At 42.4% G+C, this 288,358-nt stretch overlaps 5 protein-coding genes and 1 long non-coding RNA gene across 17 annotated transcripts; 2 read left to right on the forward strand and 4 right to left on the reverse strand.

Moving 5' to 3' along the window:
• Positions 1–3,338: 3,338 nt before the first annotated feature.
• On the reverse strand, positions 3,339–32,434 carry CMTM3 (CKLF like MARVEL transmembrane domain containing 3). Of its 7 annotated transcripts, XM_077831540.1 has the most exons (7): positions 26,124–26,485; positions 23,035–23,679; positions 10,669–10,824; positions 8,385–8,480; positions 6,904–7,024; positions 5,671–5,933; positions 3,339–5,501 (listed from the first exon to the last, which is right to left on the reverse strand). In XM_077831540.1, the coding sequence occupies exons 2-7, from the start codon at positions 23,152–23,154 to the stop codon at positions 5,448–5,450; spliced, it is 810 nt and encodes a 269-aa protein (XP_077687666.1). In that variant the 5' UTR covers positions 23,155–23,679; positions 26,124–26,485; the 3' UTR covers positions 3,339–5,447. The 7 variants fall into 7 exon arrangements, 4 of the variants coding, with proteins under 4 accessions (XP_077687666.1, XP_077687665.1, XP_077687667.1 ...); XM_077831539.1 differs by having other exon boundaries at positions 23,035–26,485; XM_077831541.1 differs by lacking the exons at positions 23,035–23,679; positions 26,124–26,485 and adding an exon at positions 18,129–18,877.
• Positions 32,435–33,226: 792 nt separating this feature from the next.
• Positions 33,227–65,996, forward strand: TK2 (thymidine kinase 2). 5 transcript variants are annotated; one of them, XM_077831534.1, is made up of 10 exons: positions 33,227–33,508; positions 35,274–35,311; positions 36,513–36,608; positions 38,478–38,531; positions 40,999–41,088; positions 43,905–43,978; positions 60,172–60,260; positions 60,699–60,778; positions 62,560–62,640; positions 63,085–65,996. In XM_077831534.1, exons 1-10 carry the CDS (start codon positions 33,337–33,339, stop codon positions 63,181–63,183), a joined length of 873 nt encoding a protein of 290 aa, XP_077687660.1. In that variant the 5' UTR covers positions 33,227–33,336; the 3' UTR covers positions 63,184–65,996. The 5 variants fall into 5 exon arrangements, with proteins under 5 accessions (XP_077687660.1, XP_077687661.1, XP_077687663.1 ...); XM_077831535.1 differs by having other exon boundaries at positions 36,534–36,608; positions 63,085–65,994; XM_077831537.1 differs by lacking the exons at positions 33,227–33,508; positions 35,274–35,311 and adding an exon at positions 39,447–39,562 and having other exon boundaries at positions 36,534–36,608; positions 63,085–65,995.
• A 3,230-nt stretch (positions 65,997–69,226) lies between these two features.
• On the reverse strand, positions 69,227–77,431 carry LOC144273056 (uncharacterized). Its single transcript, XM_077831532.1, has 2 exons — positions 77,007–77,431; positions 69,227–73,072 (listed from the first exon to the last, which is right to left on the reverse strand). Exons 1-2 carry the CDS (start codon positions 77,337–77,339, stop codon positions 71,531–71,533), a joined length of 1,875 nt encoding a protein of 624 aa, XP_077687658.1. The 5' UTR covers positions 77,340–77,431; the 3' UTR covers positions 69,227–71,530.
• A 150-nt stretch (positions 77,432–77,581) lies between these two features.
• On the forward strand, positions 77,582–129,403 carry LOC144272893 (uncharacterized). Of its 2 annotated transcripts, none has more exons than XR_013347692.1 (4): positions 77,582–77,667; positions 78,431–78,675; positions 79,570–79,705; positions 128,781–129,403. It is a non-coding gene; the product is annotated as an uncharacterized LOC144272893 (long non-coding RNA). The 2 variants fall into 2 exon arrangements; XR_013347691.1 differs by lacking the exon at positions 128,781–129,403 and adding an exon at positions 83,050–83,182.
• On the reverse strand, positions 87,231–197,915 carry BEAN1 (brain expressed associated with NEDD4 1). Its single transcript, XM_077831270.1, is given in 7 exon segments — positions 87,231–87,254; positions 87,256–87,580; positions 111,768–111,909; positions 117,725–117,934; positions 181,162–181,296; positions 196,696–196,770; positions 197,885–197,915. Coding segments are annotated over 7 exon segments (942 nt in total).
• A 43,687-nt stretch (positions 197,916–241,602) lies between these two features.
• Positions 241,603–262,612, reverse strand: CDH5 (cadherin 5). The gene is made up of 11 exons (XM_077831091.1): positions 262,430–262,612; positions 256,398–256,686; positions 256,190–256,306; positions 252,204–252,371; positions 251,544–251,731; positions 248,319–248,572; positions 247,435–247,577; positions 245,210–245,334; positions 243,746–243,854; positions 243,217–243,462; positions 241,603–242,096 (listed from the first exon to the last, which is right to left on the reverse strand). The coding sequence occupies exons 1-11, from the start codon at positions 262,610–262,612 to the stop codon at positions 241,603–241,605; spliced, it is 2,316 nt and encodes a 771-aa protein (XP_077687217.1).
• Between the last annotated feature and the right edge of the window lie 25,746 nt (positions 262,613–288,358).

Raw genomic sequence — 288,358 nt, forward strand, 5'->3', positions numbered from 1 at the left:
TGTGTGTTTGTGGCAGGGACTCTTCTGAGGGATTTTTTGTCCTGTACTATTACTGACTTGTAAATAAGCCTGAGACTGAAATCCTAGAGGAAATGGATAACTTTCTGCCACCTCAGAGTGAAAGTGGCATGCGCTATTATCCTGGGAAGTGGGAAGATGAATTTATTTATTGCTTAGATGCTTCAGGCACGATATGAAGGCATTGAGTCTCTGAAGGCAAAAAGCTAGGGGAGGACACCTTGGCGGATCTGCTCATTGAATGAATGTTGTGAAAAACTCTGGGAAGCTTGGCAGGCACTTTATAAGGTACCTGTGAGGGATCACTTGAGAGTGACAGGTGGTTGGGAGCTCTTTTTTAAGCCCTATATCCACCACAACCCTCTAAGCTGGATGAATCCCTTGGGGAGGGACTCACTGAAGAGTGTCAAGCACTGGTGTGATGTGCTTTTTTCCAAAATGTACCACTTAAAATATGACCTGCTATAAGATAGACCAGTTGCAATTTCTGTATGGGCTTCGCAAGTAACCTGAGCTAGAGATGCAATAGCTGGGGAATGATGAAGTCAGCAATGGGATTTTATTTGTTTTGCTGTAGCATGTAGGAGCCTCAGGCACAGATCATGATGCCATCGTGCTAGATGCTGTACAAAAAGATCAAAGAGATTTAATGCTGGGCAACAGGGGCAGGTTGCTGCTGGCATTGTAACCGGCAGTGTGTGGTGATCACCACAAGAGGTCTTGCCTGGCTGTTGTGTAGAAAAAGTGAAATTTATATTCTTAATTTAAATTCTACTACTTCCCCTCCACCCCCACCCCGGAGAAAAGCTGACTTCTGGTTTAGTAGAACAGATTAACAGACTACCGGTCTCATTTGATTTTCATTTTTGGATACTGTCAAACAGCACAAACAGTCCCCTGCTCAAAGGAAACATCTTTTCATTTGTCATGTTTTTAAAAATATGTTTGCAGTGGTGTAAAGGAACACCATGAAAAATAAAAACCCTTCTTAAACTCGTTTGAATTCCCTGGACACTGTTTAACCCTGTGTTTCTAGTGAGTTTTGAGGCTGGGGCTACCAGAAGCATCCACTAGTACTATTCACGTTGCAAGTTTTTACAACGATCCAGCAAAGCACAGGCCATAAATACAGGTTATGAAATCTGTGACTAACCAATGAACTTGATCAAGGGCATAGTAAAACTAGTTTGTCTGCACTTTATCCAGAACTCTAAATTGCCTGCTACTTTGAAAGGTGCCAGATTAGTGGGGTTGTGGTTCTCAAATACAGCAGTCTGAAGAAACATTGTTTCTCACTTAATGTATTGGACATGCCCCCTTGGGTGGAGAGTTGAGATACAAATCACAAGATGGACTTCTAGAGTTGTGATCATCATACCTCAATTTTCTTGCCATGAAATGTGAAATTCTGGGGTGTAACTGACAAGAGTCTTCTAAATGTTTTCTTAAACACTTATTTGGTGTCACACAGCTGGCAAGCCCGTAAGGTAATTGACAGTCTAAAAAGGCTCTATACAAAGGGCTTGAGTTCCATGCCAGTTAGTGTTCTTATGCTATCACTTGTACAACGACGACTCAGGAGACTGGAACAAAGCCTCCCCTGGCAGGAATAAGGTGCAGAGATAAAATAGCGAGAGAGCCTTGTGAAGTCAACCAAATGTGGTATAAATGGAGACTTCCTTTATCTCCTTACCTGTAACTTTGACAATCCTGTGAGTGGAGTTTTAAATTGTGAGTAAGTACATTGTCTTTACATGTAAGTTCACTCTGCATTTGCTATTGGAAGCTTGCTTCTCTTCCTAGCCTCATTTGTTGTGTATTGTTGCTGAGTGCTGTTCCAGAATTGTGGAAATTCAAACTAGAGAGCTACACTTCAGTTGTAGGTGAAGTGATACCTATATCAGCTTGTAAATGCTTTAACCTTAATTATTGTTATTGAACTAAGATGTCTGGGGGTTAGAAATGCAGAAAGCAGCAGTATGATCATAACAAGCTGTTGATCTGACAATTTCAGTAAAAGAAACCGCTGCACTCAGAATAACAGTAGATTCCCTCAAGGTTGGATTCTTCAGGGGTCCTGAGCAACCAGAAGTCCCATTGACTTGAACTTGTCAAAAAATCAGAACTTTAGTGGAGCATGGCTAGCCCCAAGCATTCAAAAATCTTGAGTCAGGCCCCAAAAAATCATGATTGGCTATTAAAACACATTACTTTAAAAATGATAAAATTTGGGTTCCCGTTATCTGACTCCTGGGTTTTCAGAGTTAGATTTTTTCATTCTCTCCCCCCCCACCCCCCCAGCCACTATAGGAGCTATAAATTTTGTAAATGACAACTGACAGTCTCACATAATAACATGACTCCATGAGCTGAGGCTTAAGAAAAACACCAAATATCTCAACAATAAATATAAAATTGTGACAGCAAGCAATACAATGTGATCACTTGATGATTAATTGTTCTGATCATAAAGTGATCATAAGTGCCGACTCTGTGGGTGCTCTGGAGCTGGAGCACCCACAGGGAAAAATTAGTGGGTTCATTGCACCCACCAACATCCAAGCTCCCCTTCCCCCCGATCCTCCACCTACCTCCCAGCATTTCCTGCCCAGCTGTTTGCACACTCCGGGGGGGGGTGGGAGAAGAGCAGGAACGTGGCACACTCAGGAGAGGAGGCGGAGATGGGGAGATTTGGGGAAGGAGTTGGAATAGGGGCAGGGAGGGGGCACAGTTGGGGCGGGGACTTTGGGGAAGGGGTGGGGCCTCATGGAAGGGGTGGAGTGGGGGCAGGGCTGGGGGCAGAGTGGGGGTTGAGCACCCACAGAAAAGAGGGGAAGTCGGCACCTATGAAAGTGATACTGAAATACCTTAGTATTTTTGTATGCATCTCTTGATTTTGAGAACATCAGCATAAAAGCCACTATTTTTAACTTTGATTTTGTTTTGAGGAATAATTCCTGAATTCCAGAAATAGCGTGTGAATAAATTGCAAATCTAAAGAGCAGATTTGTTTACAAGAATGACAGTATCAGATCCCAAAACACACAGCAGCTTATTTACTTCCAAAGACTGCTGAAGATCATGACAACATTTCTGATGACATTCCTTTTATGCCTGGGTTAGAGGAGTGTGCTATTCTCTACAAAGATATAGCCGTGAGCCTGCAATCTCCGAGTGCTGAGGCAGCACGTTTCTCACTGCCTCTTACAACGCTCTGTGCTAGCTGGCACAATTAATCCAAACTGTATTATTGTATCTGGTTTACAGATAAAATGAGATTGTAAAATAAAGAACATGTAAAGGAAAACACAAAACTCAGCTTCTGTTAAAGATAGTATAATCCAGGATGGTTTATAAATGTTAATCTTGGGCTAGTTTCCAGGGTTTCACATGCAGTACATAAAAAAAAATTTAAAAAAATTAAAATTACAAAAAGAGAATGTAAAAATTACCACAGGTCCCTAACATCACAGTAAATGCCAGTAAATATATTACAGTAAAAGAGAGGCATGACGGAAATGCAGAATTCCACACTGGAAAAAGTCCAAAGGGCTCGTTTCTGAGATAAGTGATGATTACTTTGCATGTTCAGGAATAAACATTCATTGTTGTTACTCCTTCAGTGGTCTGGAAATGGGAATTGTGGAGAATGGGAAGGTTGTCTTTCAGATATCCCCTTGTTAAGCCAGACCATTCTTTCTGAAACATCTCTATGCTGCTCATTGGTACCTTACTGGCTGTTAGCCATCCAGAAGCTGCTAGCAGGTCATTGAAACACAAAATATGTTTATTCCCAGCAAAACCTGTCTTTATTGTTTTGGCTCTGTTTTCATTTACTCTATTGGTACCATCTGCTGTGTCATGAAGTCTTTTTTAAAAAAAAAAAAAAAAGAGAGAAAAGAAAAGCCACCAGTCCTGTGACTATATGAAATACTTGTTTAACATATGAGTTTCTTTGAAATAAGCATATCAAATGCTGTACATGGAGTTTGCCATTCTTTTAACTAAGTTATTGTTTGGGATGTATATATATGATGTCAGAAGGTGTGACTACTGCAGATAGGTTATGTTACCCTCTCTCTAACGCCTTTGAAATGCAGGCGTTTTTCCTGAAAACCCCACACCAAGGGACAAATCTGCCCTCTCAGAAAAACCAGAGAGGGCTGGGAAAGTGCGATTTGCTGCACTGAGATTTCTGTCAGGAGGCTCTCTACAGGGGAATGGCCCTTCTATACCACAAAAGCATAGATAAGGTGAGATTTGCAGAAGCCTTTTCAGAGTAGCAGCTGTGTTAGTCTGTATCCGCAAAAAGAGGAGGAGGACTTGTGGCACCTTAGAGACTAACAAATTTATTTGAGCATAAGCTTTCGTGAGCTACAGCTCACTTCATCTTTGTCTCCATTTCCTCCATTATCTGTGGCAGCCTGACTATCAGGAGCTGTAAGCCCTGTGTTTCCCTACCTGGGCTAAACACTATTGACTGGAGGACTGATGTTAAAAGCATAGAGCAGTGGGCTCTTGTGCAGAAATCCTTACAGGCTTGATGGGGTAGGAAATGTCATGTGGATGGCTCTGAGCCAGGCCCATCTGACCATGCCCCCAAAACTGGAGCTAAACATGCAGACTACATGTAGAGGCTTCTGCAGTGGTGGTAGGAAGGGAAGATTAAAACTATGTTTCTCATGCTCAGCCTCATCTTTGCCATAAAATTTGAAGGGCGTGATGTGCCCCCACAGAAGCAGATTAGAAAGAAGTTGATTTCTCCTCAGAAAATCTTACAAAATGACAGAAAACTGAATGTCCACTAAACTAGCTAACCTGAGGCATTTTCAGATTTGCTCATGTTGCAGATTTCCAGCTGCCATTTTCATGGTCACACATAGGCAGCAGACGTATCGCTAAATGCATTCTGAAACCTGCACATCCAATATAACCTGTGCCTTCAAATGCTTTAGCTAGTGGAGGCAGTGAGACTTTAGATAAAGGAATACTGTTGGCTTCTTAATCTGGAAAAAATATAGTAAGAAAGCTCAGACTCGGAAATCTAGTGGAAAGTTTGAAATAAAGAAAGCGTATTAAAAGATAAGTCTGTTATAAGTTTGAAATAAGAAGTTCCTGTTACTCAGTACTTTGTAGTGCACTGAACAAGGGAGGGCCATGCAGAACTGAGATTCACGTTCAGACATAGATGTGTCTAGGTACAAGGTTGCACACCTACAAAATGGCCAGTTTCCAAAGAAATGTTCTGTGACACTGAAATAGTCTTTTCCCCATATCACTGTGTCACTGGTTTTCGTGACTCTGTGAACAGTGATGGAAAAAGAGAGAGAATGTACTCATGACTGAGACCAAAACAAGAAAGGGCAACATTTCAACTGGCAGTGCAGTTAGCAAATAGGAAAGAGATAGGTCATCTCTTCCCTTTGACTTCACAATCCATAGGTGCGCTGTTCTTCAGTCCGAATCCGAATCGGAGGCCTCATCTAAAAAAATAAAGAAAGAAAGGGGGGGACGGGTCAGTGAGAAAAGTGAAGCTGCAGGGCCACCTTTCACTCCTGTTCAAATAGATGTGTTGCTCTGTTTTAGGTGGCTGCTTCAAAGAAAATAGGATCTTAGGAGGATTTCTTTAGTTACAGCTTTTTATTTCCATACCATTGCAAATGGTTGTGGTGCTTCAAAGGAGGGACACAATCCTGCCCAGGAGTTCGTCTCCGACAAATCCAATACAAAGAACAACAGTTCAAGCGAAAGAAGTTGCGGAGACAGAACCGGCTCTCGGCACCAGCGAAGCAAGCACGTACTTGGGGTGGCACAATTCCAGGGGTGGCATCCCGGCCACCCTTTTTTGGCTTGGGCAGTTGCGCTCTCGGAGCGGCAAATTTTTTGCTTGGGGCAGGAAAAACCTAGAGCCGGCCCTGCGCGGAGACACCATGGGCAAGGTCACTGTGAAAAGGAAGCCTTCACGAAAGACATGAGTTCTATTAAAGACCTTCTACAAAATTTGTGCTGTCTTTTATAAGCCTTGTATTTTGCCAATGAGAGTACCCACTTCTTGCTTTTATGGTACTCCCTCGTCTTCCTAGAGGGCTCAGCTCCTATTCATACTGTGAATACAGTACATGAGTCTAGTTGAAGGGAAATAATTAGAAAGCCCATGGGAATGCGTGGCATGAAAATCTTTGAGGCTAACAGCTATTAGCTATTAAAACAGTCAGCGATACGTAAAAGACTAGAACCTTTTGGTGCAAAGAAGAAACTCCCTGGCAGTAAAATCTATTAGTCTGTGGAATAGTCTCCCAAAGGAAGCATCATCAGTGGGCACATTTAAAATTTGACTAGACAAAACACAGGGGATGCATTTTTTCTTAAAACAGGGTGGAGATTTAACTTTCTCTAATCAATAAGCCTTAGCCCTGGTCTACACTGGGGGGATCGACCTAAGTTATGCAACTTCAGCTACGTGAATAACGTAGCTGAAGTCAGCGTACTTAAATCGACTTACCGTGGTGTCTTCAACTCAGTGAGTCGACTGCTGCCGCTCCCCCGTTGACTCAGCCTGTGCCTCTCACGGCGCTGGAGTACAGGAGTCGATGGGAGAGCGCTTGGGGGTCGATTTATCGCTTCTAGACTAGATATGACAAATCGACCCCCGCTGGATCGATCGCTGTCCGCCGATCCGGCAGGTAGTGTAGACATACCCTTAGTTAATATGCTACTGACTGCAATGGCTTCGTACCATAGAATAGTTAACACACACGAGTTCTGGGTCACCACGAACAGAGTCTACATAGACTAGTTAATGCTGGGAACTCTCACATATCTGTCAAATAAGAGCCAGAGGTTTTGCTTGATCACTTGTAAAACATAAGGGAGGCATTTACCTACCTTCTGACTTTTGTGCTTCAGTGGCATTTTCGGAACCGCCTTGTTTGAGAAACGTGACCAGGTCATTAAAGGTAATGTAGAAATCAACAGCAAACACTATTGTGGCTATAAAGCCAAATACCTATACAACAGAAGGATAATCTCTTCATCAGCAGTTCATGTCAACCATCAATGACAAAAATGGGGTAACCTTAAATAACAATAGGCAAATTGTTGAGGAAACATGGGGCAACTGGAGGGGGGGCAGTAGGGCCAAGGTGGCTTTAAGCCACCTTTCCACCTACTAAATTATGAGAGTATTTGAGGGCCTGCCTAACAACTTGTGAGGTGGATCTAAAAGGAGGCTTCCCCCGGTCACCTATGGATCATTCCACAGCTCAGAACAGCCAGAATGCTCTAGCCACATGCACCATTGAGCACCTGGCATGTCACTATGTCTGGAGATACAAAAGGTGTCCCACGGGGCCCAGCATGATTCTGGAAACCCCTTTGTACTGAAGGAATTCCCATCTGGGAGATCAAGATCATTTCCAGTCTCCATAGGCCTAGTTTTTGCCATTCTGCAAGGCCTTCTGCCAGGCTACTGATCTGCTGCTGAAAGCTATACTGGGTGCAGTGTCTCTGGAGCTGCCTATTTAAATTAACAGGACAAGGAGGCTGGAAAAAATGAGGCCATTGTAGCTAAGCAAGCTAAGAATCTGGCACATGCGATACCTCCCATGCATAAAAATAGTGACAAAGGTAGATTGAAAATCAAACCCTTATTATGAAATTTTATTCACTTTCCAATGATTTGGTTAAGCTGTCTGGCTGACAGGGAGGAAAGGATCCAAGATATCTTTTAAAATATTATTCAAATTTGATTTATATTATTTATGTTGCATAAAATATTTATATCTTTTTGGCTTTAAGTTATAAATGGAAAGAGACTGTCTTCATTCTGAGCACAAAATGTTGACTGTGATTTCCCTAGGAAAAGCACTTCACAGTCTATGTGCTGGTGACCTGGTGTTTAAAGGGGAAAATGCCATTGCTTTTGTCTCAACTGCTCGGTGCAAAAACAGGCAGCAAAGACACAAGTCTGAAAATATTTGCAACATGGATCATATTTTATTAAATAGAATTACAACCCTTGGTAGCTATATAGGGCTTTTCATCCAAGGATCTCAGTGCTTTTTACAGAAATGGGTATTACTATCTTAATTTTACAGATGGGGAGACAAAGGCAAGAATAAGCGAGGTCACACAATGTGTGAGTGGCAACATCAGGAACAGATCCCAGATCCCCTGATTCCCAGGTCCTTGTTCTAAACAATAAATTGCTTTTTCTCGCTTTGGGCCGAATGCTGGCATAGATTAATTCAATTGCAAAACTTCCACTGATTTCAATGAGATCAAGATGAAGCTATTTCTCAAATATATTGAAGTACAGTTCACCAAGATGCAGAAGTGGAAATCGCTTTTCTCCTTTTAGTACTTACTCCAGCTGCTTTCGATGCTCCATCAGAATATTTTGAGACTGCAGCGATTGAGATGGCAAAATATATAATGGCGGCAGTGACGCAGCGCAAGAAATCCTGTATAACACAATGCAGTGCTGATTTAAATAGTCAAATTATTGTAACACATTAAAGTCCTGTTACAATTGCTTTTAAAATGAGGACTTTAAAAAAATATTTCTTTGTCATCAGAATTTCAAGATTATATAGTTATAACTATTTTATTATCTGCATGTAGATTTGCTATTTTCTTGGTATATCTGGGAAATAAAAAAAAAAATTGTTTTTAATGTGCTTGGGATCCTGACTCTGGTAGCTCGAATCTGATCTCAGTGATAAATCTAAAGCTAGCCCCTGGAAATCAATGCAAACCTTACATTGAATTGAGAAGGGTATCTCCCCACTGAGTTCACTTGGGAAGAGAGGCATTACTTTGGATTTATGCTAGTGTTCCTGAGATCAGAAGTTAGTGCTTTATCTTCAGTGACTGTGCATGGAACATGATTGTGCGACAGCTAGAAATGATTAACAGAAGCTTTCCAACTGGAATCAACTTAGACTGTGGATAGCTTTTACAGGAAATCATGAAAGCCCTGCCATTTGAGACCCCAACTAGATGGCCAAAGGACAATAGCACATAACTTATAGGCATGGCCATGCACTGGATTACCTATTCTACTTGTAAATATTTCTAGTGCCTCCATTCCTCTGGTTCTATCTTGTATACAGTGATTTTCTTAGATGGTAATAAGAATAAATTATACAGCTGAGAATCTAATTACATTACAGGAAACTGTATCCAAATCAATGTGATTATTTTCTCCCCAGGCAACAGTTGTACCAGCCAGGAGTCTGAGTGGCACAGCAAACGCACCACAATGAATTTAAATATTTCCAACTGTATAAATGAAAACATTATCTTCAGTGCCTGATCAGAAACATGCTGAAGCTGTAGTTTATACTAAATGTGTACTGACATGTAAAGGATGAAAGGTTGAGAGAGAATTCTGTTCAGTCTATTAAATGGAGAGTATCCAAGCTACCAAGGAAGTGATGGAGGGAGATGAAATCTTTCACTTTTTTAGGTAAAATGTGCTGTGTATATGGTTGACATTGTGGGCTCTTTGGGAAAGGGAACATGTCTTATATCAGTGTTTGTAATGTGCTGGGGAAATGGCATCTCTACACACAAATCCTCCAGGAAATTGAATTCCTTTGAGGTCAATCTGAATTCTGAGGTTGGTACACGTTACCGCAATGAACATAATAAATATGAAATTCATTTTTTTCTTAGATGGTTCTGTGAAGGGTGCTATAAAACAGTAAAAGACAAGCATTTATTTGAAAAGGGGTGGGGGGGAGAGGGCTTTTGAGATTGGAACTGAAAGCATGTATACTCTCTCTGAGATGATGAAGTTACTGCCATAGTTTTAGCCATCAAAGACTCTACCAATATTTAACTCAAAACTCATTAAGACCAACTATCCCTACGTTGCACTAATAGGGAATCCAAATGGAACTAGGCTGGGATTTTTTCCTAAGCAAAAATAAATTGACCGGCTAGATAAATATTCCCTATAGTGAGAGTGTTTGGTGCAACAGAGCCATCCAGTGGTCAGTGTAAGTAATAACCTGCAACTCCTGCAGGCTTCCTATAGATCAGATACAGTACTTTTCAGTTTAAAGGTGATTTTCTTCATACAAATTGGGTATCAACTGCCAGAAGGGTCAGATAGCTCCTTCTGCCATCACACAAATACATTAGTACTGTGTTGTTGGGGAAAATGCTTCTCTGACTGCACTTACATAGCACATTCCAACTGGGAATATCAGAGCACTTTAGCAAGGTGATATTTTCCCCCTCACATCATAACATGGGGAAACTGAGGCACAGAGATTAAGGGTTGGATTTTTCAAAAGTGCCCAGTGCTGGCCCAAAGCTCAGTTAGGCTGGGGCAAGGTGCTTTTGAGAATACAACCTTAAAGTCACACAGCAAGTCAATTGCAGAGTCAGTAGACCCTAGGCCTGGGCTCCAACTACAATGTTACCTCCCATAAAAAATGGTAGCTACAAAGTTATAGTGTATAATCTATTGCAGTTTGTAACATGACTTCCGGTCCTGTGGGATGAAAGGCACTAGAGAGAATTTATTAATAATAAAGGTCAAGTTGTTAGCAATTAGTGTAAAATGCAGCTCTATCCCTTTTATCATCTACTTTCATACTGTAAAATTGAAGTTGTGTGTGAATTTTACATCCCACTTACCGTCAAAGGCCAGTAGATTCCTTTAAACTTCTCATTAAGCTTAGAGGAGTATGCAAAGAAAAGAAACAGCGCCAGCAGAAATTCTATGAGTGGTGCCATCATGAAAGATGCAGCCGAAGATGCAATATAACAGATAAAGGTGATAAATGACAGCACCTAGAGTACAAGGGAAAACATCGCTAATTATTCACATGGTACAGCAGAGACAGAGTCCAGGACAGTTCTGAGAGGCTTTGAAGAGAGATTTCTTGTGCATATTTCAGTCAGTCCAGTGACTGATGGCAAATGCTACTTTCTACATGCCCCTCTGCTTAGAGTTGTGTAAATTTAAAATAACTCCATCCATTCCAATGGATTTCTGGGGAGCCACTCCAGATTTACACCTATCTAAGTGAGACTATCATTTGGTCCTGATTGTAAACAATTCTGGGAACATAATTAAGTGATCAAAGTTGGAATCTGTCAGAAAATGAATTCTAAGCTTTCAGTCAAGGCAAAGCAGTGCCCAACAGAAATCCAAGTCATTGTTCAGATAGCCCAGAGGTATTAGTCTTGTCAGTAGAGTTAAAAGAAAAAAATATAATTTCTGCTGCTGATGATGATTAAAAAAAACAAAAAACCTTTGACAGTTGCTAATGCTCAAAGGTTCCCGTGAGTCAAAGGTTCTTGTTTTTCTTCCAGCACTGACTGCTTTGCTTTAGTAAGAACAGACTTGAGTAAGATTTTTCTCAGGAAGGAGGTGGTTCAGATAAAATGAACCTGCTATGTGTGTTATAGAACAGTATTTATCCCACTCTGCCTTAAACCTCCAAAATAACAAAAATGGGTACTTTCTCTGCAATGCTCTAGCTGCAAGGAAAGGCATTGCTATATTACGGCTCAAAAAGGAAAGCTCTACAATGGAGATGTGATTAAACAATACAGCACAACCTGAATCACAGCCCCAAAATAGATATAAAGAATGTTGGGTTACACTGCCGCTGATACGACACACCTGTGAGGGTAAGTAAAGTGTCTCTCATTTTAGTTTTACAGATGGGAAACTGTAGCATGAAAGCCATGGGTTATTTCAGCGAGGGGAGGAAGGACAGAGGACAGATGGATTCTATTTTAAAAATTAAATTTTATTTACCTTTACATGTGAAAAATGAATTAAATCACCCATTTTGAGAAATAACCCCCCGCCCAAACCCCTAGTTTGTTTTGAGAAGTTCTGGCCTGACATACTTGACTAAGGGTTGGAGACCAGCTTTATGGGCCTCTGGCTCGGTCTGTCGTTAGTGTAGCCAGTAGCCTCTCCGCCTTTAATTTCCCCCTATAGGATGTGTGTTAATTAAAACTGTTAAAACAATCTCTCCCCCTCCCCCCCATCCCAACTAACATTCTCTCTCTCTCTCTCAGCCTGCTCTGGCCAACCACAAGAAGAGGACACACCTGCCCACAAGAAGTCAAGAAAAGACAGGATAACAATCAAACCAAGCATAAAGCAATATTTGGCAGTTTTTTAATGCAACTCAATGGGAAGTTGCAATACAACATTATCTGCACTGATGGGAAGCCAATAAAGCAGCAGCAGGCCAGGCCCTATGCCCAGAATTCCAAGATGGCACCATTTAGAGGTGAGTGGCACAGCTGGCTTCTCTCTGGATCAAATTGACTTGTGTATTTCAAAATCTCTCTAAGAACAAAAATCTCTAGCATAGTCATTAAAAAAATTATTTGCACGCCAAGCCACAAAATACAAAGTACATACTGAGTTTCCTAGCAAGCCACACCTCTTCTGAACCATTCCCAAATGCAAAATTTTAGATTTGCTACTCAGATAGTCATAGGTGGTGTTATCACTGGTATTCACTAGCTTCCTTTTCAAATAGAATGATGCAAACATGCTCCTTCTTCAATGTTGTTCTATTCACTACCTGGAAAATAGGGTATCAGTAAATGATGCGTGCTAGGTTCTGGTCCTGGTGACAGGTCTGTGCTGTGTTTGAGAGTGGTCTATGCCTGAAGAAACTACTCCACAGCTTCCTTGTTTTAATGAAATGTCAGTTTTATTATTTATTAGTCAAACATAAAAATGCATGGGCTCAAGGGGCTGCTTTTTGACTGCAAGTCTAATTGGAATGCATTCTTGAAATGTTCATTTAATCTCAGAAGTGTGATTATGCTATGGAACAGCCTGGAAACATGGTTCTATCCAATTATGCTTAGAATTTCTGCATTTACAGGTGTCTGATACAGATGGGTCCAAACTTCCCTTACAGAGCCAAATGTTGAACCCAACAAAGGTCAGTGATGTTTCTAGACCATTACAGTGATAGGCAAGCCACAAAAGTCAAATCGGAATATGAGTTCAAATTCCTCTTTCTAAATGTGGAGGTTTCCAAGTCCATCTCTAGTGTCAGAGAAGTGAGGGGTGTACATGTTTGTTTGTTAAGATGGCCCTTTCTCTTTTTCAAGAAGCAGTGTCTCCTTTTCAGAAAGTGTTTATATTAGAGGGGTCAATGCATTTGTCTCACTGAATTTCAGATCTATTAGTTTGGCTGTCTGCAACTACAACATATTCCCTGCACCGAGTTGTACATCAATTAAGGAGCATTACATTTGCCATATAAGTCACTAATTGCTCCTGTGAGAGGTCATTCAGTGCCCTCAAATACATATACCTGGAAAGCACATTAGGTTAGGAGAGTTCTAAGCAGTTTAATCTTGTTGAGATTATTTACTAATTTATTAAACTAACAAAACTTCGTACTGATCTCTAATTGCTTTATCAAATTGTTCCATCTGTGACCAAATGTAGAGGGAACATAATAATTTAGTGCAATTTAATATCAGATGGGTTTGTTCAGACTTATAAAGGAGTGGATGATTTGGTGTGCAATACATATGGTTTACTCCTGAATCCAGTTCTGTTGTGTGATGGCTCAACCTCAAGCTCTGTGTATATTCCATTTGATTCTCATGTATCTTATGGACTCAGCTCATCCTCCAGAATACCATGGAAGACACTGTTAGTAATCTCATTCCCTGTTTCAAGTGCTGGCTTTTTGGTGTGTTTGTTATTTATTATGAGATACAATCGGTGCTTAAAGTGGTCTGAAAAAAGTGAGGGATCTGTCATAATCTGGGAACAATACCACAGGTAAGACGGTGCTTAAAGTACACCCCTCAGCGACCTCGCTTGATTTTTTTTTTCTTTTGCCCAGGGATGTGACAACTTGTAACTGCCCCTTCCCTCCACGTGCCCACTTTAAGCAGTGAATATGAAATATTGAGGTGGGTGCTATAGTAAAGATTAATGAGGAACACAGAAAAAAGTTGCGCAGGGGACACAAGGAGTGATTCTAACTCCAGCTAGCATTGAGGTTGTCCTAGAGGAAGATTTGGTTAATTTAGAATTAAGGTTGCTAAATTCAATGACTAATTATGCAATCCCTAAAATAATCCCTGGGAAATCCTCAATTATGTTCCTTCTCTCCCGGTATATGTCACTTCTGATACTCTCCTACTCCCACCCACCACCCTCTACTTGTAGGTTTCTTTTGTCACAAATGTGCAACCTTACTCTGATCCTAATGAGTATAGACAAGTGAGTGCTGAGATTTTTATGGAAGGAATAGTAGTTTCTGGGGCCTGGAAGACAGTTTCTGATGGAACATATCTTGTCTTGGTGTGTTAGACCTGTGGTGGTAGACTGGGGGCGGGGGGGGCGGCGGTATGAAATTCCTAGGAAGATGTAGGTAAATATGTATATGACATTGTTCTTGTTTCATCTTAGGAACCTGTTATAAAAAACTGATTCTGTTCATAGGTGGTGGATGATTCTTGTGGCTCAAGTTAGGGTTGCACATATGATAGTGAAGGACGAAGCCTTTGTGTTGCGGATTATGGGAGGGTGTAGAGGAATATGAGAAATGACATATCCTGTAGAAGTACAAATTTAAAAGTGCTGATTTCGTTCCCCCACCTCCTTTCCCCTCCAAGATAAGTCTGGCTACTGTTTTCTGGCCAGGAAATAGAAAGTCCCATAACTTTGTGTTATAAGCATATCTGCTGCACTTGCATTTGCAGGACATGACATGGACCCACTGTTTTGCTGGGAGCTGGTTGGAAGGTCCATAATATTGAGAATATGAGAAGTGTTGTTTCTCACTGCTCTTCTTAAAAATCTCCTGTCCTTTTTCTTGCTGAAGGCAGGGCAGAGGGGATGGGGACAAACAAAACAAGAATAAATAGGTGAAGCAAAGATGGGCTGTCTGAATCCAAATACTGGAAGAGTTAAACACAAACTGTACTTCATAGCTTAGCTTACCAAAAAGAATTGAGCACAATTTAAGTAGTGAATTACACTATAAAGAACGTAGAAGAAAAAGCAAAAAGACCTAATTCAGAGGTGAGTGGTCCATAAAAACAAAGGAAAATAACAGAGAGCTTCTATACCAGACTCCATTAATTTAGCATATTGACACCAGATTTTACTGTGCACATTTGTCATTCCCGCCAGCAGCGCAAGGTTTCTCCATCAAAGGCATGAGCTAATTCAGGTGGGTTGGACATATAGAAGAGTCTTTGCATTCTCGTAAGATCAACCTTTTGGCAACAGTTAAGGCAAATAGCAACCCACTTTGAGGCAAATGAAGTGGAGTGTACTTTAAAATCCACAAAGTCAAGGATACAAAGTCATAGGAATAAAAGGAGGAACATACAGAGAGAGAGCTTGTGTTCAGTGAGATCTCTGCGAATATCAGCAGAGATTCTGTATCTTCAGGCACAAAACTAGTGTGTGAGACACAGTGGCAGTATGTGCTTGGATTGAAATCCAAGCCAAACATAAATTATTGGGCTCAATACGAGGGTAAGTGGGTGAAATGTAATGGCCTATGATATATAGGAGGTTGGATTAGATTATCTAATGATCCCTCCTATCTTTAAACTCTATTAATCTACAAAATCACCAACATTGTTTGCCTTATGCTAGTAAAATCCACTAAGAATTTTGTTTTGAAATAACCATATAGATGCACTTTTCCTATGCCTCATTCTATCTTCAGTTTTCTGTTGATGCTAATTATATTCTCTAGATGTGGGAACTTCAAAACAGAAAAAGATCGTCAGATGGGGTTCTCCCAGTATCTTGGGATTCCAGCAAATGTGTCAAGCAAAGCAGGAAAGAACAGGCTTTTAAAAAAAGTAACTGTTGTGTGGACTCTGAGTTATTTAGTGTTTTATAACTTGCAGAGTTTTGTCAGTATTACTAATGGAACATGAAATGCTACTTGCCTCTTGTTTTTAGTGATGTAAATGTTGGGTCTGACAAAGATTTGAATTCTATGAACTCTGCAGCCCTGTAAAGTTATTGCATTTGATAATATTAGCACCATCACACTCCCAGTAGATACTATAATTCTTCCCACTAAGGGGTAGGTGATAGTTTTACCATCAGCCAGTACAATTGCTTATAAGGAACAAACTCTTGGCTTCCAACTTTTAACAGAAAGCTTTGTTCTTTAGATTCCAACCAGGACAGTCCTAACAAATAACGTCTGAGAAAGAGCCTTACAATGATCCATAGTCCAAACTCACGGAGGGGAAATGAGAGGATGTGTGTGCTTTGGCAGAAAAAAAAGGTCCTATATTTGTGCTAACATGCCTGAGGGTAAATTCTCTGATAGTTTATGACTATAGAAAATGTATTCATCTGGGTTAAAGTCACCCACTTAATTAGCTGTAAGCAGCAAAATTTGGCACAAATTATAGGATTATGTAATAGTTCTTTGAGCAACTTTAAAGCCTCCCCCAACTGGGGAGAGATGCTTGTTCTTTCATGATAAATAGACCCCTACTGTGCTGTGCTCTGCTGTCCTATTAAGGAAGTGGTTATAATGGATATGGGCCTGATCCAAAGGTCATTGAAGTCAATGGAAAGACTCCTATTAACTTCCAATGCACATAGCTGGGCACTTTAACAAGAAAGAGACAAGTTCAGAAGAAAGCAGAAAGGAAATGGAAACCATTGTCACCTAACCATTTTATTTTATTTGCTTGCTGATAATGCTTACATGCTAAATTTGCAAATGAAAATGGGGGTTTTCTATCTGCTTCACTCTTACTAGGCTCGTCTTACCTATCCAAAAGGACAATAAAATTCAGGTACTGACTTTTATTTTGGCCACAATTTTGTCTCACTTTGCAAAAGGATTTTGACAGCCACTATGTTTTGTTGTAATACCACTGAGGATATTGAGCTGCCTGTGATTTTTGCACCTGAATGTTTGATAGTCAGACCCCTTATGTAATATTCATCCCTTCTCTGAAGTCCGATCTTTAACCATTGCTATGGGAGAGGGGCCAAGGAGTTGTAACTGGTCAATTTTTCTAAAAATCTCTGTTTTCTATTTCTATGCTAAAAATAGAGAGAGGATGTTTGTTCTAGTCAGAGAAGAGTTCACAAGTCCCTGTTCGAAGACATTCAACCTTTGAAAGCTCCACTGCTCCTGAAAGTTCTTCAAATTATCCTTAATCGTAGCACGCAAAGGTAGAACACTTTCATAGAGAGGACGTATTCTGCACAGCTGGAGTCACAAGAACCCTCAAAATACAAATTGTCTTCTGCGATCACTCCTTATTAGCACGGAGATCACTTATTGCGCCTAAAATTGCTGTTGAGAGTTTAGCCAGGTTGCTGCCCCTTCCACTGTGTGGGAGTACATTTATGCTCACAACTCTAGCATAACCGTCCATAGACAGGACCGCAACAACAATATCCTGTTGTAAAAAGGGTCCCACCATAAGGGAACAGGCTAATGAAGAGACTGCTATTTAATATTAACTGGTTAAGGAGCCTGATTTTATTTTTTATTATTGCATTCAGAAAGGTATTTTTCTCCTACATGAAACTTAATCTTATGTGCCTGGGGCTCCTAAGTTGTTATCAGTAATGATTCCTACCTCTTAGTCATGTCATTCAGTTACAGGTATAAAATATAATTAAAATGGTTAAAGTGGATTATGCTTCTATTAATGAAGGACCTGTGGAGGTCGCAAGCAGAGTGAGGACTTTTCTAGCCTCTCTCTACTGATTACACCTTCCTCTGCAGTTCATCAGGGATCATACTGAGGGCCAGGCAATAGTTTAGAGCTTTGCACAGTGATACATAGTCTTATTGGCCACCATCCACTAGCCTGAATGTTCAAACAAATGTTATTTTCCCGCTTCATGGGAAAGAGCAGCCTTGCATATTCACATTGCTTGTTGAGTACGGTCAAGGAAGATCTCCTTTAGTCAGAGGGTAAACACCGGCGGCTCTAATTTTCCCTATTTCATCTTGTTTACACACTTCATGCAAGGGAGAAACAAATCCACATAGTGAACTTTATGGTACTCCAGTTACTAATTCTCCATCATATTTGACACAGAAATGAAGTTCTGTCCCCAGAGATTCAGCTGCAGAGGTCACCTTCTATGTACTGAGTCACAGAAAGTCGTAGGGGTCTTCTTCAGAAGAGGCATTGATTACACAACCTTTTCAGCTGGAAGTTTCAGTTATAGGGCTCACTTCAGAGAAGAAGACTGAAAAGAGAGAAGAAAGACAGAAGACAAGAAAAACAAACATCACCTTTTCTGCATCCTTTGTATCGCAACATCTACTATACTTGTGAAGGGCAATTCGGAGTATTTGTCCTGTGTTCCTACAAATATCTATAGTGCCTCCCAGAGGGGTGCATCAGGCATACAGGCATTTGGATGCACCACTTAATTTTAGGAGAGAAGCAGTGACCCAGACAACCATGAAGGTTTAACTTAAATATTTGCAGTGGGGAGCAGAATGGATGAGAAGGAATCTTGCCTGGGTCGATGGTATGGAAGTCAGCAGCAGCGCTGTCTGTTACATGATTCCCTGGCATGTCTTTTTTGGGTATGTATGTGTGGGGGGAGGGGGAGTAGAGCTTAGAAATGATTGCAAAATCTTCAATAGGGAAGGGACAATGGTTTGCAGAAAAACTGAATGGATAAAGAGGGGAAAGATTTTTAAGATACTGGAAAGTACAGAGAAAAAGGAAAGCAAATAGGAACAGGGGAAAAGCAATTAAGAGGGGAAGATTATTAAAAGAATTAAACAGAGAATAAGGGATTGATTGAAGGGTGAGAGGAGAGGCAGTAAGAGTGAGCAGGATCGGGGCAGAAGGCAAAACTTACGTATCTGAATTCATGTACCTCGTTATTGCTTCTTAGTGGCTGTGCAGTTATTCCAGGTGGAATCAAAATAAGAAGATAAGACCAAAAGGGAAAGAAACAGAGCAGGGGGGAAACTTGTTATGTGACTAAAATTTAGGATAGTAATTAGCTTCTGGCAGTAGATAGGCTAGTGCTGAAGCTAATTTCTGCTAAATGAAGTAATGGATTTCCCCAAAGCTGGCAACTCTCAAAGTATGTTACAATTTGCTGCCTCTGACAGAGAAATTACTGCCAAAGAGTGGAAATGAAACCTTTTTATTCACAAATGAATGTAAATATAAATGCTCATCATGGCTGTTAGATTCAATATGAAGAGCATGCAGCTCGCTAGCAGAGCTCTCAATGGTCCTCTCTAAACTGCTAGTGATGTGATTCACTTTTGTAACACACAGCAGGATGTACGGCCACTGCAGACTTATGTGCCCATTATGCTGTACAAGACTAAAGACTGGGTGCCTTTTAGCCACCTTAAAGGCCAGATTCTCTCCTATGCTGAGACCTGAGCAGTGCTAGCAAAGGAGGGTGGGGAAGTGAGGGAGGCAGTTATGGCTCCCTGATTCTCAAATGGCCCCAGCCCTGTTGTAAGTTAAGAGTTGCTGAGGAGCTAGTCTACCGTATTGACCATATGCCAGCTGCAGATTGGTGCATGAGGCTGTGTTCCGCCCCTCCTATATTGAGATATGGGCAATGGTTGAGATAGGAGCTGCACTGGATGGATTTGCAAACTGACAATTGTGGCCAGCTTTGGCTCACTTTGTACAACTTTAAGCATTAAGAGCCTGGAACAGGGCAGATGATGTGCTCCTGGAAGTTCAAGCTCAGCGTAGCCATCCAACTTCTTCAAGGTCTGTTGTTAACATTCATTTTCTAGGTGCTGATCGCTCTTTCAACTTTTCAGCTTAGGTTTTGAGTGTTTTGAAAGAGCCATGAGATACACTCTATAACTAAACAGAGAAGTTCTAGTCTACACTGAGACATGCTAGTAACTACATGGCTTTGAATCCTCACAAACTGAATAGATTTCTGCAATTTACCAATCCACTGAATAACAATGTGACACTACTATTCAGTAATAGCGGTGAGAGTCTCATTTTATTCAAACTCCTATTCTGAAACATCCCGCCTTTGTTAATGTATTTGCATATTCCATGCAGAAATCCCTCTTAATATTAATAGGATACTGAGGCTGAGAGATCAAGCACTCTGGACAGGAAATGCAGAGTTATGGTTGCAAGCTCAATCTTAACTTTGCCCATTTGTGCTTACACCATAAATTATGGCTTTGTGCTATTTGACATTACTTGTGAATTAATACTATATATAATGTAATGTAAAATGGGATTTTGATATTCTCTCCTTGTATCCAGTAAGTTACAGCACATACAATCTGGAGACAGCTTGGGTTTTAAGTCTGAGAGGTTTGAAGAAAACCACAATTCAATTATTTTGAAGCTTGGAACACCTAAAGCTAGCAAGCTGAAATGTTTTCACCTTTTTTTAAGATCATTTTACAACTGGAGCAACATAGAGTGTCAGATGCCTCAAAGTTAGGATTATCTTAAACGTAGCAACATAGTTTCTGAACTGTCTTGCATGACAGATGGTTTCAATCTCTCAACTATTTTCAAACTGGCCTCACCTGAAATGTGAAAGCATGGGACCATCTTAACTTGTCCATATATAACCTATAATCATTCACAGAACAGATTTATTCAGGGGTCTGCTGGCTTCTGCCAGAATAGATCAAGGAACAGAGTCTTGGTGGCAAAGACCAACAGGAGTGGAGGGATAGCTACTGCAACCTGCCCGCTCCCAGGGGCCAATGAAGCCCAAAATGTGGGTTGGCTAGGAAGGAGTGTGGCTAGTAAATTCAGGCTGCAGCCTTCACTGATTTAAAGCTGTCTTCACCCAACTAACCCCCAAATAAAGGTGAATCTAGCCCCATGACTGAAACCATATTCCTTACACATATCTTGCTTGCACATCTGGATGCAGGACTGGGATCCAAGCATGGAATATTTCAGGTCCAAAGGTGAATGTTTTGTGAGTGAGTTGTGAGTGTGTAAACTGCAGAAGCTAAATAGGAAAAAAAGTCAGAAAGAACTTAGTGCTTAAATTTCTGGCTATTTCCAGAGTAACTGATTGAAAATGGAGATTCAAATATGTTAACTCCCCTCCCAGGTTTCTTCTTTCATCGTTCATAATATATTCTCTTGCAATCTTAATGCTATTTTTTCCTGAATTTCTAATGTGGTGCTGTTCCATCTGTCAAACTTAAAAATTAGCAAGTATAGTGCCAGATAGACAGTACTGAAACCTGAAGTCCTAGATTCATACCCAACACAGCTCTCAAATCTTGAGCTAGAGAAAGACTGCACTATAATTTTGGGAAGAATGAACACCACCTTTGTATTTTCAATGGATACCCTAACCTCATTCCTCGTCACTACTTACCCATGCTGATTTGGCAGCAGACTAAATGGTAAAAAGAAAAGGAGTACTTGTAGCACCTTAGAGACTAACCAATTTATCTGAGCATAAGCTTTCATGAGCTACAGCTCACTTCATCGGATGCATACTGTGGAAAGTGTAGAAGATCTTTTTATACACACAAAGCATGAAAAAATGTGTGTTTACCACTACAAAAGGTTTTCTCTCTCCCCACCCCACTCTCGTGCTGGTAATAGCTTATCTAAAGTGATCACTCTCCTTACAACGTGTATGATAATCAAGGTGGGCCATTTCCAGCACAAGACTGTTGAACTGGAATTCATTTGCAAATTGGATACAATTAACTTACGCTTGAATAGAGACTGGGAGTGGCTAAGTCATTATGCAAGGTAACCTATTTCCCCTTGTTTTTTCCTAGCGCCGCCCCCCCCCCCCACGTTCTTGTTAAACCCTGGATTTGTGCTGGAAATGGCCCACCTTGATTATCATACACATTGTAAAGAGAGTGATCGCTTTAGATAAGCTATTACCAGCACGAGAGTAGGGTGGGGGGAGAGAAAACCTTTTGTAGTGGTAAACACACATTTTTTCATGCTTTGTGTGTATAAAAAGATCTTCTACACTTTCTACAGTATGCATCCGATGAAGTGAGCTGTAGCTCACGAAAGCTTATGCTCAAATAAATTGGTTAGTCTCTAAGGTGCCACAAGTACTGCTTTTCTTTTTGCGAATACAGACTAACACGGCTGTTACTCTGAAGACTAAGTGGTGACTCTGCAAAGGAGATCAAATGCATCCTTTCCTTAGCATAAGATGGGTATCTGATCTTGTCTCTGCAAAATTCTCCATTTATTAGCAGTAAATGGAACTTCACCACAAGTTATGCTATGAGCTAGAAATCAATGATGATTTTTAAACTGAAAAAGGGATCACTCCCAAATAAATTTGCACACACACAAACATTTAAACACTGTAAGCTATGAAACAATCACAAGAAGTTACATGAAAAGTTACCAAGGAAATACATTGGGAAGGTGGAAACATACCATCATGGCCAGGTACAGTACCTCAGACTTCTAATCCTAAAGGTCCCCATTGTACCCGAGCTCTGGCATTGTGGGCTACGTTTTCACTTTAGAGTGTGCATCTGCCCATCAGTGCTATTGTGCATTTTGCTCACACACAAAAGGACACGTATATTACAGAGAGAAATTTCTCCTACTTATCTTAGAAACAGCCACATACAGAGCCAAATGCTGCTCTCCTTTACACTGGAGTAAATCCAGTGAAGTCACTGGAGCTAGTGGGGAGCTACCCTGAGCTGAGAATGGAAGTGGGCCTGGAGGCTGTTTGCCAGCAGAGACACCTCCGCCCCCTCACTGTACCCAGGCAAGTGGGCCTGTTAGCGGGTTCCTATTTCCTTGAGTGAACTTTTTGCCAGCGTCGGGGCTCGCGATCTGCTTGCTGTCCCTCTGGACGGAGTATGGCAGGCTGGAGAGAGTTGGGGCAGATCCCGAAGCCGGGAGGCTGGGGTTCCCATTGTTTGAAATGAGAGCAGCGGGGTGGGAGAGCCTTTCCAGGCCGGCGCGGAGCCACCCCAGGAGCGCTGCGGTCCCTCCCAGCCCGGGCCGTGCGGGGCACGCTGCGGAAGGAGAGGAGGCTCCCGGAGCCCTTACCGACTCGGCGAGCAGGAGCTGCCCTTTGCTGGAGCAGAGGAACTCCCTCGAGGGCAGGAGCGCGCGAAGGCCAGGCGGAGGCGCGGGGGCGTCGGGCTCCTCCGAAGCGGGCAGGTCCATGGCCGGGAGCGGAGCGGGGCTCGCCTGGGCGGCTCGGGCTGCGGCTGAGCGCCTGGGGACTTGGATTTTTTTTTTTTTTTTTAAAGGAGGGAAACGGAAATCGTGACACTGCGGAAATGTGAAAAAAATTTCTACATCTGCAAATCTGGGGAGTGCCCGGCCTGAGCGCCTCTGCCGTCGCGCCCCGGCTCTCCTCCCTGCCCCCGGCTGGCCTGCTGCGCTTAGCCAGCTTCGGGGCGCTGGCAGGCAGCCTAGCTTTGTACCCCAGCCTGCCCCTCTGGACTGCCTCTGCGCCCCCAGACTTCCACTGCCGGATCCATCCTGGTGCAAGAGCGCGGCAAAAACCTAGCGCTAGCACCTGGATCCGGCTAGTCTCCCCCTCCTCCCAAACATGTACCGCCAAATAGAAAAGTGTAGAGGCTCCTATGACATCAATAAACCCAGACTTCGATGGTCCGTGGCATGACAGTGCTAGAAACATCTGGACGCAGCTAATTTTTGGCCCAACTCCACAAAGCCCAATGCCTAAAATAAATAGAAAACAAATTTAGTTGTTCCTACCGCACAAATAGTTGGATGCCAATGTATCCTGGTGTTACGGCATTACAAAACCCCAGATCTAGTTCTCGCATCTCCCTAATTTTGGCTGCATATCCTCCCAGTCTTTACCATCTAAATTTAGTACCTATGCAACTTCTCCTGTGCCCCCACAATAATCCAAATTCCAGTACATCATGGTGCAACATTGCTGCAGAACACCATAATCAACAAGGTAGCAATGCATATTTCAGGTTCCTTACATTACATGCAACACTAAATATACCATTGACACAGCAGTAAACTTAACTAGTTCAAGTGCATATAGCTAAAGTGCTGGAAACAATTATCTAACGTGAGATGCTCCATAACTGACCAGCCATTTAAGTTGTGAAATTCACATTTCAGTGTTTATTTGTTATTTTGGTCAAGAATAATAATCAGGACATTATTATTTTAGTGGCTGGAACAGCAACAGAACCCTCACTAGAAAGTAGTAAAAACTGGCAGATTAAGTGCTGATTGACTAGAAGTCAAGTATAGGAATACCAGAAGAGAACTTAATATTTGTAAGAATAAGAGGATGGAACAAGCTACCAATGTACGTTGTGGAAACAGCAGCTAAAACATACAAATACTTCTGAAAGCATAGCTCATCATTGCTAGACAAGAAAGGCAAAAAAACACTATTGAGAATGCTGAAGAAAATATGAAAACTATACTGCAAGCATGCAGAGAGAGGGAAGAGGTCAATTCTAAGACAGAATTAAATGTATGAATGAAAAAAATACAGAAAAGTACAGAAGCTGATTTAGTAGTACTGTAGTAAGAATCTATAATGGAATTTTCAGAGATTGGTCTAGCCCAGGGGTTCTCAAACTTCATTGCACCACGACCCCCTTCTGACAACAAAAATTACTACACGACCCCAGGATGGGGATGCTAAAGCCCAAGCCTCACTGTCCCAGGTGGGGGAAGAGGGGGCAAAGCCCAAGCCCTGCTGCCCCAAGCAGGGGGGCCGAAGCCCAAGGACTTCAGCTCCGGGCAGGCGGCCTGTAACCTGAGCCCATCACGCTTTGGCCCCAGGCAGTGCAGCTTGGGCTTGAGCTCTGGGCCCCAGCAAGTCTTAACACCAGCCTTGGCAACCCCATTAAAATGGGGTTGTGACCCACTTTGGGATCCCAACCCAGTTTGAGAATCGCTGGTCTAGAGCCAGGGTCCAAGTGCTATCTCTGGGTCTTCCTTGTCCATGGAGGAATTTTTAGAGGCTACCTCTTGCAATTTTCATCTATTTACTTCTGTGGAGAAGCAAACTTGGGCTTTTGCCATTCCTCACCCTGACAAATAATGAGAAGGAACAGAGTTGAAATTCACCAAACTTTCACTTCCCTATCCAGAAATTACCTGCTTAGGAGTGAAAAGAGCCCTTAGTGAAATTATGTCACTGCTTTGACTATAGCTGAAAAATGTCAATTTTAATACAAAGCCCATTTTCCTTGTTTTCACATATTGTACTGTTTATGACATTCTTTGCATCTGGCAATTTATGACTATTGCACTATCCTTATGCTTAGCTTTAAACTACAATTTACTTGCATCTTAGGAGTGCTATTCAATTTGAACAGATAAGCTTTGGTTCTGAACTGTACTTGACCTTTAACATTGTACTCTGAACAGAGCACAACAGCTTCTTCAGCTGCTATTTCCATTAAAATTGCAGTGCTGTTTGTGGAAAATGAAATACATCTTAGCCCAAATGTTGTCCAATACCTTCATTGTACATTAGCACTTGCTATTTATGGCATTACTACAGCTGTGTTCTGCTATGGTTCATATTTCTAAGACAGACTAGATTTTTTTGTTCTGTCTTCAGAATATGAAGATAAAAACTCAGCAAACAGGTTTCAGTAAAATTATTTTTGCAGAGTATCCACATACTCTACAAATGTTTCATCAGCCAATTTGAGTTATTTTTCACAAGAAATGAACATACTTTTTGCACCTAGTTGCACTTATTAGCACTGCCTTTATTTGTTACATAATTTTTAAGGCTGTGTTTTTCCAGATGGAAAAACATCCCATCTCAGTGAACAAAACTCCTGAGTTTACAGAAATGGTAAAGAATACAATCATTAAATCTTTAGTTAAGAAAGGGAATGGTATTTCAAAGTCTGTTTTGGGTTACATAGCACTAAACTGGGGCTGTACTCGTCCAATGAGAAATAAGACTAATTCTAAGGGTCAGATCCTGATATCTTTACTCAAAACAAATAATACTTTACTTCACAGTGATCCCATTAACAGGCCCACCTGTAGAGTAAGATACTATTCAGCATGACTATGGATGTCAAAATCTGTCCCTAAATATATTTGGCAGGAGAAGACTCGTGTTAATTCAAATAATTCTTGCTTCAAGTACAGTTACTACTTACCTATTGAAATAATACATTTAGATCCATTTGTATTTTCAATTTTATTACATAAACACTTCTGTAGAAAATTAGATTAACAAGTGAAAATGTATCAAGTTTACCAAAACACATAGGACAATAATTTAAAGTTAACACTTGTAAAAACGTGTAGTCTAGAAAAATACATAGGAATTTAAAGAATGTTAATGTGTGAAAAAGTAAACTAATGTAGAAAAACAGACAGGAAAATATTACAATTCTAAGATGAACATGTTAAATCCTTTAGGAAAAATATATAGGCTAATAATGAAACGTATCATATTATTCAATAGACATTTAAAGTGGAGAATAAATCAGTCTTTTGGTAAATTGGTCATTCTTATCTGGTAATAACATTCCTTCCTCTTGGCTTATTAAATGTAATCTTCTTGAAAAGAAGAACAGAATCTGCAATACAAAGACCAACCAATAGAAGACCAAAGACCTGCAAATAAAAAGAAAACTCTCAATTTCCTCCTTTGCACAGTTAGTTGTTTATCGTCTTTACCTTTCATTTTAATAACTCATTCATTACCAATTCTGAGCAGATGCAGTTGCTACAGATCACTAAATTGGTTCTGGCCTTCTAAATGTTTCTGGATGAATATTTGATTTGTGATTGAGAAATTCAGTGTTCTCCATACTTTAGGTCAGATATACTGCAATCTCTCATAAAATGACTTTTCCCCTATGCTCTGGCAATCATCTTCACCCTGACCTTGCTTGCCCTTCATCTGTCATCTCTATGAACAGGAAGTGACTCAATATCCATGGAAACCAGACTACAGACATGCTTCTTTATGTGAGATTATGCTTTCCTCCAGAACCAAATCTCTTATATCTGTGTAAGGGATGATCTACTTAATGGTTTTGGACTGCAGTAAACTCAGTGTTTGCAGATGCAAGGCTAGAAGAAAAAGATATTTTTCTCTTTCAGAAGTTTTGAAGTGAAAAACTCTGACAGGAAGTTACCTTATTTAATGTTTAAAATGTGAATACTTGTTAAAACATAGGGCTAACTCATAAAATTTCAGTCACAAGGAAGCAAAACAAGTGTTTGCTAAACAGGACTCTTAGGGTATGTCTATCCTGCATAGTTAACTTGGGTTCTTATGTGGGTGTTGCCCTAAGCCTCTGCCCATCCATATATAAAGCACCAAAGTTTGGTGATGCTTTAAACCTGTGCTAGGTGGTCTGGCTGGGGGGGTACAGGCTAGAGGTCGGGTGCCACTTTAACTTGGGCTGGTAACTCACCCATTTTTCAGTGAAGAGGCAAGCCAAATCACTCAAGTGATGATAACTTCAATGCCTTCCCACAGTTTCCATGTGCCCAGAAGGCAAGAAAAGTTCTCCCACAATTCACTGGGGGAGAATCGTGGAGCAGCTCTGTTTATTGCAGCACAAAGAACCTTGGGATATGCCCCCCAGAGGTCTAGCAACACATGTGGACAAGGGTGGTACCAGTGAGGGAACAGTGGGTATGGCTATACAGCAACTAGGAGGTGTGAATCCCAGCTCAGGTAGATACACGTTAGCTCTGAACTAGTGTGCTACAGCTTGTAGAGTACCCACAGCAGCATGGGAAGCAGCTCAGGCTAGCCAAGCAAGTACAATCCCCCCAACTCCATGAGTACATACTTGGGGTGGCTAGTCTGAGGCACTGCCCGTGCCACCGCAACCACACTGCTACTTTTAGGTGCTAACTTGAGCTGAGCTAGCATGCGTGCGTTTACTCATGCTGGGAATCGCACCTTCCTGCTGCTGAGTAGAAATATGCAGTAACTTGAGTATGGCTTTGCAGTGTGGCTGCTCAGACCTCGGCAGCAATCACTCAAGATAACCCTGCAGTGAACAGGCACCCTTCGATCACCAACCCAACTAGCAGCACTTACCACCTCTTTGTTACTGTATGTTAGCAGTTTAAGAGCACATCTATACTTGAGCTAGAGGAGTAGCATACATGTGCTAGCACGCTAACTGTAGTGTAGCTGTACCGGTGTGGACAGTGTGATGGGCTAACCATCCCAAGTACGATCCCGCCCAGGATCCTAGGTACTTGGGCAGCTAGCCCATGTCACAGCTTGTTCCACTGTGGCTACAACTGTGGCCTCACTCAGAGCTAGCACACATATATCTACTCGAGCTGGAAATTACTCCTCCAGCTAGAGGGCAGACGTACCCTCAGTATCACTTGGAGTCCTGTTAGATGCTTTGTGTGCTACGCTACAAAGTTACATAAACCACTTCTAAATAATCTGTTCTTCGAGTAGCAGGGTTTGCTCTGATTTTAGTTATAAACAGTGGAATGACCCATGATCACAAGCACACTTTAAAAATGGTTTTGTTGTCATCTTTAGCAAAAACAAAAGAAAACTAACCCTAACCCTAAGTATACACTCTTCTTTGCAAATAAATTAGCTAAATATGATAATCTGTAAAGCTATATATTAAGATCAGCTCTGCTTTTACACTTTATCTGCTTATTATTCATTTCCTTATGTGACAGTCCTCCATTTGTACTTGGAGGGAGAGGAGAAGTACTGACTCTTTACTCAGATGTTCCTTTATCAAATTATAACAACACACTGGATGTCTAATATTTATGTTAGTAAAGGTAATTTAGCAAATGCAGTTTAAACATGAGAGGCATTCTAAAACATGTTTGTCATCTGAATTCTAACTTTTCAACTCAATGCTATTTGCTACACAACATGAACAGTTTCAAAATAATAGTACTTTATTAATATAAATCATTTGTGAACACTATCTGAAGGAGACAATAATTCACCTCATTCCTCTTTCCCGAATGTAGGCAAGGACCTCATATGGTTAAAATTGGCAACTAGCTATGCTAATTAACATCAGCTAAGAATCTGGCCCTTTATACTTAATCATGAGAGGCATTTGGAAAACAAATGCCAGAGAAACAAGTTAAACACTTCTGACTAAAAAATTATAGGTTCTCATGTTCTCGAAGACAAAACAATCCAATAACCTTTTTTAATTGCTCTAACAGTTCACTCTCAGCAAGTTATGCACAACCATTGTTTATATTATGCAATTTGGGCCTTTATCAGGAGTTTTTCTGCAGTATGTTCACTCCCCCAAGACTTCTTTATTTGACATGGTGATTCTCTAGTGAGCTAGAAAAAGAATGATTGCATCTTAGCTGTCACCCAGAAGGAAACTATCCTTTACTATTTCCAGTGCATTTCACTTGGCTTGAGTGCCTGGACTCAGATCTGAAAAGAATCTGGTGTGTTTTCTTAAGTGAACCACCTTTCTATGACACAGTTGCTGCTAAAATGCATTACTTATCTTAAGTGTAGTAGTGAAGTTTTCATTTCTTATAGAATGGGAGTTTGCGGTTTTAGTCAATGACCTGTTCATAATAGAATGAACTGGATCTTCAGACATGACTAAATCCAGATTTGTAAAACCAATTTCTCAAGTGTGTAAAGGGTGGGGAGAGATAATCTGCTTCTCTCTCTCTTGGCAATCTTAATAGCCTTACTCATTTTGTCCAAATATCTGTTTTATTAGGCTTGGCTTTAATCTCCTGCATTGTGGCAGCTAATAAGTCCTCAATCTTTTTATCCTGAATTTGTGCAGTGCTTTCTGCTGCTATAGCTTTTAACTCAACTTTAAATTCTCCAGATTGCTCATGCAGGAGACAATCCTATCAAATGTTTAATCCAGCACAGTCAGTCACTTATTTTGGAATATTTGTAAAAACTTTCTTTTAATTTTCTTCACTTGTCAGCACTGGAATAAAATGACAGCTTTGCACACTATGGCTCATAGCTGTATGTACAAAGAACTCATAGTGTGAGCTCTGGTTTTTATTGTTTGACATATTTTAACAACTTCTGTTTTCAGAAAGCCAAAAATACTTTAAACAGGTGAGTTTTTAGTCCTTTATTTGTTTTTAATTGTATATTTATCAGTCTCACCAGCACCTCCTCTTTTTGTGTGCTGACCTTCCCTTCTCTGATTTGTTTAAAAATGCAAATGACAAGTGGCTTGAATTTATGATTGGGTTTGATCTTAAATATTCAAACTATAAGCTGAACAACCGACTTTTTTATCCGTATAACAACCTCCTTAGTTTGCAATGCTCTGCGCAGTGTGAACATGGAGACCTGGGACCGTCCTGGTCTCTCACTCGGTTTTATAAAAATAATACACAGGACTGGGAATTAAGAACTGAGAGGAAAAAAATCAGTGTATGTCTACTCTTGGGTTTCAACTATGTTTTAACAGAAGTACAGGCACGTCTCAGGAAGGATACTGTAATAACCTGGATAGTCCCAAATTAATTCACTTCGGATCATCCAACCTGGAATTTCAACTTTTAGAAGTGCAGGTGAATTAATTGAAAACATTTATACTCCCTCCCACCACAGCAAACCCAAAGCAACAGTGATATATTAAAATTGCAACTTGTATTGTCAAAAAACTTTATCAGAACTAAGAATCCTGTGATTATATGGTAAATGAAATCTTCGTCGTATGTAAATTTAAGGAATACAGTAATACCAGCTGGCTCTTATATTTGTTAAATATAACTCATTGCATGTTACATCTATTGTTTGTGTATTCTGCATGCCATAATATGTTCAACTGGATAAGGAGGTTAGCCCGCATGGCCACGTTAAAATGACAGATTTATTTTGAGGAAAAAAGAACAGTAATATTTGTTACATGAGCATGATAACTAAATATTTAAACCATCTCAATTTTAATGGTCTAATTTATTATTATTACGATAAATTCCCCTACTTACTCCTCCAACCAGAGTCCCAGTCGTGGTCTTGATTATTATTGCACACAGGCACACAATGATAAAGAACAAAACTGCAATCAATGAGTTGAAAATATCCTGAAAATGTATTATAAAACATAATTAACTTTCATTAAAGTACATGGCTAACAAATACTGAAACGTGCATACTTGTAGCATATAGCAGTCTTATTTTACTCTTTGAAGGAAGTAAATGAAAACAAAATATATTTGTCGTGTTGAAAAACGTTAAATGATTGCAAATATTCCCAATATCGCTATTACTTGCCAAGAAACAAAATCTTTTCGCCTCTGAAATGGGATTAGGCAATGTCCAAATCTGATCAGTGTGATACCAACTGGCATGATGCTAAAAATTGCATTCCTGAAATAACCCCCTTTGTCTGAGCCCTGATCTACGCTATGAATTTATGTCTGGGTGTTTTATTCATTTGATATTGTTGGTAGTGAGTTTTTGTAATTCAAATATATTCATTATTTAAAAGACTAGCTCAATTTAAAACAAAAGAGAATTAATACAAGAAAGCAATTATGATCTTTTCCCCTAGGCAGAATTGTAGCTGCATCTTATCTTTGCAGAACTAATGCTTACGCTGTTTTGAAATAACATGGAGCCTGGTCACAACTGTTAATTAGGCACTAGCACAACACCACTTGTTTTTATGCATAAATCACAAAACGCATACGTACCTACACTTGCATTTGAAAAGATACAAATCAATACTTACAGCTAAAGGCCAAAATAAGAATTTCATCTTTTTATCTAGTTTGAGCAAGTAGAGCAGAAAGAATGACAGAGTGATGACAAATTCCATGATTGCAAGGGCTATGAAGGCTTCATGGGATTTCGAGGCAGCGAAACAGATGAATGTTACAAAGGCAACAACCTGAAAGAGTAACGACAGTATTGACTAACGTCCTCCCTCGCCATGTCAGCAGGGGGTCGGCACGGAGCTAGACACTCCAGGGCGAGACCTAGTTCCGCAAAACGCCCCGCTGCCCGGCCGCCACCGATCGGCCCCGGCCCTGCGCATTCAAGGACGGGCCTCAAGCCCGCTAAAGCCCCTAGGACGCTGAATTTACTGCAGCGGGGCTTAGCGGACGGCGCTGCGGCCCGCCCCGCGCACACAGCGCCCGCCCGCCCCGGCCCGGCCCCGCCTCGTACCAGACGGGCGATTTTCAGCGCCCCCGGCAGGGAGCGGGGGTAGCCGCTGTTCAGCTCCACCATGGTGCGCGGCACCCTGCTGCGGCGGCGGCCGTCGCTGCGGGGCGGTGCCGGAACCAGCTGAAGCGGCCGTTGGGCACGTGAGCGTCTGAGCAGCCTCCCCTCCCCGGCCCGCGCGGGAGGCGGCGGGGCTCGCGCCGGCCCGCGCGCACAGAAGGGGCTGGGCAGGGGAGGCGGGGGTCGCTCGTGCAGCCCGTCCCGCTCCTTCTGCATCCAGCTGCACCTACACCCAGCCCCGAGGCACAGCCAGACGGCTGCCGCCCAACTCTCCCGCCCCCCATCGCTGTAGAGCCAACATCATCCAGCCTCCCCACCCGTGTATAGCGAACCCCCTTTCAGTCTCCAGAGCCAACTTCCCACAACCCTCCACCTCCTGTATAGCTAACCCCATCCAATTCTCTAGCCCCTCCCACTCTCCAGCTCCCCCCCAGCAGAGCCAACTTCCCACAATCCTCCACCTCCTATCTAAACACCCCCCCCACTCTTCAGCCCCCCGTCCCGTATAACCACCCCCCTACAACTCTCCAGCCTCCGCCCCCGTAGAGCCAACTCCCTGCAACTCTCCAGTGACTAGTCCCTACAATTGCGCTGTGTTCCTCATTTATCAGGGTGTATAGGTTCCATTAGCAGATGGGGAAACAAACGCAGACAGGTTCCCCTGCAGGCACTGCAATCGAAACGTTGCCGCGCTGTTGCTCCTGTAAGAAAACTAGAACGTGAAATTGACTAGCAACAAAAATGAAACTGGTTAATTTATTTTCATTGTCTAGCCTGAGTTGTAAAAAAGCCCCAAGCAGGGTGAAAAGCACGTCAGTTCTTAGTTTGAATAGCCTGTGTTGGTGTGTTTAACTTAAGCAGAATTTTTAATGCAACCACCTTCTTGAATGAATGAGCATCTGCCAAAACATAAGAAACAAACTTGTAAAACAGGAGCATTATTCGAGAGCGCACTGTGTCTTTAAGGGCCTCGCTGGAAGGCTTCCAGCAGTAGTTTGCTAAGATTGGTTGCTCAATGCGTTGCTCAGTGATTAATACAGTAGCGGAGCTGGGATCATACAGGAAGCAAAACATTACAGCAGCGGAAATGCGTGCAAGGCATAGAAAAGCTCTATGCGGCTGGAGTCTTATACCTAAGTCTTAGAGCTCAAAGCTACCGGAGATGGGCCATGTGGTTATTGAAGTCGTTATGGATCCGGCCTCTCCTAAGCCTTCAATATACCAGGGGCGCTCAAGCTGGCCTCGAGTTTTGTAGCGGGAACAGCCAGCGGAAGCAATTGCTACATCCACTGATGGCTAATCGCAGCCTCTGCATGGCCGGCTGCTCCCAGGACGCCTCATGTACGTCTGGTACTTGTGCGGCATGAACCGTGAAGTTGTGTTTAAAAGATTGTTGATGCTACCCTTGCGCCCTGGTATTTGTAGCATCAGGAATCTCTCGCGCTGTCTCTTAAGAGATTTATTATTTGAGGTGAAAGTACTGTAGAGAGAGGGGGGAAAAAAAAAAGCAAACGCCACTTCATTCCTCGAAATAGGTTGATGGTTATTGCTTTTCACAAAGAAGTAGCTGACGCTTGTTTGAAAGGTATTTGAGAAAATGCATTTGATCTAGTGGATAGATCTGGTGTTATTTTATTAAACATTGTTGCTGCGGTCCTTGATTTATCTTTTCTTAAGTATGTAGCTGTGTGTACATTAAATCTGCTGATCGCAGTAGGCAGCTTCTATTAGTATTTCATAGAATCATAGAATATCCGGGTTGGAAGGGGCCTAATTATTCATGATATAGAGGAATTACGAAGGAGGAACGCACTTGCCAAATGGGGAAGTTTTAAAAAAAAAATGAAATGCAGGATATTTAAAAAGTTTCACACCTTTCAAACATATCCCCCACTCTTCATTTTTTGAAAACAGGATGAACTCTGGTTAATTTTTTTTTGTAGTAGAAAGGCAGAGGCAGTTTTTGAACTCGTGAGCAACCAGGAACTTTCAAAACCCCTTCACGACACTAGTTAGTACCCATTTCTACTTCTCTATTAAAGTGCACAAATGAACAATATACGGTAATTAAATGCCCTGAGTCCTTGCTCACCTATACATAGTGAACAAAGGTGCAGTGAACATTGTAAAGGGACATTATCAAATTGCAATCCAGTCAATTTCAGAAAATAAGTTAAAAGTAGTTTTAATTATACCTGTTCTGAGTCTCCGGTCAATTTTTATTTATTTATTTATTTATTTTTTTACAATCACAAAATTCCCTGTTTTTAATATGGTTTCCTTCCATTGTGAGAGAGAGACCCAAACAGAGAGAAACTGACTTTCCACAAAAAGGAGGACTTTTGGCACCTTAGAGGCTAACAAATTTTTTTGAGCATAAGCTTTCGTGAGCTACTGTAGCTCACGAAAGCTTATGCTCAAATAAATTTGTTAGCCTCTAAGGTGCCAAAAGTCCTCCTTTTCTTTTTGCGAATACAGACTAAGACGGCTGCTACTCTGAAACCTGACTTTCCACAGGCTCTGGAGTCTGCACTATCAGTTTGAATTGTGGAACTGGTTTGTCATTCTCCACACAAAGTTCTGTCAAAGGTGCATAGTATCTGTTTTTCTCTACTCTTTTCAGTGATAGACTATCTTAGATGTTACTTGTAACAATAGTAGGTACACATTTTTAGATGGAGGAGTATCTTTTAAATTGAAAATATCTCCTTAGTATCTAAGTTCCTTATCCTGCAGAAAGCTCTGCGGACTGTGAAGTCAGTGGTGCTTTGTTCAGGCATAGGGATCTGCCTACAAGTAATTCATTGCAGATTTGGGGCCTATTTTCTTATGGTGAAAATAAGCGCTAACAAAGAAACAACCATACATAATACATAATCTTGCTCAATGAACGTAGGAACCAGCCATTTGACTGCTTATAGTGTATAATATAAAGTAAAGCCATTATAGCCAGGGGAGTTTAATGTAACATGTTTACTGTAACCTATAACTCCTAAACCTAAAACTCATTAATATATTCATTCTTACAAGAGTCCTGATAGTGGTTTGGATATATAATCTAAAAGCAGTTTCCTAGTTCTTCTAACAGTGTTTCTTCCTGTTCTAGATAAACACCTGATTAGTGAAGGAGAGAAAAAGACAGTTGTAAGTATAATATTTTGCTCTGAAAAATGTATTTAGTATATTATTATTATTATTACAGTATAATTGTATTATGGAAATGTCCACAGGCTAATGACTGGGTCTTGGTGTGAGCTGGTACACAAATCTAGAGTCTTATCCTGCATTTTGTTCCAGGCAGGCAGGCAGGCAGGCCCTTTCTGAAATCATTGAGGTAACTTAAAAGAAAATCAAGAGGGTTTTATGTGGGTGCAGGGGCTGCTCGTGTGGAAACAAAGTTGCTTGATCAGGGCCACAGAAGTAGTCAGCATTCTGAATGTAGTCTCCTTCCTTTACACTACATGTATTTTGTCTGTAAATTCTAAGTACTCAATTCATGGTGTTTTAAGTCTAATTATTTTATGATATATTAGTAGATGGTTGGACAAAAATATCTTTCACTAATTTTAGAAACCTAGATGTCTAAAAGAAATTGTAATTTGCCTGAGAAAAATCTGTTTATGGGTGTAGAAGTGATAACATGTAATGTACAATAAATTGTATTCAAAGTAAGCTTAAAGCCTTTCGGGGTGAAATTTAAAACACTGTGGACGGCTGTGTAATGGGTGCAGTAGAAGGTGCAGCAGCACTGCAGGGAAACCTCTGGAACCCTACGTGCCATGGAAAGGGGTTCTGCAGTTCTGAAAAGGATGTTGTGGTGAGGCGTTAGGATTGGACGGTGCAGGTCCAGTAGCCCAAAGCCTCCAGGCTTTGGCATTCCGCAGGTATTGAATCAAACTCTTTTTATTTTAATAGTCACACTAACTGTACAGTGCATATGGAACTGGGGTGCAGGTCTGTAGTTGCAAATATGGTTTTGAAAATCTGGCCTGTTGAAGCCAATATGTATCAGTTTGCACAAGTAAGACCCAAAACTGTACTGGCAACTTGTATCTTTAGATATTAAAGGTTTGATTTCCCCACTGTGGTGTTCCATATTTTTTCCAGCACAAAACTCCATTGCTTTCAACATGTGACTCCACTGTAAAGCTTGTATAATGCAACAGTGAATCAAGACCCGAATTCCTGAAGTTCAGGGATTCTCTTGGAAATGCTTTAACTATATTGCTCTAATTTGCTCTAATGTACTTATAATACTAATGGATTATATTTAGGCTATAAGTATGTGTTTCTACATTTGCTGTCAGTTATTTCTTTTCAGTAGCATTTCATTTAATATTGAAAGATTGGTGCCTTCTTTCACCAGATCTGTGTTGAGGGGAATATTGCAAGTGGAAAAACAACATGCCTGGATTATTTTGCCAAAACTGCCAGCATTGAGGTAAGGGGCTTGAAACGTCTTAATGTTCAATCAAATCAGCAAGAGTGTTTCTGTTGATAGCATTGACAGTATTCAAGTCTACTGCAGTATTTCCCAAGATTAAATGAGAGTAAGATGAATTTAAAGGAACACTGTCAAACATTTTCTAGTTTTTAAACTGTTAGCAATAGTCCCAGAAGTTTAAAAACAATACTTTTTTTTCTTGATGTTGCCTTTTTTCATTTGGCAACCAATACTTTTCCTTGTTTTCCAGTACTTTTCGTTGTTAATGAAATGGAAGCCAATATAATGTATTGTATTTTTACTACGTTTGTGCTTGGGTTAATTGTTGCCTCGATCTACGATCACACACATGCATAGCTTTGCTCATGTAAAATAGGCTATTGATGGCACTGGGTCTGCCTACCTGATTAAATATATATATATATATATGAGTATTTCCATAATCAAGGTCTAAGTTAGTATTAGTTTCTTGGAATATTGTAAACAGAGTCAGTGGAAAAAGCAATATATATTTTAGGAAAATTCTTAGTTGTTGAGTGGCAGATATAAAATATATACAGTTCAAAAATATTCAACAGTGGAACATAGTATATTCTGTAGATCAAATTTTGTCCCTCAAAAAACTAACAATAACCAGTAGAACTACCATTCACTACCATTTTAGTCACTGCATTTTTAAAAATCTTAAATGGATCTCATAATAAGCAAAGTCAGAGATATATCATGTAATGAAGCTAAAAGGTATTAATCCCCATAAAACTAAAATAATTCAGGTAAAGATATGCTGGTTTGTTGGGAAAAATACATTTGTATAATTCATTTTTGGAAGTTTGTCAAACAAACATGGGATTTGATCCCACGTTCCATAGGCAAAATGCTTTTGGATGAGGAAAAGACAAACCTATTCTTAATACTGTAATTGCTTTAACCAAAACAAATTCAGAATAAACTTCAGGAAGCATTTATTTATGTGTACATAAAATCTTAAAGGTGTTGATAAGTCTGCTAAGAAGAATATTAATACAAAAATCTAGGATTCTTCATAGGGATACTTAGTATTAAGAGGGTCCTTGGTAATTTAAAAGGAATAAATTGAGTTGAATAAATAGCCCAAAATGTTTTTTTAAATATGTATACAGTGCAAAAATTTAAAAAGTAAATGCATGTAGTTTAGCTAGCTAATCTCAGACTCACACTAAGATCTTAAAAGTCCTTTATGGCCTAATCGTATAGTTTGGTGGATTCTCATGCCCACATGGAGACATCCTGGAGACTCTTGTGGTTTCAGCTACTTAGGGCAGAATAGACCTTCTTTTTCTGCCTAATTTTGATTATTATTAAAGTTCTAACTGCATTTCTTTTTGATCCACAGAAATAAAATGAGAGTTATGTATAATGGTGTATTGATCTTCAGCTTTTATTCCTTTGTCATTCTGTTTTGTCCTATGCAAACTTAATTTGTTAGCAGATTTTTCACATGAAATACCCTCTACATTCAGCTATCAGTTCTTCTCTCTTTACACTGTAACTGATAAATGACAGCCTTCTACGTGGTATCAGTCAGCCATTGCTTTGTTTTGGTGTGCTGATAAAAATAATAATTAATAAAACTACCCACCAGGATATTTTGTAGTTAAATGCATCTTTTTCATTTTTATAATAGCTCTTAAATATTAAATTGTGTATTTCATTAAATCAATCCTTTTTTAAAAAAAGGCATAGATTCTCCAGTCCATGTTACTAGTACAGGTACTTTATTATTCATTCATTTGTAAAAATGGTCTTAAGTTGATGCATTTAGATAAATAAAATAAAAAAATTGAAATCGTTTGGGTCACATGGAATGAATGTAATTTTTTAATTAAGGTTTTGACAGAACCTGTGCCTAAGTGGAGGAATGTACATGGTCACAATCTTCTGGTAAGTGGCAGGAACTAATCCTGTGATTTGTGTTCAGTTAAAAAGATGGACCTTGATGTTCTCAAAGTCCTGTGTGAGGGTTTAGGTGCATTGAAGTCCCTAGCAAGGATATGGTAACGATCTTATGTAACTGAAAATTAATATCATGATGGTGATTATTATTTTTTCTCTTATTGAGGAATGGGCATTAAACCTATTGTGTGCAAAATGTAGTCCTGAGAAGGACTTGGGCTCCGATCTTGCAAACAGCTCCATGGTGATGGACACTGCATCTACAGTGAGCCACATTTTGAAATCGGTGAGCTCTGTGCAGGCATAAAGGTCTGTCTGCATGCAGCAGGTTGCAGGATTGGAGTCTGTCATCTCAGAGACACAATGGGTCTGTTACTGCTTGGCAGTGAGTTCTTTAGTTCATAAACTAAGTCTAGGACAGCTCTTTCAAATGCTCAAAGCAGGCAGGAAATTTTTTTTTAATACTAAACAATACAATACAAGTAGAATGTGTAGTCAGGTGAAAGGAGTTGGATTTGGCAGTCAGGGAGTGCTGTGTGACTGCTGAGAAAGTGTCCTGCAAGATGTTGAGTACCTTCATTGACTATGGTGAGTGTGCAGGGTCATCCTCACCTCACGGAATCAGACACTTTTAACGCAGTGATGCAGCGCCGTCAGAGACTCCACCCTCTGATTGATAAGTAGCATTATTACCCAGAGCGGGGGGGTCAGAAATCAAAGTAAATGAATACATTTCACTTCCAGCCTAAATTGCACACACAACCTGTTCAAAGTACCTGCACTTTTGCACCCACAATATGCATTTTGGCTCCATTACTAGTAGCAGTGTATCCTGAGGAAAGCAAATTCCCTTGGGTGGAGATTACTGATGCTCTGCTTTCTGTTTTTCCATTGGCAGTATAGCAGGGGGATGCACTGCTCCATGACTTGTCACCAACATCTTCACCAGTAGACCACCTGCCTTACAGCTCTCTTTGAGGTGGGGGGAGAGGCCAAGTCTGTGTCTGCGGGCAATTCAGGTCACTTTAAACCCTGATGTTTGCTATTAAGCCATTTTGCAAACCCACACTTGATCCTAAAAACTCCCTTTTTACTATAAAGTGTTATGCTTTGGGTTTATGGTAGAGGCTGATATTTACTGGTGTAAAGAATGGAAGCGGGGTGGGAGTTCTGGAGATTAGAGAAATGCTTTGCGGAGCCCCAGGGGGAAAAAGCCTATAATGCGCTGTGTAAAAGACCTCTCTTCTCAGAGTCACAGTAGATACTGTGGACATGTCTAGCTACTCCTCTGTAGCATCATTCACTGTCCTGGGAGCTCTAGCCCTGCTCAGACAAGCACAGAAGCAGATTCATTTTTTTAGACATGGTGTAATTTGCATTTGCCTCATAGAGGAGACTTCTGGCTGTGAGCTCTCTTGAGTTAAATGCACTACATATGTTTTCATTCAGAGAGGAGCTGAGTGCCTGTAACTCCCACTGAGTTTAGTGGGCAATCTGAGTGCTGTGTCCCTTATGATTAGGCCCATAATTCCAACACATGCTCCGCCAAATGCGGATGAGTCATTTCATTCTTTTACTCCTGCGGGAATTCCGCACCACTGTGCGATGCGGAGTTTTGTAGAAATTAACACTGTGTGCAGAATTTCCTTTCCTCACAGAAATGGGCTGGAGTGCTGTTGGCCACCATTAGAGGTCGCAGGATCCAACAGAGCCCAGCATGCCCATAGAAGACACTTCCGGGGGGAGGGGAAGGAGTTAGAGAGTTCCTGGCTGCTGCAGTTCCCAACATGCCCTGAGGAAGGAGAGGGCAGCGCACAGGAGACTCCACATAAGCCTGGGACCGAGCATCAGGCTGTTTCTCCCTCTGGATCCCTGGGCTCTGGGGGAAGAGAGGGGCAGGTGTCTGGGCTGGGGTGGGGGCACAGGTAGGCTCGGGGAGGGAGGGGGTATGGCTATCTGGGCAAGGGGGGGCCTGTGGTTGGGCCCTGGGGAGACGGGGGTTCGTGTGTATTGGCTGGGGGCAGGGCACAGCTGGGCTCTGCAGGGGTTGTTGGTATCTAGTCCCCTGGCTGGGCTTGGGGGGCGGGAGGGGGCAGAGAAACAGGAAGTGGGTAGTCATAGGGGGTTTCTTTAACTCTCTACTCCTGGGGGAATTTTTGTGTGTGTCTGTATTGCTTCAGACATACTTGCTGACAGGCATTTTGAAATAAATTTCCAAAATAATTGAAACTGGTGTGATTTTTGTAGTGTTATTTTGACAAATAAAATTTGCAGAAATTTTAATTTTTTGGCGCAGAATGCCCCCAGAAGTAATAATTCTGGTGTCTGCTATCTTAATGCCATTATTTTGGTAAGTCTGATCAGGTATAAAATAAATAGCTTAGTTTTATTTGTTACTAATTGGTATAGTCAAAGTGGTTTTCTTTCTCTCTTCTGCCCCCATCCCCAACATCAGGGTTTAATGTATCAAGATTCATCACGGTGGGGGATAACGTTGCAGACGTACATACAGCTTACCATGTTGGAGCAGCATACCAAGCCAATGGTAATTTAAAGATATTTTTTCTTTTAATCTGAAGCAGAGATATTAAGGTGCATTTATGGATCAAAATAATTTGATAACCCTGTATCCAAAAGATAAGACCCTAGGTTGACTTTCATTATGTGTTCCTGAAGCTAGTAGGAATTTCCATGTGAAAAGACAACACTAATATACTCAAGTCAATGCTCAGTGTGGGCTGGGACATCTACCTCATATATTTACATGTGTTTTATTCCCATATCCAGTATTGCTTACTGTTAAATGCTGGCCCATGCCTTGGTCATCTCTCAGCTTGACTGTTATCTTTGTCTTTTTATTTATTTTTTGATGTATGTGAATTGTAGGAACCTCAAACTCTGGGTTCACATATGGTAATCTTAAATGTGAAGATTCAAAATCACACATTGGCTGGTGTCACTCAGAATACGCCCTGCTGACCCATGGGACTCTAAACACAAATGCAGCTTCCTGCTTCTCACCTCTTTCCACTCTAACCCATCTGAAATGCTTCTGCTAAGATCATGTACCACTTCCTTTTGGATTGTCTACACTTCTTTCTCGTCATCCGTTTTCCTTCTGTTCCCTTCTCACATTCTTCCCAGTCCTCTCCCATGTGCGCTCTTTGGGCTGGATCTTCCCTTTTCCCTTTCTCATCCCCTCCCTCCCCCTGAAACTCCTTTGTTGTTTCCTTGGAGTCTTGATTTATTGTTTCCTGCCCACTTGATAGCATCTCCAGTTACTTTTATACCTGAACTGTTTGTTATTGTATCATATTGTCTGACTTTGCTTTGGGGCAGGGGTCTTTCTTTGTGAAGTCCCATGTGAGGTTATGGTCCAATGAAAATGATTGATAGTAATTTTGACAAAAATAGTTCTATAAGGCTGTGGTTTGGGGCTTTCTGGAAATAGTTCCTCTTTTCCTTGTCAGAAAAGTGACATTTTACAAGTTCCAGCTTTAAAGTATGCCCAGTTCTCACTTCTCTGCACTCTTGAAGATTTGGACAGATCCTGTTAACTTTCTATTCAGTGTGTGTTATGAGACAATTGCACCATAATGCTGGGTTCTTCTTAGATGAAAACACAAAAATTATATCTGTATCCTGGCTGGTATGTAAAGAAGGAAAAGGGATATGGTTGATAGCTTCAATGAAAAAATGCTGAGACACTAGTCTCCTAAAATGAGCAGCTTTTTATAATGGCTGTGTCCCTAGTATGGATTAAAGCAGAAACAGAACATACCAGATTGTGGCTGCTTTTACACAGATACACAGGGAAGAGAGGTCACAGGGAGACCTTTCTCCATCTTGTGCATTAATGAAGGAGGCAGCCAGCATATTGGTGTTGCGCTAAGTGAGTGTGAGGGAGGTGGGTTAGTGTGGCCAGAGGCACTCCACAGGAGCTGTGGCTGGGTGGGGTGAAATCCACATCCCAATCTCCTCCACACCTATTAACAGCGAGCATGTTAATGAGAGAGTGCATGCTTCACCCATTTAGAGGGTGTCATCATTTCTGAGCACGTTCCCTCCCCATCCTCAGTCTGTTTCTGTGTTCCATGGGCAAAATGCCTTCCCCTTGTACCCCTCTGTGCCCCATGCCCTATAGCACTGCTCTGGCTCTTACAGCCACAGAAGAGTCCCATGTGTCGTACAGCTTCAGGGTGGATGGAACTTTTCTCTCTCTCTCAATCTTCCCTGTAGATATAGAGGAGGCTAAAGAGGCAGGAAGCCTTCCAGACCTCTGTCTTGCAGAGCACCTTGAAAAGTGCTCCATGCACCATCACTTCTGTGAAAGTTGTGAGATGACAGAGCTGCCATGCAAAGGAGCATATTGAGCAGCAGACAACTGGGGGTGCTCAGTACCCAGAACACCCTTTCAATTCCTTTTGTATTTCCTAGCACAGCTGTAGAAAAAACCCACAAGGTTTGGGTGTGCTTGAAAGTGCAGAGTTCTTTTGTTTGATTTGCAAAATGTTAAAAGTCCCAGTGTCTCTTAAGAGCTCATTAAAAGCTCCCAAGAATTCCCCTGCATTCTAATCTGTACTCCGCTGCCAGTTCCTGTGTCAACCTTGCAGTAGCAATTGTGACTGTAGTAGCAATTGTGACTGTGTGACCATTAACTCTGTGCAGAATAGCTGATTGGAAGGAACTCCTCCAGCACCACCTGATTCTTTGGAGACCAGGGAGAAAAGCTTAAACATTGGCAGGAAATCATCATTCACCAAAATTGAAGCCCATTTGGGTGGTAGATCAGATGAATCTGAGATGCTCTGCCAATTGCAGTGACTGCTTTGGCCTCCGTGAAAGAGGAGTAGCATACTTGAGACCATTCTAAAATCCTGTTTTCTTTCTATAGTGTCTCTGATCAGTGCCCTATATAATAAGCGCAGTAACATGTCTGAGGAGGGCACCACTTCAGGCAGTGACAGTTCCCTTTGCTCTGCACATTCTAATGGACTGCAGTTTATTTCTAGTCAAGTATCTAGTGATTAACCTCTTGGTATTGGTGGGTTTGGTGCTCCTGCAGTTAGCCTTCATGCATCTTCCATAAGCCTAGTGTGTCAGGAAACTCCTGGTTCTGGAATCCCAGGTTTATATACATGATGTTTCCTGAGTAAGAGTAATTTTTTTCTCTCTGACCAAACAATTAGTCTGTGTTACAATCAGCATAGTTTAGTAGGAGTTTAATAATGTAGTGACCATGAAAAAGATTGATCAATAATGGAGGTAAAAGGACATGCTATGCAGCATTAGGGGCGTGAAAGAAATTAAGAACATTGGAAAATGTAAAACTAGTGAATGGCTGTTGTTTTTATCTTGTAGATTTCCCCGCTAAGAATGATGGAGAGGTCAATTCACAGTGCAAAACACATTTTTGTAGAAAACTTATATCGAAGGTACAGTAAATGGTTTACTACTTTAGCTTCCTGTTTTAACTATAGAGTTTTTTTAAGTAAACTGATAGTCTTAGTTTTCTATGGTAATTTGCATTTCAGTAATCCATGAAACCTGGCAGCAGTATATTAGAGAGCTAGTGGTTGCTTACTCAGTCAGTGCTGCCGTTATCTTTAAGTATTACAGGTAAGTTTTTTTTAAAAAAAAGAAACAACTATAGGATTTGTCTCTATATATGACAGTCTTGAGGAGCCTTCTGGATGAAGTACATTGTGCATTTAGAAAGCTTTTGCTCTAATAAATTTGTTAGTCTCTAAGGTGCCACGAGTACTCCTGTTCTTTTTGCAAATACAGACTAACATGACTGCTACTCTGAACCTGTGCATTTAGGATATTCATTATCAGTTCTTCAGCACACACACGCAATCCCGTCTTCTCTGGACTGAAACAAAACAGCTGTTTAGTAGTATTCAGAAAGATACACTACAATTTAGGACAGGACATGAAGAATAAAACTGTAGGCAATTGGAACAGGGAAATTAGGTAGATACAATATACATTAATTACACAAACTAGATTTGGCCAGGATCTGGAGTTTATCTTGCTTACATTCTCATGGAATGCTAAAGAGCAAATTTTCAGGACTTCTGTTTTACAACTCATCCATAATTTGGCACATCCAAGAACATGGTGCCCCTAAAACCATGTGAGGTCATTGTCTGAGTGAAGAGTGGTGCCTGTTGAATTACAAATACTTTCTGTAGCAGCCTGTGTTTTTTCCTTAGAATACCATTCATGTAATGACCAGGCCCAACTCTGGTTAGCTTGTCAGAAGTGATGAGATCACACCTTGAGACAAGTATCAGGGGTTAGCCATGTTAGTCTGTATCCACAAAAACAACAAGGAGTCTGGTGGCACCTTAAAGACTAACAGATTTATTTGGGCATAAGCTTTCATGGGTAAAACACCACTTCTTCAGATGCATGGAGTGAAAATTACAAATGCAGGCATTATATAATGACACATGAAGGGAGGGGGGAGTTACCTCACAAGTGGAGAACTAGTGTTGACAGGGCTAATTGGATCAGGGTGGATGTAGTCCACTCCCAATAATGGATGAAGAGGTGTCAATTCCAGGAGAAGCAAAGCTGCTTTTATAATGAGCCAGCCACTCCCAGTTCCTATTCAAGCCCAAATTAATGGGGTTAAATTTGCAAATGAATTTTAGTTCTGCTGTTTCTCTTTGAAGTCTGTTTCTGAAGTTTTTTTGTTCAAGTATAGCTACTTTTATCTGTTATAGAATGCCCAGGAAGATTGAAGTGTTCTCCTACTGGCTTTTGTATGTTACCTTTCCGGATGTCTGATTTGTGTCCATTTATTCTTTTACATAGGGACTGACTGGTTTGGCCAATGTACATGGCAGAGGGGCATTGCTGGCACATGATGGCATATATAACATTAGTAGACGTGCAGGTGAATGAGCCTCTGATGGTGTAGCTGATGTGGTTGGGTCCTCTGATGGTGTCGCTAGAGTAGCTATGGGGACAGAGTAGGCAACAAGGTTTGCTACTGGGATTGGTTCCCGGGTTAGTGTTTCTGTGGTGTGGTGTGGTGTGTAGTTGCTGGAGAGTATTTGCTTCAGGTTGCGGGGGCTGTCTGTAAGCGAGAACTGGCCTGCCTCCCAAGAGAGTGAGGGATCATTTTCCAGGATAGGTTGTAGATTGTTTATGATGTGCTGCAGAGGTGTTAGCTGGGGGCTGTACGTGATGGCCAGTGGTGTTCTGTTATTTTCCTTGATGGGCCTGTCCTGTAGTCGGTGATTTCTGGGTACCCGTCTTGCTCTGTCAGTCTGTTTCCTCACTTCCCCAGGTGGGTATTGTAGTTTTAAGAATGCTTGATAAAGACCTTGTAGGTGTTTTCCTCTGTCTGAGGGATTGGAGCAAATTCGGTTGTATCTTAGGGCTTGGCTGTAGACAATGTATCATGTGATGTGTCCTGGGTGGAAGCAGGAGGCATGTAGGTAAATATAGCGGTCAGTAGGTTTCTGGTATACGGTGGTGTTTATGTGACCATCACTTATTTGAACTGTAGTGTCCAGGAAGTGGATCTCTTGTGGGGATTGGTCCAGGCTGAGGCTGATGGTGGGGTGGAATTCTTCAAGGGCCTCCTTCCCTTGGGTCCATACGATGAAGATGTCCTCAATGTAGCACAAGTAGAGGAGGGATACTAGGTGATGAGAGCTAAGGAAGCATTGTTCTAAGTCAGCCATAAAAATGTTGGTATACTGTGGGGCCATGCGGGTACCCATAGCAGTGCCACTGACTTGAAGGTATAAGTCGTCCCCAAATGTGAAATAGTTGTGGGTGAGGACAAAGTCACAAAGCTCAGCCACCAGGAGTGCCGTGGCCTCATCAGGGATACTATTCCTGACGGCTTGTAGTCCATCCTCGTTTGGAATATTGGTGTAAAGAGCTTTTACATCCATGGTGGCCAGGATGGTGTTTTCAGGACGATCACCAATGCATTGTAGTTTTCTCAGGAAGTCGGTGGTGTCTCGAAGATAGCTAGGAGTGCTGGTAGCGTAGGCTCTGAGGAGAGAGTCCAAATAGCCAGATAATCCTGCTGTAAGAGTGCCGATACCTGAGGTGATGGGGCGTCCAGAGTTTCCAGGTTTATGGATCTTGGGTAGCAGATAGAATACCCCTGGTTGAGGCTCTGAGGGTGTGTCCGTGTAGACTTGTTCCCATACTGTAGCAGGGTGTTTCTCTTGGTACTCCTCAGTGGGGTCAGAGGCTAGTGGCCTGTAGAATGTGGTGTTGGAGAGTTGCCTGGCAGTCTCCTGTTCATAATCTGACCTGTTCATTATGACTACAGCAGCTCCTTTGTCAGCCCATTTGATTATAATGTCCAGAGTTGTTTTTGAGGCTGTGGATGATGGCGTTGTGTTCTGTACGGCTGAGGTTATGGGGCAAGTGATGCTGTTTGTTCACAATTTTAGCTTGTGCACATCTGCGGAAGTACTCTATGTAGAAGTCCAGTCTGTCATTTCGACCGTCAGGAGGAGTCCACGCAGAATTTTTCTTTTTGTAGTTTTGGTAGGAGGGTTCATGTGGGTCAGTGCACTGTTCAGTGGTATGTTGAAAATATTCCTTGAGTCGGAGACGATGAAAGTAGGCTTCCAGATCACTGCAGAACTGTATCATGTTCATGGGGGTAGTGGGGCAGAAAGAGAGTCGCTGAGATAGGACGGACTCCTCCGCTGGGCTAAGTATGTGGTTGGATAGATTAACAATATTGTTAGGTGAGTTGGAGGTACCACTGTTGTAGCCCCCTGTGGTATGTACGAGTTTAGATAGTTTACTGTCCTTTTTCTCTGAAGAGAAGTGAAGTGTGCATTGTAAATGGCTTGTCTCTTTTTTTTTTTTTGTAAATTCCAGCCACATGGAAGTTTGTGTGGAAGGTTGGTTTTGTATGAGAGTGTCAAGGTTCCTTCTCTACTCTGAACTTTAGGGTACAGATGTGGGGACCTGCATGAAAACCTCCTAAGCTTGCTTTTACCAGCTTAGGTTAAAACTTCCCCAAGGTACAAACTATTTTACCCTTTGCCCTTGGACTTCCACTGCCACCACCAAATGTTTTATCTGGGTTTATTTTATTAGGAAAGAGCCCATTTGCAAATGTCTTTCCCCCCAAAATCCTCCCAACCCTTGCACCCCACTTTCTGGGGAAGGTTTGGTAAAAATCCTCACCAATTTGCATAGGTGACCACAGACCCAAACCCTTGGATCTTAAGAACAATGAAAAAAGCATTCAGTTCTTGAAAAGAAGAATTTTAATAGAAGTAACAATAAAAAGAATCACCTCTGTAAAATCAGATGGTAAATACCTTACAGGGTAATTAGATTCAAAACATAGAGAATCTCTCTAGGCAAAACCTTAAGTTACAAAAAGACACACAGACAGGAATATCCATTCTGTTCAGCACATCTTATTTTCTCAGCCATTTAAAGAAATCATAATCTAAAGCATATCTGGCTAGATTACTTACTAAGTTCTAAGACTCCATTCCTGTTCTGTCCCTGGCAAAAGCATCACACAGACAGACGGAGAGAGCTTTGTTTTCTCCCTCCCCCCAGCTTTTGAAAGTATCTTGTCTCCTCATTGGTCATTTTGGCCAGGTGCCAGCGAGGTTATCCTAGCTTCTTAACCCTTTACAGGTGAAAGGATTTTTCCTCTGGCCAGGAGGGATTTCAAAGGGGTTTACCCTTCCCTTTATATTTATGACATGCCCCCACAAATCACAGCTAAGGTGAAACGCTGGCTGGGATTTCTTCTTGGAGCTCTAGGAAAAAACAGAGTTAATAAGACACATGCACCTCTAAATATACTTCCAAGTATATAAAGACTAACAATATTTTCCACATCTCAAGGGCGATTTTAACCAGTTGATTCTGGGAAACTTTCACGGGAGAGTGCATCAGCCACTTTGTTAGAAGGTCCTGAGATGTGTTGGATGTCAAAATCAAAATCTTGGAGAGCTAAACTCTACCTGATAAGTTTTTTGTTATTTCCCGTGGCGGTATGAAGCCACCGTAGTGCAGCATGGTCGGTTTGCAGGTGGAAATGCCGTCCCCAAACATATGGGCATAGCTTTTCCAGAGCGTAGACAATGGCGTAACTTTCTTTTTCACTGACTGACCAGTTGCTTTCCCTCTCAGACAGTTTTTTGCTGAGAAACACTACAGGGTGGAATTCTTGATCCGGCTCTTCCTGCATTAAAACTGCTCCCACACCACACTCGGATGCATCTGTGGTTACTAGGAACGGTTTGTCAAAGTCTGGGGCCCTTAGTACAGGGTCAGACATGAGCGTCGGTTTAAGCTGGTTAAAGGCCTTCTGACACTCTTGGGTCCACTGAACGGCATTTGGCTGTTTCTTTTTGGTCAGGTCTGTCAGTGGGGCGGCGATTTGGCTGTATTGCGGTACAAATCGTCTGTAATAACCGGCCAAGCCTAAGAAGGATTGAACCTGTTTCTTTGACTTTGGGAGAGGCCACTTTTGGATAGCATCCACTTTGGCCTGTAGGGGGCTGATAGTTCCTTGACCCACCTGGTGTCCAAGGTAAGTCACTCTGTTTAGGCCTATTTGACACTTCTTAGCCTTAACAGTTAGTCCTGCCTCCCTTATGCACTCGAAGACTTTTTGTAGATGTTCCAGGTGTTCTGCCCAGGAATCCGAAAATATGGCCACATCGTCAAGGTAGGCGACTGCATATTCTCCTAATCCCGCTAGGAGACCATCTACGAGTCTTTGGAAGGTCGTGGGTGCATTCCGCAGTCCGAAAGGGAGTACATTAAATTCATGCAGCCCAACATGTGTGGTGAAGGCTGACCTTTCCTTGGCGGATTCATCTAGCAGTACCTGCCAGTACCCTTTGGTTAAGTCCAAGGTAGAGATGAACTGGGCCCGTCCCAGTTTCTGTAATAGTTCATCTGTGCATGGCATTGGATAGTTGTCTGGGTGAGTTACAGCATTTATCTTATGGTAGTCCACGCAAAAACGTATCTCCCCATCTGGTTTGGGAACTAGAACCACTGGAGATGCCCATGCACTTTCAGAGGGGCGGATTACCCCCATCTGTAACATATCCTGGATCTCCCGTCCTATAGCAGTTTTAGCTTGAGGAGACACCCGGTAAGGTTGGACTTTAATTGGGTGAGCATTACCTGTGTCAATGGAGTGGTATGCCCGTTCAGTCAGTCCTGGGGTGGCTGAGAACGTCGGCGTGTAGCTAGTGCACAGCTCCTTGATCTGCTGTCGCTGCATACGCCCAAGGGTCATGGAGAGGTTCACCTCTTCCACACCACCAGCACTTTTCCCTTCGTAGTAGACACCTTCGGGCCACTCAGCGTCATCTCCTCCCTGGGCTGTAAACTGACAAACCTTTAATTCTCTGGAATAAAAGGGCTTTAGAGAATTAATATGGTACACCTTAGGCTTTCGGTTGGAGGTGGGAAATGCTATGAGATAATTAACAGCTCCAGTTCTGAGAGCTCATTCTTGATCTTCTCCTGTCTGCTGTACAGGATGCTGATCAGGTGGTTCTTCAGTTTCTTTGAGAGTGTGTGGGACAGTCTGTCACCATAGTTAGTGTAGTATGTCGATTGCAATGGATTTTTTACCTTCAGTCCATTACCTTCAGCCTGAGACAGCGTAGCAGAAGACAGCATAACAATCACATAATAAGTGCCTTCCCATCTGAAATAATGCATTCAGCATTGTTTGTTCTTTACAATGCTGGCTTTTTAATATATTTGAAACAATCTGTAGTGGATTATAGTTTGGAAACCTCAGATTGGTTATAGGAAGAATGTTTCTTGCCCAAATCTGTGGGGAAAACAGCTGTTGCCAGTAGATCCACAAGATGGCATCCATGCTACACAAGCTCTTCAGTTGTTTGTTACTGACTGTTTACATAAGTGATAAGCTAAGATGAAGGCATGTAAAAACAGTGGAAAATAGTAAGAGTCACTGTTTATCATAGTCTGTATTCAGAAGACTATACTTAGTTCTTTTTCTTTCTTTTAAGCTATTGATTTGCTTTTTTCATATTGGACCAAATGCTTGTGTCATAAGAACTGAAAATCTTGCCTACTGCTAAAAGGCTAAGTATAATGTGCAATGACTTTATTTCTTGACTTTGTAACATATTTTCTGAAGGCAGCTATGGCTCTTGGCATTTCTGTTTTGGTATCCTTTTTTAGTGTTGCGGACCGGGTATGTGCTTTGTGCCTCATTACAACAAACTGCAAAATTGGTTGCAAATTAAACAAACAAGAGTCAGAGTCTGTGAATGGATATTTACGTGTTTGGGAAATGATCTCATAGAATATGGAAAAGGATACATGAGGGATAAAAAGTGATTGGTCTTTTATAATTAATAGATGTGCTTTGACAGTTAATAGATGACATTATATTTAGTTTAGGACCTACTTTGGATCTCCCAAAATAGGGCATGGTGTAACCACAGGCAGTCTTATTACTTAGTGCATGTGTGATTATGACTAAGGAAATTTTTGTATCGACATAGCAATGTAACTAGTCTTCAACTCCTAAGATGCACCAAGATGCGTGTTTCTGGTTTCTTGTAGAATCATAGAATTGTAGGACTGGCCTTAAGAGGTCATTTAGTCCCTCCCCTCTCACTGAGGCAGGATCATAAAACGTTTCAGAGGGGGATAAGCCTGAGGCATGAAACCAAAGTCCTGATGATTTTAAACCATCTGAGATGTGCAGTAGTTGCACTGAAATTGCTACCACAAAATAGCTTCTTCCCTACAAATATCAAGAAAATAAAGCCATTCATTGGCCTGGCATATAGTTCTGTTACTCACCAAGTTTGCATGGCAATCATATTTCTTATGCTGGGTCTTGACAAGAAGAGATTTTCAGAGGCATCAGTGGGAGTTAGACACCTAACTGCCATCATTCCCTTGAAAACCTTCCCCACGTTAAATAGGTATTGCTACTGTTATGGTTCTGAGACACGGGGAATATTAATTTTATAGGCATTCTCTATTTACATGTGTGACACAGAGACCTCTTGGCAAAGAGTCCCCTGTTCTTAATAAACCGCTCTCACCTCAGACCTGACAAACTCCTTTCACCAAACACATATTTTGCAAGGTATTTATCCAAAATGAATATCATGTGAGGTGTATGCAGAAAGCTCATAACTTGTCAAGACTCATAATCATTGCGAGATGTATGCACAGGTAATATTAAAAACCAATGTATTTATACTGAAAGTATACTTTGTGGACCTGGAGTAGAAATTAAACACCAAGAGATGATGGGCCTCAGGGATGGCCCATTCAAGCAAGAGGGAGGTGTCACTAATCCCTAATCAGCTGGCAAGGTGATGCAAATCTCAACTGACGAGCCTTGCTCCTTCCCAGAACTATTCATGGAAAATCATCAGCGGCACCATACAATCATAGCACTGGAAGGGACCTTGAGAGGTCATCTAGTCCAGTCCCCTGCACTCATGGCAGGACTAAGTATTATCTAGACCAGGGAAGGGCAAACTATGGCCCAGGGGCCAGATCCAGCCCATCTGGGCTTTCAATCTGGCCTGAGGGATTGCCAATCCCGTGGCGCAGTGGGACTAAGGCAGGCTGCCTGCCTGCCCTGGCCCCACACAGCTCCTGGAAGCTGCTGCCATCATGTCCCTACCACCTCTGGGGGAAGGTGGGCAGAGGGCTCTGTGCGCTGCCCTTGCCTGCAGGCAGCGCCTCCTGCAGCTCCCATTGGTCGGGAATGGGGAACCAATGGGAGCTTCAGGGGTGGTACCCTCAGGCGAGGGCAGAGCGCAGCATTGCAGCCTGCTCCACCCCACCCCCAGGAGCCACTGCCGGACAGGGTGGCCACTTCCAGGAGTGGTGCAGGGCCAGGGCAGGCAGGGAGCCTGCTTTAGCCCCGCTGCATGCTGCTGCCACCCCGGAGCTGCTTGAGGTAAGCGGCGCTGGGCCGGAGCCTGAACCCCAAACCTCTCCTGCACCCGAGCCCCCTGCTGCATCACTCCTGCACCCCAACCCCCTGCCCTGAGCCCCCTCCCGCACTCCTCCTGCACCCCAACTCTTGCCCTGAGCCTGTTCCCACACCCCACAGTCCCTCCCACACCCCAATCCCCTGTCCCAGCGCTACAGTCATGGCCCTGCATACAGTTTCCCCACCCAGATGTGGCCCTTGGGCCAAAGAGTTTACCCACCCCAATCTAGACCATTCCTGACACGTGTTTGTGTAACCTGCTCTTAAAAATCTCCAATGATGGAGATTTCACAACCTCCCTAGGCAATCAAACAATCCAAACCTCTGAGTTGAAAAAGGAACTTTGCACCAGAGAGAGTTTTACACCCTGGCTGTGTAGGGAAACAAAAGACTGTTTTCAGATTCACAGAGTGTAAAAAAGACACTCTGGATGCATTTAATGAGGAGAACCCCTGATGGAGCTGGGTACTTTCATGAACATTTTGGATCCTGGTTATTGAGAAACCAGCCAGCTCTGCAATAGACTGAACGTGAGGGGTGGGAAATCTACTTTATTAGACAGGAAAGGTAACTATTGACAAGTATAGGCTCAGGTTCACGGTCCATGATTTTATTTTATACTGTAACCGCTTGTTTCCACCACACTCTTGGTTCTAGTTAAATAAATAAACCTCCTTTTGTTTTATCATAAGTGCTGTATGGGTAACAGAGGTGGTGGTTTAAGGAAGACCCAGTAAACTAGGATCCACTGCACCTTTGTGGTGGATTCTGCGAATAGCCAGTGTCGGGGCTGGATGTCATGGGAGAACAATTCAAAGGGACTCTGGGATTGGGTTGGAGCTGCTGTTAACCTGCAAGGTGAAGTTAGGGCTGGCATAAGCCCAGAGCAGAGCGCTTGAGTGGCTGAAGGGCTGGTGGTGCCTGTGAGCTGCCACCCAGCTACCATAGGGAAGACTCCCTCTCACTGGAGGCAGGGGTAACAAGGAGACTCACAGGCTTGGGTAGCCTGAGGACTGTCACTTCACTATGGTGAGAGTTTAGTGGCATGTGATATGTGAGCATGCATGTGACTGTCAGTGTGAAGAGAGACTGTTCTTGCACTGGTGAACCTGGTGTAATGGTGTGATATTGAAGTATATTCTGTCTTTATTTCTGACTGGAACCTTGTTCTCTGTTTATTCCTTCCCAGGGAATAACTAAAGTACTTCTTAAAGACACATTCTACAAAGATATAACAATATCTTACGTTTATTACGTAGCACCTTTTCATCCAGAAAGATCCTCAGTTACTTTATAGCTCACCGCACTCTGGAAATGCAGCCACTTCTAGTGGAGGGTGGTAGCTAACTGCTGCATAGCATGCTGCACAACGATGCAGAGAAGATTTTTGTCTGTTGTGTTCTAAGACTTTCATTTATTTTAATGCTTTTAAGACCAGTGGCTTGTCCATTCTCCTTGCCCCATCTTGTGTGGCATGTGAACTCATTTTTTGGTGCAGAGATGTGGAGCCAGAATTCTGACTCATGTTCAGTAGATAAACAATAAGTGATACACTAGATATCCTGAAAGAGAGAGTTCTGAGGGTTGTTCTGTGTTGATTAGCTCTGAGACTCATGACCTGAGTGTTACACTGAGAGAGATACGTTATTATACTAGCTAGAATGAAGTCCTTGCTGTGGAAGCTTTTAGCACAATTCTAGATCGTTTAATGGAGAGCTGAGCTGTATGGTGTTAGCAGTATGGCGACTTTCATTGGTTGCCCGAAGATATAAAACGAATTGCTTTTCAATAATGGCAGTGTGGAGTACATGATTGAAAGTTGCCCCTTGTTCTTTATCTGCATTGATGAGTTATGCTGTAGTTTCAGTTAATGGGGGTCCTTTCAACCTCTGCATGAGAGTTAGTGAGATTAAAGAAAATCATTGAACTTTTGGAATTTGTAAAGCTCCAGCTTAAATGCTCTGGAGTGTAACCATTTACTTAACTAATAGTCTTCATAAAGATGTATACCTCATTTTCCAAGTGGGAGCCAAAGGAATGATTTCTTCTGCCTTTAGCTACTCCCTGGGGGATTCTCATATTCAGGATTCTCATATTCAGTTCAGACAGGCTTAAAGATCCTTATCCCTAGGCAAGTTATAAATCAGCTGTCTTAAGTAAACCGACCAAGGGCCATAAAGGGAACCCAACAGTGGTTGCCAGTGGTATGTCAACGGAATCTGTAATGAGCATCCAAAAAACTAGACCAACTGGAGTGACTTCTTCAGGTTCAGGCTGCTGGAATTTTATTGAGAGGTCCAGGTCCAAGCTATTAAACTAATCTTTTCAGCAAAGCAAAACTGGATGGCAGAAGCGGGGTCTTAGTTTAATATCAGTGCAAGGGGGTATTTATTTAAGGGGTTTGCTATCAATTACAAGAAAGTGCATTTTTTTTAAAAAACTGTGTAAAAAAAAAAAAAAAAGGGGGGGGACCTTGAATCTTTTGAAATAAAGACCCAAGCTGCTCAGAGGTGGATAGGCATTCTGTATAAGAATAGAGGTCAGACTTTGCTTATAGAAAGAGGGTATAGTATGAGTCCCTGACTCAAAGCCACAGAGCAAGCGGAGTTCCATATCTCTAATCTAAACATGCTTCCTTCCTTTTCTCATTGTTAGAGTAAGGGACTGGGAGCTAAAAAATTCCGAGTGCTGTTCCCAGGTGCCATTGACTCCATATGTGGGCTTTCAAAGTCACTTAACTCTTGGTGCTTCAGCTCTCCTGTCAGCAAAAAACTGAAGAATATTTACAGGGATTGTTGCAAGGCTCCCTTCATTTGTCATGAGAGTCTATGATGAAAGTTGCCACAGAAATGCAAATGATTCTATATTCTTATCATTATTACAACTCTGTATTTAGTATTGAAATAGAAGCATGTATTTGGTTTTTAGCAATTTTAGACTTATGCATTCAAATGCATATGATTTTTATGACTAAATCATAATTAAGTTAATTTTTCCATTTGAAATCAGATTAGTAGTTGGGTTTGGAAGTTGCTTCCATTCCTATATAACCTTTAGAAGAGCCATGTCCTTGTCAGCAAGATTTCAGTTGAGATAGAGGAACTTCTGCTTTGATTTTTACACATGACCTTTATTTTCCATGAGCCTGTTTCAGATGCTCATGCAAAGTATTCCCATTGATTTCAATGGCACTGCTCACATAAGCCAGGACTGCTTTCGCATGAGAGGTTTTCAGGATTGGCTCCCAATTGCAGTATATATTTAATTCTGGGTTTTGTTGTTTTTGTTTTGTTTTTGTACTTTCATTTCTATCCAGCCTTGCCACTCCTCCTCTTCTCATATGTCTTGGGGGGGAAAAGTGGCAGAATCAATCTTGGTTTGTTTGTTTTTCCCCTTGGCTTGTGCAGTTAAAATGTAACCTTTACAAAATTATTATGGATGGTGACACACAAAAACATTTGCTAGTTATGGGTATTTGAAAAACAACAGTTGTTTGTTCACAATTAATTGTTACCCTTCCCTTTTGTCTTTCTCCAAATTGTGGAGGCAAGCTGTTAATTTGGATGGCAGACAAGGAATGGGGGTAGTATAATTTCTGCAAGCTTTTGCTCTTTTTCTTTCTTAACTCCAATGTAGATATTGCAAATATCTTTATATGCTGCCATCTCCACCCCGGTGACAACCCAAACATGTTACCAAAAGAATGGCAGAGAAGTCTGTCTCTTTTAAACTCCTCTGAAAGCTGCAAATGGTCATAGGTCTACTAGGAGTTCTCCACATCAGTACTTTTTGTACTCATTTACGTGTTTAATATTTTACTGTTTGTTCTTATCAAGATGATCATTTTGGGATCATCATCACTCCCATAACCGCGTTGGTTGTTGGGGCACCATCACTGATGAGCAATCAGACAATTGTCTCCACCCTTGACGATTCTGTGTCAGTGCTTGAGTCTCCAGGAAGTCCATTCCTGTCCACTCTTTCATGTTGTCAGTCCATGTCTTCTTCTCTCTACCTCTTCTTCTCTTCCCCGGTACCGTCCTTTGGAGGATGATCTTGTTACATGGCCATTCCACTTCAGCTTGCACTTCTTCACGGTCGTCAGGAGGTCTTCATAAGACCCAGCGCATTGGGTGATGTTGCGGATCTCTTCATTAGTGACGTGGTTGAAGTAGGAGATGCCCAGGATTTTAGGGATGCATCTCATCTCTACTACTTGTATTTTCCGTTCAGGTTCTGCTGTAAGGGTCCATGTCTTGCACAGATACAGAAAAATGGAGATGACCAATGCTTGCAGAAGTTTCAGTTTGGATTCCAGGAAGATGTTCTTATTCCTCCAGATTGGTTTTAGCTTTGCTGCTGCTGCTGTTTGAGCAGTTCTTGCCGGAATTTCTGCCTTTGATCCTTCATCAGTGATGATTGCCCCCAAAAACTGGAGCTGTTTCACTGTCTCCAGCCCTTGTCCACTGACAGTGATATGTGAGCTGATCCCGTTATGTTTATTTGTCATCACCTTGGTTTTCTCTGCACTGATTTCCATGCTGTATTTTTGTAGAGGTTTAATCCAATCATTTCACAAGGTTGGCAAGTTCATCTTTGCTGCCTGCCAGGCCGTCAATGTCATCAGTGAACTGAAAATTTGAGATTGTTCGTCGTCCCCCCAGTGCTGACTGTGCATATGTGATCTTCTAGGGTATCAGTCATTATGCACTCCAAGTAGATGTTGAACAGTGTGAGCGAAAGAAGGCAGCCTTGCCGGCCTCCAAAAGTGGTGCAAAACCACTCTTCTTTTGTGCCATTGATGAGAACTGCACTGCTGGCCTTGGCATACAATTGTTTAATGCTAAGAATAAGCTTACGGCCAATATTTTACTTCTTCATGGTTGTTCAGAGAGCTTCGTGCCATACTCTGTCAAACACCTTCTTGAAATCAACAAAGACGTGGTAGATGTCCTGCTGGTTTGTAAGTACTTCTCAATTAGAACACAAAGGTTGAAAATCTGTTCTGTGGTATTTCTTCCAGCACGAAAGCCAGCCTGTTCTTCAGCGATGATATTCTCCACTTGTGGCTTCAATGTGTTCAATATGACTTTCAACATCACTTTGCTGGGATGGCTAATTAAGCTTATGGTCAGGTAATTTTGATACAATTGCAGGTTGCCTTTCTTTGACAGAGTAATGTTTAGTGACTGTGTCCATGTGGAGGCCCACTCACCGGTCTGCCAGATCTTGTTGCAGATCTTGGTGAGTGCATCTATTGCTATTTCTCCTCCGAATTTCATCAGTTCGGCTGGGATGTTGTCAATACCTGTAGACTTTCTGTCTTGAGTGATTTCACACCTGTCTCCACTTCTTCACGCAGTACTGGAGAGTCATCCTCCTCTGTTGAATCTGGGATGTCTAGGACACTAGAATCTCCACTTGTCTGGTGGTTGTATAGATCAGAGCAGTAGTTTGTCCACCTGTTGATGATGTCCCTTTCTTCTGTAAGACTGTTCCCTTCTTTGTCTTGAATTGCGTTTGCTTTAGTCCATCTTTCCTTCATCAGATCTTTTACAACCTGGAAGGCTCGTTTGCTATTTTTATTATTGATACACTCTTCAGTTTTAGAGCATTGTTTTTCAATCCATATCTCCTTGGCCACCTTCATTCCTTTCTTGATCTTTCTGCCAATCGCTCTGTATTTATCAGCTCCCTTAGTGCTGTTCTTGTCTCCCTTGAGTTCTCTTCTGATTTCACACGTTTGTAGTATTTCATTTGTGACCCAGAGTTTTGTCTTCTTACGGTGTTTCCCAAGGATGTCCATTGCTGCCTCATTCATTACAGCGTTGAAATTGTTAGTCATTGTTTCTACGTCTTCCTCTAGAGCAAGCAGTGGGGCAAATTTTCTGCCGATCCTTGCTTGGAATGACTCTGCAATGTTTCGGTCTCTGAGTCTTTCTAAGTCAAACCTTGGTTCTGGTGAACTTTGGCCTAATAATTTTCCATAGCCGTAGCTAAAAGTTTAGCATTACAAGGTCCTGATCACTTTCAGTATTGGTACTGGGGAAGCTCCATATTTTAGCTCTCTTAATTCCAGAACAGAATAGTTTTTTCACCATGATGTTGTCAATTTGGCTGTGATGTAGACCACATTGATTATCTGGATGCTTTATGTGCTCCTAATCTGTTTGCAAGAACCAGATTGTTATAGCTTGCAAACTCCAAAAGTCTCAATCCTCTCTCATTGGTTATTGCATTACAGAAAGGGCCACAATAAACTCGCCAATCCGCCTGTGCATCAGTACTCACTTTAGCATTCCAATCTCCCTGTACAATCAGGATATCTTTCTCGTGTACCTTATTGATAATGTCTTGGAGCTGATTGTAAAAATCTTAAATTTGCTCATCATCATAGTCTGTTGAAGGAGCGTAGACTTCTACCACTGTGATATTAAACGGTACTGCCTTTAAATGGATGGAAATAAGCCTGCTGGATATTGGGCGGCATCCTAATACTGAATTCTTGGTATCTTTATGCACAAGAAATCCTGTGTTGTTGACATGTTTGTCCTCTCCCCTGTAATAGAGTACATGGCCTTCCATTAGTGCCTCTCCAAAGTTCTTCTATCTGACCTCAGAGATTTCTAGGCGGTGCCAGGTGTATTGTTCCATTTCGTACGTGAGTTCTTTCAACCTTCCTGTTTGTCCATGGGGTTATGGTAATATTATCTCTTCCATGGATCCTCTTTGTTGGGGTTACACCAGTAGTATACTTGTCATGTCCGCCCTGGTGGGAGACGGATGGCACGGTCATTATTAACCCGGGTTACAACCAGTGCGGTATGGATATGGTTGAATTGCTCATCATATGGTGTGTCTTGGGCAAATTTCTAACCTGGCGGAGCCCATCCCTTCAGGCAACCCCCTTTTAGTTGCCTCTTATGACATGCAGGAGGAGCAGTGGGCCTATTGTGTCCCCAGACCCACAGGGGATCATTTTGGGATAGTTGTCTATAATATTGCTTATTCTGTATGATGAATGCAGAGCTCAACTTAACTTTCCTGAATATTTCAACAATCCTTTATCCTAATAAATACTTCTCACATGGAAAGGAAAGTCTAATTTACATTATGCCATTATTATTCTTGCTCTTTCTTTTGGCAACTGTAACAAATTGTCCATGTTGCTTAGTCAATCAAACATTCATGGTAGCATGGCATGCAACAGTTTAAATACATTCATAACAGTCCCACTGTGAAAAATGTTTGAAATATAATTGATGCTAATTTACTGTATTTACAGTATAGATATTGATGTTGTAACATTTTTCTACTTAGTTCACCAAGTAACTGTGTTTTTGTGAAATAGTATAAAATACTAATTTTTGTTACAAAAACTGTTAAAACTGAGGGTTATGTTAGGCAGTATTTCATTTTTAAACACGTTGTTCTTATGTCTGACCCATGAACAATATTTCTGTGTGACTAGAGGCACTATGGGTATTACACTTATACTGGTGTAAATCAGGAGTAATTCTAGTGAGGCCAAAGATATACTGGTGCGAATCATTTGTGAGATCAGAATGGGGCCTTCTGTTGTACACTGTATGATTTTGTAGCAAAAGAGGTAATAAAAAATCATTTTCTTATTGATTGTTGCAGTGGGAGAATGCCAAAAGTGGATTACGTAGTGCTAACAGAATGGTTTGAATGGATCGTGAAGAACACTGATGTTTCGGTTGATTTGATAGGTAAAACATGTTCTTCTCTGACACTGGTCCCATTTTAAAGTGAGTATTTTGTAATGCATTATGAAAAAGGAGAGAAAATGATGTTTTCCTATTTCTATTTCCTGTGCCCTAAATTTCTGTAACATAAGAAATACCTTCTAGTGTACATGTTTAAACAGCAGTCATGCCTTTGGAACATTTGGTGCTGTTGTTACATAGCCATACTTCATCTCTATATATCCATGACGTTTGGAGATGGCTACCTTCCTCCCAGAGCAAATCCACACGTGTCTGACAGACTGGCCAGCAGTGGAGCCACTGGACGTTTGTGGCTGATATTCATGTCAGAAATGCCTACCATAGATTGCTTTTCTGTTGGTTGTGGAGAAGATTTCTGCTCTATGTTGCTTTCAAACCTGACCCTTTAAAATAACCATTTCAATGTTTTGTTAATGGCAGTTTATCTACAGACTTCTCCTGAAACTTGTTATGAGAGATTAAAGAATAGATGCAGAGAAGAGGAAAAGATCATTGCTATGGTAAGGAAATCTTCCATCATAGTAGAGCAGAGGCTCAAGATGCCTATCAGGACATCATGAGTTTGTATCTTCATAGCTTTTAATGTGTAGCTCCTCTACCTCTAAATATAAAATCTTATCCCCTAGTCTGTTAATAAAAGTCAGGGCCTTGCCACAACGTAATCCACCTGTTTCCACTGATGGGTGCAATTTATTATTAGGAGGAGGTGAGTAGGGTTCATTGTAGCTTTATAGTCTAGTAGAGACAAGTTAATCCTTATTTATTTAAAAATCAAAATAATTTTGGACAGTGACTACCCCGAATTCTGCATGTTGGTAGGTGAGTACAATACAATTCAGTGAACCTGGGAAAGAAAGAGAAATCCACCACCAAAATTTTCAGAGGATGTCTGCCTGCACTTCTTGAGTATGAGCCCCTGTGCATGCGGGCGATAGAATTTACATGTGCAAACTTCATCAGCTGTCTGCAGAGGTGTTATGGGTTTCAAAAATGCCCTTGCAGGTGTTTCCCTGTGTCCCAAAAGAAGGCACTGTTTGAAAAATCAAGCATGCAGTGATACAGGAACTTAATAAAAATAAGTTGTACAATTAGATTACTGCATATCCTAAACAATGGTTTATGTGAAGGCTCTTCCTCAAACAGATCTTTTTTAATGAATCCCTAAGCCAGGAATAAATGGGGTAATAGAAGGAATGTGCTGCCTGTTATTAAAGTGCCTCTATTGTAAGGTGATTTAGTAAGAGCAGTTGGGCAGGTTGAACATGTATGGTGAGATAAAAGCCAAGAGCTAAATCCTGAGCTATGTGAAATGTCCCCTAGGTGAATAAGCCCTAGGTGGTATTTTACTATAGTGGCTTTGAAGAGACATCATGTGTTGCACTTGGCAGTGTCTTTCTCTGTTACAGAGGAAAAAACCTATAGTGAATGAAAAAGGTTAAGTCCTCTCCATGAAAATCTAATAGCTGTGGACAAGCAAAAATGCTTTTAAAGGACATGAGTGGAAATAAAAGAAAATCAACTGGGAACGTAGAAAAAACATATCCACATAAAAAGCAGCTCTGAAGTCCGTGTTCATTTCAGTTTTGCCTTTTGTCCTTTCCTCTTCTGTTTGTGGTATTCATCTCTAGGTAAGGTTTAAGTCAGACTCCTCCCATGGGAATTAAAACAAAGGTCTTGATCCTGCCAGGTGCTGAGAGCTCTCCACTCCCATTGACTCAATGGGTTAGATCCAGCGTAGGTTAAATCCTAACACCAGGGATAAATTGTAGCCATTTTCAGTAGGAAGAAATGAAAAGATTCCACTTGCCCCGTCTGCGTGGGTTCACCGTGAAGCGGCACTGGTATCCAATGGGAATGATGGTGCTCGTGGAACTCGGATGGTGAACTGGAGCTAGGGGAATAAAAGAAATGCTTTATAGGAATTATTTCGGGAAAGCTCTTGCCTGTGCTATACAGAATGTCGGACTAGATGATCACAGTGGTCCCTTTTGGCCTTTAAAGTCTCGGACTTCAGTCAAATGAAATGTTGGGTGAAAGTTTCTGATGCACTGCATTCTGTAGTCACAATGTAATGCATAACAAGAACTTGCCTTATTTGTCAAACCATGTCTGAAACCTGGATTTTAGTATCAAGTGTTTGATGGTAGCTTTCTTATTTATACACAGTTGGTTGAAGTCATTGACCTCTTAGCTGATTTGGTTTACTTTGAAAAATATAAGTACAGAAACCGCAGTATGTGTTTCACCTCTGTAAACCTTTGTTTTGAATGGCTTTTTATAGGAATATTTAGAAGCTATCCATCAGCTCTACGAGGAGTGGCTTATAAAACAAACACTGTTTAGAGTTCCTTCTCCAGTGCTCGTAAGTATATATTTATCAATTGTAACCAGGTAAGCACGCGGGCACACAGAGAAAATTTCAATTCTCAAATATCACTTTAGTTGTAAAGGCAAAATCTATTTTTCTAATATGATTTGGAGAAGAAAATTTTCAAGAAGTGTTCATGACTCTCAGTAGGATACAGCATTAGAGTTTGATCTTGTAAATGACCCTTACTTCATCACCCAAGGGGCTATTTACAGGAGTAAGCATTATGCTTGTCTGTAAGTGTTTGCAGAATCTGACCCATTGCTTGTAAAAACCCATCCCAAACCCTGCACTGAAAACAAATTGACCGAGTGCATTTTGGGACGTAGGGGTAGTATTTCTTGCTTTTCAAATGCTAGCAAAATGAATGATTTTGGGAAAGAATATACAGATTTTTATAGGGCCTCTTGTTCTAATTTTCATTTTCTTGTTTTCTAGGTGATTCAGGCTGACAATGACATGCAGAAAATGATAGAAAAGTATGAAGAAAGTCGGGACCGAATATTAACCCCATACAATATGCAACACTGTCTGTAGAAATCCAGTTTTATGGTCATGCTTTAAAAAACATGTCCATCAGGGGAATTCTGATCGACATTCCCAAAAATTTTTAGGATGTGGTCTTTTGGTTGAGATTTTGTCTTGTAAAGTGTCAATGACTTTAGCTAGGAAAAGGCCACAAACAGGCCATATCCTGTTTACCTTCAGCTTCTTGCACTTTTAAGTTCCAGTGCAGCTTTACTGATCTCCAACTACCTCTGACAGGAAGCTGCTGTATCTCATTTCCCTACTTCACTTCTGCATTGTATAAATACCTTTCTGATATTGCATTTTCTCATGATAATGTGTTTTCGTTCACTCCAAACAGCCCCATATATGTCCTCTCATGTAATTAGAAGGCGGTGAATAAGTCAAGCTTATGTAGTCAGTAAGTGAACAAGTTCAGTCCAATTTTGTAACAATTTTAAATGGAAAAGCAATGAAATAACTAATTATGCTACTGTTCTCAACCACCATTTTCACAAAATATCATTAATTGCACTTAAAATAGGAAAACTAAACAGTTCATTTCTTAATTTTGGACCTGATTCTAATCTCACTTGCACCAATGTAACTTCATTGGCTTTACTGGAGTCATTTCTGATTTAAATGAGATCAGAATCCAGTCCCAATCCTGCAAATACTTATGCATCTGAATAGTCCTATTGAATTAAATGGAACAGCTCAGGTACATAAAGTTACCCAGGCTTTATAAGAATTTGGGGTCTAAGGCTCTCTGGCCCAGATTTTCAGAAGAGTTCAGCATTTAGCTGCTCTCAATAAGAGAGAGAGTCTCAATCTGACTCCAAATGAAAATCTCTTTTTTGAAAATCTGTCCCTAAAACTTTTTGTATCATGTGACAGAATTTTTCTCATTACGCATTGAAATAGGGTAGTAATTCTGACACTGATTATTTGATATCTTAAACTTTTTTATTATGTTCTAGTAGATGTTTGCATCATGTGTAAGTTTAAGAACATGTGAGAGGGCGGTACATAGGGTCATCCCTTAATCACAGCTTCTCCTGGCTGCAGACATCAAGAAGAGAGCAGAGAACATCTAGTGAAAGTTAAATTCTCACTTTATTTCTTAAACTGCTCTGTGATGTTTTTATAGATGACTTATTATTTACCCTCTCAAGTGCTGTCTTCAAGTTGGCATTTTTAACGGAGCGGTCTTAAGACTAATTTCACTTTATTTTCTCTTTAAATTGGAAGGGATGATTCTTTGTTCATTCTATAAAAGTTTGGGTTGTTTGAACTAGTGCCAGCAACATTAGAAATGCTTCCAGAAACACCTCTGCTTAAAACAACATAGCAAAAAAAAGCATTTACTTCACTGGGCATGTGTCATAACTGTATAGTCTTAAAACTAGCTCCGTGTATATCTCAGCTAAGATGTTTTTGTAAATTTAAATATGCAGTGATCAATGTCTATAATGTGTTAGAAACACAGAGGATAGTAACTTTCAAATACAGAATTCTGTTATGTGTACTTCATTTGGTTAAGAATAATAATCAGATACTACACAAAGGTGTATCTTTAGTTTTCATTGTAGTCGTGCGTAGTTAATTTATAGTTTCATTGTAGTCCTTTATTTATTCAGTTTCTACTTGAATTGGACTGCTGCTAAGAGAGGAGGCCCTGTGTCATGAGGTCCACTCACTACTAGGGCACCTCCTCCTGGCTGCTCTGGGGATTAGCTCTTTCCAGGTCCGTCACATGCTTATTTGCACGCCCTGCTGTCTCTCTGACTCCAGGTGCTCTCCCTTCATGGCTTGTTCCTGCAGTCAGGTCACTATGTGTTTTCCCATTTCTGGGGTATCAAAGTCGTTCCATAGAAAACTGTCTCCAGCAGTTTTCTCCATCACTACCCAGATAGTACCAGTGCCATTTCCCCAGTGGCTGGTAGAGGAACCCGGGCTCACCCTTTACTCCAGGTTCTTACTCAAGAGAGTCTCTACTCAAATGCTAAGGTCTGTACTATTTTAAATCTTGCTGCTGTTTCCTACATTATCTCTCCCAGGCTTTCACTCCACCACCCTTTTGGATAAACCCTTCCTTCTGGGCCTGAATCCCCTCGGGTTTCTGCTTTCTCCCTGCATTTCCTTCCTTCCCTCTCTAACATCCAGAAAATGACTAGAGGCATTAGGGCTCACCTCTCCAGCCTAATTCTCCCCCAGGTGTAGCTGTGAGGTTAATTAACTCCTTCCCAACTACCTTAAACCTGTGGGGTGAGGAGAACACTCCATCACACCCTGCTAATTGCTTCTCTCTATATATATATATATTTTTACATCAAACAAGATTTTTGTTCACTGTTTATACAATCTAATGCTGGTAGTTGTGCAGCAATTGTTTCTGAGTGCAACACTAAATTAATTTTCTAAAGCATGTGAATGCAGTGCCTATGTTCAGTGGTTCTGTTCTAAAGCTTTAATACTCTAGCTGAACAATAAGATCCAACATTTCTAACTGCTTAAGTATATTAATCAAAGTTTTTAAACATAGAGGGAAAAAAGTAATCCTGTTTCAATGCTCACTGAAAACACACAAGCTGGGCATACCCTAAGAGAGACCAAAAACAGCGAACTCCTTGGAGATTGTCCCATATATTTGAAATGTCCAATTAATTATATATATTTTTCCTTAACAGAAGCCCTTTAGTGAGCAGGCAGATTTTTACTCCTTTCAGTCTTGATTCCAAATTCACTGTGTAAATTAAAATATTTCAGCAGAATGGCATTGTTTCGGTTATTTGCTCAAAGGGGTGGTGGTTACTCTGCCAATCAGAGTAGTGTGTTTTAGGAACTGCTTTTTTTGTGTTTATAAAAACTGACTCACTGGAGCACCGGAAGCCTAAATATCTCTATCAGACAGTACCCCAAGCTCTTTTAAATCCCTGTCAATTGTTTTTTGTTTCTTCCTCAAACAATTTGTTTCATAATCTCCTGCTTTCTAAACCTGTGCTTACTATCCCTAAACAAATTATAATTTAGTGTTCACCTATTGTCTTTGCTTAATGCGTTTTAATCTTCTCTGCACCGAAATTCAATTTTCTTGGTTCTTGCCTTTTCAAGAACATTTGTTCTAAAGCTAACTTATGCTTCTTCAGCACCCTGAATTCTAAACAGTGCAGGGTCATGGGTGTGATATGAATGTTAAGGGGGAAAAAAATGACTCGCTCAAACCACCCAGAGGGAGAGCGTGTGTGAGTGAGTGAGTAGTATCACCAACTACCCGATTCTACAGCCTAAGATCTGCTTCTGTAGTGATCAAAAGAGAACGGTTGTAATCCAGGGCACGGAAGTGGAGCCATTCAAAGGGGCTAGCTCTGTGTAGCAGGTGGCTTTGGGAAGAGCCTGGGACTTAAATTTGTGACCAAAAGAGATCCAATCAGTAAGTAAATCCCCATTGAATCTACAGACAGTCAGTGCCAGCTGTAGCACAATTAAAGTCAGCTGCTCCCAGAAAGCTACACACATACTTTACCAAAACAAAGCGACTCCCTTTAGCAAGAGAGATGTGCATTGTATTGCCATCGGCTAAGTTCAGTTGCTGACTGTGATGTAATTTAACTAAGCAAAGAGAGGTGCAGCATTCATTAGAACTTGTAGGCAGGAGCACACTAGCTGATAGGATCGTAAATTGCTTGGCCCTTTAGAAACCACCCTTGCTGTCTGTCCCCAGTTTCTGGCCAGAGATGATGCATAACTGTTGATAGTAGGGGGCACAATTTAAAGCAGAGGTTTTCAAACTTTTTAAGCTGAGGTCCCCCCCCCCCGTCCGCACTCCGAGTTACAGTTTTTGGTTGGGCCCTCCACCACCCACCCAGACAAAAATAGACGAGAGAGGGGTGGAGGTGGCACTCCCTCCCTGAGCCCTGCCATACGGGACTGAAGCCTGAGCTGCTGCTTTCCCCCGGAATGGTCTTCTGTGCCCCCATAGGGGGCATGCCCCATAGTTTGAAAACTTCTGATGTAAAGGTTCTGGTGGTATGCAGCGGGGTTCAGGGCAGTGCATAAAAGCCCTGGTAGAAATTGGCGGGGGGGTGGATGGACATGACCCCATGTCCCCTGCCCCAGGCATTCCCTCTCTTTCTGTCCATTTATAAAATAGAATTACAGACTGCCTCTGTCCGGTCTGTGCTGTCTGTGTAGCTGCTACTTGACCATCTCAGAGTTTCCACAGGTGCAGAGAGAATACACATGAAGTTGAATGCACACAAATGGCACACAGTTCAAGGCCTATATAAAAATGTGGCTTATCCCCCAAATCACACAAATGTCATTAAATGTTCAAATCTCAAAATATGGCCATTTTAGATCTGCTGGATTATGTGCAGGGAGGATTTGATTTAAATCACTAATCAGGAAGACTCAATTTAATCATGGATTTCTACATAAAAGTGCATTCTTGTTGGTTGTTATAACCTTAATACATATTCTTCACAACTCAGAGATAGATGTAGATTTCATTTTTAGAAGGTACACACTATACATCTTTACATTGATTTATTTCAAAAACTTTTCAGATTAGTTCTACAGCTATATCAGAAAATGAATGAATGTTTGGTTATTTCATTTACCAAAGGTAATTGAAACAACTATTTTTGAAGTCATTGGGAGGTGAACAATCTCCAATTCAACAGGTTGATCATTAATATTTGGAGGCTTTTCTTGCCATGCTGTATCAGGAGGAGAACATCACCAGACAGACATTTAAATTGTTTTATTTAACTAAAACAACAACATTAAGTATTCTGGATTTTTTTTCTTCAACAACAAACATATAATTTAACAAAACAAGCATATGTCCCTTGCTTCTCACATTTATCTCCAGACTTCTTCTCCAGATCTATTCTGCCCCCAACAATCTTCTATTCGTTGAACTTTTTGAAACTTTGCACTTTTAAAGAGAGGTAAGGGATTGACTGTGTACACAAATTTGCAGAGGGACAATAGGATTGAGGTCTGTTATTTCTCACCTCTGTATATTATTTATTTAAATAATTTAACAAGCATGTTACCTCTGGAGACACAAATCCAAAGTTTGAGAACTGCAAAACTAAGCATTTCTGATGGTATCTTCAAGACTGAGCACTGAGTCCCATTGAGTAGAGAGAAAGATTAACCCAAATAATCTATATTCCAGAAGCTTGTGGAACCCCATAAGATTGGGTCCCTAATCCATGAACTATTGGAACACATTTACAATGCTTTTCTTAAGCATTACATGAATATATTGTCTCATACTATAGAATTAGAATTTATAATCCCTATTCCATGATGAGATATTTTTGAGCTATAATGTGTCTTAATTAAAACTATCTTTAGATAGGTTTTTTTCCCCTCAAAAAGCTTTTTATCAAAAAAAAAATCCCATTTAAATAAAATCTCATAAAAAAAATGATTTTTATCCACCCTGATTATGTGTAATTGAGGTATGTGTTCAAAATGGGTTTAAATTTAGTTTTATTATTGAAGCAAATTCAATTCTATGATTTGGTGACTCAATGTAGTGTTCTGGGGCTGCGTGAAGTGCGGCTGCTGTCATTGAGTTGAGGCAACCCTTCTTTTATGCTTTCTGTTTGGACTTCTTTAAGTCTTGCCTCTTTTTCCAAATGTAATTTAAGTTTTCTATTGGCTTTATCACAGTCATCTCCCTTCGCCAACCTGGCCCGCTCAGACCTACTCTCTTCCAGCAGCATTATCCATACACCTCTCTGGATATCTCTACACCGCAGCTAACACCAAGTCTCCCAGCTCAGATAGACAGACTTCTGCTAGCAGGGCCTAAAGTAGCATGCTAAAAATATCTTTGTGGATGTTGCAACCCCCAAGGCTTAAGAGCCCAAGCCCCAGGCCATGCCACAACATTTAGGTCTATCCAGGTCTGTCTATTCAGGCTGAAGCCTGCTCCCAGCTGCTGTGCAGATGTACCCTGTGTGTCTACAGTACATATCCTCATGTGTGGTAAGGATGGTTTTTGCAACTTCCCAGTCAGAGCTCCCTTAATAACTTTTGCTAGACACAAAGCTTAAAACAGAAGAGGAACTTTAATAATCCCCGGGGGGGAATGCATCTTATAAAAACACAATACACAAAACGAAGTTTAGCAGGAACATGAACGTGGACTTGGAAAACATAAAAACAGATATTCCTGTGTGCATATGTGTGTAATGTAAACTTCCCTCAGAACTCAGGAGCAATCCTATCATTGACTTCAATGGAGTCAGTGTTTTACACACGCTATACTGTTAAGACTAACAGCTTCATTGCAGGGATTCTCCAATGACTTTTTCAAAGTACAGAGCTTTCCCTGTTTGAGTTCCTCAACTTTCCTGCTAGCCCACTCTTTCATTCACCCCGTAAGAATCCTGTTTTTCTTTCTCTTGGCACAGAAATACAGTTTTACAATCCAGATGGTGACATTATAAAGAACTTGAATAAATGATCAGCAAATATTTCTCTATATACAAATAAGCAACTCTAGGAAAGAATTGGTATTGGAAATATCTACATTATAATACCTTTTGCTAAGGAGGAGATTGCTTAAGATTTCTGAACAATATATTGAGCTTAGCATTAGAATACATTTCTGTTGTTCTACTTTATACCAAGCACTATTTTTGAAACGATACTTTCAGCAGTCAAATGTACTGTGTGAACATGCACTATCAGAGAACAGCACGTGTATCTAAATGAACAACAATTCAAATAAAGGTAATAGTTGCATACTGCTTCAGGCACATGTTTGTATTTACACTTAATAGCCAAGATTTTCCATATAAGGAACCTAAAGTTAGTCTCACAAAGTTGCCAGTTCTTGTTATTTTGTTGCAATATTCCCAATAGTTGGTGTTTTTCTTAAATCACAGCCCCTGAAGTTATGTGATTAAGTAAGAATCTCAACTTTCTTTTTTGTCTTTTTTTTTGGGGGGGCTAGGGTAAGGGGTGTTTAAAGTGTGTTTCTAGCCCTCATGGAGAAAAAACTGGAAATGTGAACCCTAAGGAATCAAAACCGAGAAGACAAGGCAAGAAACTGAAACATATATACCAAAAAAATTCCATTATTCATATGGGCCTGACTCATGATTTTTGAATGCTTAAGTTTGACAATAGAGTACTTCTGAATAAGTGACCAAAAACAACTCCCATTGAAGTCAGTGGCTGGTCAGCACTCAGGCTACTTATTTAGGAGCCTACCTTTGGTTCTAACTTTAGCATGTATTTTTGAAAATCTTGGTGTATATGTACATGGGAGCATAGCTGGAGTATGGAACTTCATTATATTGCTAAAAAGTTAGTAGAAAACAGTGTATAGTGCAATAGAAGCATGTAGTTTTCAAATGGTTATAACTTCATTAATAACAATTTTTGTCATATTGGTTAAAGGCACTAGTCCTCATTAAGGCCCCAAGCCAGCCATCTGATTCATGAGGAAAGTCCCTTTTCCTGTGCTAAGCACCATTGAGTTCAAAAGGATTTTGTACAGATATAAAGGGTTTGTGTCAGAGAGTCGAATTTCAGAACTGGGGCCTAAGAAAAAACAATTTTTTTGGTGGTATTTGGTGGTAGCAAACAGAGGCAAGTATCAAAACCTATAATTGTATAGAATCAAGTATATTTAGAAGACCCACAGGATTATTCTAATGCAAAAATACATTAGCAGAGTGTGTTTTACCTCTGGTGTTTTTTTTCTGAACGTCCAAACAGAATTTTACCAAACTTTCTAAATCAATCTTAGGACTGAGAACAAGCAAAAGGAATATTATCTCAAACGTTAACTTCACTGAAATGTTATGAGCAACTGGAGATGCGCTTCAAACGTAATTTTAACGTGGCACGGGAGAGGCTATAAACAGTGAATCTTAATTTGGAAACGTTTTTCTATTTTTCCCATTGCACACCATTTTAGACTTTATTTCATTCTTTGAGGTAAATTTGCTGCCTTGCTGCAACAATAACTTGTTTGAGAGAGAAAGAGGAAAAAGTGGCAGTATATGCATTTGAAAAATCTGTCAGAAGCCAAATACAGCAGGCCCTGGTGTCTAACTTATACATCATCTCAAATACATTTGTGAATTTATCCTCATTTTTAATACACACAAGTTAAAGATAGGTGAGCATTCAAGGCTGAGCACCTGAGTATCAGTCTGATCACCGAAGACAAATAGTTAGAACAGACTCTAATGGACCCTTTCTTCACTACCCAAAAGCAGCACGTGCTTTGGTATGACGAATCTTTGCTCAAGAGAGGACCAAGACCAGCCTGGAAATACATGTATGTTGTAGACCAACAGTGAAGAGCATTGGCAGAATCATACGGGCCTGGCATTCATTATTCACCATCCTTCATGATAAATACATAGTCCTCTTGGTTAGTTTCATTCATGTTTGAAGTGTGAGTCTCAAACTTTCCTTTGTCTGTAGATGAAGAGGACTCAAGCAAGCCTCCTTCAGGCTGTAAGTGGCTCTTCCTACAATTCACAGTGGTGGCGCTAGGGCCTGAAGGTGGAACATAAATACTTCTGGGAGGGATGTAAGTGAGATTAGGTGGCTCTCTGATATATCTGAAACCCTCTGAAGTTGCATGTGTACCAGGCATATCCATTAATAGTCTCTTGTTATCTGAGCCAGTGGTAGGACACTCGGGGCCCCCACTGGCATTACCAAGTAGGTTTGAGGAAGACTGAGCAACACTGAAAGTTGCTTTATTTGTTGTCTGAACCCTAGCTGGATATGTATATTTCATCTTGGAGTGATTGCATTCTCTGGAGTCTTTATCACTTGTATTTACATTCATTATACACTCAGGTTGTGCAGTTTCCTCTACTGGATACATAAGCTCTTCATCACTGGCTTCCTGGATTTTTAGTTTGCTAAAAGATAAAGACACTTCACAAACTTTGTCTTCTCTGGTTAAATTACATTCTGTAACAACTGTGTTGCCACGGGACGGGGGCTTCAGCTCCTGGGGTTGATCTGCAGGATTTGTGGGGTTGCCTATGCAATTCATGGCATCACTGATTTTTGCTTCGATGGTTTCTTCAGGGACCTCTTGGGCTCTGTATTTATCAAGGGCATTTCTGCTTTCAGGAGTAGCGTCAGTAAATATTGCAAAGGCTTGTGGGCCGCTTGCACCTGGTGAGAGCGGTTTGGGGCCAACTTCGTTTGCTGTCAATGGTGTTGAGATCACCAAAACGCATTCTTCACTCTGATCGCCTCTTAACTTCTCTTCGAACGCTTTCTGAGAAGAATTCTCACTGAAGATAGGCTTTTGTCCTATGACAATGTCACTGTATTTGTTCAAGAAGTCTTCGCTATCTGAGCATTTGCCATGAGAGTGTGCTGACTCACTGACTTGCCTTTGGTGTGCTTGAAGCCTGCTAGTGGACTGAGCAGATGGTAACTGAGGCATAGCAGCAGCAGGTTTAAAATGGGATTCATCTTTGATCTTACTATTTCCAGCAGTTTCAAAGGATTTCTCACTCTTTGTTGAGGACTTCTGTTGAGCACTAAGGCATGAGGAAATCTCATTATTTTCTTTGTTTCCCAGATTTTCAGAGTCCTCTCTCTGGAAGGGTTGACTCTCTCTGTCCTTGTTCTCTTCATGATACCAATGCATTTGTGCTCTCCTCTGTAGGATGTCCCCCAAATCACTGTGTTGCACTTCGTTTATCATTTCAAGGATGGATTCACACTCGATTCTTGCAAGAAATATTTCAAATGCAGTCTCTTTTGTTTCCTCCTCATTTATCTTTCTGACAAGTGAATACTCTGTTGCCGTTGTTGCAATGTAACCTATTTTCTCCAGTACTGTTTTTACTATGTTTTCTGGGAGCACTGATTGAACAGAGTAGACAAAATTACCTGTAAACGTCTGGGGAAAAAAAAAAAAACATTAAGATGGGCATTGAGGGAAATCATGCAGGGGAAGGGGCTTTTTAAACAAGTTCATAACTATTTAATTTTTTAACAACTATTTCCCCAAACTTGCATCACCGAGTTTTGAATTTTGAGGTTTTATACCAGCATTATTGGCAGCCTCCTGAAAATTATTGCTTTGCTCAAGTGCGATAACTTCAGTGGAGCTATGCTAATTTCCACCAGCTGAAGATATGGCCCGTTACCTCACTAATTGAAAAGGACAGTGGCAGCAGCAGAAGATCTTCGTGGTCAGACTAGGAGAGTAGAAGAACTACCAGCCACCTTTTCTTGTGTTCCATTCAAGAGCAAAATCTTTTTCAATTTAAAAAATGGAACCCCCTTGAACACTGAAGCTCTCCCATCGACGCAGCGCTGTCTACATGGGGGTGGGTGGGTGTTAGGTTAGTATAACTATGTCGCTCAGGGGTGTGGATTTTTCACAGCCTTGATCTGGCCTAAAATATGTTCAGACCAAACAATCTGAGTAGAGTGGAAAAACAGGCTTGTCTTATGCAAAGGAATATGGATTTGCCCATCTGCCTGAGTCTATCTCTGTAAGCTAGAGACAATGAAAGTGTATTTGCCTCTAAGGTAAACAAAGTAATCAACCCACCAGAAAGAGCTAATTAACAAGAGGACAAAAAGGGGACATGCTCTGCACCCTGCGGAACAAGCAGCAGGGAAGCACTTTGTATGGGGTTACTTTTCAAAAAAATACATTTCAAAGATTTTCTGAGTTATAAGGAAGGGGAAAAAGACATTGCGATTATCCATCCCTTAAGGGACAAAAGGGCCAGCACTTCTGGAATCTGTGCAAGGTGTATTTTGCAGCCAGGTGGATTGAGGACACAGAGAACTGACTGTGAGTGAGAAATTGCCTTATACCAGGCTTGTAATATGTTAAGTTTTAGACACCAGAAAGTGTAATTTATTTATGGTTTACCTGTACCAATTTTTAGTTTCTATTGTCTCTGCTTACTATCACTTAAATCTCTGTTCTTTAGCAATAAACTTATTTTTGGTTTTACCATAAAGTCATCTCAGTGCTGTGTGTTACAGTAAAGCATGGGTCCTCAGCAAAACTAACAAGCTGTTGTGTGCACTGTCTCTTTGGAGGCAGCAAACTTTGGTAATTTCGGAGACTCTGCAGTGATAGGGGCAGGGTACTGCAGAGGAACTTGCAGAGGGTTTACTGAATGTTCCCTGCAAGTCCAGGTTAAGACTGGCAGAGTCTTGAGGCATTTGCTGGTAAGGCGGACAGATGGATGTGGCAGGGAGCTGACACACAGTTAAACTTCAGCAAAGCCCTCTTGCTGAGGCAGAGGGATAACCCAGTGGCTTACAGTTCTGGGTGCTCTGAGAAAGCATCACAGGATGCTCAGCGCTTTCTGGAAATCAGGCCTCTTTTAAGTGTGCCAAGTTGGGCACCCAAAATCAGTAGTTACTTTGGAAAAATCTTGGTTTAAAGCCTTACATGTAAACATTATTGATAATCCTTTCCATTACCTGTATCTGCCTGTCTCCTGCCTTCTACTCAGATTGTAAACTGCTTGGGGAAGGGGCTGTTTTTTTTGTTTGTTCTGCCTTTGCATGCTGCCTGGCACAGTGGACTCCAGATTCATGCCTGGGGCTGTGAGGGGCTATGTTAATACAAATTATAATGCCATTGTTGGGTTCATTTAATAGAGTTGTATGAATATACCAGCTTCTCTGTTTCTGGAGCTTCCCTTGGTGTTGGAACACTAGATTTCCCACATGTTCCCCTGAACCTAGTCTAAAGCTATAACAAAGAGCTCCAAGGTGCTGAGGTGGTGACTCAAAATTGTGACAAGTGTTTTGAAGGGCTGTTCAAAGATCATAGTATTAGGTAGCTGTAATAGTCGCTCTGGTCAAGCAAACTCCTGTGCAACAGGCTTGCAGAGGATACTGTCTGTATCATTTTACTCTGGTCTGCTGCAGGCTCCATATTCCTCAGACTCTTTTGTCCTTCATCAAAAGTTTCCGTTCCCTCAGGGTGGCATTTACCTTTCTCTTTGTTTAGCTTTTCCTTATCTCCTGTCTTTTGATAGTTTGTTATATATTTGCCTGGAGAACAATATGGACAGATGAGCAACGGGTTATGGGGGGTGGGGGAGGGGCATAGTCTGTAGGCTGTGTAATTAATCCACAATCAAGGGTGTGACCGTCAAAAAAGACGTGCTAAAAGCCTTTCTGCTTAGCAAAGTTAGGCCAGGCCATCACTGTGGATTCCGCGGTTGATAGTTCCCACTTCTTCTGGTACTGTTTGACTCTGCCCATAGAATCACAGAATATCAGGGTTGGAAGAGACCTCAGGAGGTCATCTAGTCCAACCCCCTGCTCAAAGAAGGGCCAATCCCCAAATCATCACCTTCCATGGATCAGCCCTGTGTCTGCACAGTAAGGATGGCAGCAGGTGGAATGAGCAGGGAACTGAGTAAGCAAGCCCTGTATAGGGCACAGAACTGCTGGAAACTGTGGCTCACGCCCTACACAGGGCTCACGCCCCTCCGCATCCTTCCTCCAGCCCCCTCCTAGCTCTGGCTGTGGGGCTGGCTCACACACCATGCCACGCCCCCCGTGTCTGTGCACTGATTTGTCTTGTGTGATATTTATTTGAGCATTAGAATGAATCCAAACTGGCAACCATGCAGGGCTTAAATGGCATTTCACAGCTCATGCTCTGGGACCCACACTTTTAGAATGATGACATTATGTAAAATTGCTTCCTTTTGTCTGATCTGTAGAGAACCCAATTTGCATTAAAAATAGCCAAGGAAGAGCTATAATGTTAGTGTAGCTTGTTTTAATGTTTATGCTTTCTACGTTAGAACATTACTGCAATGTGGCTGTGACATGCAAAGTACAAACACTCCATTCACAAAGACGAGAATGAAGAGACGGCACATAGCTTTTGCTCACCAGTATAACACTGTGAATAGTTTTCGGAGTAGCAGCCGTGTTAGTCTGTATCCGCAAAAAGAAAAGGAGGACTTGTGGCACCTTAGAGACTAACCAGTTTATCTGAGCATAAGCTTTCATGAGCTGTAGCCACAAGTCCTCCTTTTCTTTTTACTGTGAATAGTGCAAAGCATGCGGCTCCCTTCTAGGAAGGCAGGCTACATAAGCAACATTTTCAAACGCACCTAAAACTTATTTTCCAAAGTGACTTAGGCACTTTGTTGAAGTCTCATTGAAAGTCTTGGGCTCCTAAGGACCATATTTTCAAAGATATTTAGTCACCTAAAGATGCAGCTATGCACCCACTTGGATTTTAAAAAGCACCTAGTTCCCAAAAGGCTAAATGCCTAACCTGCTCAGGTCCTTTTTAAAATCTGACAAGGCACCTAGCTGCATCTTTAAGCAACTACCTTTGAAAATCTGGCCTTAAGTCACCTAGGTCTGCATGCAATAAAACACCAGCAGCTGGCCCATGTCATCTGACTTGGGCACATGGGACTCAGGCTATAAAATTATAGCCTAGACATCTGGGATCTGGCTGGAGCCTGCGCTGTGGGACTCCCCAAGGAGGGAGGGTCCCAGATCTTGGGCTCCAGCCCAAGCTGGAACATCTACACTGTAATTTTATGGCCCCATGCAGCCCAAGCCCACATGCCCAAGTCAGCTGGTATACAGACATATCCTTAGGCACTTTTAAAAATTTTATCCCTTGCACATAATGGGCCTGCTTGAAAGACCACTGAAATAAATAGAAAATTTCCCCTTGACTTCAGGGGACTTTGGATCAAGCTGTAAATCACTAATTTCATTAAAGGTGCAGTACACTGGGAATAAAGCACTACCCTGCGGATTTGATTTATAGCTTTCTGATCCTGTTGCTATGCTACTGTTTTCATCTAATATCTTACCTTCAGCGACTTTATTTCTTTTCTCCAAGGAGAGAGGAACAGGTTGATGCAGAGCAGCTCTAGGAACTCGAAAGCTTGGATCAGGCTTTTGAAAACATTGCCTCCTTGTTGCTTTTTCATCTTTAAACAATTCTCTGCAATGCTGTAGAAGCCAAACCTGCTAAATCTCTCAGCAGGGCACGCACCAGACTCCAGGAAGTGTTTAGCTTTTGCTTTTATCGTTGTCTCGTTGCAGATCAAAAGTTTTCCTTCCCACCACTTTGTGCCATAGTATGCAAGGTAGTCCCTTAAAATGTCTTGTTTGGCTGGTGCTGCTGCTTTCAGCTCCTTCATAGTGTGCAGGAGTGCCACACTAGCAAATAGAGTTCTTTAAATTTCAAGCACGGTTATGGGATTGTAAATGAGGAAGTTGCTATCCTGCTTTACCTTTGCTGAGTTTTTTCTGTCTAATCCGTTATTGGCTTCTCGGTGGCACTGCTAAGAAGTAAGTGGTCACACTGTGTGTCAGTCAAGGCTCAAGTTACAAGGACAGCTCTTGTGGAATCAGGAAGTAAAAACACAAGTCCAAAGCAAAAGTGAAACCTGCTCTCCGGCTGTTCACCATCTGTGCCTACAGCAGCCTCCTGGTGATTACTTGCAATAACGGACTACTCCTGGAAATGTAGGGCCACAGTAAAACAAACGGAATGTAATGACACAGTAATGGGGGGGCGGGGTGAGGGATAACTCAGTGATTTGAGCATTGGCCTGCTAAACCCAGGGTTGTGAGTTCAGTCCTTGAGGGGGCCATTTAGGGATCTGGGGCAAAAATTGGGGATTGGTCTTGCTTTGAGCAGGGGGTTGGACTAGATGACCTCCTGAGGTCTCTTCCAACCCTGATATTCTATGATAAACAGCGCAAGGAGTAGGCTGCATTATTCATAATCATAGTTTGTTCAGCCCTCCAGTCAATAAGATGCCTGCAGCTACAGTTGGCGATTGTCCTGGGGTCTCCAGGAATTAAAGATTACTCTTTAGTTAAAGACTGATTGGCCTGTGACAAAACCCTCCAGGAATATGTCCAACCAAAATTAGCAACCCTAAAGCTGTTGCAATTTTCCCTTCTGAACACTGCAGTATTCTACAGTAATGCAGATAGTTCAGAGGAATACAGTTTGCAGCAGTGAGTCTCCAGCATTTTGAGCCATTGCTGCAGGCAAAACTCCTGTTGACTTTATTTGGTGCAGGATTGGATGGCCGGGGCGGGATGCAAGTGGTCTGGACCATGGCATTAGCACAGCCCACAAAATATTGAGTAGTTTGCAGCAGGAAGGGTAAAGTTCTCTGTTGCCTTTATTTATTCATTTTATTTTTCATCCTTTATGTCAGGAAAGCAGCTCCTGCATTAGAAACCTCCCTTCACTGTTTACTTTTATTCCCAACAGGAACATGAACCAATTGCTGTATTAAATCTAACTGGTCACACCAACTGGGAAGAGGTGCCATCAAGCCTGATAGGGAAGACTAAATATCCAGGTCCAAAATGCCATAGCAAGAAGGTGCTGGGCCTGTCCCCAACTCAGTGGAAATGTCTGAGCAAGGTCACATGATTTCCATGCCAAGCTAGACCTTCATTCTACAGGATGCCCTGGGTTTAAGCAGCAGAAGAGAGACTCTGCAGCAGCTTTAGGTACATTTAAAGACTGGAGGGTCTGAATGAAATAGGATTATGAATAATGCAGCATATTCCTTGTGCTATTTATTTTGACATTATATTCAGTTTATTTTACTCTGCCTCTACATTGCCAAGATTCGAATGTGAGCAGTGTCTCGATTTAGGATTCCCTTCTCCCTCCCATCCTCTTTGGTGGGGCAGTTTTGTAATCTGGATTTTGGATGCAACACCTAGAAGACTCGTTCAGATCTGGATCAAAACACTCCCCAAATTCAGTGATGTTTGCATTTGGAATCTGGATTTGGGGCTCCTTGTCTTTGGCCAGCACAGTGTTTGTGCCAGTCTTCTCCCATCTGTTAATGTCTGCTCTCCCTATTCTTTTATTGGTCTTCTAGGACTGCCATTTATATTAAGACCAAATCAGAGATAGTGTAATCCAGCCTCACTGCAGGGATGGCCTTGGAACTGCACCTGCTGATTCCAGGTCTGAATTTGGCTCCATAAATTCTTAATGGCATCACTCACAATAGATTATCCCAGTTACAATATAGCTATTCCTTTTTAAACACCATTTTCTTGTTAATCCCTTTGAATAAATGGTTTCCCTTGATTAATTTTGTGCCAAATCCCAGATTCACATAAACACAGTCATTTGCTGCTCCCTCTTCTCATGCACAAGACAGCTGTGCTCTATTGCAATTGAACCAGTTTTGAATCTGACTTCTCAGGCTTCCTAGAAACATGTGCCTTGATAATCATTCCAAGTGAAATGTCATTGGGAATTTCTTATGTAGAAATCGTGCATGGATAATTGCTCTATGGAAATTGCTGCTTTAGCCAGTAATAAGGACATGTCCGAATGAGGCCATCTGGCCAGCTGCTGCACTATTTCAATGCCCCCTCTCTTAGCCCCAGAAGTCAGAGACGTGGCACCGCTGGAGCCTATAGGCAGCTCAGCTGCACCATCACCACATGCAGACAGCTACTGACCCAAGCTGGGGCCCAGCATCCATGTTTCTGCTCATTCCCCCACCATTATGCTGAGGTGAGCTGAAATATATTTTCTACTGTTGTCTCTTTAAATGTCTCCAGGGATGGGATTTCTACCCTTTCTTTTGGGAGATTGTTCCAAAGGCTTAGAAATCTGGCCTCCAAAAACATTTCTGAGACCACCACTTCAAAACACAAGATGGTACTTGGTTGATGCCAGCTCTCACTGACAACATGGCACGGGTTTGTGCCAGTGACTTAGCTGTGCAAGGTGCAATAGTCCATTTACAATTCCTTAAGCCAAACAGGCTCCCATTAGATACACACTTTTTTTTTTAAACAAAAGCATATGAAAGAGTTTGTTGCACAGTCCATGCTTTGCTCTTTCCTCTGTTTCTTTTACAGTTTGTGACACAGAAATAAATCTGGCTTTAACCTCTCACCAACATAAAATATCTTGTTGGGAGCAAAGCTGTGACACAATGATCTTGGTTTTACAGGGATCTTTCATTGCTTCATCTTTGTTGGCATCTAACCTGGCAAAAAGTGCCTCTCCACCTTGAATTTATTGGATTCATTCAGAGCAAAAGAGTAGAGAGAGCTCATCCGAAATATATCGGTAAACAAGTGCTTGTCACTGCTGGGGTGATTACTGTAATATTTATATTCCAAAGACTGCAACTAAGCAAAAACCTGGTCAGTAGTTCCAACAGAGAAAGCATGATGATTCTGAGGACCAAATTCAGCTCATGCATAAGCAAGCACAATTCCTATGGAATCCAAGAGGTATTGTGCCCACCTACACCAGAGCTGAACTGAACCTGGAGACTAATTCACAAAGGTACATAGGAATTTGAACTTGGGTTTCCTACATCCCTGGTGAGTGCCCTGACCGCTGGGCTATTGGCTATTCCAGGGACATCTAGGCACACAATTCTCGACTTCCTTGCACTTGGCTGTCTTTTGTACGGGGCCTGATCCTGTAGGTGTGCTCCGAGAACACCTACAGAATTGGGCCCTGATGGGAAGAGAGGTAGGGGAGTTCCCTACATGAGCAAGGGCTCTACGCTGCTTGGCTGTGCGGTGGCATCGGGACATAGTGGCTCTGTGCATGCCCACTGGCAGACACTTAGGTCCCTACAGGGTTAGGCGACAGCTGAGTGGTGATATTGAGAATGTCAGAGGCAGCTAAGTCCCTTTGTGAATCTGGCCCTGCAGGCCTGATTCTTTTACTTCATCAGGCCAGTCTCTGCCAGCAGAGGTATGCTATTAAAATCAATGGCTTTATGGATTTATACAGAAGTAAAACTAGTGTAAAGCAGGGGGGGAATCAGGTCCTAAAAGTGAGCTGGGAGCAAATTGTCAGCTCACTCCAGACACCCTTAAATACCATCCTTATCTCTGGCCATACTGAACACTGAAAGCCAATGTGCCTTTTCATCACTCCTGCAAGTTCTGTCTCTCTATGGTGAGGTGAGAATGCTTACACCAAAATGGACCTGTCTGAAATTGGGCTGGGATGTAGAGTTTGATGTTGCTGTATGAGAGATGCCTATTGCTGTATATACTGAAAAACTAACTCATGCTCAGGCATACGAGGAAGCGAGATGCCTCTAGAACAGCAAAGTCAAGTAGTAAGTGTCTGAACTTTGATCTGTTCTCTGTAAGGCTAGGAAAGGTGGCTTAGTGGACAGGACATTGGGCTGCGATTTGGGAGACTTTGGTTCAATTTCTGACTCAGAAACAGACTTCCTGTCTCGCCAATCGCAAGTGACTAAATTTAGGCTATGTCTACACTACAAAGTTATGTCGACCTACAGCCATGGCATTGATGTCCACACTACCCTCTGTCTGTTGGTGGTGCACCTCCTCACCAGGAGCACTTCCACTGACTGAAAAGGGGCAGCATGGGGGGCTGAAAGCCAGGGCTTGCAGCTCCACGCTGTTCCCCACTTGGAGCCCAGTTGACCTCAGGGCTTTTTGCCTCCATGCTTCCAGCCGGAAGCACAGGGGAAGCCTCCCAAGGCTTCTTGCCTCCAGTGGGGAGATCAGCTCTGGGAGTCTGGTTAGCTGCCGTGCTCCCAGCAGGGAGCAGGGAGCCAAGACTCTGGGGGACACAGGACTCCCAGTAGGGCACGCTGATCCAGAAGCCTTGGAAGCAGCCCAAGCCTGGAGCCTGGATGGCAGCCTGGCTTGGAGCAGAGACTGGGCAGCAGCCCAGGAACCGGCCTTTTTGTCAAATTCACAGCTCCAGCAGAGCCGTGGAATTGACAAGAATGACAGCCAACAGCCGATGGAAGGACAGCAGTGTCTACATAGACACTGCGTCACCCTAACTACACCGACATAGCCCTACTCCTCCCGTTGAGGTAGTTTTATTATGTCGGCATAGCAGGGGCGTTACATTGGCGGGAGGAGAGTTTCAGCGTGTACTCCTCCACGGTTTTGTCTACAAAAGCTGACAAAACTGTATAGTGTCGACAAGGCCTATGCCTTAGTGCTCTATCTGTGAAATGGGTTAATACTTCCGTACCTCACAGGGGCATTGCGAGAATAAAATCCATTAATGGTGGCAAGGCGCTGAGATACTATGGTGCTGAAAACCATATGCAAGGAAAGTTTGGTGGCTGTGGTATAAAACACCACGAAAAACTGTTTAGTTCTTAGTTTGGTCATAGAAGCAACCTGAATTAAGTAAATGTCTATTTCCTGTGTTTTCTAAAGGATATAGATAGGGCACCCAGAATTTGGAAAGGAAACTCCAGCTGCTATTAGTTCCTGACAGAAACAATTGCTAATTCAGAGGCCAGGAAGTAGTGACATGCATTTTTTCCATTATAAACTAGTCAACATGCTGTTATCTGACTGGAAACTCTACCAGAATAAAGGGAATTTAAATTTCACCTCTACAATAACATATGAGATTTTTTCCCTCTTCAGATTTTTTTTATATTTTTCATTCCTCCCAGCCCATTTGTTCCCATTCTGGCCTCTTACCTCTTGAGAACTGGGACGGCTGATGAATCCCTATGCAGAGTGGATTGCCACGTGTTGTATAATGAGTAATGTACCTCTGTGTCTAGCACATAGCTGGCACTTTACCACAAATAGCAAAAAAAAAAAAAGAAAAAATCAACAATTGTAAGGTGACTGGCTTGACATCTGTGCTTTGAAGGCATAGCTGGGATGGCAAGAGGTTCTTGTAAATTGTTCTATTGTTGGCCTTCTGGGAAAGTCCTGTAAAATTTATCAAAGGTTCCTGTCCTGTCTGTGGGTGTTTTAAACCGTACTCTAGAATTCTAAAGCAGGGATATAATTCTCTATTAAATGTTATGGAATGGTTTGTCTTAAAAAAAAAAAAAGGCTATAGCAAGTTTATAATTTTCTGTTACATTCTAGGACTTTTCCAGAAGGGTAGACTGGGACTGGGATGTTTACACCTGCATGTATTCTTCATTAGGATCTATTTCTTCATTCATCACCTCTAAGAACTAGAACATTGGTTAACACAGAGCATTGCTATCAATAAAGTTGACCTGATAAACGTGTAAGGAGAAATTTATTGGGAAATGTCATGCAAGCAGTTCTGAGCATGTACATCACTGATGCCCTAACCTGTTTGTAGGTGAGCTAAGAGAAAGACACCTTTTAAATAATTTGACAGTAAGCAACTTGGCATATGGGCAAATGAAAATGTTCTAGTCATGAGCATGTAGAACTACTTTGCTGCCTCACATAGAGATATCAAAATGTATCCTACATAATCTGTTTTATTCCACACTTTGTCCTCATGCACAGTGAAGTAATCTGCAACCTTGGCCAGTACATTGCGGGTAGGGAAATAGAATCAAAGCTTTGCCCACGCTCCCCTCCCAACTGTGCAGAAGGAGGAGTGACTCCATGGAAGCTGCGCTCCCCCGTGCTCTGACAGTGTGAGTAGCCCAAGGATAGGCTTCTCCCGCTTAGTTCCCACAGAGGGTGTGTAGGGTGAGCCATAATCTTGCCCTGAATTAACCTCGTCAACTGGCAGACAACTAAAGAAGAAAATGAGCAGTCCCAAATCAGTACAGATGCAACAAAAAGCACAGGAGTTCTATGATTTACATGTATGTTCTTTACTAAAAGTTCAGTCTGCAAAGGTCAGTATACTAAAAATACCCCGAATAAAGGAGATGAATACAGACATGTGCCAATGGTAACAGCAAGAAACATTGTGTCCACACTGTTTTTCCTGACAATAACGAGATAAACAAAAGGCCATGTCCTGCACTCAGCCTGCCCACTGGGCACCCTTTGAAGTTAAGAGAGTGTCTGGGGCAAAACCTGATAGCAGGATATAGTTCTCTAACCCAACTCCCATTAAACTCTGGAGAAAGAATCCTGTTGACTTCAGTAGGTAGGGGTTAGTAAGTAGGGGTTAGATTGGACCTTTAAATAGTCCTGTGTTCTCTAAGAAATTAGATTTCTCTATTACATAATTAAAAAGAACTATAGTCAACTCTTCTTACTCTGGCGGTGGTAGTAAAAATCTACTGGAGAGAGGTTATAGTTGCATACAAACCTCTGTTAATGGTATTCTCTGTCCTGAATAGTATCTGGGTCACTTCCATTCAGACTTGTCCAACTATTTCCGCAGTAATGTTAGCTTTCACATGTTTAAAAACAATTACCAACCAGTTTTTAAAAAGTCACTCCTGCAAGTCATTTCAGTGAAATACTAATTGCAAAGTTACTTAGTACAATTAATAACGTACTTTTACTTCTAATTCTAATTTGGAGGAAATTTTAAAAAACCCAACAATTAAATACTATTTACTAAAAGAAGCACTTTTTCATTGGTCACTGTTCAGAAAGCAAGTATTTCTTTATAGTAAGTATATGACAAGATAACATACTTGTGCACTCAGTGCTAAATTACTTATAGAAGTACTACACTATTGTTAGTAGTATTTTTTTTACTTAAAACATATAAACAATAAATCATTGTTAAGCCTCAAACCAGCAGAAATATGTGCCTGGCTTCTATGCTGAACATGAGTATGGAAGATGATGTTCTAGTTGGCTTCTGTGTTCCTCTCTGACAAAGAAGCTGGACATATTTTTGATGGATTGGGCCCTTTGAGTGATGTCTACATAGTATGATAAACAGATGAGTTTATTTTATAAAACAATACACCACAAGGGGGAGCAGACAGCTATTTGTGAACAATCCTGCTACCTGTAATCCAGATTACAGTACTAAGAATGTTTTAACTCTAGTGTATGAACAGAGAGTTTGATTAGATAGCTACAGTTTTAGCACTGGTAACATTTCCCTCACTTGACAAAATACAAATCTGTCATTCTCACCACCGCCTTGATCAAAATGAGAGGTTGGGGGGAAAAATCTGAGCCCTTCACCACCCGTTGAAAATTAATGGAGGGGAATGAAATAAATTAAGGGGGCATTGTCAGGTTAAAAATAATATTTAAAATGTATTTTCTTAGCTGTATGTTCCTAACAACAGATTGGGGACCTGATCCTGTGAGGTGCAACGTGTTTGCAGCTTCAAGAGACACCCCCAGCACCACAACTTTATAGTTACAAAGGAAAGAATTTTCTACACTCTCGTTTACTTTCTAATATTTATAGGTCAGATTCTGTCACCCGTTTACTTGACTAGTACCTTATTCTGCATGGAGTCCCACTGATTCCAGCAGGACATTCATGGGGTAAGGTCCTACTAAATTCATAGATGCTAAAGCCAGAAGGGACTATTGTGCTCATCCAGGCTGATCTGTTTAGCCCAGGCCATAGAACTACCCCAAAATAATTCATACAGCAGATTTAGAAAAACATCCACTCTTGATTTAAATATTGTCAGTGATGGATTAGTAAGGAACTAAAGGAGGGAAATGAAATTTTACAGCTCTACATGGGTTTATGGAAAATAGATCCTGTCAACCTAATTCGAGATCTTACAAGTTTGGTTGTTAAAGGTAATAGTGTTGATGTAATATACTTAGACATCTGTAGAGCATGTGAGTTGGTATGACATGACATTTTGATTAAAAAACTAGACTAATATAAAATTAACATGGCACACATTGAAAACTGGTTAACTGATAAAGTCTCAAAATGTAACTGTAAATGGGGGATCATCATTTTCATCAATGACCTGGAAGAAAACATAAAGCAAAGATAACATGTACTGTATTCATTTTCATAAGGAGTAATTACATACTTGTCCTTCAGAGGAGATATTAAATGGAGGTCCTTTCTGCCCATATGAAAATTGAAGAACTTTTGCCAGGGAAATATCTGCAAGAGATTTACCAAAACGGGCCAGATCCAATGGCTTCAAAGGTGCTATACTGATTTACACCAGTTAAGGATCTGGACCACAAAGAGTGTATGCTCACCATACCAAGTAAGGTCAAATCTTCATATTTACAGAGTTTACCTCTATTGTTATTGGCAGAATGAGTCAATTTCTCTCAGATATAAGAGTGATAGAGATCTAAGAACAGATGCAAGATTTATGGACAGCTAAATTGCAGTGAAAGAGATCATGAATGATTAAAAGGGTTTTTGCAAAATAAGATTCACTATGTCACTGTGCATGCCAAATCCTGGCATCTATTATTTACTTTGCACTTTGGCAATTACTGCAGGGAAAGGTCCTGATCCCTGGAACATAATCAGTAGGCTCATAATTAAGAAAGACGACTAGCTCATGCCTGGAAATACAGCTTTGTACCATGAGAACCAGACCTAACCTACCTGCTAGTATTTCAGATTACCTTTCCAGCCATGGCTATGCCAAGCCACTATGCTGTGACAGAATTTTCACAGGTACCAACCCCACCAGGAAGGCTGTTGTAGGCCTTCCTCATCAATTAGCAGTTCTGGAAACCCATTGCTATAGGTCTAGCCAATTAGGATTTCTGAGACTCCATTGACATTTCTAGCACTCCGATATCTTTTTTTAATTTTGAGGTGGGATTGGCACTTTTTGGAATGGCATCAAAAGCATGGTAGCAATATGTGTAAAGGTTAAGAATAGCAAAATATCGTCTTTCATCACCTTCAAATAGATGAGTAGTTGTGATGACCACATTTTCCAGATTCTATCCAGCCTGTCTACTTGAAATATATTTTAAATAAAAATTGTAGGTTTCTTCTTATTTCTAAGACATTTGTTATAATGTACCAATGACGTACACAAACAACAAAAAACTCTTTTTGCTCTACAACATGCGAATACCATAAGATTGACAAATAGTGTCAATTGGCTAATGTATCTACATTAACAGTGGCTAACTTGAATGTGTTTTCAGATGCTTCAGAAATATTGGATGAACTGCTTGTTGCTGTTGTTTTATTCTGCAGTTGTTTATATGAGACACCAGGGAATAATTCAAAGCCCAAAGATAAAAGTTTACCTAAACTTTCAAAATTCACTGTTAAAAAAATCCAGCTTCATTTAAAGATATAAAATAGATAAAAGTTTTATGGGTTTTATTCTTCCATTTAAGCCCCATTTTTTTTCATTCTGGCAGACTCCTCCTAAAGAGTGGGTGGAAAGAGCCACTTTCATTTAGATGATTTGGTTGAGAAGGGTTTTGACAGTCAGTTGAAGAATTTTTCAGTACATCCATTGGAACTAGCGGAATGGGGCTATTTTGTTCACACACAACCGTCTCATACGTGGGGGCAGCCTCCAGAGTGAGTGCTGTCAAAGAAATGGATGAGATGGGCTGCTGCAAGTCTTGCAGTCTGACTGGATAATTAGAAGACCTTCCTGTAGTCCCAGAGGCTGCCTCCTCTTCCAAGCTAATGTTTATAGACAATTCATTCCTTTGACGAGGATCTGTCAGAGAATAGGGCGGAGGATCATCTGTAGGAATATAGATTTGTGTCGCTCCAGGCCCAATGCACTCATCATAGCTGAAAGAAAACAAATGCAATGTAAGGTCTGTTGGCAGAATATATCAGACAGTAGTGTTCAATGTAAAAGAGGCAGGTAAAATAAAGGGGAAGCGATTATTTGATATTCCTTCCTCCAGATTGCATCCTCAGCCAGCCACTTTGGAAACTTAAGAGCATGAAAACTTAAATGCATGTCTTCAAAGAGGTCGTGAAAAAGTCAAGATACGCATCAGAGGCTCAATGAGTTTTAAGCCCCAACCCTTTCCAGCAGTGGTAGCCCATAGTAACACCTCACCTGGCATGAGCCAGCAATTGACCACAGCCCTGAAAATGAGGCAGGCTATTTTTTGTTTTATGTGATCGTCACTTTATATATATACACAGGAAGAGACAGACTACCATCTGTCTTACCATCTAAACAGGCGAGGTAGCTCATAGGTGGGAGAAAAAGAAGTACGCCCATTTTACAAACAGGGAATTGAGGCAGAGAGAGTAAGGCACACAGGGAGTCTGTATCACAGCCAGGAATTGAATGCTGGCCTCCTGAGTCATAGTCCAGTGTCTTAACCACAAGAATATCCTTCCTCTCTTCGTTTTCCGCATTAGGATAGCTAATTTCTGCTGGCCTGGAGGTGCAGAGGTTAAAGCTCCAGCCACTCTGTCTCTCTTCCCTGCCCACATGCTTGTATAGCGGAAGGAGAGCATCAGGCATGTAGACCTGTTTTCTAGCCTGCTTGGATCTGGAATGCATGAAGTTCTAATGTGACCATGCTGGGGTTTGGTGTCTGACTCCCCCTTAATCATGTGCCTGGCTGCTTGAGGCTCAATTTCAATCTGTCCCCAAATAAAGGAACAGGCTGAAATTTCCTGTCCAAACCCCATCCTGTTCAACTGAATTGCCAGCCAGTTTTGCTGGAGCCAGATAAATTAAGAATCTATTTCCTCAATTGTATTAGCATCTGAGAGATGTCACGGGCCACTTCCTGAACGATGTAATATTTAGAAGGGGTTTGATTCTGCCACATTTGCTCATGGTGAAGAATACTTTTGTCCATGAGTAGTCTTGCTGATTTCAATTAAAGTGCTTGCAGGTGTACGTATCCTATTCAGCATGAATGAGGGTGGCAAAACTGGCTGCAGCAGGCAAAGGAGGGAGTGAAAAAATACTTTAGCAATGCAGGCTGCATCTGGTTAACAAACCGCTCATAAATCCAGGGGATGTTTCTCTTTTTAGCTTCATGGGGCTAGTCCCTCTAAGAGGCAAATGCTTTTAAACTCTGAAATTCAGATTCAGTAATTCAGTAATTGTTTTGTTTTAACTTGTGATCTTTACACATTTTGCAAAAAGTCTGTGGGTTTTTTTTTTTCAGAAACAAAGTGTAGCAGATAAAAGGTTGAGTTCTTTTCACTCATGCGTCACTTGGAAACCAACTTGGTCCATTGCTTATTAGTCCCACTGAAGCTTCCCAATGTATTTGATTTTCCTTTCAATAAAATCAGACCTTGAGCCAAGGATTAAGAATCTGATGCTGCAAAGTGCCAACTCCGAATTAAGTCAATGGGAGTGAAATCTACCCAGCACCTTGCAAGGTTGGACTTTTATACAGGTATTCAGAACAGCATGTTTATTTTGAAGGATGCAGAGCCCTTGAAGTGAATAGGAGTCTTTTTGATTGCAATTGACTTGATGGGGCTGACAGAGCATCTATCCAGGCTACAGGTGTTTGAACAGCTTCTAAAACACAATCCAGGAAGCAAAGAATAGCTCCCGGATACCACCTGACTGTAAATTGACACAGCTCCATAGATTTCAATTGGGTTACACTGATTTAAAAGAGCTATCCAGCCCAACAGCCTCTCAAACACCATAACTCAACTCATGTCACAAGAAGTCATCTGGAGCCCATCCAAAGTCTATTCACACTCTCCAAAAGCCCCAGTATCTCAGCCCTCTGCATAAGGGAAAACAGACAGACTTCGCAGGGGGTGTGTTTGAGATATTTCAAACCAGCCATGTAATTGGGTGGATGAATAGTAAGGCTGAGGACCCTTCCCAGCGAACCACCTTCTGGCTGACCCTCAGGATGCTCCACGGTTGTAACTATCAGTATTGCACAGGAAGAGGCAGCCTCCCAAATAAGTGGGTCACAAGCTAGTTACAACTTTATAGGTCAAAACTAACCCCTGAAATCCTACCCAGAAACCAAGAGGCAGCTAATGCCCATCACAGGGCATGGCTGTCCCATAGTGAGAGACTTGGTTTAGCAAGAGGGTTGCCTCAGTTTTCAATGCAGTGCCAGGTAGAGTGGATTGCAGTGCTGAAGACTGGATGGATCATGGCAGTGAGGGAAAGGTTTACGTGCTACTGACCAGACAGAGAGTCGGGGTGAAAGTAATTTAAAGGACTTTCCGGTACTTCGGAGTCCTCAGCAGGGGGACATGGCCTTGACCGGAAGAGGCGGGGGCTTTAAATACCAGGGCCCTTTAAATCAAGATTTAAAGGCCCCAGGGCTCCGGCTGCGGCTAGGAGCCCTGGGGCCTTTAAATCACCCCTGGAGCTATCAGCTGCAGATGCAGCTGGGAGCCCCGGGGCTCAGGAGCGATTTAAAGGGCCCCGGGCTCTGGCCGCCGCTACCGCAGCGGAACTCCAGGCCCTTTAAGTCACCTCCGGAGCCCTGCCACCGCTACCCTGGGGCTCCGGCAGTCGGGCTCGGGTGGTGCTTTCAAGGTCCCCGGGGGCTCCGGCCGCTGCAGGGGTCCCCAGGGGCTCCAGCCACTGCGGGGAGCCCCAGGGATTCGGGGGGGGGGGGTGTGCTTTAAAGGGCCCTGGTAGCAGCCGGAGCCCCTGGCCCTTTAAATCAGCGCCAGGGCCCCCCTGCTACTCTGGGGCTCCAGCAGCGGGGCTCTGGCTGCGCTTTAAAGGGCCCGGGGCTCCGGCCACTGCAGGGAGCCTGGGGCCCTTTAAAGCGCCAGCCTGGGGAAGCCGGTCTGGTCTGGCCCGGCACACGGCTCTTGATGGTACGCTGCACTGGACCATACCGCAGAGAGGAGAAAGCAGCCGTTCCAGTGCCTGACTGAAGTTATTGTGAATTCTGACATTGACTGAAATGGGACAGGGTACAGGATCAAGGCCCTAGTCACCGTTATTATCTGATCATCAACAATTCCTTTCCTAGGATTCAAAATAATCTCTTTTAATATCTGTGATGGATTGTAGCACAGCTCTGTAAAACTAAAATGCTGAGTGGGATAAACATCAAAATGGTCCTTTGTGAAACAGACTTTGAGCAGGCTTTTAAACATCAAAATGAACAGAAACAGAATGACCATAGCCAATACTTGCTTTTCAGTCTGTCTTATGTAAAATAGCAATATGTTCTCAAAACTATGATACCCGCACGAGGAAATAAAGAAACAGATCAACAGAGCCAGACATGTACCCAGAAGCCTCCTGCTGCGAGACAAGCCCAAGAAAGAAACAAACACAACTCCACTGGCCATCACATACAGTCCTCAGCTAAAACCTCTTCAACACATCCTCACTGATCTACAACCCATCCTGGACAACGATCCCTCGCTTTCACAGGCCTTGGGGGCAGGCCAGTCCTCTCCCACAGACAACCTGCCAACCTAAAGCATATTCTCACCAGCAACGACACACCGCACCATAATAACTCTAACTCAGAAACCAATCCATGCAACAAACCTCGATGCCAACTCTGCCCACGTATCTACCCAGCGACACCATCACAGGACCTAACCAGATCAGCTACACCATCACCGGTTCATTCACCTGCACGTCCACCAATGTAATCTACGTCATCATCTTCCAGCAATGCCCCTCTGCCATATACATAGGCCAAACTGGACAGTCCCTACATAAAAGGATAAATGGACACAAATCAGATATTAGGAATGGCAATATACAAAAACCTGTAGGAGGACACTTCAACCTCCCTGGACACACAATAGCAGTTGTAAAGGTAGCCATCCTGCAGCAAAAAACCTTCAGGACCAGACTTCAACGAGAAATTGCTGAGCTTCAGTTCATTTGCGAATGTGACACTGTCAGCTCAGGACTAAACAAAGACTGTGACTGGCTATCCAACTACAAAAGCAGTTTCTCCTCCCTTGGTGTTCGCACCTCAACTGCTAGAAGAGGGCCTCATCTTCCCTGATTGAACTAACCTCGTTATTCCTAGCCTGATTCTTGCTTGCATATTTACACCTGCCTCTGGAAATTTCTACTACTTGCAGCCGACGAAGTGGGTATTCACCCACGAAAGCTCATACTCCACTACGTCTGTTAGTCGAAAGGTGCCACAGGACTCTTTTCAGCTTTTACAGATCCAGACTAACATGGCTACCCCTCTGATACTTACCAATATGATCTTTCTCAATCTGTGCTCTGGAGAAATAAAAAAACAAACAAACCACTACTGCAGATTCAATCACCTTGCTTTTTTTTTGGTAATCAGGATCACATTTTAAAAATCTAATAGGGCACACTTGCCAGGTTTTCAATTAAATCCCTTTCTGGCACTCTCAGTGCTGAATCTGCAGATTATCATTGCAAAGCAGGCAACTACAAATCATTCAGAGAGTGTTTTTTTACTCTGGAAGCGAGAAATACATTGTTGTATTTCATTTGCATTTCAGGGTCTTGATGTTAATGTTGAATTAGTCTTCTCTGAAAATACGTACGTGTTCAGTATATAAGTTGTTCTTGGCTAAGGATAGTGCTTCATTAGCTCACAATGCACAATTAACCCTGCAAATAACTATTATTATTATTTATCATAGGTGGCACAGGTAGTGATGCCTATAATTGAGTGCCCAAAATTTTCTATTATTGGATGCCAAGAATAAAAAGAAATATTGAGTAGCTACCCATTCACTGAACACCATCTGTCCTGTGCACTGAATGAGGCAGGGTCTAGAGGAAAGAACAGTACATGCTTATGTAATTAAAGCCTATATTATAATGCATTATACACAAGAGGGTCAAACGAAGGTTACACAGGCATTTCCTAACTTTTGAGTGCTTGACTTTGCAACCGTAACTTTCTTCTAATGGGGGGCGGTGGGCTGTATGTAGGTACTGCAGTAATGCGTATACTAATGTATGCAATATCACAGGTCTGACTCGTTCTTTACACACACTAACACACAGCCCCAGCTCTAAAGAACTCACACTATGTGAACGTCATTCTGCAAACCCTTGCTCATGTGAGTTGTCCTTACTTACAGGAGTAATAGACCATCTCAAATGAGTGTTGATAACACATTTATTCCACTCCACACAGTCATGGTTTTTGGGTATGCCTCGTGTGTTTCACAAACCATTCCTCCTCAAAGAGTTTTTAGGAAGTTTAAAACAATTGAATAGGGATTATTTCTTGCATCTTTCCACCTGCAAAACCAGGTGCCTTAGTTACCATCAGTCCCACTGTACATGGCACAGAGAGAGTAACAAACCCCTCTAAATATGACCTTAACAAGCTTTTTTAAATACATTGAAAAGTCACAGTTTTAAAGTCAGATTTATCAGGCTCTTCCAGGGTTAGAACTGAGCACTGGGTCCCATTGGAAAGCTGGAAATCTGCATTTCCCAACAGCCCTGAAGAGGTTGTGAGATGATGTGTTTTAAAGCCATGAAGTATTTATGTATGCAAAGGCTGTCAGTGGCCCTGGGCTGAATCTTCCCTTATTCTTGGCCTCTGTTGGGGGTAATTTTGGGGTGAAGTTCTACATTTGGGGACAGAAGATGGAACAGACCCCTCCACTGTACTGAAGGCTGCCTGGCATCGTCAGGCTGTGCCTTGGCGGGTAGGCCTGCTAGCCTGCAGCTCTGGGCCACCTGCTCCTTGGCTCCTCGCTTCCTGCATCCCAGCAGCAGACAGACCCAAGGTAGAAGGAGGGGAGCTGCCCAGCCAACAAGGCATTTTAAATAGGGGTGGGGCAAAGAGGCAGGAAGTTACTGGGCTGACACATTGTTCATCACACCAGAGAGGTGTGGAGGGGCATGAGAAGGGCCAGCCTTGAGCTGGGGTGTGTGTGTCTTTTTATGCACCTGTGACAATGGCATTGGCTCCATTTGCCTCCAACTGAAATTGGCTCCTACTCTGCTCCTTGCCCTAGTCTCTTTGCTCCATGGAGTGGATTGTCTCTGGGACAGAAAAGCATATGGTCCAAGAAGACAGTGGGTGTACAGCACCAAGGTAGGGAGATCCAAGCAGCAGTAACTGGGGGAGGAAGGGCATTAATGTGTGTATTGGGGAGGTATTAGTTGTGTTGGGGTAAGGAATGAGCATCTGTGTGTTTGTCAGGGAGAGGGTTTGCATTAATAATAGCTGACATATTGTGTGTGTGTGTGTAGCTGCAGTAACTAAGGAGGAAAGTGGGCACCAGTTTGTGTGTGAAGGGGCAGGAGGGAATAGGACTGCTGCATTACTGAACTGGGGCAGCCAGGCAAGGGCTCCAAACAATCGGAATGTGTTACCCCTGTGCACTGTTGCATGTCTTGCTATAACTGACAGATTATAATGTTTTTAAAGTGTAAAACTTGTTTTCTCGTGTGTGAATTCAGATTTGCAATCCCTAAGAGGTTGATTTAGGGGAGGAAGGCTGTTACAACTCACAAAACTGGTTTAATTGACTCACGTTGGTGAGAAAACACCTTTAAAAGCCAGGCTTTGCATTAAAAAAAAACACTATGAAGACTCAATTATGGCGGAACATGCAATACAACACAGGTGTCACATTTTGGTCACACATTTTGATGACTTGTGTTACACACTGGATGTTTTGGAGGCTGAGTGGCATAAGATGCAAATGCTTCTATGTCAGGTTGATTAAAAATGGATGGTGGTTTGAAGCTGATGGAATGTTGGAATGGCACAGCAAGTCCTTGGGAGATGGATCCAGGGGCAGAGGGTAGATGTGATGGTCTAAGGTACATAGTAGCTTCTGCAGTTTATTAAACAGCTACACTACATTTGGATATATACACTTTTATTTTCAGTAGTTCTGCAGTTTATTAAACAGCACAAAGGATATATACACTTCTATTTTCAGTAGTTTGGTACAAGAGTGTGGGTTGCTGTGGAGGGATTGGGGAAAGACTAAAATCTTCCATTGTTGTATGCAGTGTAGTTATAGCCATGTTGGTCCCAGATATTAGAGAGCCAAGGTGACTGAGGTAATATCTTTTATTGGACCAACTTCTGTTGGGGAGAGAGCCAAGCTTTAAGAGCTCTGTGTAAGCTTGTTTCTCACCAATAGAAGTTGGTGCAATAAAAGATATAATGTCACCCACCTTGTCTCTCTACATTATAATCAGCATTCTCAAGCTTGGCTCTATTTATCCCTTTACTTTCCTAGCAAGACAGTATACATTTCATTTTACAGCCATCCAATTAATAGTACAACTATACTAAGAAGAGTCAGTGCCCGTTCTTGATATTAGCTGCCAGTTCTATATCTTAACTAAACTTGAGATGGTGTGTAGGATTTGTCAAGAGCTCAGTTCACTCAGACCTCAGTCACGCCATGCATTCCAACTCACTTTTCCGCCTGAATCAGTGTCAAGGTTCTTGTTTGTTCTCCCCACAGTTCACATACAGCCAGCGTTTAAATTGGTTTTTTAAATGTTAGCAACAAAAGTCACATTATTCTTGGTGCTCTTGTTCCATTTATTTTGTAGAGTAACATGTCTTACAACATTCAGGTTAAACAGAAATGTCAACAGCCTAGCAGTCTAACTAGGGAAGGGTTGAACTGACTTGAATACAAGAAGAACCAAACTGACCCTTAGAAAATGGAACCTAGTGTTGATTAAAAAGGGTGGTTAACATTTTTACTGGTTGTTTTCATTTTTGTGTTCCTTTACACTTCCTGCTTTTCCCTGGGATTCAAAGTGGAAATACCGCACAGGAAAAAAAGTCAATATGTACCATGTCAGTGACATCCGAAACACCTGAAGGACAGTGTAAAAGAAGAAAATGTCTTTTCTCCTTTGAAATAAGGGGAAAGGGGAAAATAGATGTCAAAAGGTGGAAAATTCTACAAAAGAGGGCCCCAATCTGGCAAAGACTCATGCACATGCTTAACTTTACTACCATGATTAGCCCCATCAATTTCAATTGGACTACTTACAATAGCGAAGCTAAGCATGTATGTGTTTGCAAGATTGGGTTTAAGTGCACAATGCCTAAAGTAGTGAGCACTTGGAGACATAATTTGATATTAGGAAGATGAAACTTGTATCATTTGACGTTAGCTGAGGACCAATAATATTTATTAACATTGTACTCGGATTTTTGCATGCTCTTATGATCTTTTATCTTGACATTCATGCTTCAAACTATTACAGTAGAACTTCAGTGTTACGAAAACCAGAGTTATGAACTTACTGGTCAACCACACACCTCATTTGGAAGCGGAAGTATGCAATCATGCAGCAGAGACCAAAAAAAAAAGGAAATATTGTACAGTACAGTACTGTATTAAACTTAAACTACTAAAAAAATTAAGGGAATTAAAAAAAAAAGACTTGACAAGGTAGGGAAACTGTTTCTGTGCTTGTTTCATTTAAATTAAGATGGTTAAAAGGCATTTTGCTTCTGCACAGTAAAGTTTCAAAGCTGTATTAAGACAATGTTCAGTTATAAACTTTTGAAAGAACAATCCTAAAGTTCTGTTCAGTTACAAACATTTCAAAGTTACGAACAACCTCCATTCCCGAGCTGTTTGTAACTCTAAGGTTCTACTGTCATCTCTGAAGTTATTGTACCTTTAAAAACACAGTCTGCACATGAGGTTCAATGTCGCATACATACAGAGAAATCCTTCTAAGCAAAAAAAGATATACTTCCGGGAATGACTGTGTTATTGCAACATAATGAACTGGGATCCTGGGAATTTATTACACACGCATCTCTCCTGAATGCTGCTATTGTCCTCCCTGAAAGAATTTGCAGAATCAGTTAATCTTTTGTTTCCTGACTCCTCAGTTAAAGCATTTTATGAAGCATTTATTTTAATCCATTATTTTCTTAATTGCAGCACATTAAGATACAGTACACCTTACAGGCATTCCTGACTGGGTAGGAAGGTCATTGACCTTGAAGCATGCTTTAATCTATATTTCTCTGGCCTGGTTTCTGAGAATGATGATTTCATTCTTCTTTTAGCCTTCTCTTTGCCATCATCGTTTAAGAGATGATATCTTATTCATCATAAGGAGAGGAAAGATGGATGATTTCTGGTACATCCATCCTTAGCAAGAGCAAATTTATTCTCCACAGGGAAAATATCACTTTCTGATTTAAAACAATGCAGTGGATCGCTAGTCTGACCCCGTTGACTCAAAATGTTGTAGTTGTTCTAAAGAGGGGAAAGGGAATCACTCCATGATTTTGTCAGGTCTTATTGAAATGAGTATTAAGATAGGTTTGTTGCCAAGGAAACACAAAAGAGCTTATTTAATTGGTTGTCATTCATAAATTATGATCTTCTCACTAGGAAGAGAAGAAGAGGGTTCTGCTAGCAGAATTTGTTAAGAAGCAAACAAACAAACTGATTAAAATAAGCTAGTGATGGGGGAGAAGGGGTGCTTCAAAAAAGGATTAAAAATTTATGAAATATACAGGGCTCCTTGTTAGCTAACATTGGGCCTGCATTCTCCACTCCACTACATTGGCATAAAGCCACTGAAGTTACCTGTGTCATTATAGTGTAACTTAGGTGGAGATCTACTGTTTTCTTTTAAGATCTAGTAAACAGAACCACACACCCCTGCCTAGAAATAATTCTGTTAACAACATTAAGTTCAAAATAAAGGTTGTCTACATGATACTGCTGCCTAATAAAGGAAAGCTGAATCTCGAACGAAATTGCTGTGACTTCCTAAAATGAACATGAAGAGAAAAGCTGTAATGTGACTGATGCTAACCTGAGTGGTTTGGATGGTGATGGTGCTTCATCTGATTTTATAACTCCTGGATATAAATAGCTGGGTTTGTAGGACAGTGGCTTGAAAATCAATGTCATGATTTCCTCTTGAGTGTTTCTTCTTAAAATTGGTATACAATTTTGTTGTGTAACTGTCATGAGGAAATGTTTGCAGTGCTATTGTAGCTGTGTTGGTCCCAAGATATGAGAAGGACAAGATAGGTGAGGTAATATTTTTTTATTGGACCAACTTCTGTTGGTGGAAGGGATAAGCTTTTGAGCTTCCCTGAGCTCTTCCTCAGGTCTGGAGAAGATAACCAGAGTGTTCAAACTAAATGTAAGGCGGGACAGTGTTAAGCATATGGGGTTCATACATGCTGTTGGAGATCACTCAAAATGAAGTGTGCAGTCAAGGATTAACAGGTGGTACGGCGTGTTACAAATTATTGTAATGAGCCATAAAGCCAGTGTCTCTGTTAAGTCCATGGTTTTTAGCGTTCAGCAGAGTTATGAATTTAAGTTCCCCAGAGTTGTCTTTTGGAGGCGTTGTGCAGGTTTCCGTGGAGGACAAGGACTGAGAGGTCAGATGCGGAGTAATCACTCTGTGAAAAGCATTTGCCCATGGATAGAGCTTTTAGTCTTTTATCAGTTTCCTGTGTGAATTCACTTGAGAGCATAGTGATTGTCTGGTTTCACGCACATACTTATTGTTGGGGCACTTGAGTTACTGCATAAGTTACTCCAGGGGTTCTCAACCTGTTTCTTTCCGAGGCCCCCCCGAACATGCTATAAAAACTCCACCTGTGCCACAATAACTGATTTTCTGTATATAAAAGTCAGGGCTGGCGTTAGGGGGGCTGGGCAAGCTGGGCAATTGCCTGGGGCCCCCCGTGAAGTTACATTGCTCAGGCTTCAGCTTCAGCTCCGGGTGGCAGGGCTCAGGGCCCTGGGCTTCAGCCCCATACAATGGAACTTCAGCTTTCTGCCCTGGGTCCCAGCAAGTCTAATGCTGGCCCTGCTTGGCGGCCCCCCGAAACCTGTTTGCGGCCCCCCCAGGGGCCCCGAACCCCTGCTTGAGAACCACTGAGGTTGTGATAGGCATGTGTAGGACTTATGGAGCTTGAAAGGTGTGTTGGGGGCGGGGTGTATTGATCATCATAGGAAAGGAAATGTCAAATTGTGATAGCATTGCTCTTATCTATCAGTGAAACTTTTTATGCTAGCAGACTGTGGATTTTTCCTAGTTGTCCATATTTTTAAATAGAGCCAGTCTACACCTGTCTGATGTCTGAGTGATTTAAAAAAATCGATGAAATGTATTTCGATCTTGTTTTTAGTATAGGCTTCTATTTGCCGGTGATTGAGTAAGCATTAAAGTACTATTTTTCTCAAACTCAAAGAAAGTTTAAAAAACAATCCACTCCGTACGGACATCTTTCAGGTGCTTGTGGAGTGCTACATCCATTGGAAGTGGTGGCCACATTAAAAGTCACCAGCTGCCTGTGCCACTGGATGTAAACCATAGAAGTTATGGATTCTGCGGCACCATCCACCTGATTTAATTATCAAACTTTAGTCTGTCATGAAAGTCTGTTTTATTTGAATAACTATTAGATCACTTTCTGGAGATATCCGTATCCATTGACACAGCACCTGTAACATGCACGTTCGTAATACACCCATGTTGCTTCTTCCCTCCCAGCTACAGATTTATAGCATCCTCATATCAATATCCATCTCTGTCGGAGATTCAATAATAATAATAGATCAGGATTTTTGGTATGACTGGCCCTGAAGCAGGGAAAGAAAGAAATAAAGGTGATAATTAACAGTGTCTGCCATTACCTCATTTTCAGCAAATCTACAGCACGCTTAAACAGGGCACAGACATTCATGTACCATGACTTAGAGACATCTAGTAACACAATCTCAATAATGTTAGACCCAGAAGTTGAGTGAAAGACAAACTGTAAACAAAGGAAAGCTGTAAAGCAAGAGCAGGACCCATAAGACTTCAATTAGAAGTAAATCAATGACTTGTCCTTCCAGTTCTTTTGATGGTTCCAGGGATATGATGATCCTCTGACTTGAAAAGGCTGAATCATGACAATTGTGACTCTAATGCAATGCCATCATCAGCATGTGGTAAAGGTTTGGGAATGATAAGTGCCAGCCAATAAGGTGTTGGGATCTCTCAACCCGTGCTGATTTCAACAAGAACTGATGGCATGCCCAGCCATACAGGATTGAGGCTTGAGAGACTGATCCAGCACTCACTGAAATCAATGGGTGTTCTTCTGTTGACAGACAGATCAACCTCTCAATAAGCTGGCCACACATGAACGACACAGGCGGCTACAACCAAACAGAAAATTCTCCTTTAAAGAATACTGACTCTCTTTTCTAGAACTGTGAGAAACTGGCTATCTCCTCTCAGTGAATAAGCTTGTGAGACTCATAAGTCTTTTGGAAAGCTTAATTAAAGTCAAATAAAAAGGTGGTGTGAAGGCATGCTCTCACTCTAGTAGAGAGGAGACTAATAAGCTGTTCTGGGCTGGTTTAGCACTAATCAGGCACAGCTGTAAGGCTTGCATGTTCTGGAGGGCGGAGAGCTTAAAGAGGGACACCTGAGGAGGGTGGGGTTGAATTGGAAGACTTCTGTACTGTAGGGACTGCTGACCCCCACAGCCAGATTAGCTAAGATGGGAGACAGTTGCAGGCCTTGCTGCCTCTGAAATGTTATAAAGCAGGTACCACAAGAAGAGGGGATGGAGGTAAGCCCTAATAAAAGACACTGTACTAGCTGATAAGCCAAGCCCTAAATGGGTAACCCCAAAAGACTGCCTGAGGGACAGATCACCTTTGCCTTTCTTTTGCTCTGATTTTCCCCTCCTCTCAAGGGAAAGAGAGAGACTAGGATCTTTCTTTTTTTTCTTTTGTTTGGAAAACCCCTTGTGCCCTACAAACAGGGGATGGACATTACAAACAACCTGAATCGGGTTGGTAGGGACTCAGGGGAGCCCCAACCCTCACAGGTGGGAAAACACATTTGAAAGAAAAACAAAGAGCAGTTAAAAGCAGAACAGTGCGGGGAAATGGTGGTTAGTTGTTTCTTTAGCCTTTCTTGGTAATGAATCCCCTTCTTTTGACTGTTGGTGTCTTTTTGCAACAGAGTTTACAAAATAGCATTATAAACAGCAGCTGTTACATATCTTAGAGAACACAGAATATTCTGAGAAAAGGAACCTAAACAGTGAGAGAATCCATGAATGTTAAGGGGAGGAGGCAACCTGCAATTTAAACTCTGATCCTACTAACAGGAAATTGATTGTGAAACTTCCTTACACTTAGAAAAGGTGTTGTGGTAAGTGTACACACTGTCTCTAGATTCTGAGTTCCTCAGGGCAGGGATTGTACCTACTCTCTGTTTAGAAAGTGCTGACCACATCTTGGTAATGACCAAAAACAAATAATGATGGTAATGCCCGTTTTAGACTGTCCAGGACTCTGGAGAGTAGAAAGATGTGGGAGGTGTGGTGCAAGCAGATGCCTGAATGTGTGGGTTCTGTTCCCATCTCTGCAAGAGACTGGTCCTGTGTAAGTCACTTACCTTTTCTGTGCCTCTGTTCTCTCAGTTAATAGTCAGCTAAAAAAGTCTGGTCTCAAAAATTGAAGTTGATTGTAGATGTTTTTCATTCATAATGTAGTTAGAACAGTCCTACTGATAAAGTACTGTACTTGGGATCCAGTCCTCCAGTCCTGGGGGATGCGTGTAGTATATTATTGGAGCCTAACAAATATTAGGTTTGTGTTTTCAGTGGGATTACTTGGATGAATAAAAGCTGCAGGACTGGGGCCTTATTTTGCCATATGCAGGGAGGGGGAAAAAGTCTTGCAGAAAACAGTTGTGGCTCATGAACATTTAATATTTTTATAAAAACAAGGTATAGAATATTAAAGATTGTTTGTTTGTCAAACAAGAGCTTTTAAATGGAATGGAAGCACATACAAGCCAGTATCTTAACTAGATAAATTGCTATTTTGTATATTGTCATGCAGCTTTAAAATGACCAAAGCAATTAAAATAAATATGTTCCAAAGAAAATCAATCATTTTATGATGAAAATTTTGTGAGACAAATTTCAGCCTGGAAAGAATGTTTTACATACAAATTATAAACCCTTGATAAGCAGTGTTTAGTGAGTGTCTGCATTACCATTATAAAGGACAGTGAAGCTATGGGCACTGCTACAGTAATCAAAACCAATTAAGAAAATTGTGCCTTCTTAAAATAATCCATTATGCGTTTACCTCCATTAGAACTACCAGGCCTCGCATGGAGATATAAACATCCTAAGAGACACCAATATTCATTTTAATATATCATCGTTGCAGTTGTTGGTGTCCTCTCATATCTGAGGACCTCTGAAAAATAACCCACGTTATGATGGGTGAGTGTGTAAAGTTCTGAATTGGATCATGCTTCTCGGAAAGGGCTTTGTTTTGATTAATCTAAAAATGAGTTTTCCAGCAGGTGACAGAAATATCCAGTTTGGTAGGTAACATGTTCTAGCCAGTGGAAAACCAGAGGAGAACTCAGCAAGGATTTTTTTTTCTAGGAGGGCAACTACTTACTTTTTCAGTTCTGACTATCAAGGGCCTCTTAACTTTATTGTGGCCATAGTGCAATGGATTTCTGGCTAGAAAATCTTGGGGTGCCAGTGGGTTATGAGGTATTGCTGCTTTTAGTGCTGCAGCATATTGCATTTAATAATAGTTGGCACTTCTAGGGTGCAGTTTTTCAAAACTGCTCAGTGTTAACAATATTATCATTAACTCAAATGGGAGCATAGTTAGGCTGATTCTGAGTTTCACACCCACAGTGTGCCTTTTATCGCTGAATTTCAAACATTAATGACATCTCACCGCATCTATTTGGGGTAGATGATATTAGACTCATTTTACAGGAGAAATTGAGAAACAGAGGCAAAGGATCTGGTTCAAAGCCCTCTGAAGTCACTTATTCACTTTCTGTACACCAGTCATGATTGTATAGACCTCTATAATATTCCCCTTTAGTCTGCTCTTTTTTTTTTTTTAGCTGAACAGTCTCTCTTTTAAATCTGTCCTCATATGGAAGCTGTTCTATATCCCTTATTATTTTTGTTGCCCTTCTCTATATCTTTTCCAATTCTTGTATATCTCTTTTGCGATGGGGTTACCAGAACTGCATGCAGTTCAAGGTGTGGGCACACCATGGATTTATATAGTGGCATTATGATATTTTGTTTTATTATCTATTCCTTTTCTAATGGTTACTAACATTTTTAGCTTTTTCAACGGCTGCTGCACGCTGCAAATTCTTATTTTGGTGATGGGTGACCTCTGGCAAAGGGCTGGATCTTGCATTATATCCTGATGGTGTTTGGTTATGTTTGGTTTTTTTTGTAACACTTGTGGAAGAGAATTCCATGCTCTGGATTCTTTGTGCCAGGTGGCATGGATCTTCTTTCTCAGCAATAATGGCTAGAGTGCTTGGAAGTAAATATCTTGCCCTGTTTTATCCCAAAACATTTGAAGTCTCTGTTATGACATAACACCATATAAAACTGCCCCAGCATTGTAAAACTTATTTGTATATGATAGGAACAGGCTATGAGGTGCATCCAAGTACCATTTTGATTCTTTCGTTTAAGACCTGTCAGTTTTTTTCTTCTCACGTAAAATCAGTTTGACAGACGTTCACGCAGATCTCATATTCATTAGAAAGTCATTACATCTCCTAAAGGGGTGTTTATGGATATGAGCACCATATATTTAGGGCTGTCAAGACAAATTGACCAAACTGCTTCTGTTTAACTGCCCCGTGAGTGTGGTAGGACTATGACAAAACTGAGTGCCTGGTATTCCTCTAAATCTAATGTAAGAAATGATTAGAAAAAGCATCTATAGCGATAATCAAATTGAGCCCTAAATGAGATTTGCAGCTCAGACATCAAAGCAATTAAATTAACATACCAAAGCATTTTTCATAAATTTCCCAATTAGAGGTTATATAAATAGTATTCTACAGTGGACATCCTACTGGAGAGCTGTGTGTGGATGCAGCACCTTGCATAACTATAGCAAAGTGTAGACTGATTTTTGTGGACTGTTCTCCTAGAAAATCTAGGGTGTTGTGCTCTTCACTGCTCAGTTTGGCCTACGAGATACATCAAGTGGAATCTTGTCTTTCTGTGAAAGAGATTCATGAGATATAGAGGAAGGCCAAATTGCATTTACAGGTATCTCGGTTCTGTTTTTTCCTTACTAATGCTCATCTTCTGATCTTGAGCTAAATATACAAGGTCAAATACTCTTCTGCATCAGGACAGCTTTGTGCTGCCTGAGCTGGCCCCAGGAAGATCTCTCTTATGTAGTGGGATTCTCAGGTTAGTTACTCCTAAGTCATGCAGATGGCATAGTCAGGAGAAAGAGGACATGGCTGGGCTGTCCCTCTGCCCTGGCAATCCTGAACTACAGCTCTCTGGGGCTGTAGGCAGCTGTAAAATTTTATTCCTACATGCTTGTATGCAAACACTTTTTACCTTGTATTTAGTTGTAATTTTTTTCTTTGGCTGCTGTTTTTGGTTTAATTCCTTTGTTTTTTTTAATCTTTGTTTTTGGTTTAATTCCTCAAGATCCTTGTTCTCTTCGGCTGTATTAGTCTTGTTTTCTAGGGAAAGTTATGCTCTGCTCACAAAGGCAACCCTTTCCCTTGCTTCATGTGGAGGTTGTCTTCCCTCAGACTGGTGCAATTTAACCTGAGAATGGGTGTCAGTCAGGGCTGGCGTCAGACTTGCTGAGGCCCAGGATAGAAACTAAGGAGTGGGCTCCCACCTTGCTGTGGCCATGTGGGGCTGAAGCCCAAGCCTGAGCTGTACTTCACAGTTTAAAAACCTCTGCTTAAGTGTGATTTATTTCCATTTTTAGAGATTAAATTACTGTAATACTCTGTTACATTTACCCACAGTGACTCTGTATGTTTGGAGTAACTTAGCTTCGTGGGTGCCCCTGTGGCATGGGGCCCAGGGAAATTGCCCTGCTTGCTGCCCTGTAACACTGGCCCTGGTGCCAGTAGCATGGGCCGGATCGTGCAAAATCTTACTGAGATGAGCAGTCCCATTGACTTCAATAGAGCTATCTGCCTGGGTAAGGGCTTGTAGGATTGGTCTTCAGGGTGTTCTTTCATATCTGAATAATGCCATGGCTTTACAAATTCACCTGCAGTACCAGAGAGATTTTTTGAATAATCTCCCTGCTGTGGATCTTGGAGGTCACATCCCTCATATTTCAGGCACACCCGGATCCTGGGATGCTGTCTAGCTTTGGGATTACAAATGATGTACCCATTGCAGAGTCTGTGTTCATTTCTCCTCCAGCTCATGGTTAGTTAGCATGACATTTAGCCCTCCCCTAATTGCAGAAAAAGGGAAATCTATTTTATTCTCTTGGTTTTCTCCAAACAAACTACCTAATCTCTCTCTCTCTCTCTGGTTTAAGACCTGAGTACAAAACCTAATGGAAATGATAGTCTGAAACAATTATAGTCACCCTTTGGGCATAGAGTGGCTCCAGTCTTGCTCCCAGGAATTTTTCAGATGGATGTTTTCAGCAAAAATAATATGCTCAAGAATGCTCAACTCAGTGACATCTGACATTTGGGGGTGATGTAGCACTTCTGACTCTGACAGGACAAAACATTTAGAACAACCTTGCAAATTGAAACAAACTTTTCTGGTGCTTGCCCATGGCATTAGAACACTCATAGACTCCAATCACTTCAGGTATGTGCTAGGGAGGTTTTAATTTATCGCTGCTGTTAATGCAATGACTCCTATTCTGGGCTGCCACTTATTTCTGTTCTTCACCTCTTTTCCCTCATGCTGAGACCACAACATCATTACTGATTTGTTGGTACCCTAGAGTACTTTTACATTACATGTTCCTCTCTGAATTAGAAGGAGAAACTCCAGTAATTCAGCTAACCCTGACATTTTGCTACACCTATTATTCAATGTTTTTATTTAGTACATAGCAATGTTGGTGCTTAATATTTTAAATTTTATTGTGACTTGCATGAGGACAAACAGTAAATAAGTTAGACCTAGAATTCTCTTCCCCTGGATTGCAGGCCCAGCCCTAACCCAGTAGAACACAGCACCTCTCAGTACCCATTGTCATGGAGAAGAGTCCTCAGTCCAAATCACAATAACTTGGCTGGTTCTAATGCTCTCCAAGAGTCAGAAAATAGACGCTTTAACATTATGCCATGTGGCCATGGTATTTAAGTGCTATGAAAGTGGCGATGCTGAATCTTACTGTGATGGGATGGCTGACCCTCACTCGTAGGTAAGGGGTTAAAGCCACCCTGGGGAGGTTGCGTGGGAGGCAGCCAATGAGGAAAGGGCTTACAGTGCCAGCCAATCAGGAGAAACTTTATTGGAACAGCCAATCAGGGCCAGGCTGGCCCATATAAGAAGGACTGCTCAACAGAGAAGGGGCAGTCTCTTCCTGGAGTACAAAGGAGAAGGACTGGCTGTCTTAGATAGAGCAGTGCTGGGCAGGGTCAGGGGAGCAATAGGGAGCACCAGCCTGAGGACTGCCAGACTGAAGCCCCTGATAAAAAGGGCCGGGAAGGTGCTAGGGCTACAGGGAAATGGCTCAGGGAAATACGCAGCGGGAGTAGGAGGAGCAGCAGCACATGGCTGCTGGCTATAGGGTCCTTGAGTCAGGGCTTGAAGTAGCCAGTGAGACTGTCCCCCCCCCCACTTTCCCCACACTTGCCTCAGAGGGGGTGGCCAGTATTCGGAGTGCAGTCCCCTTGAGGTGAGGGGCTAGACCGAAGGCTGCAGGAGACCACAGCAGCAAGTGAATGGACTAGACAGCTGGTTCCCCTGGAAGTGGGGAGAAAACAGAGTGGGGCGCAGCCAGAGGGCTGTGCACAGAAGAGGATTCTGCGGTCTGTGGAGTGACATGGGTTTTAGCCCTTGTCTACGCTCTGGGGTTAGGTCGAATTTAGCCGTGTTAGGTCGATTTTAAAATGACAGCGTCCACACAACCAACCCCGTTCTGTCGACCTAAAGGGCTCTTAAAATTGACTTCTGTATTCCTCCCCAGTGAGGGGAGTAGCACTAAAATCGACCTTGCTGGGTCAAATTTGGTTAGTGCAGACGCTATTTGGCGGTATTGGCCTCCGGGAGCTATCCCAGAGTGCTCCAATGTGACTGCTCTGGACAGCACTTTGAACTCTGAGGTACACAGGAAAAGCCCTGGGCAATTTTGCATTTCATTTCCTGTTTGGTCAGTGTGGCAAGCTCAGCAGCACAGGTGACCATGCAGTCCCCCCAGAATCGCAAACGAGCGGGACCAAAAGGGAGACACTGGATCTGATTGCTGTATGGGGAGAAGAATCTGTGCAGGCAGAACTCCGAGCAAAAAGAAGAAATGCCAATATATGTGCCAAAATTGCACAGGGCATGGTGGAGAGTGGCTACACCAGGGACACACAGCAGTGCCATGTGAAAGTTAAGGAGCTCAGGCAAGCCTACCAAAAGACAAAGGAGGCAAATGGTCTCTCTGGGTCAGAGCCCCATACATGCTGCTTCTATGATCAGCTACATGCCATTCTAGGGGGGGACCCTACCACTACCCCACCACTGTCCGTGGACACCTACAATGGGGGGAGTCTGACGCAAGAGGGAGGAGGATTTTGTGGATGAGGAAGAGGAGGAGAATGTATAGCAGATAAGCAGTGAATCTGTTCTTCCTGGTAGCCAGGACCTTTTCATCACCCTGGACCCAATACCCTGTGAAGGTGGGATCCCTGACCCTGAAGCTGGAGAAGGCAGCTCTGGTGAGCGCACATTTGTAACTACAGTACAGGGTTTAAAAGCAATAGTGTTTAATGTTTGATTTGCCCTGAAGAATTGGGATGCATTTGCGGCCAGTACAGCTACTGGAAAAGTCTGTTCACGTGTCTGGGGATGGAGTGGGAATTCTCCAGGGACATCTCCATGAAGTTCTTCTGGAGGTACTCTGAAAGCCTTTGCAGAAGGTTTCTGGGAGGGGCTGCCTTATTTCATCCTCCACAGTAGGACACTTTACTACGCCAAGCCAGTAGCAAGTAGTCGGGAATCATTGCAACACAAAGCATGGCAGTGAATGGTCCTGAGTTTTAGTTGCATTTAAGCAACATTCAGTCTTATCTTTCTGTGTTAGCCTCAGGAGAGTGATATCATTCATGGTCACCTGTTTGAAATAGGGGAATTTTTGTAAGGGAACAGTAAAAGGACCCCATTCATGCTGGGTGGTTTGTGCTTGGCTAAAAGGGATCATCCCCAACAATAGCCAGCAGTGGGAGGAGGGGGGAAGGGATCATCCCAAATAACCATGCGGCAGGGTGAGGCTCTGGGCACCCAGCCACTCCACTCCAGAGGATGGCCCAAGCAACAGAAGGCTGTCATTCAAACAGTTTTGATTTGTAGTGTGGCTACAATAAGCAATGTGGCCTTGTTCTTCCCTCCTCCCCCACCCCACCCAAGCTACCTTGTCAGTTATCTCACTTTTTTAATTAATAAAGAATGTATGGTTTCAAAACAATAGTTACTTTATTTCCTTTGCCAGCTGTGATCAAAGGGGGGAGGGTGGTTGGCTTACAGGGAATTAAAATCAACAAAGGGGGTGGGTTTGCAGCAAGGAGAAAAACACACAACTGTCACACTGTAGCCTGGCCAGTCATGAAACTGGTTTTCAAAGCCTCTGATGCGCAGCGCGCCTAGCTGTGCTCTTGTAATCGCCCTGGTGTCTGGCTGCTTAAAATCGGCCGCCAGGCGATTTGCCTCAACCTCCCACCCTGCCAAAAACGTCTCCCCCTTACTCTCACAGATATTATAGAGCACACAGCAAGCAGCAATAACAATGGGAATGTTGGTTGCACTGAGGTCTAACCTAGTCAGCAAACAGCGCCAGCGAGCTTTTAAACATCCAAAGGCACATTCTACCCCCATTCTGCACTTGCTCAGCCTATAGTTGAACTGCTCCTTACTACTGTCCAGGCTGCCTGTGTACAGCTTCATGAGCCATGGGAGCAAGGTGTAGGCTGGGTCCCCAAGGGTAACTATGGGCATTTCAACATCCCCAACAGTAATTTTGTGGTCTGGGAAGTAAGTCACATCTTGCAGCTGCTCTAACAGCTCGGAGTTCCTAAAGATGTGAGCGTCATGCACCTTTTCCGGCCATCCCACGTTGATGTTGGTGAAACGTCCCTTGTGATCCACCAGTGCTTGCAGTACCATTGAGAAGTACCCCTTGCGGTTTATGTACTAGTTGGCAAGGTGGTTCGGTGCCAAGATAGGGATATGCGTTCTATCGCCCCACCACAGTTAGTGAATCCCATTGCAGCAAAGCCATCCACTATGACCTGCATGTTTCCCAGAGTCCCTACCCTTGATAGCAGAATGTCTGTGATTGCCTTGGCTACTTAGATCACAGCAGTCCCCACAGTAGACTTGCCCACTCCAAATTGATTCCCGACTGACCGGTAGCAGTCAGGCTTTGCAAGCTTCCATAGGGCTATCGCCACTCGCTTCTCAACTATCAGGGCAGCTCTCATCTTGGTATTCCTGCGCTTCAGGGCGGGGAAAAGTAACTCTCAAAGTTCAAGGAAAATTTTTGCAGGCACTGTGAATCATCCCATGCCCGCAACACTCGGTGGTCCCACCACTCTCTGCTTGTTGGCCAGGCCCAGAATCGGCATTCCACTGTATCAACCAGCCCCACTGCTGCCATGATGTCCCAATTTCCACAGCCCATGCTTTCAGGAATGTCTGTGTTTATGTCCTCATCACAATCGTCCTTGTGCTGGTGTCTCTTAGCTCGGTTCTGCACATAAACTCCAGGATAATGCGCGAGGTATTTACAATGCTCACAACAGCAGCGGTGAGCTGAGCGGGCTCCATGATTGCTGTGGTATAGCGTCTGCACGGGTAACCCAGGAAAAAAGGCGCGAAAGGATTATCTGCCATTGCTTGCACGGTGGGAGGGAGGGGCGACTGATGACGTACTCAAAACCACCCGCGACAATGTTTTTGCCCCATCAGGCATTGGGAGCTTAACCCAAAATTCCAATGGGCAGCAGAGACTGCGGGAACTGTGGGATAGCTACCCATAGTGCACCACTCCGTAAGTCGATGCTAGCCACGGTAGTGAGGACACACTCTGCCACCTTAATGCGCTTAGTGGGGACATAAGCAATTAACTGTATAAAATTGATTTCTAAAAATAGACTTCTATAAAATCGACCTAATTTTGTAGTGCAGACATACCCTTACAGGTGGAGACACCACCTGAGGAGGGCATAGTGGCAACCCCCTGAGCTAATTCCCAGGGTGGCCAGCAGGAGGCACTGTGGGGGTGAGTTGTGCCCTGTCACACTTACCCATCATACCAATGTTTTTGTATTATGTATTGCAACCCTTTTGTGAACTGAAGTTCCCACAGCAATAAATAATGCATTCAGTGAAAGCTTAAAGGCCTCACTACGTAATTCTCCACATTTTACTTTCAACCATCTGCTAAACTCTACTCCTCCTGAGATTTGGCCCCAACCGTGTTGCTAAGATATACCATTTAAGTTTTTGAATATTTGTAAAAAATATTCAGTGTTTTCTGCCTTGAATATTTAACTACTGTGGTAGTGAGACTAGAGCAAAAACTTTAATTAAAAATGTGGGAATGCTTGCTTTGTGATTATGATGCAGAGTTGATGGCTAATTTGGTGATCAGTGTTTATTTGCATACATAGTCACATACTGGGCCATATGTACAGCTCAGGCCTGGGATAGGGAATGGGAAAGTGGCTGTTAGCCACCTTTATGCCTCTCTGATCCTGGTCAATCAAGGTGCTGGCTGGTCCCCAAGTACAGTGTAAACTGTAGAGAACCCTGAGGGCTGCTCTAAATGATACAAAGTTGCTCTTGGCCCCAGGAGCCCAAATGCAGCTGGGGATTGCCAAAGCTTAGAGAGATTCTGGCCATGCACCCCTGTGCCAAAGGGATGATGTAAAACTATTATGGCAACTCTGTGCCACCTGGCAATTCCTCTTATGCAAGGGATGTCCTGAGGGGACAGTTAAAAAGCTTTCTGACGGGAGGATGGCACTTCCAATCCTGTACAAACTATTGGCTAATAAAAAAACACTATTTTCTAGTACTGAGCTGGTTCAAAGTAAATAGCTAACCTTACACACAAGCTTTCCCATCGCTGTCAGTGGATATGCTCTGATCAGTAAGGGTTTTCAGGAGTGGACCCTAGAGCAATGTATACTTGTAAGTGGATTGATGTACAGTTCTATGGATTTAGATGCAGGGTTCTGGTTGATTTCGCACTTCTAGTCTAAGTGCTTTGTAAAAAACATATCAGGAAACAAGCATTTATTGCTTGCTATGGTGTTGAGATAGTTAATAGCTCCTTTGGAGGGATCAACAAACTGCAAAATGGGTGTCAGAGCCAGAAGAAATGGAGATGTAACCACTGTAAAACAGGTTTATGGGATAAAGCTGGCTGTTTGCTTCCCCCTCCCTCCCCATAGCATAACAGAGCAGGTAGCAAGTACAGCTAGCAGGCACAATGCTGGTCAAATCATGTACTAATCATGGAGCTGTCTTGCAGGTTGATCGTATTGCTGTACGTCTACGCACATGTCTATACACCTTATCTGTCTTCTGACTTAGTGGTACCTATTTACCAGGTTCTGCATTTTTCTATTTTGTGGACTTGCTACTGAAGATATCTGATCATGACCTATTTTCTCTGCCATTTATCCAATTCTCTCCTATCTTGGAACATGTCTGGTTAGTTCTGGTGGCCCCAAGAACTCCCAGAAAGGTCTTCTCAACCACAATTTGAGGATATTGAGCTACTATACACAACATGGTGGCCAAAACATTCTGTTTACAAGCCTTTATTTGCCTTGTTAATAGTCTTTAGTATAAGGTAATAAGATTATCCAAATATATTTATACTGCCTCTTTTGGAATACTTAAAAGGGGTATTTACTTATGACTAGTAACAGTCCCTTTTCACAAAGGCTCAGTCAGCAAAATACAAATATAATCACAACATTCTTTTGCAAAAAAAACCTACCACTCTTGTACCTATAATATGTAAACAATCCTAAAAAGGGCTGGCAGAAACCCAGAAATGTGCTTACCATGGAGGTGAGTCAGGATACATGACATTGACCTGAGAGAGAGTCTCCATGTAGGAACTGAAGTCAAAAGCTGGTGGGAACTCCTCTGTGCAGGTGGATCTCAGCTCTCCAATTGAGCCACCGTAGGAGAAGCCATCTGGAGCTATAAAAAAGGCAATTAATACTGAGTCTTTTCTCCATGGTGGCTTCTCTGCAGCTCTGCCATAATTTATACCTGTAGTCCACAAATGAGACAGCAGGATTGTTGGTGTTTAGGGGCAGGCAGGTCTTAAGGAAATAAAACAATTCCCTCTCAGGGGTGGCTGCCCACTAAATCTAAGCTACTGTGTATCCTGGTGTGGAGCTAGGAATATACACCCCGTGGAACTCCCCAAATTGTGAGTGTTATTAATGCCCTACCCAAATAGAATACAAGGTCTGTACACAATCTCAGATGTTAGCACTGCTTCTCCATAACCACTGAAGTTATTGGGAGCTGCATATATTCCACATCTCTGAAAACCAGATCACTTCTATGTAGGTGTCTAAATAAGGGGCTAGGTGCTTAACTTTAGGCATCTGTGGGGATGTCTACGCTGCGGGTCGGAGGTGTGACGGCAGAATGGGTACACATACCTGAGCTAGCTTTGCTCTAGCTAGCCTGAATAACAATAGCAGTGACCCTGCTGCAGCAGCACAGGGGTGGCAGCTTAAGTACACATCCTAGGTCCTGGATGGGCTTGTAAAACCTGTCTGGCTGCCCATGCTGCTACGGCTTGACTGTCATTGTTTGAGCTAGCTAGATCAAAGCAAGCACAAGTAGGCCAACATGTGCTGCAGTCATACTTTTGATTGCAATGTAGACATCCCTTAAATTTGAGTCCTTAATACTAGGAGGCACAGGGGAAAAGAAACTGGAGAACAGGACTGGGGGGGAAAAAAAAACCAAAATACAAAACTGCAGTCCTTACGTGGCTCCCACAGAGATATCGGGAAACTGGTTGAAACAGGGTACAAGCAAGGAGTGCTGTGTAAAGGGGCATAGTCTTTCATTGGAAGTTTGACACCTCAAGGTGTGCCAAAATCTAAAGGGGCAAAAGGTAAACTGGTGGTGCTCTTTTCTCTGCAGTCAGTGTTGGGCTTGCCTGCATGCAGGCTGTCGCTGAGACAGGGGTTAGTAGCATAACGGAGAGAATACCAGCATAGACTGTGTGGAACCGTGGGCAGGTGAAGGGCCTACACCCAGACTTCTCAGCTGCACCACTTTGTGGTGTAGATTTGGCATCGCCTCTGCTTCTCTGGCTGTATCCTACCGGGCCAGAGGAGCAGCAGCAGCACTGGCTGGCTGAAGAAACGAGGAGATGATTCTCCTCCAGCAGTTCCAGGCTCCTGGCCCCTCTCCCCTTTCCTACAAGCACCAGAGAGATGCCCCTAGGGAGGGGAGTCAGGAGCTGACATTGTTTTTGGTAGGGCAGGGGTGAGGAGGTAGGAAGTCAGACCATTAGATTACTCTTGGAAGAGGAGGGCGAGCAGGCCCTGAGATACTGGGAGACTTCAGTGGCTGGCTGCCCCTTATGGAAAACGGTCTGTTCCTGAGCAGCTTGGGACCCTCTCTGTTCCACAGATGGGAGGGGAGAAGAGGAGGAGCTAGCAGTCAGCACCTCCATGGGGACAGCAGCTGTGGAGCCTTGCAGATGGGTGAGGGTGGCTAAATGTAACTGAACTGTAGGGGAGAGTTCATCTGGTCTGAATTAAGCTAACTGTATTGGGGGCAACCTGGTGCCCAGAGAAGCCTAATCAGGGACTCTTTTCCCAAACCCACCAGTGCCTGGACAGTAGCCCTCCTTCCTCTCTCCCTCTGTGCCCCCCCAACCCTACGCACACCTGCTCCCATTGGTAACTGGTTACACAACTCATTTGCTTAACTCCTACAATAAGGAACTATATTTGTGTGTAATTTCAAGAAGTGCAATGCTAATGTCTTCCTAGAGATTTTGTAGGGAACTGCTTCATAAAACACTGTTTTGCATAATTGTAGTTTGAAAGTAAAAACAAAAGTGGGGGTTTCTTTTTTGCTAGGTAGTAAAATGAGGCTTGGGTTGAAAAGGCAGCTCATGTGAAAGGACCGAAAAAATGGAAAGTAAACACCAGGGTTGTAATTTGTAAATTATGCAGTTATTCCTCCTGCTGTTGAAAGCTAATACTGTTTCTTTTTGAGTGTGGGGGTGTGTGGAAATAAAGGTGTAAAAATTTGAAGTGACGGCATCATAGTAACATCTATAAAAATACATACCCCCTGCAATCCATAGCATGAAGGGATCAGTGATAAAAGGTCAAGTCAATCTTTAGGCAGAATAGCCAACATATTTTTAATAATGATTCATCTGATCAATATAGTGAGCCAAAAAATATATCATAACTGTTAAAGGCACCGTGTTCTGTGGAAGGAGAGTTACTCAAAGCAATAAGGTCTGACCTTAGCTTCAGAAAATATATATGAATCAATGCACTAAAATAAGATAGGAGTGCGTGTGGGGCGGCGGAGGGAACAGTAAGCCCAGGAGGTGCATAATTTTCAAGCTGTTTTCCTATTAATATTGCCTAATGCATACCTAGTCTTATCTAAAAGCAGGACATGTGTAAGGATGCTGCTTAATCACTAGCTTAGGAGAGGCCATGGTGTCATTAAAAAATTCTGGTCTGAATGTGAAGGGTGAGGTAGAGTGAAGATGAATGGATTGTGTTAAGTATAAATGGGTAAGGCTTGTTACAGAGGGAGGTAAAGTCTGTAGGATTCCCCTCGGGGGGGGGGGGGTCTTTTCCAGACTTTTCTATTAAGGGAATAGTGTTTGCAGTTGGTTTATGCACCTATCCAGGACCTCCTGCAGCTTTTCCTGGCAGCTCAGCTCATGTGGCAGCTAGAACTAAGGGAGTTCCCAGGGGACTAAGTAGGAAATTGAATACAATAGCAGGTCTTCAGTGACATGATGATTCCACCCCACAGCTCCACCTCCTGCCCTCCCCTTTGTGAACAGAAGAGGCAAAATCAATCTAATAAAGGACTTCTGTATTCTTTCCTCAGCTCTAATGGTAGTTGTCAGACCTCCCTTCTTGTCCTGTAAGAGTTACCAGTAAAGCTAGTCACAATTTCATGTACAGTAGCACCATAAATGCTGCAGACAGAGCTTTCAAAATCTTCTGTAGTTTTCCGATGGCTTTCTCTATATGAACAAAAATAACCAGGACAAATTGTCCCTGACTCCCTTAAGGAGCCAACAAGATGACAATTTTATTGCCTGTCTGTTTTTATGTCAGAGACATCATCCACTATGGGATTTTGCTGGTGGTTACGCCACAACCAGGTGCACTTCATGGAATGTCAGCATTACTCAGAGGCAGGCTAGGCCTGTTCTTTAGTGAGCTGACAAGGGCAGTCATGTTTCACAGAGGCGGTTAAACTCACTGATGTAGAAAACTAGTGTGGATAAAAATTCATTTGTAAATAAAAAGTAGCTACTGTGAACTGTGTGCCTGCTTCCCATTTGTTAAGCTATCCATAAGGTGCACTGCAAAGTGCTTCCTTGCAATGATTACTCAGTCAAGGGCCAGATCTGCAGCTGATATCAACTAGCATAGCTCTATCAGAGCCAGTGGAACTATGCCAGTTTACACCAGTTGAGGATCTGGCCCTGGAGTCTGCGCTCATTGCCGGCACCACTGCTTTTAAATTTGACTTTTCTTTACCACAAACACATTCAGCAAATCTCCACAGCTATGGGTTACCCTAAGAAGACTTATCTGAAACTCTAAATAGTGGTATAAACTTTCTAAAGGTGTTCTGAGCTGTAGATAAAAAAGATAAGAATATAAGTTGTGCCCTCTAATGAAGCAAATCACCCTAGATCCATGAATTAGGGCAGTGACTGTATATAGGGATCAATATTTTTCTTTTATTTTGAGGGAGGTCTCTACCAGAATAGTGATTTTTTTTGGATAGGGGTTGGGACACACTTCAACAAGTTGGGGACTGTTTGTGCCTTCCTCAAGCTTTTTTCATCAGTGTGCACATTTTCAGTTCATTTTTCAGGGTCATTTTAATGGGTTAATTTATTACTGGTGGAACTCCACCAGGGATTAATTCAGGGCACTATGTTTAGTAAGCTTAGTCAGCCAAGTTCACAGTGGTTCCTGGTGCTACAACTGGAGCCAATGGAAGTGTGCCCAGATGCTATGGTGATGGCTGCTAAGGTAAAACCTTAAGATAGCTAAATGAGCGCCACTAAACTCGATTATTATTTTGATTTTTTTCTTAAACGATGCTGCTGAGCCCTTTCGTACAACTTAACACTTATTTCTAATAATCAGGTGGTAGATGGGAAAATATCTTCTTCAGATTGTCCTTTTCTCTGGGGGGCTTTGATGCCCCCGCCACCTTCTGTGTTGGTATGGAGCTGAAATATTAACATAGGCATTTTTGTTTAAATAATGACAGCTTCATCTTATATAATATACAACACCTTATAATGCCAAAACATCTGTGTACCAGCTTTACTGATGATATAGTAACTGTACAGCTCAGGGATTAGTGCCCTAATTGCTGCAAAGCCAGAAAAAAGACCAGAAAAAAAATAGGTCTTACAAAAACAGTAGACATTGCTTTTACTTTATCTCCAATGGACTAAGGTTATTTATTTATTAATTAAATATAGCAATTCTAAAAGAGGTGAAAAATGTGAATCTAAAATGGGGTCCAAAAACCTTCACAATGTTTGCATTATTTGAAGAAGCTGACTGTAGACACTTATCTATTAAACATAGATCAAACACAAAATGAATAATTACAATAAAGACGAAAAATACGGCCCCAGATTGAAGCCCCATTGATTTCAATGGGAGCTTTCTAAATTACCTCAGTAGACTAAGTTTTGGTCCAATGTACTTTTAAGCGGCCTGAGAGGTATCTTCCAAAAACAGGGTAAATTTGTTTTCGGTAAGTGGCTTTTCCTCCAAATTCTAACGTTTAGAATTGTTTTCTTGTAAAATCCTAAATGAACAATCCCTTGAGAATTAAAAAAAATATATAAATTAACTGTCTCATGACAAACTGCAACCTTGTGGGGCTAGATCCTTCGCTACTGTAAACTGCCAATGCCCCATATAAATTAAATGACCCTCAACTTCAGTGGAGCTACAGTGCTTTGCAGCAGTGGAAGATCTGGCCAATGGGATCACTTTTTATATCCATGCCTAATGTTTTCCGTTTTTAACTACAGAAGCGCATCTTCTGTCGGTTTTTCTGGTGTAATTGGCTCTCAAGCTTTTCTGATTTGCTGCCCTCAAAATGGCCCCAAAAGTCATCCTGGGACTCTTCACATCTCATATATTTTGAAATCACAAACTATTTCAGTCACAGGAAGAAAAAATTGGGACACTTTTTGAGTGGTAGGTTGACTAGTGCTGCTGGGAAGGGGCTTAAAATCTAATGTAACCAGATGTCCTGCCATGTTGCCATCATTACATGGAACTTTTCACTTCTATAGAAAACAAAGGGGCAATTTTCAAGGTCGGTACAGATTTGGAGACTGAGAACTCCATTATTTCCTGTTCTAGAAACTACTATATGCTGGCTCTCTAGCAGACACAAATTAAACTGGGCTCACAGACCAATGGCAGTAATGGGATTTCAATAGAGTGCAGCAGGAAATTAGGAGACTATAGGGAGGGAGACAAAAATGTGTACAATACCAAAGAAAACTAAGCAGCCTGACAAACAAGAGCTATGCAGTTGGCTTTCACATATTCATTTTGACCACTTAAAATATTGAAATGTAGCTCTCATTACTTTGAGAGATGCAACTAAACAAGAAAACCAGTTGTATCCTCCTTTTTGTCTTTTTAATGTTTGCTTTGCAGTTTCTGCAGCCATGCTCTCGCTATCCATAGGAGCAGTGCAACAAGACACGTAAGCACGATCTCACCATAAGTAGCTTCTCTCCTCAGGTGTGGGTGTCTTAAGCGTCCATCCTTTCTCAGGCTGCCAACAATGATTGTCACGCAGGATAGAAACAGCACAAGTCCAATCACTACTCCAGCTACCAGGAGGGGGGAGACCAGCAAGCTGGTGTCATTGCCGTTTTCACTGTAGCCGGGAAACTCACTGATAGGGCTGCTCTGGTTCAAGTGAACTTCTGCACAGGAGAGAGAGAGAGAGCATAAATGATGCTGAAAGGGACAGACTGTGTTTAATTAAAGCTGCTGCATAAGCAACAGATATCCAGAGCAACAAGTCAGAAATGGATTTCAACTTGGACAGTTGTTTGCATTGTACAGATTACATCTTGCCCCTAATGATCTCCTTGTGAAATTGTTAATATTTTTTCAAAAGATCTTTGAAGAGTAAGAATGTCCTGGCTCCCAGCCCGTAAAACTTCCTGTGTTGTGATGCACATACTCACTTCAAAGGCTAGAAGCTATCTGCTATTTGTACTCACCCCCTCCTGATTATTGCTTCATTATCTTCATGCGATTATAGATATTTTATTTCTGTCTGTGTTGTTTTGGTAGCAAATAATAAAAGTTTCAGTGATCTCTACTGGAAATAACTGCCATGAATCTGAATAATTTGTCCGCCTGGGATACTTGGATAGAACCTATTTGGCTTGTCTGAGAGATGAGTTTTCGCTCTCTCAGTATTCGTGGGCATATAATTGAATATGGACACTTGGTCAGCCTGGTATGGTATGTTAAATATTAAAATAATTAATAAAATCAGCCAGCTAGCCTAATCTTTCTGCAGCAATTAATGGTAGCGCACCTGCACGGTAGCATCTCTGCAGGCTCTTCCATGCTAGAGTCTGTCTAACTTAGCAGTCCTGATTATCTAGTCATTAAGAATGTCCATTTAACAGCACAAGGTTGTCTTATCCTGCCCAATCTTCTGTCTGGCTTCAAGGAACATGTGCTATGAAGAGTGACCCTATTACCTAGACAAGTCCTACATTAATACCCACCTCATTAACAAACAATTTTACATTATAGTGATAACTTAACATTAAATTTAAAAAATATGTACAAAGGAACTTTACTTAGATTTTCTTAAACTGTATTTAAACTATGGCAATGAATAGTGAAAGGAAGATAAATATTCAAATACCCTCACCATTCATACAGTTTCTAAAACAAATCTATAAGGAGCAGTGAGCTAGAAGCAATGGATGAATCTGTGGTCTTTGTTACACAGGAGTTCAGACCGGATAGTCATAATGGCCCCTTTTGCCCTTAAATTCTATTAAACGTCTGAGTACAAATGCATCACATGGCACAATCAAAAACCAAACCAGAATGGCAAACTATTTTTTCCCCACCCTGGGAATTTCCTATTTTTTTAAAATAAGGAATATTAACAAAATACATTTCAGCTATGAACATGTCTATGCAAATGTTCTATAATAGGCATCAGCACAGGTATTTATATGCTAAAAAATAAAATGTTCAATGTACATAAACTTTAATTCTGTGAACTTTAGCTTTCCAGTTCTCCATACGTGCCTGTGAGGTTTAAAAGCTTCACAAAGTCTCCTGGAGGACTTACAAACTTTGCATGGATTCCTACATACAACTGGATTTGAGCATATTAAGCTTTATGTACTAATTAGTCCCACTCTCCTTTCACTCCAAGCAGCTCCTGCTCTCCTAGACCATATGAAAGCTGGGGTCTCTGGGCCTTACTTAATCTCAGCAGATCTAATTCATGATATGGAAATTTATAAGATGCACAGGGACAGGTATAGAGCACATTGGCCACCATCCTGGTGTAAGCTGCAGAACTGAGATGCCAGGTTTGCTTTTGGCTGGGAAGTAAAACTGGCTAGAGGTCAAGTGAGGACTAACAATATTGGGTGAATATAAGTATTATGTTTGTTTGTCTTTACCAATAACAAAAGCTTTCCAATACCATGAACAATTCTACTAAATAGAATTCTACTAAATAGTCATGTGGGGAGTTGCTTTTTGTTTTTTTTCCCCCCAGTGTATTTTCTGAGCACTTCTTTTATTCTTATTTCATGTTGAAACTACTGTGTGAGTTTGGCCTTGAAAACAGTGTAAATAAATGTATTTCTGGCTTTCCATGTTTATTTTTTCAGAAACTTTTAATTTCTGGAATTTTTCAGGATGTATATTTACATTTTTATTGATTTTTTTCTTTTTTAAAAGAACATTAATTTCCAGATAGGATACAATTATTCTACATAGGCTTTTATACCACACTCATCACTGTAATAGGAGTGCTTCTCATCTCCCTGGGTGAGAAGTGTGTGCAGTGTTGTGGATATATTTAATACACACACACGCTGGTATATGTTTATGTAAGAGAAGACCAAGTCAAAGAAATGAATCTTGCACTTAAGGCGGAAGTGGTGAGATTTGTGGTAATTTTTAGTTCCTGCAGGAGTTTGTTCCACAGTGCTGGCGACCCCCTGAGAAAGCTCTGTCTCTTGTACAATGTTTCCTTCCTGTTGCTATTTTTCAATTAAAAGATGATTTCTCACCAAATATAAGAAAAGTTATTAAAACCTCTGCATCTTCCAACTCCATTTCTAGATTATTTACCTCCAACAGCACATCCAGAGATACAATTCAACAGAAAAGTTGAATAAAACAACAACAAATTTGAAGAGTTAAAATGACTGCAATTGTTTTCAATGCAAATCTCATCCTGAGACAACCTAGACGTTTAACTTTGGGTTCCCCTAGAGCGTCTACTGGTGTCATGTGGATGGGAATGTGTTGAACAGAGTTGATATTCAAAGCGCTGCGATACTTACAAAAAATGGAAAGTGTTAGAAATGATGGGCTTGGGTAACGGACATAGCACTTGACTTGATAGGGTCCCCTACTAAGTAAAGCTATGGGGGGAAGTGGGACATAAAATAAAACTGTCAATTTCAGGGTCAAACTTTTAAAGCTAGCTGCAGTATGTATTGTTTTCATGCCCTGTTACCCCATATTGCCTTGATCGGCAGAAAAACTCCAGTTGACTGCAATGGGTTTTGGATCAGGCTGTCTCTGGGAAGGAGGAGCCATACAGGGCTTTCTGGCTGCAAAAAGTGCAACTTACATTTTTGCAGGTGTACCCATTGGGACAAACTTTCAAAAATGGTACAAGCTGACATGCACATTGAGAATTTGTGTATGCACTGTTAGGATATAGATATTCAGGCCTGTCTGTAAAGGCATATACTCTAAGAATTTAGGTGTATTCTTATCACTTGGCTAGTGATAGAGGTATAAAAGAATCAAAATCACTGTCTGCTGGTGTAAGGGCCTTCTCTTACTGTGACAGTCTGAGGCCCTGTTCTTAGGCTAAGGCCTTTGGCTAAGCAGCAGAGGCAGCCATAAGCTGGGAAGCAAACAGTCACATCCTCACATTCCAAACTAGTCACACTGAAATAAGGTGCTATTCGGCTGTTAGGAATACAATCCTGTCCTGATAGTTCCTATCACCTCCAGAGAAAGGGAAGTGCCTAGAAAATGTAAAAGGAAACTTAGTTTGATAGCATCCTGTCTGGCAAGAACTCTCTTATCAATAGCTGGGATGTGAAATCCTCACTTCTGTATTGTCTTGTCATTATAGTTCCCACTTTGCTGTTGTTTGTCTGTATAATCTCTGTCTGGTTCTGTGATTGTTCCTGTCTGCTGTATAATTAATTTTGCTGGGTGTAAACTAATTAAGGTGGTGGGATATAATTGGTTACATAATCATGTTACAATATGTTAGGATTGGTTAGTTAAATTTCAGGAAAATGATTGGTTAAGGTATAGCTAAGCAGAACTCAAGTTTTACTATATAATCTGTAGTCAATGAGGAAGTGACTGGGTGTGGGTGGGGGTGGGCATGGCCATGGGCATGTGGGTGTGGGAAATGGGAGCAGGGAATGGGGGTAAGAAAATTGGAATCATGTTTTGCTAAAGGGGGAAATGGGAACAGGGAGTGGGAGTAAGGAAGTTGGAATCATGTTTGGCTAAGGGTAAGAATGGGAACAGGGACACAGGTGTAAGGCTCTGTGGTGTCAGAGCTGGGAAGGAGGATACTAAGGAAGGAAACTGGAATCATGCTTGCTGGAAGTTCACCCCAATAAAACATCGAATTGTTGGCACCTTTGGACTTCGGGTATTGTTGCTCTCTGTTCATGCGAGAAGGACCAGGGAAGTAAGTGGGTGAAGGAATAAGCCCTCTAACATGCACCATTTCTATGTACCAATGGGCGATTCCCTTTCTGGCACGTTCCCCTTCTGTAGACATTCTTGCAAACAAAATTTTGCTCCTACAAATATTCCTGAAAAGCAAATAAAACATGTTGTGTGAGTCCTGTAAAGGTGTATATGCACTTTTTATTGGAATGGATATTAACAGATAATTTTCTGCAGGATTTATCCAATTCTTGCTACTGTATGATACTCTTAGTGTCTTGCAGCCACATTGAGATTGCAAAGAGCAGCAGTATGTACATGATGGCTTCACACAAACATGTATTATCAGTGCTAAAGCTTGATACTCTGTTTTTACTGGGGGGGGGGAAACCTTGGAAATTTGTGTGCAGTGTTTGTTAATTTTTAGCAGCACTTGACTGACTGAGAATTTAAGACAGCTTTCCAAAAAAACTTACGGAGCTCTTACAAAGTCTTGCTCTTTAGTATAATAAAACTTTTGGTCTGCAAGTTGGCTCCTTAGTTAGTGTGTGTGTGTGTGTGTGTTAATCCTATCCTAATTTTACACTAATGAAAACTCTTGGCTCACCACTTTCTCAGTGTGTAAAGTGCATTTGGGTTTAGCTGAGGTTGTGGATGTTGTATTGGGAGCCAGTTAGTAAATATCACTTCTAAAGATGGGTGCACAGTGCAAAGTTTGGATCTGGTTCTGAACCACAAGCTCATTGTAAAGATAGGAGCCAGCTGCAAAGTTTAGATCCAGATTTACACACAATCTTTCCTGAAGATTGAGATCTCACCTCTAGTAATTTCCATAGGCTACTGATTGCTCACCTGTAAAGCTTTCATATAATGATAAGAAGCTCACAGAAAATGAGGATTGATTTTTACAATGTGGCTTTCCTGCTGTTATCACTTTATTCCACCTGAAAAGATATCTGGCACATTCACTACACTAGAACAAAGATGTATAACTTTTTTTTAATGAGTGATTCCCCCCCAGTTGTTGGTGGGCGAGATTGAACCTGGGGCCTCTGGAACTTAGTGCATGAGCCTCTACTGTATGAGTTAAAAACCAGCTGGCTGTTAACTAAGGCTGTAGAGCAGACTCATTTTCTCTCTAAGTGGTCTCAGTGCCACTAGATGAGACAGAACACCACACCCAGAAGGTGTGTGGGTTACACTGGCACTGGATTGCATGACTTTGCTCTCCCGGCTACACACTACTTAAATTCTTGCAGGATTAAATAGCAAAGATGAAAAGCATTTTCACAAGGGCTGAACCCTGTGAAGTCCCGCTCTGAAAATCAGGCCAAGATATATGCAGCCAGATTTGCACAAATGTTCTGCAAGCTTTTGAAGATGAAAGGAAAGTGTTAATGTAGTACCCACCATAATGACATGAGATTGTCTTGATGTGGCAACAGACACTACCAGGTAGATTATCAGCATTTGAAGCAGAACAGAATTAAAACCACACAGACATTGGCATATTGACCTCCAAATATTTATTTTTAACCAATTAGCAGATGGGAATATGCCATTACTAAAGCAGAGATTTTACTGTCAGTTTGGCTGAAAGCAACCTACTATAATCAACTGCCAACCATTTTACAGATCTTATAAAAGCTACGTTCTCAGACAGCAGAAATGAGAAGGTCAGGAGAGAGTCACAGACTTGCAACCCCTCCTTGATGCCTTTATCAGTCAATTGTTTCACAAGGCAAGTTTAATACTCTCACATTATGTGTGGCACTGATAATATTGATATTACACATCAGGTTGGTGATAAAAAATGAAAAACATTTGAAAAACTGGCATAATGCACAGAGCCTATTAATCGTGCTAGAATTTCACTGAATGCTAGGCAAGTCCAAAAGACTATGTCAAAAGCTTTTCATCAGATTGATTTTTAATTTGTAATTGGTGCAGGATTCAGAGTGAGATTAGACTTAAACTTCATGGCCAACTCTTTGATCTATTATTATTTACTGGTTAAGCACCAGCAATGTGCCTGATTCTTTCCAGCCCCTGAAAGAAGTGGACAGATCCTGCTTTCATTTATGCTGGTGTAAACCTGGAGTAACTCTAGTGAATTTGAATGAGATTGACACATGTCCTAGACCTAAGAGACTACTTTCGCCCTTTTTGTTTACTTAGAAACCTACTGGGAGATCCAGAGGAAGGTCCCAGATTAATATTGTTCTTATTTTTAGGAGTGGGTGGATTACAGAATTTTGGATGGTGTGGGTTAACTTTCGTGGACTTCACAGGAGAAGCTTAGGGGTGGGATTTTCAAAAGCACTCATTGTTGGCTTACCACTGCTCCCATTGAACTGAATGGGAATTTTACCATAGACTTCAAAACTGACTATGATGAGCCGTTTTGAAAATCCTGCCCTATTTGACAGTTTATTCCCTTTCTTGTGCTCAGGATGAGTTTTTAACAAACCTGGCTCCTCATTTTAAATATGTATATATTAATCACTGTCAATAGAGTAGTAAAAAGTACAAGGACAAAGTCTTGTGATAAGGACATGGAAAAAAATATGTGGAGTAATTAGCTGTGATCATTGGAAGGATCATGACCAAAAGGATTTGCATTAGTTTAAGAATATAGGTAGAGCGGGCTATTTTGAATATCTAAAAACTTCTGTTCTCTCCTCTCCCATAATTTTCTTTCTTATCAGCTAAACAAGCTCAGAAGATTACTGCAAGTGAAAAATTGTACATTTCTACATGTAACAGAAATGCTGCAACAGAAGATGCCTCCTGAGAGAGGGTTCTGACCAATTTTATGGAGGTGGAATTTATTCCAATAATTACAACAGCCAAATTAGAATATACAGTCTTTACAGAGCATTCTAATTTTGGTGTTGGATCCCACCATTGTTATGCCTAACCTAACAAAATTCTGTGACTCGTTTGGTCAATGTTTAAGAATAAATCAGAAGCACTGGCAATTTCCTTTCACCAAAATACCTAATGGGTAACTGACGAAAACAAACCATTGTTTGGGTGTACAATTTATTGACTATGGTGCAGAACTATTCTACAAACTATTTTGCTCTGCTTTTTAAATAACTGTAGATCTGGAATACTGGAAAAGTCTGAGCTGTCTTGGATGACTCTCACACACGCAAAGGATAAATATCATACCATGGTTTAAACTAGTGCTGATGGTGTTTGATTCTTTTAAAAAAGAAAAATGGCTACTAGAATTACTATTACCCTAATAAGATTAATAGCTGCTCTCAAACAAGTAAAGTGTTTACCAAAGAAAACTAAAGGATGAGTTGGTGTAGCAGGGTGGCTACCCTGCTCCTAAAATTGGCGGGGTTAAAAGCAGCCCTGCAGAGGGCTGTGGCTGGGGATAGCTGATTGGGGAAGCAGCCACAGCTGGGCCACGCCCCAATCAGGCCCTAGCTGGCCTGTATAAAAAGGCTGTGAGCCAGAGGCCTAAGGAGTCTCTCTCCAGGCAGGGAGAGAGCAGGGCCTGGCTGCCTGCCTGACATGGTATTGAGGGTGGTGCTGTGCTGGGGAAGGAGCCGGGGGTGCTCCAGGCTGGCAACTCCCCAGGCTGTAGGGCCTGGTCCAAGGCCCACAGAGGTACAGGGAAACAGAGGGAGGCAACAGGTCTGAACCCCCTTGCCTATGATGAGTGGCCTTTACACTGCAGTCTGCCCCAGGGAGCAGGGGCTTGCTGATGACTGGCAGTAGCCCAGACTGAGGCAAGGTGGGGATAGTGGGTTGAGGGTTCCCCAGGAAGGGGAGACCCAGAGGCAGAGTGTGGGGGTACTGCCAGGGGGCAGAACCCCAAAGAAAGGGGCACCGGCATCTGTGAGGGACACGGGGCCAGAGCTGTGCAGATCACTGGCCCGCAGAGGGTGCTCCAGGCTGGAAAAGAGCTAATTCCCAAGGACAACTAGCGGGAGGCTCCGCAGGGGCAAGTCCACACCTTTACAGTTGGCATTGTACAACCTTTAGACATTATTTAGCTATATGTGTTATGGATCAGATTCTTATATCCTCACTCATGTTGCATAGCACTTTAGTCGATGAGTAGCCTCACTGAAGTCAGAGTAAGGGTATCAGAATCTGGCCCTATTTTTGTTTATAGGAGTTTAAATCTCATTAGCAGGGAGTTGAAAAAGAAATTACTTCTGAACTTTTTAAATTCCCCTTTTGTACCCAAAGAAGCATTTCTTCTTGTAAGACAAAAAGCCTGCTTATCTAGCACTGCCTCAGAGCTTTGAAGATGCCTAAACTGTTCAAACTCTCATCCTTTTATCTCCTTTTACTCATTCATGAATCTTCCCCCTTTTATATACATATTAATCTAGTTGAACCCAGTCTCTGGCAAAAGCATGATATATTACAATATTACTGTTATTAAAAGGAATGAATTGCCCTTAGCCCAGCTTCTAAAACAATATGCAGTTGATAATCTCCTTCTTTTACAGTATTTTAAATGCTGAGGCTAATCCTGTGGACTTTACTTCCTGAATAGCATTAAGTTCAATGGGAGTACTCAAGAGAGTAAGGGCTACAAAATGAGACCCCTTATTTCTATTAACCATCTCCAAAAACAAAATGTATTCATACTACTCAGGGCAAAGAATAATGCCAACATTTTATATTTTTCTCTTACCCAAATTCCTCTGTTGGTAATCTGCATATTTATGCATGGCAAAATAACTAACTTCCATTTTAATAAATATTAGGAATATGGATACTTACTTAGAGCCCACAAATATCTTTAACAGAGTTCCTAGTTATTCCATTATGCAATTTTTTTGTAAATGTTTTCATCCAGTTGTGTTTCTGTAGCTTGTAAATACTTCATCGAGAATATTCCATATTAGTCCTTCAAAATTTGCCCCTTGTTGGTTACAAAAATCACATCAAATTGCTTCTATTTGGTAATGGGGCAAATTGCACATCCCATCACAGGCTGTAACAGCCAAAATATGCAAACTCCATGCCAGCCAGCCAAGGGTTAATGAACTGCTCTGGGCTCAAGCAGCCCTACCTTGTCACATGTGCAAACATGTTGAGCCTAGAAGAAAGGCCTAAAATGGGGAAACTTGGCTCAGTTAGCAGCTGGCTGAGGAGAGGAACATCCCTTCAAATCTCAGCTCCCAAAGAGGGGCTGGACTCTTCCCTTGACCACTGCCTGGCTGAGCCCCCTTAAGGGAAGGTGGGCCACACCCCAACAGTTACTTTAAAACACTTGCTAGGAGTCATTCTCGTGAGGGTGTTGAACTGGACAAGACAGGGGGTTGCTGCCAGCTTCTGCTTTTCTTTTCTTTGGTGCTTGAGAGGGGCCTTTGGTAGTCCCAGAAGGGATAGATTCCTGTGGACTCAGACTGAGCCCTGGTCTACGTTAGGAGTTGAGGTCGAATTTAGCAGCGTTAAATTGATTTAACCCTGCACCTGTCCACATGATGAAGCCCTTTTTTTCGACTTAAAGGGCTCTTAAAATCAATTTCCTTACTCCACCCTCGACAAGGGGATTAGTGCTGAAATCAGCCTTGCTGGGTCGAATTTGGGGTACTGTGGACACAATTAGATGGTATTGGCCTCCGGGAGCTATCCCAGAGTGCTCCATTGTGACCGCTCTGGACAGCACTTTCAACTCAGATGCACTGGCCAGGTAGACAGGAAAAGGTCCACGAACTTTTGAATTTCCTGTTTGGTCAGCATGGCAAGCAGCAGGTGACCATGATGGAGTCCCAGAATTGCAAAAGAGCTCCTGCATGGACCAAACAGGAGGTAAGGGATCTGATCACTGTATGGGGAGAGGAATCCGTGCTATCAGAACTCCGTTCCAGTTTTCGAAATGCCAAAACATTTGTCAAAATCTCCCAGGGCATGGAGGTCAGAGGCTGTAACAGGGACCCGAAGCAGTGCCGTGTGAAACTTAAGGAGCTGAGGCAAGCCTACCAGAAAATCAGAGGGGAATGGCCACTCTGGGTCAGAGCCCAAAACATGCTGCTTCTATGATGAGCTGCATGCCATTTTAGGGGGTTCAGCCACCACTACCCCTGCCATGTTGTTTGACTCCTTCAATGGAAATGGAATCAGGCTTTGGGGACAAGGAAGAAGATAGCTCACAGCAAGCAAGCAGACAAACTGGTTTTCCTGACAGCCAGGAACTGTTTCTCACCCTGGACCTGGAGCCAGTACCCCCCCAAACCCACCCAAGGCTGCCTCCCAGACCCGCCAGGCGGAGAAGGGACCTCTGGTGGGTGTACCTTTTTAAATACTATACATGGTTTAAAAGCAAGCATGTTTAATGATTAATTTGCCCTGGCATTTGCGGCTCTCCTGGATGTACTCCCAAAGCCTTTGCAAGAGGTTTCTGGGGAGGGCAGCCTTATTCCATCCACTATGGTAGGACACTTTACCACTCCAGATCAGTAGCACATACTTGGGAATCACTGTAGAACAAAGCATTGCAGTGTATGTTTGCTGGTGTTCAAACAACATCCGTTCTTTATCTCTCTGTGTTATCCTCAGGAGAGTGATATCATTCACGGTCACCTGGTTGAAATAGGGTGCTTTTCTTAAGGGGACATTCAGAGGTGCCCGTTCCTGCTGGGCTGTTTGCCTGTGGCTGAACAGAAATGTTCCCCGCTGTTAGCCATGGGGACAGGGGAGGGCCTAGCCATGCGGTGGGGGGGAGGCAAAATGCAACCTTGGAACAAAAGCACATGTGCTATGTATGTAATGTTAACAGCAAGGTTTACCCTGAAAGAGTGTACCCTTTGTTCTATAAAATGTGTCTTTTTAAATACCACTGTCCCTTTTTTTCTCCACCAGCTGCATGTGTTTCAAGGATCACAGGATCTTCTCCTTCCCAGAGGCTAGCCAAGATTAGGAGGAAAAAAATGCACTCGCAATGAAATGTTCTCTGAGCTCATGCTGTCCTCCCACACTGACAGAGCACAGACGAATGCGTGGAGGCAGACAATGTCAGAGTGCAGGAAAGCACAAAATGATCGGGAGGAGAAATGGCAGGCTGAAGAGAGGGCTGAAGCTGAAAGGTGGCAGCAGCGTGATGAGAGGAGGCAGGATTCAATGCTGAGGCTGCTGGAGGATCAAACTAATATGCTCCAGTGTATAAAGGCAGCAGGAGCACAGACTGCCACTACAGCCCCTGTGTAACCAACTGCCCTTCTCCCCAAGTTCCATAGCCTTCTCACTCAGATGCCCAAGAACGCGGTGGGGGTCCTCCGGCCACCCAGCCACTCCACCCCAGAGGATTGCCCAAGCAACGGAAGGCTGGCATTCAATAAGTTTTAAAGTTTTAAACTTTTAAACTGCTGTGTGGCCTTGTCCTTCTCTCCTCCACCACCCCTCCTGGTGCTTCTCTTCTCCTGGGCTACCTTGGTAGTTATCCCCCGATTTGTGTGATGAATTAATAAAGAATGCATGAATGTGAAGCAGCAATGATTTTATTGCCTCTGCAAGCGGTGATCCAAGGGAGGAGGGGAGGGTGGTTAGCTTACAGGGAAGTAGAGTGAACCAAGGGGCGGGGGTTTTCATCAAGGAGAAACAAACAGAACTTTCACACGGTAGCCTGGCCAGTCATGAAATTGGTTTTCAAAGCTTCGCTGTTGTGCACCGCGCCCTCCTGTGCTCTTCTAACCGCCCTGGTGTCAGGCTGTGCATAACCAGCAGCCAGGTGATTTGCCTCAACCTCCCACCCCGCCATAAACGTCTCCCCCTTACTCTCACAGATCTTGTGGAGCACACAGCAAGCAGTAATAACAGTGGGAATATTGGTTTCGCTGAGGTCCAACTGAGTCAGTAACCTGCGCTAGCGTGCTTTTAAACGTCCAAATGCACATTCTGCACTGGCTCAGCCTGTAGCTGAACATCCCCAACGGTTATTTTCTGGTCTGGGAATAAAGCCCCTTCCTGTAGCTTTTGAAACAGACCAGAGTTCCTGAAGATGCGAGCATCATGTACCTTTCCCAGCCATCCCACGTTGATGTTGGTGAAACGTCCCTTGTGATCCACCAGTGCTTGCAGCGCTCTTGAAAGTACCCCTTGCGGTTTATGTACTCGTCGGCTTGGTGCTCCGGTGCCAAGACAGGGATATAGGTTCTGTGGATGGCTTTGCTGCAATGGGATTCTCTATGACCTGCACATTTCCCAGGGTCACTACCCTTGATATCAGCAGATCTTTGATTGCATTGGCTACTTGCATCACAGCAGCCCCCACAGTAGATCTGCCCACTCCAAATTGATTCCCAATTGACCGGTAGCTGTCTGGCGTTGCAAGCTTCCACAGGGCTATTGCCACTTGCTTCTCAACTGTGAGGGCTGCTCTCATCTTTGTATTCTTGCGCCTCAGGGCAGGGGAAAGCAAGTCACAAAGTTCCATGAAAGTGCCCTTACGCATGTGAAAGTTTCGCAGCCACTGGGAATCGTCCCAGCCCTGCAACACTATGTGGTCCCACCAGTCTGTGCTTGTTTCCCAAGCCCAGAATCGATGTTCTACCACATGAACCTGCCCCATTAGCACCATGATGCCCACGTTGCCAGGGCCCATGCTTTGAGAGAAGTCTGTGTCCATGTCCTCATCACTCTCGGCACCGCGCTGACATCACCTACTCGCCCGGTTTCGCTTTGCCAGGTTCTGGTGCTGCATATGCTGCTGGATAATGCGTGTGGTGTTTAATGTGCTCCTAATTGCCAAAGTGACCTGAGCGGGCTCCATGGTATGGCGTCTGCACAGAAAAAAAGGGGCGGAACGATTGTCTGCTGTTGCCCTGATGCGACTGATGACATGGCTTACAGGGTTGGCTTACAGGGAATTAAAATCAACAAAGGGGGTGGCTTTGCAAGAAACAGAATGGCCCCCTTAAGGATAGGACTCAAACCTGGGTTTAGCAGGCCGTTGATTTCACGGATGGAGGGAGGAGAAAATGAATACAAAACAAATCTGGTCTATTTCTTGTTTTGAGCCACTTCATCTATCTTTATACATCTTGGCCATCATCTTCTGCTGGCTGCTGATTAAAAGACAGTGCATTACCAGTAGGACTGAACTGCCATGAGACAAAACTTAAAAGGGAAATGACCTGGCTGAGTCACTCCCATGTTTGCCCAGGTGCCCCGACCTCATAGAATCATAGAATATCAGGGTTGGAAGGGACCTCAGGAGGTCATCTAGTCCAACCCCCTGCTCAAAAGCAGGACCCATACCCAATTAAATCATCCCAGCCAGGGCTTTGTCAAGCCTGACCTTAAAAACTTCTAAGGAAGGAGATTCCACCACCTCCCTAGGCAACACATTCCAGTGTTTCACCACCCTCCTAGTGAAAAAGTTTTTCCTAATATCCAACCTAAACCTCCCCCACTGCAACTTGAGACCATTACTCCTTGTCCTGTCCTCTTCCACCACTGAGAATAGTCTAGAACCATCCTCTCTGGAACTACCTCTCAGGTAGTTGAAAGCAGCTATCAAATCCCCCCTCATTCTTCTCTTCTGCAGACTAAACAATCCCAGTTCCCTCAGCCTCTCCTCATAAGTCATGTGTTCCAGACCCCTAATCATTTTTGTTGCCCTTCGCTGGACTCTCTCCAATTTATCCACATCCTTCTTGTAGTGTGGGGCCCAAAACTGGACACAGTACTCCAGACGAGGCCTCACCAATGTCGAATAGAGGGGGACAATCACGTCCCTCGATCTGCTCGCTATGCCCCTACTTATACAAGTCATCGAGATCGGCTAAAAGAGCACCCAGGACTACGTTGACAACGGCTACCAGTTATATTACACTGCTGCCAAAAGGCAATAAACTGCTGCTGTGTAGCAATGCAGTACCACGTCTGCCAGCACCCAGGAGACATACGGTGATGGTTAGCTGAGCAGCCTCCATGCTTGCCGTGGTATGGCGTCTGCACAGGTAGCTCAAGAAAAAAGGCGCAAAACAATTGTCTGCCCTCGCTTTCACGGAAAGATGGAGGGAAGGGGGGCTTGACGATATGTACCCAGAACCACCCACGACAATATTTTAGTCCCATCAGGCACTGGGATTTCTACCCAGAATTCAAATGGGCGGCGGAGACTGCAGGAACTGTGGGTTAGCTGCCCACAGTGCAATGCCCCGGAAGTCGACGGTTGCCTCGGTACTGTGGACACACTCCGCCGACTACATGCACTTAGAGCATTTGTGTGGGGACACACACAATCGACTGTATAAAAATGCTTTCTACAAAACCGAATTCTATAAATTCGACCTAATTTCTTAGTGTAGACATACCCTGAGGGCTGAATCTCCCACCCCTGGCCTGTGCTTGAAAACTACCTTGGTGTGGAAGGCTGCTGCCACGGTGAGTGCAGGGCTCCCTCACACCCCGAGGGGGCATTGTGGGAGACCAAGCCTATTACACAGCAAAATACACAATTTGAATATTAAAGCATTTGAGCTGGACTATTTTTTTTTTTTGTGCTAGCAAAGCTCAGCCACTTTCAGATCGACAGAAAACAAACCTGAAATGAGTGCAAATGTGGTGGAGGTGAAGCTTGTTTTTGAATGAGAATGAATACTGGTGGAAAATAGCCTATTCACCCAGCTCTAGACAGCAACATCTGTCTGCAAAACCTCTCTAATATCTCCACATAGAATCTTAAACTGCCCTTGCACCACTCCTAACAGACTGTTTTTTATACACACTCCATTCTGCTGGGGGAGGGGCAAGTCTTTTGGAAATTTTATCACGTGGTGCCATTTTCCCCTACCATGAATCTCTTTTGAAGAGAAAACTTTTTACACTGTTCTGGTTTATCTGGAGGAGGGAAAGACAGCTATTCAGGGTCACTTTGAATCTGATCCTAACCTGGTACACAGAATCTCTATCACAGTACTGGACACTTACTTCCAAAGGCTTCAGTGGGAGCTGAGGCTTCTCAGCACCTCAAAGGATATAGCCCTTTAACAGGGCTTAAACTGGCTTTCCTCATCTTGCAGTTCTACCTTTTTGCAGGTCGTATTGTCATTGGGGCAGAATGGAGGCCATACTGAAATTATTTCCTGAATGCATGTCATCTTGAAAGTAACGTGTATCTGGAATTTGTGCTGATGGGCATAATGTTCTTTGTAATTAGTAATACTTTTTTTTACCTGGATCCTTAAAAGAAGCTCTAGCCAGCCCTGTGGGCAATGAGTTGGCTGCCAAGTAGATAGACAACGAGGAGAAGGGAGAGCAGCTGGTCAAGATTGATGTTGTGTTGTGCTTATCATGTTTACCTAATATGCAAGAAGTCCAGGCAGAAACATGGTCTTTCCCTGCTGTGCAGGAATCCTCTTACTGCCCGTAGCCTCTGCCTTGTCATCAGTTCTGCACACAAGAGGGCAGTGACATCACACAAACGTGCATCTTTACATCAGCCTGGGCCAGCTGGAGGGGTTAGGCCAGTCACATTCTAGAGACTTGTTCCTTGGCCTCCTCTGCCTCTGCAGGTTGGCATATAGAGGTGAGTTCTTCCTGCTGGCCTCCTTGGCATGTGTTCCCAGTGGAAGAACTAAGGCAGGAATGGGGCCAGGAATGTAGGCAACAGCGGATCTTGCTTTACTGGGCTGGCTAGAATGTCTTCCTACTTGTGTGGCATGACTAGGGAAAAAAGCCCCTGAGAAAGTAATGAGCACATCACAAAAACCGTGACGTGCCACAATTGTTGCCAATCTCAGTTAAGAAGCAAAGGCCTGAATGATCATGGAAAGCAAACCTCTTGTCCTAGAGATAGCGTCTCTGCTCAGATTTAAAGCATCTTAAGACAATACTGCATTGACACTGCCCAGGCTGAATTTGTTTTGTGGATTAATAGAAAAGTTCATCCACTAGGGCTATAAATCCAGCACTTCCCATGAGCTTTAAATATATTGAATAAACAAACCCCTATATGACTGAACATGGGTGGAGGGGTCTTATGTTAATGTACGGTGGCATATTGTGTAAACATTGTAAGTAGGTGCCATAGTTAACACAATAAGGTGCATCATGTCTAAGCTATTCAAAGTATATTTCAAGAGCCTCATTTTCTCTAGCTAGGATAAATTACTTCTTTTAGGAATGATGAGACAGACTCCTGAATATGCAGACCACTGAATATGCAGCCTTTTAATCAAGGGGAAAAGATTGACAGATGGTAAAGAAGGAATGATAGATAAGGCAAATTAGCAGAACAGATAAAGATTTTGTTGCTCCTGCTTTATAAGCAGTTCTTGTTCAGTGATCATTTAGTTCGGTCAAGAATGACCAATTGGATTCTGTGCTGTCTGCTGGACTGTGAAATAAACCTCTGGCTACCGCAGCTATCAGACTGCTATCATGCTGTTTATTCCTATAGCTTCCATGCAGGAAACCACAAAATGAGCAGGGTAGGTGCATTACAAAAATAATCTCTCAAACACTTCAAACTGCAGCAAACTGGCTGTGTGCCAAGTAGCACTGTCGCAGGTGAAGTGATGTGATTTAACTCATTCATACAATGTCCACATCAGGGCTAGATCTTTGAAAAAGAGGTCTGATGATTTACAAGACGCTACACTTTGGATCAGAAAGAAAGACTGGTTTTGTCCATAAGGCCAGACATGCCAAGAGGTCTCCTGTCCAGCAGAGTCCATGGGCCATCTGCAATATGAAGTGTAAATCCAGAGTAACTCCAGACAGGCTTATATTTGATTTATGACTATAGCTGGCCTATTGTTTCACTTGTGTGCCAGAACAGGTTGCTAGTTTAATTTAAAATCCAAAATGGAGCTCTGGGATGCATTCTTGTATTCAAGTAGAGGTTTTTAAACTGAGCTGGCCATTTAAAAGAAGACAAACCTTCTTAGTAATCTTTCAGGCCTTGAATTGTAGTGAAAGCATTTAAAAATTTTTCAAGATATTTTGGTGTCATGTGTGATGGTTCTGTTAGAGGGCTCATAAATTCCCTAAAAGGAGCAACACTACTTTTGCTGTTCATAAAGCAGAAAGAAACTTTAGGTTTTATTATATATTTTTTTAAAGTCTTTCCTAAATTGCAGACCAGAGCGAACGTTTGAGAGTTTTCTGCATGCACATTTCTGCTAAGGGAAGCTTGGAGCACTGCTCAGTGATAAGTAACCTGATAGTGATCTCAACTGGACCCTAAAATCACCTGTTTATTTTAATAACAGGACAGGGAGAAAATTAGGCCTGAATTTTATGCCCATGGGCAGCTTTTCCCAGCCCCTCGCTGCTAAACAACCACATAGGTACCTCCCCCATCCCACCAATCAGTGTTTTCTCCTGCTAGGACTCTCTCCTCCTGGTTGGGCAGTGGACAACAATACTGTCTGGCATATGCCAGTCTACTGAGTGTTTGATCATAAAAATGTAGGGCTGCAAGGGACCTCAAGAGCCCCCATGTGAGAGGTCAAAGGTGGGGAGAAAAAGAGGCCAGAGGGGTTTGGAAGCAGAGAATGAGGATTTCATGGGGAGGTACCAGCTATTGTGGGAATCTGGAGGGTGGAAGATCTGCTAGTCAGTGGGGGAGAATGAGAGAAAAGATCTCGCAGATCTGGTTAAAGCAGGGGGTTCTGTCGAGTGAGACTCATGGGCGGTGCCTTGTACGTTTGTGCATCATTTGGATGCTTAACCAGACAACCCCTTGAACTTTGAGATTTACTTGTTGCTAGCATTGACACAGCTATGATGGTGTGAATGAGTGCCTCAATATACAGTTCATCTGCAGTTCAAAAAACTACTAATTGTGCAATAGGAGCAGCATGCAACACAATCCTATGTATTAATCTTAACACACACAAGGCAGATAACTACTGTCTCAAGATGCCTAATATCTAAAGAAGGAATAAAAGGAATCTCTGAACCTGTGAACTTGTGACCTGAAGGCTCCCTCCGTAGACAGGCATATTTGCTTCTGCTGGTCCCTATGCTTTTGTACTCGTTATCTGCCAGCAAAGCTGAGTAAATTGGTGGAAAAATAGAATCATCTGGAAATTGTCCAGTATAAATCAGCTTAACAACTGTCAGAAAATAGTTTGGGAATAGGAATTCCCAGCTCAGGATGTCTAAGAGCTGATCTAACCCCTCTTTCTCTTTCACACACAGATACCTTTAAAATGAAACAGCTGAAAGGCCATCTGTTTCTTAAGCTTATAACCCATACTCAATTACTGTACATAGACTGCTTCAAGCTTTACTTATTTCCTGTATTGTGTATATGTATCTCTAGATAATTAATAGATTTTTAAGGCCAGAAGGGACAACTAGATCATCTAGTCTGGCCTCTTGTATAAAGCAGGACATAGAATTTCATACAGTTACCTGTGGATTTAGCCCAATAACTTGTATTTGACTAGGTCTTGATCCGAAGACATCAGATCTCAATCTTCTTCTTGGTAAGCTAAATAGAGTGAGCTCTTTGTCTCACTGTCAGGCATTTTCTCCATCCCGCAATATTTTTTATGGCTCTTTTTGCACCTTCTGCAATTTTTTCCACATCCTTTAAAAAATATGGACACCCAAACTGGATGCAGTATTCCAGTATACTCTCAACACCCTATTCAGAAGTAAAATCATTCCTTCAAATCCTCTCTCACATCTAATTGCCACCTGAAGGCAGTACAAATAGACTTAGCCCTGTCCATCTGGGGGTTCCCCTTAGCCACAGAGCGGCCCCTTCTGTATCCAACCTCCGAGCATGACTGGATCTGTGCTACTGGGCCTCCTGTGGGGGAGCTGCAGACCAATCCGATCCCATTCTACAGTTGCAGGAATTTTGCCTCAGGGCCATTTGGGTAGTGACTAGAGCCCATAGTCTTGGCTCCCATCATGGACAGTGCTGGGCTTGTTAGTGTCTCTAGTGTCACAGCCTCATACCCATCACCCTGCTACAAACACTGACTGAAAGGGCTGGCTGCATAAAGACAAGCCCTAAGTAGAAGGGTGTCAAATTAGAATGGTGTAAAATTAGGCTTGAATAAAGACTGGAAGTGGATGTGTCATTACACAAAGTAAAACTATTTACACAAAGTAAAACTATTTCCCCATGTTTATTCCCCCGCTACTGTTCCTCACATGTTCTTGTCAACTGCTGGAAATGGCCCATCTTGATTATCGCTACAAAAGGCTTTTTTTTCCTCTCCTGCTGGTAATAGCTCACCTTAACTGATCACTCTTGTTATGATGATGTGAGCTGTAGCTCATGAAAGCTTATGCTCAAATAAATTGGTTAGTCTCTAAGGTGCCACAAGTACTCCTTTTCTTCTTGTTACAGTATGTATGGTAACACCCATTGTTTCATGTTCTCTGTGTATATAAAATCGTCCTAATGTATTTTCCACTGCATGCATCCGATGAAGTGGGCTGTAGCCCACGAAAGCTTATGCTCAAATAAATTTGTTAGTCTCTAAGGTGCCACAAATACTCCTGTTCTTTTTGCGGATACAGACTAACACGGCTGCTACTCTGAAAAGTGGCAGTTGTGTGCTCAAAAGGATCATAGGATCAGATTTTTAATGGTAAACAACGTTCCAACAAGATACTTGATAATATTTGAGGCATGACTGAGGGGGAGGGAAATAACGCACAACAGCTGAGTACAGGCTGTGGGCAAGCTCCCCTAATGCACTGATTGCCATTTGTCCTGACTGTTCATCAGTTCTATGTATTCCTCTTTGTTTGTTTCATAACCATGTGAGTGACATAGAAATCAACAGGAGGTTCAAATACAAGATCTTTGCCTTCAAGTGCCTTTTAGTTCTTAGAACAAGAATCTTGTAGGCTTTTCCCATAGTGCTTTCATGCAAACTATGATATGAACATCAGAGCCTATTTGTGCAAGTATTGGGTATGGCAGTTATGACTAGTAGAAGAGAAATAAATGCCTCTAAATCCCTGACACTGACAGAAAACAAAAGGGAATTTGAGAAATCATAAGGGATGCAAGCTATGTTGGCAGAAAGGGAAAATACCCACCTCCAAAGAGGTTAGGCTGATATTCTTAAAGAAGCAAAAGGGAGTTAAGCATCCAACACTCATTAACAGTCAACAGTATTAGGGTCCTTTTTGAAAATCCCATGTCTCATCCACTGACATGCTTCATCTTTTTGGTTTTGAGCACCCTAAACAATATTCTTACAAGGACTGTACTGCAGTTCTACCATGATGCTTTTTACTAGTGGTGGACCACAACTGGGACACTAAATGTGCACTCCTTCCAGCTCTGAGGCATGTTTATTATTTTTAAATTTGGGATCAGATGCAGTAAAAATCACTACTTTAAAAAAAAACATCCAGCTGTTCTCACAAGAGTTTGCTTTATTTGAGGAGAGATTTCAGCACTGTATCATCCAAACCTGAACCATAGCCATGAACTGGACAGAACCCCTAAATTTAGAATGAACCTGCACCACATAACCGCCACCTCTTTGGCACATCTCTTTGTTTATATGTTCTAATTATAATTAAAACTTTGCCACTGTGTAGCAACCAACAAATCAATATCTCATTCAAAACATGAAACTGTGAGTATTAGGAGCATTGCAGGTTTATCAGATGCACTCAGTACAGATAGCTTTAAGTGAGTTTGCTGCATATTTGCAGGTACAGAAGCTACCAGTGACCTTGAGAAGCTCATCCAACACAACAAAGGTGGTCCACCCTCTGAGATAGCTAATGCTGCCTTTTTTATCATGTCTGCTAGCTATCAGATAATGACTTTTCTCTTCTTGCATGGACATCCTTATTATAGAGCCAGAATGAATAAGATTGGATCACCAGCAGCCTGCAAATTGAGAATGTCAGAAGCAAAGAGAATGCAGCTGCATATAAAGGCTCAGAAAATAAATCTTTTCAGATCCCATGGCTTTAAGGTATTATGTTGATGTCACCGCAACATGTATAGGTGCTGTTTCAAATTAACAGGAAAAATCTTCCAATTTTCGGAACCATGGCCTCTTTTATCAACATGATAAATACCACTACAGTGAAACAAATCACTCCGGAGGTAAAGCAGATCACCTTATGATGGAGAATATATATTTTCCCCCTTTTCTCCTGCTCAAACAACTTTGAGCTAATGCAGTTTTATAAACAGGACTTGAGCCTACTATTTCTTCTTTCCATAAACCATAATAGGGCTTAGAAATAGGTAAAATGTTATGTTATGTGAGTCTGTTAACGAGCTAAAATAAATGAGCATCACCAGATTAAATCCAGCCCAGAGCTCGTCAAAAATTGGAATCTCTATCCCAAGGGAAATTGCTATTTTGACATTTTCTTTTCATCCTGATTCAGCCTCCACAAAAAATCAAAATAGTGTGGGGGTTTTGGAGGGGATGGAGAGTTCTGGAAAAATGTTGGTTTTTAAAATGTTGAAACATTTAGTTTCATCTTGATTCAGCACTGAACTGTGTTTATCTCCATTGCTGTGCTGCCTCGTGGTCACTGTAGTGCCTTGTGTCCTCATTTTCCTTTGTGCTGGGCTCCCTGGCTGGACTACATCTGATGCAGCATGGTGGTTCGGCCAGAGAAGAGAGCATGATGTATCATGGGGGATGTAGGCCAGCCAGAGAGCCCAACTCCTATTGAAAAATTTCTGCAAAATATAAATTTTCACATGCAATGTCTGCAAAATCAGAATTTTACATTTTTCCTTAAAAAAAAAAAAACCCGCAAAAAATTTGTCACAAAATTCTCAACCAGCTCTAGTAGTGCCCAGCAGTTACCAGCTGTCCGCTGGCTAGTGCATTATTGCCAGCCCCATGCATTGAAAAAACAGGGGTTTAGCCTCCCCCTCCAAAATCATAATGATTGGCTTCAAAATTGTAAGCTTTAAAAATATTTTTGGATTGTTTTACTTGCCTTCTGTTGTTTGAGACATTAAGGTTCACATTATTCAGCTTCTTTCTGCAAATATGAGGGGTAGAAAACTTATTTTATTAAAAGCTGAAATTCTCCCCTATGAGTAGGATTCAACAAACTGTGCCTATTAGAAAAGCATCAAGTATTCTAAGACTTGCAATAAAATCATGAGAGTTGACACTACTGTTGGTGGCCTATATGCAATGAGCTTGGTGGCTTCAAGGCTGTTTCCAGGGGACAAGTGTTCACACAACAACTCTGGAGTCACAATTTCTTCCCTGGGCTTCTCTTGGATTGCTGCTGCCTTGTGCTGCTACCCCTTTATACGGGAAAAGTCTCACCCCCTCATTACTCTCAAGCCCCTGGTCTTTAAGGGTGACAAGCCAGGAGGGGAAAATCATGAAGATATGATTGACATTTCTACCTCTCAGTTCTTTACTATTTGACAGGAAATTTAGTAGTAGTAGAAATATTATGCTAGTTGGTTGCATAAGCAGCTAGGAGCAGACAGAAGCTCATTAGCAAGTGGCTGAATCTACATATCTTTCTCTCAAGACAGTGAATCTTTTTTTTTTCCAGCTCTGAGATTTGAAACTTAAAATGATTTTGAAACTATGTACTGTCATGTGAGTCATTATTACAAGGGAGAAAGAGCAATAAACCAACAGTATGAGACTCAATGGTCCCACCACTTAGGATCCCACAAACATGAGAGAGCCAGGCCAACATCCGACTGCATACCTAGCATAAAATAGGAGTAAAATAGGTTAGCCTTCTCCTAATGCTAGGAAAACTTAGGAATTTATTTCATGCATTCAGCTTTGGTATCGATAGCACCTTGACTTTAGTTGAGAGAGCTGCAGGAATTTCAGTAATACTGAAACTCACATGGGTTTGCCATCACTCACTCTTAGTTGGAGCCACCAAAACTTAAGGACACTTTAAGGTCTCCTGCAGAAATTGAAATGATGATGGCTGTGAATAATTTCAGGACTGGAAAGAAATCTTCCCTTAAAGTGTTCTGCATTGTGAACAGGAATACTGGACTTACCAGAAGCAAAATATCATTCCACATGCACTCTGCATGTGGGGCAAAAATAGCTTGTTGAATGGAGCAACAGACAAGTTCTTCTCAGTTATGGGGTCTCACTTCAGAGTGCCATCCCTTTCCCTGTCCGAATCCCTCTGTGGCTCCCCCCCACTCCAGAACCCTTTATAATATTTGACCATTATCCACATGCCCTTGTGCACCACTGGGGAAAGGTGCGATGCTGAGGGCCAGTTGGCCTTGCTCATGATTTGTATTTGTTGAATTATTGTACAACCTTTTTGGTAACAATAGAACAGCTTGATTTCAACTGAGTTTAGGGTCAGAGAAGTGGCCTTTATGTGACTGTGAAGCCTCCTTCCCCCTTGTGTGATTGTTCTAGGGCTCTTCCCATTGTGTGATTTTTTTTTTTTTTTTTTGACAGGGAAGGAAGGGGAGAAGCAGGTTCTGTGCATGCAATACATCCACCCATAAGTGGATGGTTGGACTGGGAGTGGGCAGAGCATTGACTCTACCTCTTTCCCGAATGCACTGGCCAGAGGAGCTGAGCTAGTTCATAAAGGAAGTAAGCTGCAGCCAGTAAAGGGCTGCAGAAAGTTACTTCCTCCTGGGTGCAAGAGGAAGGCAGGGACAAGAACTGTTTCTCTTGGGGTAGCACAGATACTTGCTATTTCTTGCACAAGGTTAGCCTTACAACTCAGTCTGCCTCAAACTCAATGAATAGTGGGATGTAGGCATGGAAATCCAGTATTATAGGAACAGTAGAGAGATTTCTTAAAGGAATGAAATTCCTAAAACGTGTGTGTGTGTGTTTTCTCCATCTAAAGTCCGGCTTCACTGTAGGATTTATGTTGAAAATTGCAGAGATCCCCATTGGCACAATTTGCTGAGCATCCAGTTTGCAGAGAAGTGTCTGTGATTTACTCTCTTGTCGGGAGACCCAAAATAGGAAGTGATGATGGCTGAAGAGGGGACTTGTGCAGGGTGGCTGAGTGACTGAATTTGTGAATACCCTGAGAAGAGTGCACTAGCTGACTGTGCTGGACCCCAGTCCGGTCTGGTTGTAAACTTCTCTGCCCTGCACCAGGTTAGGTGGAACCTAGAACAGGATTGTCTTTCAGTTATGCCATTTTATAAAATCAGTAGGAAATGGCACAGTGTACTGATCAGGTCTGACATCACTGCAGCTGAACTCAAATGACAGAGACTATAATGGAAACCATCAAGAAAGATACAGAATAAGCCTGCAAATAGAACCTTCCCTTGTTTCTTAGATTGGTCCGATTTAAATATTTTTATGTCTAAGAGAAGTTAATTACATTTGGATGGACAAAAATTTATAATCCTTTCATAATGAATGGCGTTCCATATGTGTTTGAACTCCTGTTATACCCGTACTCACACAGTACACTTGACAAAATCTGAAATGAAATACAGAATCTTTTCCAAACACTGCAACCCTATAGGGCATTTTGAACAAAACAGGCCATTGTTTAATGAAAAATAAATTAACATGAAGTACAGGGATGAATCTAATGAGACCTAAATAAGAGGTGTTTAAATGATACTGCTTGCAACAACAAAGACAGAAATGGCATGCAGGTCTCCACTCTTCTCACTGGTGTTATGTACATCAGAAACATGTTTATGGTTTAGTCTAATGTTAAAAGTCAGTTTTTGATCTAACGATACTGCATGGTAGTGATTTCATACATATGCAAGCAGTTCAACAATATTTCAGCTAGGGAAGAAGGCATGATGGCCTTTTGGTTCTGATCTAGCATTCAGATGGTCTGGATTGTATGCCCCCAGCTCCATCACTAACAGAAAACATTACGTTGGGCAAGTCACATAACACCTCTTTATCTCAGTTACTTCCTGTGGAAAATGGGGCTAATAAAACCAAACTATTCCCTAGGGTGTCATGAGGTTAATAAACACCTAGAAAGTGCTTGGAGATTCCTGAATAGAAGGATAACATATTATTCAGGTACACATAGTCCTGGGTTTAACTGTGGGGAACTCGTTAATGTGTAGGCCCACTGTGACTCTCTATGTCAGGGCTGGGCAAACTTTTTGGCCTGAGGGCCTCATCTGGGAATAGAAATTGTATGGCGGGCCATGAATGCTCACAAAATTGGGGTTGGGGTGCGGGAGGGGATGAGGGCTCAGGTTGGGGGTGAGGGCTCCAGCAAAGGGCCAGAAATGAGGAGTTCAGGGTGTGGGAGGGGGCACTGGGGTGGGGAGTGGGGGGGCTGAGGGCTCCAGCTGGGGTTGGAGGCTCTGGGGTGGGGCTGGGGATGAGGAGTTTGGGGTGCAGGAGGGTGCACCAGGCTGGAATTGAGAGGTTTGGAGGGCAGGATGGGGAACAGGGCTGGGGCAGGGGTTGGGGTGTGGGGAGATGCTCAGGGGTGCAGGCTCTGGGCAGCGCTTACCTCAAGCGGCTCCCGGAAGCTGCGTCATGTCCCTTCTCCGGCTCCTAAATGGAGGTGTGGACAGGGGGCTCTGCGTACTTCCCCATCCGCAGGCACCGCCTCTGCAGCTCCCATTGGAGCGCTGGAGGGAGCCATTGTAGCAGGGCCATTGGAGCGTGTAGGAGCTGGAGGGGGGCCATGCCGCAGCGTTCGGGAGCCGCGTGGAGTGGCCCTCAACCCTGGTCCCCAGCTGCAGTGCCGGAGTGGGGCAAGCCCCAGACCCTGCTCCCCAGCAGGAGCTCAAGGGCTGAATTAAAATGGCTGGCAGGCCAGATGCGGCCCGTAGTTTGCCCACCCCTGATCTATGTAGTATGCTTTGTATTTTGCATATGTCCCTGAAAGTCTCCCCAATGAACTTGAAGGAATAAGGAACTGACCTTTGTAAGGTTTTTGCAGTTCACATTCTTAAATTCATGATTCCTAGCACTGTGTGCAGATTATAGTATAATTTTGGCCATGATGATTCCAGTATTCCCAACACCCAGAGATCAAAAAGCATATCAGATGCTCCAAAAATCATGAGACAGACTTAAAAAAGATAAAGTTTCAGAAATACACTTTGGCTTTTTATTTACCTTCTCATTTTTGAACCTTTAGGGGCACCTGAGTCACACTTTTAAACTTTTTTTCTGAAACCATAAGGGCTAGAAACTTTTTAAAAATAAAAACTGAGATTCTCAAGTGACTCCAGGACCTGGGGATTTAAGAAAAATGTCAAATATGACAGATGGGAGCTGGCAACGCTGCAATTCTGTATGATTAGTGGACACCTAATCCTAAAACACTGTTTGTATCAAAGGCCCCAGTCCTCTGCTGTACACAGTCTCTGGGGGGTATAACAGGGAGTAGCAAGGAATTGGTACACCCCATTGTTCTTAGGCTGCTTTTATATTGGGCATGGTGGAGATTAAGGCATCATGTGGGAGATTAAAGCAGTATGCCAGACGGTAGCAGCTCCCATGGAGCTGTCTGCCAGCTGGAGATATTCGAGCACAACATGCTACGTCTGCACCACAGTTGCCAACTTTCACATGGTAAATAAGCACCCCAACTTTCACAATAAACCAAAAATCAAGCTAATCCCATTTCAAAACAAGGTCAAAACAAGCCCTAAGAGCCCCAACGCTATTTGACTAGATCTCTTCCCTCCCCCGGCCCCGGCATGCAATCTGGGACTGTGGTGGGCCCACTGTGCACCCCTGACTCTCTCCCCCTCTTGCCCCTGCTTGCCGGGAGCCGATAAAAAAAAAAAAAGCTACAAGCCAAAAACTAGCCAACAAGCAACTCACAAGCCAATTAAGTCAAAAACAAGCCCAATTTCTGCGTTGTTTTTCCACAGGTTTGGCATGTCTGGTTTGCATCCCTTCTCTTTCCACAATGTTCCCTTAACAAATCCTCTATACACTGAGGGCTGTGACAAACTGGTAGCGGTATAGTCCATTGAGGACTCCTCCACACTGGGGGGAATGCCAAGGGTTTTTCAGACTGACAGAAAGCTGCAGGGGGAGCAGCCTATGCGGGGAGGAGCAAACCTAGAGTGTCTGTCTGTTGACAAGGATGAAATGCTAACCTCTAAACTGACAGGGAGAACTGCCTTGCTCTAGTTACTTTCAAGTGCCTGGCCAAGTACATTTGGACAGAGCTACATTAAACAATTTTGTAACAGAAGTAGGTTACTTCCGCCCTGGCTTTCCTTAACATACATTAAGGCAAATTTGATTTCCATCCTGACAGTTTTTAACAGCAAGGGCTTCAACAATCGCAGATTAACAAATTAATACAAAAATGTCTTAGAAAAGAAATTGCTGAACCTGCTCTTCAATCTTCCCTCTTATCTGTCTTAATGATACATTTTATCTAAGTGCTGGAAAAGAAGATTTACGCTGTTATATTCATAAAGGGGTCAACAGAACCACTTATCTTGAACAATAAAGTACACCTATTCAAATGAACTAAAAATAGCCTCTTTCTAAGGAGTGCTATAACACAAGGAAATTCAGAATGTGCTTCAGTACTAGAACTGTAGGAAAGATTCCTGTTGAACTAGATTTACAGCTGGGTCAAGATGGTCTCTAAATTTGTACATGAAGTGTGCACACATGTATGCGCACAGGTAAATGGATATTTATGCAAGCAAATTAGATACTTGCATGTATAACAGCTTGGCTGGGTGTGTGCATAACTCAACTTTTTATGCTCAAACAAGTGCAGGCTTCAAAGATACATTCCTAAATTAGAAGCAGGTTAAAATGTGGTCCCTGGAGTGTCAACTCCCTTATATTTTAAAAATTCCATTAAGCTATCACCAGCTAAATACAATTATAGCTGAGAAATAGACACCATTTTAATGTGACATGCCAGAAATATAGCGCGTGAGCTGTTAACAAGCAAATGCTGCTCCTTGTGGGGAACTCATCCCTGCTGAAACCATCGATGAGACTGGTGCAAAACCAAAGTAGTAAACGGTAAAAATAAAATTCAGTGTGCCTGCAGTATTCGCCATCTCAGGAGGGCGACCATACATCCCACTTTGGCCAGGACAGTCCCTTTTTTAAAGCCCTATCCCTGCGGTCCGAACTTTTTTTGCAAAAGTGAGCATTTGTCCCACTTGCTGTTCCCATTTTGATCAGTTGGCAAGAACAAACGGGACAATTGCCCACTGTTGTCAAAAAAGTGGGGTGTGGCGGAACATGCAGGGGGCGAGCAGCGATGCCAGCCTCACACAGCGCGGGAGGCAGGGCTGGGGCGAGCAGCGATGCCAGCCTCACACAGCGCGGGAGGCAGGGCTGGGGCGAGCAGCGATGCCAGCCTCACACAGCGCGGGAGGCAGGGCTGGGGCGAGCAGCGATGCCAGCCTCACACAGCGCGGGAGGCAGGGCTGGGGCGAGCAGCGATGCCAGCCTCACACAGCGCGGGAGGCAGGGCTGGGGCGAGCAGCGATGCCAGCCTCACACAGCGCGGGAGGCAGGGCTGGGGCGAGCAGCGATGCCAGCCTCACACAGCGCGGGAGGCAGGGCTGGGGCGAGCAGCGATGCCAGCCTCACACAGCGCGGGAGGCAGGGCTGGGGCGAGCAGCGATGCCAGCCTCACACAGCGCGGGAGGCAGGGCTGGGGCGAGCAGCGATGCCAGCCTCACACAGCGCGGGAGGCAGGGCTCGGGCGAGCAGCGATGCCAGCCTCACACAGCGCGGGAGGCAGGGCTCGGGCGAGCAGCGATGCCAGCCTCACACAGCGCGGGAGGCAGGGCTGGGGCGAGCAGCGATGCCAGCCTCACACAGCGCGGGAGGCAGGGCTCGAGCGAGCAGCGATGCCAGCCTCACACAGCGCGGGAGGCAAGGCTCGGGCGAGCAGCGATGCCAGCCTCACACAGCGCGGGAGGCAGGGCTGGGGCGAGCAGCGATGCCAGCCTCACACAGCGCGGGAGGCAGGGCTGGGGCGAGCAGCGATGCCAGCCTCACACAGCGCGGGAGGCAGGGCTGGGGCGAGCAGCGATGCCAGCCTCACACAGCGCGGGAGGCAGGGCTGGGGCGAGCAGCGATGCCAGCCTCACACAGCGCGGGAGGCAGGGCTGGGGCGAGCAGCGATGCCAGCCTCACACAGCGCGGGAGGCAGGGCTGGGGCGAGCAGCGATGCCAGCCTCACACAGCGCGGGAGGCAGGGCTCGGGCGAGCAGCGATGCCAGCCTCACACAGCGCGGGAGGCAGGGCTGGGGCGAGCAGCGATGCCAGCCTCACACAGCGCGGGAGGCAGGGCTCGAGCGAGCAGCGATGCCAGCCTCACACAGCGCGGGAGGCAGGGCTGGGGCGAGCAGCGATGCCAGCCTCACACAGCGCGGGAGGCAGGGCTCGAGCGAGCAGCGATGCCAGCCTCACACAGCGCGGGAGGCAGGGCTGGGGCGAGCAGCGATGCCAGCCTCACACAGCGCGGGAGGCAGGGCTCGAGCGAGCAGCGATGCCAGCCTCACACAGCGCGGGAGGCAGGGCTGGGGCGAGCAGCGATGCCAGCCTCACACAGCGCGGGAGGCAGGGCTCGGGCGAGCAGCGATGCCAGCCTCACACAGCGCGGGAGGCAGGGCTGGGGCGAGCAGCGATGCCAGCCTCACACAGCGCGGGAGGCAGGGCTGGGGCGAGCAGCGATGCCAGCCTCACACAGCGCGGGAGGCAGGGCTGGGGCGAGCAGCGATGCCAGCCTCACACAGCGCGGGAGGCAGGGCTGGGGCGAGCAGCGATGCCAGCCTCACACAGCGCGGGAGGCAGGGCTGGGGCGAGCAGCGATGCCAGCCTCACACAGCGCGGGAGGCAGGGCTGGGGCGAGCAGCGATGCCAGCCTCACACAGCGCGGGAGGCAGGGCTCGAGCGAGCAGCGATGCCAGCCTCACACAGCGCGGGAGGCAGGGCTGGGGCGAGCAGCGATGCCAGCCTCACACAGCGCGGGAGGCAGGGCTCGGGCGATCAGCGATGCCAGCCTCACACAGCGCGGGAGGCAGGGCTGGGGCGAGCAGCGATGCCAGCCTCACACAGCGCGGGAGGCAGGGCTCGGGCGATCAGCGATGCCAGCCTCACACAGCGCGGGAGGCAGGGCTGGGGCGAGCAGCGATGCCAGCCTCACACAGCGCGGGAGGCAGGGCTCGGGCGAGCAGCGATGCCAGCCTCACACAGCGTGGGAGGCAGGGCTGGGGCGAGCAGCGATGCCAGCCTCACACAGCGCGGGAGGCAGGGCTCGGGCGAGCAGCGATGCCAGCCTCACACAGCGCGGGAGGCAGGGCTGGGGCGAGCAGCGATGCCAGCCTCACACAGCGCGGGAGGCAGGGCTCGAGCGAGCAGCGATGCCAGCCTCACACAGTGCGGGAGGCAGGGCTTGGGCGATCATCGATGCCAGCCTCACACAGTGGGGGAGGCAGGGCTCGGGCGATCAGCGATGCCAGCCTCACACAGCGCGGGAGGCAGGGCTGGGGCGAGCAGCGATGCCAGCCTCACACAGCGCGGGAGGCAGGGCTCGAGCGAGCAGCGATGCCAGCCTCACACAGCGTGGGAGGCAGGGCTGGGGCGAGCAGCGATGCCAGCCTCACACAGCGCGGGAGGCAGGGCTGGGGCGAGCAGCGATGCCAGCCTCACACAGCGCGGGAGGCAGGGCTCGGGCGATCATCGATGCCAGCCTCACACAGCGCGGGAGGCAGGGCTGGGGCGAGCAGCGATGCCAGCCTCACACAGCGCGGGAGGCAGGGATCGAGCGAGCAGCGATGCCAGCCTCACACAGCGCGGGAGGCAGGGCTGGGGCGAGCAGCGATGCCAGCCTCACACAGCGCGGGAGGCAGGGCTGGGGCGAGCAGCGATGCCAGCCTCACACAGCGCGGGAGGCAGGGCTCGAGCGAGCAGCGATGCCAGCCTCACACAGCGCGGGAGGCAGGGCTGGGGCGAGCAGCGATGCCAGCCTCACACAGCGCGGGAGGCAGGGCTGGGGCGAGCAGCGATGCCAGCCTCACACAGCGTGGGAGGCAGGGCTGGGGCGAGCAGCGATGCCAGCCTCACACAGCGTGGGAGGCAGGGCTCGAGCGAGCAGCGATGCCAGCCTCACACAGTGCGGGAGGCAGGGCTTGGGCGATCATCGATGCCAGCCTCACACAGTGGGGGAGGCAGGGCTCGGGCGATCAGCGATGCCAGCCTCACACAGTGCGGGAGGCAGGGCTCGGGCGAGCAGCGATGCCAGCCTCATACAGTGTGGGAGGCAGGGCTTGGGCGAGCAGTTCAGGCCAGTCCTGTTCTGTGTCCTGTTTTCTCTTTGGTCACCCGACACCTCAACAAATTACAATTGGGTCTATTCTCTCAGCAATACTGGCGGCAATTTTTTGGGACACTGATCTCCCTGTGACTCCTTGCAGGAGACTGAGAAATCCAGTGCCTAGCATATCACATATTTAAGCTCTTAAGAAGAAATCCTGCCAGGAGCACTGGAGCCATAGAAAACCCCAAATGCAGTGGAAATGCAATTCTGAAAGGTGGCTGCCTTTGTGGCAGGGTTGACAGGAGTGATTGGTTGTTGGAAGGTATATGGCCTCTAGATCTGCAACTACCAAGATCTATTAATCAGCACCCAGAAACAAGAGCTGAGTCTAGGGGCTATAATTAATCCTTCTGCCATAACATTCTCTATAGATCTCCTGTATAAAGCCTATTTAATAGGCCCCGGTTTAGGAATCCAGAATTTTTGCCTTAGGGCACCTGCATATTCCAGAACAATAGCCAAATGAATGTTTAGGAGAATCTGCACTTACAAATCTTCAGCTACAAAAGGGTTACATGTGAGAGCGCTGTAATGACTGGTTTGATTGTTCAATTAAATAAAAATAGTCCACTCGCTTTTACTGAAAGCAGCTTCACTTTACTGGCAGCATGAACTCACCGTATCATAATGGGCACTGAAACACTGCACTGTATATCCAGGGGAAAAAAAAAACACATTAAGCAACATTTTAATTAAGAAACCAGCAGCACTTTCTGGCTCTGCTTAAAAGAGAGAGGAACAAAATAGTAGCATGTAAACTCACAACCATCCTATGGCCTTCAAGCAGATGTGGTACACACGGCATTAAATAGATGTGGTGGCCAAACAGGCATTTATCAGAATTTACAGATCATGAACTCTGCAGCACATTGTAAATCCTGCAGTACCGGAAAATGCCACCTTGGATGGATACTTGGTGATGTAATTGCTGCCTGTTGCCCACACAGTCCTTAACTTGGAACAAAACATTAAAACCTTTTTTAGGAACAGGTTATAAATTCTTTACCCATGTCAAATAGTCTCTTATACCACTCGCTCTTAACTTGGGGTGTCCCAACAGTTTCAGGGGGTCACAAACACTCTCTCTTGCTTGATGGCTACTCCATAAGGGAAGTCCAACAATTTCTTTCTACCCTAACATGGGGACATGAGAGCCCCTCCCTTCTTCCACAGGTTGCTCATTGAAGTCAATGGAAATGCATCCAGAGTAATTTTACTGCTCACTGTGAATAAGGGTGTCATAATCTGTCTCCTAGTGACTATGATGCAGATATAAAATTCTGTTTGAACTTCTGCCCTCCTCAGATAGCCAGATGTGCTGGCATCATTTGGAAATCTGTGCTATCAAATATTATCAGTTGTGCACTACATAGCATAGGACTGAACACACATGCTGAATGTTTATGCTTTGTACAGAGATTAGTGTCTTTTTAAAACTGGCTTTTCTGGGGTCGAACTGGCCATTACATGGATCAAGGAGTATAACTTTAGATCTTATCTCTGTTTGTTTGTTCACTAATGCACTGATATGGCATAGAATGCAGGAAATAAAGAGAACATTCCATATTTTTGGATGGATTCTGTAGATTAGTATTTTCTTATTCTTTCTGATACAAACATCCTCTTCTGGGGATGAGTTCACAGATTCAGCCAACCAAGAGGCTATCTCATAATCTCATAAAACACCAGATTTAAGGGTAGGGTCAAGAAAGGCAGTATCCATGATGGGTACAGGTAGTGACTTTGCTGACAATAAACCTTATCTTGCAAGGCATTGAAAACTTACTTGAGGTGCTGTATTCTCCACTCCTACTGATTTAACACATTGCAAGATAGGGCTCAAAACAAGATCTTTGCCTCCATTCATCTTTTGTGTTAGTACAGGATACCCTAATCTTCCTTAACAGATTTTGTTTATCTCTAGGAATAAACATACATTCATTAATGTTCTACTTTGTCAAGTGTTAGATTATCCAGAAACTCATTTACAAAACAGAAACAAACACCAACCAAGCCTAGAAAGTTCCTGTGGCTGAAACATGAAGTGACAAATATATTAATTTATGATACTTGCCACAATGATCGCTGACTACATTAGTTATGGCCCCATTTCCTCTGACAAATCTGGCATAATATGGCATTTTTACTACTCCACTTCATATGAAATGGACATCATCAGTGAAAGATGTGCTCTCTGTAATTTCTTTCACACTGCCTTCATAATATCTGAAAAAGCTTCCATTATTCACCAGCTACTGATCCCTGGTAGGAGCAATCAATACTTGAATGTTCAAGAAAATTATCATTCTGCAGTATTTTCATTATCTGTTCATCTTTAAGTTTCACAATTATTTACAAACATAAATTGCAGAGAGGCAGATAATACACTGCCATAATATTCCAAATGGCAAGGATGCTAATAGTGTGTTTCAGAGTAACAGCCGTGTTAGTCTGTATTCGCAAAAAGAAAAGGAGTACTTGTGGCACCTTAGAGACTAACCAATTTATTTGAGCATAAGCTTTCGTGAGCTACAGCTCATGCATCCGATGAAGTGAGCTGTAGCTCACGAAAGCTTATGCTCAAATAATAGTGTGTTGTGTTACAGAATTGATTTTCAAAATTGTATGCATACAATTGCATGTGTAAAACTGTGTGTACATGCTTAATTTATTTAATGATTACCAAAGTTGTAGTCAAATATTAGGTATTTGCACACACATAATTAGTTAGATGAAAAACTGACATTTTTGCATAAATACATTTGATTGGCCCATGCAAACATCTACAAATTAGGCAAGCAAGTTCATTCATCTTATGTAAACAACTGCATTTGATTTTTAAATTGAGGCTCTATTTGTTCTTTTAATTTTTCAACCAATTGCTGTATTACGATCTTGGCAAGCTATTTCTCATGGTAACATGTTGTTTTAGTAGCTGAAACAAGTAAAGGGAGGCAAAAATGCTCTTCCTTTGTGGTTAAACTATGTTTTCTTGAACTTCAGAACAATTTAGTATTGTGGTTAGTTTATCCAAATCAATACAGTTCTCTTAGTGTTCATCATTACACTGAATTACAAGCAAATTAGGAATCATTTTGAACTCTCTCTTGCAGAAACATGTGCAGATGGAGACACAGGGTTCAGAATACTTCTGTGAGTTTGACCTTGTGGCATTTCCCTTAGATCTTTCCTCCTGGGGTAAGAATGGAAGAAAGCATGAGAGGACCAAGGTTACCAAGAAAGAGATGGTACAGGAAGCCCAGTCTGGCAGAGTTGTCTCTCCTTTGGCTTGTCAGACACCCCACACCTGCACTCTTTCTCTGAGTAGCATTAACTTGTGCGGGGATATCCAAGTGACTAATGCACCTAGAGTGGAGAACACTGCAAACAGCCCCTCTTCCTCCTGCCCCCAGCACAACTTCCCACTCTCCATGTGGTCCTTGCACAGAGCAGGCTCTTCAGGGTCATGAGGCACAAGGATGCTGCAGCAGAGATGATACTGCTCTTTTCTATTCCCCAGCATCTCCTTTCCACTAAAAAAAACAGAGGGGCTGTGATAGCACCCTAAGTGTATGATATCTAATAAAGAAGATAGGATTAATGATTGATACACAAAGCTACTTGTAATATTAGTCCTCAAGAAAAAGAAATCAAAGTAGAAGATATGATTGCTTTAACCGAACCAGCAAATAATCTATAATGTACAAGCGTTGGCTAACAGGCTGCATAGAAAAGGTACATTTTTGGTCTAAGTGCTCATGTAGAACAAATTATTTGTTGGAGCATTATCACATCATAGACCTTGCTGCATTTTTTGATGATTGTTAAGGCAGCAGAGCCAAGAGGGCTCCATCCCAGAGCTCTGTGTGGAACTTAGCAAAGATGGGTGGCCTACATCTAGTTGAGAGCTTCGAACAGTCATTCGAAACAGAGTAAACCCCTGGATGTTAAATGAAATCACAAAAGAATAAGGGAGGGTTTGTGTCTGGCTGCCAGTCTCTCACGCACATACGGACATGGTAACTATCCAAATAAACAGACCAATTAGTTTGGATTAATGACACCAGAGCTGGGACTGGGAAATGGCAGGAGCTATATTACTGTGGGGGAAAAAATAAAAGGAGAGGAGGAGGCACAAGAAACAACAGTGGGGATTGGACAGCTGCAGGTGGAGGAAAGAACAATTTCTTTTCTCCCGGGGTGGTAGCAGCCGTCTCCAATTGTTTGGGGATGAGACAGTTACTCCCCAGATACATTTTTGAGCCTGTGGCCAGAAGATTGAGAGTGGCTGCGATGAAGGAACATGTATACAGAACTGACCAAAGACAGCCTGGATTCCCAAAATGAACATCATGCTAAAATAACAGGCCAGATGGAATTTCTGGAACATAGAGAATTGACAGAGGAGTTAAGGTGTGAACATAATTTACCTGGACTTCAAAAAGCTATTGAAACAGTTCTGCACACAAGACTAATCTGCAAGGTTCTAGTTAGATTTGGGGGAAGAGCTGCTAAAGTGGATAAAGAATTAGGTTGGGGAATGACAATTTAGCAATCTGAACACTGAATTATGCATGGAGATGGCATAAAAACCTCAAGGATCAGGATTTAGTTTTATTATTATTATTATTTAATTGTATTATTGCATAACAAAAACTTGGAAGAAAGCAAACTTTGAAAGGGAAGCAGGATCAGGAGTAATAGGATGGATCAGGAATATGCACAGACAGTTTGACTTATGTAATTGACCAGATAGGTATATTTGGTACTGAGGTGAGGGAGAAAAACATTTATAAACAGGAATGTACTGTACAAAGGACATATACCCTAGTTAAAAGAAGTACACAGGATTTAGCCACATGACTTCTATTGACTTTTCTTGTTGACTTTAACGTGAGCTGCATGACTGAATCCAGTTCAAACCTTTGAAACTGCAGGGGATACAAACTGTGACAGACCCAGAACAGTGGGGTACAGGAGAAGGCAAATATGCTGGCCACTGGATGAATAGTTTTCTGTTCCCTGAGTGACCGGAACAGGGGCTGCCCAAGAGCAATCAGGAACCTGGTAGAAGCAATTAAGACAGGCAAGCTAATTAAGACAGCTGGAGCCAATTAAGAACTTACTAGACTCAATTATGGCAGGAAGGCTAATCAGGACACCTGGTTTAAAAAGGATCTCCCATCAGTTAGTGGAGGGGGCATGTAAGGAGTGAGAAGGTGTATTGCTAGAGGACTGAAGAGTACAAGCATGATCAGGCTTCAGGAGGAAGATCCTGCAGTGAGGGGGAAGGCAATGGGGAAGTAGCTCAGGGAGTTGTAGCTGTCATGCAGCTGATACAGGGGACATTGTAGACAGCTGCTATCCACAGGGCTCTGGGCTGGAACCCAGTATAGTGGGTGGGCCTGGGTTCCTTCCATTCCCCCCCCCCCCCCCCGACCCAACTCTCTCTAAAATGTACTTTATGACTGGGTTTAGTGAAATGCAAACTATTTATAAAGATGAAAAGGTATGGAATGTTGTTGACATCAATGGGGGCTAAGCACTTTTGTCTTTCCAAGCAGTTTTGCAGAAGTGGGAATCGTACATGACAGAAGTTACCATTTTGAAGGTCTTAGTCTACACTATAGTGAGTTATACTCTTTTTAACTACAGAGAGAATTAGGGTGACTTCAAATTCTTATGATAATTATTGAATACTAAAAAACTTATATATTTTTTCCCCTCTTATATTGCCTCATGTACTGTTACCTCCTCTGCAATATTTACATCTCTCATACGTTTTCTGATTTAGGGCCTGAGTCTCATGTCATGTACATTGGGGTATATCAAGAGTACCCTCCTTGAAGTAAACAGATATACAAACAATGTAAAATTGGTAAAAGAATCAGGCCTTAATGCTTATGGGTAAGAGTCTGATCCCCATACATGCTCTGAATTGTGATTTCATTGGGCCTGCTGAAGAAAGGTACAACTCAATATGAGTAAAAGTGGAAGGAGTAGGACATTAAATAATGTTTCCCCAGTCTGAAAAATAAGAATGTATTTGAAATACTAAAGTGTGTGTGTGTCGAGGGGCAGGGGGTTATGTTGTAAGTGACCACTACCATCATCTTATTTTTCATTTCTGGGTATTTTGTCTTTTTAATGAAAATGCTCATTAAATATAATATTCAAAAGTGTGTGTTGGGGGGGAGGGGAAATGGCAAATCTGCATCTTCAGTAGCTTTCAGATTTTATCAGCTTAGTGCAATCATGATGTAGATCAATAATATTATACTTCATACAAAAGCAGCATTACAGAAATGATTCTGGCATGCAACAAACTGCTTATTAACGTCTCTGAACCAAAGAGTATAATTCCCAATGGTGCCAACATTTGGTAAGCAAAGAAAACTCTCAGGAGTTTGTTTTGTAAAAAATGTCTGTTTTGTTATATTGTCTATAATAGATTGTCTAACCCAAGTAAAGACTAGATAAAACAGTTTGCGGCATCTGTGTTTTTATTACATTTGTATTTTCCCATGCAGCTTTACTTTCATAGTGACAGAAACCGTTGCAAGCTTATTTAAAAGCCCTGTCATGAATGCATCAAGATTAAATTTCAATAGGTGTTTACAGTATTTGAGGTAATATTACTTCTGATTTTCCCACCATGTTTATTCTGAAATTCTTCTTAGCAGTAAAACTGCAGTATAGCTAGGAGACTGATGGTAGGAGTTTTTAATAAAGGGCAGACAGTCCTTCTGCTTTAATCTGGCTCAGCATTTTACTTGTTTTTCTAGCTGTTCGTTATCATTCTAAGAACATACAAAGAAAGTCCTTAGTGTTGATCCAAAGAGTTTTTCTGTTTTTGTAATGAACTGCCTTGCCCTTTGCAAGGCAACCCCTGATAGAACTGCAGTGCTAAATTGGGTGGGGAACATATAGCCTAATTCACAGCATCCAGGAAAGCTAAGGACTTGACCTGAAGGTTAATTCTTAAAGGCCAGATTTTACTTGGGCTGTACAAAGGTGTGTGGTTTTGAGGGAAGGGACCTCCCTAGCCTGGCCTGCATAAGTGCCAGGCAGAATTGCAATCTATTTACTCTGGGACAGTAGGGGCTACTTTCTCCCTACTCACTTGGGGTACATGGCAGCCCAAGGAGGGCAGGCAAGAGACAAGGTCATGGCTCTTCCCCTGATGTGCGAGCCACAGGGTAGAGCATACTTCATCCTACAAAAAGGATGTTCTCTGTGGGCCCAGGAGGTATTCTGCTTCCCCACACACTCCTAGGACTGTCAACTCCAACCTATCTCCTTCACTGTGGTTTGTGCAGTCATGTCCGTAATGATGGAAAGTAAATGTGGCTGTTTTCCTCCGTGCTGTGACTGCTTCTGCTCTAGGCTCAGATTTAGAGGTGATATGAATGCAAGGCTTTGTCTGCACTATCACTTTTGTTAGTCAGGGGTGTAGAAAAAAATACCCCGACCCATAAAAGTTTCACTGGCAAAAGTGCTGGTGTGGACAGTGCTATGTTGGCAGGAGAGGCTACACGGGAGTGCTGTAAGGTCTGTAGTGTAGACATAGCCCAAATTAAACATCAGTAAATTAGGGTAAAATGGGATCATTTACACACCCAGAGGGACTGTAGTGGGAAAAGCATAGAGCCTATTAGCCCATGCCTGGAGCCCCAGCCCCTGAAATCTCATGATAACATCAGAATCTGTTTTTATTTAAAAAAAAAAAAAATTACATTCTAGTCTGCATGCTTGTGAAGGAAACCTAGAAAAAATAACCTGAATGCTGAGTCCTCTGCGTGAAAGATTCTGCAGACAGCCTGAAACAAAAGCGTGTAAGCCACCTATTCATTCCAATGAGGTGTCAATGCCGAAACCTGTTGTTCTTGTGGGGAGCTGACAATGTGATGTTAGCAGGGAGGTCTTCGTGGGGAGCCCTCCCTGCCACCACCCCATCATGGCTCTGCCGTCAGATTCCAAGCTACCAGAAGACAAGGAAAGATGGCCTGGGGAGGGAGAAGGCCCCACTTCTTTAAGAGCAATGATTATGTGGAACAACTGTCGTGTAAGGCTTTGTCTACACTACCACTTTTGTCGGTCAGGGTTGTGGCGGGGGGGAAACCCACACCCCTGACCAACATAAGTTTCACTGACAGCGCTGTCCACACCTGCACTTTTATGTCGGCCGAAACAACATCACAGGGAATCAGCAGGGCACAGATTTGAGAGCAACCAGGAAAAGTTTTTGCAGCCAGTGCCTGAACTGCACTTACACAGCCAGCCAGGTCAGAAAGCTTGAAACCATCACCAGAATTCAGAATTGGGGGCGATGTGAAGGAATTGTGGCATCCTTTCTTGTTGTCTAGGATTATAGCGGATGCAGACACAATGAGCAGTGTCAGAAGCTGTACTGTGGCCTTAGATATTATAGTTTCCAGCTATCACCTGCAGACATAACTGATTTTGATAGCATTCTATCCTAGTTTGAAGCTTAGCGTGTGCCTAGACAGAAAGAAACCTTTGAAGGATTTCTCTTCCACATAAGAGCACAAAAGGCACATGAAAGTATTGAGGGATATGGTCCAGACGTGAAGCTCAACAGCCAGTCTTGCAGTTTTGGTCCTGTGGTGAATGAGGGACATCTCTGTATTATTTGTCTTACAAATGTAACGTGCACCTCAGTTTACTTGTTTGATTTAACTTACTGCAGTCAGGCAGAATAATATCAAAGGGGGCTGCAAGGAGGAAACAAAGAGGCAATGAAACTATGGCAAAGTATCATTGAGAATACCAAAGGCTTTTGGGGAAACAATGGATAATACCTCCAGCCTGGCTCCAACTGGGCTTGCGAGGTTTATTCTGCCCAGGCCAAGCCCAGGATCAAAGATCCTAGCCTAGACAGGAAGGGATGGGGGTTGAGCAGCCAGCAGCTGGAGGGGAGTCTACAGAGAGAGACACAGAGATCATGCTGCAGCAGTGCAGTCTATTTCTCCCAGCCCAGAGATGGAGGAAACTGCACTGAATAAACTTACCAAAGTTTGCATGGAAAGATTAAGGATTAGGTATGCGTATAGGCCCTTGTTGCTTTACCCTTCGTCTCTGACTGCTATGTCCCTTTGGGTGAATGAATAAATAATGCTTTGTTTTGAAGAAGTTTCTTTTTAGTTCTCTTAATCAGCTGTGGGTCTCAGGCTTTTGGAGAAAATGAGTTTACAGGTGTCAAATATTGTTGGACTTATTGTGTTAACCTGGCTGGGAAATGGGCTCTGTCACCCAAAGATCCAGTCCTTGAGTGGTTACACCATGGGGTTCTACCCTTGAGAGAGGTGCAGGAAGCTAGGCCTGTCACCTGTGGGGTGCACTTTAGAGGACACAAAGGGGTCTAAGGTGCAACTCACCCTGTAACTCTGATAGGCCTTACAGGAGAGTCTCTGATTACAGACAGACTGGGTGGTGGTCTGAAGAGACGGGAAAGTAAGTGAGCATTTGCTGGGAGATTGTGTACTGACTTCAGAAAAAGCCATACAACCTGAAAAGCAGTGGAACGCACAAAATTTCAGGTTCAGGCTTTAAGTAGGGAAAAGAGTTAAGAAACGATTCATGAGGTTATTGTGCAGTGGAATATGAAGGATGGACATGAGGGGAAAAACACGAGGAAATCAGGCAGCATAAGAAATGGCATCAGAACTTTGCAACAGACAGGCCAGATAGCTGTGTGGGAGGTGTGGATGTGAACGTGCACATAGATCAGCCAGCATTTGGACAGAGTTTGCCGCAAGTGCAACCATTTTGCAGGACAATGCAGGCAAAAGAAAACAGTAAACACAGTAGAGTTGGAGGGGAACCCAAAGGTTTTGTTTCTTGGGAAAATCTATGAATTCAATTTTTTTTCCCCAATCTGAAATGGAACGCAACCAAAAATTTTTAAATTCCCCATCAAACAAAATTCTGAAAAACAATTCATTTTGGGTCGATCAAAACATGCTGTTAAATTCAAAATGTTTCATTCCAATTTTGATTTTTTTACTCACTTTTATCATAACAGAAAAGTTATAATGGAAGTGAGTAAAATGGAAAATCAAAACATCCTGTTCCAAAAAAGCTGAAATGGAACGTTTCAACTTTATCAGAACATTCATTTTAGTTTTTCTTTTTAGACAAAATGTTGTTGAAATTCATACATTTTTTAGAAATGTTTTGTTTTGAGAAATCTGCATTTTCCCATGGAAAAATGTTCCATCAGAAAGTTTCCAAGCAGGTCTAAAATGCAGTGAAGATATCCAGTTTTGGCTTCACTGATCTGGGGGGGAACGGATGTTGTTTCTAGGGACCAATTATCAGAGCCCTGGTACATGGGGAGAGATGATTGTAGCACTGCTAGCTAGGCAGAGTATGGGTAATGGCTGTCCAGATTCCAGTAAATTCAGCTGCACTGAGTCCAAAACAGAGACGGAAAGTGAACTTCTGAATTTCAGTCCAAAGGAGACGAATCAAATTTGGAAGCAGCTTGGCGTGAAGCCGATTCAGAGAAAAATTTCCTCTATCTCATGAAAGGGGACAGGTGGTAGCAGAAAGAAAAGGAACATCTTCTTGAATATATTCCTGTTGTTTCAGAAGGAACCAGACACAGAGGGACAAGAGATCATCCACCTGACAGACTCCAGATGTACAGAAGGAGATACTCCTGTATGAGACGGTGACCAATAAAGAATTCTTCAAAGCTGCCAGAACTAGCACCAGACTTGCAGTACTGTTTCTAACCACACATTTTGGTGTGCAACAATATGCCAATTCCAGATCTAGGTGCAGTGTTACTGTAAAGAAGAGACCAAGTGTGGTGACTTGTAGCAGATTCAGCCAGAGCCTTCACAGAGACAAATATTTAAGTTTAATTAGGTATGGCTGTATGGAGCAGCTATTGTTGTTGTGTTATGATGTGGGCGTGGCTGCAGAGATCAAACAAAAGTCATGCTCCATTTCGGAAGCCAGGGTGCTCTGGATTGCAAGGAGCTGTAGCCTGCACCAGGCTCTGGCTGTGTTATGGTCCTCTAATGTGTGGGGGGGTTTTGTTTGTTTTTGTTTATTTTTTTAAATAATTAAATACAAATTCTCTATGCCTAAAACAGAACCACAACACAGTGGTGATAGGCTTGTGCAGTACGCCTGGTCACTGCCAGCTACGGGAAGAGCAGGCCCAAGGAGGAGGGTAGTGCCATAGGGCCCCATTTGATGTGTGTTTAGGTCCTTGGAGTCTTTAATCTCACCCTGAATCAACCAGCAAAAAGACATACACTAGTCCTGTTTGATTTTAGACCTTGATTGCTTTTCCCTCCTACCTCCTGACCCGTTAGTGTCATTGCCACCTTTTTACACACATGCTCACCTTCACTTATGCCCACTTACCAACATGTGACTTATATCACCATCCACCTCACTGCTGAATTTGGCACTAGGAGGGGGCCGGTGGGTGTGTGTTGATATAGCTGGCATTGTCCAAACTAAAAGCTAAATGAACACTTTAGCTGATGCTTGGTGTCTAGGTGATCTACAAAGGGTTAATATTTTCCAGCAGCAGAGACATCCCAAAAACTATACACATGATTGTGCATATATCAGGCCCTGATATGTTTTCATCTAAACAAACCTTATTATTAATTAGTAACTTTAATTGGGATAGATTCCACTGTCTCTTCTAAAGCACTCTGGGAATCTGAATTACTTACCATATTCTAGCAGATCCTGACCACAGAACCTCTTTCCTTGGAGATGCTGACAAGGGAGAGGCAGGTTCAGATACAATCAGAAGTGAATGACCAAAAGATCTTATGTTTTCTGGTATATAACATTGTGACTGAGACCATCTGAGTCTCAGTGCAAGAAGGGGCATCTCTTAGAACAGGAATGCTCCAAACACACTTTCTTTCTGAGGGGTGGGTAGGCTGCCTCCACTTCTCCCCACTTAACACGGTGATGTGACTGCCTCATTGTATTTCTATTCAACACAAATGGAACATGGCAGCTGTCCACATACAATCATTTGTGACATTTCTTTCTGTGTTTGTTTCTGCTGCTTTCATTTTTCAAGAACATCACACAGCATTTATAAACAGCCAGGTTATTTATAACTCCTCCTATTCCTGCTAAATTTAGTGTCATGACTAGAAATTATATGTTTATTAATTGGTGCTTTTGAGTCAATGAGCAGTGTCTCTTCAACTCAAGAATGCTCACAGACACAGAACATTACCATGGGAGCAAATGAATTAGTGAGTGAAGGAAGGAGATGATGAATGGTTGAATATTCACTTGTGGCTTGTGTTTGTTTCATATTTAAATTTAGTAAATTGCACCATAGCCCATCCCTCTCTTTGGGCCAGAGTGGGTCTATCCTTTGCAGTGAGCAGGGGCCTTCCCCTCCACTTGTTGGACCTGCATAAAGGTCTGGCACAACAGCAGTCCTTGTATTCAAGGGAGCCCTGGCGCTGTGTCTCTATACTCTCCTGCTGGGATCGGGAGCAGGCAGAATCTTCCACTAGTCCATAGAGGTGGGGAAGTATGCAGCAGTTCCAGGGGAAAGAACATTCACACCACAAAAAACACCCTAATAGTGACTGGGTGTCTCAGCACAGTTGCAAAGGCTGAGCGGGTTGAGAGAATTAACTTATTTACATGACTTATGCTTAGAAGCAGTTACATACTGCAACCATGCCCTTGAAATATGTGGGGCCATGAGGGAGGCCTGCGCTGTACCTGCCCTGTGAGTAAGCAGAGTAATTCAGTGTCCAGGCACCTTGAATGGCAAAAAGTTCATGTGAAAATTTTGATGGCATTTACAATAGATGCTTCTGATGGCTCAGTGTTATCCTATGACTCTCACACTCAGGTTTACTCCTTAATTACTGTCTTTTGGCCCTTATTATTAATTGTTCTATAATAATCACGCTAATTTAACATAAATGTATCAAACCCTGCTCTGCCTCCTGCAAATACATGTTTATGTGCATATATTATCACAACCAGTTGCTGTACTGTGTTCCCAAATCAAGATGGATCAGAAGCTGGGTTGCTTTACCCCAGCCTTCATCTTACCTTTAACTCGCTATCCTTTAATAAAGAGCAGTTCCGATTTCTAATGCAGCCAGCTCTGTCAGAACAAGGCTTTCTCACTGCAAGCTGCATGTTGCGACAAGGCTGACGTGGCTGTGAAGTGGTAAAAGAAGGTGCTGTTCAATAAATATTCTGTTTTGTTCTCAGTTTCCTCCACAGTGTAGAAACTAAAGCTCCTCCAAGACAAAACACGGATGGGATGAGACTAGAACAAAGCAGAACCAAATCAGCGTTCCCTTCCCCTCCCCTGCATATCTTCGATTCCACAGTAGCCCCTCTCGGTGAATATACCTTGACATGAACTTTGTGGCTCCTCTTTTTAGAGGTAAATGTAGCTGGCTGGGTGTGGCTCGGGCATGAGAGAAATTCCGTGGAGCCCTGTTCTATGGTGCCAAAACCCCTTGCTGGAGAATAAGGACTGTCTCAAGGGAAGTGGAGTCATACAGCTAAAGACCAGGAGGACATGTCCCTTTCTGGATTTTGCAATGAATCATGGGATATTCCTATGGTTGGAAGCCCATCTCCTACACAATACTGCCAACCCTGCCCCCTTCCCTTGACTAGATAACGCATCAGGAACTTACAGAGTTCAAGGCCTAACCATAGGCGCCAACACCACGGGTGCTCCATGGAAAATTTTTTGCGGCTTCTTAGCACCCACCAGCAGCCAAACTCCCCTCCTCCTTCCCAGCACGCCCGGATCAGGTATTCAGGGGCTGGGGCATGATGGGGTATGTGTGTGTGGGAAAGAAGTGGGGGCTTGGAAGAAAGGGTGGAGTGGATGTGAGGCCAGGGGCAGGAAGAGATAGGGCAGTGGGGGGCTTGGAGGAAGGGGAGGAATGGGGGCAGGGCTGGGGCGGACGGGGGTTTGAGTACTCCCCCAGGTAGAGAGAGAAAGTCTGCACCTATGGGCCTATCTGTACCCTCCCTATGGGCTCGTCTGTGTGAGAGCATGGTATTAGTGCTACCAGTTATCACACAGTGCGTGAGGATTTTCTGCAAATCAAACCATTATGATGGTAGTATCAATACAAAACAAAAATCCCTCTTGCAAGCAGAAAAAAAACCCCAGTGTACATGCACTTCAGCCAGTGTCACTGTTTGGCTTGTTCAGTTATGGAATCCCATGTTGACCTCTGTTAGAACCAGCATGGAAAAATGCTGTCAGTCGTGTACTTTATTTTGTGGTTTCTGAAAAGACCAGCAATGTGCTAACTGCACTGCAGTCTCCTGAAAACAAATGATTCTGCTGGTCTACTGAGTTGGTGAGCCAAGAAGCCAGTGAATTCGGATAGGTTGGGGTGAGGTTATCACTTTGTGTCAAATGAACATGCCTTTCCTAAAACAACAAACACGATAGAAACAACTCCTAACTCCTTGCAACCATCTATTTGTTTTGTGATTCCAAAGAAAACTACACAGTAGATATTCCGCTACACTGCGCCATTGCTGCCTGATGCTCTGCTTTATGTTATGCTGCAATTTATTGCTTCTGTATACATTTATTTTTCCGCTGTGCCTTTCCTGATCTTTTGAATTATCAGCACTGTATCTGTTTCCTTAAGCTAAGACATTTTTGATGAATATTACACGGGTTGTATTAAAAAAGGAAAACAGAATTAAAACAGAAAAGAACACATTTATAATGTAGACAAGGATTTCCCCCCACCCCCCAATATTTTCATTATTTTTCATTAGGGATTGCTGTTGTTTTATTTCTTCCATGACAACCTCTGTAGTCGTTTTAGTTTATAATGAAATACGGTATCTGTTCTGATTTTTCTTCTTACTTTGGTTTATATTCCGCCAAACCTGTGAACACCAACTAACATTTCTTAGATTTTTTTTTAGTTTGGTTTTATCCCAATGGCATCTCCTTTTCCCAGTCTGCGGAGGTTAAGGGGTTTAACCTGCTTCTCTAATTTATTCATTTCCATCACCAGATTAGCCTTATGTCCTTCCCTTTAGCTTTCAAGTTCTATAGTGTGTTTTCAAAAAGAGATTGAGTAGAGTACTTTGCATATGCTCTTGTCAGCAAAGCTAGCTTGGACAGAAAACATCTGGAGTCCAAACAAAACTTGTGCATGAATTCAAAATTTGTATCCCCATCCGATCTGCGATCCGCAAAAATGGTCCACGGACACCCACAGATTTGCAGGGCTCTACTTGTGGGAATTGGGCTCAGCAGCTAACCTCCCTTTCTTTTATTAAAGTAATGAGTCCTCCCTTTGTATTTCATTGACTACTTCCAGTTCCATGCTTCCATCCATAAACCCCTTCCTAGCCAGAATTAGATTTTCCTGGAGCAATGTACTAATCCAAAACAACTAGCTCACTGACAAGCTCAAGGTGCAAATTTCATCCCCTTGGCACTAACCCATTGGTCCCAAGAAGCAGAAATGCATCCTAGTGCTCCTGCCACTAAGCCAACAATTTCAGCCTGAGATAAAGAGAGAGAGAACAACATTCGTCTTCCCCTGCTAAATGAAAATAAGAAAGTTCCGTCTCCTTTGTCAGTCTTGCTGCCCTGAGTCAGTGCGATAATTTACACTTTAGTGACACTTATAAAAATCTTGCCAACACAGCTGATTACTACAAACAGTTCTGACATTTTTCCTTTGTGAAAAAATTGCTAGAATGGCTGAATGCATCCAACGAAGTGAGCTGTAGCTCACGAAAGCTTATGCTCAAATAAATTTGTTAGTCTCTAAGGTGCCACAAGTACTCCTTTTCTGTTTGTTCACAGTAAATGCAAAGGGCTAGATTTTCAGAAGTCTTCTGCACCCACAGCAGAGGTCAGATTTTCAAAAGAGCTCAGTTCCTATTTGGTGTTTAAATGAAGTGGTCAGATTTTTAAAAGTGCCCAACAGTCAGTTGAACAATGAGAGCTTCTGGATGTCCAGTTTATTTACACTGCTTACACATGCCACTCAGTACATGTGCACCTTTGTTCCCTTCCCCTCCATGCTGCAGGCAGCAGAACAGGGAAGGAATGTTTGGTCCAGGGTTTTGCTTCCCTTCAAGATAGATTAATTCTTTTTGTTCAACTACAAACTGTATTTACTAGTTCTGGTGAATTGCTATTGGTCATGATCATGACAGGCGCTAGCACTGGCTAGTCTCACACATACACAGGTTTTTTTCAAGGTTGTCCATATCTGCCAATGGACCTTATCCTGCCCTGCTTTTTAACTACTGCCTTCTCTCTGGAGCACAGACTAGCAGTTCTGAACATTTCTCTGTGTCCATATCACTATGTTACCAGAGCTCTTCCACATGGGACTCAACTGAAACCACATAAAAAATTTCAATCATGACCTAAGGCAAATCTGAACTTAGATTTTTAAAGAAACCTTTGGGTCCCCTAGCCCCTTTGTATTTTTTAAATTTGCTCTCCTAGCCATTTTTCATCTCGTCTCCAATTACCTTGTGTTTAGAGTTTCCTTGGGGTATGCTGGACCTAGCCTCTTGGGGGCTACATGTAAGAAACTTCAAGGGCCTCCCTGCTTTATGTTTGTAATTGCAAGGTAAGCCAGCAAAATGTGCCCAAACTTGGAAATATTATTGTGTAGAGCTATATGTTGTGGCAAAAAAATTGTGATCCCAGCAGCTGTCAGTGGCTTGCAAGGTTCACCGACGAGTATGGTGAAAGCACAGGGCTAGGAGTCAGGAGTTTCTGATCTGTATGAAGCCACTCATTTCCGGTGACTTTAGACAAGGTACTTAGGCCGCAGTTCAGGAGAGCATTTAAGCCTACAGAGAGACATTAAAGGCCCGTTGTTGAATTCAATACTAACAATGACATTGAGGGAGTTGGAAATATGGTAAAACAGTTAAAACGTAAGCATAATTACAGTTTCTATCCTAAAAGGGTATCAAGAGAAGAATGGGAAAAGCACATACATTTAAACTGTTACAAGTCAGCACTGTTTTGCTAAGTGGTGGTATCTTCAAAGGAATTTATGGTTAACTCTTGAGCAAAGATTATACATCTGATTTCCTTTAACAGCAAGGGAAATATTAGCTTATTTTCTCAACTGGAACAAATCCATGCATTGCTTTTCAGGGCAGTATCTCTTGAGTACATGGAATACGAAGGCTTTTGTTCAGACTTAACAGTAGTTCTACTTGTAGTGTGTGAGGATTTAACAGCAGAAAATTGCTATAGAGTAAAATACAAAAAGAGAGACAGAGAACCTACTTGTTCATAGAGGGATTCAGGTTGATTGATACAGGAAGCTAGAAAAGTATATTCGTAGTAGAATGCACTTAAATAATTCACATTTTGTCCCAACAGGCCAAATTTCATGGTAGTTGTGCAGATTAAATTAAAACCCTGTATTTAGTGCTAAAACTACACTACTCCAGAGTATGCTAGGGTAGGAGTTCTGTTACTTCTCTGAAAGGAGAACTGTTATATTGTGAAGTCCAGTTGAGCTGCAAGGATTTCTGACCCTGCACGATGAAATGAATTTTGTGTATGTGTGTGTAATTATTATTAAAACGAACTTTCTATAGAATGGGTGGGATTGTTCTGCTCCCTGAATATATCTGACCATACCCAGTTTTCTGTAATATAAGGCACTGCTGTGGACGCACACATGTAACTACTCACATTCCCCCCCATGACTACTGTGATCCATGCAATACACAGTACTGAGATTACAGGATTCATGTTGAATATATAGGCCAGTATTATGAGTACTGTGGTAGCACTTGGGAGTCCCTGTCATGGACCAGAACCCCATTGTGCAAGGCGCTGTATGAGCAAAGAACAAAAAGAAAAATGTGTCCCAAAGAATTCACCTTAAGAAACTGTGGTTCCTGATAAGAGTAAGCATGGGCATCCTGCCAGAGCAAGTCTTAAAGATGTCTTGGTATCCACTGAGAACAGTTTGAGCCCCCTTAATCCTCCAGGATGGAGCTATATGCTGAGTATATGATAGCAACCTCTCCTAGAATAAATCTATACAATTTCCTGCCTGCAAGTCTGCTCTGACTCTAGACAGACACCTTGAAAAATGAACTTGGGGACTCAACCTTTCTCAATCCCACCACTGATAATTTCCCAGATCCTTCCCCACCTACTGTGGAAATCCCCTAAGCTTCCCAAAGACAAATTTCCTGATTCCCTTCCAGGCTAACAAAGCTCTGCATCTATTACTGGCAAGCTACCTTAGTCACCCCCGCTGCCTAACCCTTCCATAACCCCTCAAAGAACATGGTGCTATGTGGGCTACATCTGCATGTCATTATTCACAAGAGGTCTGCTGAAATCTGGGCTCAGTTCTGCCCCTAAAGGAATACACAAATACAAAGAGAGACGGCAGCTCTGCCATTCACTTTTATGTATACAACAAGAATGCTGGCCAGCAGCTGGTACATTCCCTACTGAAATACATGAGTGATGGGCACCTTCTAAATACTATGGCCTGATTCTCCACTGTGTTACACCCATATAACTCCACTGATTTCAATGGTATTATACCAAAGTAAAACAAGTATAACAGGGTGGAGAATCAGGCCCCATGTCACTTTCTATCTAAACAGTGACAGAGAGAGAGTGTGCCCGCACTGTCAACCATGCCTTCCCTCTCCTCTAATCTCCTTCACAACTTGTATGAAATATAGTATCTTGGACTTTTAGAGGAGCAAGCTCTAATACTGTTAGGGCCCATACAACTGCAGTTTTAAACACACTTACTCATGCTTTTCGTGGTAATCACAGCTCAATGAAACATTAAAATTGAAACCAATCCACTGAATCATACTGAAATGAACAACTAAAAACTTTTTGAGTAAAAGCAAACCAAAGGCAATAGCTTTTTAATCTTTCAGCTCTCCCCTGGCCAAATCCTAAAGTCTTGGCTCAATCCTTATTCAGGAAAAGCTCCCACTGATCTTAGTGAGAGTTTTGTCTGAGCAAGAACTTTGGGATGTGGATCGTGATCCTGCAAGGTCCTGCTCAATGCCTTCCTCAGCCAGTAGCTTCAGTGGAAGTTGAGGAGCCTCATCACCTTTCAGGATTGGGCCCTGAGCCCCAGCATCTGCTGTCGCAGACCAATGCCTCCTCTGTACTTTCATTATTACATCACTCTCTTCCTTTGGCCTGTCTCACACACGCACTTCATCCAAAGCATAAATTTATATTCTACCCTCCTCAGAGATGTCCTGGGGTGTTTTGCACAAAAGATTGAGGATACAATGTGATCTTTAGTCTCTTGGTAAAGGACATTTGTCCTTTTCATGACTGTTAGTGCTAGCTACATGTCACAGGGTATTTGGTGTCTTAAGAGGGGATCTGGGTATTTATGCTCAAATACATGCACCTGAGGACTAGATGCTGGTTGCCAAGGACTACTAATGACTGAGAGCTGGAAGAGTCTCAGCTGCACCAAGTTAACAACTTATCAAGGCAAGAGGAAACTTTATAAAGGTAGAGCAGAAGCCTAATTGTGTGAGTGGGGATGAAGAGTGTGAGTACTGTCCCAGTGTTGATGCTGCAGATGGTGGTAGATGATAACCTGAGGTATGTCACTGGCTTTTTTTGGTGGGGCTCTGGTTCTTTCTCCCAAATTTGTGTAAGGAAAGAAATCAATCAATATTCTTCTTTCCCTGATGGACTGGAAGACCTATTGTTAATTATAAAGTGACCTAGCTGTTGAGACCCTTTGTGTATTGACAAAATCAGACAGCAGTAAAACATGAGTTAACAGGGTAGGTAACTGTGGCTTTATAGCAAAAGTACTCACCTACACATTCCTTCATTTTGGCTTTATAGTAGATCAGGGCCTCACCATTTTATGTAGATAACACAGCTTTTTGCAAAATTGTCTTAATAAAATGTAGGGGTGGCAAGTACTAATCATAGTTTTGTCAGGACAACAAAACTGGGAAGCCAGTGCCTAGTCTGCCCCTCTGGAGTGTGGAGAAGTGTGGGAGGTGAGTGTAAGCCCCATCTAACTCAAGGAGTGGTTATTTCCCCAGTTGTCTTTTAAATACTCTAATCTCCTTTTAATGTCAGTGGAGAAGTGATTTTTTTCTTTTTTTCTTAAAACCCCAGCCCCATAATGGGCATGTTGCTTTTGAATATGAATGTTGTTTTTTAAAATGCATGTACTGTATGGTAGCTTACAAGGAAACCCTACAACTGTCATCTGCTGTTATTGCAGAATGATCAACATGGCTTTTTCCTAATTCAAAAAGCCTTGTATCTGGCTGCCCAGTAGTGATACAAATGGACTTGTAGCTAAGGCTGGAGAGATCTAACACATCCCATATGTGACAAACATCCCTACTATTTCTTCCTATACCACCAGCTTTGCTTGCAGCTATTTTCTTGGCACCACTGTTCATTCATCCTTGTGCCTCCTGCTCTTAAAAGGTTTTTTTGATGCTGAACTTATTTTGTTAACCTTTACTTCTCTCTAAGTGTCTGCCTCCTGCTCTGAATCCTCTACCTACAACTGATCAGTTTTTCTTAATATTCTTTTGCACTAGCAAGCTGGATTGAGAATTAAACACTTGCCCTTCTATTTCATCTTCTGTTTCTAGCCAGAACTGTTTGTTTAAATGCTTCTTGTTAGTAGCCACCCTCCTCATTTCCCCAACTCAGGTGGTTGGGGTTGGTGCCATGTCCTCAGGCAATAGAACAAATGCTCACTACTGTGAATACAGAATGATGTTCAAAAACCAGAAATTGTGGCCTGGATAAAAAAGCAGGGGCTTACAAACAAGAATTTAGATGCTTTTTTTTTCTTATGGGTGGGAAAAGGAACAGCATATTGGGCCAGATCTTGCGGTACTGAGCAGCAACATGTCACACTGATACAAATAGAAATTGTACATGATGAGAACACATGAGGATTTGACCCAGGAATGCTAGGGCCAAAAAGACCATTTGGGCTATCCAGTGTGACTGCTCAGTATGTCATTCCTGCTAAAAATATCTTCTAATGTGTTTTTAGATACATGTAGTAATGGTGCCATATCAACCTCCCTCTGGAATCTGCTCCTCTGTCTAATGTCTCTTCTAGCAATTAAGAACTTCCCCTGGTATTTAACTTAAACTCTTCCTTAGCTCCTCCCATTTTTTCTGACCCTTCCATTTTTGTCTTTCACTATTTGCATATTTGAAGTACCATAGCTTTTCCTGTTCTAAATGGGTCCCTCAGGTACCTAACACATTGTAGTAACTATTGGTAAAGGTACTGTCTCTGATGGACACCACTATATCTGGTTTTACAAAAATAAAAAAAGTTCTCTCTTCTCCTCCCTCCCCTTTTCAGTCACTGACTGAATTGAGAGTATTAGGTGACATTAATGACACTCTGGGCAGGAGGTGTTTAGTGTTCCCATCCACTTTCATTGGCGTGCTTCAGGGATTGATGTGCTATCAGTGTTTTAACAGGCTCTCCACAATTTCCTTTTAGCCTGGGATAAATCTTCACATCCCTAGCACGTGACTGCATAGACAAGAGAACTAATGGGCTGGGGAATCTATTTTAAAGAAAAATGCTTTTGCCTTCTTCATTGGTTATGGTTTGAGAAAGTACTGGGCAAACAAACTTGTATTAAGTTTATTAGTTGGAAATGTGTATGCTTTGTTCCTGGAAGTTGCACTAAGAATACTGAACTTAACAAACTGTTAAACTTGTATAATTTGAAGTGAGGTGCCTTTATTTGTATAAAGGCCTTGTATTTATGCTGTCTGGGAACAGTTTATCCCAAATGGCGGGTGTCTTTAAAACAAACTGGTCCATTCTAAAGGCAAAAGAGAGGTGCTCCTGTGAAGTATTTTTAGGAGCCCTTGTGGGTAGGGATGACTTAGGGGTGGGTGTATGTGAATTCTGATTTCCCTTAGAGGCAGAGAAACCACTCCTCCTCCTCCCCTTTAGTTTGGTAGTGGTAATTCAGTGATTCTCAAACTCTGGATTGTGATCCCATTTTAATGGGGTTGCCAGGGCCAACATTAGATTTGCTGGGACCGACAGCTGAGGCGGAAGCCTGAGCTTCACCCCGAACCTGGGGTGGCAGGGCTCAGGGTCTGGCCCATTGTCCCCACACCCAGGGTCACGTAGAATTTTGTTGTCAGAAGTGGGTCACTCTGCAATGACATTTGAAAACTCTGAGCTAGGCTCTCCCATAATATTGTATAGTATCTACGACTACTTGGCTGAATTTTTTTCTCCTCCAAAGGTGCTAAGCCCCTCTGGATAGCTATGTATAGCTGCATTATATGAAAACAATTGTTCAAATGGCTGATAAAATTGCCTCTTGAGAAACTACTGATTACCTGCATTCCTTGTCCTGAATGCAGTAACATATTAGAAAGTGCACTCTGCTGACTTTCACCAACTAGCAGATTTTTTTTATTCAGTTGTAGACATTTTTAGCCTGGTTGGGGCATAAGTTAGAAAACAATCACTGCTTCAGACTCTTGATATGTCAATGAATGAGTGGAACATGTATGCCATTTAAGCACTGGTTTTATTCAACCTGTCTATCACGTAGAGTCCATGATGTTCCAGTACCAGCTTTATTCATTGACATTCTCTCACTTATACCAGCTTCTAAGAAGGAAACGGGGGGAGAAGTGGAACAAAACTAAAATAACTCACTGGAGTGAGTAGCTATTAGTCTGAAAGGGGTTTGGGGCTGATAGAAATTCATAATAGTAAAATATAGAACACACCTGTGTGCTTTCTGACAGTTTCACCAGCTGCTTGGTAATGCAATTAATTGATTTATTATAAAAGTGCCCTACTAATTACATGAAAAATAGCTGAATCTTCTGAGTGTTACTTGCACAAAAACTGACATCTGCTGTCTTGTTCCAGCTATGTACAACACATTTAATTTCTTCCTTCCTTTGGAAATAGGGATTCCACCATGGACAGCTCTTACTTTAACAGGTGCTTGTTACAGGGCAGAGAACCAGACATTCCATTATGGCCAGAGCAACCTTTCTGGCATCTGTGTCCCTCTTCTCTTGAAGAGGTTTGGAATAATTGTCTGGTATATGCATATAGTCACAGATCCACTGGCTGTACGTTCCTCAACACACCTCTCGAGTCTCACTTGTTCAGCAAGGATGGAGTGTCCTCTCCATGTGATGTGGCTGCAATAGCCTGGGCAGTTATGGAGGCGCTGCTTTGCCCGTGAGTCAGCGTCCCCCTCTTGACTTCACTGGTTTGGACCAAAGGAAGGACAGGAGTCGATACATTTGGAACCAGCTATGCTGCAGCAGTTGCCAGAGCAGTGGAGATGTTCCATCTGCCTGCCTTTCAGGGCTCCACTCCTAGATTGGTTATCAACCAGAGCTGAAGGACCCAATCTGTTCTGTGTGGATGTAGTTGGCAAAACCACTGAGTGAATTTGCTCGTCTGCCTTTTGATCGCATTTCCTCCATCAAGGGTTCCACTACCCGCCTCAGGCACTCATCAGCCCAAAGCTGTTGGTGCTTCCTGAGGTTTCTGGGTTAATTAACCACCACTCACCACTCGGTGTTGGCCAGTACAGGTTGTACTGCTTACAATCATAGCAGTAGCAGGTTTTCAATTCTGACCTGACCTAATGGTTTTGACCTTCCAACTAATGGTTGTATTAGATAGGGGTTTCCAAAAGATCCTTCAATTACCTTAAATGCAAACCAGCTAGAAGTAGTTCAGCTATTTAGGTTCTACAGTGACCACCAACCTCACACTGGATGAAGACCTAAATGTTCGCATTGGAAAAGCTGCCACCACCTTTAGCAGACTAAAAGAGCATGGAACAACTCAAAGCTGACCATCAAAACCAAAATGCTAGTGTACCAAGCTTGCATCCTCAGCGCACTCATGTATGGTGGGGAAACATGGACAACTTATGCTCATCAGGAGTCAAGGTTGAACAGTTTCTACCTACGTTGCTTACGCTGCATATGCGACACCAAATGGCAGGATAAAGTCACCAACGCAAAGGTTCTTCAAAGGGCAAATTTACCAACTGTTACAGCCCTGTTCAAGCAAAGATGACTGCACAGTCTGGGCCATCTGAGTAGGTTGGGAAACGGATGCATACCCAAGAACATGCTATACAGGGAGCTATCAGAGGGAACAAGAACAGGACATCCCAAGCTTTGCTATAAAGAAACATGCAAGTGAGATATAAAGGAATTGGGAATTGACCCTGACCAATGGGGAAATCTTGGCGCCATTTGTTACAGACACTTGCCATCGTCTTCATCAGTGTATCAAAATCCACAACAGAAGCTGGCTCCTGCAGCTTGAAGAGAAAAGAGCCTGGAGGAAGCAAGCAGCTCCCAACCAAGATCCATACACTTGCAATAACTGCCAAAAATCATGAAAATCTCATATTGGCCTAGTCAGTCACATGAGACATTGCAAACCATCTACATCATAGGCTGCAATTCCCCCTATGTCTTGTGGATGAAAGGAGGCCAACAAAGCCTTCCAGCTAAGGTATGTGTGTCCACCTCTAACACAGTATCTGAAAGCCTCACAACCATCAATTAGTCTGTCCTCACACCACCTCTATGAGGTAGGGAAGTGCTATTCTCCCCATCTGTAAAATGGGGATAATGAGGAACAGAGGCTAAATGACTTGACCGAGGTTAAATAGGAAGTCTGGTCAAGAGCAGGGACTTGAATCCAGATCTGATAAGTCCTAGACAATGGTTAAACCAATGGACCAACTTTTCTCCCAACAACTTTTTAGAGAGGTTCCTGTCTTCCATCCATGCTATAGTAGACTGAACATAATCTGTGAGAGACAGAGGTGCGGGAAACTCTTTGGGATGTTCTTAACCTGCACACCACCCCACAGTGCAAAGTTTGGACCTGCTGTACCCAAAGATGATACTAGAGCACAATTTGGTTTTGAGTATTTAAGTTTCTGAAATAAGGGGATATTTGCCCTTGTGCAGAGAGCTAACACCAGACCTGTGGACACTGAAGTCCCACTAAAATAAGTCCTATTAGGGGTTAAGTGCTGTGCCAACCTTTTGCAGGCCCTCTGCAGAGGGGAGAATTTCAACCCAGAAGCACAAAAGCAATGATTATAAAAACTAAATCAAAAAGGAATTAATTTAAGCAGAGATGGAAATTGCCATTTTTCTTTCTGTAAATTATGGAGGGCTGAAAAATCTTTCAGGGTTTAAAATCATGTTTGGTCCACTTTATGGGATGTCAAGTGAAGAGTTTCTGCATAGACTCAATGAATCTGGTAAAGGCTGAAATTCAATCTGTCCATTCAGAAGTCTCTCATCATGGTTTATGATCATTGTATCTCAAAGGAAATTCACTTCCAAAATTATCTGCTTAAATTTTTCTCTTAAGGAATGCCACATGGCAAAACCTTAGACCACCTTAGACTTTTGTTTGGGGAGTAGAAAAAGGACAGGTTCTTTCTATCCAGTCAGCTCATCAAAACTACAGAACAAGTAACTAATAGGATCCACTGCAGACCAATAATGTGTGTTCTTAAATGCACAGACTTGTGATGGAATTGCTGACTGTTGGTATCCAATGGTCTGAAAGGATAGATAAATGCAGAGACCTATTCTCTATGGACTTCTGGTTTATCTACATTTGAACTCATCACTCCCTTGATGTAACAATCAGGCTTTTAATAGTCTCTCTTCTCTCCCCCCACCCCTTTTGCAATTATACTGCCTCCAAGGACCCCTTGCAGATCAACTCTGGCTCAGAAGGGAAGATATTAAGGCAGTCCTTGTCCTTTCAGGTAAAGGAACCTAGAAGACGGTCCAAACCCTCACCATGAAATCTCTCCTTATTTGTCTAACATGTAGCCATAGATCTTCTTCCTCCCCTTCCCCTCTCCCCAGAGAAAATGGCAATAAGACTTTTCTAGTGCTAGTTCTTGCTTCATCTAGCATTTTGCATATTACAGAGCCAAAAGACTATAGAAGATTCTACAACCGAACAGCCAGGACCAGATTATGAGCTGTTTGTGACATCATTCCATATGCTTTATGAAAATATGCTTGAGATGTACTTTATGCAAGATGGCTCATGTGAGATCACTGGAAAGGCTATGATTTACTGAATGTAATTATCCAATTTGTATGCCTGTATAATTTCTGTATCTAAAGTTAGGAATATTGTCTATGTATCGGTATCTAAACTGATTTTTTGGGTGACGCCCACTGCTAACACTTCAGGTACAACAATGGAAAAGCCAGACAGGATGGATGGCCCATCAGCGAGGACAATGAACTGTAAAAAGCTTGGCTTTCCTGTGGACACTCCATACTGCCACTGACTCATGGACACTGTAATCCTACAGACTCAGGTGCTCTTGTCACCGGATAGTAAAACATTACCTGGGACTTCTTGTAACTTTCCACTGTGAGGGAAGTGGGGTCAAGTTTGGGAAACAAAGGATTTCCACCTTATGTAAATCCTATTTAAGGGTGGGGAGGAAAGCAAACAGGGCGCCTCCTCTCCATAGCCTGTCTGCCCAAGAAGGAAAAACTGAAGGCAAGGGGGGAGTCCACACTGAGACAGGTCCAGTCTGAAAAGGAATATAGCTGGAACTCTGAACCACAGAAGCTTTACAAACTGCCTGCAACAATATCTAGTGTGAGATACTATTTGTAACCAATTTCTTTAGTGAAACCAGCTTAGTTTGCATGTTTGTTTTTTATTTGCTTAGTAATCTGCTTTGTTTTGTTACCCCTTTACCACTTCAAATCTGCCTTTATAGTGAAGTTATAGTTATTAAACAGCTTCTGTAATTTCTAATGGGGAAAGGGGGGGACAAGAAGTGTGCACATCTCCCTCCAAATTGAGGGAGGGGGCAAATTTCATAATATAGCTTTTGGGTTTGCATTCCAAGGGAGGTGGACATCAGAAGCTGGAGCGAGTCACTTACGCTGCATCGTCCCTCTGTGTGCTGGCTCCGCAAGACCAGTTAAAGGGGGCCCATGCTGGTAGAACAGGTAGATTCAGTGGTATCTCCACACATCATGTGGCTTCCCAAGGAGTCCAACCCGTCTCACAGTTTGAATTTAAACTGTTATAACTAACTTCATTGACCTCAATATTACTCAAGATCTTCATCATTGTAACTAAGATCAGAATCTCTCTAGTTCTCTTAATGAAAGTTTCTGCAGAAGTTAGACATAACAGAAATAGTGGTGATGTTTACTTCATCTGTTGAAATGTAGATGAAATCAGTTTTGCTTAAAGGCTGTCGTGATCTTCTTGTAGAAAGAAATTTCTATTAACCCAGCACTTAAAAAAACAAACTGTACTGTCTAGAAATATCAACATTTCTAATTGATATTAGAGAGGATAGTCTTCTAAAATGCCAGCACACCCAGTAAAGGTCTTGTGTGACAGATTTAATTGCATTTTTACTCACTTTGCAAGTCCCTGGACTAGAATGTGAAGTGAGGCATGCATTCAACTATTTTAATGCTAACTTAAACTCATAATAACTGTTTTTAAATGGTAAATTATTAAGGGAACTGCACTTTTCCTGTTGTCTCCTTATCAATGATGTGAGGCTTTTGCAAGGGTTGACAGTTTTTCCTCCCTAACAGATTTACATTTGTGGTTGTACCACACTATCCTTAATGAGAAGCTGTGTATGTATTATAGGCTAAAAACCACACTAATTCTGAGCTTTAATAAAGAGCATTGGTAATTTGTCTAAATGCCTGATTCCTGGAACCTTTGGGTCTGATTTCAAGGTCTGAGTGCTTGAAATGTTCACTGGGAGTTGCTGTACTCAATATCTTGCAAGATCAGACACTAGCTGAAAGGAAGTACTAATTAAAGCATTTTACTAGTTGAAACACAAAGGTCCTTTCCATCCTATTGGAAAAAATTTCAACTGGCCTGTAAGTTGCGCACACATTCTAGACGCGCCTGTGTAAATAAGGTTTGTACTTTGTGACAGATTGCCTACATGCCTGTGAATGTGGGTTTTTTACTGAGGCTGTGACTGAATGTAACACTCAAGGCAGTGCCAACTCAAGTGCCCTTAAGCACACAATCCAATTTTCTCATCCTGTTCTGAACATGGTAATGTGTATGGTGTTGCTTTCTCCAGTTGACATTTTCACTACTTTTGGTGGTCTTATTAGGTTTTTTGAGTGATAGATTTGATTTAACTTGTGACTTGCTGAATTAAAACCCTGTTACCATTATTATTAAGCCAGGAAACACCAGATACTTCTTGCAACAAAGAAGGATGTCTCACATTTGAAATGACTTTAGTCCCCAAATACTAGAAGTTGGGGACAAAAATAACACTGAATTTGCTGTCAGCAATTTATAATTGCATTTGATTTTGGGGCAACCCAGCATATCATATGCAGTCTCAAGCTGTGTATGGTATTTAAGAAGTGTTGAATTATAGATTAAGAGAACTGGAGTCCTGTAAATAACAGTCTTAAAATATCACTGAAAGAAATAAGGGTTTGCACAGAATGTGAGCAGATGCACCACAATACACACTACATGGAAAGGGATGAAACAGCTAATGTAAGCAGGCACCACTGTGTATAGAAAGGCTGTGCATGTGGAATTAGGTTATTGAAAAGTCTGGGCTGAGTGTTTACCCCCAAAAGACTTCCTAAGATCAGACCTAGGCTGAACCAAGACCCTATGATGCCTTTTTTTTAGCACAACTGCCTAAAATACCCAACAGGTACCTGAGAAGGTGTCGAAAAGCAGAGCCGTGAGGAGAAAGCATTGTAAATGAGCTGGAAAAGCAAGCTGAGAACATCCTTCCTGTGAGCTATTTCTAGATCTGGTACAACTTTGCTGCTTCCTCAGGTATGGTGCTGGAAGTAATTGGTTACAGTCTAAACCTCCCTTAAGCTGGGTAAGTGCCCTTATGCTTTGCTTCATGTCCTGAGGTAAAATCACTGTCTGAAAGCTATTACTGATTGTACTGTATGATCAGATGCAAAGGTGATGAGCACCATGTAAGAAACCACATAACTATGGAGACATAGGACTTAAAATCAGTTGGGAGGAGAACCCATAAGTAACACATTTCATATGATGCAAATGGATCCACTCTTGCACATTTATAGCAATAAAGTGTGCACAGAATGCAGCTATATAGTATTAAATCTAAAGGCTAAGAAGACCTTTAGGCAAAATTTTTTTCATTCTGCCCAATTGTGTGGGGGGAGGAGGGTTATTTTGTTTTGTTCCTTGCACACATGGTTGAATTTTCAGATATGGGTCCCTGCTATAGGTGGTTGCTCACATATGAAAATCTGTCAGCACTTGAACAATAGTCATTGCTATACTGAGGTTCTGTGGCAATACAGTTTGGGGTGGTAGGTGGGCATAAATAGCATGCTAGTTCATTCATACAGGCTTCCTAACTCATTGTAGTGCGTATTTTAACAGCCCTTGGTATTAGCAACGCCTTCTTAAACTGGCAGAGATGCCTGATTGTGGCAACTGCCTTGTATGAAACTCTTTGCTTTTGTTTTGAGACTTTTGGGAAATATACTAGTACCTTACTGCAGTGGTGCTCAAACTTAGTACACAAGAGGGCCACAAACCTAAGTACAACCTTGTGCTTCTACTGATCTTTTTTTGATTGAGTTCCTTGTGTCTTATATTTAAAGTTCAGCTTGTTTCATATGTATTTAGATGAGTTGTTGCTATATATAGTATTGTCTTTTTAAAAACACATTTTATGCACTGGTTTCTTTATTTGTATCAAAGTGTAGAAAATGGGTGGGGGGGCTGCAGCAGGCACATAGAACACAATGCTAATAATCTGCCATTTGGTATATTGTGTTGAAGCAGGCTGCAGGCCTTATGAAATGCTCTGCTGGACTGTGTAAGGCCCACAGGCCTGTAGGCTGGACAGCCCTCCCTTACTGTGACACCTTGCACTCAAGTCCCACTGCAAATAGCAAATCAGTCCTTCCCTGGAAATATAGTGAATTCTTGTAGACAAGTTTTGCTTTGTATAGGCCTCTCCCCCACACTTGTGGCTATTTATACATGATCTGTTTTATGGGATGTTTGTTCCTCTGAGCTTGTTACAGAAGAAATGCTAAAATGACTCTGGTTAACTGTTTTGTTGATCAGCATGTTTTATAGGGTGTATTTCAGTATTGAAGTGATAGCTTTGCAAACAAATTTAGAAAATACTATATATTGAAGTACCCCATGTTGCTTGGAATTTATTAGATACTTGAGACTTAAGTAGTCAGTTGCTCTAATTCTTTTTTTAAAAAAGTAAATCTTAAAATAACATGCAATTGTTGAAATAGTTCATTTTGCAGAAAAGTTTCAAAAGGTTCTGAAGGCACTATAATGCATATTCAGATTTGGCTTGCAGAAACAGGGTCTGGTCAGTTTCCCCTTGTCAAGCATCTACTCTCTCTATTGCCATGGCTATCCCAAGATCAAGGCTTTTAATAAAAACAAAGAAAAACCCCCACACCAAAACAACCCAGGTCAAACATTCATCTCTCCAAGACATGGATATTATATACATCTTCCTCCTTCTCCCCCCACTCCTTTTTAGATGTCTGTTATGGGGCTTTTCTGATAGGCACAAGGTCTTGCAAGCAGTCTTCTCTTGAATTAGTGCTGATTTGTGGCACAGATGGCAGGGATATTTGGGCAGTGAGTGGCTCTCATAATTACCCTTGAACACTTGTGCATTTTACTACAGCTCCTCAGATCCACTAAGTTGACAGGTGAGAAACCAAGGTCCCACCAAGCCCAGACCTCTTGCATCCTTCTACACGATACAGTAGTTCTGGCCATTATGAAATTCTTAATTATAAACACACACTTTCTGTGCTCCATGGGCTCATGGAGTCTAATTGCCTCTGGATTAGAGACTATATTAATACAGTACTTGTGCTTGTATGAATGCTTTCAATGTCACTTTATGTGCATTGCTGCTGGCTGTCAGTTTATTGTCCCTAGTATAACTCTGGCTCCTAGTCATTCCTCAAACTTGTAGCTATATGCTTGTGTGCATGAGGTTGTGTTAACTGAGAAAATGAGGTCAATGGATGCTTCTAGCTAGTAATTAAGGACAGTAGTGCACCCTTAGTCCCATTTACACTTTGGAATAGGGTTCTGACAACTCTCCTTTTAGCAAGTTTATGGCAACCAAATATAAATATTAAACTGAAGTTCAAACTCCTACAGTTTGAAATCGGCAGTTTAGCAATGCAAGAACAAAAATCAAGGGAACAGGCTAGGCCGAAACTGTTAATCACCCATACACTAGTAAATAGTTATCACTGAAATTGTAAGTACTACTTTTCATAACTTGCATTATCAATTGATTAAAAAGTACTCAAGGCATTGTTTGGTCACTGCCTGAACACTTTCCTACATACACTGTCTACAGAAATAAATCCTTTGAATACATTTGACATCTTTGCTTTTACAGTAATTCTTTGAAAGGAACACAATGTTTTAACCTGCTGACAGTTGCGGGGGTTACTTTGCATTTGGAAATGTTAATGCAGAGAATGTAGCCTACAGTTGCTCCTCATGGTTTTTTGTTTTTGTCCCCCCTTCCCTGAAATTACTGAAGCCACCCATAGCTGCCAATGTTTAATAGATTCCAGCACTGGCTGGCTTCAGTAATTTCAGCTTTTGGATTATACTTTGCCTTTTTAAAACTGGCATTTTGTCGCAGCACCTTTCATAATAAATTAGCTAAATACATTGAGCAGAGCTAAATCATCCATTCCACTATTTGCTTGTATTCTGCTTGAAATCCACATGCAGTATAAACAAGGGACTTAAACATAAATAAGCCCACCAAGCACCCATATTCATGCAGCATCAAACTCTGAACAAATCTAATGTGAAGTGCAGTCTGTGGAGAATGATTCAACAGGAAGGTGTATTGACTGTCCCATGATGGAGGAAATCGAAGGGTAACTCACTTGAGCATGTTAGTTTGATGGACATGTAGTCTCTGCCACAGTCCTTCTTGTAATGACAGCGCAGCCAGTTCAGGAGGCAGAGTCCGTTGCCACACTGTAGTTCTTCTTTCTTACAGGGCAGAATGCTTTCCTCATCTAAAAGGAAGAGAAACAATGAATGGCTTTGTTACTGAAGTAGGAAAGGCCTGCTGCACAATGCCACTTAAAGTCTGTCTTCCTCTTAGCGGTCTCTAAAAGCCCTGTGAGTGAGAACAGATTTGTCTGTTCTTTGTCAGACAGCGAAAGGCGGCCTCCAATACCAACAAAAGCTTTAGTATATCATTAATCATTTATACAGTGCTGTAGACCCATGAAGCACTGCAAACAGGGAAAATATGCCCAAAAATCACAGAAGGTAAAATTACCAAGAGTGTATGTACTTAGTTTAAGTCAAGTCTGAAAATGGGATATGAGTGTTTTTTTGAAAACTTACCTTCAGTGTTTGTCCCAGACTGCAAAAGGGATGACAGAAAAGAGGATAAACTTAGAGCTATCTAAATTTCAGGATGATGGAAGGGCTGAACTGAGGTAGCCATGGATGGGAACATTTTGCATCTCCTTTCAGTTCCCATCCTTACTTTTCAAACTGGAATCTCCTAGTGTGTGGGCTGAACACCCTGCACATCAGACAAATGTGCATTTGGACAAATATTAGAGCGTAATTCATGTTTGGGTCTGGAGATCATTAGGACCAGAGTCCAACTTGCCGTTACATTTGAGCACGCTGAGATTTTTCTCCTACCATAGGTGTAGTGGGGGAGAATGAAGAATCCACTCACTCCTCAAGACCATCTCTGATCCTGGGGGAGGCATTTAATAGCTAACCACCCCACCTCTGCACATGTAGGGGAAAGGTTAACTTTTTTTGTTGCCCAATGACCCAGTTGATCGTGTTAAGCTCCTCACCCTATTCCCTCAGTGTGAGGGGGCAAGAGTAACTCCATGCATGTCTACCCTACAAATGCCCCAGCAGCACAGCTGTGGCACAGAAGCTATGCTGCCATAGTGCGGACTCTTGCTACAGCAATGCTCTGTAATCCACCTCTGGAGGTGGTAGGTAGGTCAAGGGAAGAATTCTTCCATCTGCATCTATAGTGGGAATTAAGTCGACCGATCTGTTTCACAGTGTGAGACAATTTTCACAGTCCTGAATGAAGCAGCTAGGTTGACCTTTAGTTTAGGTGTAGACAAGGCCTTTGTCTCCAGTCACTATGAAGAAGCAAAGTTCAGCTAATAGGGCCCCAACACCTGAACACCACATGACTTATTTCTCATGATTCACAACTGAAGAAATGGTTAAAAGTTTGGGTCAGCATTATGGTTACTGAACATGGTCATGCATTCCTAGTCTGAATGCTCTGAGTTGTGTAACTAGAGCTGAGTGGCTATTGCAGAAGCAGTGCGACCATTTTTAATGGATAATCCTAAACAAGCACTTGAATAGACACTTGCTCACACCACTGTCTGGGGAGCAGGCGTTCTTCACATTCTTGTTTGTGTGCAAAATCAATGTTTGTACCATATGCAGGGGAAAATATTCATCCTTCCTCATTCTCCAGTTTTTGAAATGTTACTCTTCCAGTTAAGGAAGAGAAACACTATGATGTAGATGACCAGTCACACCCTGCAAATGGTGCTGAAGAGAATGGTCAGTTTATAATCTGTCCAGACTCTTGGTTCAATACTTGTGGAGCACAAATAGTGACAGAAATGAGGATGAATGTGCATACAATTCAAACTTATGTACAAAAGTCCAACTTCAGTAGTACAGCTGGTCAAGTTATTTTCACTGAAGATGAGAATTTCTGAAAGGTGTAAGTAATGCACATGCTTTGGCAAAAGTTTTAACAACTGGGAGAAGAGGCAGTTGATTTACCACATAACTGGTGTCCATTATAGCTCTACCGCTAACTGAATTGAATAGTAGGATTCTGATGCTTAGTAATGAAGGACAGTAGGAATAGAAAACCAACAGTTTACTGCTACGCTTTCAGTACTGATCCTACACCCTAAAACTGAATTGAAGTCACTTGTGTATCACCAGCTTTAACAACATGCCAAATAAGTCAGACCTCACCTTGAAAATACCAGATCCTGGAAGCAAAGGAACAGAAAAACCAGTGTCCAAACTGGCATCCAGCCAGACACAAGCCTTCTGACTAAAGACTTTTTTGTTTCCTCTCCAATATTCTTAATTCAGAGCCTTTGTGTCCACTTTCATAGCAGGAAAACCATGCAGTTAAGAATTGTTCATGATTTCCAATTCTCCACACAACTGCTCCAGTGGAAAATGTCAGAACCCACAAATGTATTTATAAATAGCACCAGCATTGAAAGCACTCTTTTACTATATGTATTAAACTATACTCTTGTAACCTGGCAGCTCTGAAATCTACAGGGTAATAATCAGAACTTTGGTTTGTAATTCTAGCACATCTTGGAAAATGTTTTCTGAACAGCTGCAGTACTCATGGCAGATACTTGAAACATGAAATTTGGGAAGCAGGGTATTTACCAAATAGAAGAGAATTCACTACAATCTAAAGGCTTTTTAAAGAATTTTTTCTGAAGGAGCTAAAATTCTTCAAAGTGAAGGCAGGCTAATGGAACTTGCAGGATCCATTTCACTCCTGTATGAAGTTAATGGGTCTGATCTCTTCCACCAGGTCTAAGCTCAGAGAAACCTACATGCAGATGTTCTGAGCAGATCAGGGAAAATGCTAATGAAATTACTCTTAAAAATATTAAGTGTGTACATGCACACTCCCACAGCATTATTCCACCGGCTCCCCATTTATTTCAAGATCTAGTTTTAAGATGTCCTAAGATGTCCTAACTTTTTTAAACATTCTGAACTTGTTCCAGCCCAACAGGTTTCACTGCCCCTCACTGCTCCCCTTCCAGTTGTCAAACACTAAGTTCCTTTCTGTAACAGTTTTACAGCTGTTGATAAACACATTGGCCTCTACTGTTCCATAGTCAGGAACTGCAATCTTGCCTCTACACTACAAGGATTCTCTGCTTGATTGCAAATGTCACCTGAAAACACATCCACTGTGTAGGCAGGCGAGGGAGAAAAATTCTAAATGTCTTTCTCTTGGCTATTAGCTGTTTGCAATACAGTTTGTATGAAAGATGCTATTAAAAACTGAACTGTGGTATAATGGAGAGTTCTTAAGCTTGTGAGCTATAAGGAATGATATGGGCAAAATGAGCTTCCCTGTCCTGAGAAGCAGTGGAGGCTGGTGACCCCTAAAAGGGTAGGCAAAACTGACTCTTACAAAGGTATTTATAGTCAATCTGCAATAGGAGACACTGTCGCCAAACAGAGGCAGCCTAACCACTCAAGGGGCTTTTATTGCCACAATAATCTAGTGGGGTGGGGGCGGGGAGGAGAAGAGAAGGTGAAGGCACTGTTGAAGGACAAAATATGGGCAAGGGGCTAAATTCTGTTCTCACTTATACTGGGGGAACTCCACTGAAGACAACAGTGTTACTCTAGCAATCCAGTGAGGTGGGCATAGAAGGGTGACTGTCAAATTATTTGAGTGAGCCATTATATTAGAATAATCTTAGTACTGGCAAGGAAACTGGAGATGCTGAACTTTCATTGTAATCAATTTTTTACCCAGTTCACTTTAATTTCATGTCTTCTGAAGTCACAAGGGACTTGATTAAAAATACAGCACTTTCTAAGTAAAGGGTTACATGAAATTATACCACTAAAATTGGGCATTGTAGTCCTCTCCTGTATTTCTGGCCTCTTATACATTTGTATTAATCTTTCTCTTGCCTACCTGGAGCAGAGATTTCAGCAGGGCATCTTGCAGAACCCAGTTATTTCTTACTGTTTGCAAGCTGAGCTACATGCAGGAATCACTGAAATTCTGTAGCCTATGTTACACAGGAGGCCAGACTAGATGATTGTATTGGGCCCTTTTGGCTTTAAGTCATTTAAATGGTTTTCATTTAAATAGGGAAAACATTAAATGGTGTCAAAAAGGGGTGGTAAATACTGAGAGAAGTGCTATGCATTGAATAGCTTTGTGCTCGGTGCAAATCCAAACAATGGATCTTATTCCCCCACCCTGTTTACTGTCTTCCTTCTGAAAAGGAATCAGCTTGGTACAATTTACATAATATCTAATTACCAAGTAATAGTGACCTTGATTAATGTATTGCTGACTGGGAGTAGCCAACATTTGTGTGGATACAGTACAAGGACCCCATAGAGACTTTATGCATGAAAAAATCATATTTTAATATGCTAAGTGAATGGATTCTAATTCCCAAGGGCATTTTTCCTTTCTGAAACAGACTGTAAGCAGAAAGGTGTAATAAAAATGATCGGTTGCCAGTACACAGTAGTTTGGAGAGGTGCAATGCTTCTTGACAGTGACTTCACTAGTCCTATGATAGGTGTCACTGAGATTTAGTCCTATTTCTATTCCAGTGGTGGCAGACTCCGAAACAATGCAAATTCATGCAGTACTTGGTGCATCTGATTTGCAAAAGATCCTAGCATTCAACATTCAAATCCATGTAGCCCCATCAATGCTACTCCATTTTGCTCTGGCCCTTATACACTAATGTAATCATAGGGTGTCTTTGAAATGTATTAAACAACATAGGTGATTCAATATTGATTTTGATATTTTTGGTTCAAGCACTGTATTTGTTTCAGCAAGGAGTGGCTTTTGGCTTTGTTTATTGGGTAGCCAGTGAATCTGATCTTCAGTTTTGGATCAATCTGACTTGGTACATGACCTAATGTGTGAGCAACAAATTGTTTTCCAAGTTGATGTTTCTATCTTGGCACAAACCACCAGAGATTAAGTCAATCTCCCTCTTGATGCATGATCAGAAAACAGCTTTTTCTAGAGGTGGCAGGCAGCTGGAGAACAAGCCTAGCAAGTCTCTCTCAGGTGGAGCAGCTCCCAGCCGATGACCCTACATAGCGAACCTGCCTCCCTGAAACTCTAAGAGCTAAGCAGAGCTGGATGGATCACTAACTTTATCTCCCCCAGGATGTAAATTCCAACACCAGGAGACCATTCATCCCCAATCAGCACAAAAAGATGAAAATTTTCATGGTACAGAAATTCTGAAAAACTTCAGTTTGGAAACATTGGAACTACTGTATTGAAATGTTTGCATATTCAAGTATTATAAAATTATATATTAGTAAAAATTGGAGCTGAAACTAAATACTCTAGTTTGAAACTTTCCATAGAAAACTTAGTAAAATTGACACATTTCCTTGAAATACTTTGCTACAATTCTCCCAGTGCAGACACTAAGCCAGCTCAGTCTATAGCACTATGGGTGTTTTTTGTAGCACAGATGCCATAACTTGGATACTGGCCCCTTCCCACCTCTCCTGGTCTGAGTTCTGTGCTGCATGCAACTGTCCCTTTAACTTAAGTACCCTACACAAGGCCTATACAACCTTTTAGCCTCAGGTTCCTTGTGCAAATTAATCCCCAGCTGGTGGTGAATGAGTTCTTACCATCTGATTTGGTTGCTAGGGAAATAACTCTTATTTCCTATAGCTTTATTTGAAACCCAGAAGTTGACAAATCTGAATGGTCAGTCTAAAGGTTAAACACTGAACTTCCCAAGATTGGAACAACTTTCAATTGTCAGTAAGTGTCTGTGTCAAATTGATAACTGGGATGTAGATCTACCCAAAAGTTGAAAAACTATTCCATGCTATTAAAATAAGAACTGCATTTTGTATATTTTGCTGTAGAAGAATACATAAATGGATGATGCAATTACCATAAAAATCCCTTCTAGTCAAATGACTAATTGGATTATATCTGATTTAATTGTGTACTTGCTTTGGTATCAACCAGCTGAGTCTGAAAAACGCACCAGCAGAATCTGAGGTTGGCTTTCTACATAATCCCAGCATGTCCATAGTTAAAGGAACACTATCTGATTTAAAATCATGGCCCTGACTTTCAGCTGTGTTCCAGCCTTGTAGCCAGTGATGGGAGGGTCTTACCAGTATAGATAGTGTAAAAACTCTTGTGGCTGGAGAAAAGAGTTGGTAGGTGAGGGTTTCCTGCAACTCTCAGATCCCAAGCCCCTTTGCACTGTTGGCAGCCAATGACATTTAGAGCAGCCTTTCACTGGAGTACTGTCCCAGCACATAACTATCCCAGCATTGGCCAGGTAGCTAAATACCACTTTTACACCCCACTCCTAAGTTGCATTATGCAGTCTTTGGCTGAAGCAGAAGATAAGTGCTTGATTTATTTGGAAACCCAAACCAGATTTCCTTACTCCTGTTTCTATCTATGTGCTGGTATCAAAACCTCAGATATCATACCCTGAGCTTTGAGGAAGTTCCAGTTGTAGGACCTGACTCACCACTGCATTATTCCACTCTTTTGTGCCAGTATAAATCACTGGCATGGAGTAACACATCAGAGCCATGTTAGAGACTTGATTCACTGAACTTCACAACAGGGCCCTTTCTGTCTACAAACTGTTGAACCGGGATTCCAGATCTAAAGATTCCCCAAACATAGGGGAAGTTCAGATTTGGACTTGCATTTCTCAATCTGTACAATGGCAGTGGGCTCAGGCCCCCATAATGTCTCCACTCAGATATTTCAACTAGGAATCATTTGTCTTTTTAAAAAACTATTTTCTAGTTTCTTCTCTAACTGCTCAAACTTAATCTCCATTAAATTGTCCTGTAAAATATAAAGTTTGCCAAGAGAAAAAGGGGTTGTGATAGCAGGACAAAGGCATAAGGATATTCTGCTCTTCCTAGGTATTGAGGGCTTCCAATCAGGGCATGCCCTTCAGTAATGTACCACAATTTGTGCTCTGGCACACAATGGAATGAATGTATTGTAACTGCTGTGTCAATCTTATTTAACATCTTGGTTTCCTTTCCAAGGGAACATTTGATTTTTACACATTTGTTTAGTTTAAGGAGTTGGATTGTTAAACTGTACTAACATAATCTTCAAAAAGATGAAGGCTAAAACAGCAGAGAAGTTATCCCAAACAAGCTGCTGTTTTTTGTTGCAGAAGGGATTGAGTCTCCATTATAGTGCACTGGCTGAGCTGCCAGCATGGTGTTTCAGACCAAGCACAAGTCGCTTTGGATGCCGCTTTGGACAAATATGACTAATTACTGCATCTGGTGATTAGATGCTATGGTGATGAATGCCCCAGCAATACCTATGATGGACTGATAGCATTAACTTGTCAACCATGGATTCTAATGCTCACTTGCACAGCAGGGGTTCAGTGTTCAGTTGCAGAATAGAGTCCATGGCAACAGGCCTGACTATGCTGCCTGTAGAAGGAGGGATAAGGGCAGGGCATGGAATGGAGAGGAAAGCATTCTGTGCTGATGCTCTAGGATCCATGCGGATGGGATGGGTTTGTAAATCCAAAATCCTAGTGCCTTCTGCATGGTTTCTAATTCCTGCCCCTGAAGGGAGCAGAGGTTGGGATTTCTGTGCAATTTTTTTTTAAGCTATTTCCTCCTCTTTGGGATGTCTTAAATTCTCTGTTTGTACAGCAGTTAGTGCAATGGGGCATGATCCTGCGAGGGAGGCCCTTTCGCTGCTACTGCAATCCGAACAGCAAATCACAATGGCAGCCCACTATCAAACTGTACTTTAAAAGTCTAAAGGTAAAGACTGAAGGACCCAAACCTGAAGCAAAGCTCAATGAAATTTTTAGCTTTAAGTGCTTTAGGATTAGGCACTAAATGCCAAGTGTTAATGGAACACTCTAGTCCGTGTGTCATGTGTTCATCTCTGTTCCAAATTTTACATAAGTTAAAGGTTTGTTACAGCTCTTCATTTAAGAGCCTGGGCCTGTAGCTGAGCCTGTGGAGACTCCAAGCTTTTAGCTCCAGAGGTCCTTGGTTCAATCCTTAGTGTCAGTCATCTAAGTGGTGAGCATAGCTCATTCAGGATTCAAAAATAAGAAGCAACTTTACCCTTTGCAAATAAATCAAACTGGAAGCCCAGGGAGGTGCTGTGTAGGTTTGTAAAGTCTTCCTTTAGGAAGGCAAACTTTGCATTTTTTGCACATTTCTGCACTTATTGGCTCTGTCTGGGCCCAGCAGTGGAAGGGAAAGCACAGGCTCTTCTAGCATTTTTGGTCTGACTGGAGCAATTGCAAGAAAGCTTTGGCAGACTCTAGAGCCTGGGATAAGCATCCCAGTTTTAGAGTATCTATTTGAACCAAACCTCCCACCCTTTCATAACTCTATCAAAGCATAACTAACAATCCAGCTATTTTGAAAATCCTGTGCAGAAACACAAATAAGATGCTTTGGGAACTGTCTTACAGCACTTCCCGCATATGGTATGTGAGGCTAGTGGGGCACTTCATCGGAGGTGCTAGGATTCACACCAACCTTGGAAATGTATTCACTGAGAAACCAGAGGGCAAGGAGCAGCATGCCAAGAGTCCCCAGTGTGGGACTTCTGGCAAACAAAGGGAGGTACAGTATGAGAGCATGTCAGTCTTCAGCAGAGATGTTCCCATCCTCTTCCCCACTATTTACATACTTCCATCCTAGCAATATAATTACAAGAAAAAAGTAGATGGTGCAGTGTAGGAAGCCAATGGGGTTAAAAGGAAATGTTACAGCTACCAGGGAGACCAAGTAGGAACAAAAAAGCTCTCCAAGGCCTAGGAGTTGGTGCTCAACTGCAGGATATTTATAGGAATCTCACTGGACTTTTTTGTATAGATAACCCTTTGGAAAGCAGTTACTGATAGTCACACACTGAGAAACTGGGTGTGTACATTCCCTCCCTGCCTGTAAGTCCTGGTAGTAGGTACTAGAGATGTGTGAAAACCATTGCTGGCAAGAGTTAGCATGTCCACCCCTACTCTTATTTTTCATAGCCACATATTCCCTTATCCTCTGCATCATGCCCCTCTGCTTCCCACCCTTTACTATTGCTTATTTTCCCTGCATTCCATCCAATATTGTCATGTCTCTATTCTCAGTTCACATGCTGCCACTCATAATTATGGATCTCTTTCTAACTCTTCTGTGCCATTCTCCTTTTCTCTCTCTCAAATTGCTCCTGACCCCCTCTCAGCTTGGCCTTTCTCTCAATCCAGTCCCTCACCCACAGCACTCTAGATACCTATTCCAATCCTCTGCTTGCTCTGTCTGCTCCTAATGTCCCAGTCTCTCTTTCAGCCATTAAAGAACCTTCTGAGCTTCATTTGACCCACAATCTTCATATCCTCTCAGAACTCCTGAACTTCCTGTACCAAAACTCAACAGAGGAATTCCCATTGCTTCCAGCAGATGCCATTATGAAATCAATGCTGGCCACTACTCCCTACACAGCCAATGATGCGCAGATAATGGAGGAAAATTGCCCTCCTAGGTTTATCCTGATTTCATGCTGCTTTGTCCTGTGTGCTGGGGAGAATACTGAATCCTGGTAGCAGCATGGAACCTCCCTCCTGTCCCCACTCCTTAATCTGTGCAGCATACATGTACCAGCATCTCTGACAAAGCTGTTAAGTGGTTGGGCTGGAAATGCAGCTACCTCCAAACCTGCAGGGGAAATCTGCATTTCTGTACAGACTCCTCTGTGCCTGGAGCTTTCTGGCCCCAGAAAGAAGAATAACATCTTGCTCTTATAACACAGGCAATCCAGACTGAAATGTAGGATAGAAAAGTCAAGAGATTACAGGAAAACTGCTAAGAACTTGCAGGCAAGATGACTAGAGTAGACTGGGAAACAGCATGAGGACAACAGCTGGAAAAGAGAACCCTGATTCCAGGAGATGACATTAACCCATTAGTGGCTGAAATGAAAATGATAGGAGGGCAAATGAATGGTGTATATGGGGAAGGGCTCTCTAATGTCTCAGTAGTGAGTGAAGAAGCTGTTTGACAGTCTGCACTGGGAGACTGTTGGATTACAAGCACTCTGGGGATGCAACCATCCTGTCAAAACACTGGAGCCTCGGGGGGTGAGCAGTGGCACGGCAACAACAACCATTGGTACCCTGCCCAGGAGAAATGCTGGAGAGAGCATGCCTGCATCTCCCCAGGGATGTTCCATGTGCACTCTGTACCAGGCAATAGGATGGTGCAGATTGTTCCTCCAAATGTGCTGGCCAAGCTCCATGGATTTGTCTGTAAGGAGGTGGGAATGACCCCACCTTTTCCCTACCCCTCTTCAGAGTGCTTTGCTCCCAGGGGAGCAGGGAGTGAGCAACTTCTGCTCTGCCCAAAGCAAAGGGCCTGTTGTAGGAAGCCTTTCTGTGGTCCCACAAAAGGGGTGGGCATGAGGCTGCTTACACATCCCTCATAGAGAACACCGTTCCAGTCCATCCCTTCCATGAAATAGGAAATAAGATCTGATAATGACACCCCCAAAATAGTGGATACATTATAAAGGATCTCTTCTCTGGCAATGTAACGTGCTGCTGGGGACAACCAAAGCTGTGAGCCACTACTAACCCTCTGCCTCAGCAAGAGCGACCCTTGCTAGAGGTCAGACTGTCAGCTCCTCACCACACCAGTGTGCCATCCTCACCAGCAAACTCCTTAAGGCTCTCTTGACCCATACCTCACCTAGCAGGTAAAAATCAGTGAATTCCAGGCTCAGTTTCTCAAATGTTCCTCTGCAATGCACAGCTCCTGTCACTGACCATTCATGAAGATATTAAGTTCATTGCTCACTTGAATTAAGCTGTAATTTATTGACTTTTTAACTGGGGAAAATACACACTTCTCTTCAAGCACAGCACTGAGTTGGTTTATAACCAGTTTATTAACGAAAGGACATAAGCTAAGTGATACCAATTAGCAGGAATAAAGGTAGAAATGGTTACAAGCAAATAGATAAGACTAAAACTTAATCGAGCAAGATGCAGTCTTTGTTCAAGATGGCTTCTCTCACTCAGTCTCCTTTCTAGCTTTTACTGGCCAGCCTGCCCAGAATCCATCGGAGATTAAATCACTTGGTTCCTTTGTCTCCTAAGGTGAAGGATAAAGGAGTCTCTCTCCTTTTATCCCCAAAGGGATGTCCTTACTTTACAAGTCAGGAAGCCCCCCGCCACATGCTCCCTTATACCGTGCAGGGTAGCATGTGAGCAAGAAAGGTAAAAAAATCCCTTTCTTTGTATAGCTGTCTCAAGTCTCTCTTTACAAGACATCCACTTATAAAAAGGGGTTTCAATCAAGGAGCACAGGGAGCAGTTGCTCTGAGTGACCCCCATCCATTGCAGATTAGTTATTGCAGCTCAGGTATGGGCAAAACCTGCATTCTTCCTCACTTCTGTGGGCATGGAGGGGTTCTGCTGTGGTGGCAGTGGGGTAGCTTTACTTTGCATGGAGTGGGGCAGGATTTGGGGAATACATACAGGTGTCCTGCTCCCCCTGACTGCCTGGCAGCACAGTTCCATGAGGCTCCTTGGATGGGTGGAGGCTGGATATGGCTGGCACTGGTGGATCTGTTAGGTGACTGAATCACCTATGCATTTCCACCATTCATTGTGCACTGAGAAAAGAATGCAGAGACTTGCAGCAACCTGTGCTCTTCCTACAACTGCTTAAGTAGTGTACAATAGCCATTGGATCTATGAAACCACTGATTCACAGGCCAAACTCAGGTATATCCCCAACCTAATCTTTGAGCTGGGGCACAGGGAACCCTTGTGTGCTACAGAGCCCCATGTTTCACTACACACCAAGACTATAGTCCACTTCTGTCAGGCTCCTTGATTCCTGGGCAGGGGGACTACACCAATTTTACTATGGCTGGGGGGATGGGAAGAAGCGGGATTTGCTGTCAGGAGCAGAAGCTGAGCCTGCAGTCATGGCTGCAGAGTGACTATTTTGGTTAAGGATTTGGTGGTTCATGAGTTAATGCTTATTCAACCTTCATCCTCTTCATGGAGTCACAGAGCACAGCTGGCAGCCCTGTAGTCAATGACAACACAGCCTGAAGCCAGCTGTGCTGCTGCTCTGTATATGTGGGGACTCACGTGGAGCACTGAGGCAATGGTTCCTTGAATGTCTATTCAAGGATATGTAGGATAAGGGGCAGGATATTCTGCAGAATTTTCTCCATAGCTTTGTGTGTGTGTCTGGCCTTGCCCTTTGCTGGCTCCATTTTCATGCATTGGGGGACAAAGCCACAGAATTTCTGAATGTGTCCCTTCACGTTTTTGAAGCTAATTCTTTTAAGGGCAAGTTTTCAAAACCTGCAAAGCTCAAGATGAGGCAATCAAAATCTTGTTTTGTTAAATCAGGCCTGTCTGCCTGCCTTTATCCTGTGCATGCATTTATCCTGCTCTAACACCCGTCACTTTCACCTTTTGACTTGCATCATAAGCTGAATTTCATCTGCAAACTAGTGCACAACTGCACATATATCTTTGCTTGCTTCTAAATTACTTCTTCCAAGGGGGTCATTGGGAAGTGAAGAAGGCAGTGACTTGAGGGGAGGAGAGCTAGCTTGGAAGACTGTCCTGCTTGCTTAGTTATGTGAACAACTTTGGCCCATGTTCACCAAACTATCAAGAGCGTGGGGCTGAGGTTCATGACTGCAGACTGAATGGAAACTATTTAAAGTTATTTATAGAGCTGGTTAGAATTTGTCCCCTCATTTCCATCCAACTTTTTCAGTAAGGTTTTTTGACTTTTTATTGAAAAACCAAAAGCTTTCTGCTTTTCAGATAGTAAACGTTTTTAATTGAAAACTTGAAACTTTGGGCAGAAAGCAAATACTTTGTGGAAAATCTTTCATTTGACAGAAAAATAGGTTTTAGAAATCCTTCCATTTTAGACACTTTTTTATCAGCCCTGTTAATGTGCAATCAAGTCAAATGCTTCACCCAGTCATAGTCCTGAATTTTAATCTAATCTCTGAGCTCTTGACCACCAAGCTATTGGTTATTCTGGAGGTCAGGGGGCTGAATCTCCTGTTCTAGTTTTGACTGGAAATTGCATTCTGGACCGGAACTTTCCCAATGAAAGTTTTTTGGATATGATAAACCAATATTTTCTCTCATGCAACAAAATTTTCATCAAGATATTTTTTGGATGTTAGGAGGTAGTCAAGGCTCCTCTCACTCCCACCCATTTGCTCAGGAGGGCAAATAGCAACCCCGTGGAGGTTGCACCATGCAGAAGCATTAGACTGGCCATAGTCTGAATTTCTGGTTTGGCCATGTCTAATTACACAAGTTAGGTACAGAAGAGTTTTACAATTCCCATTCTAACACTATCCTAATTAAAAACAATTACCAGGCATAGTATGGCTGAACCCTGCTCTGTGCATGATCCTTTGTGCAAAGGTGGGAGGAGAAACAAAGTTGGCTTAAAGACAGAGCAGCACCAGGGCTGCTCTAAAATATGCTGACTCCTTCAGCCCCATTGCACTAGGACCCTTCTGCTTGCCTAGATTCCAGGGGCACACAAGGTACTTTGGACATGCTCTTTTGTAGACCAGCTAACAATTGCTCTGTGCAAGGGGTTGACAAGAGAATGGGGAAGAAACCTGCATTGTCACTATCTGTGCTGTACTTGTTATATGGATATACAGAGGACTTCTGTCTCTAGGGCTGCCAGTCTGGCAACTTTCACAAGTATGAAGTTCTATTCAAAAGCTATTGACTGGAATTTTATCCTCTGTCATTAGAAAATGGTTTATCTCAAGCATGAATTTCAGTAGTCATCACAGCATGGGCATCTGATTTGTGTGGCCAGGAATTTTAATTCCTTCTACACTGCTGTAACACTTTTTGCTGTAACTTTGGGATCAAGGCCTACCGGTATGCAGGGATCACATTTCTTCTGGAGTGGTGGAGTCTGGAGGGGAATATGAAGGAATCCTGCTGGGGAGGGAGTAGGAAAGTCTTTGGGGGAGAACAATAAATCTACTTTGAGGGGGAGAATATCAAGGAATGTGGGGATGAGGAATGGATGGAAAGTATGTACATTATGACAGGGACCCCAAAGGTTTAACGGATCTGGATCATATAGGTAGACTAGTGCTATGTACTTGAACTGTGAATCTCCTGCAGAGTTAGCCAAATGCAAAAGATTAGTTAAATGACTAAACAGTACTTACTTGAACACAGAAGCAAGTACATGTTAGTTTGTGGCCACAGGTTTCTCATGACATTGGATAGTTTTTTATGATCAGTCCTGTTTTCTTAAGCAGACCTTTAGTAGCTTTAATAAGGTGAGCTTTTGTAGTTGTCCATATATTTTGGAAGCCTGTCCCCCTTTTTTTAAAAAAAAAAATCTGATATTGTTTGGGTGATGGTGGTTGACAATATCAGCAATGTTCAGACAATATCTGCTGGTCTCAAATTTGCTTTAGAGCCCTAGTCTGGCATGTTTTTGCTAGGAGTTCAGGTTCAGAGCCAAACTGAAGTTACAGCAAATACCTAATTAAACTCTGAAAGTCCACCACTTTGATCTCTAGATTTGGCAAGTAATCAGCTTTAAGGGTCAAATTCTGCTCTCTGTTGCAGCAGGGCCCAATCCTGCAAACATTAACAAGAACAATTCTTACTACTGCAGGCTCACTGTTCAGGGTAGCATGCTCAAAGGTTCGTAGTGTTTCCAGGCCCTAAATTTGGAGTAACTCCACTGACTATGGTGTTTCTCTGCAGTTACACCTATGAAACTGAGAGCAGAATTTGCCCATTGTCTCAAACTTCAGACCTAAACTGATTTCTTCTTACCATGATGAGGGTCCAGTTTTTAATATTTTTGTTATGGAAAAGTTTTTCCCCACAGAGGAAGTATTGTGGAAATAATGTAAATAGATTAAAAGTGTCTTAGTCTTCACTTTTCTTTGCTTCATAAGGTCCTGATCCAGCATCAGAACCTGTGAGCATGGACTTCTGCATTCATCTGGATTCCCACTGAAGTCTGTGCTAGATTTAGGGCCTTAAAGTTTAAATTCCCTATTAAGTTTTTTTTCATGCAATGTCTACCAAAAAAATTCAAAACAAAATGAACATCCTGAATTCTGATAAATTTCAATTCAGTTTATAGACACTACTTTTCCTCCTACCTGTCAAAAATGGTGTGGAATTTCTGAAACCATGGGCAGCTTAATGTCTGCCTAGCTAGATTGCAAATCAGTTTTGTCAGGAAAGGGCTTATGTTTTGTTGTGGCTGAAGATGTTAAATAACAGGAAAGAAGGCAAATATATCTAAAGATTTGAGACTTTAAAAGTAACAATTTTACAGGCTTTATTCTTAGGCAAATCTCCCCGACTTCAATGAGTTGTTTGTGCCTGAGGTAAGGATTGCAGGATTTGACCTTTAAATAAATGGGACCTTTTAAATAATGGCACAGTTCTGTTAGCTTTCTGCCTAAAAACAATTATGTTTGCTCTTTACTGGACTGATATCTTATCTTCTAGAAGACTTTAAATATAATATAATTGTATAACTGTACATGACTGAAAGCATGCCATGAAAGCAGTTTTAAAAAAAAGATTACTTACAGAGATGGGAATAATTGCTGCCTATTCCAATGTGGATGGAGCTTCCAGAGATGAGAGGAAGATGTAAGAAAAGAACTAAGGAGGGAAATAAAGAGTCCTTAATAGCAGTTTTGTTTCAGAGCCAGATGTCATTTGATGACACAGGTTGTTGCTAAAGTGCACCCACTCTCTAGTGACAGAGCTGTATATTTCAGACACTGAATCTACAACAGATGCAGTATGAATGTGTAAATAAACTGAGTTATTGCTTTGAATTTGCTAGGAATCAGTCTATTTTAGGAAGTGTTATTATACAAGACTTCAGTGCCTCAAGGATTCCAAAAAGTCATGTTTAGACAACAGTGTCATGCAAATAGGCTAATTATTACTGTTAAGCATTTTATCAATTACTGCAATGGGCACCTTCTCTGGCAAGGCAAAATAGTGCTTTCCCAACTTGCTTAAATAAACTAGTTCTATGCTAAACTGGGGCTGGAATTGTAAAATGTATCCTGGGCTTTATACAAAATTTCCCAATATTGTAAATATTAAACTTGCCCTGTAAAGACTTTAAATAAAATACAAGTGTACACTTTATATGCAATAAAATCCCCACAAACAAAGTAGCCTAAATTATAGAAGATGTCTTTTCAGGAAGACACTGCATTATCTATATTGTTACATATAAAATAAGAATTACTAGATAAACTTTTGCAGATGAAATTATATTTATATTAAGTATCTCTACCCCTCTATACTGCAGTGATAGTTATAAAACACTTCGAGAGGGCTAGCAGGTAAATATTTCTAATCATGCCCCCTTAGCTAGTAAGTAAAGAGCAGAACCACCCCAATCCGCATTTCTCAGTAAAGGCGCACAGCCCCTTAAACAAACGGAGCAGCGACCGACTGGTTTTTCGCCTGGGCTTCTAACAGATCTCAAAGTTTCCCCTGTCACACCTCCCCGCTGGGGCCGTACCCCCATGATGGGTGAGTGGCAGGAACCCCAGCCCTGCCCGCCCCGGGCCCCGCTCTGCCGGTCGCACTGTGCCTAGGCGGGGCCGTGCTGGTCCCTGGTGCAGCCCGGGGGCGTGGGGCTGCGCGCAGATGGGGTTTTACCCCGTGGGCGGCGATGTCTCTGCAGGGCGGTGCCCCCCACGCGGTGGAGGGCTGGGGCAGCCCCCGGGCACAGCGCCCCCCCATCCCTTACCCGAGCACACACAGGCGGCCGCGCTCTCCATACACCTCGGCGACCGCTCGCGGGGCTCCCAGGCGGCTCATGGGCGGCGGCGCGGCGGCGGCGGCGGCTGCAGGGGAAGAGGCGAGCGCGGCTCCCAGGCACTGACGCTGCCCGCCGCCTTCTCCTCGGGTCTGGCGGGCCGGAGCAGCAGCAGGCGGCCGGGCGGGGACCCGGCGCCCATGGAGTCTGTGGGCGGGCGGCGAGTGACCTCAGCCCAGCAGGGGCCAGCAGGCGGCGGCGGCGCGTCCCTCCCAATGGCCGGGGGCCATCGCTGTCAGGGGGGCGGTGCCAGGCTGCGCGGGGGTGCGGATGCTCGCTGCCCGCTCGCTCGCTCGCGGAGCCGCTGTCCTGCCGGGCGGCGGAGCGGGGGTCCCGCACACGGCCAAGGCAGCCGCTGCTGCGCGGGGCGCGGGCGGCCAGATAACCCCGCGCAGCGCTCGCCCTCCGGGAAGGGCGCACCGTACCGGAGGCGGCCAGCGGCGGTGACTTGCCCAACGCCAGGCGGGGCGTGCAGCAGCGAAAGGTGCTGGTCCGGCACCCGGCCCTGCGCCGGGCATCCTCCAGCTAATCCTCAAAGGCACCGGGGAGGCTGAGCGCCTTTCGGAGTTTAGCTCCGTGATTTTGGGTCCCGATAGCCTCCTCCAGCACCAGGGTTTGCTTTTTGTTCCCTCCCCCCAATGCTGATGAAACCCAGCCTTGGGCTAGGGGTTACTTTGGGAACTGTCTGCTGGGGGGGCATCACTTCGCTCTCCGTTTCCCTTTTCGCTTCCCTCCTGCTCTCGCTGTCACTTTGGGGGAGGGGGTAGTGAGGAGAGGATTGAAAAGGTTCTGCTTTGTTTGTAAATCCGATGTCATTTTCTTGCTCTGGTAAGGTGCTCCAGGCATGGTCAACCTATGGAAATCGTTGCCAGGGGATGTAACTTGTGAAAGCCAAAGGTGTAACTGGGATAAAAAAAAGAACTAGCGAAATTCATGGAGGACAGATCCATTAATAGCTGTTAGCCAAGATAGTCGGGGTGCAACCCCATGTTCCAGGTGTCCCTAAACCACCAACTGCCAGAAGCTGTGGTGGGACAACACAGGATGGGTCACTTGATAATTGCTCTGTTCTGTTGCTCTAGGTTTCTTTTTATCTAAGTGACCAATGATATATAAAGCTTTGTTGAACTTCAGTATGTCTCCTGGCCTTTGCTGATTTGCCTTGGTGACACTATACATTTTGTGTAATTCCCAGAAATACTCGCTGTGAGATGCTGAATAGCTTCAACTCCCTGATTTCCATAGGTGTTGAAGTCTGTTAGCTGTTAGCATCACACAGGACAGGGCCCTCTGAAAACAATACTGTCTCTTCTGTATAGTGTTTATACAGTGCCTAGCATTGTCAACAAATACCCCCACCCTAAAATTCACCCCTGAAAAGTCAGTTGCTAACTTGTAACATCTTCCTCAGGCTATGCTGTCTAGAGAGTTGCATCCAATCTTGGTAGAACAGGTGCCTTTTATGAGCACAAGTCATAATTTGTTATGTCTACACTCCAGCTGGGAGTGTCTCTCTGAGGCTAGATAGACAAACACAGGCTAACTCCGTTCTAGCAGTGTAGACATTGCAGCACAAGTTAGCCACCCAAGTACAAGCTTACCTGACCCCTGGTTCCCAACTCAGGTTGCTAGCCCATGTTGCAGTGTTCACACTGTGATTTTTAGTGCACTCATTCAAGTGGACTTTCAGTGTGTGTGTCTCAAGCAGAGCTAGTGCATATTTTATCTACTTGGGCTGGGATGCATGCTCCCAGCTGCCGTGTTTACAAATCCAAAGTGTCTTTCATCCAGATATATTGCAAAGTGTTTCACAAATTATATGCCGTATATAGGAACTGCTTCACCTAGCAATAAAATATAGCTACTTCAGGGGCAAAAATGAGTAGTTGTTCAACAGTACACATTAACACACTACAGCAGTTTAGGGTAAGATATTAAGAATATTTTATCCACTTTAAACTCCAAGAGCAACTCTGGGTAGGTGGACTTTATGCCAATTTTGGTGATGTACCCCTATTAACCAGGACATCAGCATTAGTGCTTTATCTTACAGAAAATGCTAACCCTAGCCAAGATTATTCAAAAGTATGAGACACAAATTTAGGCTTCTCAATCCACATTAGGCATTTAAATAAACTGCCAGATTTTTTAAAGTGCTGAGTATGCAGCTGCTCCCCTTGACTTCAGAGGGAAACTGCTTGGTGCTAAGTACTTCTGAAAAACAAATTGCTTAGCCTCAGGGCTCTGTCTTTGAAAATCTTTGGCCCCATCTGTAATGAGAGCTGTGGATGCTCAGTGCTTCTGAGAAACAAATCAGTGTTGTTTAGATGTGTCAGTTTAGGTGCCCAAGTTTACTAAATTTCATCTAAGTCATTGGAACTGTGGAGTTCCTGCTCCCCTGGTCTGCAGTCCACTGTCGCTTAGAGGAATTAATAGGTTTGAGTGAGGGAGAAGCTGTAGAAAATGTTGATGTAGGACAGTTCCTTATTGAGCTGAATACTTAAAAAATCTGAACATCTCTTTATGAAAGACCCTTCCCATTTGGCAGCATATACTGTGACTTAGCACAGCTTTTCTAGGTCAGCCCATATAATATATAATATGACCCAATAAAATCTACTGTAGCATTTTCACAGTACACACACAACTTTCCTGCCAGTCAGTAACACTGACACGGTGCACACATTTAAATGCATATATAGATAGGTATAGGAATAGGTATAGATTTTTGCTTATGGCTTCTGACCTCTTAATGATTAAGGAGATCATACAGTACGTTCTCTCCCACATTCCATTGTGTGTGTTTTTTCTGGGTCAGTCATGCACCTGAATGAAACCAGCACATACTGCTGAGTTCAGGTCAGAATCTTATTTGCACACTTGGTGCAATAAAGCAGCAATAATGTGCATCTCCTGGGCTATACTATAGGAACATTTATATTTAATCAAATTCATATTTTTGGTTTTGACAAAGCGGACTTTTAATTATAAAGAGAATCCCACAGAAGATGAATGAATCACACTCCGAGATCAGTTTGCTGTGTTGAACACTAAGTTTTCATGCAGAGAGCAAGTGTAAGGACAAAAATATTGAGTTTCAGCTATCAAGGTTTGTTCATATTCAGACTAGCTTGTCTTGCTAATATCACAAAACAAGGAGCATCTGTATTTCAAAAGTGTCTTTACCTTGTGATTTACATACTGTATCTCCATGTTATTTTCCTTCAGTCATGCCAGAATGTGTTTTTTCTTAATATTTTGAAATGTGGGTCTTGACAGACTGTTGGAAACTCAGATACATTCACATTCGGATCACCATGATGGATGGAACTGTGAAGGGGTGACATTTGCTGTGACTATTTCTTCTTGTACTAATTAATGGACATTCAGTGAGTAGCCCTTGCTGAAGACAGATAATTTTATTCCTGGATGATCTTATATTTTTCTTCTATCCAGGGACGACTTTGTGGTTAAGCCACACAACTAGTACAGATTATAGAATTGACAGGGATCTTCAACCACATCACCACCTTCTGCAACTAAGAATTTCCTTTAGATTGCTGTTGCTGAGTGCTGAATTGAAGCTGAAGAGTGGTAGTAATGTGGTGACTCAGATGGGTGCATTTTGAAATGGCTGTCCATTTTTGGTAAGATAAAATTAATATTTTAACCATATCTCTAATTGACTAACACACCCCAGACATCTCTTAAACATTTTAAAAGTTAACATTTAAATAAATTGTCTCACATCATACTGTTATGGAAAAGGTGGTAATGAAATGTATGTTATTGACTTGTTGGGACATAGTATGGGCCTTAGCTAAAACACTTCACCATATCAAATGTGAGCATGGTTGTTTGGGAGGACGTGGGACTAACTTATCCGGATGGAGAATCCCAGGCCTTGTCTAGAATATGACCATTGATTTAGCACCAGCGAATCTCCGGCAGAGATAGCAGATACAGGCACTTTGGCCATCGTGTCATCTACCCGTCTTTTAAGCCTAGTCTAAACTAGCATTCCTTTCCTAGCTAGCACAGGTGCACCTATGCTAGGTTAACAGTGGAAGAATGCTCCCAATGTAGAGCAGCTCCAGACAATCTGGCTCCAGTAGGCATGGATTAAAGTTGTACCTGTCTGAGAACTTCCATTGTGTTTCAGAGCCTGACAAAGACAGGGTGGGGGACAGGATTAACACACATGCCCACCTGGACTAAACTAACCCCTGCTCAGTACTGAGGAAAGGCACCTTGAAGTGAAAGGAGATGTGGCTTTGGACAAGGGTTCCCAAGTCAAGGTGCAGGGACCAGAAATACAGGACAACATATAGGTATAAAGAGACTGGTGTACACTGGGGGGGATTGATCTAAGTTATGCAACTTCAACTACGTGAATAATGTAGCTGAAGTCGACGTACTTAGACCTACTCGCCATGGTGTCTTCACTACGGTGAGTCAACTTTTGCTGCTCCCCCGTCGACTCTGCCTGTGCCTCTCGCGGCGCTGGAGTACAGTAGTCCACGGGAGAGTGCTCGGGGGTCGATTTATCGCGTCTAGTCTAGACGCAATAAATAGACCACCCCACCCCCCGGCCTGGATCAATAACTGCTCGCTGATCCTGGTGGTGGGTAGTATAGACGTACCCTGAGATATTTTTGACTAAGAACTGTGTGTCTTAGGCCTTGTCTGCATTAAGGTTTCAGCAATGGGCTGTCTTGCAACTGTGGTTTAGCTGAACTGGTGTTGACTATGGTGTCACAGGGTTGCTGGTCCCTGTAGATCGGCTAAGCCCAGCTCCCCTGGACCAGGGGCAGGTGAGCCCTATCCAGCCAATTAAAGAGGGCTGGGCTGGGCTGTGACTAGGCAGTTGTAGGAGACTGACTGACTGACACGCCCCAGGCTGTGCCCTAGGGAGGAAAGACCCGTCCTAGAGCAGAGCCAGCTCCTGTGGTGGCTCTCTGGAGCATGGGGCCAGAGGCTCAGGGAAGCAGCCCTGTGGCTGTTGCTCTAGGAAGGGAGCTGTGCTGACAGAAACTGGGAAGCTGCCAGGAGCAGGAGTGCCAGAGACCCTTGGAGGGAGTGGCCCTGATGCTGAGCAAGGAGTTTTTTTAGCTAACCTCTAAAAAAATAAACTGGGTGTAGCATGCTTTGGAGCCAGGGGGAAATGTAGCCTGGAGACACAGTGAGATTCCAGCCCACTCCTAGAATGAGGGGGAAGATTGAGGGGGAGCTCCACCTATTAGTGACATAGCAGCAGCAGATCCAGGCCCTGCTAACACAATCAATGGTAATGCAGATAAACAACAACAGCAGGAGACCCAGTTTCTCATGCAACAGAGGTGGCAAGAAGTGCACTCCAAACAGAAGTGGATGAAGAAGCAGGCTGAACCACATCCGAACACAGTTGGTGATAGGACTGGGGGCCAGTTGGCTCTAGGCCTGGTGTAGCTCAAACAGGAGGATGACCCTTAAGCCTTCCGCCAAACATTTCAAGATGGCAAAGGCAGTGGACTTGGAGGAGTTGACTTGGATAGCCTGCATGGGCGAGTTGCTGGTAGCTAACTGAGTGGTAAGTGATGAGCAGGTGAACTCCTATCTGAAGGCAGCCATCTTGGATCGATTAGAGTTGACTCCTGAGGTCTGTAGACTCAAGTTTTGGGTAGAACCATTCCCACAAGGGACATGACCATGGATAGTGGTCCAGAAATTGTGACTTTGTGATTCAAGCTGTGCTTGAAGACTAGCTCAGTGAATAAAGTCCTGTATCAGGTCATCTTGTAGTAGTTCCTGAAGGTTCTACCTCAGGGGATGCAGAGCTGGGTTAGGCCTCAGTGTGGGAAGGAGCAAAGCAAGCTGAAGCCTGCTTTGAGGCTGAAGGAGATGAGCGGCTGGGGCGGTATGGTAAATTGACGAGAGCTCACCAGGGGATGATCCCAGGAAGCTTTCCAGAGGGAAAGACCTTGAGTGGCCAAAGCACAGGGGGCACGCAGGACCTACAAGGGACCTGAGTAGCCCTACAGACTAGTGGAAGTACTCTTGGAAGGGGACCACATGGTTTGCTTCAGGTGTGGCCAATCTGAGCATGTTAAAAGAAATTGCCCAGTTATTGATTACTTAAGCTGTTACTACAGTGGGACCAAGTGGTGGGAGCCCACTCTAAAAGTAATGGGGAGACTACAGTGTGTAGAAGCATTTAGGGTGGGGAAAATAGTAGCTAAGAGACTTGTAGACTTGGGTTGTGGGTGCACTCTGTTTCGGGAAGATGAGGCGAGAGTATGTAGCCTGGATTAACACCTCCCAGCACATGTCTTCTGTATCCATGATGAGACCTGCATCTACCCCACTGCAGAAGATGAGCTGGAGAGTTCAACTGTGTGTTGGGTGGTCAAGGGCCTGCCTTGGCCCAATAGCTCTAGGGAGAGATTATGTGGGTTTCTCAGCCCTTGTATAACCAGGGGCTAGGACGGCAGGGTAGGGGGATCCGGGGCTGACTAGGAAAGTAAGTAAGAGGGCAAGAGGCTGGAGTAAGGATAGGAAAGGGAGACAGAGAGGGAGATTGCAACCTTTCCAGAGGACTGAGGGATCAACTTAGAAAGTGCCAACAAGAGTTGGACAATGCAAACCTCTCACGGGGAGGAAACAGTCAACCAAGTGGTCAGATTAGAACAAGAGTTAGCCTAGGGTCATGTGGGAGCCTGAAGGGCAGAGGAAACAAAGCTTGGACCTGCAGGAATAATTTTCCTACGCCCAGATAAAGAAAACTGAACAGGGTACCATACTGACCCAGACTGAGTTCCAGGCCAGCAGAAGGAGTCCTGGGCTTGGTGGGACATCATGGGTACCCAAATGAAATCTTAAACCCTGCAGCATGCTGTGGGGACCCACACAGAATCCTGAATTCAACAGCGTACCATGGAAATATAGGCTGAACTATCCATTAAACAAGCTAGCTGGGGACTCAGATAGGACCTCTCCAACAAGTAGAGTCCCAAATAGGGGGGCAGGATGGGAAACAGGACTTCAGTTCCAGGAAAGAGACAGGAGGGGAGTCATAAAACAAGTCCATGCTAAGAACCCACAAGCTTACAGAATGACTGGAGTCAACAGAAAGTGAATTACAGAGCCTCAAGTTTGAGAAAAAACAACTTGCAGAATCTTGCAGATTTCCTTTTCCATCCAAGAATATTAAAGGAACTGGCACATGTATGCAAAGTCTTGGAACAAATTTTGAAAGAGAAAGCAGTTGAGAACATAGAGGTGAACAGTAATTGGGATAAAATATTACATGGTTTTACACAAAGTAGATCGTACCAGACCTCTTCTTTGAGGAGAAGATTGGTTTTCTGTTTATTTGTTTCTTTAGACAAAGGGAATGCAGTAGATCTAATCTACCTGGATTTCAGTAAGGCATTTCATACACTTCCACATGGGGAAATTATTAGTTAAATTGGAGAAGATGGGGAATAATATGAAAATTGAAAGGTGAATAAGGCACTGGTTAAAGGAGAGACTATAATGGATCATACTGAAAGGTGAACTGTCAGGCTGGAGGGAGGTTACTAGTGGAGTTCCTCAGGATTGTTCTTGGGACCAATCTTACTTAACATTTTTATTACTGACCTTAGCACAAAAAGTGGGAGTGCGCTAATAAAATTTGCGGATGACACCAAGTTGGGAGGTATTGCCAATACAGAGGAGGACCGGAATATCATACAAGATGATCTGGATGACCCTGTAAACTCAAGTAATAGATATGAGATGAAATTTAAAAGTCCAAAGTGCAAGGTCAGGCACTTACGGACTAACAAGAAGAAATTCTGGTATAAATTCGAAGTGACAGGCAGAAAAAGACCTGGGTGTATTGATTGATCACCAGATGACTATGAGTCACCAATGTGATTCGGCTGTGAAAAAGGCTAATGCAATCCTAGCATGCATCAGGCGAGGTATTTCCAGTAGAGACAGGGAAGTGTTAGTAACTTTATACAAGGCTCTGGTGAGACCTAATCTGGAATACCGTGTGCAAACTCTGGTCTCCCATGTTTAAGAAAGATGAATTCAAATTGGAACAGGTAAAGAGAAGGGCTACTAGATGACCCGAGGAATGAAAAACCTACCTTACGAGAGGAGATTCAAAGAGCTTGGCTTATTTAGCCTAACCGAAAGAAGGTTGAGGGAGATATGATTGCTCTCTATAAACACCTTAGAGGGAGGGAGAAATATTTTTAAATACCACGGAGGACAAAGAGCTAAATGCCAATGTGGACAGAAGAACAAATGGATTACATTCTGGCCATTTTAGGCTTAAAATTAGACAAAGGTTTCCAACTATCAGAGGAGTGAAGTTCTGGAATAGCCTTCTAAGAGGAGTAGTGGAGGCAAAAATCTAACTGGCTTCAAGAGTGACATTGATAAGTGTATGGAAGGGATGGGTATTATGAGACTGCCTACAATGGCATGTAGGCAATTTGCAACTGCTAGCAACAAATATGTCCAGTGGCCGGTGATGGAACACTAGATGAGGAGGACTCTGAGTTACCACAGATAATTCTTTCCCACGTGTCTGGCTGGTGGGTCTTGCCCACTTGCTCAGGGTCAAACTGATCACCATATTTGTGGTCAGGAAGGAATTTTCTCCCAGGTCAGATTGGCAGAGACCCTGGGGTTTTTCGTCTTCCTCTGCAGCATGGGGCACGGGTCATTTGCACGTTTAAACTAGTGCAAATGGTGGATTTTCTGTAACTTGAAGTCTTTAAATCATGATTTGAGGACTTCAGTAACTCAGCCAGAGGTTAGGGGTCTATTACAGGCATGGGTGGGTGAGGTTCTGTGGTCTGCAATTTGCAGGTCAGACTAAGATGATCATGATGGTTCCCTCTGACCTTGAGTCTCTAAGTCTATATTTTTGCTGTTACTTTTCACACTTCACTTGTGTTCAGTGAGTCTCTGTTTCACTTTCTGGTTCATAAGTAACATACATTTGACTTGCAAATTTTACAGGAGGATAATTAAACCCCTAGTTCAGGTTTAAACTACCTAAGACTTTGATAGAAGATGGACTACCCCCTTCTCTTCTAAGTAAACATTTTTCACATGTAGCTTACCTTGTCTTCTGGTCTGTCTTGCATTGTTCGGTTACCTCATTTTTCTTTCTCAGTGTCAAAGATCTTGCCTTCTTGATGTAGCTTACCTTGTTAGATATCAGTGTTATCACTATGGCAATATAGTGTCTGACTTGTCAATATTTGCTTGACAAACACTGGGGTCAGTTCTGCTCTCATTCGAGTCACTGGGATATTTGCTATCAACGTCAGTGGAAGCAGGAGCAGATTCTTGGTGATTTGAATTTCCACGTGTTGCAATGTGCAAATCAACTCCTGTTTGTCTTACTCATTGAGTAGTCCCATTGACTTCAGTGGGTCTGCTTGTGTGATCAGGATTTGTCTCATGAGAAGAATAGCATGTGTGTGAAGGATGTTGTCTTCAATGGGAGCAGAATCAGGCTGAGATTTTACCTGAATTTTCTAGCTTTTAGAAGTTCAGCCTAAGTTAGTAGCATGCTTGTGATATAATTTTCTGTGTTCGGGGGGAGGGGAAAGCATGTGGTGCTGTATTTCCTTTAGCTATGTCCTCCTTTTAATGTTTCCCTCCCGCCTCTTTTTTTCCATTTTTTTTTTAATGAAGTCTTTTAAACAGATTCACTGTTCCAAGTTACTTCTATTTCCATTTTGAGATCCATTGTAAAATGGATCAGGATTTCCTAAAGAGTTGTGACAAAATGTTAGTTTTTTAAATCGTACTGTTTATTTGGGGTTCTCTAGAACACATTTCCAAGAAATCCCAGGATGAAAATAGTCTTCAGTGATCAATACAATTTCAGCTGTTATGCTGGCAATTTTCAAGCAATGGGTTTGAATGTAATTGAAGAGCCATAAATTCCCAGCATAAGGATCGACCAAGTTTGAATATATGCTGTAGAATTATTAAGAGAACTGCACCTGTTTTTCTTGAGTGGATAGAGTTTTAAAAACATGCTGTATAGATCAGTATATACAAACTTTCAACCAACACTTGTAGAACATGTGAAATTAATATGCTTATAGATTTAAAAATTAGTTGCTAGAGGTATTTTCCCAGATGATGTAGATCTTCTTCAGGCACAAGTTATCCAGAGAAGAAAAATATATTTTAAAAAAATTCATAATCTAAATAAATATACCAATAAAAAGATATTTTAAAATAATACTAGGGTCTAAATTCTGAGTAGTAACTGAAGTAACGAAACACATAATTAATACTGAAATTGTTCTTACATTAGTTCAGGAGACTGGATTATCAGAACAATCCTCTACAAGAATCTTAAACCATGCCAGAACCTCCAAAGTCTAATATGGTCTTCCCTCTCTTTTTAAAAGCTGTCTGATTCTTTTCCTTCTAAACTTTGTAAAAACAAAAATTGTTCCTAACTAAGGATCAAGAGCTAAATTCAGTTTGCTGCTCACTAACTTTATGCATACTTCTCAGAGGGACAGTCACATACACTGCAATCCTCTTTTTGTGCACGTTTCCTCCTGAATACACTTGTCTGTAGTTTTGTCTCTCTTTCTTTTGGATTTCCTGGTGCCAGCCTGGCAGTAGGCTATTAAAGGGAAAATTTTTATTTCAGTTTTATCATCTTTTCCTGTCATTCTTTGACTCCTCAATTAAATTTACAGTTAGTTATACATTTTATTTTGTGTTGACCTTTACAGGAGCTGTCTGGAAATAATGCAGATTCTCAGAGTCTCTTTTCATCACTCCTTATTATAAGTTAACCACAAGTTCTAGTGAAGCTCTGGTACATAGAAATGGGAGGTAGAAAATGGTCAGTAGATAAATAATAAATAGTATATATCTAAAGCACACCTGTGAGGGATCTGCACTGTAGAATACTGTAGGTTGTGCACTGTGTTTAATGTAAGAAATCGTTGATGATCCGATGTATCTTTCATCCCTAAATACCCAAAGTATCTTACAGATGATGGGCCCAAAATTAAGATGCCCATTTTTAATAGGGCATCCAAATCCTGACCAGATTTCAGAATTGGTATCCTTAGGTACAGGGACCACTTCACCTACAAGAATTCATCCATCCCTAAGGCAGAACACAACAGACGTTCTATATCGGAAACAACAGAACACAAGAGCTTCTAGGGGTAAAATGAAGGTAAAGGGGAAATCCAATACTGGGAAATACTTGGATCTGAACTCCTTTTACAACTGCTCTTCACTGCAGCCTGTTGTGAAGATTCTGGGGTTTATGCTGCATTTCTGTGCAGGTGGATATTGAGGTAACATAGTTATCTATGACAAGCAATCTTTTAAAAGAGGCTTTTGTCATAGAGCTTTCAAGAAGAATGCCTGGCACACAGATTGTTTGTGTAGACTTATGAGTCTAGGGTGAGTTTAATAAAACTCCAAAGGAAATAAGTACAAATGAGAAAAAGCAATTACAGCAAGGCGAGAAACAGCAACTTGATCTAAAATTGGTATTATTCCTCCTACCAAAATTGTCATGTGTCTTAACAGCACCTTACTGAAAACCTATAGACCCCCAGTACGCATTAAGTCTCTCTGGGTTTTACCATGAATACAACAGCTATTTAACTGAAGTCATGCCTAGAGTTTTAGTAGAGTACCTCACAGGAAATTCAGAGCCAGTAAGGTGTTAAAGGAATCTTAGAATTTTTCATTGTAATATTTTGGAGCTATGTCTCCAAATGATCTGTCATATTACAGAGGATTGTCAGTATCAGACACTCATTCAAACTCTGTATCAACAGCAACTGTTGATCATCGGATGGAGGATCTCCATATTTTGGCCTAATAGTATTAACTTTTTAACTTTCTCCATTTCCGAGAGTTCATGGTTACGTACATGATAACATTTCTGGTTGCAGTGAACAAAATACTTTCAGTGAATGAACAAAATATTTTCAGAACAAAATACTGGAAAAAACTTTCATATCCTTGTCAGCAGTTGTAGAGTAGGTCCTCTGCATTTCTAAACTGGACTCCAAAAAATCCTGTCCAAGTAACATTTGTCCTGTGTCAGGCAAGAAGTTTTAATTATTATTACATTGGTCTTTTCTGCCATGAAGCTTCCAACCCCATGCTGCACTCCATTCTCTTCTTGCAGACTGTCCTGAAAGGAGAATTATTTTAGAACCTCGTGGGCAGTGGTCCTGGAACAATTTGTATGGTGGCGGTGCCGAGAGCCATTGAACCAATCTGTAAACCCTGGATATCATGGAAACCAATTCAAGCCAGGGGGTGTGGCAGCATACCCAGCATCCCTAGTCCCAGCACCTATGGTCATGGGTGGGTAAGCAGAAAGTGTTTTGGGGCTGCAGCATTGTATTGTCATAACAAGCTGCATTTCCCTCCTTCCCCCGTTGAAACATCTTCATTGTCACAATGGTCAGAGCAGGGTAGCTATTCCTCCTCCTTTCAGCCTGTACAAATGCAACATCCTCCAGCAAAGGACTGAACGAATGCACGTGCACAGCACAAAGCACTCCTTTCTCACTGGAGCTTAGCATGTCATCCCCACAACACCCTTCTGGTCTGGGGAGACAGAGATTGAGATTCAAACTGTTGGATGCCATATTCTGCTGTCAGCCAAATTCATACAAGCCTTCTATGTCTGTGGGATTGCAGAGGCATAAATGAGGACAGAACTAGGTCTTGTCAGCTCTATGCCCCAGTTTAGAGGAGGAATTGCTGAAAGGAGTAAAAGATACTGACTGGAAAGAGTGTAAAGATTCTGAGGTTGGGTGGTTCAAAGTTAGTCAGTGTGTCACTTCAAACTGCAATCCCTGAAAAATCTGACCATTAATCTCCATCAGCATTCCTCTGTATCCTGCTAGATTGACATTGTTAATGTGGAACCTGGTGTGGGTTTTAAAAAACATTGGATGCTTGAAGTGTCAGGTGAGTCCTTCTGAGAATGTAATGTACTTTCCTGTACTTAAGTACATTTTAAATAACACTGACCTCTAAAAAGGAACATGCGGTCAGATGATAAACCCAGCAGTTAATGTAAAATCTCAGGAGAGGAGAGAGGGTCACTGATACAAAAGAGAAGCACAGCAATAAATGACTACGGAGAGATTGGGAACCAGGGCAGCCAAGTGGTTTATACAATTGTAAAGAAATATGAGGTAGGCTTTAGGGCACAAGGGGAAGAGGAAGGAAAAAAAAAAAGAGAGAAGGAGAAACAAATACATCCTCAGGGTTATACAGTACAATATACTGTTAGAAGAAAGAGCTGGGGTTTAGAGGCAGATAAAACATTGTCTCTGGCAACTTTGGCATGGTATTTAATGCAGTAGAGAGCAAATAACAACATGGCATGAACAAACAGAAGTCAGCTGAAATGCAATTCAAGGACTGGTAAGCAAGGACACATTTAAGAGCGCAGGTGCATGGATTTTAATTAATCCCTGTTCTTGCTTTTTAACAAAGCCAGATATCCCTCAAAATAGAGGATGAAACCATAGAGAAGCAACCAGAATAATAGATAAAAGATCTTAGTCATGGAAATATGTGAGTGAAAGCAGGTCTGAATTCTGTGGAAAAGGGGAAATTGAGACCTCAAAAGGGTGAACAAAACTACAAAAAGAAGCTGAGGAGATGGCTGCTGAAAGGCCGTGTGAGCTAGTGACAAATAATCTGAAATGAGGAAGGAACAGTGTAGGCTCCTTAGCACTTAAAAGAAAAACAACCCTTAATCAGAAGCCCAAAGAATAGATAAAATGCTGGGAGCACTTTGTGCTGATCCATATCTCTGCAGCCGTAGCTCTTTTAAAGTGAATGAGAGTTTTTTCCACTGACTTCATTTGGACCCAGCCCTGAAGCTGTAGAGTTGGTTGGTAAACCAAAACTTGCCCTGGTCAGCCAAGCGGTCCACCAAGACTCACAAACATAGGCCAAAGAAAGTAAAGAGCAAGTTGATTTATTTGATACAACTGGGTTGTCTTCTGAAAAGTAACTTTTCTGTTCTAGCTCATGCTTTGTCTTGTGTAATTCCTCAGATGGGAAGGTAGAGACTGCTCTGCTTTGGTTGTTCCAAAGTGCCGATCAGCAACTACATGTTATTAAAGAAACAGTTCTTTAAAAAAAATAGTACAGATTAAAGTGCACATCCTGATGACTCCTGCCAAATGTATCTCGTTTATGAGGGTGAGCTCTCTAGTACATCACTTCTGAGGCCAATTTGATTATTCTGTTTTAAGCAATAAAAGACATAACCATGAGACAACTGTGCATCATCTAATCTGTGCTTAATGGTACTTTCAAATGAATTAAGAAATGCAGTATGGAAAGCTGAATTTGCAATATTTACTTTGGTAAAAAGTGCATCCAATTGATATGAAATCTTATACATTTTACTGATGACTGGTATACCTCAAAAGGGTTGTATCTGCAGTTCAATTTGGCTATGCATCTGAAGAAAAACTGAAGTCCTAATCATTTGTGCTTAGTTAAAGATGCAATGGTTTTAACAAATGGAGCTTTGATAGTATCCTGGCCAAATTCCAACTCAGGAAATTGCATTCTACCTAACTAAATTCCTGATGCAGCTTCCTCTCCTTTTAAAAATCACTATTACATGTTGATGCCGGAAATAATTGGCCAGATCTTCAGCTGCTGTAATATCCACTAACTTCACTGTAACTTAAGGTAGACCTGGCCCAGCATTACTGATGCCATTTCTGTAGCACATTGGATTTTCCCTGGAGATCTCCCATCCAGATACCCACCAGACCTGATCCTATTTTATTGTGGTGATCTGACAAAAATCAGAGCCTGAGGTGGTGTGCTGTGTTCTGCAGACATAAGATGATTAGCCTCTTGTATCTTGTATATGAAATAGTTTAGTCTAATTGGCTTCAGAAGGCTTTTCAAACTTTCAGCATCAATGTGGTGATGCTTTTATTTTTTTAAAAATACTTCTCTCTGGGATTTCTAGCATTTGTGAAAGCTACAAGTACCATGAAGTCAACTGAATCCACCTGTCCTTTTGTCTGATGTGGAAACCATCAGGGAACTCTCCAAATCTGCCACACAGCAGTGGCCACAGGTAAAGTAAAAAAACCTGCCATTTTAGATGTCCATATTTTCGCCTCCTGACTGGAAAGCTGTCGCCCAATACCAGCAACATTGTGATGTTTTGCTGATCAAGCCAGGGTTACTGAGACCTCTGGTCAGCATAAAGGGACCTTTGAGATTCTAGCTTTTCATGTGTTTCTGTTCAGGGATATATCTGATCCCAGTATCTAACATTGGTCTCTTCCCAACAAACCCAGCTCTGCAGAGATGCTCAAAGAAAGCTGGCAGAGACTTGGAAAAAGTCCATGGAAAGTTACATGTTCTCTGAAAGCTCTCTGAGGCACCCAGAAAAATGTAACAATAGGTTAAGCGTTTACCCCTTTTTTAGCTGGAGTGGTGATTCTATATTCAGTCTTGCAGGTTGTTTCCATTGAGGGGGGGAGGGGAAACTTGATGGTAGACAGTATTGCATCAAAGAAATGCCTGAGTCTATTTACAAAGAATCTACAAAGTTCTGTTTCCATGGAGACAGTTGGAATCAAATGGGAGGCAGTTTCTTTGCTCGCAACTCCTAGCCTCCTTCCAGCCAGAAATCTGCCCCAAAAAGCTCTCTCTCGACTCTCTCTCTCAGGGACATACTATATATGCTTCTCTTGCTGTCTGGTGCTTCTGCTGCCTTTTTTGCATGGTTTCTGGCTGCTTCTTACTCAGACATACACAGCCCCATTAAACAATACCCAGCCCCTACATCCGCATTCAGACTCCTGGGAAAATCCTTCAGACTACATGGCTCAGCTTCTACTCCAGCCTTACCATGCCATGCCAGTCTTTGACTTGGGCAGTGGCTTCTATTACTTCAGTTGTCACCAAACAGAGGCATTTAACTGCCTACCAGCTTCGGTGAGGTTTTGTGAGTACCCACAGATCAAACACACAGTGCCTGGGAGACGCCCAACCTCTAGTATAATGCTATTTTATACAGCTGGAGCCTCTTGCCTTTGGAGAGTTATTTGGCCATTATCCTTTTGGGGGCAGAAAAAGGGCAAGACCCAACAAAGAGGGTGGTAGGAATTCTAGCCCCTTCTGTTTCCTCTTTTCTCTCTCCTCCTCTTTTTGTTGTTTCCTATAGCATTGTTCTGTTCTGTGTGGGCTAGTGGCTGCTGCAGAAAGCATAAATTAAGTCCTACATTTGTGGGTGGTCCATTCACCAAATCCTGTTAACTGACTGGATGTAGAATCTGCTTGTCTGTGATGTTCCTCAGCAGTGCCACCCTGCCTTGGTTGCTGCATGCAGGACTGTTCATTTGCTTAAAACTCTCTAGTTGATTCTGTCCTCTATTTGCCATTACTGATTACAGACATGTGGGGGAAAGTGGTGTGTGTGGAGGGAGCAAAACCAAAGCAAATGTTAGTGTAAGCTGCTGATTTCAATGCCTGCTTGGCACTTCCCCCCTCACAATCTTCTCTGCAGCCAAAGTCCCACTCAAAAGGCCATTGCTTTATATAGGAGACCACTGCACAAGTCACTTCCCCCCAACTCTTAAAGATGATCTGCAGAGGAAAATCACTGAATGTGATTTTTTTAAATTTTATTTCATGTTTTGTTTTTATTTTATTTTATTTTTTTTTTTAAGCTCCAACAAGCAGCTCAGTCGAGTTAGACCTGCAAAGAACAGGTACGCTTCTGCAAGAAACCTGAGGTTAGCAGGGCTGGGCTTATACCTTACGTGCCCCTAGGTACAGCATCTTCAGTGTCTCCTCCTCCCCCCCCCCCCCCCACGGCATGCAGCTGACATTCATGTTTTCCATATAAAATGAAACTTTTAACCTAACCCACTTTTAACTTTTAGGCACCCCTAGAACTCCAGTACCCCTAAGCACATGCCTACTGTGCCTAATTGGAAATCCGGCCCTGGAGGTTAGGGGAAAGAACCTGGGTTATGTATTTGTTTTGTGGTGAATTGTTTTGGTTTGGTGAAATAAAACTTAACCCTAAGGAGAAAGGACTGATAGGGTGCTGCTAACCATCGTCCTCCACCACTTCCGCTGCAACTCTGCTCTCCTGCAGATGCCATACCATGGCAAGCATTGATCCCACTCAGCTCACCGTCACCACTGCTGTTGTGAGCATTGTAAACACCTCGCACATTATCCTGGAGTATATGCAGAACCGGGCTAAGAGATGCCAGCATGAGGAGGATTTTGATGAGGACATGGACACAGACATTCCTGAAAGCACGGGCTGTGGCAATTGGGACATCGTGGCGGCAGTGGGGCTGGTTGATACAGTGGAATGCCAATTCTGGGCCAGGCAAACAAGCACAGACTGGTGGGACCGCATAGTGTTGCAGGTATGGGATGATTCACAGTGGCTGCGAAACTTTCACATGTGCAAGGCCACTTTCCTGGAACTCTGAGTTGCTTTCCCTCACCCTGAAGTGCAGGAATACCAAGATGAGAGCTGCCCTGGTAGTTGAGAAGCGAGTGGTGATAGCCGTGTGGAAGCTTGCAACACCTGACTGCTACCGGTCAGTCGGGAATCAATTTGGAGTGGGCAAGTCTACTGTGGGGGCTGCTGTGATCCAAGTAGCCAATGCAATCATTGACGTTCTGTTATCAAGGGTAGTGACTCTGGGAAATGTGCAGGTCATAGTGGATGTCTTTGCTGCAATGGGGTTCCCTAACTGTGGTGGGGCAATAGATGGAATGCATATCCCTATCTTGGCGTAGGTGGTAACCAGTACATAAACTGCAAGGGGTACTTCTCAATGGTGCTGCAAGCACTGGTGGATGACAAGGGATGTTTCACCGACATCAACGTGGGATGGCCGGAAAAGGTGCATGACGCTCGCATCTTTAGGAACTCCGGGCTGTTCGAGCAGCTGCAAGATGTGACTGACTTCCCAGACCACAAAATTACCTTTGGGGATGTTGAAATGCCAGTAGTTATCCTTGGGGACCCAGCCTACCCCTTTCTCCCATGGCTCATGAAACCGTATGCAGGCAGCCTGGACAGTAGTAAGGAGCATTTCAACTATAGGCTGAGCAAGTGCAGAATGGTGGTAGAATGTGCCTTTGGACTTTTAAAAGCTCGCTGGTGCTGTTTGTTGACTAGTCAGACCTCAGTGCAACCAACATTCCCATTGTTATTGCTGCTTGCTGTGTGCGCCATAATATCTGTGAGAGTAAGGGGGAGACATTTATGGCAGGGTGGGAGGTTGAGGCAAATCGTCTGGTGTCCGATTTTGAGCAGCCAGACACCAGGGCAGTTACAAGAGCACAGCTAGGTGCACTGCGCATCAGAGAGACTTTGAAAATCAGTTTCATGACTGGCCAGGCTACAGTGTGACCGTTGTGTGTTTCTCCTTGATTCAAACCCGCCCCCCCTTGGTTGATTTTAATTCCCTGTAACCAAACCACCCTCCCTCCTTTGAAATAAAGTAACTATTGTTTTGAAACCATGCATTCTTTCTTTATTAATGGGGAAAAAAAGTGAGATAACTAACAAGGTAGCCCGGGTAGGGTGGGGTGGGGTAGGGGAGGAGGGAAGGACAAGGCCACATGCCTTTTTGTAGCCACACTACAAATCAAAACTGTTTGAATGACAGCCTTCTGTTGCTTGGGCCATCCTCTGAAGTGCAGTGGCTCGGTGCCCAGAGCCTCCCTGCCCGCATTCTTGGGCGTCTGGGTGAGGAGGATGGGAAAGATGTCAGGGCATCTGGGGAAGATGTCAGGCGGTTATACAATGGATGCAGCAGGGGTCTGTGCTTCCGTTGGCTTTCCTGCAGCTCCACCAGATGCTTCATTATGTCAGTTTGCTCCCGCATTAGCCTCCGCTCTTCGCGCTCCTGCCTCTGCTCTTCACGCTCACTTAATGCTTTCCTGGCCTCTAACACTGAATGCCTCCATGCATTAAGCTGTGCCCCATCAGTGTGGGAGCACTGCATGAGCTCGGAGAACATGTCATCGCGAGTGCATTTTTTTCCCACCTTCTAATCTGCGATAACCTCAGGGATGGAGATGATAGGGGGAGCATAGAAACATTTGCACCTGGGGGGGAGATAAAAAGGGAGAGTAAAATTTTAAGATGATACATTTCTGAGAACAAAAGGGAGACTCTCTTTCACGGTGAATCAAGCAATTCACAGCAGACAGCACGTGCTGTAGGTACAAGGTCGCATTTTGCCTTTTGTATTGAGCGCCTGCTGGTACGGTCACACATGGCAAAGCAACAGAATTCAATTTCTAGGCAGCCATGGTAAGGCACAGGGTATGCGGGGTTGGCTTCTTACGCATAACATGGGGGAATGGCTTCAAACTGCAGCACTATCCTTTCCCATAGCAAGCAATGGATTGGGTTTCACATTTAAAAGGAGGGGCTGCGGTTTTCGGGTGGATGTGCAGGACACACCTCCCTCCACCACACCTTGTGGTTATTCTCTGGGATGATCCCCTCCCCCCACCGCATGGCTATGCTCCGGGATGATCCCTTTTAGCCAAGCGCAAACAGCCCAGCATGAATGGGGTTCTTTTACTGTTCCCTTACAAAAATTCCCCTATTTCAAACAGGTGACCATGAATGATATCACTCTCCTGAGGCTAACACAGAAAGATAAGACTGAATGTTGCTTGAATGCAACCAAAACCCAGGACCGTTCGCTGCCATGCTTTGTGCTGCAGTGATTCCCGACTATTTGCTACTGGCTTGGCATGGTAAAGTGTCCTATCGTGGAGGACGAAATAAGGCATCCCTCCACAGAAACCTTCTGCAAAGGCTTTCAGAGGACTTCCAGAAGAACTTCATGGAGATGTCCCTGGAGGATTTCCGCTTCATCCCCAGACATGTGAACAGACTTTTCCAGTAGCTGTACTGGCCACGAATGCATCCCAGTTCTTCACGGCAAATCAAACATTAAACACTATTGCTTTTAAACCCTGTACTGTAGTTACAAATGTGCACTCACCAGAGCTGCCTTCTCCGGCTTTGGGGTCGTGGATCCCGCCTTCAGAGGGTATTGGGTCCAGGGTGATGAAAAGGTCCTGGCTGCCGGGCAGAACAGATTCACTGCTTACCTGCTACGCATTCTCCTCCTCTTCCTCATTCACAAAATCCTCCTCCCTGTTGCGTGAGACTCCCCCCTTGCAAGTGTCCATGGACAGTGGTGGGGTAGTGGTAGGGTCCCCCCCTAGAATGGCATGCAGCTGATCATAGAAGCAGCATGTATGGGGGTCTGACCCAGAGTGCCTGTTTGCCTCCTTTGTCTTTTGGTAGGCTTGCCTGAGCTCCTTAACTTTCACATGGCACTGCTGTGTGTCCCTGGTGTAGCCTCTGTCCACCATGCCCTGTGAGATTTTGGCACATATATTAGCATTTCTTCTTTTTGGTCGGAGTTCTGCCTGCACAGATTCTTCTCCCCACACAGCAATCAGATCCAGTGTCTACCTTTTGGTCCATGCTGGAGCTCATTTGCGATTCTGGGGGGACTGCAGGGTCACCTGTGCTGCTGAGCTTGCCACGCTGACCAAACAGGAAATGAAATCCAAAATTTCCTGGGGCTTTTTCTGTGTACCTGGCTCGTGCATTAGAGTTCAAAGTGCAGTCCAGAGCAGTCACATTGGAGCACTCCGGGATAGCTCCCGGAGGCCAGTACCGTCGATTTGCATCCGCACTACCCCAAATCTGACCAAGCAATGTCGATTTTAGTGCTGCTCCCATCTCCAGGGAGGAGTACAGAAGTCAATTTTAAGAGCCCTTTGAGTCGACAGAATGGGGTTGGTTCTGTGGATGCATCCATTTTAAAATTGACCTTATGCAGCTGAATTTGACCTAACCCCATAGTGTAGACCAGGACTAACTGTCTCAAGTTGGATGCCTAAACACTGATGCACCCAAAACTATGAATCCTTTTTTATTATTTTAAATTAGGTTCCAGAATTTGTGTCCACAAATCAGGTATTTGGATGTCTACATTGTCATTCCTGCCCAAGTTGTCTGTGTGTAAAGTGAAAGTCTGGGTTATGCCCATATTCACATTTGGCTTGTAGTGTGTTGTGTTTTTATTAAGAACAAATATTTCTAGAACTCTCTGCCACTATTTGCAATGTAATCTGTCACTTAATGGGCAAGGTTCCTTCCAGTCACTGGATGGGGGGGCGCACAGGTTTGTATTGTAATTCTGTTGCCACTGCCATCTGCTGTATTCCAGTTGTAACTTCTGCAACACAATTTTAAGGATCACATTCAGCCCTGGCTTAAATGAATAACTTCTGTTAAAGTCTGTAGCTTTGTAGTCACTTATGCCAGGGCTGAATTTGGCCCCAAATAAGTCAGGAAAAAGATCTAGAATGGCATTTCCTTATGCAACATATTGTTGCCTTTGGGTCTTTTACAATTGTCTGACTAGCAAAAGCCAAGATTTTTATTAATTTTAGTAAAAGGGAAGGTCCATATTGAGACCCAGATAACCTTGAAGTTTGTTGTTGGATCCAAAATTAAGCTTCTTAGGTTGGGCATTGCAGAGCCCCTACAGCCATGGGAAAGTGAGGGAGATGCCATTCAGCCTTGTGTACTATCAACACTGACAGAGATGTTCTACATGTAGACGGTGAGATTTTATTCATATTGTGGTAGACCCAGGCCAGTTGGGTACAGCAGAATAGCATAAGGCAGATATACTGACCACTGGATTAACAGTTTTCTGTCCCCTGACTGACCAGAGCAGGCTCCAGGCTAATGAGAACACCTGACTCCAATTAACCTGCAAAGAGTCAGGTGAGGCCATTAAGCTAATGTAACCACCTGACTCTAATTAAGGCCCCCTCTGATAATATAAAAGGGCTCACTCCAGTCTGGCAGAGAGGAGCCAGAGGAGAGAAAGTGTGGTTGAAGGGCTGGTTAATGAAGACACCCTAAAGTCATTTGTAAGGGAGCCCTCAGGTAAGGGTGAAGAAGGGAGAAGCAGGAGAGCTGTGGGGAAGTGGCCTAGGGAAATGTAGCAACTCTGATAGTAAAAGGTTGGCTGCCAACAGCTGCTACCATTAGGGTCCCTGGGCCGGAATCTGGAGAAGAGGGCAGGCCTGGGTTCCTCCCAACCCACCACTACAGAAACACCTCCTGGGAGGGGAAAACAGGCCCCTGTCAGGACAGGAGGCTAAAATGCTTTGGCATGAGGCCGTAGGAGCAACAGAGACTCTGGGAATTCTCTCACCAACCTCCCTTGCTGGCTTATGATGAAAAGGGCTCAGTAGGCTGTATCTCTGGCCCGAGAGAGAAGGGCTATGTGGAGGGTTACAGTGAGCCTCTGAAGCTAGCATAAACTGCCTGGAAGCGTGGGACCCACGGGGACAAGGTGGGAGCTCTGCCACAATATCTATTTCCTCTCAGTTGTATACAGTGAGAGAGTGAATACTGGTGGGCCAGTTCACTGGCCAGGGCATCAAATCACACTGCCACAAGCAGCAGGATTTCAGTCCCTTCTCAGGGTTGAGTTTTATTTCTCTAAATCAAAACAATGCAGTGTAAGCCAAATGGATAAACCAGATCCCTTCCCCCAGCTTGGGGTTTTCTGAAGCTCTTATTCCGAACTGGCTCCTGGTTGGCCTTTTATCTAACAAGTTGGCCTGCATGCTATCACCTGATTTGTGGTTTCACTCATCTCCTGGGAGGCAGCTAATTTAGTCACAGGTGCAGCTAAGTCCAACTCCCTTAAAGTTTCAGCCCACCCTGGGATGGGCACCTATCTTGTGCTCTAGCCACTGCTTTTAGTTTTGGATGATTCTGTTTTCAATGAGTGGATCCCACAACAATCTCTTGAAGAGCAACAGTCCCCCCTTTCCCCCCCGTGACCCTATATCCCATATTCTTCACCGAGATATTACGATATGATTATGGCATAACTCTGATGTATTTTATGCAACATGGGTCATGTGAAAAATTATTGAAAAGGTTATGATTGATTATCCTACCTGCATGCATGTATCATTTTGGTATCTGAAGTTAGGAATGTTGTCTATGCAGCTATTACAAATGTGTTTATACGTGGGGCATGCCCACTAGGCAGAAGGCAATCAGTGTAGATGGCTGGCATTAGGGAGAACAATAGGTCTTAGAAGAAGCTAATTGCCCACCGGGGAGTCTTCGACAAACAGCCTCAGAGTCATGACTGCTGTGACCCTACAGGGACATGTGACCAAGTCACCTGCTACTGGACTCCATCTTGGAATACCAGTGTTTTTCCACTGACTGGGCATGGGAACCAAACTAGGAGACAAAGTGTTCCTCCCATATGAAAAAAGCTATTTAAGGCAGGGGAGTGACATCATCATGATTCTTCACTGACTCCCCACCCAAAGGAGACTTTTGGAAACACCTGAGGAAGGACTGGACTGGAGGAGAAGGGTTGGACCCAGGGACCCTAGAGGGATTTCTAGCCTGTGAAAGGAATACCTGGGGCCTTTAAGCTGCAAGCAAGGGCAGCTGGTCCCTTAAGCCGGTTGCAGGGATTCTTAAATCATCATTTAGAATGAGAATTTGCTACTCATGTCCAATCTCTTTAGTATATTAAGCTTAGATTGTGTTTTTGTTTATTTGCTAGGTAACCTGCTTTGATTTGTTTGTTATCCCTTATAATCACTTAATCTATCATTGGTAGTTCATTTTGTTTTTGCTTTATCACAAACCAATGTGTGGAAGTCATAACTGGGGGCAGAAAACTGTGTGTATTCCTCCCCACATTGAGGGAGGGGGTGAATTTAATGAGCTTACACTGTACGGTTCTCTGTTCAGTGCAAGATGGTATAATTTTGGGTTTACCCTCCAGAGGGGGTGTGTGCATTTGAGTACTTGGCAGTTCCTTAGCTGAAGCCTTCCCATGCAGAGCAGATCACAGCATCTGTATGTTTCTGCAGCTGGGAGTGTCCCTACCTGTGTGTGTGCGCTGGTGAAGGTTCAGACTGGAACCTGGGAGAGGGCTTGGCAGGCTGGTCATAGCAGTACAGCATAAAGGGAACTTAGGCTGGTGGGCTCAGTGGTACCCCAGTTCCAGGGGGCACCCCGGGGGAACTCAACACATCCCCATAGTTACCTCTCCCTCATTCCCCTCCTCAAAGACCCAAATCTTTCAAGCACTTCAGCCCTCCTGCAAGGCACCAAGAACTTAATGGGCCTGAAAGGCCCAAACTTTGGGCTATTTCAGACCAAGTGTGATAGAGTGACTTCCAGTGCTGAAGTGTCTTAACAAAAAATGCCTTATCAGCTGCCTTCTTACTTTTCAATCAGACAGGTCTAGTTCAACTGACTGCAACTACTGCAGTATCATGGGGATCTCTGAAGGAGGGGTGCTGAGGGCCATTAAGGGATTTATAGGTCAGAATCAAAACTCCACATAGAAGCCAAGAGACTCCTCATGTACACTGCTTATTATTTGTAGACCAGGACCCCATTTTTAGATGTTGTACAAACACAGGATACTCAGCAAACAGACTGCAGCATTCGCCGGGAGGGTTTATAAACTCATGGGTGGCATCTATATTGGAAAATTTCAGCTCCATCATTGATAACATGGGTGGAAGCAGAGCTCAGAAGATTTTTAGCATGCTGTTGTCTAACCGTGCTTACAGCCGTGGGGAGCTGTGACAGTGGTGAATTAGGGCTACTGATTTTCCAACTGTTGACAAGACCATTTATAGTGCATTGCAGTAGTCTAATATTGAGGTAATCAAGGCATGGATCATGGGATCAAGTTCTATAGCCAAAAGAAATCATAACTCATGACTTATTTAGGAGGCAGATAGAACACAGGTGGATTTCTAGCTTCCAGGTTTGTATTTGTTGTGCTGCTAAGGAGAATAAAATGTTACTTGTCTTGTAAACACAGCAGACTTGATTTCTAAATCACTGAGAGGATAAATCTGGAGACTTATAATGTCATTTTGACTTAGTCAGTTTCCTGACTACAACTGCCCTTTCAAGTGGCAGGACAACATGGCTTTGATCTGTCATGATGAGACATGTTACCTTGAGACATACCAACAAAGACATTTTCATGATAATGGTCCAGAGAAAAGCCAGCATCACTCTTTGATGGGTTGTGTTGGGTTTTTTTTAAACTCTGTGTTGGTGGCATAGCACAAAGTGAACATTTGCAGCTGCCAAAGCCAGCTGATGCTCATGTACATCTGGCCTGGAAAGATTTGATATGAAAATTGCTGACATATGAACCAAAGTGAGAAACATCACATTTATGTCTGTGGAAGAAGTGTCACTGAGAAAGCAGCAAGGTTTGAAGGGAGGTGGAGGGTTGGGGAAGAGGAGAGTAATGCTGAAGCCTGAGAAACATGCAGTCCTTGTTGTATTTGTATATGAAGGGACAGGATTCCTCTGTGGAGGGAAGGAAAGTTTTGCCAATAACAATGTCAGCAAGGTAACCACAGCTAGTGCTTATCTGCCCTTCAGTCCAAAAGAAGCATTTGTGCCAGGTTCTAACGTTTTCTTAGTAAGATGTGGAACTAGAAAAGTAGGACATAAACAATCCACACGTCCATCTTTTTATTGTGCATGTATACCATGGGCTGCTAGAACCTGAGTGTAGGGGCAGTCCACAGCTGCAGTATTTCAGGTGGAGCTCCAGGAGGCCTTCATGAACTGCTTTGTCTGGTGGAGGAGCTTACTCGCTACTTTTATTCTTTTACAGAGTGCAGCATCCCTCCCCCATCCATGACAGTCCTGTTTTTGGGGCCCACTGCACCATGTGCCCCAAAGGGAGTATTGAGGATGCTGTGGAACATTCTGAGACCCTAACCTAATGTATCCTCAGGACCTACATTATGTGTGCAGGTACATATGACCTCACTGCAGTCCTAGACAACATATATATAAACTGAAGTTACTAATGTTTGTTCTCAAAATACAATTCTTTAAGAGACTAAATGAACCTTTTTTTTCAATAAAAACCGCTATAGAACATACATTATTTAACACATGGCCTTGTGATGGACTTTAGTCTGGAGATGTACCCATCTTTGGTTGTAATTGCATATTTGCTTTACCGGTGGGAGCCTCATAAATGGATTTTGAAGCCTTGCTGAGGACTGTGTTATTGCACTGTATCTGTATTACTTTCAAAATCACTTTGCTTCAGGCAATGTGAACTGACAACAAAATGAAAATGTGTCCCACCGTATTAGGGTATTTTGTACATTCTCTTTCTTTCAACTGCAACTTGATTACAGAAGTATATCACATGATTGGCCCTGTGCAGAGGCTGCCCTTACTAGAAATCAATAGCTGTGTGTATTCAAATTATTCCAGATGTAAGCCCTATGGCTAGAAGCTCCAGGGAGAAAGAACTCCCTACTTCCCCTATTGCTGAACAGGGAAAAGTGCTGTCATAGATCTAAGCAAATGAAGCTCTCTACCCGCAGTTCCATATTGATACCTGGGAGGTCACCATAACTTGTCATGAAGTTGGATTTTGGGCATAGTGGCTCCTAGAGAGGCTTAAGAGGAGAAAAGCGCTATTATGTTGTAGCAAAGAGCTTGTTTTCAAGCAGCTATGCTCTATCAATGGAGCTAAGTGTTCTTGACTCCCTTCCTATGGGGACTTCACTGCAGGACAGAAGGCACAGAACAGCAGCAGAATAGAGTGGATTCTGGTGAGGCCCTTCCTTACTTAGCATCTTATTAAAGTTGAATCACTAAATGGGGCAACGGGCAGTGATGCATCCTTTGAGACAGGAGACAGACCTGCAAAGAGGTCCTTGAACTACTGCTACTTGCTGGTCCTCACTGTGAGTGGGGTTTGATGCATGGGTGAGGTGATGCGGTCAAGGGACTACTATCTGCAGTACATTTTTTTTTTTCCTTTCTTTCTTTTTTTTTACTGCAGGGAAGGGGGAGGACGTATTTTACTTTTTTTATTTATAGATGTTCTGTTGCTGTGTTCCCCAAGTTTGACCATTTCCTTTCCCCTAATAATGTCGTCTTGTTTATGCACAGTTTCGGAGTGTTGGTGAGTGGGGAAATTCTGTCCGTTAAGGACATGCAGGGAGTGGGTGTTTGATTTTCCCAGGTTCCTGGGGGTGAGTTCAAGCCACTTTAGTTACCTCTCAAGAGGGACCCTAGATACATTGAACCATTTTGCTGCCATTAACCACCTGGCAGAAGGGTTGCACAGTACAAGGAAATTGCAAAGGGAAACCTTATAGGGTCTGGATTCAGGAAGAAACTCTCCTTGGGCTCGCACTTGTAATATGAAACACCTAAGCAAAGGCATACTAATTTAGATTGAATGGCAATCCTCTGTCTAGCCTGGAAGTCAAATATCCACAAACAGAAGAAAAGGTCAATGGAATTGTGCTAGCTGCGTGGCTGATGGTCCGAACAATAGAGAAAGGGTATTAGAATGAGTGCAGTGGAGGAAATGGGACCAGGTGCTGCAGTACTTACCAGGCAAGGCCTGCTACCTGGAAGCTGTGCGACCGAAACCGTCCCTATTACGGCGAGAACTATTATAGACTGGGTTTAAATGTCTTGCCTAGCAGAGCAGCATACTATAATTAAGCTTGCATCAACATTTCTGTTATAAATGTAGCTTTAGGGATTTATAACCCTCTTTAACTATTCCGTCCGAGCTGTAGAGTGCCATGCAGTGACTTCACCTAAGTGCAAAGAGTCTAACGCCCAAACTGGGCTCTCACTTACTCTGGTGGAGCCCCATTAAAATCAGAGGGGTTGAACAGATGTTGGGCTAGGCTGAAATTGGCAACATGTGGTATGTGGCTGTACCACCCTGGGGTAGACTGAGTCACAATTCACGTTCTAATCGCAATCCTTCCTCTGCTCCCCTGTTTTTTCGGGGAGGGTGTTGGGACTACTTTATTTCACCCCTTTTCATGGAGCAAATGGGGATGGAGTGGAGCCAGGGCTCTTCCCTTTCCTATCCCCTTTCTGTCTCTTCCCCATCTACTTGCTCTCCTCTCCATGGCAAGAGTTAGTCTGAGCAGTTATGAGCCCTTATTCCTCTGGCTCATTCTCTCTGGCTAATTGCTGTGCTGCCTCAGGAACAGGGCAGGAAGCAGATTGTGACTCTGAGTCACAGTCTGGTTCCTGGTTTCCTCCCCTCCCCTTTGCTCCAGGAGAGATGTTATCTCTCCCAGCCCCTTTGTTGTTGCAGATTACTTCCCCCATGGCATAGGCTCAGTTGTGGTAGCCAGGACCTTGGTGAGTGAGTAGAAACAAGGCTACATCCAATTCCTGCTCACCTGCACAGGAGGGGAGCGGCACTGGGCAGGTAGGGCCAGAGGGGGGCAGGACGTTGACAGAACTTTTCGTTCTGTCCCACCGCACCAGCTAGCAAAGGGGCTGTAGCAAATTACTCCCTCATAGGAGCAAAGGAAGAAGTAGACTCTACAACCACAATTTCTCCCCAATTTCTTCATACGCAGGGTACTGAACAAAGGCTCAATCAAGCGATTAATGAACACAGGGCTTTCTGTTTGGACTGTGAGGAGGCCTCAGGATGATGAGTTTCCCCTAATATCTCCATCTCTCTAAGGTACCACATTAGTTGCAGGTGAAACTCTTTAACACAGTATATATACACAGAAACCTTCCTGGGCTGTGAATATATTTAATGCTCAGTGTTGTTTCTGAGGGCAATGAGATGCGCAGCTCAGGGTTTGAATTTCCCTTCAGGAATGCTGTAGGAGTGTGTCTGGAGTTACACATTCTCCTCTCCTCTCTTGTGTGAGTTAATACATATATTTTGGAAGAAAATAAAATATTCACTGAGGATCATTATCTGGCAGAAGCCTGGAGACTTAAACTGAAGAGGACAGCAGGTAGGGAGACTGGAAGCTATTGATGAGCTGGCTTTAAGAGTGTTGGTATGTAGAACTCCCTCTTTTCCTGTCTCTGAGGCATCAGATCACATCTCTCTAAATCCTGCCTTAAACCCCTTCTTTTCTCTTCAGCTTATGACTGACTCTGTATAGTGTATTGTGATACTGTGTATTAAGGACATGTCATAGTAATTCCATCACCAGATCTCACAGTTATAACATACTGAAAACTCCCATTGACTTCTGTGAGGACGACAAGGTCAAGTTCTGTTGGTAGTGAGGATTTCACTGGGCACCAATGGCACAATATTGAAATAAAAAGCATTGCGTGATCGTGTTGTAATGTAACCCACTGGGCACAAAGAGCAGTAACTCACAATCTGCACAGGATGTCTTACTGCCCCAGCTGGAGAGCTTTGGCTCAAGCTGGAACAGTTCATGCTTTAACTCCTGAAGTCCCTGCCTCAATCAACATGTTGTGTGTTGTCCAACATGTAAACTGTCACAAAGATGAAGGCTCATGGTGTTCAAACTGCTGTGGACCTCTGACTTCCATGATGAGCTTCCTTTTGATCAGGGGAAGTACATAAACCATGGGTGAATGGGAGGGGGTGCATGTGTTACATTCTCCCTTCTGTGCTGATTCATGGAGCATATAAGTGTTCTACACACACACACACACACACACACACACACACACACACACTAAAAATGAATCTTTAAAGGTTGATGGCTGAAGATATTAGGCTGGTACCATTTAAAACAATTAAAGGAGTAACAACAAGAGAGTTGACATAGGTTACACATTATTTGGAAAAGAAGAAATTACAGTGAGGCCAAACTAATACTGCTGATGTTATGGGCGTGCAATGCAGGCACTGAATTTATGTCTCTGCTCATAGTTTAAATTGATGTGACACAGGTAATTGCCAGGTTTAAAGGTTGAGAGGTTTGAATGAGCACTCTCTCTAGAGGTAGAATTAAAAAAAGCAATGAACAACAAAACCCAAGTTTGCATTCAGCTGAATGTGGGTCTCCTTGTAGGTTTCTTGGTGAAAGGAAGCCATTGCACCACCTGTCATGTGAATGCTACGGGTCTGTCCATAAAACTAGAATTCCCAATTATTGCCCCGCTCATAGAAAGAAATGTACGAGTTAGTCTGTTGCAGTGCAGGAACTGTAACCCAGTTTTGTTCACGTAATGTTGTATGTGCATGCCCTATTTATCTTAAGTAACTAACAGGTTAGCTTTAATTTTCAGATTCACCAAGATGTTCTCTGGCTGAATAATCATGCGATCACTATGCTCTAATCCTTGCTTATACCTCTTCTACGTTTTTATCACCCTCCCTTATAGCGTCACATGTAAAACGTGGGGCCTGACCATCATTTACAATCATGTGTAGTGCTTACTAACATGGCTAGTCCCTTTGACCTCACTGTGCCTACTCAGGCATGAAGCACTGCAGTGGGCAGTAAGTGTTTGCAGGATAGGGTCTTTAGATTGTAAACTCTTTGCAGCTTTCTGTGACACCTCTAGTGTGCTATAAAATGCTTTACAAACATTTATTAAACCTCACCATGCCTGGTAGGAGGTAAGAAAGTATGGTTACCATACATTAGCCTAAAGGTGGCCTCTAATTTAGAGCGCCTCCATTTTTGGTAGCAAAAATTTGCGGCTGCTTTTTGAAATCTGGGCCTAAATGACTCACCTGAGGTTGAAGGGGATCAGAGTCGGAGCCTGGATAGGAACTTGTTAGTGCCAGTCTCCTATTCCTGCATATAGACTGTTCTTCTCTATGTACATACAGTTTAGAATGTCACAAACTTTTTTCAAATGATTCCTTCTGCTTAAATAGTATCTATTTTTAAGAAAGGGGGGAAAAAGTGATTTGGGAAACTACAGGCCTGTTTGTTTAAGCTCAATTGTATGCAATGTCTTGGGACAAATTTACAAAGAGAAAGTAGTTAAGGACATAGAGGTACACAGTAATTGGGATAAAATACAACATGGTTTTACAAGAGGTAGATTGTTCCAGACCAACCTGATCTCCTTCTTTGAGAAGACAACTGATTTCTTTTAGACCAGGGAAATGCAGTAGATCTAATCTACCTGGATTTCAGTAAGGCATTTTGATACAGTTCCACATGAAAATTATTAGTTACATTGGAGAAGATGGGGATTAATATGAGAATTGAAAGGTGGATAAGTAATTGGTTAAAGGGGAGACTACTATGTGTCATACTGAAAAGTGAACTGTCAGGCTGGAGGGAGGTTACTAGTGGAGTTCCTCAGGGATTGTTTTTGGGACCAGTCTTATTTAACATTTTTATTACTGACCTTGGAACAAAAAGTGGGAGTGTGCTAATAAAATTTGCAGATGAGACAAGGTTGGGAGGTATTGCCAATATAGAAGAGGATGGGAATATCATACAAGAAAATCTGGATGACCTTGAAAACTGGAGTAATAGAAATGGAATGAAATTTAATAATGCAAATTCATGCATTTAAGGATTAACAAGAATTTTTGCTATAAACTGGGGGCGTATGAGTTGGAAGTGACGGAGGAGAAAGACCTGAGTGTATTGTTTGATCACAGTATGACTATGAGCTGCCAATGTGATGCGGCCATGAAAGGCTAATGTGATCCTAGGATGCATCAAGCGTGGTATTTCCGATAGAGACAGGGAAGTATTAGTACCATTGTACAAGGCACTGGCAAGACTTCATTTGGAATACTATGTGCAGTTCTGGTCCCTGATCTTTAAGAAAGATGAATTCAAACTGGAACAGGTGCAGAGAAGGGCTACTAGGATAATCGGAGGAATAGAAAACCTACCTTGTGAGGAAAGGAGGCATCTTAGAGACTAACCAATTCATTTGAGCATAAGCTTTCATGAGCTACACCTCACTTCATCAGAAGCATGCAGTGGAAAATACAGTGGGGAGATTTTATATACACAGAGAACATGAAACAATGGGTGTTACCCTACACACTGTAACAAGAGTGATCAGCTATTACCAGCAGGAGAGTAGGGGGGGAAAAAACCTTTTGTAGTGATGATCAACGTGGGCCATTTCCAGCAGTTGACAAGAATGTGAGGAACAGTAGGGGGGGAAATAAACAAGGGGAAATAGTTTTACTTTGTGTAATGACACATCCACTCCCAGTCTTTATTCAAGCCTAAGTTAATTGCATCCAGTTTGCAAATTAATTCCAATTCAGCAGTCTCTCTTTGGAGTCTATTTTCCCCATGTTTATTCCCCTCACTGTTCCTCAGACGTTCTTGTCAACTGCTGGAAATGGCCCACTTTGATTATCACCTAAAAAAGGTCTCCCCCCCCCCGCCCCCCGCTCTCCTGCTGGTAATAGCTCCCCTTACCTGATCACTCTTGTTACAATGTGTATGGTAACCAGGGAGCCTTGCTCTGTGACACATGGAAGGGGCGGAGACCCCCTGTGTGCTATTGATGTGTTCTAGCCCCCCCACACCTGGTCCCCCTCAGCTATCAGCACAGTTATAATGTTCTAGCTGCAGGGGAGCCTGTCGGAGGCAGTGCCATAATTTAAAGCAATTTTTGCAAGTGGTGAATTTAGCCTTCTGCTCTGTTTGTGGATTATGCAGAGAGGTTTTGATTTTTTTGTTTTGTTTTTAAGTAATCTGCTGTTCGTAATTGGGTGGAAAAAACAGTTTAGGCAAACAAATTCAGCCCGTGGGTTGTGAGGGAAGAGTTCACTGGGAGTAGTTGCTCTTCATTTTTCATAGTGTTTGATTATGTACATCACACAGGGTTGTTTCTGCTCTCTGTTGGATGACTTGGCACTTTGAAAATGAGTTACAAATGATGGCTAGTGTGTAGTGCATGCTATTCATGTACAAATACCCTTGTTCGTGTTCAAAGGACAGCCATTCCACAAAATGCACTGGAACAAAAACTGATTGGTGGTTGAGGAAAATAACTAGAAGGCGCATTTTGGATGCACTGGAGAGGAACACTGTAGGTAGCTGGGAGGCCAGAGACAAGAATTGTGCAGGACTCTTGGAAGGAGATAAGTAGGACATGGCCAATTACATTGGATGAAAAAGGGAAGGGTCAGGTTTGCAAGATTTTGTGGCGCCAAACTGGCAAGACTTAGTATTATACTGACTGTGTGTGGTGGGGAGTGAAAGATGACTTAAAAAATTGTGATCCTGAATGACAGGGAAGGATGATGATTGTTTGATTGGGGGGGGGGGTAGGAAGAAAAATAAGCAGTTCAGTTTTTACCATGTAAATCTGGGGTTGGCAATGATTTTTGGGTGGTGGTGGCTTTTTTTTTTTTTTTTGGTTAAGGTTTCAATTTTAAAAGGGCCCCTGTGGCATATTCAAACTTTCCCTCAGACAGTTTTCAATTAATGCAGATAAGAAATAAGAAAAACAAAATACCACGATCACAGGAGTTTTCCCACTGCCAGTATCTGGGAAGCTATCGCTAAGAAAAAAACCCATTGCGATCAAATGCTGGTTCAGTTTAAAAAGAATAAAAATGTAATGTATTGATTTTTCAGTGGGATCAAAATTTGATCCTTAATGGTGGGTAGTATTTGATTCATATTCCCCCTTTCTCCTCCAACTAACCTTGTCTGTTCACCTCTCTCCACTCCCTTCCTTCTTCCCCACAGGTATTTTAAAATCTGTTTGGTCTGAGATCATGATTCAGGGTTCCCTTTCTGAATGTAACACTTCATTTCATCATTTCAGCTGGCTCCACAAGCCTCAGGTAATACGCTTGAGCATGACATAAAAAATAAGCCTAGCAGGCTATAACAACAGCATGATGCTTGGAAGAGTGTTTGTTCTTCTGAGTTCACTGTCAGGGTATGAAACAGACTGCAGTGTTAACTATTATCTAAATAAAATACCATGTGAGCTACAATAACAAAACTGCAAAGAGCAGGTGCCCTATGCTGGTGTAGCATGGTCTAATAGCTAGGAGAGAGCAGATTTCTGATTGCATTGTTCTGCACAACGTATTTTGCAATGCCATTGTTCTTCTCCCATGGTATTGCTGGAATTGAGTGCCACCAGGTGTTCACTGATGAGTATGACACACACATGCTGATTACATTTAGAAACTTTCTTTCTTAATTTAATAAAGAGACAGTGGCCTGTACTGTAACTCCACCAGCTTCACTGGCGTTAAATCAAGGTGAATTTGGCTCAGTGCCTCATCTTGCTTAACAGCTGTAGCATGGAACATATTGCTAATATTGTGGAGGAGCAGTGGTAGCCACACCATAATTAAAAATAAAGATAGCTTACCAATATAGCCCCATTTACAATCCCACACAACCTCCTTTAAAAAGAAATCAGTCCTGAAATTTTGCATGCTATCTCATCTTAGGGGTAACTCCCTTGCTGGGAAGTTTTCAGGGAAAAAAACGAATAGGAGATTTAAAGTGTTGGGGTCAGACTCATGGCATGGTCCCACTCTGGCTTCTTTGTGCCACTCCAGTCGTATAAAGGGAACACAAACTAGTCAGATCTCACTGCAGTTATACCCTCAGCGTAAGGAGGGTATCCTCAGAGCAGCTGGAATAGTTACATGCTGCCCCCACTTGAAATCTTTAGCGCAGAGGGCATCAGTGATGTAGGGGACATTGTAGGTCATGGCCAGACCCTTCTGGCAGCCAAGAATAGCCAAAAGGGTGAGCCAATTAGTTTAATTTTATCCTTTAATTGTGTTGTAGTGGTTAACTCATGTTATTTCATATGTAATCAATGTGTGATGAATAGCTAAATTGGATAGGATTATAGCAGTAGAAGACTGACAAGTATTTAGGAGTGACAGGTTCGTGTTAAGGACATAAGTAAGCTATAGCTGTAATGCAAGGCCTACAGGCAGAGGACTGTAAGATTTTTTGCTTAGCTACACTGGGCCACAAGCTTAAGGAGACTTGATATCGGTGGATAACCTAAGACTGACCCTATGCCAGTAAGATCACAAGATTACTGTAAAAGATGTGCCAAAAGGTGACACTTCAGAAAAATAGACTGCAGGATACCTGATTTGTAACATCATGGGAAGTTCTATTCTGATCCTGAGTTACTCTGGAAACAGGCTGATGTAAATATTAATAAGATGCTAATAAGGAAAAGGGGGAATGAGGAGAACAACCTATGGCAAGTGGGGCACCCCAACATTTATGGGGTGTGGAAGTACGGATAAGGAAAAAGAGGTTGGAACCCTCATGCATATGAATAAGGTGTTTAGGCATGGTCAGAACAACAATATAATAGAGGTTCCCTGGTTGGGTAAAAATGGGAAGACCCCAGCAGGAACCACCTGACTATTGATGACCATATGTTGAGACATCCACCAAACTCGCGAATATCTTTGGGGATGTGATTATGAATACAGCATTGGCTGTGGCTTGGGCTCTGTCAGGTTGGGTAGATATGTATGTGAGTGTAACATATAACTTATAATACAAACAAGACTGTTCACTTGTAACTGTGTTCGTGGTCACTGTATTCATTCTTCATGTGCTCCTAAGAGTCTCCAAGTCTAAGAGTAAAGGGTAACTTTTGATTTGGAAACTGTAGCAACAGGAGCTGAGCCCATTGTAGGTTAACATAGAATCATTAATTCAATTCAAATAAAGAGAAGGCTACAAGGGTCCCACGGGGAGCTGCTGTAGCCCATCTCTCCTTGTTTTTTGAAACCTGTCCCATTTATCTGGCTTATTTGCTTCCCCCTCCCGCTTTTGGACAGAAACCAAAGCTATTCCTTTGTTTGCTCATTATTTGGACCAGATTGAAGAAAGTCCCAATCTTTTTGCTCTCTATACATTGGGACATAAACTGGTCATTGAATAAAGAAAATGTAATGGAGCTGAGGATGAAGCCCTATTTATAACGTCACCAAATTCTGTTCACATTTACTCTGGTGTAAATCCAGAGTAATTCCCTTGACGTTAGCATAGTTGCTTTGGATTTATGCATGCGTAACTGAGAACAGTATTTAAAATGTAATCTGTAAAGCACCTTGAGGTACTTCCGGATAAAAGGTACTGTATAAATTGAGGGGTTATCGTCCCTAGCAGGTGCTTTTCTTGGGAAGGGAGGTTTTCTTAGGCTTTTCTTCTTGGCAAGGCAGGATCATAACAAAAGCTTTAGATCTCTGAAATTTGACAGTGAATTCGCCTGTCCGTGCCTATGATTCAACACAAGATCAAGTGATACAGTGAGCTGTATGTACTTTCTGACTTGAAGCTGTAACTCTATACATCATGAACACACAAGAAGAGACACTAATGCAAGGTATTGTTAGCACCTGTTCCTGACAAAGTGGCCTATAATAACTTTTTTTATTTGTCCCTCTAAAAGGTGGTGTTTTTTTTTTTTTTTAAAAAGGGTTCAACAAAGGCATTAAAAAGTCAGAGGGAACCTAGTTAGCCCTTCTCACTCAAACTTCAGATCTCCTCCTATACGCTGGGTTTAGAGTGCTGTTCGGACTATTTTTAAAGAGGATGATGCAAGTTGGTCATACATTCTACTTGTTGAACTACAACATGCATTGTTTGAGGCTTGGTTTATAAATAGTACATAGTTGCAAATGTAACCCACATTCAGTCTTCCCCTCTCACGATGGCTGGGCCATGTACAAAGATCGAGAGGCCTGCTACAGCGTTGGATGACTGAGTTGGGTCTTCTAGCTCAGACAGTAGAGGTTTGTGCTTAAAGACCCTGAAGTCCTGGTCTGATCCCTGTTGCCAGTGATCTACCCAGAGTCTTGTACTACAGCGTTAGAATGATGAAAGCTGGAGTTTGTTTTTGTCAACATCCCTGTTTCATTTACATAGCACTCTTGTTGAGCATGATGCTTTTCAAGAGAAGGCAAAGTCCTTGGTCCAAGGAGCTTACAGTCTAAATAGGACAGGCATGAAAAGCACAAAAGATGACAACAGGCAGGTGAAATGCAGGGTAGGCATCAGAAAACGGGTTGGAGGAACCTGTTCTTAGAAAAGTCTTATTTATACAGAATAAATAGAATGACCCCATGGTCTAAAGATCTAGTGGGCAGGGCAGAAGGATTAGGAGGAATAATAAATTCCGTTTTTGACCTGTCTAATCTGAAGTGGTGCAACATTCAGAAAGAGGTTCCTGATTGGCAGGTGGAAATGTGGGGTTTTGGGGAAGGGAAAAGATTCAGCACAGATGCAGATTTGATTGTTATAATTTCATGAGTGTCCGGTATTAAGTGCCTGACCCTGAAACAGATCTGATTGCTTCAGAATGCAGTGACTTGCCTGCTCCCCAGCACAAGCTGCAAGTGTCCATTTCCCCAGTCCTTTGCTTGCTGCACTGGCTCCCCAAACAGAGATCAAAGCTTCCACTTTTTACATTCAAAGCCTTCTGTTGGATTGGCCTGAGCCATTTCAGAGGCTATCCTGATCTCCCACAACAGCTATGATCCACTGGAACAACAACAGACTGCCTCGTGAGCATGGCAGACAAGCTTCCTTGGCAGCTGGCCCATCACTGTTGAATTCTGAGATTAGAATGAGCCTTGGTGCATTTGGAACAAACTGTAAAACTCACATCTTTGGCCTAAACCAAAGAGGACAATTCTATTTAGGCTGACCAGATAGCAAGTGTGAAAAATTAGGACAGAGGGTAGGGGGTAATAGGAGTCTACATAAGAGAAAGCCCCAAATATCGGGACTGTCCCTATAAAATCGGGACATTTGGTCACCCTAATTCTATTCAATAGGGATGAGGTGGAAAGGAACATAAGGGACCTGACTTCCCAGTGCCTTGCACCGTCATCTACTTCTGCGCACTGGGTGTAAAATGTTACAAATCAAAATAGCAGCTTTTTATACTCTTTGCACAGGTGTAAATAACTGCACAAAGGGAAGCAGATTTGGGTCTAAAATCTTTTAGAAATGGAATCTTGTAAGTCACACAAATACCTTGATGAGCATAACATACATGTGTGGATAGATTTGTGAGCCATGATACAGCTGTGTGCGTACTGCTAGCCTTTCACCAACAGACAGCATTACATAGCATATGCAAAATGTAAGTGTCAGAAGGGGAAAAATATGAGTTGGGTTTAGGGAGGATTCTTGTATCAAAGCACTAAACTCTAAAGGAGACTTTGTTGCTCTTCATGACTCAGGCATCACAACTAGGCCTGACCAGAAAACAACAATCGGTTTAATATAAAATTTCAAGATTTTTTTTTTAATTTTGTTTTGTTTGCAATATGTGGGTGCTCTCCCTCTCCCTTTCTCTCTCTCTCTCTAGGTATGTCACCATGAATCCACAAAACCTTCCAAATGCATTTTTTCATTGAAATTGATACATTTCCATGAAAAATTTTGGTTTTGATGAAATGACATTTCAGCTCTAATAACAATGTTGACTGGACCCCTTCTAGAATCTAATAACAACATTGATTGGACCCCTTCTAGAATTAATTTGTATTGCTGCCGGGGAGGTAAGAGAATCCATTAACAAGGAGGGAAAAAAAAAAAAAAAACTCCAGGAACAGTTAAATGTGTTTTTTTTTTTTTTTTTTTTCCTTCTCATTTCTCGTTTTATGTCCTCTTTCCTGGCTTTTATGTGTTTTTATATTTCTCCCTCAGGTTACAATAGCTGTGCTGAATGCTAATAACAATACTTGATGCAACTACAGGGTTCATTTTTGAATTATTCTTTCCCTTGAATATTGAAAACTCATCTGAATTATTTGGAGTAGTAGCTGGGTCAATTCACCAGATTATTTTGGTGTAGAGAGGGGTTCAATAAATGTTGTTTTAACAGGTATTCCTTGCTAATTCGTTTAGCAAGGATTTCAAGCATAAATGACTATTTCATAAAGGATCCCTAATGGGGGGGCCATATAAAAATCTTTATTAAATGCATTAGTCCCCTGGCATGACCTTTTATTACATAAAAATAATACAATAAAAATTCATGATCGACTAAGAATAAAAGTCAAATGTACGTTTTAATTAAATGAATAACACTTAAAATATTTGGTGAAAGCAAAATTATTGCAGGTATTTAATTGATCTTTCTTTGGAAAAATGCATTTCATTGTAACTTAATTGACATATGTATTGCACTTTTAATGCAATGCGGCTAAATTTGTGTAATCTGAAACTTTTATATTATTCTGCTTCTGACAATTAGCTCTGAAAGAACTGATAGTTTTCATTTGATTTATATTTGTGTAAATACCAACAGTCTGGGCAAGTCTCTTTAAAAAAGTTTTGGCATGATCTTTCTTTGAGAGCGAACATAGAAAAAAGGTGATAAAGGACTGTTGTCTAAAACATGGAATTTAAAGGTCTTTAGAGTGTGAGACTTAAGTATTCACAGATGGTTGGTTGCAATTTATAGTGCAATTTAAAAGTTACTACTAATTTCTGCAAACACAGCTTTCTCTGCTGAGTCAGTCCTTCCCTTTCTGCCATGACTGTCTACTCATCTGTTGTGTGCTAGCCCTTAAATCCAGGGTTATGGGCAATATGGGGAAATGACTATCTGTTGTTCTTGTACAGTGTGAGGCACCCCTGCTCAGTCCCTTGCTTCTGGTGTGGCAGGACTAGAAATATTAGGGAGACACCAGGCCATGCCATTGCTGAGGGGTGATGGGGAAGAGTGCTTTGCATTGCTTGAAGGGATGAAATATTACTAGGGAGTAACACTGTTGAGTGCAGAGGAAGTCGGGATACGTGCATTCTGGCTGGCAGCTAAGTCGTACGCACACAACATGAGGGATAGGAGTTGGGACTTTCATCTCCAAAACCAAAGCCCCCTGTCAACTGAAATAAGAATTTCTCCTCTAACTGTTGGTAATGCCTCAAACAGTTATGCAAAATTCCCTGTAATCTCAATCAAACTCATATTCCCAGCAGTCTGTTAATTACACTGGTTTCAGAGTAACAGCCGTGTTAGTCTGTATTCACAAAAAGAAAAGGAGTACTTGTGGCACCTTAGAGACTAACCAGTTTATTTGAGCATGAGCTTTCGTGAGCTACAGCTCACTTCATAGGATGCATACCGTGGAAACTGCAGCAGACTTTATATACACACAGAGATCATAAAACAATACCTCCTCCCACCCCACTGTCCTGCTGGTAATAGCTTATCTAAAGTGATCATCAAGTTGGGCCATTTCCAGCAGCAGCAAGGACCAACCAGTGGCCCACCTTGATTATCATGCACATTGTGTAGAGAGTTGTCACTTTGGATGGGCTATTACCAGCAGGAGAGTGAGTTTGTGTGTGGCGGGGTGGAGGGTTAGAAAACCTGGATTTGTGCTGGAAATGGCCCAACTTGATGATCACTTTAGATAAGCTATTACCAGCAGGACAGTGAGGTGGGAGGAGGTATTATTTTATGATCTCTGTGTGTATATAAAGTCTGCTGCAGTTTCCACGGTATGCATCCGATGAAGTGAGCTGTAGCTCACGAAAGCTCATGCTCAAATAAACTGGTTAGTCTCTAAGGTGCCACAAGTACTCCATTTCTTTTTGTTAATTACACTGAAAATGTCCTCCATTTGGTCATCTAAAATTGCTCAGTGCATTCCGTGATACATTTGATAACTGAGGATGGAACTGTTCTAGTGGTAGCTAATGGGGTAGTTCAAACAATAGAAGATTGTATTTTAAGGTGGGAAGGTCCTGATCCCTGTGCTCCATCCTGCAGGTGTGGGATTTAGCTGATACTATACCAGTGTTCTCTGTATATTTATATCGCCCTCTAGAACCACATTGATTCTGTAGCCAAACTTTCAAAAGATCTCCACACCCTCCATTGGGCCAGATTTTCAAAACAACTCCACACACTGAGCTCTCTTGAAAATCTGGCCCCACATGACAAGAAAATTGGTATGTTGCACAGCTCTGATTTGCCTGGAAAAGGGTCTCCGTGAAATCAGACATCTGAGAGGGGAAGATTCTGTGGGAGAAGGTCTTAGAGCAGGGGTTTCCAAGTTTCATTGCACTGCGACCCCCTTCTGACAACAAAAGTTACTACATGACCCCAGGAGGGGGGGACTGAAGCCTGAGCCCACCCCATCCCTGCCTCCCTGCATGGAGGGCCAAAGCCGCACTGACTTGGGGTGGGGGCAAAGCCAAAGCCCAAGGGCTTCAGCCCTAGGCAGGGGACCTGTAATCTCAGTCCCACTGCCCAAGGCAGAAGCCTGCAGGCTTTGGCCCAAGTCAGTAGGGCTTGGGCTTTGGCTTTGGCTTCTGGCCCCAGCAAGTCTAGCCAGCCCTGGCGACCCCATTAAAACGGGGTCGCGACCCACAGTTTGAGAACCACTGTCTTACAGTATAGCTTCCCAAGTACATGAAAAAAATCATTTTTACACAGAGGTCCTCCATGAACCCATGTCTATCATTCTATGGGTTTGACTTCCTTTCCCCTTCGCTAACAGATTCCAGCATTCTGCTGACTGAATTCACTGCAGCAAGTTCACCCAAAAGCCTATTGTCTTATGCATGCAGCTTATTAATTCACAGAGAAATAACACTACATTTGAATTTGGCTTTTATGTAAGTAAAAAGAAAACAAGTATAGCAATATTAAAAGAAAATATCCAGTGCAAACACCTTTGATGTATAGTAGAGATCAGTACAGTGTTCCTTAGAATAATGTTATAATGCAGACTGCAAAAAACCCCACAGTGATTATAGGAAATGTTATCTGGATGTTGTTTACAGAAGACTCTTTAGCTATGGCACTGAATAATTTTATAGCTAACATTTCCTGTTGAATAGCAACACCTTATTATACATAAAAATCTTAAAACATAAGTATTAATAACACAATCTTTATAATACAATCTTGCATTGAGGACTGGATTTGCAAATTAATGATTAAGTGAACAAACACAAATTTTTAAAAAAGTACATTATTTATAAAGGGCCTGATCCAACCACCAATGGGAAGATTCCCAATGGGTTTGGATCAGGCCCGTATATGGAAAGTGTACTATAATTTGAATAATTGATGATAGTGTCCTACTAAATGTTGAATAGTGTATTTCGAAAAAAGGAGTGAAGTACTAATACGGAGACCACCCTGCAGATTTAATACCCTTGCTATTAAATCTTTGCTGAAAAAGGATACTGGGTTTTGTGCATCAGCTATGGGTGACTTAGTGAAATGCAATTCAGTGAAATTCCGCCACACTGGTTTAAAAGAGAAGACTTTTAGTATTTGGATTAGCAACTATAATATAAACTCCAATCTTAAATCAAGAGATCAGCTAAACTAATTCCTACAGATCCTGCAAAACTGGGTATTTCATTGGCAGGACCCTGCTCCCATTAAAATTAATTGGAGTCTTACATCAGTGGGAGCAGGAGCCAGCCCATTGTCATCACTTGCCTAGATCCTGAAAACCATACATGTTTGTTTGACTAGATGCACCGTGCGCACTGGATTTCAGCTGAACAGGATGACTCCCCGCTGTGCATGAAGTTAAATATGCGCATGTGTCTTTGCAGGATCAGGGATGCAGTGGTGGTGGCATCCAAAACCTTGCTTATGTTCATGCCTTGGTCTTTCAGACAGACAGTAGAATACACAGATACAATACTTTCCTAGGTGGAAAATACCCATTTTACAGTACCTGTTTAAAAACAACATTCACAGTAATGAGACCCTTGACTTTTTTTTCCCTGAAATAGTTAAATTGCTTCAACAATATTAAAAAAGAAAACTCCTAGAAAAACCAACACCTGCTTAGCCTGTAATATGTGTGACTTGATTGTTGCAATCCAGTGAGACCTACAGTTCTGGAGCCTTAACATTCCACCTGATCTGCAGGTTTCCTGCCTGGCAGGATATAGTACATTGAATAGCACCAAGATCTTAGTTAAGAAAGGAAAATCTTTTTTTCTGAGGATAAAGAGATTTTAATACTCCAGGACTGTGCCAGAAATCCCCACAGGCAAGCTTTTCAAAAATGACCAATTAAAACCACTCTGGTGGTCTTTTAAAAATCCCAAAGAGTTCTACTATCTTCCTGCAGTAGCCATTTTTGGAGTGGAAAGGTAACTAGTGAATTGGGAAGAAGGGAGAAATCATGAATCTCTTTGAACATAATGGAAGCATCTTTAGTATTAAATGATGATCCTCCCCTTTACTGTGTAAGCAAAGGCATGAATTATCCATGCAAGATGGTACAGGAGGCAAGGCAGACTTGAGGGGGAGGTGGCTACAGGTGCCTCCATTATATGTTCCTTCCCAGAGCTGCTAGACTCCTCTGTTCTTAATTTTGCATTGATAAAAGGGGGTGTGACCACATGGAATGGGGAAGAAATCAGGGCCATGCTGCTGTAGGCATCAGCATATATATGGAAAACTTTCACAGGTGCTGGGCAGTAATGACGCAAAAGACATGCTTTGTGGAGCCTACCTGTGGGTCATAGAGAACTAGTGTCAATGGAGGAGTCAGTGTGCTAGCTGAGCCGCCCATGCTGCGGGAATGGGACAAGAACAATGTCATTAATTTTTAAAAATGGATTTCGTTGTAATTTTTTAACCCAAAATGCGTTGAGTTTTTGGTGTCTAGAATCATCGTTACACAAGCAGTGCAGGATGTAAAGATCTGCTGATCCTCCTTTTGCATACTAGTTGCATCTTGGCTTTCCTATCTGTCTCTAGAGGGGGAAAAAAACTAAACACAGTTGATTTGAACTTAATACACAAAGTCTTCATTTGGCTCCAATCCATAAAGCTCAGCTAACATTTTAAATCTTGGACCCCAGTCATTTAGAAAGTCATAGTCAATATCTGAATCTGAGGATCCTGACTCCAAAGAGCTAAGAGATTCTGCAATGGACTCAGCACCTTCATAGCCATAAATGTGAAGGGTGTCATATGGCAGCAAATCCCCATCATTGTCAGCTTCATCCTTCTTCACCTCAATCATAATTGCCATTTCCCCAGTGCCAGAATTTCCATTTCCTGTTGGCTTCTGGACCTGTGCATACAGGCAGGGCCTAGTCTCCAGGTTCATGCCATTCTTGCGGACAGAGTTGAGCACAGACACGTCGTAGCTGGTGGTGTCCATTTCACCACCACCTTCTTCATCGTAGGTGACAAGCTGCTCATGAATCTCTGCCACATTCTTCCTGAGTACAGTCAGCTCTTTCTTGTGCCTCTTTCTCAGAATGATTAACAATGTGATTACTGTAGAGGAAACATCCCAGCAGTTGTAAATAAAGGCAAATATAGAGAATTAGAGTAAACCAAACTCAGTGTAGTTAAAATTGAACATAATCTGAAGTTTTTTCAGGAAAAATGCCATTACATTCAAAAAAGAATGTATCTAAAACATTCCTAAAGTAGGTCTGATGTGTTGACAAAAGGGGCCCGTTTTTGCATTCTGTCAATCTGCTTTAGTGTTGATCTCTTCATCTCCTTAGAACTTTATTTTTACAGCACCAGACTGTTAGTCCTGGAACCTGAAGTCCTGTAGTCATGAACACAGAACAGACAACAGCAGTGCAAGCTTTCCCTATGCTTCCCTGTCAATATGCCTGAGCCCTGCCCTGGAGGGTATATCTCTAGCAGAGAGACCATAGTTCATCCTCCATAATCAGCTGGCATTTGACCTCTTTTTTGCTGAGGCTGACTTATGGGTGTGGCATCGTGATGTGGACATTTGTCCACCAGGAACTGAGTTTGGACCATCCAATCATTTAACATCTAGGCTATCAAACAATACTCACTTTCACCCTTACCAGTCCATGTTAAACTCAAACTGATGACCTAAAAGTGAACAGCTCCATCACCCAGCCAATCCCCACATGTCAGCCAGTTCATGTTAAGCACTATATTAATATTTTTTAACATTATGCATTCTTATGTCACCCAAGTTACAATCCTGGATACCAGCTTTTCATTCACAATACTGCAATATCCATACATCAAGTACAGCAGCCTATTGTTGCACTATTAATGGGTTATGCAATATCATTTCTATTGGTGTCTTATTGCATTGTTGTGCCCATATGAATTCAGCCTTTTGAGATAGGGGCCCTGTTATTTCTCTGGCTCAGATCTCATGTACAGTTACACTATGCCTAATGGTGCTAAATAATATTAATGGTGAAATTACAACTGCTCCTTAGTTACAATAAGACAACTATTCTAATAGGCCAAAAAGAAAGTAAATGCAAGAGTTTACTGAATGTGACTGACTCTCTTAAAATGTTCTTTTTGATCCTGGAAAAGCACACAACTTCAGGTACTTCAATTAGAAAGAACATGTCAAGAGCAGAGTATGCTTGAAATATCAGATATTTACCAAGGATTGTGAGGATGCAGATAAAAATTGCCACCAACGCCTGAATGCTAACTCCAACTTGCTTAGCTGCTTCTTCGCAAAAAGTGAATTCTCCTTTCTCATCACACTTGCAGACACTGATGGAAAGTGTGTTTGTGCTGCTTAGCTCAGGTGTGCCACTGTCTGAGATGATGACAGGTAGGTAGTGGATTTTTGCCCGCTCACGGTTAAACTGTCCATATTTGACGGTGACATTAGCTGTGTTCTCTGGAAAAGGTAATGACATCTAATTAAGTGATAATGTCAACCTCCTGACTTTCTTTATAGATTACCAATCATCTGGCACAATCCCCTGAGGCTAACTGAGCCTTTAAGGAACCCCGCAAATAGTTGGGTGGGCATGAACAACTCTTTATCTGCTGAAAAAACCTTAACTTGTTTATAAATAACAATAGCCCACTTGGACCCATCACAGATTATCTCTAGTTTTCACCTCCTGTTTCCTGGTGCCTCTTTTGCTATATGCTGAAATCTACTGAGGATACACTACCGTGATTGTCAACCAATGTGAAGTTGCTATCTTCTGTGGTCAGGGAATATTTGAAGTTAACGCCAGGCAACATTTCATCCTTGTCAGTAGCTGAAATCCTGATTATTACCTATAAAGATTCCAAAGTTCATAAATTTCAGGTATGCAGTGAACACAGTGGTAAAAACACTCCTTATGTAACGCAATAGCTTGTGCTGGGCCTTTCATGGACCATCTGCAGTAAGAGGTTGTGTGAAGCTGCATCACTCCAGAGGGGCCCCCAGAGAGGCGCAGTGCCTCCTGGGGCCTCCTATCCTTTGCAGTGCAATAGGAGTAATTTGATTATAGCCCTCTTCAAAGGGCTGCTTCCTTCCCCCGTTGCATGACTAGTCAGATCCACTGGCTGGTGTGGACGGAGAGTCAGAAAGATGGGTTTGCCTATTTCCTGCTTACGTACTTTTTATGGAGAGAAACTGGTGCAGAGCCTCTATACTCCCCCACAGTAGCAGGTGCTAAAAGCCAGGTAGCGTCAATCCTGCCACACACAAAGGAAAGGGATTCTCTCTCCTACTCTGCGGTGTGGCTGTGTTATGGCTTGTAATTAACCATAAAGAGAAAAAACTAATGTTCATTTAAATATCTTTAGGTGGAGTTTTTCTAAAGTGCCTAATGGATTTAGAGCACTAATAACAGTGAATGTCTAAGACTTCTGCTCCTAAATTCCTTGCTTGCTTTTGAAAATCTCCCCCAAATACCGAAAACACACAATACAGCTACTGCATGTATGGCAGATGACTAATCTATATGACATCAATAAATGATATACCAAAAGTATTTCAAAATCAAGTTAAAGATCAAATACTACCCCTGGGTCTGTACACACAGCTCCCATCAAATGGTAGAATCTGGCTCAAAAACTGTAAATTAATGAATATAAATTAAAAAAAAAAACTTACATGTAAAAGCTGCAGCTTGAGGAACCCATGACACCTAAAAATACCAACTCTATTTGTTGGCACACAAATTGGGCCCTGATGAAATTTGCAATCTTAATATTTACTCATGTTTTCACCTGCCTATGTTACATAGCTCAGGTTTTGCATGTATGAATATTAGGTAGATGAAAATGAATTGCTGGTAATAACTGCCACCTTGTAGGGTTAACTGAACTGGAATGGCTAATGTGCATGCATACTGCCGACCTTCTGCTCGATGGGAGGGAGAGGGACTAAGGAGAGGGATGCTGTGTGTGTGTGTGAAGTGATAGGTCTGTATTATAGCAGCAAAAAGACCGAAGTAGAAAAGTCCTGAGGGCTGACAGCTCAGAAATCAATGCAGTCATGGAGTAGCCACTGGAAACACATGCAGATCAGTATTTAGGATTAGCAAACAGGATAACTCTTATCAAAAGAGTTGTGGTTTAACTTGTGGTTGAAGATATATGGTTAAGTATAAATGGAAACAACCCTCTCATGTATTACCTACCTTTCCTGGTGCAGCATTTTCACACACTTTAGGCTCATAAGGATGAGCAAATTCTGGAGCATTGTCATTTTGATCAAGAACCTGGATATAAACTTGTGTATGTGATTCTATGTCAGACAGTCTATCTGAAATGATAAACATAAAATAATGGGTTTCAGAGTAACAGCCGTGTTAGTCTGTATTCGCAAAAAGAAAAGGAGTACTTGTGGCACCTTTTGAGACTAACCAATTTATTTGAGCATGAGCTTTCGTGAGCTACAGCAGATGCATCCGATGAAGTGAGCTGTAGCTCACGAAAGCTCATGCTCAAATAAATTGGTTAGTCTCTAAGGTGCCACAAGTACTCCTTTTCTTTTTATAAAATAATGGATGATTTATCATTCAGTTGTCTGCAGACTGAGCCCCATACAGAACTCTTGTCCTGTGCTTTGCATCATTCATGGAACTTCTTCATAATGAGCAAGAATAGTACAGTATATCACACTTTGATGAATTTATGCTCATCCTACTTATTAGATGTGAATTTAGGCCCAGATTTGTTCCTACACAGGGTTGTATGGGATGAGGGGGAGCTGGTTACGGCTCCCTGATTTACTGTGCTGGACTCTGTGTAGGTTGTAACTACCTAGGGGCTGCTCTAAACTATGCCAGCTGTCTATAACCCGAAAGGAATGTATGCCAGTTGAAGATTGCCAAAGTGTAACAAGGAGGCTATTCTCCTTCCCACTTGCTCCTTGGCTCTTATGGCAGGACTTAAATGTTGAAGGGTCTGGCCTGGGAAGTGGTTACAATGGCTCTACATATGGATGTGAGGGGAATTTTGCTCTCTTTGTACTGTGGGAGTATAATCAGGCAAGATGCTTTTTCTATGACTTATGTTAGAGATCCAGGCATAAAGGTTAGTGGTTTCAAGTGATTCATTGCATTTGTACTGAAGGCTAAGTATTAAATCTGCTTTCTGGATTCTAGAGGGAGAAGACTTGCTGAGCAACCTTGAATCTAAAACATATATTGTATTTTACAGAATCTATACTTCACCTTTTAATGCTGACCAAGCAGTGTTCTTGAGTATCATTAAAGTGCCATATTGAAAGTTACATTCACTAAATCCAGTAGAATGTAGATAATGTGGATTTTTTCCTCCCCGTACCCTTCAGTTTTACTAGTACTTTGAACTAAGAGGAAATTATTAGAGGTGAAATTGCCTCTGATGGAGAAGTGGGACAAGGCCACTTTAGAGTGATGCTATGCAGGGTTGCTGCTGTCCCAGCAGCTGTGTAGTGGGATTCTGCCATCTTGCATGCTTTGGAGGTTGAGCTCTGTGCCCTTCCTGCAATAAGTAGGTGTGAATGACAATGATGTGGCAGGCTCTGGGGATGCCTCTGGACAAATCCATTTACCTGAACATCCTGGGGAACAGTTGCTATTCCAGACTGCTTGTTGAGTGTCAGCCATGCACTGGCTCAAAAGTATATCTAGCTCATCGGTTCTCAAACTGGGGTTCGGACCCCAAAATGGGTCGTAACCCTGTTTCAATGGGGTCGCCAGCGCTGGCATTACACTTGCTGGGGCCCAGGACTGAAGCCAAAGCCTAAGCCCCACCGCCCGGGGCTGAAGCTGAAGCTCCAGGGCTTCGACCCTGGGCAGCGGGGCTCAAACTTCAGCCATGGGTGGCAGGGCTCAGGTTACAGGACCCCTGCCTGGGCTGAAGCTCTTGGGCTTTGACTTTGCACTCCCCACCCGGGGTGGCGGGGATGGGGCTTTAGCGTTGGTCCCTCCAGCTGGGATGGAGGGGCTTGGGCAGACTCGGGCTTTGGTCCTCCCTTCTGGGGTCATGTAGTAATTTTTATTGTCAGAAGGGGGTCGCAGTGCAATGATGTTTGAGAACCCTTGACTAGCTTAAAGAAACAAGGTATATTCTGGTTAATGAGCTGAGTGAATTTGCATATTAATAACAGGCCAAATTCTGAAAAAAGCATACTCCGCTCACTTGCTGAAGTACACGTTTGTTGGATTTGAACGTTTGCAATGCAAAATCATTCTAAAGCAAACATAGGCACTTTGATCAAAGGGGTGCATTAGCTTGTGTCAAATGTTGACAGGTTTTTTTTTTTTGGTTTGGCTTTTTTTCCCCTCTTTTAAACAATGATCATTCAGAAGAAATATACTGATTCTCCCTCCCCCCCCGCCCCACGCAATGAAACAGGTTTCTAGTTGACACTTACTGTCTGCCATGATTTCTTGGGCTGCCACGGTTAGGTTATGCCAGGCACTGGCTTCTCTGTCCAGAGGCTTTGAGATGAAGATATCTCCACTATTGGATATTTTGACATAGTCCCCACTAGGGCTGGATCTTCGGAGGGTATATCTGTGTTTTATTTAAGAAGGATAATCCTCAACAAAACAAGAATAGTAACAGTGTGTAGCATTTCAGTGATTCATAGCAGAAGGTCTGGAAGTTGTTCAAAATTATATGATAAACTGCAGATCTGATCATTTGCATTTACCATGCGCTTTGCTAACCATTCTCCTCTCGGACTAACATTTTAAACAGCTTCAAACACGTGGCAGAGAAATATTTTCTTCTCTTCCAGCCCTCCTCACCAGATAGAATTTCCCCCCAAAATTACCTGGGCCAGAATAGAGTAATTAGCCCAATATATCTTATGACAGCTAGAAAATTTTCCCAAATTTGTTATGTAGATTTATTTATTTATTACTCCTTTGCTGATTTTAAATTAGTTCACTTTGTTTTAATTTTGGAGACTATACATGTCAAGGCAGTAGTTGCAATGTAAAAAATTGCAACAGTAATTGTACAAAAACATAAAGTAAGACCTACAGAATTGTGCATTTTCACTTGTCTGCTTATCTGCATAGGCATAATGCGCATGTGCTATCATAGTGACTGTATGTGGTAATTGCATGTGCAAGTGCCCAAGCACTTAACTTTTGTGCAGTTATTGCGTGTGTGTGACTGCACATGCAGATTATGCATTTTTGCATACACAGTTCTGAAAGTTTGGCCAACTTCCTTTAAATTCTCAACATTTTAAAGATATAACAATGTCATTTGCTGGGAACTGATGTAGTATCCAGCATCATTTACCTAATTTTCCGTTTTGCTGCATCAGGATCTACTGCCAAAACTGTGCCAAGTGGGTTTTTTGGGAGGTAGTTTTCTTTTATTTTATAAACATAGGATGGCTGAGAGAAGATGGGAGGCTCGTCAACATCAAGAATTTCAATGGTAATGGCTGCAATGCTCTTTGGCCCACCAGACTTGAAGAAACGCATATTAACTGTTGGATCAGTTGCTTCAATGTCAAACTTGTACTCTTTTATTTTTTCATAGTCCAATGGCTAAATGAAAAGAGAAACATTCTCAGTCAGTAATAAAAATGCTATATATGCAAACTAAAGCACTGTACTGCAATGTGTGATTTGGAAATGCTAGTATGTTGTAACGGAACTAGATTATCAGGGAATCATTTATTCAGTGAATTTCTCCTATTTTATGTGTATTTATTACTTGAGCAGCTTGACTTTTTTCACAAATCTAGTCTTTATTCAAAATTCAGCACATAATTCTCAGTCTGTACTTTTATGTTTACAGTTCTGTGGCTACAAGCTTCAGTCAGAGCCAGCTATCTCTAACCGTAGGCAGGATAGCTAGTCTAAGGTGATCTGAGCTAGCTCCTTTCTTGAAAGGTGAGGCTGAAATCCACATCTCTGCCCTTCCCAACTACATTTCTCCACATTCATTGAAGGCAGGAGATAGGGCTTTCTTGCCTGAGAGCCAAGACCCTTAACTGTAAACTACAGCCAGCAATCCAGCTAATAGTAAACAAACTATACCAGATTCTTATTTCATGGTAGAGGTCTGTTGGTGCCCTACCTACCAAAGAGAGGCTGGCTATGATAGGCATCTCAGCCAAACTTGCTCACTGTGTGCAGAGTAGATTGCAGCGTTCATGCTTTGTGTGAGAGCAATTGAACTCAGGAGAGATTTGGACATTTTGCCACGAGTTTGGACTGGTGCAATATTATCAGTGCTTTAATGTAGCCAGAAATGCCTGGAAGTAGGCATGTCCAAGAGAAAACAATTTAATCTACAATGAAATAAGAATCTGGTATAGTGTTTCTTTTTTGGGGGTGTGTGTGGGAGGGGGGCGGGCAGAATTCCTTTTCTGTATCCTATCAGCACCATACCTTCGAGTGCTGTCTTGTTTGCTTTTTTAAAAGCTGCATATTTAGGGCAGTAGGAATGCTGCAAATTTCATCTCATGCCTTGCTGTAACTTGAACTCACTAAGGCTATAAAGTGTGTATATTCAGGATTCCTACTGCAAAGCTTGGATCTGACCTAAACGTTGGAGAGAGATTTCACAGCCTGCACAGGACTCAAGAAAATAAAACAACATCTCCAAGCAGCTGTGAATGTTGAGATGCTCATAATCTCTGAGTTGGTATTCTGTCCGAAGCATTCAAAAGCCATGTAACAAGTCATCAGAATCATGAGATTTTGAGAAGTAAAAAAATGTGGGTATATTTCTTTGTCTTCTCATTTTGTTTTTAGGGTTCACATTTTCTTTTTTTCCCTTTTTCAACCATAAATGCTAGAAACCTATTTTTTTAATGAAATCTGAGATTCTCCTGCAATCACATTACTGTAAGAGCTGAGTCTTTAAGAAAAACACCAACCATCCCTAATTTTGAAGGTTGAGTCCATCTCTACTTGTAGATAGTGTAGGTGTAGACAGCAGTGTTTGAGATACCCAGTATTCCTCATATAATACACTAATCTGAAACATGCTAATTAAATAGTGATAAAGGTGTTAAACTTATGACTGGACATAGTGGCAGAGACAATGGCCTTGAAACTGTTACATAAGCATTGACGTTTTGCCTTAGAGGACAGTGCAAACTTATCTCTGAGACAAAAACATGGGGACAAATTCATTCTTCTGGAAACTCCACCGATTCCAGTGAAATCGCACCATGGATGACTCTTGTCCATTATGAACTTCAAACAATGAACTGAGCCTTTAAGTAGTCCAAGTCCCGACTCCCCTTTTCTCCCACCCCCACCTTCTTCCAGATCATGTGCTCGAGCAGGTGAGGAAGAGTCATGCCTGCTTTGTAATATAAGCAGCAGCATTTTCCCCACAGTGGGAGAGGCCTGCAGGGAGGAGGAGATGCTTGGAGACCTGGGGAAGAGCAGCAGTTTGGTGGAGGTGTGTTGGGAACTGCGGTACTAGCGGCTGTGCCTTTAAGGGCTGAGCTTCCCAGATAGCATTTGGGTGGGGCTTTGTGAAGCTCTTGTTAAACTCAGCCAATTAGAAACAGACTCAGAATAAATCACAATAAATCTTGCAAGCACTCGCCACTTTCAGCGCTGTGGGATCACTGAACACCACAGAAAGAGGCCATGGAGGAGGCCTAGTGACGAGGCCAATGTTACCAGCTCTTATGATTTTTATGAAGTCTTTGTGTTTAAGACCCTGATGCTGGAATAGAGGGATCTGAGAATCTCAGCTTCATTTAAAAAAAAAAAAATTCTAGTCCTGTTGACGACAAAGAAAAGCTTGAAAACATGAAGTGTGTATATATAGTCAAACAGCTCAGGAACCAGGAAGCAAATACAAACAGAACCGAATTTATAATATAAAGTAGTATCATGATTTTTGGGGGGGCGGAGTCATGATTTTTGAATTCTTGGGGTTGGTAGTGCTGAAGCTAATGATGAAATATCCCTGATACCAGTGACGCAGGTTTGGGAGCTTGAGGGCAGGGTTTTGGGGAAGGCCCAGGCTCGTGGAGCCCCTACCACAGTACCTGGAGGTAGTGTGAAAACCCTCCTGTTTGCAGGGGAAAGGGTGGGAAAGGCAGTGAAGACTCCGGGAGGACAAAGTGCTATAAAACTTAAAGAAGGGAGAGGTAAAGAGATTAACTAGAAGAGTTTGAATTTTTCACTTCATTTGGACTTTGACCCCAGAAGGGGGTCAGGAAAGTCAAAGCATTAAAATTACTGGCCCACCAAGCTATCCAAATACCTAAGGACAGGGGAAACTAAGACACCAAGCTGAGGGGAATCTGAGGTGTGCAATCTGGCATCTGATCAGGTAAGTCTCCATTATACACTGTGTGGGAAAATGAGTTTTTTATCTTACTAATAATACCGAATCAATGCACTTAATATGTATGTTACCTTGAAACTAAAAAAAAAAAAATTGGATTTTTCTGTTCCATATTGTTTTTAGAGTATAGCTTGCCTAGATATCAATTGTCAACACGACAAACAACACATTTTTCTTTGTCACTAGGAATTGTACCTTCTTTGGCTTAATTATTCCTTCGTTGGTGAATGCATTTGGTATAATTTCAAAGGTATCTCTATAGTGTCCTCTGACAAAATTATACTTCGTGTTTCTGTTTTGTGGCTCATCAATGTCTTCTACTTTCAATCTGCCGACTTCACTTCCTACTCGAATGTTTTCAGGGACTTTAAAGTGGAACGATTCTGTTTTAAAACAAAACAAAAATTTAAAAACCACAGCCCCCTAAACACCACACATTCAAGTGAGAATTCTGTTAATCAATTGTTCATCTCAATTTATTTTTAGTAACAAGAACATAATTTCACAGAGAATACTGAGATTATTTGTCCCTGCAGACAAAGTAAGTTTTTAATTTTAAAAACTGCATTGATGCTCAAAAATGTCAAGATACCACTGAATGGATTTATTCTGCCCAGGGTGTGCATCACAGCTTAATTGCAAAATTCAGGGCCTTTAATCAAACTTAAGCATACAGTGCTGGGTGGGGGGTGGGAAATGAGGAATCGGGAAGGGAGGAAGTTCTAATCATTTCGAGAGATATTTTAGCAATTTTTATAAAGAAATAAATCTTGATTGGATAAACTCTGATGAAACCATTTGTTTTAATCATGCCTGTTCGTGCCTTTCAAACAAAAAATCACTCTCACAACTTACGCTGTTTAAATGTTGGGAAGTTGTCATTGATGTCGGATAGAGTAATGATGACTGTAGCAGTGCTTGAATCCCCACCGTGAAGCCCTGGAGAATCTTTTGCTTTAACAACAATTTCGTATGTAGACTGAGTCTCTCTGTCTAAATCAGCTGTGGCTGTAGAAATCACTCCTTTAAAAAACACATTAAAAAGGATCAGTTTGTGATGTTACGCCCCATGTTCCTCATAAAGTATTGTTATGAGATGAATATGGCCAGGGCCGTCCCTAGCAATTCTGGGGCCCTACGCAGCCCCGCCCCCAGGGAAAGGGGTGTGGGGGAGGGGAGGAGCAGGGGGCAGGCCCCAGGCCTCTGCGGAGGGTGGGGCTGTCTTGGTGGGTAGGGGGGAACCACTCACCGGCGGTGTGGCTGGGGCTTGGTCGCTGCACTTCCCGCTGCTGGAGAGTGCAGGCCCAGCCTTACTGCAGTCCTCAGGGGGCTGGGGCTGGGGCAGAGCAGGGTAACAGGAAAAGGCGGGGCTGGGGCGGGGCGGGAAAAGCTGGAGCAGCACACAGCTGCGCAGGGCACCAGGAAATGTGGTGCCCCAAATTTCCTGGTGCCCTATGCAGCTGCCTACTTTGCGTATGGGTAAGGACGGCCCTGAATATGGCACAACTAAGATATGTTTTATGCAAGATGGGTCATGTGAGGTTTATTGGAAAGGTTATGACTTACTGAATGTGATTATCCAGTTTGTATGAATGTATCATTTCTGTGTCTGAAGTTAGAAATATTGACTATGTAATAATTACAACTGTGTTTTCACCTGGGGAATGCCCACCAGACAGTATGCAAACAGCCTGGATGGGCCGTTAGGAAGGACAATGAGACTTCGAAGATACTACTCTAGCCTCCTTCCTGAGAAGTTTCCTGGGAGGCTGCTTTAACCCTGCAGGGTCAGGTGATCATGTCACCTAGTTCTGGACATCATTTTGGACTTCTGGTATTTTTCCATTAGAAGAGGTGGGGGTCAAACTAGGAAACAAAGGATTCCTGCGATGTGTAAGTCCTATTTAAGGCTGGGGAATGAGTTAATCTTGGCTCGTCTCCACTGCCTCTCTCCCCAAGAAGGAAGACTGCTGAAAACACCTGAAGAAACAAAGGAATTAAGCTGCGAGGGTGGGTGGGACAGCAGCTGAGCCCAGGTGAGAAAGGTCAGCCTGTGAAGGGTATATGAGGAGATTTAAGCTGAAAGCAGTGCAGTTTACCTTCAAGAAACTCTACAACCTGCATAAAACAACATTTAGTGTGAGAAATTACTATTTGTAGTTAATTTCTTTAATGCATTAAGCCTAGTTGGCACATTTTTGTTTTATTTGCTCAGTAATCTGCTTTAATGTTTTCTATCCCTGATAATCACTTAAAATCTACCTTTTTGAAGTTGTTAAACTTTTATCTTTTGTTTATTCTAAAACCTGGTTTGTGTGATTCATAACTAGGGGATGGGGGAGAACGAATTTCATGAGCTTACGCTGTATAGATCTCCATACAGTGGAAGACCATATAATTCTGGGTTTATACTCCAGAAAGTGTGTGCACCGGAGTGCTGGGCAATTCCCCGAGCTGAGTCTTTCCACACACTGCTGATTGCAGATTCTGTGTGGTTCTACAGCTGGGTGTGTCCCGACTGGGGTGGGTGTGTGTGTGTGTGCGTGTGCGTGTGCAGCGGGACAGGGTGAGGGAGCCTTGGCTGGTGGGCTCACTGGGACCCCAATATATCAGGTGGCCGAAGTGGGGGGTCCAACCTGTCACATTTATTCTAGCATTTTTCACTTCTTGGCAATCTTCTGTTAGATGTCCCCGCGTGTACTTCTGCTGTTGGCTTTAAGTAGCATTTTGGCTATTGCTTCTAATGCTGTGGTTAGAAATCTGATTTCTAAATGATGGGATGTTTTGTATATCTCCATACACTATTTTGCATTTTTGAATATTTTGATTACAAAGCCACAAACACTGGCTAAATAGTATTCTCCTATTATAGATATCCTTTGTAGAGGTACTGCAGCTGGAAAAAGTAATGGATCCTTGCACAGTGTACTGCTGGGAATAACGTTACTGGTTTAAACATGTACATCTAATAGCCGGGTTTATTGTATGATGAATGAATTAGGAAACGCTCAGGTATTTGGGAGTAAGGGTAAAGCCCTTTAAAGTGTGTACATGTACTCTGTAGAAGCAATATTTTATGTACATCTGGATATAATCAGGCTCATGCGCTGCCCCCTATTTCTACTTAGCATGGGAATAATCTGAGGTGTGGCTGGACACAGAAAACATTGGCAGATCAAGCACATTAACGTGTAACAATAGCTCCACAAAGGTTCTCGAGGGCTTGCAGAGCAAGGTCTCCATGAACTTATTGGAGAAGTCAAGTTCAGTGCTATGCTGCATGCATGTACATCCAGCCAAACTATGGTGCCATGGCTTTCTATGTGAATGCATCTAATGTAACAATGGAAGTCATGTGGCATTCAACAAATGATGCAGCCTTTTTCTCTAGTGGAGATCAGTTGACTGTGGGTGATGGAAAAAATGAGTGCTGTACGCTATCTCAAAAGGTATCTGGAAAAGCTGTCAGACTTCCTTTTTAATTAATCTATAGACACAACCTCAGCTTGAAGCTGCTATTTATATGCATAAAGATTCTGGGAAATGGTAAAATTCATTTACATATTTCAAATGTATTTCTATAGTTTGAATATTTATAGGAACCCTCCTGCTGTACTATATCATCAAAAAGGTGACCATTGCACTTATTGGAAACATTAGTGAATCTATGCCTTGTAATTGGTATGAAGACGGTGGGAGCTAACTCTCTGCCCCATATAGCAAACAGCATGATGGTAGACCTAAAATAGAGGTAAACACAGTATTTATAAAAGTTAACTACAATCCTGAGTGGTTTTACAAATCTCCAGTAAGGCAGACAATGACTAACTCAATTGTCAGTGCTTAAGGGCCAAATCAACTGCTGGAAGTCTACCTGTTATCCCCCCAGTGAGATGCATAAACTGGATTAGTTAGGTTCAGGGGTCCCAGGACAAAGACACCTGGACACAGATGAAAGGATTGCCTCTCTATGAGCTCTTCAGGGGGAGACCATGAAAATCAGACTGAGATGGGGGCAGAGGCTGGAGAGGTGCAGACACTTGTCCTGAGACAAACTTGCACATTTAGGCAAGTAAAGATTTACGGGAGATAACAAAAGCCTATATGCATACTGTGTTAACCTTTTCCCTCTCTGTTATGTTCCTATGGATACATTATTAATACTTTTGTTTTGAAGAGGCTGTTCTCTGTCACTGCATTTACCAGCTGGTCACAGCTGCCAAAGGGAAATCTGTAGCAGAGGACTCCTGGGTGGCAAACAGGGATACTGTGACATGAGGACCCCGTCTGAAAGTGGGGTTATTTGTGGGATTCCACCCTGAGAGAAATACAGGCATGAGCCTGTCACTTAGTGATGCCCATGGAGAGATTGAATGAAGGGTCTAGGATACAGCCACCCCTTGCCCTATAACAGGTTTAAGAATTTCAGTGATGTACAGTGTTTCTGTGCTATCTTGTTCTTATTCCTGGTCAGTGGCATGAATGAGCTCACTCAGAACAGAAGTTGTTGGCTAAATTCAGCTCAATTCAGCCTTGAGCTATACTGCCTTTGCTGCACCTGCCTTCACTGGGGAAAACGCACCCCTTTACCTTCCCCGCCCCCCCCAGCAGTTAGCACACAAATGTCTTTTGGTTTTTCAGTTCACTTTTACATTCCTAAATTATACAGACATTGACACTTTGTCACTGTACCAGAACAAAACCTCTCTGTAAATACATACATTCTTGCTGATAACTAAACTTCCAACTCCTTCTCCCACTTGGCTAGAATGATAAAGGCTTAAACGTGTGACATTTTGTAACGTATATGGTAAAAGTCGAAAAATGTGTGTCATGCCTACCAGATTCATCAACTGTGAAATAGCGCTCTCCTTGAATAACTTGGTATATAACTGTGGCATGACCTGCAACTGTTGGGTCATCAGCATCCACTGCTGTCACTTTGGTGACTGAAGTTCCTAGAGAAGGAATTGTCAAATGATACATTTTACTAAAAATCCCCTCTGTTAAACAGAAACATAAGGAGAAATGAGTAGTCACAGAACTTACCTACTGGTGACATTTCTGGGACAGAACCATTGAATGCTTTTTGTACAAACACAGGAACATTATCATTAACATCATAGACTTTGATGATAAATGTGGATGGTGGCTCCAGTGCCTTGTTGGTTGTTCTGTCAATACAGTGAGCTGTCAGATTATATTCCGATTTCTTTTCTCGGTCCAGCCTCTCAAATGCATACACATCTCCGGTGTCTTCACGGACTTTAAAGATGCTGTTGGCATATTCCCCCTCAAGAACATACATAGCATTCTTCTTCCTTGCACTTGATGTGATCTAGAAAGCATAGTTGAGGGAGTTAAAAGTGAGTTTTAAAATCTGAAAACAGAACACTTTCAGCCTGGAGGTGGACATAATATTCACACAGATAAATTCAGCAACTAGCTAAAGCCATTACTTTAGTTCATCTATAAATAATTTGCAATTGCTGGTTTGCACAAATCAAGTATAAATTAGGGAATTCCTGCCTCATTTTCCCCTTTGAAGGATGGGCAGTTATCCAATTTACAATCAGAAAGGCGAGATTTATATACACCCAGAAGTGCACCACCAAACTTTACAGTTGGGTTTTTGAGGCCATTTGATGCCTATATCGCTTTTCCACTATCACCTCTTCCTAGCTACTCTTTTTATAAGTTCAATCCAGCTATTAGCAATATACATTGTCCCACTAAAAATGGCCTGAATTTTCAGACCTAAATGCGGAGACTGGAAACGCTCACCAGTTTTGTTTTTCCAATAATGTTGTCTTATCCCAAGTTTTTCAAAAGTGACTAATGACTTTCTGATTTCCAGAAAGTGCCAAGGACCCACCCTCTGAAAGTTTGGCCCTCTTTTTAATAAGGTTTCCTAAGCTATCATCCGAAATCACTAGTTAATTTTGAAGATCTAGGCTTAAGTTTCTTGGTTTTAATGCCATTTTTGTAAACCTTACCCAAATGTTGAACCAGAGCAAGTATGTGACATTTCAACTGACAAAATAAATGGACTTGATGAACAGTTGAGGATTTTTATAATTTCTGTAATGGAAATATTATGCAAACACTCAACTTCGAATTGCTATGATCATTAGGCACGTGTTCCACTATCACAGATTTTGGATCATGGGGTCAAATCCTGACCCCAGTGAAGTCAATAGCAAAACGCCCAACTGGGTCAGGATTTCATCCATGGAATCCAGGGCCCCTTGGAGTGGTGGATCATCTGTCACATCCTGGTATTAATAATGTATTATTTCTTCTACTGCTATTTGGGTTATAGTAGTAACCTCAATGTGCTAGGCGCTTTCAAAGCATGTAATAAGATTTAGTAGTTTATAATTTAAGAAGATGAATAACATAAGAAGGATGGAGGAAAAAGGGAAAAAATATATGATCAACTTTTTAAAAATAATTGAATCCACTCCCCCTACTGGTTCTGTGCATTATTATTAATCTGGAGGTAACTTTATGATTCTTCTATTTCCACATTTTATCTCCCAATTTCTGTCAGAAGATTTAAACCACTTAAAATAACACTTATTATACAATGATATATGTACTCGATATATTAGCACTCTGATTCTATTTATTGCAGTTGGATACTCGCTGGCAGTCCTTATAATTAACCAAGAATTTCCAGTCCTACATCTCTGATGTTATCAGAGGTTGCATTTGCTTTTGTGTTTAGCATTTCTGCTTTAGCTTGCTGATGGTCAGGCTATTGCTGTTTAAACAGTTTTTTGTTTACACCTTCCCTTTTTGTAGTATGTCATGGAATTCTTCTTCCTTTAGTCCCCATTTTATGTCACGTTTTTTGTGGCTCCCTGATCCTGTGGCTGCTGAGGGGTGACTTAGAACTCCTAAGATGCAATTCAGGGCAGCTTGAACTCTGCTGGCTCACAGTGACCTCCAGAGGTCATTCTGGCAGCCAAGGCTTCTCAGGTTGTTGGGATGCCCCAGCACATCCCCTGCACCAGGGACCATACTGATGTGACCCAGAGCCTTTACACCAGCTCTGCACCATTCATATATTTCCTTAGTGAAGAGAGATGCTTATGATGGCTTTAAAACTATTCCGATTTTAAAAAAAACAACCCTTCAATAAGTAGATTCTATGCAGGTATTTGTATATTTCAACACGTTCCTTCAAAGTTAATTTTGTGATTGAGTGTGTGGGAAGAAAGTTCTCTTCATTGAAGGGCTTCCTAACTTCGTAAAGTGGTCTTAGGCCTAGGTGCTATGATTTTGATATGAAAGTCTAGCTAAAGAGGGAGAGAGATTGTAAATTTTGGTGGGTTTAACACTTTTTTCATTAGCTTTTACTTTTCTCACTGGTAGAATCTGCCCAGATAGATCATGGTCCGATTAGTGGAAAAAGTTTATTAGATTGCCTAGTTCATCCCCTCAGGGAGTCGTACCAGATTGTTCCCTACAGCAGTCTTCTTTTAAATGTGTCAGAAAAATTCATATTGTTGTGGGTGTTGTCTAGCTCCCAAGCAGATGCCTGAATATTATTTCTTCATGGGATAAGTGCTTGTCCACTGACGTTTTTTGCTTTGGATCAGCCCTTTCCCCTTGCAATGCTCCAAGGAAGTGCCCTCTCTTGATATGTTTTCAGGTGACTGATAAGACAGTCTCACAGAATTTTGGCTAGCATCCCATTACTGTGTCCATTCCTACTCTAACTGAGCTACAAAGAATAGAAGATTCTCTGCTTTACAGTATGAATTCTTTTCTTATTATACTTGGTGATGTAAATTTTCCATTCCACTGTTGTTCTATTAGCACATGGGGAAAAAAAACTTCCACCACATATTAAAGGTAGGAGCATACTCTTTGCCTTCTCTCATAATCTCTGTTTTACTGATTGAATGTAAAGCACAGGGACTTCCAAAATTGCCTTTGCTACCATTGTGGGGATGAACCTACAGGGAAGGCATCCCAGGTCATAAAAAATAAAATCAAACTGTATGAGCATATTCCTACTACTGTCACTCAATTTTACATGCCTGCTGCTGTGGCCTTTATTTAAAGACTTAAGTGTTCAGTCCAATGCACTGAATGCAGACTTTGGAAAAGTAATCAAAAGCATTCCACTGCTGGAAGACCACAGAGCACCATACAAAGTGAATTATTCTCTTATTTAGGACAGCACCAGGAATAGAGGTGTTCTCCTCAATCTCCTATTGAATTGGTCTGAAATGAAACAGAAATGCCCTGTGTTATCTGAGAATACCCTATGGCCTCTTTCTGTCTCTCGCTCTCTGCCAGTAAACAGCACTGATCCAGAAAAGTCTGTTTCATTTTACCAAGGCAGGCTGACAGATGCTGATTGTCGTACATGGGAAGAAAACGTACAGCTGCATTTATCAGAAAAGTGTCAAACTTGTTCAGATTGAAGGACTACATTTGAAGAACTTTGCCAGGGTGATGTGCAGTTAATCACAGGATTTTATGAGCAATGCCCTATAGAAAACGAGTTTGCAAGTAGGTCAAGGCTCATTTTTTTTTTAACAATTTTTTACTAAATTGTGATAAAACCTGAGGACTACAACATTTCCAAACACAGCCCCCCCATTTTGGTCTAATCTGAGAACTGTAGGCTTTCTTTTAAAAGAAACAAAACCAAACAAGTCAATCTCATAACTGCATCTAAGGTATTACCATAAAGTGGTAATCAAACCACTGAGTGCTGGTATAACTCTTCTGCCTTTTAAAGTCCATTGTAAACTTTTACATGAAGTCTAACGAGAGTAAATTTCAAGAGTGGTGGGCAATGGCCTAAAATCCCACCCTTTGCGTATACCTAAAGGGAGCCTTTCAAATGATGTTCACTCTTGCAGTATATAGCATGCATGTCAGGTTTAGCTGCCAAATTTTCATGGTTCTAGTTTGATGGATCGATGAATAAAACAAAACACAAAAATTGACAACCTGTTTGAGATTAGCCATGAACGCAGCATGCCTGGAGAAAGGCTGACAGATTAGAATTGTATCCCTTTAGTATATTTAATTCATCTAGTGTTCATGAGACATTTTATATGTCATGGTGGCTGATTTTTCTTATTACAGAGACTTGCAGTCAACACAGTTGTTTAATTAGAATATGCAAATTTGCCATGCACGCGGAAATAAGTTGATTGAGTGCTGATAATGACACTAGTCTAAATACAGTATAATTTAGGAAGCCTGCAGATATAAGTGGTAGGACTTAAACTCTTCTGAGACTGTAAGAAGCTGAAGATCTGGTAATATATTTTTGGAAAGGTAGTTTTCCTCTGGATTTGCGGTAAAGTTGTAGATCTGACCTATGACTTTGAAATTAGGACCTGTTAAAGAAATCCATAAGGTAATAAGCAGAAAGAACTTTCTTCAGATTTGCTACAATTGTATTTTGGGCCCAATACAACACAGACTGAAATCAATGGAAAGACTCCTATTGATTTCACTGAGCTTTGAATCAGGTGCTTGGTGAGGGTAAAATCTATTAATAAACTCATTAATTTCTGAAATCTGATTTATTTACACTGACTACATCCATTCCTTAGTTATGTTGCTCTATTAGCTGTTTATAATTCATGTGTGCAGAAATAACAAATCATCAAATTAAATGAGCACACAACACAAGTTTTTGTGTTTGCATCAAATATACTCTGCGCATCTTGACTTCTGGCATAATTAAAAAAAAAAGATGTGCACAAATAAAGCATCTCATTCAAATTACTCTTCATTTTTTGATCTGCACAGATTGGTATCTACAGTTATTAATGAAATGCAGACGCATGAATCTACAATTACACATATTAAGCATATCAGAGCTTTATTATCATTTTAAAAGTGAAGCACAAGTTCAGTAATGTCATATGTGATTTTTAGGGGGCAACCGTGGAGTAATTAGAATATGCACTTCTGCTGCACAATGAACAGATTAAATCTATTTTCAGTAAAACTGGATTCTCAAAATAGACCGTGTTGCTTGTTGGTGGATCAACTGTCTCAAAATGCTCTGTAGGCTAATTTGTTTCATGACTGCCACATAAATCTATCAAAGTTGCAGATTATAGGTTGTTTTAGCAGAATTGACTTCGGAGAGTCAGAGTAGAGGGTAAATAAGATTAGCATAGTTTTGATACTTAAATTTAAATGAGTGATTTGTGTGTGTGAGAGAGAGAGAGAATTTATTAAATAGTCTTGTAAAACTATCCCTGCTTACTGCAGGCATTTATCACTAACTCCACAATTCCCAAAGCAGGTTGTAAATTGGGTTCCTAACTCTCCCTAAATAACCAGATACTAATGTACAGTCATTGGGGGATGAGAAGTAGTAATGTGTATCTAGGGAGAGAGACTGGCATGCTAAACTACCTAATCATTTCTCTATTGTCTATAGAATTATACAGTTTCTCTGGTAATCAAGTTTTGTCTCTGATACTGAACCACCCACAACCACTTCCTCATACTCACTTTCCCTGTAAAAGGAGAACAGTAGTCAGAATTTATGAATATTGTAACAAAAGCACAAGTTCACTTCTCAATACATTTATTTAGAACTTGGAAGCATGAGCCAGATCCTTCGCTGGAGTAAACTGATGTAGCTGCACTGAAGTTAACAGAGGTGGGCCAATTTACACCAGCAGAAGATATGGCCCTTAAAAGACAGAATCTGGCCTGTGCTTCAGAAAGAAGATAAAATGGTAGTGTAATATTTAGTGCAACTAAGTTACAATTCATCCCATTACATCTGTATGCCACCAAAATACTCCCCAGTTGCATGGATGCCTAACCAATCTATAAAACTGATTTGTATTTTACAAATCAAGTAACTTTATTTTTGTAACATTCTTCTTGGCTTATTATAAATCTTCAGATTGTTACCATTACCCCTATCCTGTAGTTTGGGATTAAAACCACATTACAATTCTTCTTTCTTCTATCACATCTACAATGTCAAAAAGTAACGCTGTTCATCACGCTCTTGGATGGTATTAATTCACCCTAGTTAGTAACTGCTGACTGATTGCTAATACATTGTTAATTACCTTTCCAACATGATGTGGTAATGGTGAATTAATCTCTTCCATGATATGCATTTGATTCCAGATCCATTCTCTTTTAAATCGTTTATGACTGTCTGGTGAAAGATTTAGTTTTGTCTTGAAATCTTCTGTGTAAGCGGAGGCTGGAGCCAAGATCAGGGAGAAAAGGAGAATAAGCGTTTTCATCTTCTTTTGCAACCTAGAAAACATTGTAAAATATGAACAGTAGGGAATATAGAACAGATTTCTTAAGCAATGATAAATTGTTGCTAGAGATGGCCAAATTCATGAAGGCTCAGAAATGGCTCTGGCTGAGCTCAACATCCAAACCTATAACCCTACAGAGCCTACCTTTTGTTCACACACTAATATAGGTCACAATTAACTCCACTGAAGTTACTGGATTTACCCTAGAGTATCAGGCCAATTCATTACAGTAGAACTAAACCTGATAAAAAAAAATGGAATTTCCATCAGTAGTATGTATCTCGATAGCTTCATCACCATGTATTTTTGAAAGGTTTCTGCGTCCCATTTACAGCTTATCCTGCCCTCCGTCCCCGTTTCTGTTGGCGCCGAAGTTTGGCGCCATCAGTCATTTTGAAGAAAAGATTATTTTTTTTATGTTTTGAATAGGGGGTATGTTGCGTGCTTGTGCTTTGATACATTTGATTGTTTAGAGAAAAAGGTTGAAAGAATAGTGTGTGAGAGCATGAAGATTAAAAATAAGAAAGCTTTGGTAAGGTTTAGAGCAGTGGTTCCCAAACTTGTTCTGCCACTTGTGCAGGGAAAGCTCCTGACGGGCCAGGCCAGTTTGTTTACCTGCCACATCTGCAGGTTTGGCCAACCATGGCTCCTAGTGGTCACGGTTCGCTGCTCCAAGCCAACGGGAGCCGCTGGAAGCAGCGGCCAGTATGTCCCTCGGTTCACACCGTTTCCAGCAGCTCCCATTGGCCTGGAGCAGTGAACTGCAGCCACTGGGAGCCGTGATTCCTGAACCAATGCTATAATCCCAAAGTTTTTAAACAAGAGCCATCTCCCTCCCCCACCCATCTTTAACTGCCTTATTCTTATCTAAAAAAACCAGACCCCAAGCATTTTTCCCACCATGTAGCCCTTTTACATAGGGGCTTTAATAAAAGTTAAAACCATAAGCCCTGAATAACAAACAATTTTTAAAAGTTTCCCCCTATGTTTTAGACTAAATTGGTCATTTTTAGTAAGAACAATTTGAAGCTGCAGCAGAACCCCTGTTAGCAAAAGATTTAGTGACTGCCACATAAAAACAGCATCTGTGAGTCAGTGGATCAGAGATAAGAAGGCTGCTTCTTCCCCAAACTTTTTAACAAGTGCAAGTAAAAGTTATATATTGTCTTGTAAAGGAATGAACACTTGAAAAGACAAGCCTATATGAAGACACATCCCTTCATTTAGCACTTTTGCATATGTTTCAATAAAAAGTGAGCATGCAGAAACATCCCAGGGTTAAAAACACAGAGAACCTGTTTATAAAACTAAATTATAGTGATAAAATAGTTTCCCCCTATGTTTTAGGGAGGGAAAGCAACGGCAGCCCTAAACTATTGGTAAGCGTATCAGGTGGCCTCCCTCCCTAAGTAAGGAGAAGCTTCTATTTAAACGGGTCTGATGATTAAAGATGGCTGCACCTAGAAGTCCGTGGCCAACACAAGCAGTCAAGCCTCTCATGAAGAGACATTATACGGTTGCTGCTATGGGACCTGAAGAAACAAACACACCATTGTGGCAAACAGTGTTTGACACGGGTGATGGGAGCGGGGAAACGGGGATAGCTAACAATGCGTGTACCCGCAAGAACAACGCGATGGAGAAACACGAAACCAGACTGCTGGGCCAAGATTTGTTTGAGACTCCAGACCCTGGCCAGGAGAACCCAAACGAATCAAACAAAGGGCTGTACGGAGACGAGGCACAGGTACTTTGTATGTAAGAAAGTTCAAGGGATAGTTTGGCAGGGACCCATTCACCAGTGCTCGGTTGGCTAGAGCCTTTTGGATCAAGCCTGCACAAAGACCTATTTCATTTGTTGTTTTTAAAAGCTGCATGCGGAAAGGGTCTCTTGACACACGGTGTAAAAGGTTTTTAAATCAGGTTATGGAAAAAGTACAAAGATGCCTTACACTTATTTCTTACTGTGAATTTTTCAGCAGCTGAGCGATGGCTCTTCAGAGGACTTGGAGGTTCTGGACTCTGACAGCTCCAAAGGGCCGAGTGGACTGGGCCTGATCTGTTTTTGCCCAGATGCTCAACAGAATGCTGAAACAGAAGGGGATGCTTATTCTATAGGCCTGTACTATCTAAAGTTGAGGGAGAAATTTGGTATTAAGCATGTGCGAGTTCATAACTGTAAGACACTGATTTGTGCAAGCCGTTTTGCACGGAATCATCAAGCACTGCCTGAGAAACAAAATGAGGATTGTCCTGGGTGCACCATAGATGCCCCCAGTCAGAGACATCACGACTGCATGTACTGGTCTTTTAGATGATGTGAACTGTAAAATTAAAGAAATTAGCTATAGTTTGTGTATGGAGAGTGTGTTAAATATCATCACCAGGTTGGGATACGCACTGCAGTGCCTCTGTGTAACCCAGGAACATTTAGCTCTAGGGGCAGATTTGGTGGATAAAGTGACAGAGGCTGAGGACCCAAATAACATTTTAGATGAAATCATCTTACCGACAGATAAATGTTTAATGCGAAATGTTGAAAGTAGTCTTTGTTCAGCAAATTACAAAATCTTGCTAAGAAAAAACACTAACAGTTAGAGTGTGTTTTGGGAACAAAACAGGGTGTATTGTAAAATAAAATGTCAGTTGAAAATAACTGTGTGAAGCATGTTTTTATGGAGTTAAAGGGGTGTGAGGTTTGTCAAAAGGGAAGCAGGTTGTTCCCGTAGCATACGTGCAGTTAGGTTACAGTTTGTCAACAACAACAAGAAGTATACGAGTGTCCTGTTGCTCTAACAAAGGCCCACCCACCCCACACAGCCCTGGTGCTTGTGGATGAGGGATATAGGCTGTTGGGGCATCTGGACCATTGCAAAGCAGCCCCAGAACCCCTCTTAAATCATACCATCTTCTGCTTCGGCTTTACCTTTTCATTTCCCCCTCAGGTCCTCTGCATTAGGACTTAATCATGACGCTTCAGATTTCAACAATGTCTCAGGTCTCTTGTCTGCTGTTTCATATTATTTAATGCTGTACATCATCAAGGATTACAGTTTGCATAAAAGGGTTTTATAAAAACAAAAATATATTCTCTAGTAGCTTAGACAAGATAATGAACAACAAAATTGTAATTGTTGCTTTGCAGGCATTGCTACATAGTGTCTTTAAGTTTGTTTTTGTTAGGCCGTAGGATGTAGGAGGTAATACCTCATAAAGTGGGAAAGTGTTTCCGACTGACAAACGCTTGCCCGTGCTAAAGCATAACAACTAACACAGAATGGCTGCCTATGAAATGGTTTCACTGAAAGAGTTATCAACATTCCCCCTAAAACTCTGGTCAGCTTCCTTACTCCAATGGGCTGATCTCTGTGGCTGTGGCTTTTTTAAAAATTTGTTTGTCCTCGGTTTAGATTTTTAAAAAACATTAGAAAAGAGGAGAAAGGAGGTGTTGGTTGGGATGGGGTTAGAAAAGTGTGTGCGGCAGGGTGGGGAGGAAGGCTCTTTATCTCTGTGTTAGCTTTTTAAAAAAAAACAAAACAAAAAAACCCTCTTTTTACATAAGCTAATTTTTTCTTGTGTTTTTTTTGTATAAATCCAAACTTTAAAAAGCAATCTTGTTTATTTTTTTGTGTTTTCTCCCTTCAATTGACAGTTTTCATATTCTTACCCAGTTGCTGTTTTGGTACTTTAAAAAAACAACTATTTTTAAAAGGATAGGCTAGTATCTTAAGCCTTTTTAGTTCACTAAACTTCTACAGAATATCCCTAAGAAGGGCCTTGTTTTGTTACATCTCAGTCAATACTGCTTTTTCATGTTAAACTTTTAAAAAAACAAACATAATGCTTAAATAGGCCTCACTGCATACAGAATATCCTTAACAAAGGTCATGTTATGTTACATCTCAGTCAATGCTGTATTTTTCATGTTAAATGTTAAAAAACAAACAAACTTTATACAATGAAACACTGCATGTTTAGCAAGTGTTTAAAAGTATGGGGGAAAAGTCGAGGATGGGGGTGTTCTTCAGATAGCCTATCTCTGAGTTTCATGCAGTCACAAAGCGATGGTTTTTGTCTTTTACAATCCGTAAATGGAATAAAATATTTGTTATAACTTTCACAGAGTATCTTTCAATGCAATCTCACCATGTGTTAAAACTTTAACTGTGTTTAAAAAGTTAGGAAAGAAGTCTGTTTAAAAAAAAAAAAAAACAAGCAAACTGAAGGGGTAACCCCTGGAGCCTTGCTAAGGCAGACTATAGTGCAAGGATCCACAACCTTCGGTACGCGGCCTCCTAGGGTAAACCTCCTGGTAAGCCGGGCCAGTTTGCTTACCTGCTGCGACCTCAGGTTTGGCTGATCGTGGCTCCCACTTGCTGCAGTTCGCTGCTCCAGGCCAATGGGAGCTATGGGGAGCCGCGTGGGCTTGGCCGCCACTTACTGCAGCCCCCATTGGCCTGGAGTGGCGAACTACAGCCAATGGGAGCCGTGATCATCTGAACCTGTGGACGCAGCAGGTAAACAAACTGGCCCAGACCGCTAGGGGGCTTACCCTGGCGGGCCGTGTGCCAAAGGTTGCCGATCCCTGCTATAGTGCATGGATCAGTGGCTAGCCTAATTAGTCTTATCTGTTTTTAAAATGTAGAGAAAGCCACAGCTCCCACCTGTGCTGTATTATGTTAATAAAATGTATGGACCCAAAACAAACTCAGGAGTTTGTACTTGTGTCTCAGCACATGGGTTGCAAATATTTAAAAACAAAGACATTCTGATGATGCAACAGAAAAATTCATATTAAAATCCAAAAGTCCTAAGAAAACGAAAGCTTAATATAACTTTTGCATGGATTTGTTAAAAAGGGAGGAGGAAAATAAACTTCTCTTTGATCCACTGGATTACAGAATAAGGGGAATATAAACTGGCTGTTACTAAGGCCCTGTGGTTTTAAACCTGGGGTATTTCTGCATGCTCTATTTTATTGAAACACCTGTAAAAATATTAAATGAAGGGATTTGTCTTCATATAGGCTTGTCTTTTCAAGTGTTCATTCCTTTACAAGACATAATATAACTTTTACTTGCACTTGTTAAAAAGTTTGGGGAAGAAGCAGCCTTCTTATCTCTGATCTACTGATGCACAGATGCTGTTTTTGCTAACAGGGGTTTTGCTGCAGCTTTAAATAGTTCTTACTAAAAAATGACCAATTTAGTCTAAAACATAGGGGGAAACTTTTTTAAAAATTGTTTGTTATTCAGGGCTTATGGTTGTAACTTTTATTAAAGCCCCTATGTAAAAGGGCTACATGGCTGGAAAAATGCTTGGGGTCTGGTTTTTTCTTTTCTTTTCTTTTCTTTTCTTTTTTTTTTAAGATAAGAATAAGGCAGTTCTCAGAGACCTCCCTACTAACACTACAAAAAGAAAGATTCTAGGTGGACTCCTCCTGAAGGTCAAGACAGCAGACTGGACTTCTACATAGAGTGCTTCCGCCGACGTGCACGGGCTGAAATTGTGGAAAAGCAGCATCACTTGCCCCACAACCTTGGCCGTGCAGAACACAATGCCATCCACAGCCTCAGAAACAACTCTGACATCATAATCAAAAAGGCTGACAAAGGAGGTGCTGTTGTCATCATGAATAGGTCGGAATATGAACAAGAGGCTGCTCGCAGCTCTCCAACACCACTTTCTACAAGCCATTACCCTCTGATCCCACTGAGAGTTACCAAAAGAAACTACAGCATTTGCCTAAGAAATTCCCTGAAAAAGCACAAGATCAAATCCACACAGACGCACCCCTGGAACCGAGACCTGGGATATTCTATCTACTACCCAGGATCCATAAACCTGGAAATCCTGGGTGCCCCATCATCTCAGGCATTGGCACCCTGACAGCAGGATTGTCTGGCTATGTAGACTCCCTCCTCAGGCCCTATGCTACCAGCACTCCCAGCTACCTTCAAGACACCACTGACTTCCTGAGGAAACTACAATCCATTGATGATCTTCCTGATAACGCCATCCTGGCCACTATGGATGTAGAAGCCCTCTACACCAACATTCCTCACAAAGATGGACTACAAGCCGTCAAGAACACTATCCCCGATTGTCAAGGTTCCTCCCCCATTCTGAACTCTAGGGTACAGATGTGGGGACCTGCATGAAAAACCTCCTAAGCTTATCTTTACCAGCTTAGGTCAAAACTTTCCCAAGGTACAAAATATTCCACCCTTTGTCCTTGGATTGGCCGCTACCACCACCAAACTAATACTGGTTACTGGGAAAGAGCTGTTTGGACGCGTCTTTCCCCCCAAAATACTTCCCAAAACCTTGCACCCCACGTCCTGGACAAGGTTTGGTAAAAAGCCGCACCAATTTGCATAGGTGACCACAGACCCAAACCCTTGGATCTGAGAACAATGAAAAAGCATTCAGTTTTCTTACAAGAAGACTTTTAATAGAAATAGAAGTAAATAGAAATAAAGAGATCCCCCCTGTAAAATCAGGATGGTAGATACCTTACAGGGTAATTAGATTCAAAGACATAGAGAACCCCTCTAAGCAAAACCTTAAGTTACAAAAAAGATACACAGACAGAAATAGTTATTCTATTCAGCACAGTTCTTTTCTCAGCCATTTAAAGAAATCATAATCTAACACGTACCTAGCTAGATTACTTACTAATAGTTCTAAGACTCCATTCCTGGTCTATCCCCGGCAAAGACAGAATATAGACAGACACACAGACCCTTTGTTTCTCTCCCTCCTCCCAACTTTTGAAAGTATCTTGTCTCCTCATTGGTCATTTTGGTCAGGTGCCAGCGAGGTTACCTTTTAGCTTCTTAACCCTTTACAGGTGAGAGGAGCTTTCCCCTGGCCAGGAGGGATTTCAAGGGGGTTTACCCTTCCCTTTATATTTATGACACCGATAATGTCACAGTTAACCTGGTGGCTGAACTTTGTGACTTTGTCCTTACCCATAACTATTTTACATTTGGGGACAATGTATACCTTCAAATCAGCAGCACTGCTATGGGTGCCCGCATGGCCCCACAGTATGCCAATATTTTTATGGCTGACTTAGAACAACGCTTCCTCAGCTCTTGTCCCCTAATGCCCCTACTCTACTTTTGCTATATTGATGACATCTTCATCATCTGGACCCATGGAAAAGAAGCCCTTGAGGAATTCCACCATGATTTCAACAGTTTCCATCCCACCATCAACCTCGGCCTGGTCCAGTCCACACAAGAGATCCACTTCCTGGACACTACAGTGCTAATAAATGATGGTCACATAAACACCACCCTAGACAGGAAACCTACTGACAGCTATTCCTACCTACATGTCTCCAGCTTTCACCCTGACCACACCACACGATCCATTGTCTACAGCCAAGCTCTACGATATAACCGCATTTGCTCCAACCCCTCAGATAGAGACAAACACCTACAAGATCTCTATCAAGCATTCTTACAACTACAATACACACCTGCGGAAATGAAGAAACAGATTGATAGAGCCAGCAGAGTTCCCAGCAGGCACCTACTACAGGACAGGCCCAACAAAGAAAATAACAGAACGCCACTAGCCGTCACCTTCAGCCTCCAACTAAAACCCCTCCAACGCATTACCAAGGATCTACAACCTATCCTGAAGGACAACCCAACACTCTCACAAATCTTGGGAAACAAGCCAGTCCTTGCCTACAGACAGCCCCCCAACCTGAAGCGAATACTCACCAGCAACCACATACCACACAACAGAACCACTAACCCAGGAAACCTATCCTTGCAACAAAGCCCGTTGCCAACTGTGCCCACATATCTATTCAGGGGACACCATCACAGGGCCTAATAACATCAGCCACACTATCAGAGGCTCGTTCATCTGCACATCTACCAATGTGATATATGCCATCATGTGCCAGCAATGCCCCTCTGCCATGTATATTGGTCAAACTGGACAGTCTCTACATAAAAAAATAAATGGACACAAATCAGATGTCAAGAATTATAACATTCATAAACCAGTCAAGAAGGAGAACACTTCAATCTCTCTGGTCACTCGATTTCTGATCTCAAAGTGACTATCCTTCAACAAAAAAACTTCGAAAACAGACTCCAACGAGAGACTGCTGAATTGGAATTAATTTGCAAATTGGAAACAAATAGGTTACTTTTTATAATGAATCAATCATTCCCAGTCTCTATTCAAGCCTCTTTCCCCTTGTTTATTCCTTTCCCCCCAACACTGTTCCTCAGACGTTCTTGTTAAACCCTGGATTTGTGCTGGAAATGGCCCACCTTGATTATCATACACATTAGATAAGCTATTACAAGCAGGAGAGTGGGGTGGGGGGAGAGAAAACCTTTTGTAGTGATAAACACCCATTTTTTCATGGTCTGTGTGTATAAAAACATCTTTTGTATTTTCCACAGTATGCATCCGATGAAGTGAGCTGTAGCTCATGAAAGCTTATGCTCAAATAAATTGGTTAGTCTCTAACGTGCCACAAGTACTCCTTTTCTTTTCTATGTTTGTGTTTCTCTTTTATGTAACTGCTTTTAAATGCTCTTTTCTTAACCCATCCTTGTATTTAATAGTTTAAATGTTTCTTTCTTAACCAACCTTTATATTTTACCATGTGCTTACTAAACAGTTTCTGCTTTAGTAAATGCCCTTTTTTGCCATGTTTGTTCTTTATCCATTTTTCAATATTTAATGTTTTTAAATGCTCTTTTCTTAACCTACCCTTATTTTAAATGTTTCCTAACCAACCTTTATATTTTTACCATGTACTTACTAAACAGTTTCCTTTGTTTCTCTATTTAACTCTTTTTAAGTGCTCTTTTCTTAATCTACCCTTATATTTACATTTTGCACCTTTTACATTTATCTCAAAAATTGTTATTCTATAGTATTCCAAACTAGTCCTTTAAAAACACCTCTCCTTACTAAACCTCACCAAAAATCTCTTCTCTTCAATAACTTGCCTTTATTCTTTCAGACTATCCCTTTAAAAACAAAAATCTTTTTTTCTTTAAACTCTTTCTATTTCTTTAATAATATGCCAAAGTAGGCCTTTAAAATAACCTCTCCTTACCCAACCTCACCAAACAACCTTTCTTTCCTTTTTTCCTCTAAACCTTACCAAAGCTTTCTTTTTTTAATCTTTGCACTCTCTCACTCTGTTTCGAGAAAAAGGTTGAAAGAATAAACAATCAAATGTATCAAAGCACAAGCATGCAACATACCTGCTATTCAAACACAAAATATAGTCAATTTTTTTTTCAAAATGGCTGATCTTGCCAAACTTTGATGCTTATGGAAACAGGGACAGAGGGCAGGATATAAGCCCTAAATGGGGCATGGAAACCGGTCAAAAATACATGGTGATGAATGGTATCAAGGTATATACTACTTCAATCCCATAGGAAAATTCTGATATTTTGACATTCATTTTCATCCAAATCAGAAAAATATATATGAAATATCAAAACTTTTCATGGAAGAAAAAAAATTGTTAGAACATTGTTTTGATACTGTTCATAAGAACGTTTCAACATTCATGAATCAAAACTTCCTATTTTGTTTTGTTCAGCTGATATTACTCTGCGTCCACCTGAGCTGCCTCAGTTCATCATGGGAGCAACTGCTTAGACACAAGGGGAAGCTCTGTGAATCACAGGAGATGTAGTCGGGCAAGGAAGCACAGCCCATGGGGTGAATGGGGGTAGGAGGCAATACGGCAGTTTAGGCAGATGGAAAGATTAATGTCAACCCAACCTGAAACAAAATGTTCTGGCTCAATTAAATGAAATGTTTTGATTTTCCTGACAGTAAATTCTGCTGAAATCAGTATTTTCACATGGAAAACATTGACTTAGACAAAGCCCCATCTTTTGAATGAAAAAATGTTTCACTTGAAATGTTTCAACCAGCTCTGAGTAGAACACAGGAACAAATGAGCCAGCTCAGAGAAATCTTTAGGTACTACTTCAGTTCCCTGTATTTGGAAAAGTTTCAAACCAAACATGCAGTCCCCTCTGCCTTTGTATTCTTAAATTGTACAAGGTATAGAGTTAATGTTTCTAAGGCTGTTCTCTAGAACAATTTTTAAATCACGTTATTACTAGCTAACTTTAGACCTGACTTTCATATCAGATGGAGAAGTTCATATCATGTAGCAAAGCTGCCAAATTTTCCTTCTGAATCTTCCTTTCTACAGTACAAAGGACTGTCAGGGAAAGTTAACATTCAAATAGTTGGAGAACTTGAAATTACACACAAATTGTTTCCCATTACCTCTTACCAACTGTCAGTAGGTACATCAAAAGAGAAGCAATTATTAGTGATAGAAAAGTAGACACCACATGATTAGCTGAATGTTCTATTAAGCCAATATTTTGGGAAGTAAGGTAGTCGGATGTATTCCAAAGTTACTCTTCAGTATTAGGCAGTTACTTTTGTTCTGTAGTGCTGTAGCATGGTTGGAAAGTGGTGTTTTAGGACCTTCATGTCATAGTGATGTTTTTGTTTTTTTCCTGTCCCTTTATTCTGCATCGTTGTGTGTGAGCTACACACACTGCATTCCTCATTCTACACGAATGTGTAGGAAACTGCTGGGCAAAATGATTGTAGCTTCTTTAACATCAAATGCCCATTGTTAAAGTATGTTTAGGATGTACATCTAGGAAGTAATTGATTTTTGTTTGCAATTGAGAAACCTTACACTGCAAAATGTAAAGGATCCTGGGGGGATTTTGATTCTGAAAGTCATGGTGACCACTTAACCGTATCTGTCAACCCTTAATCTGAACTATGGATGATCAATTTGAAAACAGCTTGTTAAGGTCAGTTAGGATTGACTGTAGCTTTGGGAAATACTTGTGAAAAAGACCCCACCACCCCCATCCTCAGGAAAGAGAACAACAGTTGGAAATCTGTCCTTGCACCAGCCTAGGACTGAAGGGAATGGTACTTTTCATCATTCTGTTCTAGCCCTAGTACAGTAATTATCTCATTGTGCATTGCTGTATTGTAATGGCTAGTTGAGAAGACTGAAACACTACTCTGCAAGCTTAAATTGCTATTAACTTCACTAGCACTGACATATTTACAAAGACGCTCTCAGAAAGTGTTATCAACGTAAGTGGCCAGCATTTTCATTAGAGCATGAGGACGGGAGAGTAGCTTGTCTTTCACATTATTCCTATCTTACCTAAAGGAGAATAATTCACGTCTGTTAGTTTGTTTTACTTTTTACAGGAGAATATCCCAGAGGCAAGAGATATTGAACCAAAACCACTTGCTTTGAACGGGCTTTGAACCAAAACCACTTGTCCAATGCCAGCCACTAGAAAATTCAGATATGGATCCAAACTTTGAGGCTCTGGCCTGTATCTACCAAAGAACACCTTGATAAGGATACCTTTCATTTCAATTAACCTTAGAAATATGCTGTCCAGAAAGGCATAGGTGCTGGAACTACGGGTGCTGGGGTGCTACTGCACCCCCTGGCTTGAAGTGGTTTCCATTATATACATGGTTTACAGTTTGTTTCCATGGGTCTCAGCACCCTCACTATACCAATTGTCCCAGCACCGCTGTAGAATGGTGTTCTCTTTTCTGAACATCCTAGTCTTTAAAGAGCAGTTGCTAGAAAGTGAAGAATTTAATCTGAACAGATAATCAGTACCTTGGCTATCTCAATGTTGTGGTGATCTGTGGGCATGGAAATTGAAGACCTGTATCCAGAGAAGTCTGAGTGGATGGGTTTATCTATTGTATGAGCTCTGGGCCTGCTGCGCTGTCCCAATCCTTCTAAAGATTTATCAAGCTGGAACAGAGCTCCCTGAGAGGGAATATGGGGCCTTCACCATTTGAACCTCCATACAAATATGTCAATCATTAACACAGAACACAATACAAGAATAAGAAGCCAGGAACATCCCTGAGGCAGAGGGGAATATTGCTGTAGTTTACAGTAATAACCCCAAACATAGTGCAGAGCACAGTAATAAGTGGTGAATATCCCAAGGCATTGCATTTTATTTATGGGCCTTTGTCACCTACGTATCAGACCGAACCTCTTAAACAGATGTATAGTTTGGTTACAATACAAAATGTTTCACTTCACTCAGCAGATCCCTCTTCCCATGTTTTCCCAAGTTTTGAAATGATTTCACTTTTGCTGGCTGCTGGCTAACAGACTGTATGTCCCCAAATGAAATAGTTTTACTGTCTCTTGACTTGCTTCAGAACTGCAGCTTTGGCTCCTTCCTCTGTAAAACAATTTCTTCAGTTAAGCTAGTACCCCACCCTTTGGTGTATCTTTCAAGTCAAACATATAGTGAAAACAAAACTCCAGGACTCCTTGCAAAAATACTTCCTCTTTTCTCCTTGGCAGCTTTCATCATTTCAATCAGAAGTGTCATTGTCTACTCTGCAATTCCTTTGTATGGTATCTTTATGAGTGATGCTTGGCTCCATAGCACAGCTGGAGTCTGGAAGGAGATACTCATTTCGGGCTAGTCTGTGAACATCTCTTTCAGCAAAAAATCGTCCCCTTCTGGTGAGCCAGTCCCAGGGAGCTCCTTTCCCTGAAGTTGGAGATGTAACCACTCATGTTCAAGTATAACACATCCCTCGCCACCATTCCAGCTTTAGAGGTCCTTCAGAAGTAACTGGGTAAGGGCATGAGGATCAAGTTCTGCAGATGTTAGACTCCTGAAGAAAGGCTAGGTACTGCACTATTTCAGTCAACAAACCCCAGAGATAGTAGCAGGAGTTGTTGAAGCTGAGCAAGGGAAAGTATGCCCTATGCAACATGGTGCAGCATGTTGGAGTGACCAGAAGCAAGCAGCTAAAAATGCAGGGCTAGGTTATACCCATGTAAGCAGAGAAGTAAGCCTCCAACCAGATGTTCCCTTGCTCAGCCTACCTGTATCTTGGGTGTGGCTCAGGGGTGGAGCACACTCTGCTCTCCAGATACTTGCTGTGTCAGCAAGAAGGTGGCAGTGCATAGGGCAGAGTAGTCCATCCTATCCATCCCCATCTGCTGCCAGGAGTAGTTGGCCTGGCTTGGGGCCTGGTGGGGCCAGGAGAGGCAAGAGTAAGCTGCATTCATTTAAATGCTGCAGCAACTTACTCCCTCCTCCTAACGTCCTTCCAAAACAAGAGGATAATAAAGGATGAGCTATGACTGAGACAGTTCCTTCCCAAGTTGTTCCTTTCATCAGATCTGAGACTATAGGCTCAGTCTAGCTTTGGTCTGACTACTTGTACCAATAGCTTAAACCCCATTTATCTGAAGCAAGGACCTTAAATATGTCCTGAAGAGAGCAGGTGAAAAAATTCACAATTAGTTTATTCAATTAACTGAGCTCTCTACACTCATAAATCTTCTTTGAGCAGATCATGATTTTCTCAAATGTATTCATTATTTGAAATTGTGCTGGATAATTTCAGCAAATAATTCTCAGCCTGCAAAGTATAAGTGGAGAGTTCACTGAAAGATTTTGATATTCAAGCTGCTTTGCGATACACACGTCATGTGGTATGGTTTCTTTTCCTAATTGGAAAAGTATAATTCTTTAGAATCAAGTTTTTGGTGCAAATGCATGTAAATAGTGTACTAATTAGAAATGTGCTTTGCACAAGTAGTTCTGCAATATTGGCTTTAAAATGTCCTGTTTCAGTGATGGTTGCTCCAGAAAATTTTTGCAGTCCCTGTCCAGCTCCGATTTGTTTTCCTCCCATTCGTTAAAGTTAATGTAATGCTTAAGTGAAATTAGTTTTAGTCAAAAATAAAAGATGCATATCTAGGCTCTCAAGTGCACTGTCCTATAGCTCTATCCTGTGGAAACTAGTAATCCAAATCTAATGTATGGTTGATTAAATAAATGACTAAGCAGTCGCAATTGATACAATTTTTATTGCCCTGGCTGGGGAGGCTGAAATATCTCACAATAATCTCATGTAAAGAATCATTTTGATTTTTTTGCAATGAAGATTCCTTTAAAAGAATATCTCTAGCCCAACTGGAAAAGAATGATAAATATCCCATAAAAGAATTTTGGCTAAAAACAACAGCCATGAATCAGACTCGCAACAGAAATTTTCTGACCGGCTCTAGCAGCTCTTAAAATAGATCTTTTTACAAAATTTAAATTGAAGACAACTCCCGCCCTCCCCCAATGGTTTTTGTGGAATTCTCTGGGTTATTGTTGACAAACCAGAAATCAATTTTTTTTGGTTGTTGACAACCTAAAATGGTAGGTTTCCCCCTTCCCCCCCAGTTTTTTAATGAGAACCTGAAAGATATTTATGAGAATGGCTGTTCTTTTAAAAAATATTAGAATTTTAGGTATAAAAAACAAAATAAAATATATACCGAAGAATATTTCAACCAGTTTGAGCTCTTGTATGATGAACTGCAGAAAAATTAAACCTTCCCATCACACAAAATATTACTATAAGTTACTAAAGGTAATATAAACGTTTGCCAGTGTTTGTAATAAGAATGCTTAAACTGCATTGGAACTACCAGATAGTTACAGTGCAGACATTTCACTGATGTAGTGCCCAAGCCCCCACTCACTGATATCAACGGAAGGCCTCCCATTGACTTGGCATTGGACCTGTAATTATATAGTGGAAATGTTGCTCAAAAATACTGGGGTCCGATTTTGCTCTGTTACACCAATGTAAATCCAGAGTAACTACCGAACTCAGTTAAATTACATTGGATTCATACCCATGTAACAGAGAGACTATTCTGACTCGATATCTATCTGTACAGTAATAGTATGTATCTCCATGTAGAATCTACACTAAAAAGTTCTCACTTTGTCATCTATCTATGAACTTTGAAGGGTAAAGGCTCATGAACAGAATAACTGGCAATAAAACGTACAGCAAGGTAACCACTAAATGACATAGGGTAAATAAATTATCTTTTTTTCTTTCTAAGGTGAGTGCACACCCTATTTATGTAATGGAGAGACCTTTACTGCAGCACTCAAAGGGATAAAACCTTAGTAAATGAAAACAATCCTAGTAATACTTTGCACTTTGAAAACACCTTTCATTTAAGGACCCTAAAGCACTTTGCAGAAATGAACTAAGAAAGCTGCCTCAAGCTCTTGAGCAGTATAGTAGATACAGCATGCATTATGTACATCTTACAGATTGGTGAATTAAAGCACTTACAGGTTCAATGACTTGGCAACTTTCCCACAATGGATCAGTATCAGAACTAGCCATAGAACCACAGGTTCTGGTCTCCTAGTCCCTTGATCCAACATTTCCTGGTGAAAGTCTAACAAACCTAATTAAAAAGAGAGGCAGCACAGTACAATAATAAAATAGAGAATTGTTACCTTTACTGTAGCTTCTGTTAGAGAACTATATCTAAAACTGTCAAAATGAGCTATTTCATTTCCTTGGGCTTAAAATGTAGCAATAGCTGAGGCAGTACATTTAGCTCAGTGCAAAATGCTAACTGGGTAGATTTTTAAACTCAAATAACACTTTTTTTGGTAGGATCCATGATATCTTATGTGACATGAGAGTCTTGGGACATTCATAACTTTATAAAACCGTCATTTTCTGAGATTCCAAATGGGATAAACACTGTTTTTTGTTATCAAAAATTATTATTAAAACACTCAACAAATGTTCCAAGCAATATACAGAAGTTAGAGCACTTTTTGGAAGTGACCTATTTTGACCTTTCTTTTATGACAATGATCTGTCACTTTGTGCTTATTAGATTAAGGAGCTGATCTCAACGGTGACATGGTGCTTTCCTTTGTTGTATCATTTTATTTTGGAATGTCATTTTCATCTCCTGGTTTACAGATCACAGAAGTAATCTCTTTGGGTAACCAAGCATTCTGGAATGTTTGTGACTATCTAAAAACTATTGGAGCATCACAGATTCTGAGACATCTTAAACAAGGATGTCTCTTTGCTTGGATTTTTATAAGAAAGATAGCACTACATGGAATACATAGGTACCTCAATATCCTAACCATAATTCCTCTGAAAATCTGGTCACACAATGTTACTGCCTTTGCAGTGTCCTTTGCATCATATTCACTCAATTCTGGGTCCCAGCAAGCAAGGGCCACGTATAATTATGGTTGAGGAGGCAATACACCGTTTTGTTGTAGGCCCCTGTTTGCAGGTGCTTATATAATTTTTCAGAAGAAGTTTATGGGCTGAAATTTCCCAGGCCTGTTTTATCCCTTAGATGATTCCTGGGAACTTCAGAAAAATTCTTATATTTCTGAATTAACTGAACATAACACTGTTTTTGTACATTCAAATATTATTTAGAAATGTCTTTCTATTTAGAACTCAAACAATTGCATTTTAAACTTCAGGCTTTCCATGGACTGAGTCTTCAGTCAGGACTGGTGCTTTTTACATCTGAAGAAATTTGGTTAGGAAGTTGTAAGCGTTTTCAATCGTGTGCTGTGCATGGTGAAGATTTATTGCTTATCAGTCATAGTCACAGGCTTTATGTTCACAGAGTCCAACAGCAAGAATGATATTTGCTTTCTTAACCCAGGACAGGCAAAACTCATATAGACCTGCTGGAAAGTAACAAACAGAACAGAAGTAGGACATCTGGCCTTTCTGTAACTATTGTCTAAAATATAGAGCTGATAGGGGAATAGGGGAGGGGAAGTGTTGACTATTGGGTTTTTCATCAAAGTTTCAATTTTTGTCTGTTTTCCAGCTGGCTTTAATGAAATGTCAAAAAAGCACCAAGCAAATGGACAGATAACAAATACTAAAGATAGCTTGGTAGCAGCAGCCAGAACTACAGCAAAATTCCAGTGACGGTACAGAACGGGAGTCCTCTGTGTGCATTTTGGATCTATTTGCTGAGTCTTGGACTAAAGAACTGGAGAAAACACTGAGGGGGTAAAACAAAACAAGGTAGAATGAGCTATCCACACCAATGTGGAATGAATTTAGCAAAGCCCACTGAAAGTGTTCTCAAGATCTGTATGTAAATGAGTAATTTCAGGGTAAGGGAGATAAGCCAGGAGGAAAAAAAAAAGCTCGTACAAGGGGCTCATAAAGGTCCCTTTTTCTTCCTCTCTCCTGGGAATTTTTTAAATGAAATTAGATTGATATTTTGTGTGATCCTTTTCACAGAGGAAAAAAATGTTTTTCAGAAGTGGCCCCGTTACTGTAGGTATAAACCGTTATGTGGTCCCTCTCCCCTCCCCATCGATCTAAAATGGGAAGACAAATCCTGAGGCCATATTTAGTCTAAGGGTCTAATCCTCCTGCATTCCTGATCCAAAGAACTCTCATTGAATTGATTAGGAGTTTAACCGACATCAAGAGTGGGCCCAAAGTATTTTAGCCATATAGGCAAAGAATAGGATAAAATAACAGTGAATGGAGAGGAATAGTAAACACGGCCTTTTGTCTTTTGGTTTGATTTTGAATGAGACTCTCAAAGTCAAATGAGAGCAGTTGCTCTGAGTAGCACAGCACCAAGCAGCGTAGCCATCTCACCAAGCCCAAATGAGGACATTTTGTGTCATTCTGTCATTGTCCACCTCAGACTGACTGATTTTTGCTCACGTCTGTCTTCCCAGAGAGTCCAGTCCAGAGAGTTTCTTTCCCAGCCAGTCACTGCGTAGCTGCCACGCGGAGGAGCACGGACATACCATAAACTGTGATCTTAAGCAAACATCCCATTTTGCTGACAGTCCTTGACTCAGATGAAAAGATTTGGCAATGGGAATGAATGCTCAGCAACAAGCACCACCAAGATTGTCCTCCCTCCCCCTGTCCTTACCTCCATCCCCCCTCCCCAACTGTAAGCTACAAAAGTTATCTCAATTCTTAGAGCAAGTTAATGTGTGGCAGCCAAATAAGCACATGTCTATGTTTAATTGCAGCCTCTCTTGTTTGGATTGCTGGGGAATGTTTGAGACTATGAGGGAAGGGGAAGAGAGGAATTGAAGTTCCTGAACCAGGAATGAGGTCACTTGGGTCATAAACCTTTGAATCCAATGTCAGTTTTGTCATTGGTTTCAGTGGGTTTTGGATCAGGGTCTTAGATACCATGGTGACAGGCACTTCTGATCTATTTTTGATAGATGAGAAGCCTGTATGGGGTAGTTTTGCAGTATCATACAGGCATGAACTCCATGAGAGACAAGGTTATTTTATTCCTTCAACTCAAATGCTGCTTTTTCCTGAGCAAACTATTAAAAGGAGCCCAAGAGCCATATTGGAGACAACTGGTGCTAAAGAACAGCAGGGATTCTGTATGGTATACAGGAGTTAATTCTAAACTGATTTATACCCTGTGCAATCCACCTTGATCTCAGTTCTCATTTGGCCTGCAAAAACTCCTCAGGGCTAGGTATTTACTTTGTTGTTGAGAGAGTTCAGTCTAATGTTTTGTCTATGGGGACTGCTATACACTAACTGCTTCTCCATTGTCTCTGGACTTATAATGAATAGTACATGTAGTCTTGTCTTTTTTTTTTAAAAAAAACCTCTAATATCTGAAGGGCACGTTTGGAGTTGAGTACTATTTGGAGAACTGTGGTGTTTTGGATGTGATGGAGAAGGCCTATTGTTAGAAAACCGGTTAATATGTTTTTGCTGGCATACACTTTTAGGCTTAGCTTCATGCTCACAAGAATGTGTTTGGTTGGCTTATGTTTTGATTAATTTATCCACCTCACAGTTGCATGCATGCCTATGGCTACGGGACAAACTGTGAACCCTAGGAGGAACATGATAGTTCAAGTCTGACACATCCATGAAATTCTTTGTGGAAGCAAAAATCAAAGCATGTGACAGTTCAGTGAACTCTTCAGACTAGCAGACTGCATCAATTTCCTCCTTTCTAGATATAGAGGGCCAAATTCACCTCTGCCTTAACTCCATTAATTTCAGTGCAGTTGCACTGGCTCTGAGTGTGGCCTGTGTTAGAATAAAATGCAATCACCACTTGCCAGTTAGTTTATTTTAAAGTTATTGTTGGAAAGCTTGAAAGAGACAAAGAGACACACAGTCCCTTGGGAGCCTGTCAGAACTTTTCAGGGGAGATTTGTGTTTAATCATGGGATTTGTTTTGTGCATACTGGGTCTGCCAGAAGCAGAACTTATTTTTTTTCTTTTAAATGCTTCTATTTGCCTGTACTTATGAACATGGGCATTAGGATGGGATTAGGATGTCGTATAGGGCTATCAAATGGCCTTGCAAACAAACAAAGCTGTGTAGATTTATTCAGAAATCTACATGCACAAACATCTAATTAAACAATTATTCCACTTACAGAGAATCAGGTTATATTTTTTTAAAACAGTACTTCCTTATCTGAAAAAGTTGCTATAGAGTAATAGAGTTTAAGGCCAGAAGGCACCTTAAAAACTAGTCTGATCTGCTATATATCACAGTCCACCAGCGCCCACACGCTATGCCCATGAACATGAAGGAAATGGAATGGTGTGTGTTTTATTCATTGAACTAGACTCTTTCCCTAGACTTTGCAGAGGCACGCACCCCAGAGACTAGGTAAACTAACATTTTTAGGAATCATTTGAATGGCCCAAAGGGAATTAATGCTGTCACAGAGAAGTGAGGTGTTGTTTACTATGGTAAGAGTGACACATGTATCATGCAGGCAATTAAAGAATTTCAAATCACAGAAATGGACAGTAGTGGCATTAACCAGTCTCACCCACTTCTCCGCACATCAGTTATGCAATGTAGCTGTCATTAAAGTGGACGACTGTTTTCATTTTATTTGAGAATCTCAGCATGACTAGTAAGCAATTCACCAGATTTTATGAGACTGCTGGCTTTCCATCTGTCCCAAGAGATGAACGCACACAAAAGGCTATTAGTGCACCACTGCATAATGAGGTGAGTCTGAGGAATCTCACATCATTTCACTCTCTCAGTATGCAGATCATGTATCATGCCAGGTGCAGAATCAATGATGTCCTTGCCCAGTTTCCAGGATAATGTTATTTGTCATCATAAAGACTAGGGTGACACTTGGGAACCGGTGAAAACCCATTGGGGGCTGAACAGGTATAGTGCCTGCAGTATTCTATGTACATTTGTTTTGGCACTGACTAAGAGTTCTTGTTCCTTATAAGCTCTTGAATGATATATCATAACACCTTATTCCAGCAGCTTTCCCTGAAGTGATCTGCAAATTGGATTAGAACACTCTAAAGGGTGGAGCAAGCCTTATTATTGAAAATGGTGCAGGGCTTCCCTGGTGCATGCAGCCCTTAACTTCACATGCAAATCTATTCGCACAAAGGATGCTGTATGAGTATGCTGAAGAAAGATACTGAAGGGGAGTACTGGCTAGGAAGAGGGAGTAAAGCCGAGAGAAAAATCTATCTGTTTTGGAAGGAGAGTAGAGAGGAATGTGTGAAGGAGTGGTGGGGGTCGCAGGGAGGGAGAAGAGGGACCTAAGAAGGTTAGGCTCTGCATCATGTGCTGAGACTGAACCCAGTTGCTGAACATTTTGAAGTTTACTACTTAGCATAGCACCAGCCCACAGTGGTCATTATTTTATATTTGTGACATCACCCTTCATTTTGTAGTAATGAATGTAATGTCACAAACAGAGGATTATGACAACTTGCATGGAGTTAGTAGCATGACCAAGGAATCGCTAAAAAATTCTATTCTCTGATCTGCATCCACGGCTCCCAGGAATGGGCAGCAAACACCTGAGAGTAGAAAGGACTCTGGAGAAAGTAACAGAATACTTTGCTAATGCACATATAATTAAACAGATCAGCAGAACTTTTGTTTCTGATACAGAATACTTTCACTTAGTGCTCTATATTATTCATACTGTGATATAGCAATTTGTATTTTGTTGATTCAAAGGATTCCATTTTTAAAATCAGCAAGTGCAAGGGACCTGTGACTGATGTGATTTCTTGGCTTGGAAAATATTGAAGGAAAAAAGTAACAAGCGACACAAGATTTACATTTTGACCACAAGTGTTTTGATGACAGTGGCCAAATGCCATCAAACTCCAGGCTGTGTTTTCACGGTCAGATTACTCTGCACCTCCACCCATCTTATTAGATCATTCTGGAACAAAAGAGCTGTATTCAATGCACTCTAAAAACAGAAAGTAAGCAATGTTCTCCTGATGAATCCTTCATGAGAAGTGATAAGGTAAGAAAAGGTATTGTTAGGCAAAATGCTAGTAACTTATTGGACAAGGACAGATGTAGAAAAATATGACAGTGACCTAGTGAGAGGGAGCAAAATTGCAAGGGATATGTTATCCGCTATATGCTCCAAACAGAAGAGGTAGTTAGAGATGATGATCTGGCAATTTGGGTTCACTGATCCGTGAAGAAGGCCTCATCTCATTTGGAGAGTTGCTTTGGTTTGGATGTATTTCCTGAAGGCTGGTACTTAAAAATTCTGAAACAATTAGAGCTTTTTCCTTTCCTTCTCCCTAATGATAGCCCTTGCTCCTAAGGACATCCCTCTTAATCATGGCATTGGATTACTAGCTGACTTCCTGCAAGTCCCCTCAATCAGGATCTCCAGCTGCTTATGACCTGCAAAATGCAGTGACTTGGGAAACCTTTAAAAATCCTTCTGTTTTGGGGAAAGCATTTATATGGGGCCTAGTGGGTCTCTGTTCTATCTGCTGGGTGCAGGTTTTTCCCCGATAATCTTACTGATTCTGGTGTTTCTCTATCAGAAATGCACAGCAGTCCCTAAGGCTTGTTGATTAATTAGGAAGGTGTATGCTGACATATCTAAACCTTTACAAAGGTTCTAGTTCATTAAGACTGGGAGTTGGATTGAGATTCTGTCCAGTAGAATCTGTAAACATTGACCATCTTTATTTTCCTTTATACAACCTTCCTGCCAAAGGCCTCATTGTCAATACAATAGCCATGAAATTTAACTCTGAGACTACTGTAATCGTGAGGGATGACTTTTTCCATGATGTGGCAGGATAATTTTAGTAAAGCTTGTGTTATAAATAATAAAGATCTATATCTGGCTAGGCTGCTATTCATAAGGACCCCAGCCAAAATATTGCAAACTATTTTCTGTTCTTGCTGCAGTGAATTTAGGGTGTGTTTTGGAAATGATCTAAGTTTTGTGCCTTCCTCTGGTTAATTCTGCTGTGTACCGAGGTGTTAAATATTAGCTAGAGTTGTTCCTGAATGTTAAGAGCTTGTATAAGCCAAAGCAGAATAAGGTCCACTCTGCACAATTATAATAATGTAAAGGAACCTATATAGAGTACAACAGAATGAAATGTATTGCAAAGCTTTTATTGCTCCTCCTGTTTCCAAATGGAGACAGCCCTGAGTGGTGCAGAGGCTTCCTAGCACAGTTTTTAGTGTGAAATGCCAACTATGTTCTTGAGCAAGGAAAAAATCTCAACACTTCAAGACTTGTGTACAGTAATTATCACATGTTTTTAAAAATAAAAACTTTAAGGAAGCTGTCTTTACAGCAGATAAAATTTTAACTCATTCATTCGACAAAGGCTTAGTGAATAGAAACATAATATTCCCCCCAGTGCAAATACGGTGTATGGTCCACAATAACCAATATTTATTACACAAAAGCACTGAAGTTTTGTTTTCTCAGACTGCAGTTAAAACTGCATCAGCTTGTGATGGGATGCATACATGCCACACTGGCAGCAAAAAGGTTAATGGAAGCCTGAAGGCTTAGTTAGCCCACCTAAGGGCACCTGTAGGGAATAATAGGTACAATTCCTTAGAAGACATAGCTAGGCCTTCTTTGTACAGGGAGCAACTCAGCACAGTGGTGGAAAATATAGTGCCAATCTATAAAAAGGGAAATAAGGACAACCTAGGGAATTACAGACCAGTCATCTTAACTTCGGTACCCAGAGAGATTATGGAACAAATAATTAAGTAATCAATTTTCAAACACCTAGAAGATAATAAGGTGATAAAGTAACAGTCAGCATGGATTTGTGAAGAACAAATCATGTCAAATCAACTTGATAGCTTTCTTTGACTGGATAACGAGCCTTGTGGATAGGGAGGAAGCAGTAGATGTGATATATCTTGACTTTAGTAAGGCTTTTGATACTGTCTTGCATGACAGTCTCATAAACAAACTAGAGAAATACAGCCTAGATGGAGCTACTATAAGGTGGGTGCATAACTGGTTGGAAAACCATTCCCAGAGAGTAGTTGTCAGTGATTCACAGGCAAGCGGGAATGGCATATCGAGTGGGGTCCCGCAGCAATCAGTTCTGGCTCTGATTCTGTTCAATATCTTCAACAATTTAGATATGGCATAGAGAGTACACTTAGAAGTTTGTGGACAGTACCAAGCTGGGAGGGGCTGCAAGTGCTTTGGAGGATAGAATTAATATTAAAAATGATCTGGACAAACTGGAGATAATGGTCTGAAGTAAATAGCATGAAATTCAATACGGATAAATGCAAAGTACTCCACTTCGGAAGGAACAATCAGTTGCATACATATGAAATGGGAAATGACTGCCTAGGAAAGAGTACTGCAGAAAGGGATCTGGGGGTCTTAATGGATCACAAGCTAAATATGAGTCAACAGTATAACATTGTTGCAAAAAAAGCAAATATCCTTCTGGGATGTATTAGCAGGAGTGTTGTAAGCAAGACACAAGTAAGTAAGTAAGTAATTCTTCTGCTCTACTCCATGCTGATTAGGCCTCAGCTGGAGTATTGTGTCCAGTTCTAGGTGCCACATTTCAGGAAAGATGTGGACAAATTGGAGAAAGTCCAGAGCTGAACAACAAAAATGATTTAAAGGTCTAGAAAACATGACCTATGAGGGAAGATTGGAAAAAAAATTGGGTTTGTTTAGTCTGGAAAAGAGAAGACTGAGATGGGACATGATACTAGTTTTCAAGTACATCAAAGGCTGTTACAAGAAGGAGGAAGAAACATTGTTCGCCTTAACCTCTGAGGATAGGACATGAAGCAACGGGCTTAAATTGCATCAAGTGAGACTTAGGTTGGATATTAGGAAAAACTTCCTGTCAGGGTAGTTAAGCGCCTAGGGAGGTTGTGAGAGCTCCATCATTGGAGAATTTTAAGAGCAGGTTAGACAAACACCTGTCAGGGATGGTCTAGAACAGTCCTGCCTTGAGTGCAGGGGACCGTACTAGATGACTTCTTGAGGTCCCTTCCAGTCCTATGATTCTAAGACACCTAGGAGACAGGAGGCCCAGGGAGAGAATAGACCTTGGGATCCTCTCCCAACAAGGGAGCTCTGGCAAAGGGCCAAAGTTGGGAGAGGGACTGAGAAGCTTCTGGAGTGGACGGAATTCCTGTGATGGACACTGATAAAGGGAAAAGGCCACAGGCAGGCAGTCCTGTGGGGTGATGCTCCAGAAGAGGTGCAGGGAGCTGGGGAGAACCCAGAACTGCAAGCTGAGACCTGGGATGGGCAGAGTGGCTGAAGTTATGTCTGGTTCCATTTCAGGTTTGAGTTTTGCTGGGAAGGAGTCTGGGAGCCCACTACTCTGGAAGAAGAATGGGCTTGAAGAGGAGCCGTGGAGGGGCAAAATATTGTATTGATAACTAGTGTCACGGGAGACTGATGCGGGACATTGATACCCTGGAAAGGAACTATGGTGTGACTTGGCTGGAGGACCAAGTCACCACACCAGATCACAGGAGCCCTGAGGACAAGAGGAGGCAGAAGTACTGCAATGCTGGGCCTCAAGACAAGGGACATTCTGGGACGGTGAGTCTATCATGCAGCTATTAGAGCCCTTGTTTATATGTCGATACTCATTGATAACTACATTCATTATGTTATGATTAGAAAAGGAAATATTAAAGACTTCTTATCACACATACATAAATATCTTTTGAGGAAGGGGGCTACAATGTATGGAGAATGTGGATCTGCAGTGTATTTTGTTGAGTGCATAACCACTCTGTAATCTTTCCCTTTTAAACATTCAACTCAAATGTCCATCTCTTTTCTACTTCCTGGAGCTAGTCAACTAGTTTCCCAGACAATGCCTACTTAACCCTTCAGACCTTCCTGGTCCACCACCTATATTTACCACCTCTTCCAGTACCCTTTCTATTGTTGTGACCACTGTGCATTGTGAAATAATGTTATGAATGACACGTCTGTTTTGTATTACCCATTTTGAAACTCTTGTGCTTTTATTGTGAGTCTTGTCATTTTTTCTTTCTTAAAGCCCCAGCTCCTGGAGTCATGTTGTTTTGTAAGAATCTCTCTCTTTTTTGGGAAAAGCAAGTTTTTCACTCTCATGGTGGAAGAGAAAAGCTTGAAATGAGAAGCCTAAAGGCTCAAGAGTCAGGAGGCAAAAAGTAATTTTAAAAAAATGTTTTGTGACTTTGCTTTCAAGTCAATTTCATTCTTTTTTGTTGCCTGACTAATTTTTGAATGGTTGGATATGGCGATACCAGCTTACATTGTACTGCAGTTCAAGTGGCCATATATTGGTTGCTAGGGAATGGGGTGGACTTCAGAGCCTGAGCTCCAGCCCAAGCATCTACACAGCTGTTTTTAGTGTCATAGGGCAAGACCCATGAGCCTAAGTCTGTAGACCTGGACTCTGAGACTCTCTGCTGCATATTCTGCTCATGGGGTAGACATACCCAAAGAGGCCTTGTCCACGCTGGGAAACAGGATGGAGGTCTCCCGCCTTCTCCAC

The sequence above is a fragment of the Eretmochelys imbricata genome, chromosome 12 (genome assembly GCF_965152235.1).
Source record: "Eretmochelys imbricata isolate rEreImb1 chromosome 12, rEreImb1.hap1, whole genome shotgun sequence".
NCBI classification, from domain to species: Eukaryota; Metazoa; Chordata; order Testudines; family Cheloniidae; genus Eretmochelys; species Eretmochelys imbricata.

What these genes read in the sequence shown, in the direction of transcription:
- CMTM3 (XM_077831540.1), bottom strand. Translation starts at nt 23,154, where the DNA reads ATGGACCTGCCCGCTTCGGAGGAGCCCGACGCCCCCGCGCCTCCGCCT. An exon ending in GAGCATCGAAAGCAGCTGGA is followed by an intron (nt 7,025 to 8,384) that starts GTAAGTACTAAA and finishes TCTGTTGTATAG; the next exon opens with GTATTTGGCTTTATAGCCAC. An exon ending in TGAAGCACAAAAGTCAGAAG is followed by an intron (nt 5,934 to 6,903) that starts GTAGGTAAATGC and finishes GTCTCCGCGCAG; the next exon opens with GGCCGGCTCTAGGTTTTTCC.
- TK2 (XM_077831534.1), top strand. Translation starts at nt 33,337, where the DNA reads ATGTGGTTATTGAAGTCGTTATGGATCCGGCCTCTCCTAAGCCTTCAA. An exon ending in AAGGAGAGAAAAAGACAGTT is followed by an intron (nt 35,312 to 36,512) that starts GTAAGTATAATA and finishes TAATATTGAAAG; the next exon opens with ATTGGTGCCTTCTTTCACCA. An exon ending in AGCAGCATACCAAGCCAATG is followed by an intron (nt 41,089 to 43,904) that starts GTAATTTAAAGA and finishes TTTATCTTGTAG; the next exon opens with ATTTCCCCGCTAAGAATGAT.
- LOC144273056 (XM_077831532.1), bottom strand. Translation starts at nt 77,339, where the DNA reads ATGAAGGAGCTGAAAGCAGCAGCACCAGCCAAACAAGACATTTTAAGG. An exon ending in AAGAAATAAAGTCGCTGAAG is followed by an intron (nt 73,073 to 77,006) that starts GTAAGATATTAG and finishes TTTTTTCCCCAG; the next exon opens with ACGTTTACAGGTAATTTTGT.
- CDH5 (XM_077831091.1), bottom strand. Translation starts at nt 262,612, where the DNA reads ATGAAAACGCTTATTCTCCTTTTCTCCCTGATCTTGGCTCCAGCCTCC. An exon ending in GCAGCAAAACGGAAAATTAG is followed by an intron (nt 247,578 to 248,318) that starts GTAAATGATGCT and finishes AATAAAACACAG; the next exon opens with ATATACCCTCCGAAGATCCA. An exon ending in CCAAGAAATCATGGCAGACA is followed by an intron (nt 245,335 to 247,434) that starts GTAAGTGTCAAC and finishes TTATCATTTCAG; the next exon opens with ATAGACTGTCTGACATAGAA.